Source organism: Grampus griseus (assembly GCF_964374135.1).
Source record: "Grampus griseus genome assembly, chromosome: 13".
NCBI classification, from domain to species: Eukaryota; Metazoa; Chordata; class Mammalia; order Artiodactyla; family Delphinidae; genus Grampus; species Grampus griseus.
Window position 1 is genome coordinate 17,800,056 of NC_139007.1, and position 288,358 is coordinate 18,088,413.

At 38.9% G+C, this 288,358-nt stretch overlaps 1 protein-coding gene across 1 annotated transcript; it reads right to left on the reverse strand.

The window, feature by feature from the left end:
- Positions 1–8,520: 8,520 nt before the first annotated feature.
- SNAP91 (synaptosome associated protein 91) lies at positions 8,521–164,814 on the reverse strand (the record flags this gene model as incomplete). Its single annotated transcript, XM_082669274.1, has 29 exons — positions 8,521–8,621; positions 10,490–10,592; positions 14,048–14,152; positions 14,912–14,995; positions 23,879–23,898; positions 24,266–24,381; positions 25,499–25,529; positions 31,316–31,465; positions 33,020–33,154; positions 41,573–41,656; positions 42,929–43,012; positions 43,437–43,508; positions 43,669–43,746; positions 43,986–44,249; positions 44,900–45,007; positions 50,965–51,132; positions 51,281–51,295; positions 69,100–69,218; positions 71,662–71,771; positions 84,147–84,174; positions 89,759–89,829; positions 95,639–95,680; positions 99,555–99,661; positions 107,447–107,558; positions 109,198–109,291; positions 111,020–111,122; positions 111,876–111,951; positions 112,590–112,732; positions 164,685–164,814. 28 exons carry the CDS (start codon positions 164,812–164,814, stop codon positions 10,500–10,502), a joined length of 2,742 nt encoding a protein of 913 aa, XP_082525400.1. The 3' UTR covers positions 8,521–8,621; positions 10,490–10,499.
- Between the last annotated feature and the right edge of the window lie 123,544 nt (positions 164,815–288,358).

A 288,358-nucleotide genomic window follows, 5' to 3' on the forward strand; every position in this document is an offset into this window, starting at 1 on the left:
GGTTTAGCCAACAACACAAGGTTTTTCTAAGAACTGCCTATTAAGGAACTACTCTCTTCTCAGCTAGATAAGCCCTCCAGGGGCTTTCCAAGAGTAATCCTTAGATGACTGAGGCGTCTGGAAAATGAGAAGAAGTCCCTTTCTGTTCTAAGCACGTTCCGTTCTTCTCTTAACCGACAGGAGTGAAAACTGCAATTCTGCGTTCCTTAGGATTTAAACTACAGCTACCGACCCAGATACCAGATCACAAAACAACATCGATCTCAGCATACAGGAGAAAAGAACAGACTAGTATACAGTACTGAGATCTGAGAGGACACATTCATTTTTTCCCTCAAAACTCCTTTAAGTTGATCAGTTGTTGGAAAAAATTGCAGCTAACAATCTTAGAAGATGCACCTTTTAAACTTTTCAACAGTTTTTCTTTACAGTATCTATAAAAGTGCCATTTAATTATGTTTTTCTTTTAAAAATCAGAGTGGGCTTGGTGCCAAGATTCTACTGCCAAACAAAACTACCACTTTATCAAGCAACTGTCTCAAGATAAAAGCGTGTTATTGCTAAGACAGAACCAAATTTAGTATTCTGCCACTGTACTTGGAGCATTTACTTTAAAAGGCTCTCTTTGTGGCCTGGGAAAATAAGCAACATCATTGTACCCACTCAATGGGCAGTGGTGCCACTTCCTGTAGATGGTACGTGGCTGATGTGGCTCCGTGGACAGATGTCCTGGGCACGCATTGGTCCAGCATCTTTCCTGCACAGAGCCGCCAGATGAAAGCTTGGTTTTTGGTGGAAGCTAATGTATCATAATGCCATAGGGACCACCTTTTTATGACGAGGAACTACATGTCTCAATTTTTAGACTAGATGAGACAAAATACTCTCCGTGTCTTTCCTATTTTGAAGACTTTAGACATTTTCTCTTTTGCTGGAATTATCTAGAACGTTCAAATAGAGCTACGCCCTGTGAGTCCACCAGATTTATGACCTTTCAGTCGTTTCCAAAGTTGGTTGCTCATCAGAATGACCTAGGGAATTATTTTAGAAAGATTGTCTCCAGGGCCCCACTGAGATCTACCTTGCAGCCCCTAAGAGTGAGGCCCAGAAACCTATATTTGATAAAGCTCTCCAAGGAATTATGATGTTCATAATTTAGCTTGATTTGGGAACCACCATGAAAACCTATCTTCCCTAAATTAATTGTTCTTCCAGCTCCTACACTTTCCTTCTGTGCACAATTATGTGTGTCTTTTTCTCCCCAATAAAATGTTTTCTCAGTTTTACCTATCTTTATATTTTTTCCTGTAAACTATCTTAAGTACTTTGGTAAGGAAAGTGGTGGTAAAACTATCAGACACATAGATGGTATTCTTTTCAGTATTTTTATAAAGTGGAAACACATTTTAGCAATAACATTGTCAAATTCTGTTTTATGATGGCAAGAAATGAGTCAAATTTACAGAACTCCTGAACATAGGCAATCATTTTACAATCAGGGACAAAATCCAATTTTACTTGTTTCCTGGAAATGAGATAATTTTTTTTAATTCATGATCTGCTTTACACTATAGGTTAGTCAAATCACTATAGTTCAATGAACATTTATTTAGTCCAATCTTAGGCACATAGGATACAGAGTTAAGTACTAGATTCTACCCTTCTTTAAAAAATTCATAATATAGTAAGGAAGTCAGACACATGTTTAAAAAATAGTGTGAAAAAGGTGAAGCAAGTACAAGGTGCTGAAGGAACACATTTGAGAAGCATCAGCTCTATCGGGGTGGGCAGATGTGATGAAAAGAAAGGCTTCCTAGAGGAGGTGATACCTCAGTTGGGTTTTGAAGGATGCGTTCAAGTTTGCCAGCCTATCAGGGGGGAGCTTGGGGGAGTGGAGGCCACCCACAGGAGATGAAACAGCCAGTGCAAAGGTATGGAAGTGTGACACTGTCCTGTGTGTTTAGGACGCAGTGTTGGGGGTTGCTGCCATGAGAGGTTAGCTCCTGCTAGTGGTGAGGAATGGCAAGAAATGAGGCTCCAAACTAGACTTCTAGCCTTGAATAGACGTTTGACTTGAATGTCATGCTAGAGAGCTTGGACTTCAACCTTTACATTCAGGTTTTGAGGTCAGGGAAAAGTCATGTCATCAGATGAGAATTTTGACAGGGAAACCTGGCCAACCGTGTAGGCTGAGTTGGGGTGAGTTTGGGTGGGGATTAGACTAGAGGCAAAGAGCCCAGTAAAGAGCTACTGTCCTAAGAAAGTGGCCGCAGAAATGGCACGAGAGGGCACCTTGTAAGACATTCCAAGAGCAGAATGTTCAGTGTACTTAGTGGCTCATTGAATATAGGGGAGAAGAATTGAGGGTGTAATGTCACACCAACTTTCTGGTTTGGGAGCCTAGGTAGACAGTGAGACCACCAACCTAGACAGAAAAACCAGGCTTGAGGTAAACAGATAACGAGTTCACTCTTAGACATGTTTGTTAAACATTTTTGTAGAATATTTATCAATAAGTTTGATAACACCTAGACATAAAGCAACAAGTTATAAACATTATGTGGTTTTACAGTGAACTAACCCATGAACACATCACCAACTAGCCAGTTATGTAACTATATTTTGTTCTGGACCCAATCAAATAGGAACACCTTTGTCTCTGTTCTAAACTAAATGTTCCTTTTAGTGTAGCTTTGAAGCCATTTTTTTTCCCCTGCGAGAAGAGAGAGATTTTTAAAAAATCTGGCCCCAAATACACAACTAAAATATTACACACATGGTCACAACTGCGTGTCCTGTTTTCAATAGAGTGCCAAAAGCCATGTGACCCTAAATAGCAGGTGATTTAAAAAGTAACTCCAAATTTCCTTGGCACAGATTTGTAAGTCACTTCAGGCTGTAAGTTTTGACTTCCTGTTTAGGTTTTACAAAGACAATTATTAATTACAAAATTAGTTGACTTACCCCAAAGATGTTCCCTACTCTGAAGGAGAGAGATGAACCACGGGCTGTTTGGGTATCTGGAGATGAATTTAGCATTAAAGAGTGGGTTAACAGCAGAGAACACGATCACTAAAAGAAGACTGTCTCCCCCTCCCCTTGTTGGAAGGGGGCCCTTCTAGGTCCTACTCACCTGTGGTCTGCTGTCTGCAGGCCTGGGTTCTGTCCTAGGCTATAGTCTCTTGCTGCTGTAGGCTTCTGTTCAAAATTTTCTCCCTACTCCAGTCCTCAATGTTGTTACCTGCACATTCTATGTCCATTCTGGATATTTTTACCTTCCATCTCTGTCAAATACTCATTAAATATTTCTCCTATTTTAAAAAAATCACTATTAAGTGTATTTTTTAAAGATATTTGTTCTCCAAGTAGAAACAATTTTGGCCAATGGCAACAATTCTATTACGGGCCCAAAGCATCTTTCATATCAGTATCTTTCATTTATGTTCTTAAAAAGTGTCATTAGACACCGGAAACTGTGCCCAGGAAGAGGCTCCAGGGAATCAAGTTGAACTCGGTGGTAGATGTTGTTTGTACCCTGCTCAGATACCTCATCTTCCAGCTGTGTTGAATTGTGAGCTGTATTTATATGTGGAACAGGCACTTACGTTGATGAAACTTTAAAACACGTTTAGTACTTCTAGTGATTGTACTTTATTAAGGAATATTCCTATTATTGACTACTTTTTATACTTCCATCTTGTCCATCCCTTAGTGTTCTTACAATCATAGACAAATGACAAAATCTACAGCAAAAACAGCCATAGTAATTCTAAAAGTAACAACAGCAGTATTTCTTGGGCACTATCTCTGTGCCAAGCATTTTCCATGCATTATCTCATTGAAGAGTAAGTACAAAGATAGAAATTTTCTCCTTTCCATGGACAAGAAAACAAATTCAGAGAACTTATGTAACTTGCCTAAGGTAACAGTGGGTGGTTGAGCAGGGATGCCCTTCCGTGGAGTCTGACGCGGAATTCCCATTCCTGTACATGTCTCAAAGTTGCTTAAAAAGTAATGTGGGGTTGGTGGAGGAGGGCATTTGTTCAGACACTGAACAAAACACATGGTGGTGGTAGGGTTATTCTGTTCACACACACAGAAAATGACGCAATCTGTTAACTAGTAAATGTTTTCTCTCTTTCAAAGAACGTGAGAACAATTCTTTCAGATCTAAAGAAGTGGTTCTCCAAGTGTGGTCTGGGGACTCCTGAGGATCTGAGACCCTTTTGAAGGGTCTGTGAGGTTAAAGTTATTTTTATAACAATACTGTGAGGTAAAAACTGTTTTCATAATAATACTAGGATGCTCATTTTCTCACAATTGTGCTCATGGTGAAATTTCCCAGTGACTGCATGACACGGGACATGACAACAGATTGAATGCAGAAGCAGATATAAGAATGTAGCTGTCTTCTGTTAAGTCTAACATTAAAGAGATTAAAGATAGCAAAACAATGCCACTCTTCTAAATTTTTTTTAATTGGAATTTTTCATAAAAATATTTTATTGATGTTAATATAGAATAGTTTTAATATTTTAAAAAATGACTTAAACAAAACTTTAAAATTTTCTCAGTTTTAATTTCTAACATAGCCAAGTATTGACAGACATAACCCATATAAACAAAGCTTTTGGAGGTCCTCAATAAATTTCAGGGAATTCCCTGGCAGTCCATTGGTTAGGACTCCGCGTTTCCACTGCTGGAGGCCCAGGTTTGATCCCTGATTGGGGAACTAAGATCCCACATGATGTGCGGCGAAAAAAAGTTCAAATTCAGTTCTGAGACAAAGAGTTTGAAAACCTCTGTTCTGCGATCAGATACAGAATACCTAATTATGGAATCAATTATAGCATGGATTCCTCTTTCAGAATTGTTTGACGAGGCATGTCGTAAGTGGAAATGAACTTGGATGATTTAGTGCTGCGGCTCTGACAGTTTAGCTAAGGTTAATGACCGTATCACTAAGCCACGAAACCTTGCTCCCTCATACATTTCCACTCATACAGGAGACCCAAATGATGTATCCAGTAGTGAAATGTGCTGTCAGCAAGGCTATGAGAAACAGAAGTTTTCTTACAGTCCAAGAGGATGAATAACAAACTACCACAAAGCCTGTTGCCTCAAAAGTATAGACCAACGTGACTTTTCAACTAAGACAACACACATTTTGAGTTTCGTCAACTACTTCCACACAAGAAACACTGTCATTACTGCTACGAGACCATGCCCTTTTTCCACCTTCAAAAATTTGGAGATCTATTGTTAAAGATGTGTCTATTTAAGAGGCAGACAGAGGGCTTTGCACGTTTTATCTTTCTGTGAACCAACTTCTCATGTATTTTTTTCACGTCCACTCCTTTCTTCCTCTTCTGAACCCCATGACTTCTCCCCAGAAGTCTTTGGTCTTTATTCTTGTTTTAAAAAGCACAACAAATAACATGAAAGACAGAGAACAAAGGAGACACTTTAGTACTGAGAGAACCACTTGTTGTAATCATTACACCATAAAGTAATTCAAACCTTCAACTCAAGATGGGTTTTCAATTGGTGTTAATGCTTCCACTGCAATGAGTTGGGAGAGCTATTCAAACTCTAGTAACATCTGACGATAACTGCACTATATGAGAGTTATTCTTTAGTCATCAGAAATACAACAGCCCAGCAGTATCCAAGTAAGTGAAAAGACCTCTAAGACATATACATAGTACTATATATAAAATAGATTAATTAATAAAGACCTACTGTATAACACAGGGCACTCTGCTCAATACTCTGTAATGGCCTATACGGGAGAGGAATCTTAAAAAGAGTGGATATATGTGTATGTATAACTGATTCACTTTGCTGTACAGCAGAAACTAACACAACATTGTAAATCAACCATACTCCAATAAAAATTAAAAAAAAAAAAGAACTAATGTACTGTGTTCATCCTTCAGACACATACCTACTGAAGTGCTAGCTGCTGAGGGTCTGAACAAGAGGAGACGTTTCCTGCCTTTGAGGCACCCAAATGGCCAGGGCAGAAGCCACCTTCCCAGCTGATTATAACACAGTATGTTAAGTGCCATAAAGGCCGATGAAAGTTGGGCTCTGAGAAGAGGGTGGGGAGCCATGATGGACGAGTAGGATTTAGCTGTACTCGTGGGGTTGGGGGAGGGAATTAAGGCAGAGGGCCCTGTGTTGGCCAGCAAAGTGACCACTTGTGTGAGCAGTGGTGTGGTCACACCCTGAAGGGCAGAGCCCAGGAGAGGCAGTAAAGGCATGCGCAACACGAGGAAGAACACCGCGGGTAAAATGCATCTGTGTTGAAAGTTCTCCAGAGAGATAAATCGTTTGAGCAGAGGACCTGATCCGGCATCTCATCTGTAAGACAATTCCCCACCCAAGGACATCAAGAATCTCACCACAGCAAGGTTCCAGCAACCAATTTAAAAATACTGCTGTTGTAGCTTCACCTATTAAGAATTTATACCACATGGGTCATTCAATGAAGGGAAAAAAGCATATTAAAAATGCTATATTAAGCTTAAAATTATTTACAATCTGAAACACATTTTTATTACAATATGCCTGCAAAGTAACATATGATCAAATGTAATCTATAAAAACATTACATAATCAGATACTAGCTTCTGAAAGTTAGTTCTCAAGATACAAATCCTAGGTAACTAAGGGAAAGACAATTTTAGAAATAGAAATGTGCTTCTATTTGAGGAATACTTCTATTTGAGATTGGACTACTTTTTGAGACACTGTAACAATCTAGTTACAGGTATCAAGTCATCCAATTTTACTAAAATTGGCTAATCTAGACTTTGTGTCTGAGTATCTGTGCATGCAAGTGTGTGAGTACTGTAAACGATTACTTAAAATCATACAATTCTTCAACTTCCACAGAGAATTCCTGCAAAACTATTATAAGAATTTAACCGCATATTTCAAAAGAAAGTTCATCCTTTTCTTTTTTGGAACATGGAATTTCAGTGTATTTGGCAGTAGCCACGCAGTCCCAAGTTTAATGACAGCTGATTAAAATTGTTCTTTTTATCCTTGTCTTTACTTTATTGGAAAATAATCAAAACTATGTTGGCACAGACCGCATTTCTCATCCTGAATGTTTTAGCATTTGCAATATTTTGTATATGATAAGTGCGTCATCTGAAACAGACTTTTTCCCCTAAGAAATAATCAAAGAGAGAAAGATTATGTTTGCATTTTCTTTGTTCAAGGTGTTTATTGCATCTCAGAGGGCATACATGCACTGGGTTTTTCAACTGAAATACAAAGAAAAGCCGTTTTGAGATTGGTTTTAGGTAATTTTTCCCCATTACAGTGTATGTTATCCCCACAGTAAATTCAGATACAACCACTTTTAAATGGTACCATACATCTATTGAATAATTTGAAAAAAAGGCAAACACCTTTCCAACCCAATATGCTTTAACGAAAAACTGCCAAGCCACTAGCAACACTGATCAACAGTGACCTCATTTATGCATCGAAATCTTAAGCCAAGCCATCAGCACAGACAATATGACAACAACTTAAAAATTAACGAATACAATATGTACAGTAAAGGATACAATTCTCTGATTTAGTTTAAATTTTAATCACAATGGTACAACAAAACCTACTTTGAGTTCAATTGAGGGATGGAAGAACACCACGCTACAGAACACATAAAGAAATACTAAATTAACAGATGTACATAAAACCCACAAGAAAATAAAAATATGTGCAGTAATCTTTAAATTACAGTTATACCTTGGAGTGCCTTTATAATCACTTGAATAGCACATTTCTAATTGCATTTTCACAGACATGATGGAAATGGACCCTTCACTTTTCAGCGCATTGAATCAAAAATGAACAAATAGGTCAATTTAGATGCAAAACCTGTCAAATATAATTAAAATATATATTTTAATATAGCAGTGATTGAATATGGAATTCTTCCCATATGAATTTCATTCTTGATAAGGTAGCTTCGAGGAGAAATATTTGTTATGGACATTAACCTTTACATTTTTTTAAAATAAAAGTTCTTAACATATACAGTGCCACAAAAATAAACACTTCCCACAACAGCTGAAGTTCCTGTGGTTGGAAAAGTGTACTCCACACCGAAAAAAGTTCTGTATATTTAAGAGTGTTTTCCTTACTACCTGATATCATCACACTATGTTTGTAACGTACATACAGAAGAAAAGAGAATTTACGGGGAGAGTTTAGATTTGTCCAAAAGTTATATATACATTGAAACCTTCAAAAACACAGACACGTCTTTCCAAATGGCTCACCACACAACAGCTGCATCATCCATCCATGGGTGAGGTCCAGAGAAGCACTAAAGGCATTAGAAACATCCATTCGTTGTTTACATCGTACAACACACAAAGAACCCATATACACTACAATTCTGAGAGTAGGGATAACAGCTAAGGTAGTACACATTCCTACTGTTCACTTTCACAGCTGTGCTACACGTTTTGGAAGAGAAGTTATGTATAAGCATTGGGATTGGTACTGGTGGCTCCCTTTGAAACTCTGAGCATCAGTCTTATTTGAAGTGTCCAAACTCATTATTTTTTTTTCCTATTCAGTCACAAAAATTGCAGCTGTAAAGATAAAAAGCACTCGAATTAGAAAACAATACTACGTACTCCTCAAAGATTTTACCTTCCTTGCAATTTTACTTCGCTGTTACAATGAAAATCTTTACACCAAAGGTTTTCGTATTACCAAAGTCACATTTATATACTTTTCACAATTCTTTAAAACAAGCTTAAAATTTCATCCGGGGGGGAAAAAAAAAACTTTCAGTGTATAGCTTCATTTTTAGATAAGAAAATTCTATCGGCAAGATTTTGAAATTTGGATACTTAGAAACCTTAGCAAGACATTCAGTACCAATTAAGAACAGCTAACCTTAAAAAAAGGGCAGTGAAAAAAAGGGGGAAGGGCAGGGACTCCCTTTTTTTTTTTTTGGTCCTTTTCAGTTATGGTTTTCAAGGAGCCACTAAACAGTTGCACAAGTGACAGAACAGAATAGAGGGGAGATATCCCTGGCGATTCAAAGCTTTCGCGTATGCCACCCCCCACTAGTCACCCTATCTCCCACGCTTCATCATCTCTGCCAGGAAAACTTTCCTGGGGTCTTCAGGCTTAGCCATGGGGGTAACTCTTCTTCAGAACATAGTCTGTATCTGTTCCTCTTTTGACTGTGAATCTCTGAGGGCAGGGGCTGTCTAAAGCATCTCTGTTTCAGGTCCTTATCGGAGTTCCTGCACAGACTGACAGCAATATTACTGAACAGAAGAAGGATAAAAGGCTGCCCCCTGCAGTGTCCTTGGTCATTCCTGAAACTTCAGCTGCTAAGAAGTAAGTGATCATTGTCTTACGTAAGCCTACCTCAGCCCAATCCACACCAAAGTGGGACAGAAAAGTTGGGCACAAGGAGAATGACTTGGCTGAGATGCCAAGGCCTTAAAATGATAAATTGTTTATTAATTTTGTATGAAGAAAAAACTCATAAGGCAGGAATCCACAAAAATCTTAGTAGGCATTTGAGAAAGTTTAAAAAAATATAGGTAGTAGATATAGGATAAAAATAACACTGGATGGGGGTCCAAAAGCTTCGACACTCTTACTGCTCTGCCAGTGTGGCCTTGGGTAAATCACTTAATGCCAAGGAACAGTTTCTTTAGCTGTGAAATGGAGGCAAAAGTATCTGACTAGTTTATCTCGCAGGGTCTGATCTTCTACAGAGATGGTCAAAGAGTTAATGACTAGCAAGTATGAAAAATACCATGTAAATGAAAAGCATCATTAATACTGTTCATCCACATTCAGCAAGTATTTCTTGAGAACCTACCCACTGTGTTAGGTGCTGGGGCTAGTAGTAAACCCTTTTCCTTCATCAGTTTTCTTCTGTAAGTCCACTATTAGTCATAATGTAATTTCATAAACTACATTAGAAATTTAAAACTAGAATGTTAGAAATTTAAAATTTTGCTTGAATGCAGAAATACAAAATAATAATCTAAGCTTTATTTGATGAGAATAAAGGAGAATCAGCAAAATAAAATTATAATTATTGTAGCCAAATATATTCTTAGACAATTTCTAAATGAAGTATTATAAATGTTACCTTTCCATAAATTCCAGTCATCATGGAATGAAGTGGTAATTTTCTAATTTATGTAGTAGCTTGGGCAACTTTGTGCCTTATCAGTATAATCTTTGTGCTTTCCAGTGTAAGGACAATTTGGAGGTTTCTCTCCCTCTTAGTTTTATAGATTAAGATTAAAAAAATCATTGATAAAGATAGCTTTCAGTATTGCTTTAACAAGCATAAACATTCAAATTATTATTATTATATACATGTATTTAAAACACAGAAGTACAAATATTATACCTAATAAAATAGCTAAGCACAGCATAGGTCATTATTACAAGCCCACAGGAAAAGCTCAATATTAGATACCTTAAATTGTTTACAAGAAATCCTTGATGTTAAGATCCGCTAATGGGTCCTTTGCTGGAGGTTTCTTGGGACTCTGAGTGGCAGGTGTAGGGCTTGGAGAAAGCTAAGGGGGAAAAGCCAGCCCAAGACAGTGGAAACAGAAAGCAAACAGAGAGATAGATAAGCATTAGGCCGAGCACATACCACAGAAAACAAACATGCAGAAGATTAGATGGCTAAAAGTTTACAAAATCTACTTTGTTCTACTTAGTCACAGTGTTGTTTTAGATTTTGGATTTATAAAACACACTTCAAAGGATATTGGCTTTCTTGAAATTCTCTGACATCAAATTTAGCCAAAGTAAAATTTGAGGACTCTGGTAGAACAATATGGATGTTAGTTAGGGAAGATGTGAAAAACTAGTCACATTAAAGCTATTATGAATATACAGTAAAAAAAAAAAAAAAAAAAACCCAAACAATTTCTCTATTCAAAGCATTTTTCTTTGAGTTATTAGTACCACTAAACTAATAAAGGAATATAAATGACTTCTCTTAGAGTGACAGTGAGTTTGAAGGAAAAATGGGAAGAAAACAGCTTGCAGAAAGTTCCTTAAGAAATTATTTTAAAATATCAGCTAAATATACTAGGATTTCATGTAAAGTATTTTAAGTGAAAACCTGTCAAGTTTTGGGGCACTGTTAGTTTCAGATGAGCAAATAGTCTCCTAGTTATGAATGTCGCTAATTCCAATCTTGCCTATCCAGCTTGTAGAGAGGACTCATTATTACAGACTATAGAGAAGAATCATACTAAACCTGCAGCAAAAGCAACAAAAAATTTTCTTACCTTGTTTCTGTTTAGTGAATACCTAAATTATTTCATTGTGTGACAGACATAAGTTCTAGGAACAGGCTTTTGCAGGAATGTTAAGGTCCAAGGCCTTGAAAAAGGTCATGGAATTTACACAGAGCAATAACTGACCTGTATCCTTCGAATCTAATTAATTTCCTATGCTTATAACATGATGGAAACCTCAGAGACTTGGGATTGTAGGGCACGGATGTATGTTTTCATTGGTTCCATAAACAAAGCTCCAGAAGTAAGAAGTTTTGGATTTGCTCCTATGTCCATGAACTACTGACTGACTGCAGTATTTATCAGTCAAATTTCCATTTTTAAAACTGGGATCGTATTTCATAGAAAGACCGGGGTAAGGGTCAACGTTGGCTGGAAGATAAGAAACTCAAGGACTGGTCTATAATTAATAATTAGGTGATATGACAACATCGTGATACTAACCAACTGAGCAATAGTGGCATAGTCCACATATCAGTAATGAAAAACTGTTTTGTTTTCTAAAGCTATCAACTCGTGTTTATTTTCTTATCTAGTATATAATCAGCTATGCTTCTTCTCTGATATAGGAAATACAATCTAAAAATTGTGTAAGTATGGCATACCATTTCCTAAATTACCATAAATTCAATTAAATGATTGAAAACACTGTGTTTTCATCATATCATCTATTTTTCATTTTCATTCTTTGAATTAAGTAAGCAAACTGATGCTCTGTAACACTAGTATCACACAGAAAAACTACCTTTAATAATAAAATTATATTAATTTATTTCTAAAGCTTTCAGCACACCAAATACAATGACTTTTAAAAATCTCATAAAAATAGGAACATCTTTCCTTTTTTTCAAAAAGGTGGTAGATAGTCATGGATATATTTAACCATCAAGGAGACATTCACAATAAATGAGATCCTTCTTAGATTTTAAATATATCCAGATTAAATTTAAAACCAACTATTACACCTAAAAGCTTCCTCACTACCACCCCACTCCCCCCAAACAACTTTAGGCAGCGTTCATTAGTATGAGAGCAGAACAGAAGATTTCTCATGAAGCCAGTGCTTTGGCTATGGCCTTGAAGGCTAGAGTCTCTTACAGTGTAAATTCATCTCTCTGGACACCCACCATTCTCTCTCCTGGTCATTATGGCTTTTGACGGTTAAAGTAAAGAAGTTGAAGAAAGCAAATTTTGGGAACAGGTAGAAAATGAATTTAGAAATGATTCAAGGAAGCAAAGGGGATTAAAGTACACTCAGAAAGTTCACAGTAGGATTCCTTGGCTGAAACAATAAAAATACCCATGTGGTAAATTAAAAACATTATAGAAATGAAACTATTTCCTGATATCCTTAAAATATATATGAGCTATGTGAATAGGACTAGCATGGTGCTAGTAGTTACCATGTTCTGTCTCCATCTAAATCAATTTCTCACAGTGACCTCTTTGGTTCTACACATACCTTCACTTTGGCCAGGCAATTTATAAGAGTAATAAAGAAAGGGTGATTCATCAGTATGAACATCACTATTAGCAGCAAAACCGTTCAACCAAGTGCATATATTTTAGCATCTTCATAAATGGAGGTAGCACATTGTGCAGTAAGACATTTGGCCTCATCTAAAGAGAGGTTTGCCCTTTGTCCTGGACCCTGGTAGGTAATCTCTCAACCCTTGGAAACGTCCTGAGTGATACGAATGTCTTCATTATTCAGGGTGGGTGTCTGGAACCACACCTGATAATTTATGTTAACAAGATGACTCAGGGTGGAGGGTTAGCCATGCCAGAAAGACCAGCCGTGGGATTACAGAGTTCAGTCTTTGGGCCACAGGATATGAGCCTGACCTTCAGGGAGGGAGGAGGGCTGGAGACTGAATTATTTCCCACGTGGTTGAACTCAATCAGTCATTCCTATCTAATGAAACCTCAATAAAAACTCTGCACGCTGAAGCTCAGGTAAGCTTCCTGGGTTGGCAGTATGGCTTGCGTATCCTCACACGTTGATGCCAGGTGGGTAAGGCATCCCTGAGGACAAAGAAGCCTCATGTGTGGGCCCCTCCCAGACTTTGCTCATCTCTTCTTTTGGCTGGATCTGATTTGCATCTTTTTACTACACTTAAAGTGTCATCATAAAGTTAGTGCTCCCCTGAGTTCTACGAGTCATTCTAGAAAACTGTCTAATCTGAGGATGGTCCTGGGAACCCTCAAATCTGTAGGCAGCTGGTTGGAAGTGAGGGTGGCCCCTGGGACCTGAAGGGTCTGATGTGAAGGCAGCCTTGTGGGAACTGCTCCCTCAGGCTTTGCAGTTTGGCAAGCTCACTGCAGTTCGTGTTACTAGTCTTGGGCAAACTTGGCAATCTGGAGGACTGTGTCACTAACTTTCCGTTTGGCTAACTTTGGGAACACATAATAAGAGTATGGATCAGAGCTGCTCATTTTTTCTGGACTAAATGCCTGGATACTTTAAACACCTGGTAGTTCTCAGGAATCATCCTGAATTAAGTAGGAGAGGAATGGAGGGACTTTAGGACAGTTAGTTATTTCCATCATTTTCCTCCAAATGTCACACTATGGCTCATCTCTCTTCCATGTTCCCTTTACTTCTGAAGCAACAGGTATGAAGACTGTATCAGGTAAAAACATTTTTAAACAGTTTGTCACATGACAGTTTTCCATTTATAAAGTAATGTCATTCTTTTGTGGGACATTTAAAAACGGACCTGTGTGCCAGGTACAGCTGCAGCTCCAAAGGGTGGCCTCCTCATGGGCTGTGCAAACATGACAGGCTGCTGAGGCATCACGGGCATGCCTGTCCCAGCAGGAGGCTGAAAAGCAGAGCAGTTCATAGCATGAGTGGAATCTACTCTGGCAATGCCCTGACCTTTACGTCTTTAATATGTTCCTGAAAATTTTTCTTTCCTTTTTTTTTTTTTTAAACCTCTTTATTGGAGTATAATTGCTTTACAATGCTGTGTTAGTTTCTGCTGTATAACAAAGTGAATCAGCTATACGTATACATATATCCCCATATCCCCTGAGGAATCCAGGTCTGTGAGAAAGTATAATTTGTAATTTTGAACGATGGGTGCTGGGAGGCTGCCAGATGGCAGAGAATCACTGAGGGGCAGTAGGAGTCTGGCTGGCCACAAAGCATCCTCACCCCACCCAGGCTTTGCTGTTGTTTATCCATCTCCTGGAAGCATAGTTCTTGAAGAGATGAAAACTTGTTTCTTTACGGAAAATGGCTCTAAAATTTGCTAGTGATGAACGTGGTAAGTGAAAAGTCCTAGTATAGTGATTAAAAGTGGATTTTGATGATTGAGCTAAAAATATGTTTGGTAAATAGTACTTCAAAAATGACATAACAGTGTACTATAAAAATTATTTTGATGGCAGAATTTAAGTGTCTTGTAAGGGACTCAGTCATGCCCTCTGTAGACTACTTAATGTCTAAAGCAGATGACTTAACTTTTTACATTTTACTTCACTGCATTTTGGGGAGAATTATATTCTATAGTTAATATGGGATTTGGTGAAGGCCGTCGAAGTATTCATTACAATTTTTAGCACCGGTCATCACTCACCATTGCAAATCCTGCTCCAGGCTGTCCGACAGATGGGGCCCCGGCAACAGGAGGAACTGAACTGGTTGGAGGTACAGCTCCTTGCTATGAAAACGAAACAACACACACACACACACACACACACACAAACAACAACAAACAAAAAGAACCAATATAATTTGGTTTTAAAATGACAGAATACAATTTTAAAATGCATGCCCTTAAGTATGTGTAAAGATGTAAAGAAGTCTCAAATTTCAGTTTTAAATTAAAAAAAAAAAGGCACTAGCACCACGCCAATGATACGAAGAAGGTTACTAACTTGATGTTCACTGTTGTGGTGCTATTTGGGTTCACTTATTCGGGCTTAGCTTACACTCAAGCACTGGGCTTCGTCTCTATCTCCTTATACCACCCTCACTGTAAACAAGTCAAATTTTTCTAAGCTTGTCTTTTCCTATCATTATATCCTCCAATAGGCACTGAATTAGAAATTTAAAGAATGCTTTCATTTACATTTTTAATGCTTGGTTTCCATTTTCCCCCCCATTTTTATATTATTCTTTCTGTGTTATATTTGCTTCTGACTTTTGACTGTTGTACATTTGCACAAAGACCAAAATTAATTCTAAGTTTTAGGAAGCATTTAGAGGACTGCACATAATATCATACATATATCCCATTTCAGGCACAGGTTTGATAGTTTTCAGTCACACACCAAACCCCCTAATATTTCCCTTATGTATAAAATTAACCCTGCTGCAATCTCTTTAAGTTAACGGTTAGAGCAAAATCCTAATTGAAAAAGAAAATACTATAGTAATATCAACAAAAATGGTGGAATAAGGAACTCGAAGAGTCCCCCTAGGCATAAAAGCAATGGAAAAACAGGCAAAAATGGTCAAAATCAACTTTTTTGGAACTCTGGAACCTAACTAAAAGTTTGCAGCAGCCTACAAAGTACTTAATCAAAAAAAAAAATCAGCTGAATCTTGGTAAGAACATTGAGCTTTGGGGCATTTTAACTTACCCTAGAGTTCCAGCCACTGTTCTCCAGTTCAGCTGTAGCTTTGAAAATAACAGCACACAGTCCCAGTAATAGTACCGCGAGGAGCAGAATATATTTTAATTATTTGCTTTGTCTTGTCTCATGTATAGGTGGCTCCCTGGAAACATTGGCCCAAAAGGCTTGTCCTTATCTTGCCAAACTGGGAACCCATCTAGTGCTAAAGCTGTTACCTGAAGACATTTGTGGAAAATACTTAAAGGCAAATTTTTCAGTTGTTGCTGTATCAGGCAATGGATATCAGTCAGCAAAAACAGCAGACTAAACAAAAAGCTCAGAAGGAAAGGCTGGAGAATGAGATGCTTTGAGGATTAAGGGGTTGAAAAACCCAGACCTTCTCCTGGGAATTTAGATAGCCATGCACATGCCCAGGGCTGTGCATATGCTCAGGAAAGATGTGAGATGCCTCTGGGTTGACTTTGAGGCTTTAAGAAAGCAGCAGTGATCGCTAAGGCAGAGTTGCAAACTGCCTGGTTGAGTCTGAAGTCATGCCTAATACATACTCAGAGCCCCTCTGCAAAGACTGGGAGATATTTTTGGTTCCAGGAGTTTAAGTAGTATCTGTCTAATCATTAGCTGACCACTTAGCTAAAAGGACAAAACAAACCAACAAACAATACCCCCTCCCTCCAACCAAGGTAGAAAACAACAAAAAAGGTAGCAACAAAAACCTTGGGGAGAGGGTAGAATATGATTTCCAAAGCTGCCATATTATAATATTCAAAGTGTCCAGGTTTCAACAGAAAATTATGAGGTATGCAAAGAAACAAGAACATATAGTCCATATGCAGGAGAAAGATCTCAAATCAATAACCTAAACTTCCACCAGAAGGAACTAGCAAAAAGAAGAACCAATTCCAAAGTGAGCAGAGAAAGGAAATAATAATGATTACACCAGAGAAAAGTGAAATAGAGATGGGAAAACAAAAGAGGAAATAGAAGAAACCAAAAGTTGGCTCTCTGAAGAGATCAATAAAATTAACAAACTTTCAGGTAGACAAACCAAGAAAGAGAGAGAAACTTACATGACCAATATCAGGAAAGGAAGTGGAGATATTACTACCAACCTTGCAGAAATAAAAAATTATGAGGAAATATTATCAGAAATTACATGCTAAAACATTAGATAATCTAGATGAAATGGTCAAATTCCCCGAAAGACACAAACTACGAAAACTGACTCAAGAAGAAATAGAAAAATCTAAATAGTGCTATAGCAAGTAAAGAGACTGAGTCAGTAATCGAAAACCTTCTATCACAGAAAAGCCCAAAACCAGATGGCTTCACGGGTCAGTTCTATTACATTTATAAAGGAGAATTAATTTCAATCCTTCTCAAGCTCTCAAAAAAAAAATTAAAAAAATAGAAGGGGAACATTTTCTAATTATTCTTTGATTCCAGTATTACTGTGATACCAAAGCCAGACAAGAACATCACAAGAAAAGAAAACTACAGACCAAATCCTTTACAAACATTGATACAAAAATTCTCAACAAAATAATAGCATACCACATCCAGCAGCATATTAAAAGAATGACACACCAAAACCAAGTGAGATTTATCCCAGGAATGCAAGGTAGGCTCAATCAATGTAATATGTCATATTAATAGAATATAAGAAAAAAAAGATCATCTCAGTAGATGCAGAAAAAGCATTTGACAAAATCCAGCATCCTTTCATGAACAAAACAACACTAAATAAGCTAAGAACAGAAGGGTAATTCCTTAACCTGATAAAGGGCATCTGCAAATAACTCATGGCTAACATCGTACTTAATGTTGAATGACTGAAAGCTTTCTCCCTAAGAACAAGACAAAGATGTACTGGAAAGTCTAGTCAGGGCAATTAGGTAAGAAAAAGAAAGAAATAGCATCCAGAAAGAAAGGAAGAAATAAAACTATATTTGTAGATGATATGAGCTTATATACAGAAAATCCTAAAGAATCCACACACAAAAAAACTATCAGAGTTAATAAACAAGTTCAGCAAAGTCACAGGATACAAGATAAGTATACAAAAATCAATGTGACATTCACCTTACACTAGCAATGAACAATAAAAAATGCAATTATAAAAAAATTAATTTACAACAGCATTAAAAACAACATACTTAGAAATAAATTTAACAGAGAGTATAAGACTTGTACACTGACAACTATAAAACGTTGTTAAAGAAATTAAAGAGGACTCAGATAAATAGAAAGATGCCCTCTGTTCATGGACTGGAAGACAAGATTGTAAAGATGGCAATATTTCCCAATTTGCTTTATAGATTCGGAGTAAACCCTATAAAAATTTCAACAGCTTCTTTTGGAAAAATGGACGATCTGAACCTAAAATTTATATGGATATGCAAGGGACCCAGAATAGCCAAAACAATCTCGTAAAACAAGAACAAATTTGGAGGACTCACACTTTCTGTTTTCAAAACTTACTACTAAGCTACATTGATCAAAACACTGTGGTGCTGGCATAAGAACAGACATATAGGTCAATACAACAGAATAGAGAGTATGGAAATAAATCTATATATCTATGGTCAATTGATTTTTGAGAAGAATGCCAAGACCAATAAATGAAGAAAAACCAGTCTTTTCAACACATGGTTCTGGGATTAACTAGATTTCCACATGCAACACAAAGAATTTGGACCACATATGAAAATAAGCCTAAAATAGGTCAAAAACCAAATGTAACAGATAAAACTATACAACTCTTAGAAGGAGATCTGGGTGTAAATCTTTAAGCTTTGGATTAGGTAATGGCTTCTTAAATATGACACCAAAAGCAAAAGCAACAGGGCTTCCCTGGTGGCGCAGTGGTTGAGAGTCCACCTGCCGATGCAGGGGACACGGGTTCGTGCCCTGGTCTAGGAAGATCCTACATGCCGCAGAGCGGCTAGGCCCGTGAGCCATGGCCGCTGAGCGTGTGCGTCCGGAGCCTGTGCTCCACAACGGGAGAGGTCACAACAGTGAGAGGCCCACATACCACAAAAAAAAAGCAAAAAAAAAAAAGCAAAAGCAACAACAATAAAGATAGACAAATTGGAGCTTATCAGAATCAAAAACTTTGTGCGTTAAAAGATACTACCAAGAAAGACAACTCACAGAATGGGAGAAGATATTTGCGAATTATGTATCTGATAAGCATCAGGTATTCCAGAATAATAAGGATCTCTTAGAACTCAACAATAAAAAGACAACCCAATTATAAAATGGGCGAAGGACATGAACAAACATTTCTCTGAAAAAGGATATACAAATGGCCAACAGCACATGAAAAGATTCTCAATATCATTAGTCATTAAGGAAATGCACATGAAAACCACAATTGAAACCCTATGCATTGCTGGTGGAAACATAAGATGATGCAGCTGCTGTGAAAAAGTTTGGCAGTTCCTCAAAAAGCTCAACAGAGTCACACAAGTCCTGGCAATTCCATTCCTAGGTATATTCCCAAAAGAACTGAGGACATATATATTCTTACCAAACTTGTATACAAATAACAGAAGCATCTTTCATAACAGCCAAAAGTGGAAACAACACAAATGTCCGTCCATTAATGAATGAATAAATAAAACGTGGTATACCCAAACAACAGACTAGTCAGCAATACAAAAATGAAGTACTGACACATGCTACAACACGGATCAACCTTGAAAACATTAGGATAAGTGAAAGAAGCCAAAAAGTCAGGCACAAAAGGCTCCAAAGTATATGATTCTGTTTATATTAAAAATCCAGAATAGGCAAGTCCATAGAAACAGAGGAAATTTTTGAATGTCATGGTATAGGGAAGGGGAAAATTGGGAAAGACTGTGTTCCTTTTTGGGGTGATGGAGATATTCTGGAATTAGAGAATGGTGACGGTTTTACAGCATCAAAAATATACTAAAAATCACTGAATTATACACTTTAAAGTTGTGAAAATGGTGAATTTAATGTTACATAAATTTATCTCAAAAATTTTTTAAATGAAAGAAAATCCAAAGGGTAGCAGAAAAACCCACCCCGCCACCGTACGCTTCTTTGGCCTAAGGATGATTTTGAGCTGATTATTTTGAAGAACGGCAGGAGAAACTCTGAAAATGGTAGAAATTAAACTTTTGTAAGGGACATTTAGATTTATAAAGGAAATCTCCACTTGTAAGGGTGTCTCCTTCTCTGTACTGGGAAGAGAAGGATGACTAAATCACAAGAGAATCTTATCAATGGAGAAGTCACTGACTTAAATCTACATAACAAATCTTACCTTTGTTGACCCTGCTTTTCCTGGTAACCTCCCCACATCATTCTTTCTTTTGTCTTTAGCTGAAGATGGTATATTTAAGCTGGTGGCTTGGGCCACCTTGGGGAGTTACTCATTTTTTTCTCTGGGTATCTCCCTGTATATATGAGGCATACATGTTAATAAACTTCTGTTTTTCTCTTGTTCATACGTCTTTTATTACACGAGTCTCTACTAAGAATTCAGAAGGATAGCGGGAAAGTTATTTTTCCTCCCCTACAAAGGAAGTATTATACTTCACATTCACTCTACTCAATCATTTCAACAGGTTAGGTGGTAGGCTATTCACTAGACCCAGAATTGCATATTTTATCAGATTTGTGGCATACAATAATAACTGTATTTACAAGAATTGTATCATTAGGACTTAAGACTGTGAAAGAAAAAAGCTACCAAAATAAAATGAACCTGCAGATAATCCTGATCAGACAAATGGGTCAAAAAATTTAAAGGGAGTCTGTTTGTCATTTTGCTCAAATGGTAGATTAACTCTTAATAATTTACTCCCTCAGTGTTATTTGTCCTAAGGTTTTAAAAGTTGTTTTCTTTTTCAACACTCAACAAAATCTTTCACCTATAGGCATATAAAGATTAGTTGTTTTTAGGGGGAGAGTTGTGGATTCTGTGGCCTCCTGCAAAATGCACATATTTCCGAGTTGCAAGTACCTTCCTAGTTTGTCTGATGGAAACTTAACAGGTCTGTTGTGCTCAAAACTAGGAATGAGTAACCCTCTTGATGGCCATGATGATATGCCAGTCCTGTTAAAGGTTTTTAGATATAACTTGGGTTCTGTGGTCTGAAAAACTTTAGAGCTGCACCACCAAGTAAAAGCAAGGCTACAGCGTTGTTCAGGAAGAAGAGCTTTGCAGTAAATGGCAGTGAATTTTTATACAACTAAGTGAGGGTTAATAATGATAAAATAACTGCATAGGACAGCCTTCCTATTATTACCTAAAATGTTAAAGAAAATAAACAAAAGAAATAGGACTACATGTAACTCTGCCCTCCTAATAAATTATTTCTATTGTTCTAATTTCTCTTTCCACAGCTGCTTGTGGACACTTTATGCTAGAGCCTACTGTCTTTAACTTTCTGGAGTTTCACTATGAACAACGTAAAGTTTTCTGCTTCATAAACAAAAATAAGGAGTTCTGGGGTTTAAAAATATAAGAGCATTAATCTCAGTCTCAGGGATGGTGCCTGACAATCAGATAACTGGCAGCCTCGTGGGCCTGAAGAAGCAAAAGAGTTGTTAATTAAGTACCTGATGAATTCTTAACCTTGTATGGTTAAAATCTTCATCTCAGGGGAGGTGATGGCCAAGGAAGATCTCCAATTCAATACCGTTTTTAAAGGACTTCTCCTTTGTTCCCCTTCTGGGGTAATGGCCTCATTACTTAGCAAACTGCCCCACATACAAACCTGGGCAACCAGTGTCTTGCTATGTTTGTTCACAATTACCCCCAGTTGTGTGGAATCTACCTGAGACTTTTCTTTCTTGTCTTACTTTCCATCCTCATCTCTGGATCCAACCTTTTTTAAATTTTTAAACCTACAGCTGATCTGCCAGATGCCAGTATTCTCATCGCCCTTCCCTCCATGACTGTTTTGAAACTAACCTGTTAAAAAAACATTAAACGGCTTTATCCTGCTGATAAGGGCAACACTACTAAGTATAAACTTCTTAGGACTGCAGATAAGGTCTCTTTAATTTTGCATAGAGCAGAATAGAAAAATTAGTTCTTTTAATTTGGTGATGATGATATAAATTGTGAGCTTTCATGTCAATATTAACAGATTTATAAGATCCGTTCTAAAGAAGCTTTCTCTTTCTTTAGGGATGTTATTTACGTTTATTGAATCTCTCTCCCTCTACCCCCAGCAATGTTTTTGTATTTAAGAATAGAGTGCAGCCGAGGGATGGACTGGGAGTTTGGGGTTAGCAGGATCAAACTATTATATAGAGAATGGATAAACAACAAGCTCGTACTGTACAGCACAGGGAACTATATTCAATATCCCACAATAAACCATAATGGAAAAGAATATGAAAAAATATATATACACATATATGTGTATAACTGAATCACTTTGCTGTACAGCAGAAATTAACACAACAGTGTAAATCAACTTTATGTCAATTTAAAAAAAAAAAAAAAAAGAATGGAGTGCAGCTGCCTAGACCCAGAGTGCTACCTGCTTATGGTCTCATCATCTATGTGGGCCACCAGGTACCAGGCACATGCTTGGGGTCCCAGGATAATAATTATGCTCCCTTCCACCCTTAAAGAGCCCTAGTTTGGGGAATAAATTATATGGTTATCCTGGGCATAGCTCAGTTTAAGAGACTGGTAGCTTTCTACTAAGTATCCTTTATAAAAATTAAAATGGAACTCTATTTATAGCTAAATACAAAAATGGCCCTCTTAAGCACTGTTTTTAAATAATGAAAAGAAAGATCTGAAGAGGTAAATATCCATACATAATAGGCAATCTTCTCATTGTTATCTTTTAGAAGTCACTTCTTAAAATTAAGTTCTTTCAGACTTTGAACTCACCAAAGGCAGAGAATTATCAGTCCTTGAATTTCCTGCTCTCTTACAAGCACCAGGGGGTGGAGTGGGGAGACCAGAGGAAGTGAGTTTTGAGAACCAAGTCTGAGCACAGAATGTATTTTCCTATAGAAACTACGGTATAAACTGTAGTTCAATTAATACTATTAGTACTGTTTAGTGGTAAATTTTGATTCAAAAGTCCTTTTTCAGATTGATTTGAGCTTATTTTTATTTATAAACTCGCTATGAAACTATGTGTAAAAACATTACTATTTATAAAATTGTTTAAAAGAAAATGTGTTCTTGTACACACTACTATATTTAAAATAGATAACCAACAAGGACCTACTGTATAGCATAGGGAACTCTGCTCAATATTATGTAACAACTTAAACGAGAAAAGAATTTGAAAAAGAATAGATGCATGTATATGTATAGCTGAATCACTTTGCTGTACACCTGAAATTAACACAACACTGTTAATCAACTGTACTCCAATATAAAATAAAAAGTTAAAAAAAAAAAGAAAATGTGTTCTAAATTCAAAAAACTCAGATATTTAAATAGATTTCTGGAACACATCATTTTTAATGGAGTCTATCTAAAATATATTCTAATTTATATTAATTCACCTCCATGCATGCTTGTTTGGCTGGGGTTGGCGGTTGATGGTTAGGAATTAATTCAGCAACAAGGAGAGGCTGGCATCAAGAAAACCTTAGAGATGGGTGAATTAGACAGGTGAAGGTGTAAGCAAAGGTGAAGAACTACGGGTGAGCTGGGGAAGCAGTAGCTAGCCTAGTTCTGCTAAATATGGGGCATATATAGAAAAATAGTAAATTTTGCTATCCTGGAAACGTACTTTTTGTGGTGGCAAATCGCACTAAGTAATAATTAAGTCTTTATTTCCAGTGATATGCTCTTTCACAGAGTGAATGGTGGCATTAATATACTGATAGAAATTTAATATAGAGAAATGAAACCTATTTAAATTTTATAGAAAAGATGGTAAAAGTCGTTTCAAGTTGAAAACATGGTGAGAAGAATCCACAGGGTTCTAAAATGAAAGCTCACTTACACGATAGAAAACTGCCCAATCTTTCCGGTAAGAAAAAAAGTTTTCATTACTTCTTATGGCCATCAGGAAATTTAGGCAAGAAATGTGGTAAAAACACAGATAACGATCAATGATATTACATGTTTTGAAGAATCATTTCCATAATTGTACAAATAAAGGACTAATATCTGAAGAAGCATAAATACTATTTTGAAATCATTAAAATAAAAAGATAGGTCATAATCTTTATTAAAGTCAATGAAATTTGCATTTCAGTAAATATGGCATCTTGTTCCTAATGTGGGTGAAAAAGTACAATGTCAGTAGCAAAATTCAGCAACATGGACCCTGTTCTATACACTTGGAAACTGGCAAAGTGCCCGCACTGCCCTGGCCCCTGGGGACTACATACCAAGGGTGCACTGGGTGGGACACCTGCTGACCAAGTGGCAGGGGCTACTTTTGGCTGCCAGTTGGCTCCCCCAGTCAACTTCTTCTCTCCAGCATTCCACTGAAGATCTCCCCTAAAATCAAGCACGCAAAACAAAGAGACAAACACACAATCAGAAAAGAATGGTGTGTGGCTCCCTAAATACTTTTATCTGGGGTCAGAAGCAGTCTGTTTGGGTCAAGCGGTAATAAAGAGAACAGGTGAAAACAGATAGAGGAGTCTTACCATATCTTATCTAAGAGACCTTAAGAGCATTTGACAAAAAAATCAGAGGTTAGACCTCAGGGATAACAAGAATTTCTTGTCACTTCTAATGGAAAAATGTGACACAAAATTCAACTGAATTCATCACTGGTTATAAAAAATTCCAAATAAGTATATCATAAATATTGTATATCCTTTGTTGAACTGAAGATGAATCCATAATGGCACTTTCTGGATCTTACAGGGTTCAAAAGAAGGTTTCACATAACTATGTCATGACTACAACCTGCCTTCAAGTGATTGTAAGATTACAGCTACTGTTAAATGCATCCCGATTTCAGAGACGTTGAAATATGCATCTAAAAAAAAAGTGTACACTGGGGCTTCCCTGGTGGCGCAGTGGTTGAGAGTCCGCCTGCCGATGCAGGGGACACGGGTTCGTGCCCCGATCCGGGAAGATCCCACATGCCGCGGAGTGGTTAGGCCCGTGAGCCATGGCCGCAGAGCCTGCGTGTCCGGAGCCTGTGCTCCGCAGCGGGAGAGGCCACAACAGTGAGAGGCCCGTGTACCGCAAAAAAAAAAAAAAAAAAAAAAAAAGTGTACATTGTTTGTCATTTTTACTACTCTTCCTTAAAACTGACCCCCATGAGACTTTTTTAAAAATCAATGTTAGCTAGTAATATTATAATGAATCTACAATTTAAAGCTACTGAAGTATTCAAACCACAATTCCCAAATATTTCTAGATATACTTTGTGACAATATGGAGGCTGAAATAGATTATTCCTTCTCACTGCAGAGCCAGTAGTTTGGAGGTTCCAATAGAATAACAGCAAAAACAAAAACTGGGAATGAAATAAAAACCAATTTTGCAGTTACCTAGCCTGGGAATGAGTAATTACTCCAATGAGCGCAATGTTTGATAGTCTCAAATAAGTACAGATACACTTTTCATAAGAAAACCAGACAATTTCAAAAATACTTACTTTTTGGACGTGGGACCAGAAATTCCAAGATCTATAAATGGATAGAAGAAAAAAGAATTTAAACCTCTATACTCAGCTTAAATGATATGACATTTAAAAGATCAAAGAATCAGAGGTCTAGCAAAAGTCCATATTTTGCCTACAAATGACTACATTTAGTTTTACAAAGGAGAAACCACGTTAGGAAACATATTCTCAAGTCTAACATTTTCTTTCACTTCACGTTATTCTTAAGGATCATATTTTAATGTCAACTGGTGTCCAGAAAAGAGTGAACATAGCAGGCTTGAGACTGCTGTCTTAGGAAAGCCCGTGTGGCTGGGGACCTGGCTAATATCAATTGTTCTCTATACTGAGATAAAAGTTTTCCTAATGATAAGCGTGGATCACTGTATCTAAACTGTACAAACAAGGTGTATGCTGAAAATCTGCTTTCCTTACATGAGACTGATATTTTGGTACATGCTAGGCAGAGTGCCTACAGGACCAGCATCCAATAAAAACCCTGGAGGCTGAGTCTCTAAAGGGCTTTCCTGGGCAGGAACATCCTATGGGTTGCTGCATTTTTGTGTGTTCTTCCCCTCAAGGGGAAGAGAGAGCGTAAGGAAGTCCATGTGTGGATTCTTCTGGATGCTGCCTGTGTCTCTGCCCCTGATGATCCAGCTGGGTATCCTTACTGTGCTGCTGTAATAAACCTTAGCTGTGAGTACAACTACGCGCTGACTCCCTTGAATCCTTCTAGTGGATCTACAAACGTGTGGGTGGTCTTGGGGACTCCTGACCCAACGGACTTAGTCATTCTGCTCTAATCTCAATTCATTTATTATTTCAGCAAATATTTATTGAACCCTACATATGCTAGGCACTGCTCTAAGCAGTTGGGATAGGTTAGTTACAAAAACAAAGAGCCCAACCCCAGAGGAATTTGCATTCTGATGGGGTGAGATGGACGATAAAACAATAAAATAATAAAAGAGTATACAGGCTGCTAGAAGGTGATACGGCAAGCCTATGGAAAATGGAAAGCAGCAAGGTAAGGGGGAACTGGTGGGGTAGGCTGAGAGTGAGGGGCAGGCAGGATTAAATAGGGTGTCCAAGGAAGGCCTCATAGGGGTGAAGCTTACGCAAAGCTGAGCAGAGATCTGGGGAAGAGCTTTCTAGGCACCTCTGCCTAATGGTAACTCTATGTTTAACATTTCCAGAAACTGCCAAACTGCTTCCCATAGCAGCTGCGCAATGTTACATTCTCACCAGCAATGTTAGAGGGTTTTAATTTCTCCACAACCTTATCAAGACTGGTTACGATCTGCCTTTTTTATTATAGCCATCCTAATGGGTGTGAAGGGATATTTCACTGTGGTTTTGATATGCATTTCACAGATGACTGATGTTGAGCCTCTTTTCATGTGTACATTGGCCACATGTATATATTCTTTGGAGAAATGTCTTTTTTAAATCATTTGACCATTTAAAAATTGGGTTGTCTTTTCATTATTGAGTTATAAGAGTTCTTTACTTATTCTGGATATTTCACTGTCTTGATGGTCTCCTGGGTGGCACAAAAGTTTTTAATTCTGATGCAGTCCTACTTATCTTTTATTTTCTACTGTTGCTTGTGCTTTTGCTGTCACATCTAGGAACATTATCTAATCCAAGGTCATCAATATTTACTCATAAATTTTCTGCTAAAAGTGTCATCATTTTGACTCCTACACTTAGTTCTAGATTCATTTGGAATTAATTACTTTGGGGTAAATAAAAAGTCTAACTTCATCCTTTTACATGTGGATATCCACTTGTCCTAGCACTGTTTGTTGAAAAGGTGATTCTTTTCAACAAATTCTGTTCAACAAATTCTTTTCAACAAATCAAAAAGGTGAACTGTCCTGGCACCTTTGTTGAAAGTCAACTGACCACAGATGTGTAAGCTTATTTGTAGCCTGTCATCCTATTCCACTGATGTATATGCCTATTCCTATGCAGTACCACTCGTCTTAATTACTGTAGCTTTGTAGTTGAGTTTTGAAATCATGAAGTGTGAGTCTTTCAAAATGATTCTTCTTTATTCAAAATGTTTGGGCTTATTCTGGCTTCCTTACATTTCCATATAAATCTTAGGTTCAGCTTGTCAATTTCTGTAAAAAAAAAAGCAAAGCTGCAATATTGATAAGGAGTATGAAGATAAAATTTTTTTCAGTTTTGGAATATGTTTTCATTAATAAAATATTTACTTACAGTGAAATTCAGTGGGACTCTTTTGCGGGGTGTTGTACATTTCTATAAATTTTGACAAATACATGGGTTCACATAATCATCACTACAATCAGGATTCACAGCAATTTAATCACTCAAAAATATTCTCTCTTTGCAACCCAAACTTCCCCTTACTCCTAACCCTGGCAATCACTGATATATTCCCTATAGTTCTGCCTTAACAAAAGTAAACTGTATATGTTGTATGTGTTTTTGTTTTTTTGTTTTTTTGCTGTACGTGGGCCTCTCACTGTTGTGGTCTCTCCCGCTGTGGAGCACAGGCTCCGGACGCGCAGGCTCAGCGGCCATGGCTCATGGGCCCAGCCGCTCCGCGGCATGTGGGATCTTCCCAGACCGGGGCACAAACCCGTGTCCCCTGTATCCGCAGGTGGACTCTCAACCACTGCGCCACCAGGGAAGCCCAAAAGTAAACTGTATAAGTGGAATTACCAGTATATAATTTTTTTGTGTCTGGCTTCTTTCACTTAGCATAATGTATTTGAGATTCATCTGTGCTCTTGTGTACATCAATAGTTCATTCCTTTTCATTTCTAAGTAGTATTCTAATGAAGAGGTTTACCACAGTTTGCTTATACATTTACCCAGTGAAAGACATTTCGGTTGTTTCTGGCATTTTAAAATAATACTCCTATAAAGATACATGGACAAGTTTTTGTGAGAACATATGTTTTCATTTCTCTAGGACAAGTACCTAGACATGTATTTACTGAGTCATATTAAGTATAGGTTTAACTATAAGAAACTGCTAAACTGATTTCCATGGCAACACTATGTTGTATTCCCACCAGCAAAGTGTGAGAATTCCAGAGGCTCCACACCCTTGGTAAGTACAAAGTACTGTCAGCTCTTCTCTTCTTTTAAAAATTTTAGTCATTCTAATGGGTGTATAGTAAGATGAGACTTCTAAAAAGACTGATACAATTCACATATCATAAAATTCATACTGTTAAAGAGTAAAATTCAGTGCAAAAAGTATGTTCACAAGGTGGTGAAATCATTAACACACTCTAATTTCAAAACATTTTCATCACCCCAAAGGAATCCCCATCCCCATTAGCAGTCACTCTGACCACTACTAATGTACATTCTGCTTCTAAAGATTCCCCTGCTTTGGACATTTCATATAAATGTAATCATATAATATGTGGCTTTTTGTATTTGGCTTCTTTCACCTAGCAAAATATTTTCAAGGTTCATCTTCTTTTTATGGCTGATTATTTTATGAGTGTACCACATTTTGTTTATCTGTTCAACAGTTGATGGACTTTTGGGTTGTTCCCACTTGTTGGCTGTTATAAAAATTGCTTCTGTGAATATCTGTGTACAAGTCATGTGGACATACGTTTTCAATTCTCCTGGATGTATAGCTAGGAGTGAAACTGCTGTGCCACAAGGAAACTATGTTTAACTTTTGGAGAACTGTAAACCTGTTTTCCAAAGAGGCTGCATCGTTTTACATCCCTACCAGCACTGTGTGAATTCTAATTTCTCTACATCCTAGCCAATATTTGTTATTATCTTTTTGATGATAGCCTTCCTAGTGAGTGTGAAGTGGCCTGTCATTGTGGTTTTGATTTGCATTTCTCTGATGGCTAATGACATTCAACATCTTTTCACATACTTATTGGCCACCTGTGCTTTTTTTTTGGAGAAATATCTATTCAAATCCTTTTCCAATTTTTAAATTAAGTTGTTTTACTTTTTATTATTGAATTGTAAGAGTTCTTTATATATTATGGATGCAAGTCCCTTATGAGATATATGGGAATATTTTCTCCCATTCTGTGGGTTGTTTTTCCACTTTCTGGATGGCATCAATTTGTAACACAAAAGTTTTTAATTTTGACGCATTTTTATTAATTTATTTTTTCTTTGATTGCTTGTATTTTCAGTATTATATCTAAGAAGCCACTGTCTCATTTAAGGTCATAAAGACTTGTACTTAGTTTTTTTCCTAGGAGTTTTACAGATTTAGATTTACATTTAGATTTTTGATTCATTTTGAATTGATTTTTGTGGATGGTATAAGGAAGAGGCCTAACCTCATTCGTTTGCATGTGGCTATCCAGTTATCCAAGCATATTTTTTGAAAAGGTTGTCCTTTCCCACTTTGAATGGTCCTGGAATCCTTGAAAACATTGTCTGACAATGTATGTGAGGTTTATTTCTGAGATCTTTATTCACTCTATTGGTCTATCTTTCTATCCTTAAGCCAATACCATTTGTCCTGATGACTGTAGCTTTGCAGAAGTTTTGATATTGCAAAATGTGACTACTTCGAACTTGTGCTTCTTTATCCACATTGTCTGGCTATTTCTCAATTGGGTGTGCTTGCTTCAGCTGAGATCATTTTAAAGGTGGTTGCCACCTGAGGGATGTGTGCTAGTGGCACTTTCAGCCCTGGAGGTATGAAGTCTTTATTTCTGAAGGAAGATCTAGACAGTACATTATAATATTCAGTAAAAGCAGTTACTACTGCAGACTATCCATCAGTAAGATAAAATTTTAAAGTAGGAAGAAATATTCAAATAACCTCTCTGTGGTTGTCATCAAAGCATTTTCATGAATGTCCAGACCAAGGACGATGAATGGGAAAAAAAGTATGTCCACAGGATAATTCATAGGAAAGAAGGTCTCAGAGATTTGCTAAATTTTTGATATAGCTTTGGGTAAAATGAAAGGTATCTGCGACGGTAAACCCATTCACCTTAATAGAAAAATTCAGAGTTTTTTTAAAAAAGGCAATCTTTATAATAGCTGCCCTCATCTCCTAGGACCCTCTCCTTCACTTACCCAGCTCTAGCCACTCGCCTCATTGGTACTCCTTGAATGTGCCAGGCAGTCTTCTGCCCCAGTGCTTTTGCACCGGCTCTCTCTTTTGCCTGCTAATAATCTCCTTCAGATATCCATACGGTTCATTCCTTTACCTTCAAATCTTTGCTCAAATTTTACCTTCTCAGCGAGGCCTACTCTACCTCCCACTCTGTAGGACTCACAATCCCTCTTAGCGTGTTCTGTTTTTGTCCTCCATGACCCTAGAAAATTTATTTATTTGAAAATACGTAATGTTTGTCTCTGCCTTTCTAAGCACCTTACGAATAGACATTTATACCTGTTTTGTTCATGATTTATCTCTAGAGCCTAGAAGACTGCCTGGTGCTCAGTAAGTATTTGTTCAATGAGTAACTGAAATGAACTTGGATGCTCAATTGGTAAATATGCTGCATTTAAGCTACTCTATGTTATTTCCAAGAGAAATAAAAAAATTAAGTACTTCTTAAACATAATACACTTGGTTTCATACTTGTACATGCTCTCGAACTACACCTTCTGTAATTTAGATTAAAAGTGTCCTGGGTATTGCTTGGGAGACAACGGCATAGTGACTGTGTATCTTCCAAGGAACTGTACTGGGTAAAGCACTAAGAATTTCTGTCCGCTCCTTGGCACACTCGCCTGTAAGTGAATCCAGAAACAATACATACGAACAGATAGAGAAAAAAATTCACACACGATTCTGTTAAAGAAAACTATATTACTCACTGCCTACTAAGCTGGCAAGAGATGAGTCAAGATCACTCCCAAGAGCTTTGCTTGCTGCCACTGCAGAACTGGGAGGTACCACTGAGATGGGCGCAGGCTGCCCGGCTGGTGCCATGGTTGGCATCAGAAGATCACCTAGACCATCAAACACTGGAAATCAAATAGACCGGGTTCAGAATAACTGCAAAAAAAACCCATATGCAAAATTAAAGGGACACTGCCTTTTGAAAAACTATGGAAACAAGTGAATGTATTTACAATCTTATAAAAGAAGGCATTTCATTCACACTTTTAACGACTATAACACCAAAAAAGAACATCTCTGCATATGTCTACTCATAAAGTATGGGAATACTAATGAACGTGAAGATGGAAAAGAAAATCTGTATAATGTACAGGAAAGAGCATAGACTTTGGAATCAGAATTGGGCTCAAATTCAGCTGCATGCCTCACTAACGTGTTACTCTGAGAAAGTGACTGAGCTTTAGTTTTCTCATTTGAAAGTGGGGAGAGTACCACTACTACATGGATTTGTTGTGAAAACTAAAATAGATAATATAGGTCACGCCTTTATTATAATGCTTGCTTTATATAGGCACTCAGTGTGTAGTATTTACAATGCTTACTTTTATAACAATTCTTAAACGAGAAAGGAAGGCCGAATCTCCTAGTTTCTATGAAATCAGTGCTGGAATAAACCCTGATCTAATGGTCAGTACCTAGTAATAAGTATCTGAAAAACAGTTGACCATATTGTAGAAGTAAGAATTTTGATTTTCTTCTCTCATTACAGTTTTCACTTTTGGTTCTAACTTTAAGGGCACAGCTACAGTAAACACTATTTTAAACATCAGGAATCATGCCATTATGGATGGTTCCTGATCAGCATATAACAAATGATCACTTGTTTAGTTCCTGGAATACAGAAAAAGACCATTCAAAATGAAGGCTCATAGGATGTGCACAAAAGTTATTGCTGATAACTATGTCAAAAGTTTTATGCTTGTTAATTTTTTATCAAAAAACTATGCATATTTACCATACACTCCACTCTACAATAATTCTAAGTTGAAAAAACGATAGCATTCAACTAGGCACTGGCAAAGGAAGCAACCAAATTGTCAAGCAGGGGATATATTTAGGGTGTTTCTGAAACACATTTGATTGCCAAAAACTCACCAATTGAAAATTTGTAGTAAGGACCCAGCATGGGAAGAGTAGAATGGAAGAGAATACAAACAAAATGACAGCAGGATGAAAGGTTAAAGGCAGGCAAAGAATACTATTTGTGTCAACTTCATAAAACCAAGGGCCAGGCAAGCTTCAGAGGGTGTAAGCAACAGCAGTGGGAGTGTCCACATGTTGAGATACCGCACAAAGATTTAGCACAAAGTATTTGTTTTCCCTTAACCTTCTCCAAACCGTGTGCATGTAAGCTCATGCAAACAGATGGGTGTGCATGTTAAGTTAGATTTCTGCTAAAAGTTAAAAACACAGAAAGGGATTGCAGGTTACTCTTAAAGCTACCAAAATGTACAGAAAATATTTACTTTAAATTATAGAATGAGAGATTTATTGAAGAGTTTTAAAACAAGGTCATCACTCAATATTTGCTTATAAATTTCCTGATACCACGCTAACCTTAGGTGGTGTACTTTATAATCAGAACAAATAAAAAGCATGTTTGAAAATCACTGCCTCACCTGACGGATCAAAGGAGCTGCTGCTAGAAGTTGAAGGCGTGGTTCCAAAAGCTGCCTCAAAATTGGGCTGTAGCAGGTTATTCTGAGCAGGAGTCACTGGTGATGGAGAAGGGGCCATGAAAGAACCCCCAAATCCTGGGAAAAAAATAGTTCCAGAAAAATATAAGCAGAAACAACTAAAGACAAGTAAAGGCCATTAAAACAGAGTCAGAAAAAGTCATAGAAGACCAAAAAGGAATTGAATGTATATGATGAGAAGGCACTGAAATCCAGGAAGTTAGTTTTTAAAAAGCTTTTCAAGTATTTTGAAATCTGCCATGTATTAATGAGAGATTTAATTTAACTGGAAATAAAAGAGCACACAAGACTGTATACCCTTGTTAAAAGAACCTGCAGCAATCTAATCTACTGTTATAATGGAGTACATAAAGCTAAGAAGGTCTCACTAGGGTTAAACTTCAGATAATTATTTTCATCGTATTTAAATTTTGTCTCTTCAAATCACAATACCAGGTAGCTAGAAAATGCTTAGTTGTACACACTGGCTCAGTATAATAATAAAAGGCAAATCAGAGAAGTATGCATGTACTCTGCCATCAAATCCTCCTTAATATATTTCGTGTATATTCCAGTCTCACTGCTGCTACCGACAAGTTTAGGCTCACCCAACACAACCCGAAGGGGTTTTCTGCTTCTAACCCGTACCTCCTCCAACATAGCCTCTACAGTGCAGCCAGAGTGATCTTTCTGAGTGGAAAACGTTGACAAAGTTACTTCTCTAAAATCCTTCACTGGCCCCGCTTAACTTTCAGATTCATAAAATGCAGGTTCCTCTGCATGGCAAACAAGCTCATCTGTCTCTGGGCCCTTCCTCATCCCTGCAAACTCAGTTGCAGCCACAATGCACCGTAGTGAGTCAAATGCCAACTCTGGGAGGGCTTCCTTACCGTATATTGCCTGCTGCTGCTACCAGCCACAACGCGCCCTGCCCCTCCCACCGCCGGTACACGTGGGTTATGTGCTCTGCCTCTGTGTCCTCAGCGCCTGGTACATCTCTCCACCCCAGTCTAGGAATGGCTTTTTGGTGTCAGGAACTGTTTCCTCTTGTTTTCACCTTTTCCACTAATATTCAACAAAATGCCTAAAACACTGAATTACACTTATTGAATGAAGGGCAACTTTTGAATTTAAAAGGTGAGGAAAAATCAAAGCCTACTGTAAAGTAACCAAACCTCAAATTAAATATTTCTCTTTTGAAGTCTGGAAGTAAATTACTGCTCTCAATCAAGAGACAGAAGCAGAGCTCACTCTGTTTTGCTTCTGTACAAAATTATGCAGCCTGTGAAGAAAGTGATTTCTTAATAAGACATTAGATGATGTTCTATTATCAAAAATGTATTACTACCAGAAGTCTTTTTTACACTCAGTTTGGCTATATATATATATATATATATATATATATATATATACACACACACACACACGTATATATGTATATATACACACACATATACTATATATGTATATATATACACACATATACATTCCTTTCTCATCTAGCTATATCTTTTCTTCACAAACTGCTTGCCAAAAAACATAAAGAATGCTTACCAAAATCCTTCCGCTTACAATTCATAATAATCAATTATAATTTTGAAAATGACTTCCATTGACATTCTCCAGTTACTATTTTCTAACCAGAAAGTCATGTTGTCCCTGGCAACTGACAGTGACATGGGTTTAGTCTTTCCATGCCTAAGTTTTTCATATGTTTATGAAAAACTGTGACTTGGAAAACTGTTACCTATTAGAAGTTGGTCTTTTAAAATCCATGGGGACTACTTTAAGTGGTTTTAGTGCTGTTTGAGTGACTTAGGGATCATGTAACCTTCCTAAATGAAGATAAGACATTCCCCAGATCTTTGAGAACTAATATCATTATGAAGCAAAGATGGGTTAGATGTAATTATTTTTGAAGATATGACTGTTTCGGTTTTAGGGAAATTGGTGGCTGTGTTAATGCTGACTTTTTGGAGACATCCCACACAATCTGGAATACGGCTGCAGGAAATCTAGGCAATTGTTCTAGGGTGTGGTTCTCTGTGTTACAGGTGAACATGGAAACAACTGTACTTGACTCTCCATTTCTTAAAACTTGTTCAAGAAGAGACAATTTATTCTAGAATCACAACATGTTAGTGTTGGAAAGGGCCTTAGGATCATCTGATTCAATCTTATTTTTCCACAGTTAGAAAAGATGCAAAGAGACGTGAACACACCTACCCACAATTCAGAAATAGAAAAATACGTGCATTTACCCAGGGCTCATCTGCTTAGGGCTGTTCAGTTTCATAAGGTAAGCAGATCATTCCCATAGGTGAATAAACAACACTACTCAATGGAAAAAAATTACTGCTTTCTCTAAGAAAGTGATAGTAAAGCCAAAACTGGCACGAGGCTCACCAAGCGCCAGGCACCGTTCTGAGCATTTTTTTTAGGGTGAACCATTTGAATCACATAAACTGCCAGTATTTGACCTTTTTGATCCTACAAAACAGCAATTTTATATTGTTCAACCTAAAACATATATTAGCTCATTTAAGCCTCACAACAACCCTAGGAAGTTTCACAGATGAGGAAACTGAGGCCAGAGAGGATAAATAATTTGCCCAAGGTCACAGGATGGCAAATGCAGAGCCAGGATTCCACAAAGGAAATCTTCCAGAGCCTTGGTTCTTCACCACAATACTACTTGGCGTCTTTCCGACAGCCAGGAGTAACTCCAGAGTTGTCCCCTTGTGATACATTTATGAACTTGACAGAGATCTAGAAAGATGACTTTCTCCCATTATACTCAGTTCTTATGAAGCAGGGGCCCTTACAAAACTAGACTAATTAAAAAGCTAAGTGATATAGAATAACCAACTGATTATGTTAAAGAAGAAAAATCTGTTGCTATACTCTTAATGAAGAGCTAAGCAGGAAAATTATAGACATTAATTAAGGAGTTTGGGGAACTCCTGTTAGTGAAGAGTGTCAGAGCCCTGGAACAGAGGTAAGTAATAAGAGAATCCTAACCACGACTCTTTCTTTCTCTATGGTTCTGAATTATATTAAGAAAGGTGCTTTGTGGAATTGAAAATAAAGTAATAATCACTAGGCTTCCGGATGTCCTGCAGACATGTTTGAACTGTTCTACAACTGAATCACCAGCTACAGACACACTGCCTTTTATCACAGATGATTAGTCTTATGAATGTATCTTTCCACAGGGGAACGGCCTACACACTTAATGAAGTTCTATTAATGCAGACGTATCAGAACTGACAGTCACTGTCTACATATCACTTGGGCTGAAGGAGTGCAATGTTAAAACCATCGGGTAGGTAACCACACTCCCACACATACTCCCCCACACTCACACATGCTCTATTATGTTAAAGACACTGTCATTTCCATTATTCTCAGTGGTAAAGTCAGTTATTAAATTCCATTTACTAAGATCAATCTGAGATAGTCAATATTTCTAGGAATACTACCCTGAGAACCTTTTGTCTGACCATTTTCTGTTTTTGACCCCCAGAGAGGATGAAAGAATTGGTCCTCTATAGACCTTCCCATTTAGTGGAAATGGTTAGTTATTATTTCCACATGGCTGTATTTTAAATCAGTTCAAGGACTTCTGTGGCTCTGCAAAAAAAAAAAAAGCCAGCTGTGTCACGTGGTTAACAGAGAATGCAAAACTATGAAGGACCTGCAGGGCAGGCCCCTATTCTTCCCTACCTTTGGAATCAAAGATAGGAAGAGGCACAGTCCTATGCTAGTACAGATTATGACACAGTTGCCCCAGAATGGTCTATTATGGAAGAACATGGTTTTCCTGTTTAATGTCAACCTCAGAAGTCAACCTCATATCCTTCAACATACCTAACCTCCCTTAATAATCCATTTCCCACTGTCATCCAGGAATCTGTCTCTAGCTTTCAAACATCTGTATTTTCAGCTGGTACATCATGAGAGGAATTTGACAGCTTTACTCCTCACTGTGTGAAATAATATTTCCTTCTATTTGTTATAAACTTAACTCTCAAGGGTCCAGCCAGACTCCGTCTGAGATACGGGTAATATCTGCATCCCACCAGTAATCTCGATGACTTGGAGAGACTTATTCTGTTAGTCTGTTCTCCTTGGCCACAGCAGTTGCCTTTTCTAGAATTTTCTCCAGTGTCACCACACTGGGTGCACCAAACAGAACTCGAAATTTTTACTCAGGGAGTAGAAGGTGACTAAGATGATATTTTATCCATAGTTCAATTGTGGAATTGGTACTATTTGACAGTTCTAGAAGTAAATTAAATGAAGAAGAATAACAAGTTTTTCTGGGAGATAAACCCATTTTTAAGAGATTATCCACTTAGCCTTTATTTTCTAGTTTTAAATTACAAACCAAGTTTTGATAAAGCTTTCTCCCCAATTTTGAGATGATTCTTAATTTTTGGTTTAAAATCTCTAAAAATCATTTTTAAAATTTACACTATATCTACATTACATCTTTATTGCATTTCCCCTGTTATTTACATGCATATTTATGCCCTCAAAAAAATCTAACCTCAGTCAAGCATAAGGTGAGACCTCCTCCCAGTCAAGCAACGGACATTACATTCTGGACAGTCTAACCCTCCCATTACTGTGTCTGTATTATTTTTCTTTTTTACTCTTCCACAATCGTCTTATTACTGAAAGCCAATAATACAAGATTCTAGAGACTCACATAATACAACCTTCTCTCTCTCTCTCTTTTTTTAATTCAAATTCCTACTTTGAACCTGATTGCAGTTGTGGACTTCTTTTTTTTTTTGGTACGCGGGCCTCTCACTGCTGTGGTCTCTCCCGTTACGGAGCACAGGCTCCGGCCGCGCAGGCTCAGCGGCCATGGCTCACGGGCCCAGCCGCTCCGCGGCATGTGGGATCTTCCCGGACCGGGGCATGAACCCGCGTCCCCTGCATCGCCAGGCGGACTCTCAACCACTGCGCCACCAGGGAAGCCCAGTTGTGGACTTCTTTGTTATCCATGATTAGGCTCATTTATCTTTTAAAATAATGTTCCTCTTTATTTCAATAGCCTGTGGACTTATCTGATCTGTCTCCACAGACACACACACAGGTATAACCCAAGTGCTAAGCTTCACTGCAAATTACTGTAATACAGGGCCCCGAATATTTGTCCTATCACTGATATTCATCAAATAAAGATGTCTAGGCAATATGAAAACTCAGAATAGCCACTGTCAGCTAGATTACCTATATAAATATGACTATGATTTTATATTGTATATATTTGCAGGGTTTGTGTTTATTCATTTTTTGGCTAGGCAAGTTGCTTCTGGTTCATAAGATAGAATTATATTAATGGTCCATGATATTCTTCACTGAAAACATGGCTTCTTGCTATTTTGTTACTTGAGCAAGCGTGAAAAATGTTTTTCTATAAGCAAAACAGAAGTATGAAAAACCAGCCCGAATAATTAAGACCTGGAGAAGTTAGAAGTAATTTAAAATTTCCTATGTCAGGATATTAGGTGAAAATTTCTTACATCAGGATATTCGCCCATGCCAAGTAAATCAGACACAGAAATGTACAAGCTCAATTTCAAGAAATATTTGTAAAGCAAACTAGACATTAAAACCCATTTATACCTATTTATATTAAAAAGTTAATTAATTTAAATAGGAAAAAAAATAGAGGAAAACATGTACACAAAAATACCTTTCCCATCACTGAAATAATCACAAGAAGATACGGTGGAAAAGGGGGGAAGGGCACAGTCAACAACACCTATGTAGGGCTTCCCTGGTGGTGCAGTGGTTGAGAATCCACCTGCCAATGCAGGGGACACGGGTTAGATCCCTGGTCCGGGAGGATCCCATGTGCTGTGGAGCAGCTGGGCCCGTGCGCCACAACTGCTGAGCCTGCGTGCTGCAACTGCTGAAGCCCGCGTGCCTGGAACCCGTGCTCCACAATGAGAGAGGCCACCACAATGAGAGGCCACCGCAATGAGAAGCCCGCACCCCGCAACAAAGAGTAGCCCCTGCTCCCCTCAAGTAGAGAAAGCCCGCGTGCAGCAACGAAGACCCAACACAGCCATAAATAAATAAAACAAATTAATTTAAAAACAACACCACCACCACCACCTATGTAAATGACACTGTCACTTTCAGCACTGATTTCTGCTCTTTTCTACCCCATTTTACTAAGATTTCTGGATGGACAACACAGTTGAGTAACCTAAGCTTGCTTCTAGTGAAGGGACCTGACTTGCATTTTCTGTGCACTTCCCCCGTGGGACCCATCCATGTACCAAGCTGAGCAGTGGAGGCTCAGCTACCTGCTCTTAGACTCAGCAGTAGGTGACAGAACCCTTCCTGCTCGTTGCAGGTGTATTTGAGATCCATCTCATCTCCCAGGATCAAATCTCTCAGCTCTGTCACTGACATCTGACTTGGCACTGGAAGGGAACAGTGGCTTTCACCACTGGCCTCTCTGCTCCTGTTTCTAGTGTACCTGGCTCTTTTGGAAACACAGTATCTCAGGTTCTAGCCCTGGAAGCACAGAGAGCCCAAACAAACTGGGGACACTGGAGAAGACGACATGGCTTTGCAGTGCTGGATGTGGTCAGTGGTGGCTGACCACTCTGCCAGGCTTCTGTCTGGCAGGCTTCAAACCCCTTGCTGGGGTCTGTGGCAGGATGGCGGCTACCCAGAGAGAAAGAAAGACTTCTTAGAATTTTGCAAAAAGCCAGAACTTTTGATTTCATGTGCTACCTGAAGCTTAATTATAACTTCAGAGCAAAAGGTTTATAATTAGCAACCTCATGTAAAAATTAACAAGGTCATTTCCCCCAAATATGCTATTTCTGTGGCCTGTTAAAATCCTTTTGCTGAACCTTGAAAACATGGATTAAGTTTACTGGTTTAGTAAGAGCTTCAAAGTTACTGTGACCAATTTGAAGCTGTTATGAAGACTACCTAGGTCAGGAGAAAAGCCAGGCAAGGTAGTACTGTTTTCCCCAAGTAACCAGCTGTGGTCTGTGTTAAGTGCACTGCCTCTTATACTTGTAGCTTCCAAAGTCCACAGTGACATCACAGTGGAACCCTGGCTCTTCACCCTTCAGGAAAATATCGGTTGGCAGTTACTGGTTTGGAGTGGATTCAGAAAACAAGAGTGTCATGTTTAACCAGGGTAGTCTGGAGAGAATGGGAAAGATGCAAAAGAAATGCTATTGCCCCTGGGAAAGACTGTTAAACAACCTGTCTGAATGACTGATAGAAGGAAAGGGTAACAGCTGGGCCGTGATGACACCTCCAGACTCTGGACCTTGTGTCAAACTTCCTACAACTTGGAAAGCTGATGAGGGTCCTTTAACGAGGTCACTAGTCATCACTAATCCAAGAAAGAATGTTCCTTAGCCTACTGTTCCTGGTGTCAGGATTGTTCATTACACTAAAAAAATGAGAACTAGTCTCTCACCCTATCAAGGGCTACCTGGGTAGCAGGGAATTGAAGCTGAGAGACTCCAGACATTGGTGACTTCCTTGTGCTGATGTGAGCCGCACTCTCATCAGCCCCTTGCCAGCCTCGTGACAAAATGCATCCCTTGTGATGACAGGGGAGGGACATCAAAGCTGCATCAGAGTGTCTGTGGCCTCGGCGATGCCACTGCCGTACCTCCTGTTATGTACCCTTCTAAGTCAAGTCAGAGCAAGGTAAACCAGCAGCGTCTGCTGAGACGCTGTTGACTGAGAACTTGAACCTGAAACTTACTACTGTGGTCTGACAACTGGCAAATGCTTTGCTTGTAACAATAATAATGTCTAGGTCTAGCTATCATTAAGCACACTTTGATTTGGTCCCAAGGAAAACTATTAGTTGGCTTTTACTATCTTTGAGTCGCTGAAATGTTTCCTGTTATTCTATCTATCCCATCCTGGCAATGAGCAATAATCCTAGGCACCTTGTGCCAATCTACTTCACACTATGGCCCTGTTGAACTGGGATCACTCCAGGGGTTTTCAGATAGGAGAATGATCAGTTATTTTACAGTAACATATAGGTAGCAGCGGCTTCAACCCAAGGGTGGAACTCTGTAACAGTTTCTCATGTTACAGAACCAACTGTCAAATATCACGGTACTTTTCCCCACAAATTCCTTAAAAAAAAAGGTGGGCATGGGCAATACAAGATAAAAATTGCTACATAAGCACATTACCTCCTTAATAAACGAAAACAGAATGTGCTAACTGAAAGTAACGCATACTAAGAGCACCCAAGGAGCCACAGGGGTGGCTTGTGTACAGCTGTGATTTTAAGACCAATTTCATCAAATCCTGGGAAATAATCAACCTTCTGTTACACAATGTCTTGCTTTTCAATTTCATGTCTCAAAAGGGAAAGAAAACATGCACCTTGAAATTTATATAATATCTGTTACTTATAAAAATACACCCAAACTTAACTTTAACAAAACACCATTTTATGTAAATGTAATTAATTACCAGCTAGTAGGTCTGCCGATGCTGACGAGCTAGAAGCAGCCTGAGATGCAGGTTGGGGTTCAGAAGCACTACTTCCAAATGCATCTACCCATTATCCATTATGCAGCAAAAAAGTAAAAGAGTGTAAACAGTAAGTACAGCAAGTAAGGGAAGTGATTGCCCGAGAAATGCACAGACATGACACTCTGTGAGTTAAGCTTGTCTCCTGCGGATGTGTTAAATCACTTAGTGGACTGAATTATGCTCTGACCAGTTTATTCTCTCAAAAGATGAGTTCTAAGCTATTTAAGAATTAACATCTCTGTAAGAGTAGGAGAATTCTTTTTCTTTTTTTTAAAGAATAAAACTTTGGGACTAAATTCTATAAATTCTAATTCCTATCCAAACAGGATCAAAGTTTTTAAAATTTTTGCCCAAAGGTAAAATGAAAGAATCTTCCCACTTAGAACTCTATTAAATAAAATTTAACAAACTTAATTCAAACAGCAGCAGCCCTACTTGTACCTATATATTAAATTTCAGGGTTTATTTGCACAAGTTTTGAGCCCCTGAATGTCACAGACTGTGACATCTTTGTATTCCATGATGTGTCAATGTACTATAGGTACTCAGTGTGGGTTTAATTTGCTAAGGATGGTATTTTACCCCATAGCATACACATTTATAGGCGTTCATGAAGAAATCACTTCAAACCTGGACTTTTCCCTATAAATTTACTGCTAATAGAAGACTTCGAATGTGTCATCCAAATGAGTAGTTCAAGAGTTAATTCAGTACATCTGCCTGTCTTCTGATAACACACAGGAAAAGGAAAATGCATTTAAATCAGTGAAACCTCTTCCAGTTCTCTGGGAGGATTTAGAAACATTAAACGCAACATAAATAAACCCTATAGAATAATGTATGACATCTAGAGCTTATGCTTTCAGTTCCGACTGGCTTATGTCTTTTATATTCTGAATTATCTATGTTTATACTGCTTTTAAGAGCTTAGAAATGTTGATTTAGCCAACAGATCAGGATCACTAAGGAAGAGCAGTAGAAGGAAACTCCAATCAGCTGATTCTACATTAGGACGAACAAAAAATTAAAAACACAAAGACTTCAAATGAAAAGACTTCAAATGAAAAATGATCTGGTTTTGTTAGGACATGCACTAAAAAATATGATGAACTGACGAGCATGTAGATGATGATGACAAATGGAAAAGATCTGAACGTAAGTTTACATTTAAAAGATGGAAATAACTTCACATAGTCGAAAGAAAAAAGACCAAGTATCATGAAACAGAAGATCTAAAAACTCTTCTGAGGGAAAAAAAGATTCTGTGAGTGTTGAAGGAGGAGAGATACGCACCCCCAAAAAGGTCTATCACACCTGAAGAATCCACCTTTGCTGGCGAGGCAGTGGTTGCAGGAGATGGTGCTACAAATGTATCCACTGTAGCAAAGCACAGAACAGGACAAAGTGCATGTCACCCAAAGGAAAATGAAATCATGAGACTCGGCAAACGGCTTCTTGAGATTTCATGTTGAATAGCCCGAAGACTGCAGACAATCTTAGCAGTTAAGGAAAAGCCAGCAGATTTAAAAATACATACTTTCCAGAAGAAAATAAAACTTTTGACTCCTGAGGTCAGAGGTTTTAGTGTGAAAAAGAGGTTTTCTCTTTTCAATCGGCAGTAGATTTGAAATATTTACCCTCATCAGTTGGGGATGGACACAAAATGAGACTTTTTTTTACTGTAAAGTGAGTTTTGAGTGTAAAAGAACTCAAGACGAACCCGCGTGTTTTCGCATCTGCCTCTCCACGTATGAGGCCCACAAGACATCTCGGAAGGCTTCACCTTGGCAAAAGCACTCACCGGATAGGAGGTCAGCAGTGAGAGAACTCTCAGGCACGGGAGAGGCCCCTTGTGGTGGAGAGGAGAAAGCATCTTCCAAAAGTGAAACAAACCAAAACCAAGCAGAGGTAAGTAGAGAGCTGAAATCAAAGTCACAAGTCTAACAAGTGCATTATCACAGGTGAGGACAAAGGGCTTAGTCATGAAAACATCTAGGCAAATTAGTGTAAAGGAAGGCGGGAGTTGGCTTTACCTGTCCCAAACAGGTCTATGCTAGGAGCAGCATCTGGCTTAGGCGCGGGGGCGACATCGGGAGCAGACTCAAATAAATCTAAGACCAAGAACACACATGCCTTTACTCAACTGGACAAACCCGCCTGAAACAGCATCACTTTCCAGTTGTGCATAAGCACTCTGGAGGGTTCTGAAACGAGCTGCAAATGGTTGCTGGAGAACCATTTAATGACACAGTCACCATGCAGACAGAGGTGCGGAGGCAGTACATCACAAGGACCAGAATTCAATCCACCAGGTGGAAAGAGTTCAACGACAATGACAAAAAAAAATTACCACCAAAGATATCTAGAGCAGGAGGAGCGGTGGTGGTGGCGGCAGAGGTGGTGGCAGTGGTGGCAGCGGCAGCTGTGGTGGCAGCGGTAGTGGCAGCGGCGGCAGCTGCGACGGCGGGAGCAGGAGAAGGAGCGGTGGCGGGAACCGGAGGGGCTGTGCTAGCTGTAGGGGTAACTACAGGAACACTGGTCTCAGGTGGCTTCATTGCAAAGAGGTCCAGCTCGGGTGCAGCCTCTGCACTACCTTCAGATGGGGCAAAGGGGTCTTGGGGAAAGGAAAGTGGAGACACATACGGCATCAGTAAGGAAACAGACAACAGAGAGGCGTCAAAACTATAGGTACGAGACACCTGGCACAGATATTCACATGCGAGCTAGGCATTAGGCGGCCTGCTTTGAGCTACTACCCTATTAGCAGGGGTCAGTCATTAGGATGTTTTTCTAAAGAGAAAAGAAAATGTAGTAGGCACCACGAAGTTCAGAAACGGAAACACTTCAGAGTATTGTCAGATTAGCCTACAGTCTAGGATCAGAGATGGTTATTCAAATCCTTACTTTAATGTGGTCAATTTGGTAGCTTGGAAAATTCATGAAAACATGCCAACGTATTGGAACTCAGTGTTACAAAAGAGTACAATACAGCATTACAGGGAAACAAACAAAAAAACAAAAAAACATTAAGAGAGCATACTTGCACTGACAAAAATTGTCAATCTTGAGAAATTGTCAATTTTGATAAGGATGCCCTTCGTTTTCTTAATGTTTTCAAGTGCCCGCATTCTTTATTCCGTTACGATGAGTGATACTTTATACTCAGAAGAAAGCAAAATTAGAAACACATAGGGCCAAGTCTAGCTACGGGAGCTTCACATCAGGACAGAACGACAACAGACGGGCTCAGGACTGGAAACCCACCGTTTCCTGAACACGCATCAAGCGCCGCGGCTACAGGGGTCGGGGGTGCTGGCGCAGCGGCCCCTTCGGATGCTGCAGGGGCCTCCCCGGGAGAAGCTGCAAAGGCATCTTGGGTGCAGGTTTTAAAACAACAGAAATGAAAGGGATAAAAAGAGAAGAAAAATGTAGTAAAAGAACCAAGTTAAATTGCAAAGAAGGCTCCCTTATACAACATGAATTGCTTGAAACGCCTTTTTATGGCCCATGCACTGTTGGCGGTCACAAGACAATGACTCTTGGCACCCCTTCATGTTGGTTACATGCAAGTGGTACAGCCTTGATCCTGCTGAGGCCTGTGAGGATCCAAAAGGTAACAAGATTCTCATTGTATAAGGGCTCTGAGAAGCATGTTTCATGTATCATTAGGAAGGAATGGATGTGAAAAATAAAACACAAAAATAACTTTATTATGCAATTTAAGACATCGATCTTTCACGTCCAGGTAATATTTATATACTATGTTACCATGATGTCTCTGACTAGTGGCTTCTAGCAAACACGGATATCTTCTTTAAGCCCAATAAAATTAAATATATGATGATGATGTAAACAATTTTAGTTTACATGTTCTTTTACAGTCTACTACAGACAAAATTACACTGTTAACATGAAAGGTATACTAAATGTTCATAAAAGTTAAATCTTCACTATCCCTGAAAAACATTTTCAGACACAACCAAGGATTTGTTTTAAAGAACTAAAGAAAAAAAATTAGATGACACCATAATGCCTTTATTTTGACTTAAATTTATAGTTGTTTTCAAATACTGAATTGCTCCAGTTATGTGGTCAATGATCCATTTTCAACAGATTAAAGATGTAGTTTCATGTTTTAAGACTACAAGTGTATAACTATCTATAGTAGATTATAATAATATACAGTAGATCCATTAACATGCACGCAGCCTCCATTTATAAATGTCCGATTTATCAGTGGCTGATGTGTACAAATGATTCCCAATGTGTTTCTGTCAACACACCATGTTAATTATGGTTAAAAAAAAAAAATCCTGGAGCTTTCAAAGAAACCCTTTACAGAAGGAATGAAGCCATCATAAATATGCCTTGCCTAGAAGAAATTTCTGGAAGGTAGGGACCAACAAGAACCTGCCACTGATCTGCTAGATTTCCCATCCTAAAATACTGCCTTCTGCAGTATCTACCAGTGTTCCCTAGAACACTGTTCCTCTAGCCATTAAAAAGAATTTGTCAAACATGCTTGGGAAATGCTACACAGGATACCCACTTTCTCAGAGATTTATGTGGTGTATCGGGCTGTAGGAAGTCCTGCAGTCGAGACACTTGTTTCTCAGGTTCACCCAGCGTGTTCCAAACTGATCTGAGTATGAGACACATTATGGTAACGTCCTGAAGCCCGGCCTTAACAAACATTAAACATTAGAGACTCGCTTGAGTTAAAAGGTCCTTTACAAAGACACCAATATCCCTAGAAGGGACAATGGGACAAGCATATGTTACAGCTTGATTTGACTGCTTCCCACAGCTACACTGAGGGAATATATATATGTTCTGAGTAGAGGGCAGTCAGGGGAGAGGCTGAATAATAATAACGGAGTAGGAAAAACACACCAGGGGATAGGACAGACACACCTCCTCAGATGCCATGCTAAGAATACTATCACAGAGGACTTAGAGCAACTTGAAAGCCCTAACAGCTGGGGCAGAAGACCACAAGAAAAGTCTAAGAGGAGGTTGGGAGGGCTGAAAATATTTTGCCACGGGTCAGGTCTGTTTTCTTTCTTTTCATTCTTAGAAAATTTGGAACTAACGGTAATGCCATTGGAAGTAATAGAAACAGTAATAGCAGTCACTATTTATGTGCCAGTCGCTGTGTAAATATTTTATTTGCGTTATTAAATTTAATTCCTCCAACTTTCTTGTGATATAGGTTTTATCATCTCCACTTTGTAGATAAGAGAACAGAAGCTTGTAAAGTCTGAGGATGTGACCAAGGTCCGTCAAGTGGCGGGGTCAGGATTTGGCTGTAAGTTGTTTGATGGAGGTTTGGGTGTTTGACCACTCTACTGTTTTGAACTGTGCCACATTCTACTATACTGTCCCCTCCTTGCAGGATGGAATAAGCACCAGTTATATCAGTGCTAGAGTTCAAACAAATATTCACAGGCTGGCCTCCTTAATTATGATTTCTGTGTACGTAGATGAAACCCATATTTGTAGCTATATCTTTAGGAGAGGTGGTGTCCCTCCATTCCCGGTCAGCAAGACATCTCCTTTTAATGCTTCTCTGAAACTAAACATTGTAAACTTAACTCATCAACTGTCAACACTTCTCCTAAACAAAGGAGCCCCAGCTGCTCCAGCCCCGAGCTGCTAAGTGTTCCCAGCCCATTTGATGGAGATGTGAACGAGTGAGACTGGATAATTCCAGCCCCACAGCCACTGTCTGACTGTAGCCACGAAAGGGACTCTGAGAGACAACCGTCCAGCTGAGCCCACTAGACTCCCCGGGACTGTCAGAGACAATAAGATAATTTTGATTTTGTTTAAAAAAACAGCAAAACTTCTTAGCTACCCAGCTTTCTTTCATCATCGATGGCAGCATTGTCCTTCCAGCACTGAAAGCTAAAGCAATCTCCAATCTAGTTCTCGTTCCCTTGTTACCCATTTGCAGTTCAGGTCTACATTCTGCCCATTACCAACCAGTGCTACTTCCAGGAAATGCATATTCCTGCTTTTCTACTGTTATGGACTCAGTCCAGCCTTACTCAGCAAACCAGTCTCTGACACTGCTGCAGACTAGCCTTCTCTTCCTTCTGGCAATCTAGAAAGAATTTTCTCCCTCATTTTATATCATGTGACTGACTACCTTTGTAAAAATTTCTTACTGCTGTTGTCTTCTCCAGCCTGAACTCCTCTCCCTGTCTTCTCCAGGCACACACACCATCTTTAAATCACATACTCGGCACAAAGGTTTCAATCATTCTCAGCGTCTTGAGCCCAAGAGTCACCATTCCAGTTCATTTTCTTCCCCAAAGGTCCCAGATGATAAGACTCTTACATGAAATCTAGTTGTAAGTGCTTATATTTAAGTATTGGTGTTAAGGAAGATTGATGAACTTGGTTAACCAACTTGTTCAAATGAAGTCAGGTTTGGGAGGCAAGTTCTTTGGTTTTCCAGCCACTTGGTTCTGTGCTCACAGCCTACCATCATGGAGGCTTGCACACAAATTAACACAGTTGACGGAAAAGGGTACCCTGGAGAACATGTAGAGGAATTAGCATCAATTTAGCATTGCACTCCTTAGAAAAAAACTGTATTGTTACAAACTAATGTGCTGTTGTTAGTAGAGTTTTGCATCAGTGAAAAACAGAATGCCTTTAAGGATTTTGTGTTTTATCTTTATCAATATCTGTAAGTTTTACTAAATTTTTAAAGCATAACACTGCCTTGCAGTCCTGTTCTGCCTGACCCCAGAAGGCAGAAGGCAGATTTCATTTCTTAAAAGTTCCCTTTAAAAAAATAAGCATTTAGTAAATATAATGTTTCTAAAAATTTTTTTTTAATGACTTACATTGAAACGACTAAAACATTATGTGGGTATCAATCTGAGTATTTTAAAATAACAGACACTCCGTATTTTTCAAATTTGTAATGAAAATACAAGACTAAAATACATAGAAAAATTTAACATTTCAGTATTTCATATTCCTGAAATTAAACAATTAGCCATTATTCAGAAATTAAAATTCATTAAGCTTATTTCTAAAGAAATCTACTTAATACTGCTATATATGCTACATAAAACCTCAAAGGGGCATATTTTAAAGTCATATAAATAACTGGTGCTCTTATTATTCAAAAGTTCTACCACTTGCCCATTTTAGAGATACAAAATTTTTAAAAAATGGCCACACAACACGACCAAAGAGATTTTAGTTTAAGTTTTAATTTAAAATCTTACCTCTAAATGATTCCTTATAAATCCATAAAGAACACGAAAGAAATCAGGGGGTATCACTGAAAACTACAAGACAGACAGTGACACATATAGATTTCTGAACATAAAAGATAGAGATTTTATAGCTATCAGAGGCCGGGAGACAGTTTACAGAACAATAAAGATTAGTAAAAATAATTGTGATGAGATTTGCAGATGTACTCATCTTTACTTATCCTCCATCCAGATGACTAGAAAGGATATTGGTGAAATTAAAGGACAGCCTCCATTCTTTGGCATTAAATTATATGATTTTCTACAGTACTGACCTTTTAAATTTGTATTTCAGGGTAGAAAGACTGACATCACGAAAATATTTTCAAACATACAGATTCTTCTGCTTGATGACTGTCATCAAAGCAGCAATAAATGATTAACACAAACAGCATAATGGCACAAAGAATATTTCCAAGAAATATCTTAGGCAGGACCATGAGAGAAGCAAGATGGAGTTGACTGATTTCTTATAGGCAATTAAGCTCCTTAAAATGGACTGAAAAACAAAAATCTAAATAGCTAAAGGAATAGAAATGCTTACGTACAAAATTGTTATCCAACCCGTCCATATTTTCCTTGAATTTTTCTCTGAACATAAGCCTATGAGAAACCATCCATACTCAAGACCAATAATGGAGGTAGGAAGGATGGGGTGAAGAAGTTGGTTTTTATAAATTTAAGCTAATATTTTAATTTCTGGTCTCAAAAGTTACAGAGGCATAACTGAAAAACTAACTTTCTCTAGTGGATGACTCCTCATAATAAATTATTCAAGAGTATGCAAATCCCTTCTCCTACTTTAAAAAACAAACAAACAAAAAAACGGATTTCTCCTATAATAGATTTGGAAGAGCAACAGAATGGCAGTGCAGCAAGGCAGGAGCAAATTCCCCGCATGAAACAGAGGCAACGATGCTGTGTCCCACTGAGTATTCCTTGTCTTAGACAACGTTGGCAAGCCTCAGAGACTGGGGCACTGCATGTTGCACAGTGGTATGTGACAGTGTGTAAGTGTATGTTCCCAGGGGAATACGTTAACTCCACCAGAGCCTGCCAAATCTCTGCTGCCCCCACCCCTTATCATTTGCTTCCTCCAATTTCTTTACCATACTCTCAAAATGCCCCGGGAAAGATGTTATACTGTAACGAAGAAACACAAAACTATGATGACTATAACACTGTTCAATGTACACATGTGAAATGAGCACTTCTCCAGGTTTGGACATTAGCACCACTCAAAATGGGAAGATGTAAATAAACTGGTTTCAGATGGTTCATCAGGTCCAGACATATTATATTGACAGAGTGTAGGATATTTGACTGAAGCTTACAGCTGTAAATCAACTCTGTGTCAGAATTTACATTTGCATGGAAAAAGTATTTTCAGACAATCGTTTCAAAGTCTGATATAAACCTGTTTTCAATCAGCGTTGCAAGTGCCGACTCCAGTGATCTCTCAAAGTTCTGAAGCCAAAGATGATCCAAGTTTTTGCTTGGACAGAACAAGCTTAAAAAGTTGCAAAAATGGACATATCCCTAAACTCTCTTCAGAGACCTCTAGATCTGAACTCCACTTAGGTGATTTTTTTTTTTCCTAAATCTTAAAGAACAACTTAGGCCAGGATTTCTCCTCCCATGTTCCCCAAACATTTTTTTCTCTCAGCTAGTTCAAATCTAAAAAAATGCCAAAAAACCAATTCTAAATATGATAGAAAGATCTGGTACGACTATTATAGATACTGCAGGGCTGGAGCATATACGGGACAAGAGTTCTAATAGCAGCTTAAATCCTAACTTCGCAAAAAGTAGAAAATTGAATAGGTCGAAAGCATTTGCAACCTTTGCTCTATAATCACTAAAATTAAATGAATATGAAGTTGACAAATTGAGCAAAGATAAATATATATGAATAAACATTTTAAAAGTAGTTAAACACTCTGCCATGCATGTTCTATCTATCTGCCATGTTCTATCATGTAAAAGATTTAAATGCTTTAACGCTAGCAATCCTGGAAGGAAAATAAAAGAAAAGTGATGTGACTGACTAACCTCCAAAGAGATCCACTTCAGCAGTGACAGCAGTGACAGTTGTAGTAGTTGAGGCAGAGGCTGAAGTAGTTGCAATTTCAGCAGCTGTAGCAGGAGGAGTAGGTTCTGGTGCGAACGGATCTGAAATCTGTGCTTCGGAGGGAACAGAGGAAAGTGCAGCCAGAGAATCTATGTCGCACCAGAGACAGAGAACAAATGGGAGAGAAGAAAAGGAAAGGACAAAAGATATACCAGGCTCCAAATGATCAAAGTGAGGACAGTTATTAAGATATGGAAGTCTCTCGAAACAGAAGTTTACAAATAAAGTTTTACTCACCCTCTCCCAAGAGGTCTATCGATGTCCATGGGTCAGCATATGAAGAAATAAGAGATAAAGCTGAAACTTTCAACCACACCAATGTCCAAGCAGGGTGAGGCACTAACTGAAGAAATTTTAGCTTTATGTACCTTTCTGGACCATTTGAAATTTAAAAAATAAATGTATTACCTATTATTACCATAGAACTTTTGAGCTGGAATGGACCTTAGAGATCCTCTAGATCAACTTTCCAACTTCATAGATGGGAAAACTGAGAGCAAGGGAGGTCAAGAGACTTACCTTAAGCTAGGTCTAAACAACTCTGACAAACTCAATCGATTTCTTATCAGATTTACCGTTTCATCTGCTTTGGTTGATTTCATTACACTGTAGTTGTCAATTCTGAAGAAACCATAGTTAATTGAATTTTATTGATCCTCTTTATTTGATGTGTCATACCAGAGCATGAATAGAGGCTTTACAATGGCTATAGTTTGACTGTGGAACATACTAAGCTGAATGCAAGTTTAGGGGTTAGAAAAAAGAAACTCTAACTTAAACTATTCTCTTCTTTGTAAGTTTCACATTACCAGGTGTTTTTCAGTTCAGTATATAATCTCTAATTTATAAACATTATGAGACAACATATGAAAATTATTTTTAAGAAGAATGTGAGAGATTATACAGCATCCAAACTTTTCAGCCCTTCTGAGGTCAGCATTCCAATGGGAGGTTCAGACTTAGTGACCAACAGTGGGATTACAGTTGGCATTCTAAATAAAAAGCCTAGGAGGGATTATTTTTAACTGTACTATGATGTTAGGTTAAACATTTATAGTGTCCAATGGCATTCTTCTACTCTCAGTCATGTGATACATCTCAGGGATCACATTCAAATTCATGAATGTTACTGGAAATTTATTTTAATCATGAAGAAACTTTATCAAAACTCATTAGGGAGCTATTTTTTTCAGAGCCTTAAAAGCCATATGGGAACTCAGTAAACCAAAAGTTCTAGAAGACATTTAAAAGATTGAGAAACATAAATTTGACATTAAAAATAATTACTTTAGATATAAAGACACACAGACTGAAAGTGAGGGGATGGAAAAAGGTATTCTATGTAAAGGGAAATGAAAAGTCAGGGTAGCAATACTTAAGTGAGACAAAATAGACTTTAAAATAAAGACTGTTACAAGAGACAAAGAATGACATTACACAATGATAAAGGAATCAATTAATGAAGAAGATATAACAATTTTAAATATATATGCACCCAACATAGGATCACCTAAATACATAAAGCAAATATTAACAGACATAAAGGGAGAAACTGACAGGAACACAGTAAGAGTAGGAGACTTTAACATCCCACTTACATCAATGGACAGATCCACACAGAAAATCAATAAGGAGACATTGGCCTTAAACTACATATTAGATTAGACGGACTTATAGATATATATATTTTTTAATATATGAATTTATGTATATAAACATTCCATCCAAAAGCAGCAGAATACACATTCTTTTCAAGAGCACATGGAACAATCTATAGGATAGATCATATGCTGGGCAACAAAAGAAGTCTCAGTAAACTTAAGAAGACTGAAATCATATCAGGCATCTTTCCCAACCAAAATGCCTTGACTAGAAATCAACCACAAGAAAAATCTTCAAAAAACACAAACCCATGAAGGCTGAACAATACGTTACTAAACAAATGGATCACTGAAGAAATCAAAGAGGAAATAAAAAAATACCTGGAGACAAATGAAAATGAAAATACAGTGATCCAAAATCCATGGAAAGTAGCAAAAACAAGGCTAAGAGGGAAGTTTATAGCAATACAAGCCTATCTCAGAAAACTAGAAAAATCTCAAATACAACCTAACCTTACACATAACAGAACTATAAAAAGAAGAACAAACAAACAAGAAAGTTAGAAGAAGGAAAGAAATCACAAAGATCAGAGCAGAAATAAATGAAATAGAGACTAAAAAAAGCAATAGAAAAGATCAATGAAACTGAGAGCTGGTTCTCTGAAAAAATAAACAAAATTGATAAACCTTTAGCCAGACTCATCAAGGAAAAAAAGAGAGAGGATCCAAATCAATAAAATCAGAAATGAAAAAGGAGAACTTACAACCAACACCACGAAATACAAAGGATCATAAGAGAGTCCTACAAGCCATTATATGCCCCCAAAATGGACAACCTAGAAGAAATGGACAATCTCCCAATACTGAATCAGGAAGAAATAGAAAATACAAACAGTTCAGTAATGAAATTGAATCAGTAATAAGAAAAAACTCCCAACAAACAGAAGTACAGGACCAGATGGCTTCACAGGTGAATTCTACCAAATATTTATTGAAGAGTTAACGCCTATCCTTCTGAAACTACTCCCAAAAACTGTAGAGGAAGGAACACTTCCAAATTCACTCCACAAGGCCAGCATCACCCTGATCCAAAACCAGATAAAGATATCACAAAAAAAGAAAATTGCAGGCCAATATCACTGATGAACATAGATGCAAGAATCCTCAACAAACTATTAGTAAACCAAATCCAACAATACAGTAAAAGGAGCATACATCATGATCAAGTGGGATTTATCCCAGGGATGTAAGGATGGTTCAATACCTACAAATCAATGTGATACAAAAAACTGCAGAATAAAACTCATATGATCATCTCAATAGACGGGGAAAAATCTTCTGACAAAATTCAACATCCATTTATGATAAAAACTCTCAACAAAGGAGGTACAGAAGGAACATACTTCAACATAATAAAGGCCACATGTGACTAACCCACAGCTAACATCATACTCAACAGTGAAAAGCGGAAAGCTTTTCCTCTAAGATCAGGAATAAGGGAAAGATTCCCACTCTTGCCACTTTTCTTCAACATAGCATTAGAACTCCTAGCCATAGCAATCATACAATCAGAAAAGGAAATGAAAGGAATCCAAAGTGGAAAGGAAGTAGTAAAACTGTCACTCTTTGCAGAAGACATGATACCATACATAGAAAATCCTAAAGATGCCACCAAAAAAACGACTAGACCTCACAATGAATTCAGTAAAGTTGCAGGATACAAAATTAATATACAGAAACCTGTTGAGTTTCTATATATTAAGAGTGAACTATCAGAAAGTGAATCCACACTTATATGGCAATTAATCTACAACAAAGAAGGCAACAATATACAATGGGGAAAAGACAGCCTCTTCAATAAATGATGTTAGGAAAACTGGACAGCTACAGGTAAAAGAATCAAACTGGACTACTTTCTCACACCATGTATAATAATAAGTTAAAAATGGAGGGCTTCCCTGGTGGCGCAGGGATTCCCTGGTGGTGCAGTGGTTGAGAGTCTGCCTGCCGATGCAGGGGACATGGGTTCGTGCCCCAGTCCGGGAAGATCTCACATGCCACAGAGCGGCTGGGCCCGTGAGCCATGGCCGCTGAGCCTGTGCATCTGGAGCCTGTGCTCCGCAGTGGGAGAGGCCACAACAGTGAGAGGCCCGAGTACCGAAAAAAAAAAAAAAAAAAAAAAAAGGATTAACGACTTAAATGTAAGACCTGAAACCATAAAACTTCTCGAAGAAAACATAGGCAGTATACTCTTTGACACTGGTCTTAGTAATATTCTTCTGAATATGTCTCCTCAGGCAAGGGAATCAAAAGCAAAAACAAACAAATGGGACTACATAACTAGAAAGCTTTTGCACAGTGAAGGAAATGATCAACAAAATGAAAAGGCCACCTACTGAATGGGAGAAGATATTTGAAAATGATATATCCAACAAGGGGTTAATATGTAAAATACACAAATAACTCATACAACTCAACATCAAAAAAGCAAACAACCTGATTAAAAAATGGGCAAAGAAGACATACAAGATAGCTATCAGACGCATGAAAGGATGTGCAACATCACTAATCATCAGGGAAATTAAAATCAAAACTGCAGTGAGATATCACCTCGCACCTGCTAGACTGGCTATTATCAAAAAGACAATGAATAACAAGTGTTGGTGAGAATGTGATGAAAAGGAACCCTCATGCACTGTTGGTGGGAATGTAAACTGGTGCAGCCACTATGGAAAACAGTATACAGATTCCTCAAAAAATTAAAAATTGAACGACCATGTGATCTAGCAATTCCATTCATGGGTATTTATCCAAAGAAAATCAGAACACTAATTAGAAAAGATACATGCACCCCTATGTTCACTGTAGCATTATTTATAATAGCTAAGATATGGAAACAACCTAAGTGCCCATCACTAGATGAATAAAGAAGATGTGGTATGTGTCTACATATAGATAATGGAATATTACTTAGCCATATTTGCCATTTGCAACGATGTGAATGGACCTAGAGATGATTATGCTAAGTGAAATAAGTCAGAGGAAGACAAACACTGTATGATTTCACTTATATGTGGAATCTACAAAACAAACCAAATGAACAAACACAACAAAACAGAAGCAGAATCACAGATTTGGGGAACAAACAGGTGGTTGCCAGAGGGGAGGGGTTCGGGGGTAGGAGAGAAATAGGTGAGGGAGATTAAGAGGTATAAACTTCCAGTTGCAAAATAAATGAGTCATGGGGATGAAATGTATTGTGGGGAATACAGTCATTAATAGGTACTATCTTTGTATGGTGATGGATCGTAACTAGACTTACGGTGGTGATGATTTTGAAATGTATAGAAATACTGAACCACTATGTTATGTAATGGGAACTAACAGTGTTGTAGGTCAATTATAGTTCAAAACAACAAACAAACAAATGCATAGAAACAGAGGTCAGGTTTGTGGTTATCAGAGGCAGGGGAAGAATGAAGGAGTTTGATGAAGGCAGTGAAAACATACCAACTTCCGGTCATAAGATAAAAAAGTACTAGGGGTATAATATACAACATCACAAACATAATCAACACCATGCTATATATGCTATACATGAAAGTCGTTAAGAGAGTAAATCCTAAGAGTTCTCATCACAAGGAAAAAAAAATTCTCTTTTTTAAATCTTGTATCTCTATGAAATGATGGATGTTCACTTAAACTTATTGTGGTCATCATTTCATGATGTATGCAAGTCAAATCATTATGCTGGACACCTTAAACTTACAGTGCTGTACATCAATTATGTCTCAACAAAACTGGAAGAAAAAAATTATCATATTAATTTAACTATGCAATATGTGACCCAATAAATATTAGGTAAAGCACTCTACAGATCCACTAAGATAATCAAGGCTCTTCCTAAAACTAAATCTTACATATTTCATAGCAACATTAGAAAATTATAGCACATAGAGCTCTTGACATTAGAAATAGTTTTTAAATTTTAGAATGTACGCCTAGTGAATAGCTGACGTAGGGCTAGGGTATTTTCTGCTGTTAGGTGTCCAGGTCCCAAATCCTGAGAAGTAGAAGGTCCTTCCAATCATTCCTCAAGCCAACCGGACCTGGCCCAATACAACTGTTACTCTACAGTCCTAAGTCCTAAGAGATATGGGAACATATGTATATGTATAACTGATTCACTTTGTTATGAAGCAGAAACTAACACATCATCGTAAAGCAATTATACTCCAATAAAGATGTTAAAAAAATAAAATAAAAAATATAAATAAAAATATTCATTAGAAACCAAAGTGGGTCATCAGAAGCCAGAGAGATTGGATTCTCTTTTCTCCTGGCATTGGTGGGGCTCTCCGTAGCCCTGCCCTTATCAATGGCTACTTCAAGCTGCAGTGTGACTTAGCAGAAGAGCTAAGAGCCATGTGATTTAACAGCTTCCAGACCTCTCATTGTCTACTTCCAGACCTCTCATTGTCTATCACAGGGGACAGGTAATTTATTTCATACATTTGGTAAGTGAGAAAGGAGAAGACTGTTTATGTGTACTAGAAGGAGAGAGAGTTAAAAAGATTTTAAAAAGAGGTATGAAAGATTAAAATATTAGTTCCTTGCTCTTAACTAGTGTTTTGTTCAGATAGAGGGTGATGAGAATGATATGATGGAAGATGGAAAGTAAAATTTCCTAGGAAAATGTACAATGATTAAGCATATTGGTGGATAACTGATGTTGAAAATTTTTTCCACTCTTGGAAACCACAGGTGTTAGTCTCCAAAATCTTAATTTTCTAGATGAAATATAATTTGTTATATATTCCTTGTTTTACGCAAAATTTTCTCTACTATAAAAGCAAGTCCCTATTACAAGATGATGAGGATGGTTATTAAATATTCTCAAAACTGCTACTTTTTATAGAGGATTAAACTATACAAAAAAACCCCACTTCAGCATAAGAGTTCAATCCATTTGCAAGTAGTACATGATCAGAGTTGTTTGTATTATAGAAATTGCTAGAAAATATTCCCTGTAACCAAGGAAACAGAGCTACAACTAAATGAACAAGGAAATCTATATTGTGCTGTGAGATGGAGCTGAACTTTTCATGTTTTTATGAAGATTAAATGTGTTAATTTATTTAAGTGCTCGCCCATACCAAGAACATATCAAATGCTCAATAATAAAAGTTAATAATAGCAATAGCTTAGATGGTAACTAGCCTTATTGTGGTGATCATTTCACAATGTGTATAAATGTTGAATCACTATGTTGTACACTTGAAACTAATATAATGTTGCATGTCAATTATACTTCAATAAAAAATAGCAGTAACTAACATTTAAGTTAAATAATAATTTTTCATTATAGGACTGTGAATTTCAAAGCTTCTATAAATCTTTCAGAGAGAGCATGTGTACATGTGTGTGTGTGTGTGTGTGTGTGTGTGTGTGTACACATGAATGTGTTTGAAGACAGCCTGCAGATGTGCCCCCCCAGATCTAATTAACAAGCAAATGGTAATATGGGTCACAAAAACTGCTTGTACTGTAGCTAATATTTCTCATGGAAACTATTAAAGTCAAGTGATCACATAATATTGATGAGCATTCCAGCATGTGTAAATTAACTTCTATTAAGTCTATTAACTCTAATTAAACCCTAGCAGTAATTCTGTATTTCTCAAAAAGTAGAAATTTCACTTCAAGCATTTACAATAAAAAATTACGCATTTTCCACTTCTAAGATGCATAGAAGTACAACACACACACACTCATTTGTTTGTGCAGAGAGGTGAATTTATTATGAAGGAAAAAAACACTCTCCCTTTTATGGGGAGAAAGGTAGGAATTTTAAAAGCACTCTGTATACTTCCAGGTTCATTACTGGCTGGCAGAATGCCACATGGAATATGCACTATTTAAATTAAATTTACTAAAATATGAATTTGCTAAAATTTGGTTTACACCAATGACAAGAAATACTATCCTTTACAATACGTCCCCTAAAATGGCAATATTCATCCATACCCAGAACCCCCAAGAGAAACCTATAAACAACTGATGTGGCCATAGTCATTTGAAAATGAAATCCTCTATCACTATGGTCGGATAAGAACATCCAAATAGGTCTAAGGAGTTTTAGAGTTTGCATTTTACCATCTAGTTACACAAAATTCAAATAAACTACAATAATAGTAAAGTGATCTTATCAAACAAGACTGAGAAAGTGGTTTTATGTATTTAATTTTTTGCTTAGTCAAATGAGCCAAAACATACTGGTAACAATTTAGCACCTCTTCAAATATGACTGGGTATCTATAGGATAAATGTAAACTGAAGGTAACATTTATCAATTTCATATTTCACTAGTTTACTTGAATTTCTTTTTTTAAGTAAGATACATATTTTATTTTTTAATTTTTTGGCCGTGTGCGCAGGCTTGTGGGATCTTATTTTCCCCGATCAGGGACTGAACACAGGCCCTGGCAGTGAAAGCGCTGAGTCCTAACCTCTGGACCACCAGGGAATTCCCTACTTGAATTTCTTAAGGCTTATAATTTTTACTGTTTTGCTTAGGAATGAGAGAATTTACTTATTAGTATTTTTCTCCCCAGCTGACTTTTCTACTGCTATGAAAGGAGCTGTAGATATTTTGTTGAGACAAAAGACTAATGCTAACCATCAGGTCCTAAGCCAACATTTTCATACACTATAATGTGTTTTGTATTAATTATAAAAAAGTGCTCCTGTTGGGCCAGCAGGTTGGAACAGGAAAAGCACTTACTTCTTCCTCAAGGACGAAAAAAGCCCATAGTTTGGCTATCAGAAAGCAGGCTGAATTTCAGGCCCCTCGACCTGCCTTTGGGCAAGGCACAAACTGCGGGTCCACACTGCACAGCCCTGGTTAAAACCACACTAATCTGCTTTCTTCTATATCCACTGACACCTCAATGTTTCAATCATCAACAGTTATTTATTCCTAACAAGTAAAGACTGAAATGTGTTATAATAAAGTTGGTTATTATAACTTATTCCTTATAATGTGTCTTAGCAAAAAGTACTTGAAGATGAATATAAATAAAAATGTTACAATGCAATTTAAAAAGATTTCACCAAGGGATTTTCTTTTTCATTTATTATTATTTTGGTGCCAAACAAACCAATCAAACAAAAAGGACACAATTTCTCTTCAGTCTGATGCTGGAGAATACAGTGAAAGGAGACAGTTTACAATTTCACTGTTTATTCATTCAAGTTCTAAATCACTAAACAACTAAATGTTTAATAAGTTCTAAAAATTACAGTGTGAACAATCTACTGATTTAATTAGTTGAGAGAATTATTGTTAACACAGTCATATAATAGTGAAAAAAAATTTTGTATAACTCTACAAATTTATAATTAATACTAAATTTTAAATTATAAAAGTTCTATGAAAGTCATTTATATGAATTTTATGACAGAGAAAACCTGATTTAAGGATATGGATTTGAAGCATTCTTAAATAAACAGGAAAACATGATACACTGTATAAGATACCATGGCAATGAAAATTATTAGTAAACTGAAATAATCAAACATTTCTGAAAGATGAAGCTCAGAATGAAAAAACATGAAAACCAGAAGGCCCTTATAAAATCTCTTCAACAAAAATATTTTCCTTTACCAATTGAAATTTAATAAAGTTAAGTGTAGCTGAAAGAAAATTTTTATTAAGAAAATGATAGCTATAGGCTTAGGAGTTGAACATTTCAACAAAGGAGAAGTTTTAAGTATTTAAATGGAAAAGCACCAATATTTAAATGCTTATAAATATAGTTAGCAACTCTGTTTCACAAGTAGTTATTTTTGCTTACTTTGTTACCACAAAAACTTGGAAATAAAACCAAGAGATCATAGCAGGTAGTGTTGATGTTATATTGCCAATGTTTACCAAACTCATCCAAGGATTATTTAATTACCTGTGGAAATGTATCTTCATTTGATGCTGCAATTTAACTGTTAATTAAGGACTCTGATTCTGAAATGATATACTGAGTTACAGTTCTTGTCTGCTAGTGATGCTCTGTCTGGGAGAAAAGATAACCTCAAGACATGATTTTTACTGCTCTACTGGACATTAACCAGTTTTGTACTTAACCTAGCCATCTTATTTTAACATTTCCTTTCAAATGTCTATAAATACCCAGTTCCTCAAAACTCTCTTTGAGCCAGCTTTATCATCTTACCGGTTTCCTCATCAGCCAGTTAATGTCTTTTACCAGTGCTGTTTTTCCCCACCCCCTTCAGGTTTATGGAGGTATAAGTGACATATAAAAATTGTATATATTTAAGATGCACAATGTGATGATTTGATATACATATACATTATGAAAAGATTACCACAATCAAATTAACACATCTATCATCTCACATAGTTACTGTATTTTTGTAGTGCAAATACTTAAGATTCACTCTCTTAGCAAATTTTAAGTATACTATACAGTATTATTAAATATGGTAACCATACTGTATATAACATCTCCAAAACTTATTCATCTTACAACTGACCCTTTGTACCCTTTGACTGTCTTCCCATTCCATGCCCTGCCCTCCGTCGCCCACCACCAGCCTCTGGCAACCACCCTTCTACTTTCTGCATCTGTGAGTTTAGATTTCACACAGAAGTGAGATCACACATATTTGTCTTTCTGTGCCTGGTTTATTCACTTAGCATAATGTCCTTCATGTTCATCCGTACTGTAACAAATAGGAGGACTTCTTTCTTTTTAAAGGACTAAATAATTAATATTCCATTGAATATATACAATGTGTTTTTTTTATATCCTTTTGTCTGTTGACAGACACTTAGGTTATTTTTATATCTTGGCTATTGTGGATAATGCTGTAATGAACATGGGGGTGCAGATCTCCATCCATCCAGAAGTGAGACTGGTGAATCATGTGACAGTTCTATTTTCAATTCTTTGAGGAACCTCTATATTTTTTCCATGATGGTTGTACAGCCACTATGCAGAACAGTATGGAGGCTCCTTAAAAGACTAAAAATAGAATTACCATATGACCCAGCAATCCCACTGGGCATATACTGGGCATATACCCTGAGAAAACCATAATTCAAAAAGATACATGTACCACAATGTTCACTGCAGCACTATTTACAATAGCCAGGACATGGAACCAACCTCAATGTCCATCGACAGGTGAATGGATAAAGAAGATGTGGTATATACATACAATGGAATATTACTCAGCCATAAAAAGGAACGAAATTGAATTATATGTAACGAGGTGGATGGACCCACAGTCTGTCATACAGAGGGAAGTAAGTCAGAAAGAGAAAAATACCATATGCTAAAGCACATATATGGAATCTAAAAAAATGGTACTGACGAACCTAATGGCAGGGCAGGAATAAAGACACAGACGTAAAGAATGGACTTGAGGACTCGGCATGGGGAAGGGGAAGTAGGGATGAAGTGAGAGAGTAGCACTGAAATATATACACTACCAAATGTAAAATGGATGGTTAGTGGGAAGCTGCTGTATAGCACAAGGAGATCAGCCCGATGCTTTGTGATGACCTAGAGGGGTGGGATAGGAAGGGTGGGAGGGAGGCTCAAGAGGAAGGGGATATGGGGATATATGTATACATATAGCTGATTCACTATGTTGTATAGCAGCAACTAACACAACATTGTAAAGCAATTATACTCCAATAAAAAAAATTAAAAATAAAAATAAATAAAAAATAAACCATAATGGCTGCACCAATTTACATCTCCAGCAACAATGAATAATGGTTCCCTTTTCTCCACTCCCTCACCAAACACTTGTTATCTCTTGTGTTTTTGATAACAGTTATCCTAACAAGTGTGGGGTGCTATCTCTGTGGTTCTGATTTGCATTTTCCTAATGATTAATGACAGTGAACACCTTTTCATATACTTTTTGGCCATTTGCATACCTTGTTTGGAAAATGTCTATTTATGTCCTTTGCCCATTTTAAAATCAAGTTATTTGGGGTTTTTTTTTTTTTTACAAATATTTTCTCCCATTCCACAGGCTGCACTTTTATTTTGTTGTTTCCTTTGCTGTGTAGAAGTTTTTTAGTTTGAATGTAGTCTTACTCGCTTATTTTTGCTTTTGTTGCCTGTGTTTTTTGGTGGCAAATAAAAAAAATCACTGCTAAGACCAATGTCTAGGAGTTTTTTCCCTGTTTTCTTCAAGGAGTTTTATGGTTTCAGATCTTGTATTTAAGTCTTTAATCCATTTGAGTTAATTTTTGTGTATGATGTAAGATAAGGTTCCAATTTCATTCTTTTGCACATAGATATCTAGTTTTCCCAACACCATTTATTAAAGAGACTATCTGTTCCCTGTTGTGTATTCTTGGCATCCTTGTCAAAGGTTAGCTAACTGAATATGCATGGGTTTATTTCTGGGCTCTCTATTCTCTTGTTCTGTTGGTTGAGGTGTCTGTTTTCATGCCAGTACCATCCCATTTTGGTTACTATAGCTTTGAAATATAGGTTGATTTCAGGAAGTTTGATGCCTCCAGCCTTATTTTTCTTCCTCAAGATTCCTTTGGCTATTTGGTGTCTTTTGTGGTCTGTATGAATACAGAATTTTTTTTCTATTAATAGGAAAAGGCCATTACAATTTTTCTAGGGATTGCAATGAATCTGTAGATCGCTTTGGGTAGTATGGACATTTTAACAATATTAATTCTTCTAATCCATGAACACAGGATATCGTTCCACTTATTTGTATCTTCAATTTCTTTCATCAATGTCTTATAGTTTTCAGTGTACAGGTTTTTCACCTCTTTGGTTAAATTTATTCCTAAGTATTTTATTCTTTTTGATGCTGCTCTAAATGGGATTGTTTTCTTCATTTCTTTTTCAGATAGTTTGTTCTTAGTGTATACAAATGCAGTTGATTTTTGTACATAAATTGTGTATCCCGAACTTACTGAATTCGTTTATTAGTTCTAACAGTTTTTTGGTGGAGTCTTTTGGGTTTCTACATATAAGATTATGTCATCTGAAGAGACAGTTTTATTTCTTCTTTTCCTATTTGGATGCATTTTATTTCTTTTTCTTGACTAACTGCTCTTGTTTAGACTTCCAGTACTATGTCGAGTAGAAGTGGAGAGAGTAGGCATCCTTGTCTTGTTCCTAATCTTAGAGGAAAAGGTTACAGCTTTTCATCATTAAGTATCATGTCAGCTGTGGACTTGTCATATATGCCCTTTATTATGTTGAGATACATTCCTTATTTACCTAATTTGTTAAGAGTTTTTATCATGAAAGGTTATTAAATTTTGTTAAGTGCTTTTTCTGCATCTATTGAGATGATCATATGATTTTTACCCTTCATTCTGTAATGTGGTGTGTATCACTTGCATATGTTGAACCATCCTTGCATCCCAGGGATAAATCCCACTTGATCATGGTGTATGACCCTTTTAATTTGCTGCTGAATTCAGTTTTCTAATGTTTTGTGAAGGATTCTTGCAGCTATGTTCTTGTAGTATCTGTATATGGCTTTGGAATGAGTGTAAAACTAGCTTCAAAAAATAAGTTTGCAAGTATTCCCTCCTTTTAAATTTTTTGGGAAGAGTGTGAGTAGGACTGGCATTAATTCCTGTTTAAATGTTTGGTAGAATTCACCCATGAAGCTATATGGTCATGGGTTTTTCTTTGCTGGGAGGTTTTTGATTACCGCTTCAATTTCCTTATTTCATATGGGTCTGTTCAGATTTTCTATTTCTTCATGATTCTGTCTTGGTCAATTGTATCTTTCTAGGAATTTATCCATTTCTTTTAGGTTATCCAATTATGGCATAAATTGCTCACAGTAGTCTCTTATGATTCTTTGTAGTTTTATGGTATCAGCTATAATGTTTCTTCTTTCATTTGTAATTTTATTTTTGAGCTGTTGCTCTTTTTTTCTTGGTTAGTCTAGCTGTAAGAAATTTTATCTTTTCAGAAAACCAACCCTTAGTTTTGTTGATCTTTTCTATTGTCTTTCTAGTCTCTATTTCATTTACTTCTGCTGTAATCTTTATTACGTCTTCCCTTCTGCTATCTTTTGGCTAAGTTTGCTCTTTGTCTAGTTCTGTGAGATGTAAAGCTAGATTGTTTATTTGAGATCTTTCTTTTTCTTAATGGAGGCATTTAGCGCTATAAATGTCCCTCTTAGAACTGCTTCTGCAGAATCATGTAAGTTTTGATATGTTGTGTTTCCATTTTCCTTTGTCTCAAGATTCTTTTTAATTTCTTTTTGATTTCTTCTTTGACCCATTGGTTGGCTGTATGTTATTTAATCTCCGCGTATTTGTGAATTTTCAAAATTTTCTTCTGTTACTGATTTCTAGTTTCATACCACTGAAGGTCAGAAATGATACTTGATATGACTTCAATCTTCTTTAACTTGTTAAGAAATTTTTAGTGTCCCAACATATGATCTACCCTGGAGAATGTTCTGTGTGCACCTGAGGAGAATGTGTATTCTGCTGTGTTGGATGAAATTTTCTGTTTATGCCTATTAGGTCCATTTGGGGTAAACTGTTATTCAAGTTTGCTATTTTCTTACTGATTTCTGTCTGGATGATCTATCTATTGTTGAAATTGGCATATTGAAGCCCCCCACTATTACTGTATGGTTGTCTATTTCTCCCCTCAGTTCTGTTAATATTTGATTTATATATTTAGATATTTTGATGTTTATTCCCTCTTGATGAATTGATTTTATCATTATAGAGTGATTTTCTTTGTTTCTTGTGATAGACTTTGACTGCAAATCTTTTCCCATCCCTTTACCTTGCCTATGTATGTCCTTAAAGTTAAAAGGAGTCTCTTGTAGGCACTAGATTGTTGGATCTTGTTTTTTGTTTTTCTTAACATCCACTGAACCACTCTATTATTTGATAGGAGAATTTAATCCATTTAAATTTACAGTATTTATAGGTAAGGACTTACTATTGTCATTTTGTTTACTGTTTTCTGACCATTCTGTAGTTCCTTTGTTCTTTTCTTCTTCTCTTGCTCTCTTCCTTTGTGACTTGATGATTTTCCTCAGTGGTATGCTTTGATTCCTTTTTATTTTTAGTATCTAGTAGAGGTTTTTTTCTTTGTGTTTACCATGGGGCTTACGTAAAACATCTTATAGTTTTAACAGTCTATTTTAAGCTGATAACAACTTAACTTCAATCACATACAAAAAGTATGGACACTTCTACCTTTCTCTACTCTCCACATATTATCCACCCTACATCTTTTTATATTGTGTATGTAGTAGCAAATTATTGCAGCTTTAGTTATTTTAAATTCTCTTGTCTTTTAACTTTCATACCAGGGTTAAAACTGATTTACCTACTACATTTACAGTATTAGAGTATTCTGAATTTGACGACAAATTTACCTTTACCAGTGAGTTTGATACAGTTGACCCTTGAACAGCAAAGGGGTTATGGGAGCCAACCACCCATGCAGTCAAAAATCCACCTATACATTTACAGTTGGTCCTCCATATCCACAGTTCTGCAGATTCAACGAACCATGTATTGTTTAGTTGTGTATTACATATTTAGTGGAAAAAAAATCTGTGTATAAGTGGACTCTCACAGTTCAAACTCATGTAGTTCAAGGGATGTACCTTCATACATTTTCTCATTGTTATTTAGCATCCTTTTGTTTTATCTTAAAGAAATCCCTTTAGCATTTCCTGTAAGACAGGTCTAGTGGTGATGAATTCTCTCAGATTTTGTCAGGTAATGTCTTTTTCTTGCCTTCACTTCTGAAGAACAACTTTGCCAGGTGTAGTATTCTTGGTTGGCAGTTTTTTTCTTTCAGGACTTTTATTATATCATGCTACTTACTCCTGGCCTGCAAGGTTTCTGCTGAGAAATATGCTGATAGCTTTATCAGGGTTCCCTTGTATGTGAGGAGGTGCTTTTCTCTTGTTGTTTTCAAAAGTTTCTCTTTGACTTCTGACAATCTGATTAAATACTGTGTCTCAGGTAATAGTCTTTGGATTGCTCTTGCTTGGAGACTTTTGAACTTCATGAATTTAAATGTCCATATCTCTCCCATGATTTATGAAGTTTTTAGCCATTATGTTTAAATAAGCTTTCTTCTCTTTCTCACTTTCTTCTCTTTCTGGGACTCCCATAATGCATATATTAATTAATTTTATGGCATCCCATAGGTCCTGTATGCATCACTTTTTTTCCTTTTTGTTCCTTTAATTGGCTATTTTCTAACGTTCTATCTTTGAGTTTGTTGATTCTTTACTCTGTCTGATCAAGTAAGCTCTCTACTGAGTTTTTCTTTTCAGTTCAGTCATAGTATTCTGTTTCATTCAGAATTTCTGTTTTGTTCCCTTTTATGGTTTCTATTTTCTTATTTTTTTCATGTATACTTTTCTTGACTTAATTTTGTTGCCTATTTGTGTTCTCTTGTATTTCACTGAGTTTCTTAAAGATAATTATTTTTAATTTGTTATCAAGCTATGTAGAGATCTCCATTTATTTAGGGTAAGTTATTAGAGATTTATTAGTTTCCTTTGGCAGTGTCATGTCTGTTTGCCTGATTCTTCATATTCTGTGTAGCCCTGTGTTGGTGTCTGTGCATCTGAAGGAGCAAACACCTCTTCCTGTTTTTAAACACTGGTTTTGGCAGGCCTTCTCCTGTCAGGTCCCTGGGCTGATGATACTGACTCCGGGATTGCAGTTGAGTGGGGTTGGGGCTGGGTCATGTGGCTGCTTCTGGGTCTGCTGTAGTGTCCATGTTAGTGGGCCTGTTACCAGGGGCTTGGGTGGGTATAGATCCTGCCTCCTGGTCCCTGAGTGGACAGGACTGCCTTCACGACCTTGGTTAGTAGGGCTGGAGCTGGGACAAGGGTCCACTTCAGGATGTGCAGTTGGGTTCAGAGATGGTGGGCTTGTTACCAGGTACGTGTCTGGGTGTAGCTCCTGCTGGGTCTCCGGCTAGGCCAGACTAGCCCTGGACTGCAGCTAAGTGGGGCTAAATGAAGTGAGAAGGTTGCTTTAAGGTCCACAGTTGGGACCAAGATCTATAGGCCTGCCCATAGGGGCATGGATGAGTATGTCTCCCACAAGGTCCCTGGGTGGGTAGGACTGAGGGGCTGGAGCCTAGTCACAAGGCTGCTTCAGGATCTGAGCTTGGATTAAGGTCACTGGGCCTGCCTCTGGGGGCACAGACAGATGTGTCTCCTGCTGGATCCCTGGGCAGGCAGGACTGCTCCTGGACCATGACTGAGAGAGGCTGGAGCTGGGTCACAGGCAGTTTCAGGGTCCACAGTTGAGACCAAGGACAGGAGGCCTGTTACCCAAGGCATGGGTGTGTACACTCCTCCCTGGTCCCTTGGAAGATGTTACTGGTGGCAGGATCATGGCCAAACAGGACTGTAGTGAGTCCACAGGGGCATGGCAGTGTTTCCAGGTCTGTTGCCAGGACCAGCGTTGGCAGGCCTCCCACCTGGGAGTAGGCTTGCCTTCTCAAATCAACTGTTCTTGGTCTTGGGCTCCACTTGGGCTTTGCAACCTTTTACGTGGATCCCAAAGCTCCCACAAAGGTACTTTTATCTGTGGGTGGCTGCCAAAGTACTGTTCCTATGGGGAGATATGATGGGACACCTCCTGTGTCAGTCCCTCTGTGTTGTTTCCCTCTATGTTGTTCCTACGAGCCATTTTCAAACTTAAACAATGTTTTATTTTGATAGTTTGATGTAGTAGAGTATGTTATTTAACACCAACTCTGTGAAGCTTTGAGAATTAAGCAGTAATTAACTTAATTTTTATACTGGTATTAAATATGTTTAATTAAAAACATATAAAAGCTTAATTTTTTCCCCCAAGATCCATGAATAAAATGGAAATCGAGCACTTAGGTGTGATTCCTCTTAATTAGTTTAGGACGGATATTTTCTGGCACCAAGAAGAATCTATCCCAGATTTCAACTGCATGAAGTCAAATACAATGTGAATAAAACCAGTTAAGGTCTAAAGGAATCCATGAAGGAGACCATATCTGGACAAACCAAATTCGAAATGCTGCCTCTGAGTAATCCCATAAGTTCATGGGAACACCCAACCTTCTAAGGCCTGCATCTCTAGGGAGCAACTACTAAAAATAATCAGAATCTGAGAACAGCAAAGCAAAAATACTCCCATTGTTCCAGCTTTTAAACTAAAAAAACGGTATGATTACTTGAATATTTTAACTGTATTATGGGTACTTTTTCTGTCTTTGTCTCGCTGTCTCAATATATATTTCAATCAATCAATCAATCAATCAATGCCATTCTTAACATTTTCTCCCCGAGTTTCTAGCACCATTTTGGATAATCAGAAGGTAAGTATAACAATTACAGCCTGAATAAAAACAACTAAATAGAAAAATGGCATGGTTGCCTGGTTTCACTCACCCCCCCACGCAGTGGCGCCTCCTGAAGGTGGTGCTGGTGCTGGTGTCGCGGCTGCTGCCGCCCCTGCAGAGGAGAAGTCTGGCTGCAGGTCCAGGAGATCACTAGATGGTTTAGAAGCGCTGAAAGGAAAATATGATTTTAAAATCAGATTTTGAAATTTTAAAACGTAAAGATGCTTTTTAAATAAAGACTTATGCAGAAAACATCACAGATTTTGGCTATTTTAAATTCAGTAAGAGAATAATATTTTGTAAAGTACAGCAGTAAAGCATATGTTCCTCTATACTGAGAGTTGGCAAACAACTTTTGTAAAGGGCCAGATACTAAAAATTTTAGGTTTGCGAGCCAGACAGTCTCTATCGCTATTCGACTCTGCCAGTGCAGAGTGAAATAAGACACAGGCAGTACGTAAGCAAATGAACATGCTTTTGTTCCAATAAAAATTTATTTACAGAAAAAGACAGTGGGCTAGATCTGATCTATGGGCCATCGTTTGCCAACTCTTGCAAAGTTAAATTATACCTCAAGCAATGGGTCACTCAGCAAATCACAGAGCAGAAATTAAAAGGGAAAATCTAAATGCCTCAAAATAAGGGGGAATTTTAAACATGTTATGTCCACTGGGTAGCATCTGAAATGCTGGTTATGAGGGCTGTGACAAAAGGAAACGTACTCCAAATAATAAAGGTAAGAGAATTATTGGTAATTTTTTTCCTTTTCTCTATTTTCTGAAGTTTTTTTGTATGCTTTTTTTGTAGTGTGGTAAATAATTCTTAACTTGAAAAGAATTTATAAACCAAAGAATACTAAAATGAATAATCACTATTGTACCTTTTTTCTAAGTTAAACTACAACACATCAAGTTTGCCTATAAGAGACCTCACCTAAAAATAATTCCATATTTTTCACTCTTATTCAATTGGGGCTGTGCTTTTCAAAGCTCCTCCATCTAAAGAAGTTCCAAGGAGGAGCCTAGAGCGTTGTTACTCAAAGTGTAGTTTCCAAACTAGCAGCATCCTGGGACCTTGTTAGAAATGCAAAATCCCAGGCTTAACCATTATCTACTACATCAGTCTTCATTTTACTACAACCCCAGGGGTTTCACTGTACAGTCAGGTTTAAAGGAGCACTGGCTTAAAGGCTGCCAGACCAGGTACTAAGCCATCAGGGTCCCAGGTGCCCCACCCCTCCTCATAAATAGCCATTCCATCTTTATCTTTTTTACGTGTTAGATTTCCGAGCAATATTTTTTGGAAAAAAGGATTCTGCTGCTTAAAAAAAAAAAGTTTCAAGACCCCTGAAACTTGCCTAGTTTTGATGTCTATTTCATAAATACGACTGGTCTAAGAGCCAGAACAGGGAAACATTTATTATTAAGACTGGAATCAAAGCTTTTATAAGAAGCAATTTATCTTAGTATAGAGGCAGAAAGGACTTGGCTTTACCAAGCCTGTGATCATGAAAGCAGAATTAAGCAAGTAGAGGGTAACGTGCATCGTTAACACGCACACATCATGGGGCTTTATTGCTCAGTTCAAAATTCACGTCTTCAAATACAGGGCATTCATAATCAGAGTCACAGATACTACAAGATGGGACTCGAATGCTCTCGAGGCTAAAGAACCAAAAAAGAGTTGACCTAAATTATTACCTGAGGAAGCCTCTCTGAGTTGGGGCTTCATTTCAGGTGGCCCAGAGATTTTACAGAAAGCACAGTCATCCCTCCCCTTTCTCACTACTGTTCTGACCTTTAGGCACTACGAAAGCAATAAGGGGGCTTCCCTGGTGGTGCAGTAGATAAGACTCCACGCTCCCAATACGGGGGCCCGGATTTGATCCCTGGTCGGGGAACTAGATCCCATATGCATGCCGCAACTAAGAGTTCACATGCCACAACTAAGGAGCCCTGGAGCTGCAATTAAGCATTCCTGGAGCCTCAACTAAGGAGCCCACGAGCCACAACTAAGGAGCCCACCTGCCACAACTAAGGAGCCCATGAGCCACAACTAAGGAGCCTGTCTGCCGCAACTAAGACCTGGTGCAACCAAATAAATAAATAAATATTTTAAAAAAGCAATTAGGCACATCCTGATGGTTTCTTCCTACCGCCAGAGTTTGAGTTCCTCATATGCACCAGCTAATTGGCCTGCAACTACAAGCATTTCATTTCACTTCACTTCCTTTCATCTCATTTCTTGGCACTTTAAGACACCCTTTAAATTTCACACAAGAAGAAACTAATTTCAGAAAACACTGTCCATATCATCCATTTCAGAAGAACCTGAAGTGTGTGCATCTTTCTTCCACTTCCTTTGCCAAATGTGTGAGCACCAAGGTGATTTCCACAGCTTACGTCTTTCTTACACTTTGAGAGGTACAAGCCTAAGTAACTGTATGAAGTATAGAAGAACTTAGTCTATGTACCTGAAAATAACCCCAAATATCACACATTTACTAGGACTACATCTCATTTTGTGAAGTCACTGGGTTTGGTACACAAAAATAAAATGAAAACCTGATCATAATATTAATAAACGGTTCGCTGCATTCTCATGAACTAACCTGACTGGTACAGCCGCAGATGCAGTTGCAAACAAATCAACTGAAGGGGATGTGTCAATAGTTTTAGCTGGTGTAGAATTAGGCGACGTAACAGTTGTGGCTGGAGAAGACTGAAAGGGAAGATGCAAAGCACACTCTGGTCAGATTTGAATCTACAGGACACAAGGCAAGAGGACCTCCAATTTTCAGACCCATGCCATTCCCAGCAATTTTCTGGTTGCTCCTCGTGGGAGAAATAACTCAAGAAAATTTGAAATTGAGAACTGTAATAAATAATCAATACTGGACAAAACATGTTTCAAATTTTAAAAGTTATATGTAATTTACATAAAATTATGAAAAAAAATAATTGGCCTAACGTTGCAATGACTTCTATGCATGTATTTACAGTTAAAGCCAAACAATAAATTAGGAGTTTGGGATTAACAGATACACACTACTATATATAAAATAGATAAACAACAAGGTCCTACTGTATAGCACAGGGAACTTTATTCAGTAACTTGAAATAACTTATAATAGAAAACAATCTGAAGAAGAATACACAAACACACATATATACACATATACATATATATAAGGGGTGAATCACTTCGCTGAGCATCAGAAACTATCACAGCATTGTAAATCAACTACACTTCAATAAAAAAATAAAATAAAATGAAAGCCAAACATACTTTCTAAACATTAAATTAGTGGGAAAGATCTTGCTAGCTGCCAAAAATGGAAAAAAAAATTAATTGTAATGACTTCTGTGAAACCAAGGCCATTGTTTTCTTTTCTGCATCCTAAACAGATTTCATGTAAAGTCTTCTCAGATGCCTTTAAAATCTAGAAATGTAACTTACAAAATAGTTCACAGATGGCAGAGAACAATTCCCAAACAAGATTCAAGTCACCGACAGCTTGAGGATAGCCCATCACTAATATGAAACAGATAAAACTAAAAAAGTGAAATAAAACCTAACATTTATTGTCCTGGGCTGGTTTAAGAAGAGGACTTAATAGTCAGCTAATATATCAAAAAAAATGTTTGTTTAGTAACTACCCTAACTCTATTTGGTATATTTAATTTGCTTGTATTCACAAGAGAAAGATTAATAGCAATCTCAATCCAGTCCACCAATACTTAGCTCTGTAAGTGGAAACGAGACCTAACAGCAAGCAAAGTGCACAGAGACCAAGGTCAAGCAAGGGCCATCAGACACTGCTGTAACAGGACATCTAATGTCAAGTAGACCAAACTCAGAGGAAGTTTGAAAAAGAACAATTTAAGAAAAAGGACTGAGGAGATAAGAAATGTATAGGAGTTTCCAGACTTAGATAGTATCTGCTCAATAGCTGTTTGTCCAAGAATATAACTAATCAAGAAGTCAAAATCCAAAGATACACAAGTGCCAAGCGCTCAGCACTTCAAGAAAGACAAACCCATGAGCAGTATGGATGCTGTTGCTCAGAAAGGGTGAACTCAAGCTTTGCTCTTCACCCAAAATTTAAAATTTCCAAATGGAATGTGAAAGATTATCAAGGGGATAGAAAGGACTAACATTAATTTGCATGTCATCCATTGTGGACACTGACAACTCTGAAATAAAATAGTGGCTTTTTTTTTAAACGAATATATGTGGGCTTCCCTGGTGGCACAGTGCTTAAGAATCCACCTGCCAATGCAGGGGACATGGGTTCAAGCCCTGGTCCAGGAAGATCCTACATGTCGTGGAGCAACTAGGCTGGTTCGCCACAAATACTGAGCCTGCGCTCTAGAGCTCACGAGCCACAACTAGTGAAGCCCGTGTGCCTAGAGCCCGTGCTCGGCAACAAGAGAAGCCACTGCAATGAGAAGCCTGCTCACCTCTACGAAGAGTAGCCCCTGCTTGCCGCAGCTAGAGAAAGCCCACGCACAGCAACGAAGACCCAACACAGCCAAAAATAAAATAAATTTATAAAAATAAGCCAATACATGTAAATACCTTAGAAAGTGATGTTTATGAAACACCAGGGAGAACGTAATGACAGCAATGAATCTACCAATATAAATGCAGAAATGAAGTTCTTCAAAGGCTCATTGAAAACTGCCTTGTAATAATAAGCTCTGAAGAGATGTGGGAGGTATGAAAACAGAACCAAAATAATCCTGTTACTACAAGAAGAAAAGATGAAAATTCAATTTGGCCAAACTGCAGAAACAGACCATCCCAAAGGATTCCAGAATTTTACCACACTCTACTCAGTATTCGTATGGTGAAATTTTTCCACAGACATAATGATTTTATTCATTTTTCTTTTAATAGATTTTTATTGGAATAAAATTGCTTCACAATACAGTGTTAGTTTCAGTTGCACGACAAAGCAGATCGGCCATATGCATACACATGTCCCCACGTCCCCTCCCTCTTGAGCCTCCCTCCCATCCTCCCTATCCCACCCCGTAGGTCACCACAAAGCACCGAGCCGATCTCCCTGTGCTATGCTGCTGTTTCCCACCAGCCAACTATTTTACATTTGGTAGTGTATATATGTCGATGGTACTCTCACTTCGCCCCAGCTTCGCCCTCCCACCCCACATCCTCAAGTCCATTCTCTACGTCTACCTCTTTATTCCTGCCCTGCAACTAGGTTCATCAGTACCATATGTATTTTTTTAGATTCCATATATATGCGTTAGCGTATCGTATTTTTCTCTTTCTGACTTACTTCACTCTGTATGACAGACTCTAGGTCCATCCACCTCACTACAAATAACTCAATTTCATTTCTTTTTCTGGCTGAGTAATATTCCATTGCATATACATGCCACATCTTCTTTATCCATTCATCTCTCGATGGACATTAGGTTGGTTCCATTTCCTGGCTATTGTAAACAGTGCTGCAGTGAACATTGTGGTACATTATCTCTTTTTGAATTATGGTTTTCTCAGGGTATATGCCCAGTACTGGGATTGCTGGGTCGTATGGCAGTTCTATTTTCAGTTTTTTAAGGAACCTCCACACTGTTTTCCATAATGGTTGGATCAACTGACATTCCCACCAACAGTGCAGGAGGGTTCCCTTTTCACTACACCCTTTCCAGCATTTATTGTTTCTAGATTTTTGGAAAATGGCCATTCTGATCAGCATGAGGTGATACCTCATTGTAGTTGTGATTTGCATTTTTCTAATAATTCGTGATGCTGAGCATCTTTCCATGTGTCTCTTGGCCAACTGTATGTTTTCCTTGGTGAATGTCTATTTAGGTCTTCAACCCATTTTTTTTTAACATCTTTATTGGAGTATAATTGCTTTATAATGGTGTGTTAGTAGTTTCTTCTTTATAACAAAGGAAATCAGTTACACATATATCTCCATATCTCTTCCCTCTTGTGTCTCCCTCCCTCCCACCCTCCCAATCCCACCCCTCTAGGTGGTTACAAAGCACCGAGCTGATCTGCCTGTGCTATGCGGCTGCTTCCCACTAGCTATCGATTTTATATTTGGTACTGTATATACGTCTTTGCCACTCTCTCACTTTGTCCCAACTTACCTTTCCCCCTCCCCGTGTACTCAAGTCCATTCTCTAGTAGGTCTGCATCTTTATTCCTGTCTTGCCCCTAGGTTCTTCATGATCTTTTTTTTTTTTTAGATCCCATATATATGTGTTAGCATAAGATATTTGTTTTTCTCTTTCTGACTTACTTCACTCTGTATGACAGGCTCTAGGTCCATCCACCTCACTACAAATAACTCAATTTCATTTCTTTTTATGGCTGAGTAATATTCCATTGTATATATGTGCCATGTCTTCTTTATCCATTCATCTGTTGATGGACAGTTAGGTTGCTTCCATGTCCTGGCTATTGTAAACAGTGCTGCAATGAACATTGTGGTACATGACTCTTTTTGAATTATGGTTTTCTCAGGGTATATGCCCAGTAGGGGGATTGCTGGGTCATATGGTAGTTGTATGTTTAGTTTCTTAAGGAACCTGCATACTGTTCTCCATAGCGGCTGTATCAATTTACATTCCTACCAACAGTGCAAGAGGGTTCCCTTTTCTCCACACCCTCTCCAGCATTTACTGTTTTTAGATTTTTTGATGATGGCCATTCTGACTGGTGTGAGATGATATCACATTGTAGTTTTGATTTGCACTTCTCTGATTAATGATGTTGAGCATTCTTTCATGTGTTTGTTGGCAGTCTGTATATCTTCTTTGGAGAAATGTCTATTTAGGTCTTCCACCCATTTTTGGATTGGGTTGTTTGTTTTTTTGATATTGAGCTGCGTGAGCTGCTTGTAAATTTTGGAGATTAATCCTTTGTCAGTTGGTTCATTTGCAAATATTTTCTCTCATTCTGAGGGTTGTCTTTTGGTCTTGTTTATGGTTTCATTTGCTGTGCAAAAGCTTTGAAGTTTCATTAGGTCCCATTTGTTTATTTTTGTTTTTATTTCCATTTCTCTAGGAGGTGGGTCAAAAAGGATCTTGCTGTGATTTATGTCAGTGTTCTGCCTATGTTCTCCTCTAAGAGTTTGATAGTGTCTGGACTTATGTTTAGGTCTTTAATCCATTTTGAGTTTATTTTTGTGTATGGTGTTAGGGAGTGTTCTAATTTCATTCTTTTACATGTAGTTGTCCAGTTTTCCCAGCACCACTTATTGAAGAGGCTGTCTTTTCTCCACTGTATATTCTTGCCTCCTTTATCAAAGATAAGGTGATCATATATGCGTGGGTTTATCTCTGGGCTTTCTAACCTGTTCCATTGATCTATATTTCTGTTTTTGTGCCAGTACCATACTGTCTTGATTACTGTAGCTTTGTAGTATAGTCTGAAGTCAGGGAGCCTGATTCCTCCAGCTCTGCTTTTCGTTCTCAAGATTGCTTTGGCTATTCGGGGTCCTTTGTGTTTCCATACAAATTGTGAAATTTTTTGTTCTACTTCTGTGAAAAATGCCAGTGGTAGTTTGATAGGGATTGCATTGAATCTGTAGATTGCTTTAGGTAGTATAGTCGTTTTCACAATGTTGATTCTTCCAATTCAAGAACACGGTATATCTCTCCATCTATTTGTAGCATCTTTAATTTCTTTCATCAGTGTCTTATAATTTTCTGCAAACAGGTCTTTTGCCTCCTTATGTAGGTTTATTCCTAGGTGTTTTATTCTTTTTGTTGCAATGGTAAATGGGAGTGTTTCCTTAATTTCACTTTCAGATTTTTCTTCATTAGTGTATAGGAATGCAAGAGATTTCTGCACATTAATTTTGTATCCTGCTACTTTTATCACATTCATTGATTAGCTCTAGTAGTTTTCTGGTAGCTTCTTTAGGATTCTCTCTGTATAGTATCGTGTCATCTGCAAACAGTGACAGCTTTACTTCTTCTTTTCTGATTTGATTCCTTTTATTTCTTTTTCTTCTCTGACTGCTGTGGCTAAAACTTGCAAAACTATATTGAATAATAGTGGTGAGAGTGGGCAACCCTGTCTTGTTCCTGATCTTAGTGGAAATGGTTTCAGTTTTTCACCACTGAGGATGATGTTGGCTGTGGGTTTGTCATATATGGCCTTTATTATGTTGAGGTAAGTTCCCTCTATGCCTACTTTCTGGAGAGTTTTTATCATAAATGGGTGTTGAATTTTGTTGAAAGCTGTCTCTGCATCTATTGAGATGATCATATGGTTTTTCTCCTTCAATTTTTTAATATGGTGTATCACATTGATTGATTTGCATATATTGAAGAATCCTTGCATTCCTGGGATAAACCCCACTTGATCATGGTGTACTTCCACCCATTTTTTAACTTGTTTTTTTGATATTGAACTCCATGCACTATTTGTATATTTTGGAGATTAATCCTTTGTCTGTTGTTTCACTTACAAATATTTTCTCCCATTCTAAAGGTTGTCTTTTTGTCTTGTTTATGGTTTCCTTTGCTATGCAAAAGCTTTTAAGTTTAATTAAGTCCCATTTGTTTATTTTTGTTTTTACTTCTGTTCCTCTAGGAGGTGGGTCAAAAAAGATCTTGCTGTGGTTTATCTCAAAGAACGTTCTTCCTATGTTTTCCTCTAAGAGTTTTATAGTGTCTGGTCTTACATTTAAGTCTTTAATCCATTTGGAGTTTATTTTTGTGTACGGTGTTAGGGAGTGTTCTAATTTCATTCTTTTACGTGTAGCTCTCCAGTTTTCCGAGCACCACTTATTGAAGAGACTGTCTTTTCTCCGTTGTATATCCTTGACTCCTTTGTCATAGATTAGTTGACTACAGGTGTGTGGATTTATCTCTGGGCATTCTATCCTGTACCATTGATCTATATTTCTGTTTTTGTGCCAGTACCATACTGTCTTGATTACTGTATCTCTGTGGTATAGTTTGAAGTTGGGGAGCCTTATTCCTCCAACTCTCTCTTTCTTTCTCAATATTACTTTAGCTATTCCGGGTCTTTTGTGTTTCCATACGAATTGTAAAATTTTCTGTTCTAATTCTGTGAGGAATGCTATGGTTGTTTGCTAGGGACTGCACTGAATCTGTAGATTGCTTTTGGTAGTACAGTCATTTTCACAATATTGATTCTTCCAATCCACGGACATAGTATATTTCTCCATCTGTTTATGTCATCTTTGATTTTTCATCAGTGTTTTGTAGTTTTCTGAGTACAAGTCTTTCACATCTGTAGGCAGGTTTATTCCTAGGTATTTTATTCTTTTTGTTGCAATGGTAAATGGGAGTGTTTCCTTAATTTCTCTTTCTGATTTTTCATTGGTGGTGTATAGGAATGCCAGACATTTCTGTGCATTAACTTTGTATCCTGCAACCTTACCAAATTCACTTATTTGTTCTAGTAGTTTTCTGGTGGCATCTTTAGGATTTTCTATGTATAGTATCATGCCACTGGCAAACAGTGACAGTTTTACTTCTTCTTTTCTGATTTGGATTCCTTTTATTTCTTTTTCTTCTGATTGCTGTGGCTAGGACTTCCAAAATTATGTTGAATAAAGCGGCGAGAGTGGACATCCTTGTCTTGTTCCTGATCTTAGAGGAAATGCTTTCAGTTTTTCACCATGGAGTATGATGCTTGCTGTGGGTTTGTCATATATGGCCTTTATAATGTTGAGGTAGGTTCCCTCTATGCCCAATTTCTGGAGAGTTTTTTTTTTTTTATCATAAATGGGTGTTGAATTTTGTCAAAAGCTTCTTCTGCATCTATTGATATGATCATATGGTTTTTATTCCTTAATTTGTTAGTGTGGTGTTTCACATTGATTGATTTACATATATTGAAGAATGCTTGCATCCCTGGGATAAATCTCACTTGATCATGGTGTATGATCCTTTTAATGTGCTGTTGGATTCCACTTGCTAGTATTTTGTTCAGGATTTTTGCATCTGTGTGCATCAGTGATATTGGTCTATAATTTTCTTATTTTGCGATCTCTTCTGGTTTTGCTATCAGCATGATGGTGGCTTCATAGAATCCATTTGGGAGTATTTCTCCCTCTGCAATTTTTTGCAAGAGTCTGAGAAGGATGGGTGTTAGCTCTTCTCTAAATGTTTGCTAGAATTCACCTGTGGAGCCATCTGGTCCCGCACTTTTGTTTATTGGAAGATTTTTAATTACCGTTTCAATTTCATTACTTGTGATAGATCTATTTATATTTTCGAATTCTTCCTGGTTCAGTCTTGGAAAATTTTACCTTTCCAAGAATTTTTCCATTTCTCTGTGGTTGTCCATTTTATTGGCATATAGTTGTTTGTAGTAGTCTCTTATAATCCTTTGTATTTCTGCAGTGTCAGTTGTGATTTTTCCTTTTTCATTTCTGATTTTATTGATTTGCATCCTCTCCCTTTTTTTCTTGATGAGTCTGGCTAAGGGTTTACCAATTTTGTTTATCTTCTCAAAGAACCAGTTTTTAGTTTTACTGACCTTTGTTACTGTTTTGTTTCTATTTCATTTATTTCTGCTCTGATCTTTATGATTTCTTTCCTTCTACTGACTTTGGGTTTTCTTTGTTCTTCTTTCTCTAGTTGTTTTAAGTGTAGGGTTAGATTGTTCATTTGAGATGTTTCTTGTTTCTGGAGTTGAGATTGAATTGCTATAAACTTCCCGCTTAGAACTGCTTTTGTTGTGCCCCATAGGTTTTGGGCCTTTGTGTTTTCGTTGTCATTTGTTTCTATGTATATTTTAATTTCTTCTTTGATTTCTTCAGTGATCTCTTGGTTATTTAGTAGCACATTATTTATCCTCCATGTATTCGTGTTTTTTATAGTTTTTTTCCTGTAACTGATTTCCAATCTCAAGCAGTGTGGTCAGCAAAGATGCCTGATATGATTTCAATTTTCTTAAATTTTCCAAGGCTTGATTTGTGACCCAAGATGTGATCTATCCTGCAGAATGTTCCATGTGCACTTGAGAAGAAAGTGTATTCTGCCACTTTTGGGTGGAATGTTCTATAAATATCAATTAGATCTATCTGGTCTATTGTGCCATTTAAAGCTGTATTTCTTTATTTATTTTCTGTTTGGATGATTTGTCCATTGTTATAAGTGGGGTGTTAAAGTCCCCTACTATCATGTGTTACTGTCGATTTCTCCTTTCATGGTTGTTAGCATTTGCCTTATGTACTGAGGTGTTCCTTTGTTGGGTGCATAAACATTTATAATTGTTACATCTTCTCTTGGATTGATCCTTTGATCATTATATAGTGTCCATCCTTATCTCTTGTAGCAGTCTTTATTTTAAAGTCTATTTTATCTGATATGAGTATTGTCAGTCCAGTTTTCTTTTGATTTCCATTGCATGGAATATCTTTTTCCATCCCTTCACATTCAGTCTGTATGTGTCCCTAGGTCTGAAGTGGGTCTCCTGTTGACAGCATATATATGGGTCTTGTTTCTCTATCCATTTAGCCAGTCTGTGTCTTTTGGTTGGGGCATTTAATCCATTTACATTCAGGGTCATTATTGATATGTATATTCCTATTACCATTTTCTTAGTTGTTTTGGGTTTGTTTTTGTGCGTCTTTTCCTTCTTTTGTGTTTCCCGCTTAGAGAAGTTTCTTTAGCATTTGTTGCAAAGCTGGTTTGGTGGTGCTGAATTCTCTTAGCTTTCACTTGTCTGAAAAGCTTTTGACTTCTCCACTGAATGTGAAGGAGATCCTTGCTGGGTAGAGTAATCTTGGTTATAGGTTTTTCTCTTTCATCACTTTAAGTATATCCTGCCACTCCCTTCTGGCCTGCAGAGTTTCTGTTGAAAAATCAGCTGATAACCTTATGGGGATTCCTTTGTATTTTATTTTCGTTTTTCACTTTCTGCTTTTAATATTTTTTCTTTGAATTTATTTTTTTTAGTTTGATTAATGTGTCTTGGTGTGTTTTTTCTAGGGTTTATCCTGTATGGGACTCTCTGTGCTTCCTGGACTTGGGTGACTATTTCCTTTCCCATGTTAGGGAAGTTTTCAACTATAATCTCTTCAAATATTTTCTCAGACCCTTTCTTTTTCTCTTCTTGTTCTGGGACCCCTATAATTCGAATGTTGGTGTGTTTAGTGTTGTCTGAGAGGTCTTCAATTCTTTTCATTCTTTTTTCTTTATTCTGCTCCTTGGCAGTTATTTCCACCATTTTGTCTTCCAGCTCACTTATTCATTCTTCTGCCTCAGTTATTCTGTTATTGATTCCTTCTAGTGTATTTTTCATTTCAGCTATTGTGTTGTTCATCTCTGTTTGTTCTTTAGTTCTTCTAGATCTTTGTTAAAACATTTCTTGTATTTTCTCAATCCATGCCTCCATTCTATTTTCAAGATTCTGGATCATCTTTACTATCATTACTCTGAATTCTTTTTCAGGTAGATTGCCTATTTCCTTTTCATTTATTTGGTCTTGTAGGTTTTTACCTTGCTCCTTCATCTGTGACATAGTTTTTTGCCTTTTTTTTTTTTTTTTATGAGTGGGATTGTGTTACTGTCTTACTGGTTGTTTGGTCTGAGGCTTCCAACACTGGAGTTTGTAGGCTGCTGGGCAGAGCTGCTTCTTGGTGGTGAGGTAAGGAACTCCGTGAGACCTCACTGCGATGAATATTCCCTGGGGTCTGAGGTTCTCTGTGAGTCCTGTAGTTCGGACTTGGAGCTCCCACCGCAGGAACTTTGGCCCAACCCCAGGCTCATGAACCAATATTCCACAAGCCACGTGGGGTGGCAAAAAAACCCCAAAAAACAAAAAAACCCGAATAACAAAGTAAAAAATAAAATTAGACTAGGAAACTAACAGATATGTTAGAGAGAATATAAAAATAAAATATAGATGAATCAACCAGAAGGTACATCAGTACCACAATAGTAAAAAAGAGGAGGAGGGAAAAGAAAACAAGAAATGGGGGGAAAGGCCTTGGCTGTGGAGGGCAGGGAGTAAGCAAGGGTGCGGTTTGGACAATGGGTGGGGCCAATGCTCAGGACCCACAGGGCTGGAAAAGGCCCTGGGGACAGTAGGGGGTGGGGCTTAGGCTCAAGGAACAGAAGGGGCCCAGGCATGCCCCCCACCCCTGGTCTCAGAGGGCAGGAGACCTTACCTGGGATCCCAGCAGGCTTCCTGGGTTCAAGGGGGTGAGGCAAACGCCCTCCCCTCCTCTCTCGCTACTCCCAGAGGGCTACCGCCCCACCACCTCCTGCCTCTCCTGATCTCCCCGGCCTCCCTCCTATGCCCCGAGGACCAATGTGGCTGGCAGGGAGGGGTGGGTCTTGGTGGGGAGGGGACTGGCCTGGGAGCTCAGCAGGCTCCCCATGCCCGAGTGGGTGGGGCAATCATCCTCTGCTTCTCTCCTGCTCCTCCCACAGGGCCCCTCCCGCCTGCTTTTCCTAATCTCCCTGGCCTCCCTCCTATGCTCCCAGAACCCACGTCGCCTAGAGGGGGCTTTGGATTGTAGGGGAACAGCCTGGGAGGTCAGAGGCTCCCACGGCCCCAGTGGGCAGGGCAATCGCCCTCTGCTCCTCTCCTGCTCCTCCTGGATGGCCCCTCCTGCCTGCCTCTCCTGATCTCCCCGGCCTCAGGGGCACTGATCTTGTCTGGCATCCACTTCTCCTCCCCACTTGGTCCCCCTACGTCCTACTGGTTCACTTTGGGGTTCCTCCAATCTCCTTGGGCATCAGAGTCTCCCACCAGCGGCCAGCAGGCTCCCTAGTTGTGGGGAGACGCTAACTCTGCATCTTCCCACACCGTCATCTTCTCCCATGTGACATAATGATTTTAAACCTGGCTCTGTAGCAGAATCACCAGGGAGCTTAGGTTGTTTGTTTCTTTGTTTTTTTGATTGTTGGAGCTCCCTGAGGGTCTCTTGGGCAGCTGGCCAGGTATTGACACAGTAAAGGGTGTCTGGGGTACCCTGTGCAGTCATAATGCCAACTTTTTTGTCTGTAATAACAGCAGTTACGTAACAGAAATTTGGCAAAGAGGACAGAGCACATTTATCACATTTTTGCAATGAAAATGGCAATGTGAAAAATACAATGGCAAATGTGAACTACTGACCTATAGAAGTAAATACTCCTGTCACTAACAACCCTAATCCTGTCCTTCAGGATGCTAAAGGAGAGACGGAGGTGAAGGAGTTGTGACAGTTATTACGGTAGACTGTCTAAAAGGTATGCTTGTGAGGATACCCAATGACAATTGGTTTCTCTACCATCAAAACAGGCACAATGTTATGTGCCTTATTTATCTCACAGGGCTGTGATTCAGAGTACGAGAAAGTGCTTTGTAACTAGTAAGACGTTAACACTCACACATTTGTTTTCAGTTGTAATATAAATGTATGAAAATTTCGTCTACTTAAAGAAAAATTTAGTCCAGATAGAGGGCTAAGTACACATTGCTATATGACTAAGAAACTAATATAAAGGGGAATACATAAAAACTTACCTTTCCTCAAGAAATTAAAAATAAAACTACCATATGACTCAGCAATTCCACTTCCGGGTATAGACCCAAAAGAACTGCAAACAGGGACTTGAACAGATACTTGTACACCATGTTCACAGGAGCATTATTTACAAGAGCCAAAAGGCGGAAGTGACCCACGTGATCATTAATGGATGGATGGATGGATGAACAAAATGTGGTACACACATAGAATGGAATAGCATTCAGACTTAAAAAGAAAGGAAATTTCTGACATATGCTACAAAATGGATGAACGTTGAAGATTCTATGCTAAGTAAAATACGCCAGTCACGAAAGGACAGATACTGAAGGACAGTTCCACTTATTTGAGGGACCTAGAGTAATCAAATTCACAGAGACAGAAAGTAGAATGGTGCCTGCCAGGAGCTGGGGGTGAGAGTGGTCAGAGAGGGGGACAGGGAGTTAGTGTTTAAAGGGTACAGAGTTTCAGCTGGGGAAGATGACAAATGTTCTCCAACCAGATGACAGCGATGGCTACCCAACAATGTGAATGTACTTAATGCCACTGAACTGTACAATCAAAAGTCGTTAAAATGGTCAAAACAAAACAAAAAACAAACTTACCTTACTTAATGGAGAGGGAGCACCAGATCTAAAAGGCAACCAAAAAGAATTAAAATTGGATATACATGAATACATTTGTAGAAGCACTTAAGTTTGATGGTTGGTCAAGCATTAACTTGTTTATATACAGACTTTTTTAGTAATGGATAAACTATTTTTAAAATATATTTTATCTTTTACTCAATTACAACATCTGCTTCCAATGTCTCCCATCCACTTAATTTCTAGTATTAGAAATTCTTAAATTCAAAATCTTTTTTTGCTATCTCTAGCAACTCAATTAATTATTCGAATTGATCTTTATTGCCTACGTCCATCAAAAATAAACTGTTCAAATTGGAGTTTTAAAAAAATTGCCAAGACTTGGGAAAAATAATGCTTTCCAGAATTTTTAAAAGATCGTCCAGTTTATTATTTTTACAAGTTAGAAAACCCATTAAGGTTAAAGCACATTGTGATTCACTTAGTCATAACTGTGATACATAAAAGGAGCACTAGAATTAAAAAAAAGATCCCTACAAGCCCTGTGCCTGATGTGTGTCTCAGCTTCCATACTGAGCTGAGACACACTGTGCATACTCCACACTGTGCGTACTCCTAGAGATTGTCTGGGTTTTCTCATGGCTGTAATGAAAACTATCTATGAGAAATATTCCCATTATCCTGTGAGAACTTGGGAGCTGGAAAAAGAAGAGTAACCTCAATGCTTGTGTCTAAGGGAGTGAGGGAAAATCAGGAAGAAATACATTTTTTTTTTCAGTTAGATTGCTGGTAGCACTGATTATATATATCATTTCTAGAAAAATGCTTCAGAGATGACTGCCTAAACAGCTTAGGTTTTACTAACCTGAATTGGTGGAAAATAAATTAGTAAGGAAACAAAATGAAGAAAAAAAGACATTTCAGTAAGAAGACTATTGTCAGGGTCTCAGAGAATGGCAGGGATGCCCTTCTACTTATCTACAGAGAAAATATCACACGTGGCAGGAGTAAAATAAAATCAGCAGAGATTTAGTAACTGGAGTTTTATACAATATCATGAATTTTTATTATATTGGATATAGCAAAAGAAATTTAACAATATTATATGCCAGATTAATACCTCTTATGTTCAACTTCATTTGCAAACACAAGCCTGCCATTTCCTGTCTAAATTTAGTTTTCACTTAAAATGAACATGAAAGCAAGGGCTAACAGAGATTTCTGTGATATAAGGAAGACAGATGCATAAGGGTTACACTCGATTAGGTTATGTGTACTTGGGCTGTTATCTTCAGAGTAACATATCCTATGAAGAAAAGGATATATGCTTCTCTATATTGCTCACTAAGGGTCTACTGAAATAAATGGAATCACAGTATTCTCTATATCTCAGAAACTTAGGAACCTAAAAATCTAGTACTGAGGTTGAACATTCCCTAATGAGTTTTTGGTTAATAATTCCTCCACTCCTACCATTTTTTTCTCTTTACATATGCGGAAAAGGAAGGGAGTTAAGTCTAAATAAAAATCCAAGAAAATAATAGCCTTAACTCTGCAAAGAAAACATAGAAGCCATCTGATGTGGTCAGTTTCTAAGAATGAGTTAATTGAAATTAATTTGTTTCTCTCTCAAGAGATTTTCATGAACCAATTCTTAGTGGTACTGACACAGTGAGCAATATTAATACAGAAAAGAGAACTGAGGATGAACGAGAACTTTTTGAACTGTATTTCCAAACTAATACATACAAGTTTCTAACATATTCTATACTCTGTAGCAAAATAAAGAAAAATGACAGAATTTCTCTACCTACTACTAAAGAATATCATGCTCGAACCTAAGTACAAAATATCATAATTGGCACAATAATCACTTTGTCAAGCTCTTGCATGAGTGCTGTTACTAAATGACACTTGTAGCTACCCCATGGATTCAGCAAAAAAACCTCCTGTCTCCCACTATCATCCCACTTGATGCACTGTATCTTATTCGTCTGTCTTCTCCACTAGATGCCAAATTTTTTGAAGGAAGCGAACCTATCTCATTGTTTTATATCAGATAAACATATTAACCAAAATAAACTAACCAAACATCTTAAAAATAAATTAACCAAACATCTTAAAAATTATACTGTATGAAACTAAACTGTCAGGATGTATGACTTCTGTTCCCATGGACCAGATCCAGGTTTTGCCATGATTTCATCAAAAAGGTAGAACCAGAGGTGCTCCCATTGGGGCCACAGCTTTAAAAAGCATCACTCAACACTGATTGAAGTCTGAGGGCTCGGAGGCTCAGAGAGGTAAATAACTCGCCAAAGTCTCATCATTCTTTAATGGTGGATTTCAGGCTCCAGTTCAAGTCTGTCTGTGCACATTTCACATTCCAGCCCGTCCTGACAAAATCACAGGGGAGCCCAGCACATTTGTTCCTCCCCTACACAACATACAAATTGCTTCTTTTTACCTGTTCCTCAGCTGATGTTCTACCCTACCACTGGCTCTTCGCCCTTTATAAAAGGAAATGCTACAATCTTTTATATATAATGACATTATTTAAAGCCCGATACTTATTTCAATAACTTCAGCTAGAGAAATTTAGTACATGGTGAACCATGTTGGGGGAAAATAAAACACGAATGTAATTTTAGAAGAGAATGAATGACCCACAGATCCTGTAAAATGTTACAAACAAATCCATGGGTTTCTATGATAAACACAGAAAATGCTAAGGTTTACACTTCCCATGTGTTAATGGTAAACTATCAAAAGAAGAAATTTTATTTCTTATTCACAACACTAATCCCTACACAGTTTTTGGTCAAAAATGCTAGCCAGAAAGACAAACAAAACACAGATGTGAAAAACCTATCTCTTCCAAATAATTTTAATTACAATAAACTTGAGTTTCTTGCACCCTCAACACTTAGTAAACCCACATATAAAATAAAATCAATTTCTCTCTTTTGTTCTGTGGAATTACAGAAACAGACAATATACAAAGGCATATCACACAGTATTGCATAGAATTTCAAAAACAAGTATCGGTGGATATAAGGACTAAATATAAAAGGCCTACGTGTTTTTTAGCAGACATTTGAAAATGCTTCATTTTATGCACTTACTTGACTTAGAGGTTAGAATAGTTTTATACTGCTACCAGAAGACAAAGAAAACCCGTTTAAGTAATTAATTTTCTTAATAGCATTGTCTTTTGGCACTTCTGCCACGTGCCATAGGGAAATCTTTTGTTTACTAAACAAGTGAAAAAGCCTTTGATGTCTAAAATCTAAGAGGGATATCTGAATATACAACTAAGAGAGTCTGTTAGTCTTGATCAAAGAAGACCAAAATAAAACCATTTATGCGAGCCACCTTAGGAGAAAATTTTAAGAGTATAATGAAAAAACACAGATGTGTAAAATGGACAGAAATCAGTTTTCAATGTTCTAAATACCAAATGTGGAATTTTAAGAGTGTTTTTTGCATTTTTAGGAATAACCAAATGCAAAAAATGTCACTCAATATAGTACTCACCCTTCACTTAAGGTCCCAGGTAAGCACAAACATACAAAGAAGAAAATAGTTAACTACTATAGTTCATTTATTTTAAAAATAGGGAATAAGCAAAAGACAAGTTCATAGGTGGTCTCAGCCAATTCAGAAAAGAAATCTGACAAGCATAAAATGATTTTAAAGGAGAGAGGAAAATGACGCTCAGTACAAGGTAATGCAAAACAGAAGATCATTAAGTTCTTATTTTACTCCTCCTAGAAATGTAACCAAGTGTCCACAGCCAAATAGTCCAAAAATAGCTGGCAGCAGCCACAAGGGGGCGGCTTTAGAGCTGAAGTTAGGGCTGATGAGATCCACTCGAGAAGGCGGCTTCTCACAGAACTGCAGCCCTGGCAGATTTCAGGAGGGAAGAGGGTGGACCTGTGCGGGGTGCGGGGACCTGAGCGGGGAAGAGGGCGGAGAAGCTGACTTGCACCCATGCGCATCCTGCATGGCCCAAGGGAGAGGCTCTAACTCTGGCATATGCATATTTCCTCAGCTAAAGGGATCCATCTGCCACAGGAAGAGGGACATTTCTCAGGCTTCCTGCCTCCTTTGGCTTAAATCCTGGGCCACTCATTTGGCTTCCCAGACACCCTAATACGGGAGGGGTGGGAGGAGGCAGCAATTACTGGAAGCTGGCACCCTCCTTTGTGACTTAACATACTCGCACGTCTTTTCAGTTGACGTCAATCTACACACACAAGTCTGATCGTCCATGGCCACACTGAAGTGGGGACAGACCTTGGACAACGGTACAACCTTGACAGAGCCCCTGAGAGGTCCTGTCATCCATCATTCCAAATAGCTCTGCCATCACAGCCTGAGAGAGCCCTACTCCGTTGTTTACCATCGAAAACTTAAGACATGCAATAATTTTTATACTAACTTGGAAAAGATGACAGAAATCACCCTTAGCTAAACAACAGGCAAAAGAGTGACTCAAGACACGAGTCTAGATTCTGGGAGAATGCCCAGAGAGAAGCAAGCAGAAAGGAGGTGCATTTTGGTAGCTGTATCACAGGTAAAATCCACGATCAGCCTATAGCCCTACAATGAGCAGTTCACGGGTTGTCTCTACCAATTTCTGCTGTCGATCTAAACAGAATCAACATAAAGCTGGGATCACCAACAAAAACAGATTTCAAGCTGACTCTATAGAGAGAGCTACATTATGTTTTTAGGTGGAGATAATGAAGTATAAAATAGTCCCTGACCTTAAGAATCAGAAAATCCATTTAAACCACATATCAGGGCAGGGGAGGTGGGGAGGAGAGTCATAAAGCAGTGTGGTGCATGATTAAGGAAGCCCTCATGAGATGGCCCTCCCCAGGATGTGTAAAATGCACGCACGCAGAGACAAGGAGGGGAGGCACCCAAGATTAGCAGAATTACACTCTGAGCGAGGTACAAAGACGGGAAAGTACCAGGTCTTGTGAACCGACAAGTATGATCCCGGCTGGAGAGAAGACAAAAATGGAACCTGGACATTTTTGGCATGCGGTCAGGAAAAATGGTCAAAAATCTAAGTGTCCAAACAGAAAGGTTGAAAGTCTACTAAAACTACACTTATCGTTGCTCAACTGCTACTCTGTCTAGAAAAATAACTGTCAAGTGTCAGCAGCATGCCATGCTGAAGGGTCCACCTGGGGAGAGTCTGAAGTCCAGAAAGCCATTCCTGAAGGCTCTGCTTTTTCACAGTAGGCTCGGAAACATAACAGAGTGTTCAAGGCTGCTTGGGAAATTGGGTTCCCAATGATGACAGTCTCAAGTTTTAGCATGAGCAATTCTTTTTCTGAGGATTGTGAGTCCCTTCTGAGGGCAAAATAATAAATAAATCAGCAAGTCCAGCCAACACAGGTACAACCTACTAGTTTGCCGAATTAGCCTGCAGACAGATTACCTATAATGGGGTCATGATGTCGTAAGTTAATGGGAAGGGTAGGGGTTTCAAGGGAACTCAGGATAATTACAATAAAGCATACCCTAAAACGGTAGTACCGTGATAAATCTCACTGTATAAAGAATGAGTCTAGTATTTTTCATCTTATTTAGAATATACAACTAATGCGTACTTGTTTCCAGGTTTCTTTCCTTCTAATGTATTTAGATGCTGTTCAAGGGTCTCCATAAGACTGCTGGGAGCCTACAATAAGAAAGTAAAAAATAAATGTCTGCATCGCTTTCTTTCAAAATAAATACACTGGAACATCACTGTAACTTTGTATAGTGCAGGTCTGGGCACCCTAATACATATGAGAGATAATTTCATTCCAGGGTCTTTTGGTAATTAGATATTTAAATTCCACAGAATCTCAAACAGGCCCATCATATATATACTTAACTTCACTGCATAACAAACAGTGTTACAGTGTGGTTTCGGTGTAGAAATGACATTGGATAGACTTTTACTAAGATATTACTTAAATGTAGTAAACTCAATTAAATCAAGTTCACCATATGTTTCCATAAGACCACAGTGGAAAAATTAAAGGTATTTGTATCCAAGTCAAAAATATAAGTGCCCAAATACAAACTTACAGAAATATGAAAATACAGTAAAATCTCACTTATCCATATTTGACTGAAATATTAGGGAAAATTACTACTTTATTAAAAAAGAAAGGGTAAGTGAGAGTTGTGGGGAAAAAAAATACAACTTTAATAGTCAACCACAATTAAGATTTTCTTATTATTGAGCTATGTAATTTATATACATAATAAAGTAACTTTAGCAAATATTAATGTTATAACAGACTACTGTGTTTTGGCAAATTTAATATATTTCACCTCTTTTATTAAGAAGTACCTGAATGTTTTTATCATATTTTAGGCAGTATAAAGTGATGGCATTTTGCTGTATATTAGGAGAAGAAATAATAGGTTCATATAAATATTCCACCCCATCTATTCCTCAAGCATTAGAAATTTACCTTCACCTTTCTCGAATAATCTTAACCCAAGTTAGACTTTAACAGCAGCATAGGCATTCAAAGACTGGCATAACATTTATAGATACATTTAATTTTGACAATTATTCTTAAAATTAATATAAAATTAATTTTGAGGGATTTTAAAGTAACTATGCTAACTGCTAAAATAGTATAACTCTACATTTTACATTGCACCTATAATGACAAATGAAAATAAAATTCTTATTAAAATTGTTTAGTATATTTAATTTTCATTTCACTAATAGACTCATATACTGCCTTAACAATAATATTATTACATATATAATTATGTGAGATTGTACATGTAAATTACAAAGTGAGCCACACATAAATTTATAAATATAAATTAGTAAGTGAACAAAAATATTAACTTGATCAAAGTGACGAAGGTAGGGTAGAAAGGGACAGCCCTGTGAACGTTATATAAAAAGTTAATTACTGTAGAGTAGAAAAAATGACTTTCAGGAGATATAATAAATTTTGAAAGTTATAAAAATTAGAATTCTTAATATAGCTCAGGTAAAAGGCGACTTAGCAAAGTCTAGTAAACTACAACTAGGGGTATACTTCTAAGTTTTTGTTTTTGTTTTTTTTTTTTTTTTTTGCGGTACGCGGGCCTCTCACTGTTGTGGCCTCTCCCATTGCGGAGTACAGGCTCCGGACGCGCAGGCTCAGCGACCATGGCTCACGGGCCCAGCCGCTCCGCGGCATGTGGGATCTTCCCGGACCGGGGCACGAACCCGTGTCCCCTGCATCGGCAGGCGGACTCTCAACCACTGCGCCACCAGGGAAGCCCACTTCTAAGTTTTAAAGAATGAATTTTTAAGAGATAAAGGAAATTTTGCTCTATAGAAAAACTGTAAACTACTAAGATACACTTGCTTAATAAACAGAATGTGTATTGTAACTTTAAAAGGAAGAAGACAGAAATGGCTTAACAATTTTTAGATGAATTCACACCTGAGAACTTCCATTATAATTGTCATAATAGTAATGATTATAATTGTCATAATAATGGAACCTAGGAGGCCCGGGCATATAACTTTAACCTTTTCGGTTTCCATTCTTTTCATTGGGATCACAGTAAGGAAAAATATATCAAGCCATAGAACCTCTCTCCAGTTGGAAGACTTAGGTCCTCTGAGTATTAAATGCAATGTAAAAGAAATGTGATTCTGTGCTAAACCTGTTTAAGAAATGCTATTTATAGTTACGAAATAGAGAACAGTATGGGATAACAAAAGAAGTAGTATTTTTTTCCTATATGGTTTCTTAATTATGTAAAACAAAAAAACCAAAAACTAGGATGATAGTTTGCAATTTCATTCTTTTTGTAAAGTTTCTTAGTAATTTAAGAAAAAAATAAAGTAGTAGTCACTAAAATCACAATAGTTGAGAGAAATGTGACCAAGAACACAGACTACAAAACTGACTTTAAGAGGTGTTATTTTGCAATGCATTGCACATAAAATTAAGTTTGGAGCATTTTAGCTTAGAAGTTTAGAAATGTTTCATCATTTATATCTCTTATTAGGACATGTGAAATCTAATAAAATAAACTCTTCAAACATTTTTGGAGGGAAAAAAACTACTTTGATAGTAAAGTTCATTGAGTGTAGGAATATTGGCCTTCTGAGCTCTATGGCACTGAGCACATCCTGGCATGCAGCAGACAAAAATGAAAACTGTCTCAAATTTCCAAGGGGCAAAACTTTGAGAATGCCTCTGCTGTTGTAAAAGGAACTTTAGTATAATTAGCAGTATCTTTAGTTGCTTATTTTAAATACTGCTGAAGTCAACAGACCAATCAGGTGAAAATACCAACCCAAAGAACAAGGGGCAGCTTGTGACTAATAAATAACAGTGATATATCATGGTTACCGATTCATCAGTGGTACAGTCTTTAAAAGGAGACTTTTCTTTACCAGTAGTTTTCAGATCAACCAGAATTCCTGACATCAAAACCTAAGATGTTTTTCATAAATGGAGATATATTAAATTCGGAACACATGCACACACACCAAACAGGAAATAATATTTTGAAAATCCTTTTCTTGAAACAAATTCATAGCTGATTGTGAGTACAGGATCAAAAAGGAAGCATCCATCTACAATTTAGATGCTTTAGATCCTAAAGCATCATTAAAAACAAATGGAAATAAAAAGCAACCAAAAGCTCATTCAAATTTTTTGCTTATTAGATCTAAGAAACCATTGGAAAGTGCTGAGGAGGAATATTTCAGTTCTGATATCATATTCACTTCTTATTCAATACAGTACTTCTGAGTGTTTAACAAGGTTTTTCATTGGTATTTATAAATCATTTAAAATGCTGTTATGATGGTATTATATGCACAATTTAAAAAGGGCTACAGATGACCACACTGGTATTTACTGTACATTTTCTAACCAGAAAGACATCCATTCACTCCCTCTGGTTCATCTTGCTGCAAGAGGAATTCTAATCCTTTCTCGGTTAGGAGCAGCCTTTCCCTACACCCAGTCAATAGGTAGCCCTTCTGGTCCCCATCATCTCTTTAATCCTCTTCCTTGCTGGCTATTTTTGTCCATCGCCACGGCTAGATTCAGTGGCCATGGCGGCCACAGAGAAGCCTGGCAGAGAGTAGAACCCAATCTCACAGGTCTCAAACAGAGTCCACACTACCTGGCATTTCTGACCCATCTCCAGATTAGTTCTTGTTTAACACTATCTGCAGGACTAACCCTAGAACAGCTCACATTCCAGTTTCTGTCTGACCAGACTGTCACAGTGGGTCTAAAACCCCAGCTCAATGACAAGCCTCCAATGAGACCTGTGGCAGGGTTCTAAATAAAAATTAGGGAGTGTGTTTAGCTCTGCTGCTCATGAATCCAACAGAAATCACAATCAAGTAATTTATTAAGAAATTTCAGAAGCACACAGAACTTTTGAATTGAGATTTAAATATACACTGGAGAAATGAACTAGAGGATTTTTTTTATAAGGAGATAATTTCAAAATAAATGTTAATACTGAAGTCTATGTGGCTCTTCAAGTCATAACAAAAGCAGAGGATAGAATGTTACCAGTGTCTAATGAATCTCTACCACAGAATCGCTTTCTACTAGACCCAGAGTGAGATTTTATCTTCTTTAAGGATGGGTCTCTGTTCCCCAACAGAACATACATCATTACATAAAATATTATGCCTCTGGACTTCTTAAGAGAAGATTATATAAACTGTAATGAATATAACAGTATCATTAAAAATTAAAGCCAAGTATGTAAATCTGTCAATGATATGCTATAATTTTCTAATTTTAAAAATAGAAAGGTATTTAAGTATCCTTTTAAACCTTTCTTTATCTCCCTTCAGACTCTGCCCAAACTGAGATAAATGAGGACCTATTTTCTTCTTAACTTGCCAGCCTCTCTAACAACATGACTAGTTTTACTTCTGTTCCATGGTGAGAGCAGTCTATACAGTTGAAATAAAGATGATTTACCATTTCTAAAAGCTAGTCATTGAGTTAAATATTTAAATATCTACATTTTTTAGGTTAACATGTAGTTGGGTTATTTTTTTAAACTGCAATGTAAATGTTAATGTTAATAATGTAAATAATTAAATAATTTAAAATGAAAGCACAGTGATTTTCTTTGCTTTTTATTACAGTAGTACAAAATTAATAAATCTTTATTAGATTATAATCTATAAAGAAATTTTAATAGTATTTTATGCACACAATTTTTAGCCATATCCAAGATGATACCAATATCTTATTTAGGTATGCACCTAATCAAAGAACACTATTTTCTCATAGTAGCAAAAATATTTTATACTAATATTCTGTCTATTAGAAGGCACTTTCCACCAACTTTTAAATAAAAAAATACAATGCCATCATTTTCTGAATTGTTCTGTGAATTTTATTTATGAAGAATTCTTGGCATTTAATTGGTACTTTAATAATAATAATAATGGTCTCAATACAGAGACCATTACTTTGGGTTTCCCTAATTTTTAATAAAAATTTAAGGTTAACATTTAAATATAGAAACATTTTAAGGGATAATAAAGATAATAAATTATTAAACACATTTTGATACTATTAAAAATGGGTAACCTTTCGTTATGACAATTTTCTTCAATTACAATAACTTTTTTTTATTTGCAAAGACAGAAAACTCATATATTCATTACTGGTATATACGGTAGCAGTTCTTAACTCTCTCCTATCATCTATTTCTAGTTAAAGAACATGTTTGGAACAGAAATTTACCGTAGCAGAATGACAAGTTGATTAAACAAAAGTAGTTCCTGCCAATTATGAGAAAGGTCCTACAGTAATTCTGCACATGTGAATGATCTTGATTCTAAATCCAAGGAGCCATACAATGTACCCTCTTAACAGATAAAAGGATTGATAAGGAAGCTCTACTATTATTTTTGCTTCCTAGATAGTCCCCAGAAAATCACTCATCTACCACTACTATTTTTTTAAAAAAGGTTTTTTTGTATATAGAAATTCCTCCCCTTCACAGGGGAGACAAAAATCAGTGTATTGAACAGTAGAACTACAACATCAGTGTTCTCGCTATTCGTGCCCCTCCTCCATCCCTGGGACATGTTGAAAACTAGGAGAAGAAGCAGGAAGAACAGTTCAAATGTTCTGATTACATGCCTATGAATAGTCACGTTTCATGGATAAAACACTTTTTAAACATTTTTCAAGGCTTCCGTTTGATTCAAGTTTAAGAATGAAAAAATGAGCTCAATAATTAAATACCGTTGCCTTTAAAGAGGAAACGATTTTATAAGATTAGGAAAATATTCATATTATCTGCAGAAATATATTTAATAGCTAAAAAAGAAATAGTAAGTTAGAATGATTTCCAAGAAAGGTGGTTGGCCTACATTCAAAAACGCATTAAATGCTTATAAGCCTCTGCCCATTTATGGTAAACTATGGATTAATAATTTCATGCATACTGAATTTTTCACTCAGAGAATCACTTACCTGTGTGAGGTCAGGAATGTCACCTTTATCAATGCCAACTTGCTGCGGATTAAAAAAAAGTTACTTAATAGGTTTTTAAAAATTAATTTCTCAGATCACCTACAGAATTAGTTAAAACCACAGCTCAATCTTGGTATAAAATAATAATTATTATACATATCAATCTCACTTTGAATATGTGCTTTTTGTGGAGTTTTCCACTCAATATAAGAGCAATGATTTTGGCAATATAGATATAACAAATGTACAGAATTTTGCTAGAACCTGAAAAAAGAACTTAGGAAACTGAAGTGTAAAAGGTTTCCTCCATGGTTAATGGCAACGAAAATTTTTTTAAAATGCTTCGACTAAATTTAAATTGTTAATTATGCCCAGTCAGTCCTCTGGACAGGGAATGTTCACTGAATTTTAATAACTTGTTCAGGGTGTAGTTTCCACCCTTCCTCACACAGAGAGAACCACTGTGACATCCAAGATGTATCCTTCCAGAGTTTCTTTATGCATATCCAAGGAAACAGTAAATCCATAAATACATAGTTATTTCCCACATTATTATAGAGTAATAGTGTATTATATACACTGGGATTATACTTTTCGTTTAACAATACATCTTGGAACTATATCCATATTAATATACAGAATTTCCTCATTTTTAAACAGCTTCCTTGTCTTACAATTTATTTAACAAGTCACCTATTAATGAACATCTAAGTTGCTTGCAATCCCTTGCCATTGCAAGCAATGCTGCACACATCACTTTGCACCTGTGTGGACACATCTGTAGGACACATTTGTAGAAGTGGAATTACTAGATAAAAGCAAATGTGAATTTTAAATTTTGGTAGCTTGGGGAAGGAAAAGAAGGGAGGGAGGGAGGGGCAGAAAAAGAAAGTGCTATCAAGACTGCAAATACGGGAATATATTAATAAAGGTGAATCAATGAAGAGAGTACACAGGTGTTCACTATACAAGCTTATCAACTCTTTTGTAGGTTTGACAATTATTCAAAATAAAAAGCTGGGGAAAATACAAATCATAACTTCATTCTCTCATTCTATATAAATGATGAAATTGAGGCTTAAGGAAACAAAGCGGGTTAACCCAAGTCTCTCTGTGAGAAATGAAGTGCTTCATTATGCTGATGGAAATGTGGAAGCAAATACAGGAAGCCTAAGTGTCGGCTCCTGAAAGACAATAAGGCAAACTGGAGAGGGGCAAGTCCACTTGTGTGTCAAATGCTGAGCTAAATACTCCAATAAAGATGTTACAAAAAATACAAAATAAAGCAGCGTTTCTCAGCCTTGGCCCTATTGACATTTTGGGATGATAATTCTTTGCTGGGGGCTGTCTTATGTCTGCCCTAAACTCACATTCTTTCAAAGTATGGAAATTATAAATTAAGGCAACTTCATTCTATTTATTTCCATATTTCAATACCTCTTGAGATGATACATTAAAATAAATATGAATATGAATGAAGTCAGTGTTTTTTAAATTAAAGCATTATGGGTCCCTAATATTGGAATCACCTCCTTAAAAGGTGATTCGATTCTATTAAGTGGGTAACTGTTAAAGGAATTCTTCCTTTACATTGCTATTCTTACTGTCCTGAACTTCTGAACCACAATGAAGTTGGAGGATGAAGTGCGATTGTATTACAGAAATCTCATCACTTTCTGTCTGCAAGTATTCTGGGAGACGTAACTCCAATGAGTTGGTATTTACCTTGGAATAGCAAACTAAGAATAATTTAGTTCTATAAAAGGTAAGTGCGTTTAGCAGACATGCCTATTACTTGTAAAATAACCATTTTACAAAGGTTCAGTTGTCTGCTTTAGGAGACTTCAGTATAAGAATTCAAAGCACAGGAAGTTTTCTGTATTTTAAGCAATTCCTCTGCAAAATTTGAATATATCCATAGGAATTATTCAATTACTCCACATTTCTTTTAATACGATGGGAAATTTAATGTTAACATTTGCCATATAGCCTATATATAGAGTTGTATTTTTTTTTTTTAAGAGTTGTATTTTAGAAACAACATTCTTGCAAGTCATCGACACATTCTTCAGGCAAATGGTATTAACAACAGGGTAGCTTATTGAGTAGGAGTCCATACATATGTACACCACACAAGCACTGCTTGGTAGAAAAGAGAAGCTTTGTATATTTGTTGAAAATTTTCTGTATTTACCAATCATAACCAAACCATTCGACACTGGTATCCAAATAGTTAATGTTTAAATTATGAACGATGCGATTTAAATGTGAAAGAAAACACTAATGGTTAACCCATTGTGATTAATGTTTATTCTATTAAAAATAATTTTGTAAATTAGTATCCATTCTATAAAAAGTCTTAGTCATAATGTTTGAATAAAATTAAAATATTTATTATTATGTTGTTTAAAGACAAACTCTCAAAATGACATCTAATTTCTGTATATCTCCTTCTCAGCAGCCTGAAATGGGCCTGTGATAACACGAGGTTATCAAGAGACACAAAGTAAAATTTTACATGTAAGAATAGAAGGAACTGATATATAAGCACCCTTTTTCTCAAGGAGACCTTGAGCCCAGCCTTATTATGTTGATTAGAGAAATATTTACCCCCAAATTGTAACACGTCCAGCTCTTTACTTTTTTGATATACACAACATCAGATGGGAACACTGGGAAGAGTGTGCATCAGGAATTAATCGAACAGTGAAATAATCTTCTGCCCTGAGTGTTTAGGTATAATTGATCTTCTCACAGAAAGAAATTAGGCAAATTTTGCTAGATTACATTGATAATTACAGTTGAACCATGGGAAAATCATATCAAATACAAAAAATAAAACTTGTGTAGCAGCAAAAGTTTCAAGCAATTCTATCCTTCCTTAAAGGCCACCAACATCAATAAACCCATAGAAATATACATGAACATGCTTTAATGTATATGCAGTTTATTAAGCTAATCTTTACCTTTTGTTTCCCATATTGATTTTTTTAACAAATTCTGATTATAAACTGTATGGATCTAAGCTCGAGAGACAGTATTTTGCAAGATTATTTTGGTCTTGGAATTTAAATATGACAATTATCACTCCTGTGAATAAATGAAATTTGAAGAATAATGCTTGGACTAGAGTGCTTTTGAAACTATGTGTATAAAATGTCTGTTCTTGTGCTATATTCTGAAAATGGCAAAAACAGCAAAAACATGGCATGAATGTCCCACGTCCACAGCATTTTACGCTTTGCTGGTGAGCTTCAGAACCCTTCCCACAAAACACTTCAGTCAGCCCTAGCAATCAGTTAGTTGACAAGCAAGATAAGAACCCATCTGTCACCCTGACAAAGGAATGTAACAAAATGTCATAATTTCCACTATGAGTCAATCATTGGATTTCATAAGAGAAGACACCAATTTACAGATAACCTCAGGAACAACAACTGTGTGGTTACACAGTTATATAAAGAGACATCCTTAAGACACAATTTATAAACTTTATAAAATTAATTATACTTTGTTTTCTTTTTTCCTTGTATTGAAATCATTTTGACACAGTAAGAAAAGTCAGGGTTTATCGTTTATACACTAAGAACAATGGACAGACTTTTCTAAGGGCTTTTTTCTACAGTTCAATACAAAGGAAGCACTTTCTCACAATCAAGGACAGCCATGAGGTGAGATGGAGGCACAGACCACCTTGCAAAGCTGTGAACTCATTATCCATGAAACTTTTATTTGGACACAGGATGATCTTCTGATTGAAAAGCAAGAGTGCAGAGCACAGCTCTGGGTGAGAAGCAGGATGAAATGTCTTCCAAGGCCACTTCCAACCCTAATAACCTGTGACTCTGTGGCAGAATGTCTTGCCAGATTATGAACGTTACCGCTTACTCCAGATACATGTGTTAATATCACTTACCTCTGCAACTTTGAGAAATTCAGACACTCGTGTCATCCTAGTTAGAAATCGTTTGTAAATTTCTAGAGCATCTTTACATTGTCCTTTCTTCATTTCAAAAAACTTTTCTAGAAGAGATAGATAAGCATTTCGGAAAGTGTATTATATTCAATCTTCTTCTAAGCTTACCTTGATACTATTACTTAACAACTTTAATGTCTGACTCAAAACACTTGACACTAAAACTTATGGGAAATATTAAAAACACCTAAACAAGTGAGGTCTGAGTAGTTTAGGAAAGGTGTTATGTTCTAAGGTGTCTCACATGAAACAATTTAAATAATGAAAATACAGTTAAAGTAGAAGAATATATTAATTGTCATAACAGGTATACGTCATGATACATATGGCGTAATATTCTGTTTCAGAAAATAGTATCAAATCCTTGCTGATAACAATCTCAAAAGTTAAAACTGCACCCTACATCATCCTTATTTTCTTAATAGTTCACTATAAAGCAATAATCTATATATTATAAAGCAATAATCTATAAACTTCTCTGAATTAAAGAGTTCTTTAAATTGTCTACACTCCATATAAGTGATACTTGCTTTTACTGGTCATCAACTATTTCTTTCCAACATTATGTCTTTTTGTTATAAAATAGTGGAGTTTCGTCCCTTCTAGTCTATAATCGTATCGTCTTTCTCAACTTTTAGCTTTCTAGACAGAAAAACAAAGGGTCCTTTGGCTGCTCTCTTCTGCCTCCCAAGACTAGAATTATGAATTATAATTGTAGTATGAGAGTGTATTTTCTCAACTTTTAGCTTTCTAGACAGAAAAACAAAGGGTCCTTTGGCTGCTCTCTTCTGCTTCCCAAGACTAGAATTATGAATTATAATTGTAGTATGAGAGTGTATTTTCTCCATACATGTTTTGAAGAAAACTAGCATTTTAACAGTACTTTCCCCAGCCAGTCATTCATCCATTCATTCAGTCAAAAATTACTAACACTGCGGATGGAGACACAGTCGGCCAGTGTCTACAATAGCTCCCTGGCAACCCTGGATCATAACTGTTGGCTCAGTATCTTCATTATTTCATATTTGCACATGCTTAAACATATGCTATTTTTATGCTCTCTCACATTTGAAAGTTCTGGATTTCATTCGGCATGTAATTTTACTACCTCAAAAGTATTTTTAATTTTCTCATGAAAGGTTTAATAATATATAATTACACAAAGAACTAATTATTGAGGGTAGCTAATCATTACCTTCTGTTGACAGTTTTTTGGTAATTTTACTTTTAACGTGGACCTCCCCTGCAGGGTATTCGAGGGAAGCAAAAAGATCAAGAAAACAAACACATAATGTATTCTAGTTGTTAGGATTTGAGAGGAAAGTGGGTCTTTTAAAAAATGGCCAAATTTAAGTATACTTTCTTTGTCCACCCACCCTGTCTTCTAAGCTAGAGACAGAAATATGGTGTTATAGGGGAACAGATCTTTTCAGTTTAAACCTTTGAAAATTAGGACTTATTCTGGTAAAACACATCTTTCTTGCTTTTTAAACAATCTTCACATAAACAATTTCTTCCAAGTGTCTAAATTACTTTTCTTTACTATAAGTTTATTTCTTTGAATCAGATCTTCAGTGATAACACAAAAAGAGAAATCAAACTGAATAATCTCAATCTCCTCTTAGAACCAATGCATCAAAATCTTAAGCAGTGTTTTTTTGTCTCCTCTGGATGCTTTTTAAGTTGTTTGTATCTTTTGTGGTAATTTAGGATTCAGCAACAAAAGAGTTTTCAATAATGATGGTTTTAGGTTATAATCTCATAAGTGGTTCTGTAACAGTGGTAATGACACAGAGAAGAAGAAACATGTACTGATCAGTGCAAAGCTGTAAAGTTCCCTCACCCGCTTAAGAGACCAGAGAAATTAACACTTTTAACAGAGGGGATGGGTCACCCAGAAATGAGTCTCTTTCTTTCATAATAAAGATAACATGTTGATTTTCAGTATCTGAAATGATCAAATATTGACATTTGTAATGTGAATCTTTATAAAGTGTTGATAAATTCCCTTGTCATATTAGTATTGGCTTTTGCAGAATAACTGTCCAAGGAAAAGAACCAGATGAAAAGGTATCTCATCCCTGTGAAACAAACTGAGACCCTGCATGTAAGCTATTACTAACGACCACTAGTCAGTAAGGGAAGCATCTTCTTATTCATGCATCAGAGTTTCATTACAGTGATAAAATGTTTGCTAAGATTTGCACCACTGTTGATTCCAACATTAGATGCAGAGAACTGGTCATGAAGTCCTTGACTAAGACTCACCCATGATATATTTATAAAGTTAATTCCTAGCGCTTAGTTAGTAAACAAACAAAAAACAGACCTGTCTCAAAACACTTGGGATACTGCGTATACTTCTCTTCTAGAGTGTTACTTTTACAAGAGCAATTTGACAATGCTGAATGAAGGCCACTCAACACCACAGTGTCGTGAGGCCAGAATGTACAACTACCACTTTTGAAAGGTTAGGTCTCTGATATGAAAAGGTACAACTCTTCTCCTTTTCTGCTCCTAATCTTAGGCAAGAGACTCTTTTTTTCAAATTAAATGAAATAAAAAAATACATGGAATGTTTATTATTTTAATATAAGGAGAAAATGCATGCTTAATACACTCCATCTGTAAAGTCAACATAAAGTAAAGCAGAGCAGCATTTAAGGAGTGTTCAAGACAATAACAGAGGAGAGTCACATGACTTAACATCTTTAATTGCTAAATCAATGGTAAAGGCATTAAGTCCAGTGTTCATGAAGCAGAAGTGGAGATGAAGCGGGAGTACACTGGGGAGAGAAGATGAGAATGAATCAACAGAACTTCATTTCTGACTGGCACAGATTTTAGTCAGTGGGAAACTCAAAGCTTGAGGTAAGAACACAATATTTAAATTTAAGTGTTGACAAATAAGCAGACGTGCAAAACTGAAGCTCAGGAGGAAGGGAAGGACTGAAAGCATAGATGTGAGACTCCTCATAATGGAAACGATAAGTTTCCCAGTGAAGAATACAGAGAAAGCAAAACAGCAGCTGGCTGGACATGAACTTTAGCAAAAGCTCACATTTATGAGTTGTAAAGAAGATTAAGGTCAGCCAGCAAAAGCGAATGGAAAAGTCTACCTTCCTTGGCTTGCCACCAAACTCCCTCACCTGAAATAAAGGTGATGTGGTTTTGAACTGCACACCACGGGCAGGAATCTCTCCCCAGGAAAGGCAAAACCTCCCAGGGCACTGTATTCGACGTTGGTGACTGGCTCACCCAATTCCATTCTATCTTTTTCTAGACTCATGAGAAGCCAGGGATCTGGATGCAGATTTAGTTCCGCACATTAGACAGACCTGTGGGCGATCTGGAAGGTGAAACTGAGGCCGAAGCAGCAGGCTTCCTGTACCTGAACAGCTGTTTCCTATGGCAAGTGATAAGATCCTTGGAGGGTGAGCTACCTTTCACAGCATTTCACTGTCACCCTCCAGCCTTCCTGGGCTTTAGGGAATAACTGTCACAGTCACAGCCACATGATCTGACTCCCTGGATTATAGCTTCAAGTGTCCGTTCTCCAGCTCCCTAGTGCTGTAAGGCAGCCGAGATTGTTTCAGCATACTTTCAAGTAGTGGCCTCACAAGCAGTCGCTTCCCTAGAGCACAAGAACTGGTTACTTCAGGAGCATCTCAGGAGGCCGAGACCAGGACCAGTTCCTGTAGGCTTCCCATAATTAAATGAAGACCTAACCCCTTGTTTTGAATCCCTTTCTACTTAGAGTACGTGGAGTGGTTTCTGTTTCTTGCATAGACGCAGTATTTGGTGGCTGAAGAGGCTGTAGAAATCAGACCCTCGAAAACGTCAAAGGGAGGAATCTGGGATTAGACAGATAACCTGAATGAATGTGAAGGCAGTGATGACCACCTGCAACTAGTGGAGAATGGGATTCTCGGAATCTGTGCGGCACAGGAGCAAAATAATGACTTAAATTATGACCTATGGTTTTCTGAAATAACCACCTAGAATGGAGCTTATCAGAATAAGCAGCTGCTGGGATAGACCATGACGAGAACAAGGCAGATGGAACTGTGGGGTGGACGGCTGCTCCCGACTCCACTGGAGAGCTTAAAAAGGAAAATGACAACACAGGATTTAAAATGACTGGCTCAAGGCTCCAGTCAGACTGTGGTACTCCAAGCTGCCCTAAAATAATCTTATCCTTACAGACACAGGGCTGTCATCGCCAAAGTCAGGGAGTCTAATCTTGTGAGTTGCTGAATTATAATGTATGTGGGCAAGTTAAATTTCCAGCTTCAACAGGGTCTCCTTTGTGAAAGTTAGGACTCTTATTGAAAGAGAAAACTGGAAAGGAAAGTACTTGGGGAGATTCAAACCAAAATGAGCTACCCTTGTTGGAAAAGGCTTTTCTTTCTCAGTCTGAAGAGGCTGGTCCTGCGTTGCTTGGAGATCCTGTAATCAACCCACCTTCCACGAGGGAATAAAAATTCTCCTCGTGCTCTGTCCCTCTACTTCTTACTCCCTTCCCCTTGCCAACTGCTTCAATACCTAGAATGAGATTTAGAACCCAGCAATCCAGCATGTCCTCAGGAGACAGGTACGAAGCCTGACTCAAGAGGAAAAAAACATACATGCTAAAAGAAGTGCAAGACTGTGCAAATTCATGTTGGCAGTCGGGATGCCAGATAAAATACAAAACACTGAGTTAAATTTTAATTGTAAAAAATAATTTTTAGCATAAGTAGGTCCCAGATATTCCATGGGACTTACTAATACTAAAAAAGTTATTCATGTTGATCTGAATACAAATTGAACGAGACGTCCTGTATTTTTTTCCTCCTGAATCGGGCAATCCTAATTGATAAAAATCTAGATAATTCAAATAAATTCTAAAGGTTCTGAGCAGTAAAGAAGGACCATTACGTTCGTTTTTCTGATGTCACTGATAATTCATCAATTTGTGTGAACATGCCAAGAAGCACCGATTGAAAATGCTGGCCTGTATAGCCAGGAGGTAGAAGCAACCTAAGTGTCCATCGACCGATGAATAGATAAAGATGTGGCACATATATACAACGGAATATTACTCAGCCATAAAAAGAAACGAAATTGAGTTATTTGTAGTGAGGTGGATGGACCTAGAGTCTGTCATACAGAGTGAAGTAAGTCAGAAAGAGAAAAACAAATACTGTACGCTAACACATACATATGGAATCTAAGAAAAAAAGGTTCTGATGAACCTAGGGGCAGGACAGGAATAAAGACACAGATGTAGAGAATGGACTTGAGGACACAGGGAGTGGGAAGGGTAAGCTGGGACGAAGTGAGAGAGTAGCATGGACATATCTACACTATCAAATGTAAAATAGACAGCTAGTGGGAAGGAGCCGCATAACACAAGGAGATCAGCTCCGTGCTTTGTGACCACCTAGAGGGGTGGGATAGGGAGGGTGGGAGGGAAACACAAGAGGGAGGAGATACGGAGATATATGCATATGTATAGCTGATTCACTTTGTTATAAAGCAGAAACTAACACACCATTGTAAAGCAATTATACTCCAATAAAGATGTTAAAAAAAAAAAACACTGGCCTGAACATCCGGAAGTGGATCTAACACAGTGGTTCTCAAACTGTAGTCCCCCAAACCCAGCACCATCCAGGCCCTCACTAGATATGCAAATTCTCAGGCCCTACCCCAGACCTACTGAATTAGAAACTGAGTTAGTATCCAGCAACCTCAATTTTAATAAGCCCTCCAGATATTCTTGAGTAAGAGCCTTGAAACACAGCCAAAAGCATCTATTCCTACTCTTCTGCAAAGGGACATTTACCAGAGTGACTACACACATGGGAAAGGGGACATACCCAGAATTTTCAGGGACACAGACTCTAAGCCGATGCTAGTCTCTGGGGATCCAAAATGTCACTATATTTTCTACCAATCTGAGTGGAGGCTTTCTGGGGATTAGGAGATTAAAAAAAAATTAGATCCAGTGGATGCATGAAACTATCAGTGGTTATTTCCCCAGTTTCCTGAATACACAGATGAAATACTTTGAAATACACAGAAATACTTTAAACCTAGCAGGATCCCCACATCGGTTTCATGATCTCTACAAAGATACAGGGTAGCAATTCCATCATATTCCCAGTTAACTTGCATACCTGGTTTGTGCAAAAGATGAGTGAATCTTAGAGATGAACTGTAGGTTACTGGAAACTTATCAGGTGATGATTCTTACTTGCAGAGATCCAGATGTGTCCTCCTTTCCAGCATAAAATCAGCACAGTTGCTGACATGTGATAAGCATCTATCAAACTAGCAAGTTCTTTTCTATCTACCCCAGTAAACACAGCCCATCAGAAGTAGTTTTCTTTCATCTGGCAGGAATGCCAGTACACGGTCACTGTCTTACGTCAAGTATATTAACCTCTCTGGTTGTCATAATGCCACTGGATATCATTTGATGACATGAGGTTGACTGTGGCTGGTGGGAAAGAATTTCAGGTATGCTAGGTGCCTAATAAGTCACAGGCAGGTCAAGGGGAAGGAGAGAGAATCTATGAAAGCCCAGGGACCTGCTACATCGATGAAGTTTCTGCGGGTCCAAAGGTCCCCTCCATCTGAAAGACACATTGCTTCACCTTGCACTCTCTGTAAGGAAAATGCAGGCGAAAGTTTTGCCAAGCTTTTTTCGGTTTTGGAGGTAGCATAGACAACATGGGTATGTGCTGCTCTAAACAGAGTATCGGTGTATGGTGTCAGATGGAAGCAGGGCCCAGCTCAAGGAAGACTCTGCAACTGCTCCAACCTGGGGCCACTCGGGCCTTTGTTCCTGCAGAGCTAAAGGCACTGCAAGTGTCTACAGCAGATCCAAATGCTGCAGGACGACTCTGGCACACGCCAATAGGAAAATACAACAGAAGCCTCTAGCGCTTTGGAGCAGGGCCATTTCTTTTTCAGATAGTAACAGATCTCCTTTGGAAAAACTGCTCTAGGCCTGCTTCTAGAGACTGACGTTCTGACCAGAGAATACCAAGTGATCATAAGACCTCAAGCGATATCTTATACACCAAACCATAAAGCTAGACAAGTGCAAGAATATACTCCATCATCAAATGGAGGCGGTAATATAAGCGATCGGCCTCGAGCAGTGCCTGAAAAGCCATGTAGGTTGTATGAACAGGTGGCTCATACTCCCAGCATACCTACATCTTCTGGATGGCTACTTCTCCCTCCAATCATGCCTATAGCCTCTGGGAGATCCCTATGACCAGCTGACAGCGGGAAGAAAATAATTCAAGCTTGGTTTAGAGATGTTTTCTCAGACTGGCACTAGGTGGAAGTGGTTTGCTGAATCATTATATCCCAGAAAGGGGTGACCTTGTCAGTAGAAAGAAATCTTTTACTGTGGGCCAAACGTCAAGCAGTGTATCTATCTGATTTTCACTTTATGGCAAATGAAAGATAGTGAGATGTATGGAACTATATCAAAATAGGAGCACCTCCAGGGGAGGCATCAGAGGTAGTTGTCAGCACAGTGGAACAGTTATGTATTGTTATGGGACTTATTCCAAGAGGCAAAGCCTAGAACCTGCTCCTTCGGTCATTCCGAAATCTTGTAAGCATCAAAATCCCTGTATGAAATCTCTTTCTGCTGAAAATACCTAGAATGCTTTCCATTCCCTGCACTTAATCTCGACATAAGAACACACACAGAAATGTGACCTGAATGAGCCGTGTATTTAGATTTTTATGAAGTCTGTAGCATCCAAATCTTTGCATTCTGATACAGTCTCTCTTCACAGACACCATTCAGTAGTTCTACCTACCAAGTAAATTAATAACTCCATCATTGTAGCAAGCAAAAAGTTTGATAAGGTCCTTGAAAAGAAGCATAAATGCAGCATTTATGACACCATTTGTTAGTTCATTTGGATGTACCTAGAAACAGATGAAAATTTCATAAGTTAACTGCAGATCATCAAATGACAATTTTTCTCAGAGCATGTTAAGAAGTCTCAAATGACTAAGAAATTCATTCATATTCACCAAATGCTGCATAACTCTTTGAGTAACACTACCAATATCAAAAACTGGATTGCCTATTTTTTTTGCTTCAATTTAAGTCAATGAAGTTAGTCCTATCAATTATAAGACATATATACATTCTATGTGATTAATGATCCACAGATAAATCAAATCCAACTTTTGAACACCTGGACTCCTGCTGCTTTCACCATGCCATATTACATTCTTCTCCTTCCCCTGTGTAATGATCTCTGTGGAAGAGTTCAGGCTCCAGGGGCCTGCAGTGACTCAGAGAGGAAGCCTAGCATAGGGAAAACATACCCTAGCCGTCTACCCCTAAAATAATTCTGGAGACTCACAGTATTCACCCACCCAACAAATACTCTAATCACTAGCACCAAGAAGAATGATTTCTCTCCATTTCCCAGTCCTTGCTCACAACTCCTCGTGCTCTGCTCTTTTTCCTTTTCTGACTTCTTTTCTCCTTTAAGTAAGACAGTACCAACATCAACGGTAAGGAAAGCAAAGAAAAATGAATAATAAGAAAAAAAGTTAAGAGAAGCAATTCCATATATACCTAGTGATGTCCTTACTGTCAAATCTGTCAAAAAACAGTAAGATGGTTTGCTGCTTTAAATGAAATTTCACAGGAGTTGGGTGTTGTGACTAGGACAGACGAAACCATAATCTTAACAGAGATTTTAGTTACTAATATTTGAGGAAAATCTTTGTTTTAGGCAACCACCAAAACAGAGGAAAGATAACAATGTGAGTTAAGAATCTTCCTACAGGGCAGAACATTTTATTTTCACAAATCAGGTATGTTTCATTAATTAAAATTTTTAGTTTGAAATAAACTGCAAATCCACATGAAACTGTGAAAAATATAGAGATTCCCATGTACTACTTACCAGTTTCTCCCAGAGGTAAAATCTTGCAAAATTATAGTACAATGTCACAACCAGGATACTGATATCAATACAATCCACCCATCTCACTCCGATTTCCCGTTTTTACCTGTTGTTGTATGTTTAGTTCTACATCATCTTATCGCATGTGTAAGTTAGTGTATCCACCATCACAGTCAAGATACAGGTTTGGTTTTAAGAGACAAGCCACGTTGGCATTGGCAGGAAGAAGGACCATGACGAAGCAAAAATAATTCTCTTCCATGGATGGTGCCATTTAAACAGACTGTATAAAACAGGTTCTAATAGCAGGCTGGGGTATTTAGCTGCCTGAACATATGTTTTGCAGCTACTTTATTCTGTCAAACACAACAGGAGGCCACCATCCTGCTCTGAACATGGGGATCCAAGAATGCACCACTCGTAGTTTCCCATGACTGAAGTAAACACCTGTAAACTTCTCGGACAATCTGGACAACCAAAATCCTCTATTCCTCACTGACAGCCTAAACTAAGTGTTCATCTAATTCAACTATATGAGGGAGACCTAAATCTGTCTTCTGAGGAAATTCCTTATCTGTAGCCCACCTTCAAATAAAAGGCAGCATGATTGTGTAAGAAGCATTTTCTGGTGAGGTACGTACGTCGAATTCCAGCAGTGCATCAATCTGTCCCTGTAGTATGGGCATACTCTTCAGTAGTTTCTCAGGAGCCATTATCCTCATGACACCATCAGCCCTACAATTTAACAAAAACCAAAAAGGTAAGACTTACTTGTATGTGGAAAATTTGAGACCACATGCATTGTTCCAAACTGTTTTCCTCCCATTTCCTTGTTAATCTCCTGGGATGATTCTGAGATGTGAAGAGGCTTTGGCTGGGTCCCTTCTCTATACTCCTTCTCACCCACATGCATTCCTTAACCACAAAGGCTGTGCTTTCTATGCACTGCCCTCAGGAAGAAAGCAATGTGGTCTGGATAAAAGAGGCCAGCTGAATTTATGAATGGATTTTTCTAAATCTATAACAGAAATAGTAGTATTAAAAATCTAGGTTTCCTAAACCCCAGTTTGTTTGTTTTTGAGAGAGAGAGAGAGAAAACATGTCTTGGAAGTCTTCAAAACCTGTAGGACTGGGAACAGAATTTATACTATTAACCATCAAGTGAAGAAAAAGGCATTCTGATTTGCAGTTTGGTCAAAAAGAGCTGAGTTTAACCAGCTGTAGAGAATGTGACTGGAGGTTAGCACTGAAGGGTGCATCGTAGGGGGCACTGAAGCCTGCACCCACCCACAGGCCTCTTAGGGAGCTCCTGTATCCAGAGATGGTCAAGAAGCAGCAGGAGTGAAACAGCTGAGGAAAATGCCCAGGTGACGTGACGGTGCTGATAATGGCAGCTTTCGGTCTCTCCCACCTCAACGGTAGGGAAAGCATCCCAAAGTGCCCTTATGTGCCCACTCGGCGGTGCAGAAGTTTCTAAGAAGGCTGTGGACATCTTGTGGAGAGGTCACAATCCAGCTCGGAACATCAGGCACGGCTGCCCAGGGCCATGTAAGAAGTCAGAGGAAGGCATAGGAACTAGAATCATCTCTAATGAGATGGGGATGAACTCAAACCTTAATTTTATAAAATCTTCACCCACAAGAAACTAGTTTATTTTGAATAGGCAAGTTTATATTTTTCACTACCATGATAAAAAAAAAGTAGTTCAAAGCTAAGTTGAGGTCAGCTATCAGAAAACAGAGTTATATCTCTTTGTGTGAATTCTTGAGACTAAAATATTAAACTTTGTACAATATGTTGCCATTATTTCAAATTAGGAATGGATACAAGATTTGCACAGATCTATAGCTGAACACTTTTGATTAAACTCAAACATCTATTTAGAGGGAAATAAACAGCAATTATGAATTAAACATGCAAGGAGTCTGTATCAATGAGATTTTCCTAATCAATGGTTAGTATTAATAATTAGTTCAGATATGGTGTGTTTTCATGTGTTTGTGTGTGTGCATGTATAACAGTAGGACAGTGTTATCTGTTCTCCAGATCTGTGACAGATCTCCACACACACATACAGTTCAGTTTCACCTCAATCAAAACACAATGAAATAACTATTGTCGACTACAGCCATGTTCTTTTAAATGAAACTTGTTTAAATTCTCTCCATTTAAAATTATTTGAAGGTATATAACTGTTGAAGAATTTTGAGTTGATTTTAACAAAATAAAATGTTGTACCATGTCAACTCTGAGCAGCAAATCAGATTTTCTGCATGAAAATATAAATAAGTAACATTGCAACCACAAGGCTAACTTGCATGATATTATTGAGTTTTTTTTTTAGGTTATTATAAACTGGGCCTTCGTGATCAAAACTAGTTGGCAATTAACTTAGTTAAGATAAATCAAGTATGTCTCAAAGACTTCTTCTGCTCAAATAAATATGAGAAAGAAAAAACATACCCCTTCTTCACTCTGGCAAAATCAAATGCCATCTGTCTGTAAGAGAAAGCCTTTTCATTCAAATATCTACTATAGCGCCTTATGAAGGTAGACATATCATAACCTGGGGAGAGAGGCAGAGGAGATAAAACTAATTAATAAAATACCTTCAACTGTGCTTTGCTAGCTCCAATCTTTTTTTAAACTCCTCAAATATAAATAATTCTAAGATGAGGTCAATAAGTGTACCAGACAGGCCTCATTTAAAATCCTACTTCAGGCAAAAATACTTTTGGCATGAGACATTCCAAGACTATTCAATTTAGATATGCTACCATCTTTGTACAGAATGCCTTTTCTGATTTTTCCTTGCATTTTTGTTCACTGTTGCAGATTTAATACATGTAGCTATCTGAGAACTATCCACGTGCTTGGTGTGCTTGCCTTATACGTTACGTGACAACCAGGATATATGCTGAATGAACAAATGACTGCAGTACAAATTCTAATAATTTACAAAAAAACATTTAAAACTGGATTATTTTTCATTGGCAAAGTACTTTTTCATTTCATTGTCTCTTACACCTTCATTAACAAACAATTGTGGATCTAACATACCCACTGTTACTTTTTAAGGTAAACACTGAAAAAGACAAGAAATAGAATTAATGTATAATTCATATGCTGAGTTACATAACAATTAAGTATTTTAAAGCTAATATAAAGTAACTATATAGTTAGGTTTACATTTTTTTCCTTGTATATCCAATGGAGCTATGAGTTAACATGGATTTTTAATTAATAACCTCACTTCAAAAATCAAAAAATTCTGCATCAAAAACATTAGCAAGAAAATTATAAAACATAATATTCTCACCATGGGATCCACTTTTGTCCAAAAAATTACTGAGATTGAATAGTGTATTTCTAGAGGCCAAATACTGAATAAATCTCTGAAAAACAAAAGTCAGAACTAAACATCAATATTCTGAAATCACTACTTTAAACAAGTTCTGATACTAAAGACAATTTTCTAAAAACATAAATTCTCATTGTGATCTTTTTTACTCAGTATAAAGTTTCCTAGTCTGCGGGCTTTCTCTGAGGGGGAATAAAAACTGATCAGACCCACTGAAATAGAATTAAATTGTGTGATCTTTCATTTCTGTATATAACAGAAACACTGCAATTTAATAGGATTCGGTAGGTATCCCATATAAAATGGCTAATTTTTAGTTTAGTTAATATTTTCCAAAATTAAACATTTTTATGAAAGCAATTTTCACACAGAGGCACAAAGAATTACTTCCCAATGGGAAAATAATTTTGTTGTTCCTTTCTCCTAATATTTTTGTCCATTAATACATTTACATGGTATATACAGATTTAACACTTTGATATCCCTAACAAAATGTCTAACAACATATTTCTGAAAAACAGCTAAACAGTAGATTAAAATTGTACTCCAGATGACTCTGAACCATATACTTCCTCTTACTTTTCTCCTAATTAGTGAAAGCTTAAGAAACTTAAGTCATCACCAGCCTCCCTCCCCTGCCAGAAAAAGAAAAGTTAGGTCTACATGGCTTACCTCATTTCCATGCACCATGAGATGATGCGTAGTGACTAAAGCTTTAAATACAACCACCCAGCTACTGTTTGTTGCCCGCTCAAAGAGCGTGTCCGCCATCTGAGGAATATTAACATTGGTCTCATTGGTAGCCTGGATCAAATCTATGGAAATAGAAGATTTCAGTCAATGACACTAATGATTGCATAAAAAAATTTCATTTCAAATTTTAAACATTTAAACCTGTTGAGTTTATGAGTCCAAAATTGCACTGACAACAGCTAAAAAGATTTTCAAAAATTAAATGTCAGAGAGATTGGTTCAAGATGGTGAAGCAGAAGGATGTGCTCTCACTCCCTCTTGCGAGAACATGGAAATCAAAACTAACTGCTGAACAATCATCAACAGGAAGACACTGGAACTCACCAAAAAAGATACCCCACATCCAAAGACAAAGGAGAAGCCACAATGAGACGGTAGGAGGGGCGCAATCACAATAAAATCAAATCCCATTACTGCTGGGTGGGTGACTCACAAACTAGAGAACACTTATACCACAGAAGTCCACCCACTGGAATGAAGGTTCTGACCCCACGTCGGGCTTCCCCACCTGGGGGTCTGGCAACGGGAGGAGGAATTCCTAGAGAACCAGACTTTGAAGGCTAGCGGGATTGCATTGCAGGACTTTGACAGGACTGGGGGAAACAGAGACTCCACTCTTAGAGGGCACACACAAAGTAGTGTGCGCATCAGGACCCAGGGCGAAGGAGCAGTGACCCTATAAGAGACTGAAACAGACCTACCTGCTAGTGTTGGAGGGTCTCCTGCAGAGGCAGGGGGCAGCTGTGGATCACCAAGGGACAAGGACACTGGCAGCAGAAGTTCTGGGAAGTACTCCTTGGTGTGAGCCCTCCCAGAGTCTGCCATTAGCCCCACCAAAGAGCCGAGGTCAGCTCCAGTGCTGGGTCGCTTCAGGCCAAACAACCAACAGGGAGGGAACCCAGCCCCACCCATCAGCAGTCAGCAGATTAAAGTTTTACTGAGCTCTGCCCACCAGAGCAACAGCCAGCTCTATCCACCACCAGTCCCTCCCATCAGGAAACTTGCACAAGCCTCTCAGATAGCCTCATCCACCAGAGGGCAGACAGCAGAAGCAAGAAGAACTACAATCTTGCAACCTGTGGAACAAAAACCACATTCACAGAAAGATAGACAAGATGAAAAGGCAGAGGGCTATGCACCAGATGAAGGAAGAAGAAAAAATTCCAAAAAACAACCAAATGAAGTGGAGATAGGCAACCTTCCAGAAAAAGAATTCAGAATAATGATAGTGAAGATGATTCAGGACCTCGGAAAAAGAACGGAGGCAAAGATCAAGATGTAAGAAATGTTTAACAAAGACCTAGAAAAATTAAAAAATAAACAAAAAGAGATGAACGATACAATAACTGAAATTAAAAATACACTAGAAGGAATCCAGAGCAGAATAACTGAGGCAGAAGAATGGATAAGTGACCTGGAAGACAGAATGGTGGAATTCACTGCTGCAGAAGAGAATAAAGAAAAAAGAATGAAAAGAAATGAAGACAGCCTAAGAGACCTCTGGGACAACAATAAACAAAACAACATTCGCATTATAGGGGTCCCAGAAGGAGAAGAGAGAGAGAAAGGACCAGAGAAAATATTTGAAGAGATTAGAGTTGAAAACTTCCTTAACATGGGAAAGGAAATAGCCACCCAAGTCCAGGAAGTGCAGGAAGTCCCATACAGGAAAAACCCAGGTAGAAACATGCCGAGACACATAGTAATCAAATTGGCAAAAATTAAAGACAAAGAAAAATTACTGAGAACAACAAGGGAAACATGACAAATAACATACAAGGGAATCCCCATAAGGTTAACAGCTGATTTCTCAACAGAAACTCTACAAGCCAGAAGGGAGTGGCATGATATATTTAAAGTGATGAAAGGGAAGAACCTACAACCAAGATTACTCTACCCAGCAAGGATCTCATTCAGATTCAACGCAGAAATCAAAAGCTTTACAGACAAGCAAAAGCTAAGAGAATTCAGCACCACCAAACCAGCTCTACAACAAATGCTAAAGGAACTTCTCTAAGTGGGAAACACAAGAGAAGAAAAGGACCTAAAAGCAAAGCCAAAACAATTAAGAAAATGGTAATAGGAACATACATATCGATAATAACCCTGAATGTAAATGGATTAAATACCCCAACCAAAAGACACAGACTGGCTAAACAGATAGAAAAACAAGACCCATATATATGATATCTACAAGAGACCCACTTCAGACCTAGGGACACATACAGAGTGAAAGGGAGGGGATGGAAAAAGATATTCCATGCAATTGGAAATCAAAAGAAAGCTGGAGTAGCAATACTTATATCAGATAAAATAGACTTTAAAGAATGTTACAAGACACAAGGAAGGACACTACATAATGATCAATGATATAACAATTATAAATATATATGCACCCAACATAAGAGCACCTCCATACATAAGGTAACTGCTAACAGCTATAAAAGAGGAAATCGACAGTGACACAATAATAGTGGGGGACTTTAACACCTCACTTACACCAATAGACAGATCATCCAAACAGAAAATTAATAAGGAAACACAAGCTTTAAATGACACAACAGACCAGATAGATTTAATTCATATTTATGGGACATTCCATCTAAAAACAGCAGATTACATTTTCTTCTCAAGTGCGCACGGAACAGTCTCCAGGACAGATCACATCTTGGGTCCCAAATGAATCCTCAGTAAATTTAAGAAAACTGAAATCATATCAAGCATCTCTTCTGACCACAACACTATGAGACTAGAAATCAATTACAGGGAAAAAAATGTAAAAAACACAAACACATGGAGGCTCAACAATATGTTACTAAATAACCAAGAGACCAGTGAAGAAATCAAAGAGGAAATAAAAAAATACCTAGAGACAAATGACAATGAAAACACGACGATCCAAAACCTATGGGATGCAGCAAAAGCAATTCTAAGAGGGAAGTTTATAGCAATACAAGCCTGCCTCAAGAAACAAGAAAAATCTCAAATAAACAATTTAACCTTACACCTAAAGGAACTAGAGAAAGAAGAACAAACAAAACCCAAAGTTAGCAGAAGGAAAGAAATCATAAAGATCAGAGCAGAAATAAAAGAAATAGAAACAAAGAAAACAGTAGTAAAGATCAATAAAACTAAAAGCTGGTTCTTCGAGAAGATAAACAAAATTGATAAACCATTAGCCAGACTCATCAAGAAAAAGAGGGAGAGGACTGAAATCAATAAAATTAGAAATGAAAAAGGAGAAGTAACAACAGACACCGCAGAAATACAAAGCATCTTGAGAGACTACGACAAGCAACTCTATGCAAATAAAATGGACAACCTGGAAGAAATGGACACATTCTTGGAAAGTTATAACCTTCCAAGACTGAACCAGGAAGAAACAGAAAATATGAACAGACCAATCACAACTAATGAAATTGAAACTGTGATTAAAAATCTTCCAACAAACAAAAGTCCAGGACCAGATGCCTTCACAGGTGAATTCCATCAAATATTTAGAGAAGCGCTAACACCCAACCTTCTGAAAGTCTTCCAAACAATTGCAGAGGAAGGAACACTCCCAAACTCATTCTATGAGGTCACCATCACCCTGATACCAAAACCAGACAAAGATATTACAAAAAAAGAAAATTAGAGACCAATATCACTCATGAATATAGATGCAAAAATCCTCAACAAAATACTAGCAAACAGAATCCAACAACACATTAAAAGGATCATACACCATGATCAAGTGGGGTTTATCCCAGGAATGCAAGGATTCTTCAATATATGCAAATCAATGTGACATACCATATTAACAAACTGAAGATTAAAAACCATATGATCATCTCAATAGAGGCAGAAAAAGCTTTTGACAAAATTCAACACCCGTTTATGATAAAAACTCTCCAGAAAGTGGGCGTAGAGGGAATCTACCTCAACATAATAAAGGCCATATACGACAAACCCACAGCAAACATCATTCTCAGTGGTGAAAAACCGAAACCATTTCCTCTAAGATCAGGAACAAGACAAGGATGTCCACTCTCACCACTATTATTCAACATAGTTTTGGAAGTCCTAGCCACGGCAATCAGAGAAGAAAAAGAAATAAAAGGAATACAAATAGGAAAAGAAGAAGTAAAACTGTCACTGTTTGCAGATGACATGATACTATACAAAGAGAATCCTAAAGATGCCACCAGAAAACTACTAAAGCTAATCAATGAATTTGGCAAAGTTGCATGATACAAAATTAATGCACAGAAATCTCTTGCATTCCTATACACTAATGATGAAAAATCTGAAAGTGAATTCAAGAAAACACTCCCATTTACCACTGCAACAAAAAGAATAAAATACCTAGGAATAAACCTACCTAGGGAGACAAAAGACAAAAGTTTTCTGTATGCAGAAAACTATAAGACACTGATGAAAGAAATTAAAGATGATACCAACAGATGGAGAGGTATACCATGTTCTTGGATTGGAAGAATCAATATTGTGAAGAGGACTATACTACCCAAAGCAATCTACAGATTCAATGCAATCCCCATCAAATTACCAATGGCATTTTTTACGGAACTAGAACAAAAAATCTTAAAATTTGTATGGCAAGACAAAAGACCCCGAATAGCCAAAGCAGACTTGAGGGAAAAAAACGGAGCTGGAGGAATCAGACTCCCTGGCTTCAGACTATACTACAAAGCTACAGTAATTAGACAATATGGTACTGGCACAAAAACAGAAATATAGATCAATGGAACAGGATAGAAAGCCCAGAGATAAACCCACACGCCTATGGTCAACTTATCTATGACAAAGGAGGCAAGGATATACAATGTAGAAAAGACAGCCTCTTCAGTAAGTGATGCTGGGAAAACTGGACAGCTACATGTAGAAGAATGAAATTAGAACACTCCCTAACACCACACACAAAAATAAACTCAAAATGGATTAAAGACCTAAATGTAAGACCTGACACTATAAAACTCTCAGAGGAAAAGAAAGGAAGAACACTCTCTGACATAAATCACAGCAAGATCTTTTTTGACCTACCTCCTAGAGTAATGGAAATAAAAATAAAAACAAACAAATGGGACCTAATGAAACTTAAAAGCTTTTGCAAAGCAAAGGAAACTACAAACAAGATGAAAAGACAACTCTCAGAATGGGAGAAAATATTTGCAAACGAATCAACGGACAAAGGATTAATCTCCGAAATATATAAAGAGCTCATGCAGCTCAATATTAAAAAAACAAACAACCCAATCCATAAATGGGGAGATGACCTACATAGACATTTCTCCAAAGAAGACATACAGATGGCCAAGAAGCACGTGAAAAGCTGCTCAACCACTAATTATTAGAGAAATGCAAATCAAAAGTACAATGAGGTATCACCTCACAGCAGTTAGAATGGGCATCATCAGAAAATCTACTAAAAACAAATGCTGGAGAGGGTGTGGAGAAAAGGGAACCCTCCTGCACTGTTGGTGGGAATGTAAATTGATACAGCCACTATGGAGAACAGTATGGAGGTTCCTTAAAAAACTAAAACTAGAATTACCATATGACCCAGCAATCCCATTACTGGGCATATACCCAGAGAAAACTATAATTAAAAAGGACACATGCACCCCAATGTTCACTGCAGTACTATTTACAATAGCCAGGTCACGGAAGCAAGCTAAATGCCCATAGACAGACGAATGGATAAAGAAGATGTGGTACATATATACAATGGAATATTATTCAGCCATAAAGAGAAACGAAATTGGGTCATTTGTAGAGACGGGGATGAATCTAGAGACTGTCATACAGAGTGAAGTAAGCCAGAAAGAGGAAAACAAATATCGTATATTTGTGGAACGCATATATTTGGAACCTAGAAAAATGGTACAGATGAACCGGTTTGCAGGGCAGAAACTGAGACACAGACGTAGAGAACAAACGTATGGACACCAAGGGGGGAAAGTGGCAGGGTGGTGGTGGTGGTGCTGTGATGAACTGGGAGATTGGGATGGGCATGTATACACTGATGTGTATAAAACTGATAACTAATAAGAACTTGCTGTATAAAAAAATAAATGAAATAAAATTCAAAAAAAAATATCTTTCCTTCAAAGAAAACTAAATGTCATATTTTCACACATGGACATATAAATACATTTACCCAATGTACTTATTTTTTCTTGGGCTTATTTTTTCTATTGAATTCTCTTCTGGATCCTCTTCTGAATTTTATCCGTTTTCTGGTACCACTGTCATTTTTTAAAATTACAAACTCCCAGGAAAGCTAAACTTTATGTTAATCTTTTTTGTTATCACTCCTAGCACAATGTCTCAAACATGTGGACACTTATTCTATACACCAGCGGTCCCCAACCTTTCTGGCACCAGGGACCGGTTTCATACAAGACAATTTTTCCAGACTGGGCAGGGGGGTGGTTTCGGGATGATTCAAGCACATTACATTTATTGTGCACTTTATTTCTATTATTATTACATTGTAATATATAATGAAATAATTATACAACTCACCATAATGCAGCATCAGTGGGAGCCCTGAGCTTGTTTTCACTTGCCACTCACTGATAGGACTTTGATATGAGTCTGCAAGCAATTGATTTATTATGGTCTCTGTGCAGTCAAACCTCTCTCTAATGATAACCTGTATTTGCAGCCGCTCCCCAGCGCTAGCATCACCTCAGCTCCACCTCAGATCATCGGGCATTAGATTCTCATAAGGTGCGCGCAACCGAGATCCCTCGCATGCGCAGTTCACAGCAGGGTTCGCGCTGCTATGAGAATCTAATGCCGCCGCTGATCTGACAGGAAGCGGAGCTCAGGCGGTAACGCGAGCGCTGCGTAGAGGTTGTAAATACAGATGAAGCTTCGCTCGCTTGCCTGCCACTCACCTCTTGCTGTGCGGCCCAGGGGGGTTGGGGACTCCTGCTATATACCATCTGAAGGCAGTAACGTAAGTGTATTTTTTGAAATACTATATCGAAAAGCCTACTTCACTTGGATTTTAATTTTGATGGGTGCTAATAACACACTTGTCATGTAAGTGGCAGAATGAGAGGGAACAGTAAAAGAAGAAAGAATTCCACTCTGTTCATCAAAGCTTTCACAGAACATCATGCAGGCATTAAATTACTATGATCTGACCTGAGTTTATAAGAGAGTAAATCTTTGTAACACATTCACCATCCACATCTACATATTAGCTACTATTCCAGGTGTACCTTGGGGAAAAAAATGTCTATAGTGTCCAAGAGGGGCTGCCGAGAATTCAGAAAAAGTGAGCACTGTCAAAAAGTTAGCTGAGGCAACCAAAGACCATGTCCTAAGGAACAGAAGCAAAGCCACCCTGGCGCAGTGTGGACTTAAGAAAATTACTTCAACAGACAAGATGACCTTGTCAGGGCGAGAAAACTGGGAATTCTCTTACAGGCCACACCCGTCCTGCAGAGGACTGCATGTGATACCCAGTGTCTAGGAAATCCCACGCAACAAATGCAAAGACAAACCCATCCTGTTCCTTACTTAAAATCCACACTCATTAAGCTCCACATTTACTTTATGCATTTGTTTACTGTACAATAAACAGAATTTTTAAAATTGATACTCCATCACTGCTCTTAACTCCAAGACTAAAGGGTATCAATAATTGATCTGAATTATAAATGGACCAAACCAGACTTCTTTCTTACTTTATATTTATTTTAAACTTCCTATCCCCTGAATAGGAAGATGGGAAGTTTAAAATAAATACCTCCCTTTATTGGAATTCTACTCATCCATCAGGAAATCTTTCCTGGTCCCATTTGAATGCAGTCTCACGTGACCTTCCTCTGCTTAAAAACCTGAGGCACTTTATTCCTACCGCCTGTCCACATCAGCTGGGTGTCTGTCATAAATTCCTGCCATACCAAAGCTCTCTGAGGATGGAAACAACCATACCAATGTCTGTTTCCTGGGAAGGGCTTCGGAGAACACTGCGCACAGTAAACATTTGTTGACAAAAATGTACAAGAACCAAAATACTTTACCCAAGATCTAAATAAACAGCTCTTTGACAAAGACAAATCACTAAGCTCTAACACTGTTTTCTGAGATTATATCAGGGGACTGCTTTATACCTGAAACTCTGTGTCAGTCACAAATTCTTCTATTCCTTTATTTATTGAACTGGTGATGTGGAAATGTATTGCTGATCAGAGGAGATGAATACATGTTCAGATAGTAAAGAAATCCCTAGAAGAGTAAAGAGATACAGACTAATAGAACAGGAAGAGCCCAGGTCCAGAGCCTAGCTCAGCCCCCGTCTAGATGTGTTAACTTCAGACAAATCATTTAATATTATGTATCTTGGACTCGGGCCCTCATCTTTAAAGTGGGAGCAATAATTACTACCTTTCAGGGTTATTATAAGGATTGCAAATGATCTGAACAAAGTAGGCACCCAAAATAAATGTCTGTAAATGCTGTTATCCATGCAGTGCGCTGTGAGAGTATGTTGGGGTATTAGGAAAGACTCCATGGGAAGGAAAGAGTGGAGTGGGGCCCTTAAGTCGACTGTGACATGGGAGGGGAGTGAGGACATTTTTAGCAAATGTGCAAAGAGTGCAGCCGTAAGACATGATGGACGTGTCCCTGGAGAACTGTGGTGGTCTGGGGGCTGGGTATATGTGGGCAGACGGAGGGGAGAAACTTAACTAAAGAGCCAGGGGATGGCCAGTGAGAGATCTCACACCTGGCATTAAAGAGTTTCAACTTCACCCTTTGGACCAAGGGGAGCCCCTGGGAGTCTTTTAGCAGAAAAGTACCAATAAGATTTTGCTTTTACAGGCAACCACATTACCCAGTGACTACTAAATAATATCTGCAAGGTAAGAAGAGGCAGATAAGGAAGAATCACCTTTGCCTGGAAAGATATACTAGAAGACAGGACAAGGGTACATTAGAAAGCCCAGCGATAGCCAGAGAGAGGAAGCTGAACTCACGAAAAGGCAATGAAGACAGGGAGATAATGAATGTAGCAGAAAGAAATTTAGGAGATACAGCTATGGGGATTTGCAGGTGAGCACATAGATATTAGAGGTGAAGGGAAAAGGAATCTTAAATAATTCCAGATTTCTAGTTTGGGGCCCAGTAAATGCTTTTGACTGAAATGAGGAGGAAAGTGGGTTTCAAAAGAGATATAAACTATTTTAGACATGATACATAGGAAGTAGCTATTGGAGCTCCAAATTGAGATGTCTGATAGGGGACTGGAAGCATGTTCTAAAGCTCAGGAGAAACGCTTAGTCTAGATACAACTTTGGGAGTCACCAGCAAAGACATGGGAGCTGAAATCATGAAAGTAGAAGAGGTAACCCATGGATCATACAAAGAACAATGAAAATTATCTTACTGAAAATAAGAAGCAAAACCAAGAAAGACCAACATTTAAGAAATGAATGGAAGAAAACTGGGCGAAAGAACCATCAGAATGGTAAATAGAAGCCCAGGAAAATTAAATTTTGGAGCCAATTAAGAAGAGAGCTTCAAAAATTTCAAGAAGCAGTCAGGGATCACTGGTATCAAACATTGCAAAAGTCCTAGCAAAGAGAACCCTAAGAACAAAATGTACGACTAGGAGACTGCTGCCATGCAAAGGAAATAGAGCCCAAGCACAGACTGGGTGTGAGTGGAGGAGAGGGTCAAAGGAAGGCTTTTATCACTTAAAGATGCGACACGTGTAAGCATGTTTGAGATCAAGAAGGAGAAGTCAAAAAGAGCTGAGTTTGAAAAGAGGATAGAGATAATTTATGGGACGTTCTCAAGGCAGGATAAACTCTAGAATCCAGGGCTCAGATGCTAGAATAGCATCAGAGCGGAGGGTTACACAATGAAGAGCAGTAAGCATGGATCCTCTTGATAGATGCTCAAGAGCATCTATCATTCAGATAGAAGAACGATGACAGATATCAATGCTACTGAGAAGCATGTCCTTGGTGAAGCAGTAAGTTATTAATTTTATTAACTCTTAACCTTAATATACTCATCTTTTTAATACTGTATGTCAGGGTTGGCAAACTACAGTTTGCTGTGCAAACCTAGTCTGCTCCCTGTTTTTGTAAATAAAGTTTTATTGGTACACAGTCACATCCATTTGTTTACATATTGTCTAAGGCTGCTTTCACACTGCACTGATGTAGCTGAATCATTACAACACTCAAACTCAATTCCGTGGTCCACAAAATGCCTAACGTATATACTTGCTGACCTCTTACAGAAAATGTTTCCTGTTCTGTCCCTAAATGGGAAGCTGCATAAGGCACTTCTGCTGTCTAACAAATAGCAACGTCTATCTCAAGGAAAAGCAGTCGTGTGCTTGAATTGCAAGCTGAACTAACCACTTTTTCCACAGACCACTGTTTTACTTGAAAGAATGACTGACAGATTTCAAACCATCATGATTCAGACTTGGTATTTAACAGTTATCTCTCGAAAACAAAGAAAGTGAACCTGTCGCTTCAAAGAAATGAATGGCATTACTGGCTGCCATTGATAAAACTCAGTCTTTCAAGTAAAAATTAGAATTTCAGAAAACTTATGTCTGCCATGGCAAGCTTGACAGCTTTCTAGTTCTTCGAGACTTTTCTGATAAGATTGTGGGTGATATTAATGAGTATCATTTGTTGATATTATATAATGAAATGTGTCAACATTTGGGAGATATGAATAACTCACCTGAGACAATATTTTCCAAACTAGTGCATAATATTACAAATAATGTGATCAGTCCATTCAAAGTACAGATCGACAAATGCCAATGGATTTTAATGCAACAGAGTACAGAAAATTCACTGATGTGGTTTCAGATTCAACACTGCAACTTAAATTTTAAAAACTATCACTTAGAGAGTTACAGTGTAGTATCAAAGAAGACTACCCACAATTATCTGCAAAGGTTCTCCCTTTTCCAACTGTATATCTGTGTGAGGCCAGACTTTCCTCATACACTTCAATTAAGACAGTATATCCCAGGGCTTCCCTGGTGGCGCAGTGGTTGAGAGTCCACCTGCCGATGCAGGGGACACGGGTTCGTGCCCCGGTCCAGGAGGATTCCACATGCCGCGGAGCGACTAGGCCCATGAGACATGGCCGCTGAGCCTGCGTGTTCGGAGCCTGTGCTCCGCAACGGAAGAGGCCACAACAGTGAGAGGCCCGTGTACCGCAAAAAAAAAAAAAGACAGTATATCCCAAAAGATTAAATATAAAAGAAGATATGAGTGTCCATCTTCGATTGAGCAAGGTATTAGATACAAATATATTAAAAATATAAAACAATACCACTCTTCTCACTTGTTTTTTTGTTTTGGAAAACCATTATTCTCCCTAAAAGTATTAATTGTGTTAACCTGTCAGTATGTTTATTATGGTTATTTAAAAATGAAAAATATTTCTAAATGTTATCAGTTTTGATTTCTAATATAAGTAAATATCTAAAGATATAACTCACATAACATAAACAAAAGCTCTTTTAATTCCTCAATAATTTAAGAGTGCAAAGGCGACCTGAGACCAGTTTGAGAGCTGCTATTCTCGGTCCATTCCAAGAAAGAGAACTGCTATGTTGTAGAGTACGCACATATTTTACATTAGAAGTGTTGTCACATAGTGATTGCACCAATTTATATTCTCACCAGTAGTCTGTATGCATTTATACTGCTCTACTTCTTCATGAAATAAAGGGCTTTCAAGTAAAGAACTTCAAAAAATTGAACAGACATAAACATGCTGAAAAAAACTCTGGAAAATCGTGAGCATCTAAATGCTAAATATTTATCACATTTGAATTCCTTAGAATTCAAAGTCTTAGTTGAACTTGGGAAGACAGATCTGGTGGCACTCTGGTAGTTCAGAAATAGTTTTACGGAAGTATAATTGAGATTCACAAAACTGCATATATTTAAAGCATACTATTTGATAAGTTTTGACTAACATACACACCCATAAACCTATCACCAAAATCAAGATAATGAGCATATCCATCACCCCAAAGGTTTCCTCAATCCTGTTTATAAAATCCTCCTTCCTATCCCTCCGCATCTGCCTCCCTGCTGTCCCTTAGCAACCACCAATTTGTTTTCAGTAAACATACATTAGTTTGTATTTTCTAAATTTTCTATAAAGAAAAATCATACCTTTTTCTTTGGGCGGGGCTGGGCGGAGGTCTGGATTCTTTCACTTAGCATAATTATTTTGAAACTCATCAAATTGCTGCATGTATCAACAGTTCATTCCTTTATATAGCTGAGGTGTATTGCCTTATATGGACATACCAAAACTGTCTATCCATTCATCTGTTGATGGACATCTGAGGCAACTCCAGTTTTTGGTTATTACAAGTAAAGCTGCTATAAACATTTGTGTACAAGTATCTGTATGGACATATGCTTTAATTTCCCTTGGGTAATTGCCCAGGAGTGAAATGTTTAAGTCATTTGGAAGTAGATATTTAAGAAACTGGCAAACTATCAATACTTCGAAAATGATCGTATCATGTTACATTCCTACCAGCAGTACATGAGTGTTTCAGTTTACTTATTTTTTTATCATTCTAACAGGTGTAGCGTGGTATCTCATGATGCTTTTTCTTTGCATTTCCCTGATGACTAATGACGTTGAACATGTTTTTCATGTGCTTTTCATTAGTTTACTTGCCATTGGTATATATTCTTTGCCCATTTTTATTAGATTGTTTTCTTATCCCTGAGTGATTCTGGATAAAGTCCTCTCTCAGACACATGATTTGTAAATATTTTCTCCAGTCTGTGGCTTTCTTTTTCATTCCCTTGACAGTGTCTTTCAAGGATCAGAAATCATGATTAAGTCCTATTTACCAGGTTTTTGTCTTTCATGGATTATGCTTTCGGTGTCATATTTGAGAAATCTTTGCTTAAGTAAAGGTCACAAATATTTTCTCCTGTGTTTCTTCTAGAAGTTTTATAATTTTAGGATTGCACGTTTAGGTCTATAATACATCGTTAGTTTTTATAAATGGTGTGAGGTATGGATATATGATTTTTTTTTTTGCAGATGGATATCAAATTGTTCCAGCACCACTTGTTGAAAAAACTATTCTTTCCCCACTGAATTGCCTTTGTACCTTTGTTAAAAATAAATTTTGACCATATATCCTTGGGCCTATTAAATGACTCTTTATTTTGTTCTACTGATCTATTTGTCCAACTTTATACTAATATCACATTACCTTGATTACTATAAATTTATAATAATTAATTGAAATCAGGTAAAGTTACTCTTCCAACTTTGTTCTTTCCTAAAGTTGTTTTAGCTCTTTTTAGATCCTTTGTATTTCCATGAGTTTTAGACGGAGCTGATCAATTTTAACAAAAATGGCTCTTGGGATTCTGATTTAGATTATGTTGAATCTATAGATCAATTGAGGGGGAACTGGCATCTTAACGATACTGAGTATTCCAATCCAGGTACATGGTTTGTCTCTCAATTTATTTAAATCTCCTTTAATTTCTCTTAGCAATGTTTTGCAGGTTTCAGTATACAAGTCTCATACATATTTTGTCAGATGCATTTCTAAGTATTTCATATTCTTTGAAATGGTAAATGGTACTATTTTCCATTTCAATTTCTAATAGTTCATTGCCAATATTGAGAAATACAACTTATTCTGTATTATTGACTTTGTATCCTACAGTTTGCTACAGTCACTTAATAGTTCTTTTTGGTAGATTCCATCACATTTTCTGCATAGATGATCATGTGATCTGTGATAAAAGTCAGTTTTTACTTCTTTGCAATTTCAATACCTTTGCCTTCTTTTTTTTTTTTTTTTTAAACTTGATGGCAATGGCTAGAATCTCCAGTGTAATCTGAACAGAAATGGTAAGAGAAGATATCTCTGTCTTTTTTCCTGGTTTTAGAGGGAAAGCATTCAGCCTTTTACTAGTAAGTATAATGTTAGCTGTAGGTTTTTCATAAATGTACTAAGACAGGTTAAGAAAGTTCCCTTCTATTCCTAGTTTGCCGAGATTTTTTTCTCATGAATGAATATTGGACTTTGTCAAATACTGATCATAATCACTTTTCCTTTTCAGTCTGTTATTATGGTGAATTACATTGACTGATTTTCAAATGTTAAACCAAGTTTGCATTCCTGGGATAAACCCCTTTGGTCATGATATTTTATCATGGATTTGATTTGCTAAAATTTTTATTTTTGGCTGCATTGTCTCTTCACTGCTGTGCGCGGGCTTTCTCTAGTTGCAGCGAATGGGGGCTACTCTTCGTTGTGGTACACGGGCTTCTCATTGTGGTGGCTTCTCTTGTTGCGGAGCATGGGCTCTAGGCGTGTGGGCTTCAGTAGTTGTGGCACGCGGGCTCAGTAGTTGTGGCTCGTGGGCTATAGAGCACAGGCTCAGTAGTTGTGACATACAGGCTTAGTTGCTCCATGGCATGTGGGATCTTCCCAGACCAGGGATCGAACCCATATCCCCTGTATTGGCCGGTAGATTCCTAACCACTGTGCCACAGGGAAGTTCAGAATCTTTACATCTATGTTCATGGGGGATATTGGTCTATAGCTTTTCTTTTCTTGTAACGTCTTTGGTAATGCTGTCCTCATGGAATAAGCAGAGAAGTGTACTCTCGTTTTCAATTTTCTGGAAGAGTCTGTGTATTCTTCTAGAAAGAGTTTGGGATTGTTTCTTTTATAGACAGAATTCACCAATTAAGTAATCTTGGCCTGGAGTTTTCTTTGCTAGGTTTTTAACCATAAACTCAATTTCTTTAATAGATATAGGGTTTTTCAGGTTTTAAATTTATTTTTGAATGAGCCTGGGTAGTTTGTGCCTTTAACCGATATGTCATTTTCATGTAAGTTGTTGAATTTATTGGCATCATTAGCCGTATTCCCTTATTGACCTTTTAACCGCTACAGAATCAGTAGTGACGTCATCCCCTCTCTTAATTACCTGATATTGGTCATTTACATCTTTCTTCTTTTCTGATCAGCCTGGGTAAAGGCATTTAACTGTGTCAATGTTCTCAAACGACCAGCTCCACCCTCCACCATTCAGGAGACCACTAGGATCCAGCTGGGGTCCAGCACCCTGTGCTATGGCACAGAGACCCTCTCATGGCAATGAGCTTCGACAGTCCTAGAGTTAACCTTGTTTATTCCCCGTCTCTCAGGCGTCACTGTCATTTATTGCCTAACGTCCAACATATTGAAAAGTTATTTCATATGCTTTGTCCAGTTTCTCAGCTGTTGCAGGCAGGAGGGTGAATACAGACCCTGCTACTCTATCTTGCCACAAAGTAAGTCTCTATTTTCAGTAGTTTTAAGCTATTAAAAATGTCCTAGAAAAATCTCTCTGAGGCAAGATAATATAATCAAGAGAATAAAAGAAATAAATGGGAGTGGGAAAAAATCTTGAGCTTTTAGGAGTTGTAAATAATTGTTCATTAAGACAAGAAAATCGCCACAAACCTGAATGGCTCTCAAATTTGTGATCACCTGCTTCTTGTTCCATGACTACGGGAGACTCTCATCTACCTGAGCCATGTGAAAAGGTAGCCACGTGCCAGGCCCTCGTTACCTCTTGCTTGGACTGCTCTTTTGCCTGTTCTCTGGATCACCTCCAGCCCAACTAGATATATTTGTGGAAAAATAATTGCCTAAGTGTACCCTTCTGGTTATAGCAGTCACCTGCTCAAACCCCACTGGATCCTCTTGCTGTCCACTGAATTAAGTAAATAGCTCAACCCTGACGATAAGGCCTTTCATTAGAAGGCTCAGCTACCTCCCTAATTTTTTTCTCTGCTACAAACTGTGCACCAACAATATAGCACTGAAGCCTTTCATGCTGTTCTCATTGCTTACAATGTCTCTGCCCTCACCCTACTGAGATCTCATCTCTCAAGGCCAATCTCAAATACTATAACCTCTGTGAGATCTTTTCTGACACTGCCCTCAAGGGGAAGAGAGACCTGATTTTCCTTTCCATGCAGAGTAGGCCAGAGGACACTGGACCTGGGGTCAGAGATGCAGTTCACAACCTGACTCGGCGGTTTATGGACAAGTTAATTTGACTACTCTGTGGCTCTGTTTTTTTCACCTAGAAATGAGGATAATGTGAACTATCTTATAGGAGGGACACTGTCATTTGTGCTAATCCTTACTTTTACACATCTCTATTGTAGTCTGTAGTACCTGGAATTGTAATTGCTTGATTACATAGGTCTCTGCCCCATTGGAGCTCAAGGTCCAATAGGTAGGAATGAGGCCATCTCTATATCTTTGGATCCTTTGTACATAACACAGGCCCTGACATACAAAAGAAACTTAGTAAATGAGATGGCCGTGACTGGCTTAGCACTATCTACCTCAACTTAAGATACTTTCATGATAAAATTGATAGGTCCTAGAGGCTATTTCTTTCTGTAACTCCTACTGGACATAACTGAATCACCAAATTAGAAAGGAAGAGTTACTTTTTATTTCATTGTTACATGTACTTTTATCAGCAGCCTACATTTAGAAAGGCATCTTCTACTCCATTTAAAAATTTCTCCCTAAAAGCTGGACAGCTACATATAAATCAATGAAATTAGAACACTCCCTCACACCCATACTATAAAAAAAAAAAAAACTCAAAATGGTTTAAAGACCTAAATATAAGAGTACACCATAAAACTCTTAGTAGAGAACATAGGCAAAACATTTTCAGACATAAATCGTAGTGATATTTTCTTAGGTCAATGAAATTTGCCTTCATTGCAAGGTAAATGAAATAAAAGCAAAAATAAACAAGTGAGACCTAATCAAACTGAAAAGCTTTTGCACAGCAAAGGAAACCATCAACAAAACGAAAAGGTAACCTACAGAATGGGGGAAAATATTTGCAAACAATGTGACCAACAAGGGGTTAGTATCCAAAACATACAAACAGCTCCTATAGCTCCATATCAAAAAATTAAACAACCCAATAAAAAAATGGGCCAAAGACCTAAATAGACATTTTTCCAAAGAAGACATATAGATGACCAAAAGGCACATGAAAAGATGCTCAACATCTTTTATTATCAGAGAAAGGCAAATCAAAACCACAATGAGGTATCACATCCCACTCGTCAGAACAGCCATCATCAAAAAGTCTACAGTTAATGAATGTTGGAGAGGGTGTGGAGGAAAGAGAACCCTTGTACACTGTCAGTGGGAATGTAAATTGATGCAACCACTATGGAAAACAGAATGGAGGTTCCTTAAAAACTAAAAGTAGAGCTACCACATGATCCAGCAATCCCACTCCTGGGTATGTTATCTGGAAAAAACAAAAACTCTAATTTGATAAGATACATGAACCTCAAGAGCAGCACTACTTACAACAGCCAAGACATGGAAGCAACCCAAGCGCCCATCAACAGATGACTGGCTTAAGAAGATGTGGTACATATATACAGTGGAATATTACTCAGCCATAAAAAAGAATGAAATATTTCCATTTGCAGCAACATGGATGGACCTAGAGAATATTATACTGAGTGAAGTAAGTCAGACAGAAACAGACAAATATTATATGGTATTACTTATATGTGAAATCTAAAAACAGTACAACTGAATCTATATACAAAACAGAAACAGATTAGCAGACATAGAAAACAAACTTATGGTTACCAAAGGGGAGAGCGAGGGAGGGTGGGAGGGACAAATTAGGAGAATGGGGTTAACAAATAAGAACTACTATACACAAAATAGATAAGCAACAAGGATTTACTGTATAGCACAGGGAATTATATTCAGTATCTTGTAATAACCTATAATGGAATATAATCTGATAAAAATAACAATCGCTTTGCTATACACCTGAAACTAATACAATATTGTAAAGTATAGGTAAATCACCTATGCTTCAATTTTTAAAAAATCTCTTCCTAAGTTCAATTACATGATTCTGTCAAACTCCACTAAGAAAGCAATTTTCCTTCGACTGAATGCCAGAAAGGGGTACAAAGATTGGTCATTATTTTACCTTACAATCATCTAAACTTGAGCCCCCAAAAAGAAAATGAGAAGTTATAGACCAAAGTCCAGTGACACAGTAATATGCGGGTTTTAAGAGTCGCTGATACGTCATAATATCTCAGAGTATTTGCCACAGGAACTGATATATATGAAAATTTATTAACTATAGTTCTTCTAAATGTATATCTTTTTTCTTTCTTCCTCTCTCCCTTCCTTCCTGCTAGTTAACAACATCAGAGAGCTCAAACATTTGTAAACAGCAACTAATCCTTCCAGTTTGGGCAATGCAGAAAGGTAATGATGCAGATGGTTCAGAAGCTCCTCTTCTTGGGTTCAGTATGAATGGCAGACATTAATGGGTGCCACACCAATAGCTAGTTCCTTCTCTCTTCTTCTATACCAGCAGAATCCACATGCCCACCTCGCCCATCAGAAAGCCTACAAATGCCAGACACATGCCATCCCTGCTTCCCCTGTAGTTAGCCGTGGCCACAGAAGTGGCAGTCTGCCGGATCACCTGCGAAAACGTTTCCCTTTGGAATGAGCAGAGCTGTACAATTAGCAGAGTGGAAACAAGTCTCCTCTCTTTCAGTGGACGTAGTTGTGTATGCCTGTGACATCATGGTCACCGCGACACAGAAGTACAGGCTTCACCAACAAGCTGAAGATAGCAAGGGGAACTATGGATAGCATCTCGTTCAGTGGTGATGCTGCTGAGCTCCTAATCAAACCCAGGAACTGGCTCCTCTCCAGACTTCTTGTTAAGGAAGATGGTAAATAATCTCGTCAATTCCTTTCTTAGGGTATTGTTACTTGCAGCTGAAAGCAACCTAAGTGATACAACCTACACAGAACATAACACAACAAAAGGAACCAGGCCCATGACTTCTCCAGTGCCTTCCGGCTCTAACATCCTTTGAGCATCTCACTCACTGCTCCTCAAAACCATGTTGCTTCTGAGCTTTTACAGTGTTCAACAACGCCTTAATGCCTTCCCTTGAGAGGTAAGCGCTTTTTGCATAGAAGTTGTTTCAGGTGAGCTGGTTACAGGAACTAGGATAGAGGGTACAACTGAAAGAATTATATATCGGGAAGGAGAAAGTGTTTCTGTGTGCCATGCAGAAAGACCTAAGAAATGTGAAATAATTTTATAAGATATAAATTTTGCATATAGAAGTTCAGAGGTAGCACAGACAGTAATCAGAACAAAAATATGAAGGAGGTGGTTGGACACTGCATGGACATCCCAAAAGAAAAGAAGCTGAGGAGGGGTACTGGGAGAACCTTGGCAAGTCTAGGCAGGGCTGAGCATGTGAAATGAAGTGACCTAGTGAGGGCTTAGTGGGGAGGCGTTGAGAGCTACGTGAACGACAGCAAAGGTGGAGACAGCAAGGGTAAGTGATGTCCCTCAACTGTTAAGTGTAGATAACAAGGATGAATGGAGCAGGAAATAAAAGAATAAACACCTTCGAGTTTACAGAGATCAAGGGGGAGCACTTTGTAAATGTGCCCAACTTGATGAATAGGATTTGCAGAACATAACAGGTGTCCTTCAAACAAATCCTTTAAATAGAAGGTATAAAATGTAAACTTTTAATATTTTTCACTTAATTTGGTCAATATAGCTGAATAAAAACTTTATCGGTATTTCATATTACCATCTGTGAACTTTAATGTAACCTAATTTCTAAACCACTAAGGGAACATCTTTCATCTCAAAGAAAAATATGTATACCTTGTGATTTTTTGTAATCCTTTGTAGAAATATATACTATAAGAATCTCCTGCTTATCCTATTTGCTCCCCTATAGGGTTTTGGCAAATTCAAAATTAGGAGATGGGGCTTCCCTGGTGGCGCAGTGGTTGAGAGTCCGCCTGCCGACGCAGAGGACGCAGGCTCGTGCCCCGGTCCGGGAGGATCCCACATGCCGCGGAGCGGCTGGGCCCGTGAGCCATGGCCACTGGGCCTGCACGTCGGAGCCTGTGCTCCGCAACGGGAGAGGCCACATCAGTGAGAGGCCCGCATACCGCAAAAAAAAAAAACAAAAAAACAAAATTAGGAGATGTAGTATATAGATAGCATAGTCAAGTCACTCAGTAAAGGTTCGGGAGCCAGATCACATCCTGTCCATTATTCATCTGTTATTTAATAACTGTGTGACCTTGAGCCAAGTTGCCTCTCAACCTCCATTTCTGCATCACCATGATGGGGATAACGACGACACCTATCTGAGAGCTATTTTATTAAAGTGGGTAATGCAAGCAAAATATCTAGCACAGAGCCTGATACACTATAAGGGATGGATCCTTTGATAATATATCAGGCTGCGTGCTAGATACTTTGCTTGAGATACGCTCACGCACACACACACATTTATACACACACATATATAATACTCTACTACATACATAATATAGTATACACAAAAAGAGATGGATACACACACACAATTATAATTAGTCACCCTTTGGCTACCTAGATCAAAAACGACTTGGCAGGGCTTCCCTGGTGGCGCAGTGGTTGAGAGTCCGCCTGCCAATGCAGGGGACACGGGTTCGTGCCCCGGTCCGGGAAGATCCCACATGCCGCGGAGCGACTGGGCCCGTGAACCATGGCCGCTGAGCCTGCGCGTCTGGAGCCTGTGCTCCGCAACGGAAGAGGCCACAACAGTGAGAGGCCCGCGTACCACAAGAAAAACAAACAAACAAAAAAACCCCAAAAAATGACTTGGCATATTTTGTTAATTCAACTGATTCATTAATTAACAAATATTTACTGAATGCTCATGATGTGCCAGGCAGAGCTAAGTAATGTGATGAGAAATAAAATAAGGGGCCACAGAGTAATAGTGGTTACTGTTTCAGAGAGGGTGGTCAGAAAAGGCTGCCACACAGAAATGACATTTAAAGAGACCTACACGCAGTGAGGAAGGAATGTTCTATGCAGAGCACACAATAAATGCAAAGGCCCTGAGGTGAGAGCATGCCTGATGGATTCAAGAAACAGCAAGAGGGCTTCCCTGGTGGCGCAGTGGTTGAGAGTCCGCCCGCTGACGCAGGGGACACGGGTTCATGCCCCGGTCCGGGAGGATCCCACATGCCGCGGAGCGGCTGGGCCCGTGAGCCATAGCCACTGACCCTGTGCGTCCGGAGCCTGTGCTCCGCAACAGGAGAGGCCACAGCAGTGGGAGGCCCGCGTACCGCAAAAAAAAAAAAAAAAAAAAAGGAAACAGCAAGAAAGCCAGGTTCCTGGGGAACAGCAAGCAACAGAGAGAGTGGCAGACAGAGAATTATCAGGACCAGGTAACTCAGTGCATCATAGGTCACAGGAAGGACTTGGCATTTCATTAAAATGCAGTAGGAAGTCACTAGAGGGTTTTGAGCAGGGGAATGATATGACCCAACTTATATTTTGAAGAGTTTCTCTGGGGGCAATGTGGAGCCTACCCTGGGTAGAGGGAGTAGAGTTAGGGAGACAATAAAGGAGGCTATTTCAGTAGTTCAGGTGAGAGGTGATAGTGAGCTTACATCAGTGTGACAATGGGAAAGAAGCAGGAAAACAAAAGGTAGGATTCTGGATATTTCAAAGGCAGAGCCAAGAATATTAGCCAATGGATTTGATGGGAGGCGTGAGATACAGAGAAGAATCAAGAATGATGAGCTTGTAGCATCTGAACAATTGGATGAAGGGCCTCTTGTATCCTCTGGGAAAGAGAAGCACGGTAGGCATATGCTTGTATTCGTGTTCTTGTTTCTCTTTCTACTTACTCTCACCTACTTTGTCACTCTCTTTTTGGACTTTACTCCCATCCACGGGGAGCCCCATGCCCTGTGTAATGTTTGAGCTACATCCAATGGAAGGTCTATTGTCTGTGGAACACATAAAAGGACATCCCAAGAATTATGTCAATCATTTAAGCCTCATGGAAACTATACCCAAAAGAGTTCTAAACATGGGTCGGTTTGAGATGCAGGCATAGTTAACTTTTCAAAAGGAACATTATAAATTACTGACTATGATTGTTCTGACCGGTTGGAGTAGAGGAGATACTGACCATGTGCCTCCCGAATGCAGGATCATGACTCAGAGAGCTTCAAGGAACCAGGACAAGTGCCCACCTGCCTGCCTGCCTGCCTGCATGACGCTGGATCCAGGGCCATGAACCACTATTGCTTGGGATTGGGGGGTTAGGGGGCAGGTAAGCAGTCCATGTACCAAATATTGCACCCTCAGTTAACTCTAGGGTAGTAGAAAATTGTTAGGACAAAAATTGGAAGGTTACATTTTTGTCCTTTAGGATCTGTACACAGTGCTGGCATTAACACTGTAACCCTGAGGTAGAAATAAACACATACGTCAACTAGCCATAACACTACATTGCTTTTGTATGTTATCCTCTTCCAATTGTTTTCTATAAATTATCATGGGGTTCTCAAAAGAACTCTGTGCCTTAAGAACCAGATGACAATTTATATGAACAGAATTTTAAAAGGATACCAGAAAAGGAGACAGTATCACAGAGGTAGGAGATGACATTTGTAACAGAACCACTGAAATAGAAGATCATGGTGTTCTGGGCAATCCACAAAGAATCTCTAGCCAGTTCTTTAAGCTGGCAGTAATTGCTGGAAGGATGGCCTTTGCTGACTTCGTTGCCAGGGAGATTTCAGAAGATATGTGCAGCTTGGGTTTCTGAGTTCCTGCTACTGCCACATGATGATCTACCTACGTCTAGTCTTCAAGTGTGTCAGGTAAATTAACTCATGCCCTATTTACATGATGACCTTAAGTTTTGTTTCTGTTTTTCCCAGAGACTTGGACTAAAATTAAAAGCTTAAGGGGCTTATATTTAAGTTATCCCCAAACAACATTTTAGGGGCGTCTGGAGAAGAATTTGCCATGTTAGTAAATTACTGTATCTCAACACTGATCTACCCTGCACGTCTTTTTAAACGTCTAACCTAAGTCCTTCATGCACTAACCACAGCCCATCACTTCTTATTCCATCCTCAGAAAAGAACAGACATTCCAACCTCGGTTAACTCTTTATATTCAACACCTCCTTTCAGACTGCTCTCGAGCCACAGAGAAAAGCAGCGTTGCATAGTTAGGACTCAGGCAGCAGAAATAAGGCATCAGTTTTCTGATTCCAATCAAGCTCCCCACTCACATATGTGAAGCTTATGTTTCCTAAAAATAAACAGTATCCAGAAATGACAACTCCTGCTGTAGACATTTAGAACTTTCCTCCTTTGCTGTATCTACAGCCTAATCTCAGGGTTTCTCCCAAGTTCTTTTTTTTAATATAAATTTATTTTTGGCTGCACTGGGTCTTCGTTGCTGCGTGTCGGCTTTCTCTAGTTGCAGCGAGCTGGGGCTACTCTTCGTTGCGGTGCGCAGGCTTCTCACTGCGGTGGCTTCTCTTGTTGCGGAGCACGGGTTCCAGGTGCACGGGCTTCAGTAGTTGTGGGTCGCGGGCTCTAGAGCACAGGCTCAGTAGTTGTGGCGCACAGGCTTAGTTGCTCCGCAGCATGTGAGATCTTCCCGGACCAGGGCTCAAACTCGCGTCCCCTGCATTGGCAAGCGGATTCTCAATAACTGCACCACCAGGAAGCCCTCTCCCAAATTCTTAGCCCTCACTCCAAGGCTAGTACAGGGCTGGATGTTCTGTGCTTTCCACTCCTGTTCCTCCACAACACAAGGATCCTTGGCAACACCTCCCAGCACTATCCCTTCTCCTTGGCTTACCCAAAGTCATATTTGTTTTTATTTTTCACAATCCTCTACAGAACTTCCTAGAAGGAAATGTCAAAAAAAACCTCAAAAAAACCCAGGTCTATTTTCGGTCTGAAATACTAAGGAATACAACTCTAGTTCTTTATACATGTTTATTTTATGGATTATTTAATACATAAATATTATATATATCAACACACAAATAAATATATAAAAACACATATATGTAATATCACTTTCCTGCAGTAAAAGAGAAAAAGAATGTTTAAGCGAAATGAAAAGACTATTTAGGCCTCTCCTTCATATATATCCTTAATCCCTAGAGGATAAAGGGGGGGAATAAAGGAAAAGCCGAAAAAAGGCTTTACATTTGCTCTTGAGACACGGAAGAGAAGCTGTTGAGACTTCATGTACTGATGCGTAACTGTAGGGAAAAATGAAAGATGGTCAGAAATTCAGATACAGCAGGTGGTAGCAGCAGAAAGCTAAACCAGTTAGTCAACTCCTGAGATCCCAGATCCCAGCTCTTCTTCAAAACTGTCTGTTGTCTAAGCGCTCTGAGTGCACTCTGCAGACAAGCAGCCTCTGAAATCTAGGATGGTTAAGCCATTGGTTTTGCTCTATTATATTCTCCAAACTTTATTCTGCCAAGTCCTACCCATCTCCTTACACACTTTTCATGCTCAGCACGAAGAATCATGATTTGCGCGTGCTTTCTCAAGTTCCCTGGTGGCTCAGTCTAGAAGAAGTTTCTTAGCCTTGGCACTGCCGGCATTTGGGGCCAGATAAATTCTTGGTTCTGGGGGCTGCCCTGCGCATTGGAGGATGCTTAGCAGCAACGCTGACCTCTGCCACGAGACGCCAGTAGCATCCTCCCCGCCCCCCTCCAGACACTGCTAAGTTTCCCCACTGGGACAGAACTGCCCCCTAGTAAGAACTGCCTGTCTAGAGTAAGAATCTGGAGATCTCAGGAGCTGAAGTCAGGCTAGATTAGGTCCCCAGGGAAGCTGTCCCAGCCTGTGACCAGTATCCTCTCCAGTTGCAGTTGTGGGCAAAGGACCGCACTGCATGGGTAGCAGTCTATAAGAACTGAACATACACGGAGAGCATGTACTGTTGTAAGCAAAGAAGACTTACAGGAAAGGAACTCTCACACATAACCAAGGACAGCAGTTCCCAGCTTTCGAAAGGGTTATGATTGTTAGGATTTTAAAGTTTACAAGTGTCCTTAGAATCAGGAACACATTCAGTTGAGCTATATCAAAATTACCATTTTTGTCAATCAAAAAATGGTTTAACACTACCAGCAACTTCATATGATTCAACATAATCATTTCTTTCTGTAACAATGCTATGTTCCCACAAAATCCTGCTGAACTCTTCTCCGGCTGTCCCTTTACCTCAAGGTCCTCAGGCACTACTGACTCACATTTTCATTTTCTCAGGCACTACTGACTCACATTTTCATTTTCTCCTCATCAGACAGAGTGGTCTCTGTCTCTGATGAGGTTTTCCACCTTTCCAGACCCCATGGGAAAATACATCGCCTTCCAGCTTTTCTAAGACCCAGCAGCCCCCAAAAGATGTCGGCTTCCTATGCTCCTCTTCGGCTCTTTTCTCCCATTTATTTAGATCCCCAAGATAAAGACAAATGATAGGTCTTAGTACCTACAAAAGTCCACTTCAGATTCATCTATAGTTTACAATATGACAAAGATTACTAGCCAGCTCAGAGGCAAAAGAAAAAGTTAGAAAACATCAAAGGAAGAAAAGATGAGGAAAGAAACAGAATTGCACTTGTTGGAAGTGAAGAATAGTAGAGAACGCAGGTAGGTGAAGGGTAGCTGCTTTGAGGAGCAATTCTGTATTGCAGAGGAAGGGCTGAGAGGTAGATCAGAGGGTTGTCCATTAAGCAGCAATTAACTCTGCACACAATAACTTGCACCGAAGATGACTAAACATACTCTACCGTTCCTCCCAAAATGTTCTGAAATGGGGAGTGGAGGCCGGAATCCTGGACTCAAAACCAGTGGAGATGCAGAGTTTAAACTTCCAGTTCCATGGGTCATGGGGCTCCCATGATCAAGTCACAGAAGTGGTGGTGGGGGGGCAACCAGCAAATGAGAATGTTCTTTTAAGTCACAGGGTAACAAGAGCTCCCTAGAATTCTGCTGACACCCTCTGGACCTCCCTTCCATCTGGTGGTCTGATACTCTACTGCTTTCTCTCCCCGACCTTGGAGAAAGACGAGTCCTCCCCTCCTTCTTAAGGCCACACCTCAGTCTGCGCTCTCATTCCCCCCGGCCCCTCTGCCACTCTGTCTGTATCTTTATTCTTTCCATCATACCCGCTCCTCTGTATCTTCTAAAAACAAGGTCAACATCGCCCATTTTGGAGGGCGAAGAAACAAGAAATCCCTCTCTTGACCCTGTGTTATACTCTAGATTTCGTGAACTCAAACCTTCTCTCTCTCCCTCCGTTTCTTCACTCAAGGGTCTGGAATCCATTAGAACTCAGTCACAGGAGTCTCTACAACATGACAATCTTCCTCACCACGCTACCGCATCTGCTCCGGGGCCAGCAGGGACCCCTAAACTGCCAAAACCAATGGACACCCTCTAGTTCCCATCCTATTCCATTTCGTGTGTCGCTGAATAATTTTTTCCCCCCAATTTTAGTGTTTAAAGTCATATTTCCTGTGATTTGGGGGAACCGCCCTTTTCTAGTCCTTTTCTTACCTCTGATTTTCCTTCTCAGTCTCCATTACTGGCCCTTCTTCTTCCTCCAGGCCCTTAAATATTGGATGTCCCCAAGATCACTTTTCTTTTCTCATCAAGACTCTCTTACTAAGCACTCGCTCCCATGCCTATACTTCTACTAGACCTGGATAATCTGAAATGGACCAGCAAGACAGAAATCATTACCTTCTCTTCAAACCTACTTAGCCTCGCCCAGATGACAGTGCCACCATCCACAAGGCGCCTCAGCTTTCTAACTCGGCGTCATCCTTGTCTTCTCTCTTGTCTTTTTTATTCAATTACTGAGTCAGACAGATCCTACGTCCTACGTATCTCTGAAACTGTTTCTCTGCTCAACCATCTTATTATCTTCCACTAGGATCACTCGCACAATTACCTCCTAACTTGTTTCCCTGTCCTTTTCTCACTTTATTTTTAATCAGCTCTCAAAAGTATATTTCTAAATATAAATGGGGTGTCATCCTACTGATAAAATGAACAGTTTCATATAATACTGTCCTTTTCAACCTGGGTTCCCCAATGCCCTAGAGCAGCCACTGTACGTAACAAATGAACGTCTCTGGCGTGCATCTGGAATAGATCAGTTATAGACCACCACTGGGAGAACTGAGGAAGGAGTCCCTTAAATCATGTTCTATGTTCTGTGGTTCAGATGAGTTACCCCAGTTACCCCAGGCCTCCAGCTGCCCAACTTCCATCATATCCTGCTACTTCTTCACATACACAGACTGCCTCCAAACAGGACCTCCAGGCTCTTGCACACCCATGTGCTTTTGCACGTGCTGTTCCCTGGCCTGGCGTTCTCTTCTTCCACTTGTCCACTCGAGGGCTCCCATGCAGCCTGGGTGCTCACACGATGCTTTCTTTGGGAACTTCTTTGGACTTCACCAAACACAGTCCTTTCCATGGCACTCTGGACCCACTTTTCGGGCTCATCTCACAATATCATGCACGATAATTTGCATATCTGCATGCTTTACTAGGATGTGAGCTCTGCTTCACCAGCAAAATCCCTGAAACACAGTGGATATGCAATAAAACCCTTTGGAGAGAACTATAATAAATGTTCCTTTTCTCCTTATCCCAAAAAACCTGCAGTAGTAACTCCAATTCTTGGAGCTCTATCCATTAATTAAGAAAATCAGAAAGTAATATCACATTGACATTAGTCACAAGAAACTCTCGAGCCACTATATATTGACTCCTCTTTCTTAAGGGAAGAGATGGAGAAAACCACGATGACTATTGTTACAGTGAGTTGCAACAAGATCTGTGCCTCCCTCCCAGAAGATAACCAACACGTGACCAAAAGAAAGGGAGGAGGACGGGAAATATCCGCATAGACCTTGTTAAAATTCTCTTTAAAGATCATGCTTGTTTGCTGCTCTAATTTCTTGTTAGAAAAAGGAGCCAAACTTGTCCCTCAGTGTGTAAACAAGGGAAAAATTATGATTGGATGCCACGGACCCAACATTTATGCATCAGAGAAAGATAGAATAAGGGTCAGAACACAGCCCCCATGGACACAGTTGCCTGTTTGTGCCCTCAGAACATGAGTGTTGAAATCTCTCTGCGCCCTCCCCAAGCACAGTGGGTGCACCAGCTTGGGGGTTCAGGCCTCCTTCCCTACAGGGAGACATCTCATTTCTGGCAGAGGGCAGAAGGAGGAGAAGCCATGCCTAATGCGTTGCTTGCACAGACTAAGAGTAGAGAATCGAGGAAATCATAAATTGATTTTCCCTATCCAAAAACATTCATCTCGTTGTGATTAAAAAGAATTAAAGTGAGATTCAACACCAAGAGGGACCATCCCTAACTTTAGTAAATTAAAGATGATCACACACTGCTTAACTTCTTATTCAACCATTCTCGGGGGCAAAACAAGGCTTGGAAGCACTGCAATCTCTGACTCCTTCCTTTTCCTGATCACCACACTAAGTGTTGCGAATGTCTTTTATTCTGTCCATTCCTTCCAATTTCCTTGTAAACACTGCCTACCAACCCTTCAGAACCTGGTCTTCTGAAACAATCTTATCAAGTAGATTCCCCTCCCTCCAACCCTCTCTACATTCGACAAGACTGAGGTTCTCAAAAACATCTCTTTGAGCTGATTGTTCTCTTGCTCTAAACAATCTTAATGGCCTATTACCTACAAATAAAATCCAGTCGTTTTTATTTCACACTCAAGGCCCCACCCAATGAATTCCTGCATCTGTGCTCTCATACCTCTTTTTTTCTAGACCATTGTTTGTCTTTAACATCTAACTCCATTTGCTTATGTTTATTTTGACTGTCTTACCCACCCCAAATATAAACTCTACAAGGGAAGCATTGTCATCTGTTTGGTTCACTGATGTACCCCCAAGCGTCGAGAACGGGACCTGGTGGACAGCGGACCTATTCACTAATACTTATTGTCAACATGGAACGCACTCTGCCTTTATCTCAATTGCCTAAGTCTAGTCTTCCTTCATCTCCTATAATCAGCTCTGATTTTTTCTTATGATTCTAATCTGGGTTCTTCCTATACCAGGCCTGCAAAACAGACAAAATTAGATGAAGTCTCTCAGGTGTAAGGTGGCTCCTTAGTTACGTGCTGTTTTTATTACTTTGAGTATTTTTCTGAATAAGCTGGTCATATTTACATAACTCATAATAAAATTCACCATTTTCTTTTTTAAGAGCTACTAGCCCCAGGATTTCCCTGGTGGTCCAGTGGTTAAGACTCCGTGCTTCCAATGCAGGGGGTGTGGGTTCGATCCCTTGTTGGGGAACTAAAATCTCACATGCCACGTGGCATGGCCAAAAAAAAAAAAAAAGAGCTACTGGCCACAGAGGTATTTAATTAACAATGACAGGGCGTAGACTGTAATGAATTTATCAGAATTTAAATTTGGGGGTGAGTGGAATGGAGGTTTTGAGCAGAGCAGTGCCATAACTGGAATGACACTGAAAAGGATCACTTGGGCTGCTTCTACTGCAGTAATCCTGGTAAGAGATGATGGCGGCTGAGACTGGCAGAGGAGGTGGTGACAGGTGGTTGGATAAATACAAGTTTGCAGATAGGCAGAGGCAACAGGTTTTCCTGCCCGACAGAATACAGGGGAGGAGAGAAAGAAAGGAGTCGAGAATGACCTCAATGACTTAATCAACAGAATGGATGAAGCTGCTATCAACTGAGATTCAGATGGCTGATATGAGATGACACGGGTTTGAGGGGAAAATAAACAGGTCAGTCTTGGATGTGCTGAGTGTAAGAGTCTAGATGTTTGCAAACTCATTAATTTTGCCTCCATGGTTAGCCAGCTTAAAAGCTTAGGTTTCTCTGGTCTCTAATCTTTCCTCCTTACCCTTCAAACACACTCCCGTAGCTTCTGAGGCAGAATTTCCTTTGAAATCTAGCCTCTCCATTTTATCCCGTCCGCAACTTCCTTGCTCAGACCCTCATTCGCACTTAACTCACTCCACTATTTCCATCTGGTCTCCATTCTTCCTAATGTAGCCATCTTCTCCATAACCAGATGTATATTCCGAGAAATTAAATCTCATAATGGAACTCTCCTGTTTAAAACTCTGCATTGGCTTTTCACTGCTTTATAAAATAAGACTTAGGGCTGGCCCCTATGGTTCTTTACTACACCCTACTTCTTTTCCCTTTCCACTGCACACTGAATATTTTGTGCCTAGTCACACTCCTTTGTTCTTTGCAAACTCCTATTTGTCTCCCATGCAGCCAAACATATCACCACTTCAGAAAAGCCTTTCCTGACTCTCTTCCGGCAAAACTGGCCATCCCTCCTCTGTGCTCTCACAGTACATTGGTTATTCCTTCACTATATCACTTATAATGGTATATTATTATTGGTCTGTTTACATGTTTATCCTATGAGGATCTCAACAGAGGCTGCTGTGTCTTATCTGTTTTTTTCACAGCATCTCACTAAGCAGTAGGCTCATGGAAAAGTCTCTGCTAAACTGAGCCTCCCCAATGAAACTAAGTGTTGCTCAGAGGTAGCAAAGGTACTTCTTTTTTTTAATAAATTTATTTATTCATTTATTTATTTTTGGCTGTGTTGGGTCTTGGTTTCTGTGCAAGGGCTTTCTCTAGTTGCAGCGAGCGGGGGCCACTCTTCATGGCAGTGCGCGGGCCTCTCACTATCGCGGCCTCTCGTTGCGGAGCACAGGCTCCAGACGTGCAGGCTCAGCGGCCACGGCTCACGGGCCCAGTTGCTCCACGGCATATGGGATCTCCCCAGACCAGGGCTCGAACCCGTGTCCCCTGCATTGGCAGGCAGACTGTCAACCACTGCGCCACCAGGGAAGCCCGCAAAGGTACTTCTTATTCAAGATCTTTCACCTTCAGATGAGCCACCATCAAGGTTCAGAGTAGGCCTTAGGACATCCTCCCCCATCCCACCTGCAACATTAGGGACAAAGACATTTAGGACCACCCAGAGAAAGGGAAGCGGGTGGGAGGCCAAGACAGTTTGATGACAGAGCAGCCTTCGTGGTAACTGAACTATCAGCCATCCTTTGTATTTGAATATATTGAAGTCTTTATAACATGCCTATGAAACTACAAAGCACAGCTTTCAAACAATCATCCAATTAAGTCCTCAAAATTCAAAATTCTACTTTGGCGCTCCTGCCAAATTACAAAACCATAAGAGCCAGAAAGCCAACACCTAGCGGAATATTCTGTGGTCTTCAGTAAACATTTGTTGAACACAGAAGTGATAAATGAATCTTAATACATTTTGCTCATACAAAGAATGGTTTTAAAAAATGGTAGATTATAAGAAAAAGTATACACAAAACAAGCACTAAAAAATGGAAACTTTCAAATAACTTTGGGATAAATATTTTTAAAATCTGGTAAATATTAACCCGATTTCAGTATGATGGTACTCTCTTTACTCTGTCATCTAAGTACTCTCTTGTCATCTAAAGATCAAGAAAGAAGACCAGGGACTTCCCTGGTGGTCCAGTGGTTAAGACCCCGTGCTTCCACTGCAGGGGCACGGCACGGGTTCGATCCCGGGTCAGGGAACTAAGATCCCACATGTCACGCAGTGTGGCGCTTCCCCACCACCAAAAAAAAAAGACAGAAAGAAAAGAAAGAGGACCAAAAAGAATGAGGCCTCAAATGGGGGGGAGGCGCAAGAGGGAGGGGATATGGGGATGTATGTATACATATTGCTGATTCACTTTGTTATACAGCAGAAACTAACACAACACTGTAAAGCAATTATACTCCAATAAAGATGTTAAAAAATTTTTTTGAAAACAATTTTTGACATCAATCCTCAAAAAAGTATGGCTATAAACATCACATCTTTAATTTTCTATTAAACTATGTCAAATATTTGTCGTCAAACCCCCCACTTGTTCGTGTCAGTTGCCTCACCTTTCTTTCTTTTCTTACACATTCTGTCATTTAACTATCTTTTCTTCAGAGTATAAAATTTTATCTTAAGTGGTTTACAATCACTATCTTCATTTTTTCCTTTTACTTCCTTTCCATTTCTCATCATTTAATTTCATTTTATATGTTAAAAAACTTTTATTAATCTTAACAGCTTCTTTCTACTCCACCCTATTTGTGAACAATTAAAGTTTTCTTTGCATTCATGATGAGTATAAAAAAATACTCTCAGGTAAATTTTCTTGAACTTAAGGATAAAAGGGAACATCATACATTGAAGGTTTTCCTAATGATTACGGACAGAGAACAATAACTTAACCTGAGTATTTAAATGTTTTCCAGGAAGTACTTCCTAATACTACTCTGATGAACAAATCTCTCTGTGAGGAATAAATCATACTGTGATGAAGACAAACGGAACACATTTCTGAAGTACCTCTCTTTTAGCACAGTTTTTGATGACAACTGTGAACTCATTAGCCTTCTTTTGCTGTATAACTCAAAAGAGACTAGAACATATTTTAAGATCTCAAAGTTAGTTAGGAAGCACTTGTTGAAAGAAGGTTTGTAGGTCTAGGAAAACACAGTTCAGCTCAGTTACACATTAGTAATAAAATACTCAATTCTCTATTAAAGCAATAGATACACTGAACAAGTTGTTTCGTTTGGTTGGTTATACCCAAACTGACTGACATACCAGAAAGGAAAGAGAAGGCTGACAGTATAAAACCTCATGTGTTTCCATAGGAATAAGTCTGGAAACAGAAATAGTGAATCTTGAGCTGAAAACAGACAAGTCTTACAACTTTAACAATTTCTGCTTTTCCATCTCATTCCCTAATACTCTTCAATTTTATCTTTTCTGCCATGCACTGTAAGAAAGATGAGATGGGCAGTATTAGTTTGGTTCCTATATTAACTAACAGTCCAAAAATAATTATTAGATTAGAACGGGAAAAGCATTAATTTTTCTAAGAACTATCACATAATATAAAGAAAATCATTTAAACTACCATGTAACACAGTTTTATATAAAATAACCAAGATTTGATATACATAGTGAGTCGTACTATGGTACAGACATAGCTAATATTCCATTTCCTATCCTTTTCAACTCCAATGTTCTACTACTGATAATTAATTCCTGGGTTTTTAAAATTAAAATTTTAATTCAAAAAATGGTACTCCTGAGTCAAGACAAACGCTTCCCCTTTTCACACTCTTAACAGAGGCTGGCCAAGTTTAGACGTTTTTAGAAATACACAACAAAAACACAAAAAATGTTTAAAAATAAGATAGCTCATAATTATGACCTAACTAAGATTTTGACAAGCTCTACATACTATAACCTCCCTAAAGTTATATTGCACCTGATCAATTAGTTTATTAAATGTTATGAATTCCTAACCACAACTACACAGCTTACTGTTAGCTATAAGGACTAAATTCTCATACGTAAAATTTTAAATGATTCAATTATCCTGCTAATATTTTTTCAAAATGTCTTCAATACAAACAATGAACATCAGTATTCTTAACATTATTTATTGACTACATCTTGTTATATGGTTCTACTACGTCTTGTTTACCTTTCTATTAGTACTAAAAATTGTCAAATCCTTCAAATATAATATTATTAGTACATACAATATAAATTGAGATTCACCATGAAACTGACCTCACTTTTAAATCAGTTTTGCTATCAGTTCAAACATTTTTTCTAAATATTTAAAAAATCTTTCCTCAATTCTTTACTGTTCAATGCAAAACAGTATATTTAGTGTCTCTCCATTTCTATTCATGTGTTCAAATATAAACCAAAAATAGTACAAAATGCTAACCATGAAGAATCTAGAGTCAACAATAAAGTCACTCCACATTTTTCAGTCTTCCCACTGCCTACATGTCTTATTAAACATTTCAGTGAGCAACGACCGTTATCTTTCTTAAAGCAATAACCCTCTTTTACTAAAAGACTATATTTGAAAAGCTTAATATCTAAAACTGCAAAGTTTAAACCTATAGCATCAAGTCAATCTATTTCAGTAGATGATTTTAATCAAACATAAGTTACACCTGTATTTTGATAATTAGTACTAACATCTGTCAACAGAATAAAAACAAGATCATGAAAACCATACAGTGAGGGTTTAATTGCCCAATTCTCTTTTCTTATCTTCTAGGAATAAACTATCATCTCTCAAGCAGATGCCAAAGATATGCGGAGAGCAGCTGAGGCTGGGCTCTTTTTGTACATTCATTGCTGCACATCATAGGACGCTAACTGTTGGGGCCCACAAGGCTTATTCCTCTAATAACAATAATTTGTAGAGTCATTTAGGTTTGAATTTTATTGCTGTTATTGATGTTTTTAACAAATACATTCATTTAAATATTACCATAACCCCATGATGCCTTGGAAAAGAGGAGATTGAGGCCCAAAGAAATGAAATTCATCTGGCCAAGATCACAGCCAGAGAGCAACAGAGCCTGGCATTACCCGAGGTCGTCTTCACAAATCACTACTCCTCCTGTACCTCCCAGCACTGCCCAAAGCCCTTAGTTAACAAGTATTTCCAATAAAGGCTTCAGTAGCAAAGCATCAAAAGGCGTAACTGATGAGAGGTGAGACTGGGCTAAGGGCAGTCATTTGAAACCACCCCTCCACTTTTTTCCCCATTACGCAGAAGAGGACCTTCACAGGGCTTCTGCCCATCAAGCTAATTAGCTAATGAACTGCCTTCAGAGCTCACCCTGGTCTTTCCTCCCTACAACAATCATATGGTATCTTAATTGGTTTGGTTTTGTTCGGATTATTGAGACTTGTGATAACTAGAGACACAGGCAAGAGGCAAAAAACACGATACAAAGGAAAAAAAATAATCCTTAAGTCTTGCAGTTAGAACCCCTGGCTCCTTCCTTCATTAGCCGGGGGATTTCAGGTGAGTTTTCCAACCTCCCTAGGATAGGAGTATTAACTTCAGGGAGGTTTGTGAGGAAAACAGCAATTGGTCCTGTACACGTGCCAGGAACAACGCTCACCCACTTCAGCCCTAGGGGCCTCCTTTAGTTTTCTTCACTTAAATCTTACAGGAAAAGACAGACTGCTAATACATTATACATCAAACAAGTGAATCAAGAATCAACTTACATTAAAAAAGAAACCATACCCATGTAGGTACCTAAGCAGCAGCTCAAAGACAATTCTTCCTACTAAAATTCTAATATGCTTTGCATAACTTATATTTTAAGGCCACTGGTTAATATCAGACTCGATGCCTACCTAGAGAAAGTTTAGATTTTATGCAAAAATTCAAAACATCCTTTCCCTATCTCACAAAAGCTATAACTGTCTCTGTTACACAAAATATAAAATCAGGAACAATAGCTTTTTGCTGTTAAATGGAGCCAGGAAGAACTTCTCCCCGTGGCCTATTACTAGCTTTTAAAGACAAGATCACTGGCAGATGAATCCCGGGCTACGAACCAGCCAAGCTGAATGTCAATTCTGGGCGTCTAGATAAATCCAGAGAGCAGTATGCCTCAGTATCTAACATAGATAAATTACCTAGACAAGTAACAGCAAATCTGTTTCATCTTAAATGTCAACTATGATTGACAGTAGAAATCCAAAACGTTGTATATGTACGGCATTTTGAGGCTGAATCAATGCTTTGAAGAGCGCCAGCATCAATCTGCAACGTCTGCCAAGGAGGGAGGAATATGCCGAGCGTCTACTGACCAGCCATTAGTCATGCATTTCCAGAACGATCTGGCCTCACTGAAAAAAACATTAACAGCAACTAGCTTATTGCTAGATATGCATGACATTACTATAGCAGTCAAATCGCTGGAGATCTCAGTGGCATAAAATAAGTGGTTTTGAGATATAGGCGACAAGCCATAATCCAATTTCTTCTTCCATAGGCACGGTGGAGTCAACAATTGTGTGTTCACATCTCATTTCCTTCTACTCCTGGACTCATAGCTAGACTTCATTTCCTACCTTCTCCTACATTTTGGTGAGGCCACTGAATTCTTGTCAATGGAAAATACACAGAAATGATGTCTAGGCCTGGCCCTCGTTCCTCCCCTGCAATACTCCCCTTTCTGTCTTCCTTCTTCCACCACACAGGTTCATAGAATCCAGTGGAGGACTCTGAAACCCTAGGTGATGAAATCACCTAGATGGAATGAACTAATCTGTAGCAAATTGTGAGGCAAGCAAGAAATAAAACTTGTATCAAGCCACTAGCTCTTGGGGTTCCCAACTAAGTAGTTCTGGTTGGACCGGTAATCATTAGTATCATGCCACATACCCTCACAGGTCAACAAGGACCTGAGCAAAGCAAATCAAAGTTCTTCCCTAAGGAGATGAGCTTGGTGCTTTGTGACAACCTAGAGGGGTGGGATAGGGAGGGTGGGAGGGAGACGCAAGAGGGAGGGGATATGGGGTTATATGTATACATATAGCTGATTCACTGTGGTATACAGCAGAAACTGACACAACATTGTAAAGCAATTATACTCCAATGAAAATGTTAAAAAAAGTTCTTCCCTAAGATTTTGTAAAACTTTAGCTCTAGGAAGAGAGTCCCTTTCTTTTGGTGAAGCTGTTTGCCAAAATAAGTTTGATCTATATTCTTGTGACTCACATTCAAAACAGTCAGGATGAATATGGGTATGAAGCAGAAAGTAAAAATCTTTCCATCCACAGACAACGTTTTGGCATATATTCTACCAAACTAAGTACTATGGGCATATACATACTTTCTAAAAAAATGAAAACTGAATCATATCTCATAGACTGTCCTTCCATGTCAAATATACTTTAACAAACTCATTTTTCAAGGTTGCCTAGTATCTTATTGTTGGCACACACCATCCTTTTTTAATCAAGTATTTAGGTGTATTATTTTGTATTCCTGTATGCATTGCTGCAACAAATACCCTTAAATGCATACTTTTCTCTATTTTTCCAATTATTTATCTGAGACCAATTTATAAGTCAAATTGCTGTTTTCAAGAGCTCTGACTAGTACTGCCAATCTGCCCTCCCAAAAGTTTGTACCAATTTATACTCCCACCAACTCAGTGCCCAATTCATACTCTTCTTTTTCCACCTGAGAAAGTAATGCTGAACTCAACTGAAGAAGCATTTCTTGCTGAATTCACAGCATTACCGCATGAAATGATTAGTACAATCCACAAGAAGGACCAAAGTCAAATCTCTATTCTACCGATATATATACACACACATACAGAACAGACCCTTGACATAGTAATGTTAGTGCGGCACACTGTTCTTCAAAAAATGCAATAAATTTTTTATAACTAAAAATTAAGTGACTCCTTTGGAACCATGATGAGAACTCTTGTGGGAAAAAATGAACAACTAGAGAACCACAAAGCAAAAAGGAGATTCAAGTGTGAAAAACATTTGGTGCAGGGGCTTCCCTGGTGGCGCAGTGGCTGAGAGTCCGCCTGCCAATGCAGGGGACACGGGTCCGTGCCCCGGCCCGGGAAGATCCCACATGCTGTGGAGCGGCTGGGCCCGTGAGCCATGGCCGCTGAGCCTGCGTGTCCGGAGCCTGTGCTCCGCAACGGGAGAGGCCGCAACAGTGAGAGGCCCGCGCACCGCAAAAAAAAAAAAAAAAAAAACATTTGGTGCAGCCTGTCCATTAGCAAGGCTCAAATCAGTCTTCCATGGAAACTGCCATGAGTACACTCATGCTCATTCAAGGGGAGCCGAAACCAGAATCTTAAATGTTAAAATATTTAATGAAGAGACCAGAAAAACATGAACACACTGCAACTCTGTTGTGATGGGGAGACAAAAATAACAAAACTTCATTAAGCCACTGTCTAACTCAAGTGTTTAGCTAGATGATGGTTTGTAAGCTGTACAATTTGATGTTAATCAAGTTGTTAGTGAGATTATAGAAAGTTTTAAAAAATTCTATTAAGGAAGAACCAATAGAATATTTTCTTATATCTTTTTAATATTTACCTTGAGGAAAAAATTACAAAGGATAGCGATATGAAAGCAACTGGCTTTGGAAAGAATAGGGGAAAGGTAACATTCTTCACTTGGATATTTTCTTAACCTAAATTTTAATAACTGTTGTGTTTTTCTTTGGTGTTAACAGACTAACAGACCAACCCAGTGAAGTATGGCATGAACGTACTTAGATATACTTAACATGTATGGTGTTTTGGGGGGGGGATTATTTTTGGTATTTTGTTTTGTAGTTTTAATAGTTAGGAAGCCTGATTTGCAAAATTCTATTATTTCAGTGGTGATAGTTAAGGAATGTTACAAATTATGTCACCACAATAAGACCAAACCAAATGGCCTTAAAGTTTGTTTCAATACATAGTTTTAGAAGACTTTCAACTAAATTACACATCTGTAATCTTCAAAGTCTTCACTGTCACCAATGGCATAGAGAGCATTCTCTGGTGCCAGCACCAGGACCCAAGAACCAAGCAAAAGACAAGGAGAGGAGAAAGGTAAGAAAGGTTCAGGCTGGCAGGATGAGGCCTGCAACACTTACCGGGGACAGCTGCACGGTTGTCCCTGTGTCAGAAGTGCCCAGGGTTACGTGTACATTTATGGTGAATTTGAATTCAACACTATTAAAGTGTGTGTGCACGTGTGTCTCTACTTAATATTTATATATATTTGACATTTCCCACATGACCCCACATGGAGAATGTTATCTACCATAGGCACAGCCATCAGAACTAGGTGAACAAAGCAGTGACCCACTGGTGCACCTGCTGAAGGCAGATAGCTAAGAAGTATTCAGTATGGTTTTTTATTTTTTGGCCGTGCTGCGTGGCATGTGGGATCTTAGTTCCCTGACCAGGGATCGAACCCATGCCCCCTGCAGTGGAAGTGCAGAGTCCTAACCACTGGACTGCCAGGGAAGTCCCAAGAAATATTCAGTATGAACACATATAGAATGTGTGATTCTTGCCTCTTTGGGACTCAGCTTCCTCATCTATAAAAATGAAAAAGTTGGACAACTTCTAATATCCTCTGTAGCCTAGAAGGCCCTCCAGATCTGCCACTGCCCACAACTCAGGTTTCCTCTCACGGCATTCTTAGCCTTCTTAACCTCAGTCTTCCAGCAGCCCTTAACTTCTTTCAGTTCCTAAAACGTACCTCGCTTGCTCTAAGCCTCTTCCAAGATAACACTGTGCGGCAGCCCTTGTCCACCCCTCACTCAGGTTAAGTCATGATCGTTCTTCAAGGCTGGGCTTAAATACCAGTTCCTCTTCAATGCATTCCCATGGATGTCTTCACCTCCCCCTGTTAAAACTTTCAGAACCACCAGTAATTAGTGTTTGCATTTTCTGTCAACACTAGTAAGTTGCAAGCTCTCTGATGCCAAGAGCTGTATGTATCTTGTTCACCATAGTACCCATGCCTCCTGGAATAATTCCTGGCATTTAGTAAACACCCAAATATTTGTTAAATGAACAAATGATGGGATTGTGCTTAATAAGCTACTAAAAGCCTCAATACTAAAAGTAATTTATAATTTCTCCAAACAGATCATTAAAAGCTAAATTAAACATGTTGATATTCACTGTTCTTTTTACAAAGGCAAGAGAATCCAAAGCTTTAGGTTAAGCTTGTCTCCTCTCCTCACTGTTTTTCTAAAACCCTCAAGTTGTTAATGGTAAAATCATATCACTATACCTCTGGTGAATGATATCATTTCAGTGAAAATTAACAACATGTAGCTACTTTTGAAATAATGCTTTTCTTACATAATACCCTTACCATTCATAATGTAGGCAGTTATAAATTATAAAAGGGCTATTGAAGAACAATGCTACCCAACTGTATCCAGCTCAAAAAAACCCAAAGCAAATGCATCTGCACACACAAGACGCTGGTGAAGAATTTTCTCTGATATTAATACCCAATCATCTCCTATCTAATCATTAGTGATATGCACGAAGAGAAGTACATATACTTTAAATCCCAAAAACTTTGCCTATCAAGGCTATAATTTTCCCCAAATTAAATTTTTGTCATGTCAAAAGAATGCAAGTGTCAAGAGACGGTCAGGAAATGCACATTAACTATGTACATTAAGCAATTTACTGTTTCTTTTGTTTGTTTTCCTTCAATATCATACTTCTATTGTTTTCATAAACTTGAGAGAAAATGGATCCATTTAAGTCCATGCCCTTCTGAAAGGTTAGTAAGCAAAAGTAAAATCTTTAAATAAAAGAGTAAAATCTTTAAATAGTAAGAAAAAAAAGGGCCTAAAATTTAGTAAAGGTGTAATAAAAAAACACTCAGCAAATGTTTACCTAAACCTGCTACCAGGCTGTGTTTGGTGTTAGAGATAAGGCAGCCTCACAAAACTGCAGGTCAGAGGGAGCCGTCAAACCCACCACAGCTCCAAGAGTGAGATGACAGGGACAGAAGCACTGGGTGCCATCGACCTACTGAAAAGGAATGAGCGAAACCAGGTTTCAGACATGAGATTTTGAAATATATATTAAAACACAGAAGCAGCGTGTACAAAGGCCCCCAAATAATGCACAGTATACTGAAGCTGATGAATGTCAGAGCTGCTCTGGGATGTGTGTAAAGGGGGTGTGTAAAAGGAGTGGGAGGACAGAGGATGGGAAAACCAGGCTGGATCCATTTCTAGCATATAGGTGGACTATCAAGGAAAAAAAACACCTGATAATTTAGATAAACATTACAGGCATCTTCTACCCATTTGGCTGTACTCATGAGGAAATAAAAGCAATCCCCAGGGCCAGAAATGAAAGAAGATGCAGAAAACCACATGGTAAACTGATACTTAAGAGAAGGCTGCCCTGAGGCCATGTGTTAGTCTGAGCAGCCAGAGGCTTAGATTTTAACAACCCTGTGGGGAATAGAAGACAAGGCGGTTGGGACTAAGCAAGATGGCTGATTGGAACTAAGACCTCCTTATAGAGCTGGGATCCTCAAAGAGTTACTCCCTTACTAAAATTAGGAGGAAAAAAACCCAACAAAGAACACCTTCAAGCAAAGGAAGACCAGAAGAAAACTATTCACTCAACCTAGGTTCTTAGTAGATGTCAGGGGGAAAAAAATCTCTGGGGCATTTTGTAAACATAGCTTTTCACCTTGCCCCAGACTGTGATTCAAATTTATATTATAGACTCACATTCCTCCATCCAAGACCCTTAGAGCAATACATGTTTCAGAATTTAGGATTTCCCAGATTTTACAAAAGTAATGTGGTGCATATACCATATCCTAAGTAACCTAGTATAATGTGGACAACACACCATAATATGACAACATTTCTGTAGCTCAATATATGAACCTTCACGGTAGGTAGTACAACAGCTATATCTGATCAAGTTTTGCCACCAGATGATTTACAAAAAGAATTTCATTCTTCTGAGCTTTCTGGATTTTCAAATTATGGATAAAGATTATGGACCTGGTCTTGCACTAGATGGGAAGCTCCAAGAGCACAAATCAACTTAAGGTGCTCCCAGGATGGTAGCATTTGTGGGACCTTGCAGAAGCAAACACAAATCCTCTCTAGGTGATCCTAGGCTTTCCAGGATTCCCAAAGATGAAGTCCTAGCCAACGTGATCTCATAGTCCAAAATTATAAAACACACGAAGAAATAAACGATGACTGACGGTTAGGCAAAAACAACAGCAGAAACAGAGCTTCATGTAATAGATCTACGACATACAGAATATAAAATGAATTGTGTTCAAAATGGTAAAGAAATAAAAGAGGAATTCAAAAATGTGAGCAAGAAGTAATACGTTATCCCCAAACAGGGCAATTTTGAAAAACTCCAAAAATGAAAAATATAAATGAATAAAATTAGAAACTAAGAATGAGTAAAAGCAGACAAGACACAGCTAAAGAAAGAATTAATGAACTGGAAGATATCTGAAAAAGCATGCCAAACAGTAAAGAAAGTGTTAGAAACTATGAAAGGTATATTTATAGATATAAGGGTGTAATGAGAAGGTCCAGCATATATATAATCATGTTTGAAGGAGAGAAGGAAGAGAATGGGTGTAGGCAACAATCAAAGATGGAGAATTTTCCAGAACTAATGAGAGACATGAATTCTCAAATTCTGGAAACTCATAAAGCTCCAAATAGGGTAAATAAAAAAGTACGTCTAAACACACATACAGTATAGATAGAGAAGACACAAGATTTTAAAAGCAACCACAAAAACAGAGATTACCTAAAGGCTGGTAGTCTAATAGATGACTTCTTAAGAGCAACAATGGAAGCCAAATATTATCTTTAAAGAGAAAATAACTCAATCTAAAATTGTATAGCCAGATAAACTATCCTTCAGCAATGTGGGTAAAATAAAGATTTTTTTTTTTTTTAGACAAAAACAGAGTTTACTACTAAACAGCCTCACTGAAAGAGCTTCAAAAAGATATAGTTCAAGGAAATCCTAGGCATGATCAAGGAATTGTGAACAAAGAAGGAAAGGTGGATTCAGCTAAATGAACACTGCCTGTATGAAGTAATAATGTCTGGCTTTGGGGGTTAAAACAATGGTGGACTAAATCCCTGGACAATGATAGCATATGAGTAAAAAGTGGGTGACTGGAATTCAAAATGTCTAAATTTCGTCTCTTGTTGCAGTGACGCAAGTGGGAGCACGGGGACCGCAGGCTCGGAGTGGAACTTCTAAGATTGTTTTAAGAAAATGGCAGACAAGCTGGACATGAGAGAAATCGTGAGCTTTGATAAGGCCAAGCTGAAGAAGATGGAGATGCAGGAGAAGAACACCCTGCAAGCCAAGTGAGATTTTCTAAGAACCTGGAGGATTCTCCGCCTCCATCATCTTGGAGACCCTAGTCGTGATGTGGAGGAAGAGCCACCTGCAAGATGGACACGAGCAACAAGCTGCACTGTGAACCCAGGCACTCTGTGCCGATGCCACCGGCCTGTGGGTCTCTGAGGGGATCCTCTAATAGGACTGCCAAATTCTCTGGTTTGCTCTGGATATTATAGAAAATTGTTTGTATGATTAATGACAATAAAACACACTTCATGGCAAAAAAAAAAGTTTCTAAATTTCTTTTCTTTGGTAGGAAAAAAAAGAGATACTGATCGACTTGAGACTTTAAGAATGCATACTAAATTTTGAAGGGCAATCACTAAAAGAACTGAAATAGCAGCCGCATAGCACAGGGAGATCAGCTCGGTGCTTTGTGACCGCCTGGAGGGGTGGGATAGGGAGGGTGGGAGGGAGACGCAAGAGGGAAGAGATATGGGAACATATGTATATGTATAACTGATTCACTTTGTTATAAAGCAGAAACTAACACACCATTGTAAAGCAATTATACTCCAATAAAGATGTAAAAAAACATCAAAATCAAAAAAAAAAGAAATAAAATTAAAACAAGTCTTTTAAATATACTGTAATCCAGGTAACGTCCTACCTAGCTGTATTGCTAATAATGATAAATATAATATAGGATATGGTCTCCATGATTAAAGATAACACATTCTTTTCTAAAGCTAGAATCTGATTTATGATAATACATTTATGGTAGTACATTTCTAGAGAGCTACAAAAATCACTTGGAACAAATTCAAAGTCATGAGCACTTTCTGAACATTTCCTATAAATGCAATACAAATATTATTTATTCATAAAACTATAATGTCTAGAATTATAAATTTAAAATGTGATTCAATAAAGGTATTCATGTTAAAAAAAAAAAAGAAATAGTATATATAGCTTCCAAACTAAAGAAGGGGAAAGTTAGAATTAAAGTAAAACCTGAAGCAATTGAAAGGAGACGAAAAACAAGCACAGTAAGGGCAAATTAGTAAGGATCATGCATCAGTTGTTATAGTGGTGGGAGCAGCAGTAATGGTACTAGTCGTGGCAACAACAGCAACTGTACTAGTAATGGTTAACTACAGTAGTGGTAGTAATAACTGATGTTCATTGCAGGTGTGTGTGCCAAGCTCTGGGCTGGGTCTCTTACATGTACTCTCTCTCTTACTCCTCAACAGATATGAGGTAGGTACTATCACTAATCATTTTACAGATAAGGCTTATTACTGATCAAAACCAGGCAGAAGACAGCTAAAGAAGGAGAGGTCAAGAGAGTTTTAAAAGAATTGATCACTCACTGAATTTGAGAGAGGAGGGAAAAGCCTCAGGTCAGTGGCCTGGGCACCTGGGTGGGCAATAGCTGGCACCTCACAGAGCTTCTAATATTTCATGCATGAATTAAGCCAAAGACACAGAATATCCAAAGTAAGCTTAGAGCTGTGCTTGTTTTCTTTGGAATCGTGAGTGTCTGTTTCAAGAAGCATGGCTGTGAAAGAAAAGCAAAGGATGACAGGTTGGTTGCTAGAAGAGGTCATAGAGTCCAAGGAGAGCTGTGTGTGTAGATGGTTTTGGTTGTTTGTTTTCAACGGAGATACTCGAAAATTTCATAAGAGAGCTAGAGAGAGAGGTTAAAGATGCGGATGACAGAGAGAATAACTGATGCAGAAAGGAGGAGAGTTATAGCTTAAAATAAAAGTGCTAACCCTAGGAGAATAATCAAATGATCAGGCCACAAAGCAAACCCACAGAAAGCAAAGATCTAGCTTCTCTCTCCTGGGTAGCCAGGAACGGCATATCACAAAATCTTTTAGAAGACACTAGACCCTTCTTAAAGATGCATAATAGAGAAACCTTATGTACACATGGGAGGGTAGGGAGGGGGGACAGGGGGATCCTCACACACTTGGGACAAATGAAGAGAGAGCAGGAAAACGGCTAGAGAAGGGCTGTGGGCTTCAGGGTACAATTCTCGCTCTGGTTTGTGCTTTCACCCAACTGCTTCCAAGGAAGACACCAACATTTTGCACTTATAGGTCACCATGCAATTGACAATGAGTATGCCATTCAACTATTCTCCCCTTTGTGAGGAACAAAAGATAAACTTCCATGTTACATAAACACCTAAGGAAAAACAGATAGTCAACATGTCCCTTACAAGCAAACAATATATTCCTCTGTAAAGAGAAAGGAATTTTACAAAGTGAAACTGAAGAATAAATATTTTTAATGGCAAGAAATGTGGCTTTTCAAATTATTTAACTGCACTAAGATTATATTGAAGGTTCTCTCAGGAGTTGCGTCACCTAAAATACAACTCAAGCATCCTCGGCCCTCAGGGAACAGGGTTATATGCCACTCCTGACCTTCTTTACCAAGTTACTGAAACCAAGATAAGCTCCAAAGAACACCCTATCCCAGGATCAATCAATTTGAAGAGAAGAGGTAAGATATTTAAAGGATATTTACTTGTGAAAAACTAAGGGAAAGATCCACGGCAACTAAGTGCACAGATTAAATTTCAAATAAGACTTCAGGAGCCATTTGTTAAACGTTAAAACTAATACGGCAATGTACGAAAAATACAGATTTTAATCTAAAATGCATCAAGCTAATATTGCAATTAAGATATGAATTTACCAAAAAAAAAAAAGATATGAATTTACCTACTACGTCCATAGTTTTACATCTTTTTCCATGTTTACAGTCTTTTAAATCACTAGAGTAACTTCTAAAAAAATTGATTTGAGTTACCAATTTTATACTGCTTCTAAGAAAGTACCCGCTAACCACACTGATCTCAAACGGGAAAAAAAAATCTAAAGTGACCCAAAGATGTACCTAAGACTCCTTGCCACTGTTCTTCTCCTAATCCTGCTAACCCCTAAACTTCACAAGATCTCTTTTCTCCCCTCCTGGGATGCTGAACGTCACCTGAGAATGTCACAGGACCACATAGATTGGACCCCTTCAGATTTAAGGTATAAAGGATACTCAGCTTGAACGTTTTTCGGAAGTCTATTTCCCTCATCTCTTCTTGACTACCTAAAAAATAACACAGACTGTTCTAAACCATCTCCACATGGGCTGAGGCTTCCGGTGAAATCAAGGAGGAGGAACAGAGTATGCCTCAGTATAGAAAATTAGAGGGTTTCTTTAGACAATAACAAATGGTTAAAAGAGAACTGGAATCAAAGTAAAATATATTTACAGCAAGTTAGTACACTTCTCATATTGAAAGTTACCCTAGTGTTCAGTAAACTTTTATACACTGTTCCAACTTAATTTTACTCAATAAACTAAGCTTACATTTTTCATACTAGCATTACAGAAAGCTCTATAAGTTATCACAAAGATAGATATGGTATCAACTGAATCAGTGTGCAAATAGTACTTCTATAAATTGAAATATATTTTATATACTGTATCCTAAAGAAGCTTATGTAAAGCAAATAAATTTTTAGGTTTAAATTTTCATTCTATGTTTACTCACAAAATTTCTTATTAGAAGATATTTTATAAATAAAGTAAAAGCAGTAGGAATTTTGTGGTCATTTGCCAATATTTGTCTCGAATCAAAACATAGTCTTGTATCTCCCATTCCCTTTACCAGATGTTCTCATAAGAAATACAATCTTGGACTTCCCTGGTGGCGCAGTGGTCAGGAATCCGCCGGCCGATGCAGGGGACACGGTTTCAAGCCCTGGTCCAGGAAGATCCCACATGCCATGGAGCAACTAAGCCCGTGTGCCACAACTACTGAGCTTGTGCATCTAGAGCCTGCAAACCACAACTACTGAAGCCCACGTGCCACAACTACTGAAGGCTGGCACGCCTAGAGTCCGTGCTCCGCAACAAGAGAAGCCACCGCAATGAGAAGCCCGCGCACCGCAATGAAGAGTAGCCCCCACTTGCTGCAACTAGAGGAAGCCCGCAAGCATCAATGAAGACCCAACGCAGCCAAAAATAAATAAATGTATTTAAAAAAAGGTATCTAATAAAGATAGTCTGATTTAAAAAAAAAAGAAATACAATCTTATTTTTTCTTAATTTGGGAGGAAAAGAATCATTTATAAAATGCCAATATCTCTCAAACATAAGATTCAGAACTTGAATTACTTGCTTATTATGTAGGGTAAGCTCATTATTAAAAACTCACAAGAGGTTTAGAATGGAAAAAAGTAGGATTACTGATAAGCAATTTGGCTTTTCATAAGGTTTGGTTTGATGTTGATAGTAATGTCTAAGTTTGGAATTTTGACAATCTTAAACAGGGTATTTTAAAAGTACAGCATACACAGAAACTGTTCATAAGAGCAATTAACCAAAATGAATCTTATACAAGGGCTGTAAAACTTCCCAAATTCTCCCTGCAGGTGTTACTCTGGGCCAACTCCATTTTGTTGTTGTTCTTTAAGCTTGACGCAGCACTTGGGAAAGCACTGGGTGCCCTACTGGATCCTGTTACTTTATTATTTGACTTGGGCTATCCCTTAGGCCATCAACTACAAAACAGAAAAGGAAAAACAATGGAAATGTAAAATAGTTTACATTTTGTAATGTAACGCAATCAAGAAGGTGAATGCTTGACAAGTCTGCATGTTTCATGTGCTATCAAATAGGTACACAATGTTAAAGGGAAAGGAAGTGAGGATGTACAGATGGATCCAGAAAAACTAATGTTAAACTAACATTGGTTAGGTGTTTAATTTTCATGTGCAAAGGGCAATCTTATTATACTACAGAATAAAAGTTTTACATAATCCAAAAGTAACTTAAAATATATAATCCTTATTTAAATTATTAAGGTTAATCATAACCCTTAACTTTCATCTATAACTGCTAATTATGGTCAAGCTTTTCTGAATATATTTTTTTCCTCCAAGAAACATACTATGAGTGAAAAGAAGGACAAAATATATGAGAATATATGTCTAGAGTTTGCTTATCTCTCTACCTTCTTACTACATGTAATTCTGCCTCCAGATGTTAACAAATCATTTCTTCAAATGTATAAATCATATATCATTAAGCATCATTTTATAAATTACCATAGTTAACAATAATTTTTGTGGCCTATCAACCCAAAGAGAAAAAAATTATCTTCTAAACCAGTACTTTAAATAATATTAAGTACACATTTCATAAAGATTCTGAGCCCATTCAATTAACCCAGTGTCTTTAAAAAAAGAAAATCACAGAGCCATAAACTCTATTCTTACAACCTTCTAATATGAACTCCAAACTACAAAGTTATATACAAATCAAACTAATTAAAAATTTTTGGTTTCATGTGCACAGCAAAGGAAACCATAAACAAGATGAAAAGACAACCCTCAGAATGGAAGAAAATATTTGCAAACGAAGCAACTGACAAAGGATTAATCTCCAAAATATACAAGCAGCTCATGCAGCTCAATATCAAAAAAACAAACAACCCAATCCAAAAATGGGCAGAAGACCTAAATAGACATTTCTCCAAAGAAGATATACAGACTGCCAGCAAACACATGAAAGGATGCTCAACATCACTATTCATTAGAGAAATGCAACTCAAAACTACAGTGATGTGTCACCTCACACCAGTCAGAATGGCCATCATCAAAAAATCTACAAACAATAAATGCTGGAGAGGGTGTGGAGAAAAGAGAACTCTCTTGCACTCTTGGTGGGAATGTAAATTGATACAGCCACTATGGAGAACCAGCCAGTATGGAGGTTCCTTAAAAAAGTAAAAATAGAACTACCATATGACCCAGCAATCCCACTACTGGACATATACCCTGAGAAAACTATAGTTCAAAAAGAGACATGAACCACAATGTTCACTGCAGCACTGTTTACAACAGCCAGGACATGGAAGCAACCTAAGTGTCCATCGACAGATGAATGGATAAAGAAGATGTGGCACATATATATGATGGAATATTACTCAGCCATAAAGAGAAACAAAACTGAGTTATTTGTAGTGAGGTGGATGGACCTAGAGTCTGCCATACAGAGTAAAGTAAGTCAGAAAGAGAAAAACAAATACCATATGCTAACACATATATATGGAATCTAAAAAAATGGTTCTGATGAACCTAGGGGCAGGACAGAAATAAAGACGCAGATGTAGAGAATGGACTTGAGGACACAGGGAGGGGGAAGGGTTAGTTGGGACAAAGTGAGAGAGTGGCATGGACATATATACACTACCAAATGTAAAATAGATAGTTAGTGGGAAGCAGCACAGGGAGATCAGCTTGGTACTTTGTGACCACCTAGAGGGGTGGGATAGGGAGGGTGGGAGGGAGACGCAAGACGGAGAAGAAATGGGGATATATGTATATGTATAGCTGATTCACTTTGTTATACAGCAGAAACTAACACACCATTGTGAAGTAATTATACTCCAATAAAGATGTAAAAAAAAAAGACCTATATACCAGCTAAAAAACAGGAAGCTCTTCGTTATGAATATTGAAAATAAACTTACAAGAGAAATAAAAAAAAAAACTTTTTTGGTTTCAAATCCCCAACTCTACATTTTGCACTCTTTTCCTCCTAACTAGTATTTAATATTTTCAAAACTAAATAAACTTAAGATTATTTCAGTGCCTATAGTGAAACTTAGTTATATGTTTGCATGTTTTAATAACTGGTGTAACTCACTTTTAAAACTGGTGTGTTATTGGAACACCTGTGAATAAATTACTAAGGTAGTCTACTGTTATTTAAAGGAACATTACAAAGAATTCTGTGCAAAGATCCCCTCTTGCAGTACATATACATACAACATTATTTATATGTTCAGACTTTCCATATCATGTTTTCTTAAAATAGGACATATCAGTAACTTGATACCTATCTTTCCAAATTCTACCCTAAGGTTGGCTTTAAGTGAAGATAATTTATTTTATGTCTTATTGGAAAAGTAAAATGTTAAAAAGAAAGACCAATACTCCTCAGTGCTTGGCTTTTGCTCATTTTTTAAATGACAGAATTAACATTTCTGCACGCATATCATAGAAATTACAATAAGTGTGTGGGGCTGTGATGCTCAATTTCACACAAAGCCATGCAAACAGGATGGGTATTTTGAAGATTAGACCATTCAGGCTCATTTGGTTCCCTTCCCCCCCCAATAGAGAATATTACTAAATAAACCACAGATGGCAGTTAAGTGCAGGGGTTAAAAGGTATGAAAGTTAATTACCTTCCCCGAAACTTTTAAGTGATGATAAATTAATAATGTAAAGCTCAGTGCCCAGCATATAGTAACTGCTCAATAAATGTTTAGCTCTTATGATTGTCCGTGTTCTTAACTCAATACCAGTTCCTACTTCCACGGCTTTCCTTAAGTAAGGAATCTTCCTGCTGTGTTCCACATCTTCAGAATCACTTCACTTACTAACATATGCTGGAAATACTGGAAAACCCCCCCACCTGGAAAATTTATAAAAGACTTTTCAAGATCTAAAGATTAAGGTGACTATCTAGACATGGAAAAGTCAGTCTTTATGTGAATCACGTTTAATGAAATACCTGTAAGTGTTCTCTGAAATGTATCAATATATCGATCTATCATTTTCAAATCATTGAGCAAATCCATAACCTATAGCTTTTTTATTATGAGGATTTGCTACACCTACACCTACCTTTAAAACATGAATCATCCTTCCAGAGTTGGGGAAACTGATCAAAGATGGCTAAATGATTCAGCACGCTGCAGCAAAACGAGCTGGTCATGAATTTATAATTTCCCCTTCTGTTAGGGTCCCTGGCCACCTCTCTCACCCTGTACTGCATGTATAACACACGATACCATAATCAACACATTGTGTTGAAAATTCCCTCAGGAAAAGAGTAATGGTGTTCCCCCCTCAGGCAAGCTTCTCGTAGCAAAATTATTCAATTTTATGAGACAACAGGTTCGCAAGGCTGGAGAACGCTTACAATATCCAGCTGTCAGCTTCATCAAGCTTTGCTTAAACAGGTAACAGGACCAGAGTCAATTCTAACAGTGGTGCCATTTTCTCAGCTGCACAAGGCAGACACTGGGGAAGGCCTCAAGCATAAGAAAACCAGAAAATGGGCAAAGGAAGCCAGGTGGGAAATGGGTATGGCTAGACCTGCCTGTGTCTTTCATGCCAGCACTGACCTTTACCAACGAACACAACAGCAGGACAGATTCTAAGCAGGTCCCAGAAGACCGAACAGCAACTACAGAATATATTCTGATGTAGCCTTACTTATAAGGAGCCTCACTGCTCAAAGCAGGTGAAAGCCTTTTTCTAAGTGTCCCCAGTTGCCCTTCAATAACTAAACATTTACTATGTTAATCAAATGAAATATTTACTTCAGAAATATATAGATTCCAAACTAGATTAAAAAACCCAATACTTTAAAAAACCCATCAAAAAACCCAATACTTTAAAAAAATTATAAGTTGAACGTTTTCATCTAAAATTGCACCATCTCTAAGGCTGGGAAGGCACATCCATTTTGTGTCCACTGCAATGGTCATTCTGCCCAGCAGTTCCCGAGAATGGGACAAAGAAGCGTGCCGGGACGGGTAAAATGGAATCTCCATTAGCTATGATGTGCAGTTTCCTCATTCAAGAGCTTGAATTTGTTTCAGTTTGGTGTGGTGACATACGACACACACTAGGCACCAAACCTCAGCAGCAGCACCGAAAAAGATGACACTTTTCAAACTACCCAAAATGTATTTAGGAAACAACTAGGGCGATAAATTTGACCTTCCACGAATCCATTTTTGGGGTTACTGTTGTTACCACTGTGTAACCCCTGATTTCCTCTAACGTGGACTGGAAAAGGGGAAGGGTGGAGAAAGGGCGGGGGGAAGAGGTGAAAAGCGCCTAACCCTGAATTTACAATTTCTTGGTATCTTAAATTATTAATCTATCTATCTATCTATCTATATATAATCGTTTTTTTTTCCTCCAGCAAAACCTTGGAGGTCAACAGGAGAAAAAAATGGCTCAAAGTCAAGGTTTCAGGGCCGACCCAAGGCGACACCTCCACGGTGGGAGATTTCGAGCTCAGGGGCAGCCCCGCTGGTAGGTCGGAAGGCTGCAGCATTATCGACCGAGCGCCCAGGCCGCGTCGCCCGTATCCACGGCGCCTCGGCCGTGCGCATGTCCCACTTATATAAAGAGATGCTTACAGTCCAGGTGCTTCTTCTTGGGGCCCATCACTTCATGAGTGGTGGCTTTGCACACCGCTCTGGCTACAGCGGAGCCTGTCACGCTGTACTGAGCGGCGGCGATCCGATCCGTGAGCGTTTGGCCCGACATCTTCTCCGGCCGCGTCTACCGCCTTCTCTTCTGCGGGAAAAAGGGGGAGATGGTCCTGCTTTAAGCCGCAGACCAGACCCTCCGAGCACCCAGGCCTTGCCTCCTCCAGCCGCAGGGCGGCTCTCTTCTCCGTCCCCGCCCTGGTACCACCTTCCCGGAGCCAGCACCGCGCTAAGCTCCGCTCGAACGACGCGGTTTTAGGAGTCTTGAGCGAGACTAGCGCGAGTCCGGTGCCAGCATCGTGACAATGTCCCCGACCGACACCCCCCCCCACTCCCTTCCCCCCGGATGCTGCCCGTCTCACCCTTCCGCGCCCCCCCCGTCCATCAGCACTTCCCCTGCAAGCTATCTCGGGTGCCAGCCCAGCTCCCGCGTGCGTCGGGGTTATGCCCTGGGCGCCGCGCCCGCCGTGTGCCCACCTCTCGCCTCCCAGCCGCAGCGTCTCCTCCTAGCAGCCCGCAGGCTTCGGAGAATGGATCGTATACCCAAGCCCTGGCCGCCTCCCTCCTCCTCCTCGCGCTGCTGCAGCAACCGGCTCGTCCTCCCTCGGTCGCGGCAGAGATTATCCTAGTATTGCGCCATATTACGCGCCCGCCTCCCCTTCCTTCCTCGCCGCGGTCTCCAAAGACCCGCCGAGGCCCTCCGCCCGGACCCCCTCCCTTCGCCCCCAAATCGCCGCCGCAGGGGCCGCCCCAGGGCTCCGCGGAGGCGCCGGAGTCTCGCAGCGCCTCGCCCTTCCTGACAGCGGAGCAGAGACGGGCTGACAGCCCAGCCCCCCGCCCGCCCTTCAGCGCGCCGCGGAGCTGTCACACGGCCGCTGCCCTTCTCCGCGCCCTAGGATTATCCTCTCCGGATCCCCGCGCGGCCCAAGCACGGGGAGGGGGCCAAGCCTGGGCGGCGGTACTCACCCCGCCCCAGGAGCGGCGCCGCGAGCCGCAGGATGAGCGGAGCCCAGGCCGCCGAGGGAAGTCGCGTCGGGTGGGTGTGAGCGGCCGCGAGCGGACCCGGTGTCCGCTGCGCGCCGCCTCCGGCCCTGGCCCGGCCCCCGCCCTCAGCTCCGCGGTCCCTGCGCCCGCCGCCCCTGGCCCCAGGAGCCAGCCGCACCCGCCCGCCGCCGTGTCTCTCCAGCCCTCCGCGCTGCGTCTCCATCCCCGCCCCCACCTCAGCTGTAGCTGCACTGACGAGTCAGGTGACGGCGGCGGACAAACCCTGGCGAGCTCTCCACGCAGCGCCTCGCGGCCCCCTCCCAGCTACTCACACACGCCGCCCCCCCGGGGCCGCGAGCCTACAGGCAAGGGGGCGCCGCGCGCGAGCATCCCCGGCAGGCGCGAGGAGAGGAGGCGGGGAGGCGAGGAGGGCGACACTCACCCAGCCAGCCACTCTCCGCCAGGCGCCCAGCTGCCTCTCGGCGCGCGGGACCCGCACCCAGCACGCACTGCGTGCGCGCGCACCACGCACACCTGCCGGCCGACTGCGGGATGCGCCGGGGGCGCCGGGGGCGTTGGCGCAGTTGGGCAAGTGGGGTCCTGGAGTTCAGCGCTGTGAAGGCCGCGACTGGGGCGTCGTCCCGCGCTGCCTGGCAAAGCCCAGCCAGCTCTCCCCTACCTCTGACTCGCTCGCCCGTCAAAGGCAGCAGAGGCCCTGATGGGCAGGGCGATTTAAAATGTCAGATTCTGCTGGCCAACCGCGCCCGTTACCTGTGCGTCCTCAACTCCTTGGAGTTCCTCTACTTGTCTCTGTTTTAGTTGGGATCTGGGGTGGGCAGTTAATTCTAGCCACTTTGGTCTGAAACGCATAGTGAAGTCTACCACAAGGACGAGTAATTCACAAAACCATCAATCGAGTCCCAGATCATACGCACAGTAATCATTTAGGTGTGCAAGGAAAACTCTTTGTACCCCTAAGTAATTTTTGCCAATTAAATAGTGTTTGAATGTCTTAAGTGTATTTGAATTGTATACATGGATTTCTAGACAGGGATTTGGCTATGCTAAAAGTTTCACGTGTTAACATTTTCAAAGACTGTTATTTACCTTAACCTAAAAAAATATTTTAAATTCTCACGGTACAATCACGATCAGAACTTCATTTGTGAATTTTCTTGCCATGTTTCCTGGCTACAGGTGGCCTCTATTAGGCCTGGAGGCTTTAAAATGTCTACCTATAGATATCAAGGTTTTGTTGTGTACTCTCTTTCACCTGGTACAGCGTTGAGTACGAATCATGATTTTGTAACTGTTGGGACTGATTCTAGCATTAATCGCAAGCTTGACAGCTAAAGAAAGGCAGCCCAAGACTATCTTTATCAGGATTCAAATGCTAGTCTTACCATATCTAGCAATACCACACCTAGATATTTAAACAAAAGAAATATATAAAAACACACTTCCATTCAAAACCTGTCCTCCCACTTTGTAATAGATTTATATAGTGGCTCTGAACTGGAAGAGTGTTATTCTAGTGGTAAATGGATAAACAAAATGGAATATTGCTAAGCAATAACGAGGAAGGAACTAACAACATAGATGAATCTCAAATGTATTATGCTACATCAAAGAAGCCCCACCTCAAATGTTACTTATAGCTGTGATTCTCTTTATATAACATTCTAAAAAAGGCAAAACTATAGAAACAAAGCATGTCAGCTGCCAGGGATGGGGGAAGAGATTGACTGCAAAGGGGCAGAAGGAAACTTTTCTGGAGTGATGGAAAAGTTGGATATCATGATTGCGATGATAGTTACACAACTGCATATATTTCTCAAAACTTATCAAATTGTACACTTAAAATTGGTGACTTTATTGTATGTAAATTGAACCTCAATAAATCTGATAAAAAGAGCTGGAGTGGCAATATTATCAGACAGAACAGACTACACAATAAGGAATATTAGGAGTGTTAAAGAGGCACATTTCATAAAGATAAAAATTCCTCAGGCATATGTAAGAATCTGTATATATATTGAGAAGAGTTTCAAAATGGGCTGAAGCAAAAACGAATAGCATTGAAAGGAGAAATAGGCAAATCCACAATTATACTTCAGGATTTCAACACTCTTCTACTGATAGCACAGGTGGACAGAAAGATTATAGATGACTTGAAATAACCATATCAATCAATTTGACCTAATTGACAGTTATAAAGGACTCCACCCAACAACAGTGGAATGCATTCTTTTCAAGTGCACATGGCATAGTTATCAGGATAGACCACATTCTGGACCATAAAGCTAGTTTCATAAATTTAGAAGGATTACTATTATACAAACTGCATTCTCTTACTACTGTGAATTTAACTAAAAATTAATAACAAATAGATATCTGGAAATCCCTACATGTTTAGTAATTAAACAACACATTCCAAACAACCCATGGGTCTAACTTTCCCATAGGAAATTTAGAAATTACTTTGAATTAAATAATAATGAAAATGCTACATATCAAAACTTGTGGGATGCAGGTAAAGCAGAAATTAGAGGGAAACTTATAGCATTAAGATACTTTAAAGAATGAAAAACAACTAAGAAATGAGAAAAAGAAGAAATGAAACTCAGCATGAGCAGAAAGAAAGAAATAATAAAGATAAAAGTAAAAATCAATGAAAGTGAAAATAGACAAATAATAGAGAAATTCAATGAAACCAAAAACTGTTTATTTGAAATGATCAATAAAACAGATAAGCTCCCTAGCCAGAAAGGAAAAAGAGAGATAACACAAATTTTCAATGATAGTAATGAAAGAGAGGATAGGTCTTATGGATGCTAAAAGGATCAGAGATTGTTATGAACATTATGCCAATAAATTATACAATTGTCATGAAATAAGGAAATAGTGTAGAATACTGGTTCTCCCATAGTCCAAAAGTGATGTTGGGTCATATACATTGCTATTAGTTTAGAGATTGTGAGCAAGTAACATGATTCCAAAAATGGTTAAAATAATACAATCTGTGAGTGATATACTTTTCAAAAATAAATTGGAATGGATTCCTTGTAATCCTATAATAGTGTGATATTACATACAGTAAATTATGTACACGTGGCATGGGAAGTATGGAAAGCCATAGTCTGTCTTCAGTATGCTAATCATGTCTCTGTTACTATACATGGGAGAGTATCCCACACATGAACATCCTCCTGTCATGGGTGGTAGCAGAAAAATGTTTGAAAATCTCCCTACAATGGAAGTATCATATACAAATTAGTGAATCATGTCAAGGGTAAAACCAACTTTTGAAATGCAATTGGTTGTTTTGGAAGAAAATCTTCCTAAGCTTTGAAAATAGTAGCATATTTCCAGTGGCAAAGATTAAGAAATGCCATGTTCTTATCTCCAGAAAAACTTAGAAATTTCAACCATGAAAGTTGAAGGAAAGAAAATTGACTAAAAGAAATACATTGAGAGAAAGAAAAAGGATTCCTTGTCAATATATTCCCTCTGAAAGCCCAAGGACATAATAAATAATATTCAACAAATCTGAAGCAAGAATAAGTATTGACATTCAATATTTTTAAAAATGGAAAGGTTTTTTGATCTCTCTCAGTGGTCAGAAAAGAAGTTAAATACATAGCTATCCAAAACATGTTTTTAAAAAATACATTGCACTTATTTTTTTCTGAACCAATCTACATATATGTCACCATATACATTCTTTTCTGTATGTCTGATTTAATACATATTTTCTTCTGAGTATCAGATTTAATAAAGAAAAAACCTAACAATAATTACATGTAGATCGACAATTTACACCAACATGTGAGGGCAAATGTCTTTAAGACACAAGAGTAAGATACAGTGAGTACAAGAAACAGAAATAAAGCTGAGGCCAATCTGATTGCCTCAGGCAACAACCTGAGGAGGAAGTGGAATTTGCATTTTTCTCTAAAAACTTAATGTCGTTCTTCAGGTAAAACTGTAGAGTGATTTTATTCCAGGGATGCTTTTCTGACAAAGCAGAAAAAAACACATGAGGTGCAAATATAACTATATTGGAATATATCCACCTCCACATACAAATGTGACATGTCTGTCCAAACTCAAAAGCAACCAACAACAAAAAGCAAAATTTGATATCCTGAATGCACTTGTACTGTACAGAGACGAAAAGATTGCTTCTCTTTTAAATGATTTTTTAAATTAATTAATTAATTAATCTTTGGCTGCATTGGGACTTCATTGTTGTGCGTGGGCTTCTCATTGCGGTGGCTTCTCTTGTTGTGGAGCACGCTCTCTAGGCGCACAGGCTTCAGTAGTTGTGACACGTGGGCTCAGTAGTTGTGGCTCGCAGGCTCTAGAGCGCAGGCTCAATAGTTGTGGCGCATGGCTTTAGTCGCTCCACGGCATGTGGGACCTTCCCAGACCAGGGCTCGAACCCGTGTCCCCTGCATTGGCAGGCAGATTCTTAACAACTGTGCTGCCAGGGAAGTCCCACTTCTCTTTTATAAGATGGCAAATGAAAGAGACCATGAAACTGATGAGCATTCTAACATAGCAAGAAATCTGTAGGTTGCATGAAATATCAGTAAGATTGAGATTCAAACAACTAGATCATCTCAGGAAATATAACATTTCATCCATGAAACCATTCAACTTATTTAAGAATGGAAGTAAACAAAGAGACAGTATATTCCAAGACAGGACAAACATTTATTAAGTTGGTTCTGCTTCATAATCAGTCTAGGAATGAATTCCATGACAATAAGCATATTTGAAGGAATATGTACATTTTAATACATGATAACAATTAGAATAATTTAAATATGGTGTTTTCATTTTGCTTCCCTGTTTTAAGTCTCATGTGGCTGTTCCGGTTACTTACTGTTGTACAACAATCTTTGGCTTAAAAAAGCAATTTCTTATTCTCTTTCACAGTTCTGTAAATTAACGGGGCTCTGCTGGGTAGTTCTCCCTTGAAGTCTTTCATGTGGTTGCAATCAGATGACAGCCAGGACTGTGGTCATCGGAAGTCCCCGCTGGGCTGTCCAAGATGGCTTATTCACTCTCATGCCTGGCACTTGACACTGGCCGCTCACTGAGAGCTCATCTGAGGTTTCTACCAGAGCACCAACACAAGTTATCTTTATGTGGCTTGGGCTCCTCATGGGAAAGTGGTCCAGGGTAGTCACATTTCTTACATGCTGGCTGGCTTCCAAGAGGGAACATACAAAGGTGAGTGCTCCAAGAAACCTAGGTGGAAGCTATACGTTTTCTTGTGACCTGACTCCAAGGTCATGCAGCAGCAGTTCTCTTATATTCTATTGATCAAAAGCAAGCGACACAGACAGCCCAGATTCAAGGGGAAGAGACTGTTACTGGAAGGTTCATTTGGGGACCAACTACCACAGTGACACACAGAAGTAAACCCTTGTGAAGGAACTGTAGAGAGAAACCTATGCTCTCAAAGTATGAGGTTAAGTGATTCACTTAGGTCTCATGGAGAAGTACCCCCGAAATTAGCAAAAAATTGCTTGAGCATAAATTAAAATAACACAGTGCACAATTTCCTCTGGTTGGAATAGTCTCTCTCACGTACTAGGTAAACTCCTACTCATCCTTCAAGACCCCAGATTGAGTTGCACATGATCTGCAAATCTTTCCCAAATCCTCTGTTAGTCTCTTATTTTTACAAATAAGGACATGTAAGACTTGAGAGTTTAAGTGACTTTCCCTCTATCACACAGTGAGATAATGGCATAACAAATCCTAAACCCCACATGTCCAATTTCCAATCCAGTGTTCTTTCCACTGTACTCATTGCTTCTGATAAAGATATGATAGTATTACAATAGACTCTCATGTCATAATATTAATTAGCTTTTCAGTCAGCAAAGTCCTTTTTAGAAATTTATGGGCTGGGAAGTGTAGCAGCTAATATCTTAGGTTACAGTATTGGTTTGAATCCCTTGCATTGGATCTTATTCGCTGTATGACTGGGCAAATTCTGTAGTCTTTAAGGCTTAGTTTCCTCACCTGTTAAATAGGCATGATCATAACATCCACCTCAAAAAATTGTTATTACCACCAAATGAGACAATGGCATATAAAGCCCATAGCACAGTGTATGACGCACATTAAAAGACAAATAAATGTGATTAATAGTACTCAGAATAGTTCATGGAATAATGGATTCTGAGTAATAGTACTCAGAATTGTTCATGGAGTAATGAATATATGGTCTTGTTACATTATATTTTTATTATTTTATTTTATTAATTTGGAACTAAAATTCAAATTTATACAGTTCTCTGATAAATACATTATTCAGCTAGTATCATTTCTAAAGTGAGAAAATAAACTAAGAATTTACATAGTTCCTGAGACATGAAACCAGATTATTTCAAATATCATCATAGGTTGAACTGAGCTTCTATTATTCTCAGTAAACTAGAGAAGAAAACACTTGCATATACAGTCATTGTACAGTAATGCTGTTCTGAACAATTTTTTTCTATCTTTTTCCAATCTAAAGAGATGATTTCAAGGGAATTCTTGGGGGTGAGAAGATTTTTCTTTGAAAAAGGAGAGGATTAAGCAGAAAAGTTTGTCTGGAGATGGAAGTTCCCTAAATAAATTTCTAACTTAAAAGCATGTGAGGGCTGAGCCAGTGGGCCTCACCTCCCACTGTGTATTTCTTTAAGTTTTCTTCTCGTTATTTTACCTTCTGTATTTTCAGTTGTTGTTTGTATTTGTCTACAGTTTATACTCTGAACTGCTTAGGGTGAGTGACTCAGGCTGTCTTTGATATTGGGTATTATAGAAGGCTGTGCATTTCTCTTTGTCCAGATGCAGGAACACAGCAGTGCACTAGGAAAAGACCCAAGGTTCTGACCCTCCCTCACATTGTGTAACTGGAACATGCACACATTGCCGTTCAGTTTCAAAAGTTCTCATGCAAAAGTAATTACAGAGATCAGCTATAATTATAATTGTATAATTATCAACTATAATTATATCAGTCATCCACTTCTGTTTCTCCAGTAAAGAGAATATTAAAGAGAAATGGAAAGTGTAGGCCATTTGATGTTCAGTATAACCAGATGAGAATGACTGCTGTGTTACTGTTTAAACTAATTTTGGCTGGAACAACTAAGGCCTTACTCTTTCTAGCTCATAATGCATTTAACAATATTGAATTTTGTTTCTACTTGCCTCAGGTGCTTTCCTTTGTCCAGGGGCTTATGCTTCAGGCATGTGGATGTCATTACATGGGACAGAGGACTGTCATGCGAGGTTTAGAAAATTAGAAGTCTCTACATTTATAGTTTATTCGAATATTTATGTTAGCCTCATGGTAGAAAGTTCCCAAATTAAACTCCAAATACAAGTATAATGAAACAAAATATATAACTTCCTTTTTAACAAAATGTTAGTTTGGAAAACCAGCTTCTCAATGGAGGATCACATTTTCGCTTTTAAGGAGGAAGACAGGTAAAAAAAATAATGCCAGGGTGCCAGCTCTTTGGATATATGTATATGTATAATGGATTCACTTTGCTGTATACCCGAAACTAACACAACATTGTCAATCAACTGTACTCCAATATAAATTAATAAAAAAAAGAATGAGTTGATTGTTGTGCTTCCCCAAATTTTTGGCCATTATTGCCTTGATCAGTGTATGTCTTAACCTTAAATTTTTGTCTTATTCAACTTAACACTGGATTAATTCTGTTATTGTGAATGATTTTAGATGTATTCATAAGAACAAAACTTGAAATTCTCTGGCATCATCGTTCATCACTCGTGGACTTGGAGGCTTGTTATGTCTCTGTTTCAGATGCTTCTGGATGGGTATCACCAGAGATGTGCATTTGATTTAATGATACCTGAATCAGTGTCAGTGGTGCATCTTTTATATCTACTAGATGTGGAGAGACAGCCAATTTGTTTCCATTGTTACTGACTTTATTCTACAGCCCCTGTCAAGTTCACTCAGGATGTAGCTGATAAGAAAGAGTGAACATTGACATACAAGAAAACCCTAAAGCTTCCATTTCATGGGCATAGGCAATAAAATAGGAATCAAATAAATAAGTCAATAAACTTAGTATTTATGTAGCTTTGTTACCTAGGGACATCAAAATATTTCTCATTAGTCAGCAGCAAAATTTTGAAGATATACATTTCTTTCGGGTAACACGTACTCTTGTTTGGTCTTTGGAGTTTTGTTGGGGGCTTTAGCCCTTAGCCTGGTGCTGTCCAGTGAGGGACGTTTTTTGGCAGCTGTGTGGTTTATTGCTGGTTGCTGTCCTTTGCATTTGGAGATATTATTGATTGTCATTACCAATCAGTCCTTATTAGGGAGCCATAGCCCTTTCTGAACTATGTATATAAATATTGTTGGATGAATTTCCAACTATACTCATGGTTTGTGTGGCTGCTTCTGTTTGAGACCTGCCTCAGATACGCAATCTCTTGCTTATAAACCCTTAATGGTGATTATATTCACTTAAGTACATCATCTTTCACGGGCTATAATCCCCTCATAGCCCACAGCCTTGCCACTTACTAGGCATAATAAGCCCTCAAAACACATCTGGTGGGCTTCCCTGGTGGCGCAGTGGTTGAGAGTCCGCCTGCCGATGCAGGGGACACGGGTTCGTGCCCCGGTCCAGGAGGATCCCACATGCCGCGGAGCGGCTGGGCCCGTGAGCCATGGCCGCTGAGCCTGCGCGTCCGGAGCCTGTGCTCCGCAACGGGAGAGGCCACAACAGTGAGAGGCCCGCTTACCGCAAAAAAAAAACCAAAAACCACATCTGGTGCTTTCTCTAGTTGCAGTTGTCTGAGCTTCAGCTGGCAATGTTGGAGGCATTTCCAAGTCCTCATCTGCTTCATTTCATACAGCTGCGTGTAGCAGAATCATTTAATGTCAGGGGTCTGTCCACAGTCAAGGAACTCATTGCTGCAGAGTCTCTGTTGCCCCTTTGTTCTCCCTAGTGGCCATCTCAAAGGCTGGATGACATTTATGATAGGTTTAAGTGTTACTGTCATCTGGAAAGTTAGATCCATGCCTCTGGAGCTTGATAACTCACCGATTCTAAACTTTGCCAGCTTCATCTTGGCCTCCTTGATTCAGGAAACCGGAGTATCTGTCTTCAAACACTGCCCTGGGACCTCTGACTCCACAGAGTAGATGAAAGGTCTTAATTGTGGTAGGGGTACCTCGCAGAGGCTTGACTGAGATCAGGTCAGTAGAGATGTGCTCATTCTATGGCCAGGAAATTCCTTCCTACATGGAAACGTCAAAAATAGCAAATAGCAGAATTATTTGAGAAATAAAATAACACAACCCACCTTCATAATCTTGAGGGATACCTTGGGCTAGTGGAATGAAAGATTTTCTTACATGTGTGAAAGAATATTCTGGCAAAAGCTATGTCCATTTTTATTAACTATGAACAAGTTTATGTAGAATAGATTGCTTTAATTGTTGTTGAAAGCATATATTTGGGTGCTTTATTCAGGCTGATCTAGGTACAGAAGGATGAAAAAAAAGGATATGAATCTCAGCTCATCTCTAGTGCTTGAGGTGCAGGTGTCTACGACCAAATTTCACATACTAGGGTAACATTCAACATGCCAGAAAATGCTCGGTGTTCATTAACCTTGGTGAGCCTAGGACCAAGCAGGCAATACCTAGTTATCCAGGCAAGTGTGTTATGAAGAAGCAGAACCCAGTTAGCAGGTCAAGGGCAGGGGCAGGAGTGCTAGAAAGAGAAATTCTAGAGCAGGGATTAAAAGTCATTCTTTAATACTACCCACTGATTCAGACTTGGAATAACACTCATTCTGCAAGGATGAATAAAAGAACCCCATTTCCAAAAATGGGTGCATAGGCAAGAAACCAAGCTCAGTGAGAACTCTGCCTTATTTTAGTCTTATTATCTTGCACTATAGTTTCATGTGAAAGCTGTCTTCAAGTGGTTTAGAAAGTAGACAATAATATGCAATCATATTTCTTTATAGTGCTAGACATATAAATGAAGTAATGTAATTATTTTTGGTGTTTATATTTGCTTTAACATATCTATATATGTTTAATGCAAAGAAGATTTCCAATTATAATCTCATTGTCTTGCTTTTGGCCAAAATAACTTTTAAAACTGGAGCTAACTGAATGTGTTTTTTTAAATAAAAGTTAAATATATCTTCCTCTATTTACCTAAACCTTCTCATTTTTTTTTACAAATAATTTCCTGACTATACAATTGGCCCATTTTACCTCTTAAAATCTGTGTCCCTCCTCAATACAGATAAATATTTGATGAGTGAGCTAATAAATAAATGGACCGATATCTACCATGGTGCCAAAAATGTAATAGATGTTCATTAAATGAGTTTAATAAATGAATGAATGGGAAATCATGGGTAGTAATGACATTGACAATGGAAATGGTTTTTCCTGGAAAATTTTATTGGTGAAATAAGCTTGGAAACTCTTCAGATCCCTCTGATTATATGAGGTCAGATACACAGGGAAATTAAAGGGAGAATTCCCAGCCCTTTTTGCAACTCAACTGGCTTTTCTCCAAGGAATTCTAGACATTGTCACAAGCTATACTTTGCCAACTGCACATTAGTCCTTAAAACACCTTCAAGTAAGGCTACAATCGTATTTCAAAAGTAGGTTTAAAGGGTTAATCACTCCTGTGTTGTGAAAATACTATAATTTAGTCAGCACAGCAGAATATTTTGATTGTTATACGTAGCAACATTGTAAAATAGCTAAGCTGTCACAGTGACTCATGATTCCTGACCATGTTTCATAATCTTTTCTTCCTAAAATTTGCTCAGTGTTTTGATATTTGATCAACTAAAAACATTTTTCCATACACTTGAGTAAGGAGATGATGCATTTCTGCTGCAGCAACAATTTTCAAGAATCAAATCACCATCCATGCTTTGCCTAGTTAGGAAACGGCTATTTTAAACAAAGTATATTGAAGCATAAACACTGGTAGATAGGCCATCTTACAATATAGCTTTAAATAATAATGTGATATGCCATTAACTCAACAAATATCTGTTGAGAATCCACGTGGCAGGCACTTTCTAGGAAAAAAAATCGTTGCCCCAGTGGAGCTTACATTCTAGAAGAGAAGACAGAAAATAAACTAATAAATAAGTAAATTATCAAAATGTTAGGAAGGGACAAGTGCAATGGAAAAAGAGAAGAGCAAGTGGTATCTGGAGGCTAACGTGGAAAGATGGGGCTGTAATCTTAGAAAGGGTGGTAAAAGGTGGCGGGTTCATGGAGGAGGAACATATAAGTAAAGACTTGAGGAAGATGGGACTTCCCTGGCGGTCCAGTGGTTAGAACTCCGCGCTTCCAATGCAGGGGGTGCGGGTTTGATCCCTGGTGGGGGAACTAAGATCCAGTGGCCAAAAAAAAAAAAAAAAAAGACTTGAAGAAGATGAATGAGCCATTATGGTGTCCAACACATTACTTCCTCTTGTAAATTTCCTTCTGAGCAGCCCTCCTATGTCTGTATGAGGGTGATGTCATCCCCCTGCCTAAAACTTCAATCATTTCCTGCTGCTTTTAGTGTAATGTGCCATCTCCTTAATTTGTTCTATGACAACCTCTGTGATCTCATTCCTGTCTCAACTCCAGCCCCCTGCCTCTTTCTGTTGCTTATGATGCCCCAGCCATGCTGGATTTATTTCAGTTCCCTCTCGAATACCAATGGCTTTCCTACAAGCATTTCTCTCTGCCTGTAACCATTCCCTGGACTGGACTTTTACCTGACCCACTTTCCAGCCAGCTGATGCCTCTTACCCTCCAAACTGTCTCCCGTTCTTAGATTTTCATTGCACATTATATTTGCCTTCCCAGTTCTTATTGCAACAATAAGTAAATAATTGGTTGTGTAATTATTTAATTTCTATTTTTCCTGATAGACCTTAAGCCATATGATACGGATGTTGTCTGATGTCTGCCTTGTTCATTCCTATATCCCTAGTGCCTGGGATGTGATAGATAGTCAATATTTGTTGAGTGAATAAAGCAAGCTTGAAATGAGGTGGGATTCCTGTTGTTGGGCTAGGGAGAAAGAGTGTACCCAGATTACACAGTGGGCAAATAATAATGAAAAGTATTCTTTCCCTGAATGACCTAAACATACTATTAAACCAAATGGTCGAGACTGAAAGACCATTAAGGTCTATAGGCAACCCGTTTAGGATCTCTTCTTCTCATGGATCCGCATATAACTGGCAATGAGTCTTCTTCGATAATGATTATAGACTAGAAAGTGTCACCATTACTGCTCTTCTCCAAACATTTCACTCTCCCCCAGCCCCTGGGTTCCAGGCATGCGGTAGGGAGGCACTTCCCTGCCCTTCTGAAGTTGGGTGTGGCCACAGGACCTTCTCTGGCTCGTGAACTGAGTAGCTACAGGATATATCACTTCTGGCAGGAAACTTTAAGAGTCACTGCACACTTGGCCACCTTTTTCCTTCTGTTTGCCACAGCCCCAGGCAGTGCTTCAGGTGGCAGCTAGTCTGTGAGTGGGTTCCTGCGCTGGAGTAACATGGCGCTCCCAGCTGACCCACGACGGATATATAGCCTAGAGGAATAATTCACCTTTACTGTATTTAAGTCGCTGAAACCTTGGGTGATTTGCTTTTACAATATCATCTAACTTATCCTGACTGACACAGAAATAGGTTTTGAGGCTCAGTTGTACAAAGAAATTTTCTAGCACCATCGCCATTTCGCTCCTGTATAGCCTCTTAACTCATCTCCCTGTTTCCACCCTCACTGCTCTCGAATCTGTCTTCTACATGGTTACCAAAGTGATTTTTCTAGACGAGCGCTCTGATCAGACCCTTCCATGTCAAACTCTCTAAAGAAGTCTCATTAACTTCAGGATTAAGTCCAAATCCTCAGCAGGATGCGTACAAGCAGGACACCTGAGAGCCTCAGTCCCTGCCCCTGTGCCTTCACAAGGTGAGCTGCTTACTCAGCCTCCACATTCCTATAATGCCTTACACACACTTCTGCATTAGTGCGTTTTACAGTATGTTGCCTTCCACCGCAACCGCTCGTGGACTCTGTGGCAACAGAACATCGTGTGACAAGGATTGTAGTGCCTCTCCAGGGTGGCCCCGCCTCAGCCCTTGCAAGTCCTTATTCAGAGCTGAGCTAGTGAATAGAGGAGAGCATACACTATGCTTGTCATGGAAACAGTCAGGTGTACATTTCTGCTAAGTTATTTTCTTTTTTCCTTAATAAGATAAAAGACATATTTTTTATGTGTATTGAACACATTCGGTCTTGAATGATGTGTATGTTTCCTATATGTGAACCTGGAGACCATTTTCCTAGTCTTTTTATTATTGGATGTTGCCTTCTTCTTAGGAGTTATTTCTTTGGGAGCCTGAAAAAAATAAAACGATAAGTACAGACTATTCTGTTCAATGTAGCTCCATTATATTTAATGAAACAGTGTCCACCAACACTGTCACAGGTCAGAAACCGAACCCCTCAAACCATGCTCAGAAAAACCAAACTTCATGTGGTCTAACTGCAAGTAAAATAATTTATTGATTTAAATTTAGTTGACTATCACCAAAGCTTGGACACTAAATTTAAAATGTATGTTGTTGTTTTTTTTTTTAACATCTTTACTGGAGTATAATTGCTTTACAATGTTGTGTTAGTTTCTGCTGTACAACAAAGTGAATCAGCTATATGTATACGTATATCCCCATATCCCCTCCCTCTTGCGTCTCCCTCCCACCCTCCCTATCCCACCCCTCTAGATGGTCACAAAGCACCAAGCTGATCTCCCTATGCTATGCAGCTGCTTCCCACTAGCTATCTATTTTACATTTGGTAGTGTATATATGTCAATGCTTTATATTACAGAAAAAAAATAAGTTAACAATCTAGTTTGAAATACCAGGATCACATGAATAGGAAGAAAGGCCTGTTGGGCCAAAGATACTCGAATGTTTATCTAGTACATGCTCTTGCCTTCTGATAACAATACATGTAAGTCATTCCACACTAGGGGAAATCTCTTTTTTTAATGAAGATTCGAGAAATGAATTCCATAAGCTCTCTCTTTTTTTGAATTAAGGTATAGTTGTTGTACAATGTTATATAAGGTTCAGGTGTACAACATAGTGATTCACAATTTTTATTTATTTTTAACTTTTGAAAATATTTATTTATTTATTTTGGCTGCACCGGGTCTTAGTTGCGGCATGTGGGATCTTTGTTGTGGCATGAAGGATCTTTAGTTGCAGCACACGGACTTCTTAGTTGCTGCATGCATTCAGGATCTAGTTCTCCAACCAGGGATCGAACCCAGGCTCACTGCATTGGGAGCATGGAGTCTTTGACCCACTGGACCCCCAGAGAATTCCCCCACAACTTATAAAGGTTATACTCCATTTATAGTTATTATAAAATATTGTATATTCCTCTTGTTGTACAGTATGTCCTTGTAGCTTATTTATTTATTTATTTTATTATTATTATTTTTTTTTGCGGTACCTGGGCCTCTCACTGTTGTGGCCTCTCCTGTTGTGGAGCACAGGCTCCAGACGCGCAGGCTCAGTGGCCATGGTTCACAGGTCCAGCTGCTCCGTGACATGTGGGATCTTCCCTGACCGGGGCACGAACCCGCATTCCCTGCATCGGCAGGCGGACTCTCAACCACTGCGCCACCAGGAAAGTCCCTAGCTTATTTATTTTATACATAGTATTTTATACTTCTTAATCCCCCACCCGTATATTGCCCCTCCTCTCTTCCCTCTCCCCACTGGTAACCACTAGTTTGCTCTCTATAACTGTGAGTCCGTTTCTGTTTTGATATAGTCACTAGTTTGTTGTATTTTTTAGATTCCACATACAAGTGATATCATATAGTATTTGTCTTTCTGTCTGACTTATTTCACTTAGCATAATACACTTCATGTCCATCCATGTTGTTGCAAATAGAAAAATTTCATTCTTTTTTATGGCTGAGTAGTATTCCTTTATATATATATATACATATATATATATATATATATATGCATGCCACATTTTCTTTATCCACTCATCTGTTGATAGACATTTAGGTTACTTCCATATCTTCACAATTGTAAATAATGGTGCTATGAACATTGGGGTACTTGTATCTTTTTGAATTAGTGTTTTCAGGTGGTTTTTTTTCTTTTTTTTCTTTTTTTTGACATATGCCCAGGGGTGGAATTGCTGGGTCATATTGTAGTTCTATTTTTAGTTTTTTGAGAAATCTCCATACTGTTTTCCACAGTGGCTGCACAAGTTTACATTCCCACCAACAGTGTGTGAGGATTTCCTTTTCTCCACCTCCTCACCAGCATTTGTTCTTTTTGATGATGGCCATTCTGACAGGTGTGAGGTGATCTCTCATTGTGGTTTTGATTTGCATTTCCCTGATGATTAATGGTGTTGAGCATCTTTTCATGACCATAAGCTTTCTTGATTGTTCTTTCCACTGGGATCCATTGGTGATCCCAAACTTCTGTCTCAACATGTTAGCAGCTTTCTAATTTCATTATTATCTTATTTTTTGCCCTACCTTTTGAATTTTGAATTTTAGTAACCTGGCTCACTTATTCTTATTTCACAGTCATCTTTGTCAAGGATAAATTTTAGTTCATATTTATTTAGATGGGTTTATATTTTTAAAAACACATTTTTTTTGCCCTGTTGGAAAAAGTGATGCAGTATTCAGGCCTATATAAAAATATCATATTTATAGAATTTAAAAAATATAAACCATATTAAAAATTCTTTGATGGCTAAAACAAAAGATAAAAATTCACTTTGTAATTAATAAGATTTTAATAGTCATTTTTTTCAAAAGTAAAAGATTTTTCTTTCCAGCTTAAAATTTATTTTATAAACCATAACATGAAATGCATGCTTAGTTTTAAATATATGAGAAATATTGAGAATAACCATAGTAGTACGCATCTTTAAAAAAAACAACAAAAGTTGCAAAGGCCATTTTCTTATTTATAGCAGGTGCTACAAATCAAATACTTTATTTTATCCAATAAATTTTCCCAATTTTTTTTGCTGAGGTTTCCTCCCAGGAAGCCTGCAGCCTTTGTTATCTCGGTCTCACCAGGGGATCAGGGCAAAGACATTGGATACCCATGTTTTCTGAAAACACTATTCAAATGAATCCACAAGACCTAAAAGGAGAGGGAGAATGCTCTCAGGAAACTCTTTTACCCTTATACAATTACCAAACATACATATTTATGTATCATATTAGGGAGCTGTCATCATAAAAGGCACAGAGACCCTAGATGAAGAGAAAATGAGCAATTATGTTTTAGCAAAATTTTTGAAAAGCAAATTACAGAATCAACATGTTTGGTTTGTGGGATAAGGACTCAATGGAACCTTTTATTAGGATCACTGAGGTCAAGGGTATAATGGAAGGTGTTGGTGCTTTGGGATGACAGGCAAAATTTGATAAACGTGATAAGCAGAAAAACTGAATACATTTTTACTGTTTCGCCCAGGGCTGATACTTCATTATTTATTCAATTTGGCCATTAGTTTAGTTCTTTCAACAAGAAGTTACTGAGCACCTACTTTTTTTTTTTTTTTTGCGGTACGCGGGCCTCTGACTGTTGTGGCCTCTCCCGTTGCGGAGCACAGGCTCCGGACACGCAGGCTCAGCGGCCATGGCTCACGGACCCAGCCGCTCCGCGGCATGTGGGATCTTCCCAGACCGGGTCACGAAACCGCATCCCCTGCATCGGCAGACGGACTCTCAACCACTGCGCCACCAGGGAAGCCCTTGAGCACCTACTTTTTATTAAACACTATTCTGGGGACCGAGTGACAAAGATGAAAAGGACAGAGTCCCTGCCCTAGAAGGAGGCGGCATTGATGCAAGGGTTTCTCAAGGCTCACCTGCTGGTTTTGCTTCCAGGGAGAGGCCTCGATCCTATCCCCAGAGACTGGGATTCAGGAAGCAGGGGCCCGTGGAGCTGAGGGAACAGGCATCCTCTGAGCGTGGGCTGGCCTGCGTCTGGGCTTGGGGTTATTTGTACTCTTAATTCAGACTAGTATCCTTCCATTCATTAGGAGGAATAAAGTGCATCTTGACAAGATGAAAGAAACAAGTCAAGAAGGAAAGCATAAAGATAGAGAAAAAAATTATCAGGAAGTGGAGGTGAAGGGCAGAGCGAAAGGAAAATGAGTGTGAGATGAATGAGTGGGTCTCGAAAGAGAAAAGAAAGCGTACTGTTGGGGTGACACACAAACACCGGCTGTTTCCACACAGGAAGTCTCCTTACACCTGAAGAAGCGGAGCTCCAGGCCTCACAGAGCGGGAAGCAGTGACAGTCCCTAACTAGGAGGCACCAGTGCCTGTCTCAGCCCCTAGAAGGAGGTACATCCTTGGGTTACGTGTTCCTGTGGCAGCCATCCTTGTGTTCTGGGGAGGAGGGCTAACTTCTGGCAGTCTGTGCCTGAGGGGGACTTAGAAAGCCCTCAGGGGCTCACAGATTCAGTCACTACCCCTCCAATTGGATAATTAATGTCAGGTGCAATCATTCCTTTTAAAGACTTGTGGGTGCAATGGTCCAAGCCCAGGGGGCTCAGAGCTGCACTCCTTTCCCACCAAGCTGCTCTGTGCCCATCAGTCTCACCCTCCCTGCTCTCCTCTGCCCTCTTACCTGCTCACCTTCCAGTCAGCCATCCTGCCCAGCATGGCTCCTGGTTCTTAGTTCACCTGCCTTGGTCCTCAGCTTGGACTTGAATTTCTCCTAATGTTGAGCTGCTAAGAGGTCACTGACCTCTGTGTCTTGGCCCAGTTCCGGAACTCTCATTGCTGAACTGCACTCTGATTATTTGCATCCCAACCTTAGGCCCTTAAGGGGATGGACTAGGTGCTGTGAGGGAAGCCATTGTCCCTGAGACAAGAAGGCAAGAGCAGAACGGAGGGTTCCTACAGACCCATGACTGCCCCTGTCTCACCCATAAAGCCCTGAAGGAGAAAGCAACTTCCCTGTATGCCTCCCACTCCCAATTAATAGCAGCTTGTAGGACTCTCCCAGCTACCTAGTTTGAGGATACGGTGGAGAAATTGAGACTGTTCCGGTCCCCACCTGACAGGTGATGCAGAGGAATGGCTCCCAGGTGTTGGTGGACGATAATGAAGGAGGCTGCCTCAGCTCTTCAAGAAGTATGAGAAGCCAGTCTGGTCAACAACATGAACAAGGAGTCCGGATGCTTCTCCTGCCTCAGCGGTTCTTAGTCACTTGCCGCTGTTTACCTTGCCTCCACGTCCGGGCTAGACTCTCCTGGAGGTGGTAAACAAGACCGTTTTCATGAAAACCATGCAGTAGGAGCCATAATGCTCATACAGGATCCTGAGAAGTGATTCAGGCCACTTTCCTCGGAAGCGTGCTGAGCCTTTTAACAGGATTTGGATCATTTATGGACTCCTCCGATAGCCCGTCAGGAATGTAAGGTTGACTTATTCTATCTTCTTTTCTGAAGCAATCTGATCTGTTCTTTGCAGTAGAGGGCACAATTCTCTCCATATACATAGGAGGGGGATGTTAGCTTGGAGGAGAGGAAGGTATAAGAAAGAACTTTCTAACAATAAGAATGGAATGACAATCTCTTAGTGAAGCCAGGGAGGAAAGTATCAGGAATTAGGTAGAACTGAAAACAATATGGAAAACTTTTTTTTTTTTTAAGTGAAGCATTTGCTCAACACATTTTAACAGGTGAAACTGAGAACTCAAAATGGGTCATCTGATTGACTAAAAGTCTCAAACCCTGTGTTTTGATATATTATAAAGACTGGATTATACATGCACAGGCAACACACCTCTCTTCCCTAGCTTGGGGTCACGTTTATTTGACTATTCAAGCCATAACAATTGGTGTTTCCTGCTTGCCCAGAATGTTGAAGTCTGCAATCTCTTTCCTAGGACTCCTCTCCTCACGTAGTCCTGGGAATCACTAGGGAATGCTTCCACATCTCTCGAACCCACCCAGATGACCACTCAGAACTCCAGAGTTTTCCAAGTCACCTGTGACCTTTTCTGGTAAGACTTAACACTGCACATGCAAGATCGATTTGCTCTAAGTGCAGATACATCTTTCTCTGAACCCTTCAAAATCCCTTTGAGGTGCAGGGCAATGATGTTCAGTAAGGCTTTACTGAATCTTTGGGAAATAATACTCTCTGGTGCTGAAGTGATTTACCTGGAGGTTTGAACGCAGTGTTGGGGTTCTAGCCCCGCCCCCTGCAGATTCTTGTGTGTCTGGAAGCTAGTCTACTACTCCAGCCAAGTAGAAATCTCCACGTTCCTTCACTTCAGGCTTCCTACTTCTTCTTCTTTTTTTAAAAAAAAAAAAATTTATTTATTTTATTTATTTATTTTTGGCTGCATTGGGTCTTCGTTGCTGCGTACAGCTTTCTCTAGCTGTGGCGAGCGGGGGCTACTCTTCGTTGTGATGCACGGGCTTCTCATTGCGATGGCTCCTCTTGTTGTGGAGCACGGGCTGTAGGCGCGCGGGCTTCAGTGGTTGGGGTTTGTGGGCTCTAGAGCACAGGCTCAGTAGTCGTGGCGCACGGGCCTAGTTGCTCCACGGCATGTGGCATCTTCCCGGCCCAGGGCTCGAACCCGTGTCCCCTGCATTGGCAGGCAGATTCTTAACCACTGAGCCACCAGGGAAGCCCTGGCTCCCTACTTGTTTAGCTCCATATCTCAAGGAGTATCTCTCCTTCCCCAAGGCCCAGGCCCGCCCATTCTTGCCCCAGCTAGACCGACATCGGAAACTCCCATTCCTTTAGCAGAAGAAGCAGGGCATAGCTGACAGTGAAGGCTCAGATGGTACAATCACAATACTAGTTGAAAATGTATTTCCCAAATTTGGGGTAGTTCAGTCTTGGTACGTGGAGGGCACTAATATCCAGTGTAAATCCATATTTAGGGAAAACAGTTCACTAACCTGCAAAGACACAGTCTGCATGAAAATGCAGCCATTTGCATTTACCTGACAGAACAAGGATTTATTCCATAGAAACTACATTCAGATTTATGGTGACTTCCCAAGTCTCTCCAGGAACAATGGGAGGTAATTTTATGTGTAACTAAAAGTTCCTTCCTGGTGAATTTCCCAAAACAAAGGGAATTTGTTACCAAATTTAACTGATATTTTCAACTCTAGGAACTGAAACTTTCAGCAACCTCAAATAGAAAGTCCTTTTCTAAAAATAATAATAAAAGCAATTCTTATGATTCTTCGCCAGGCACACCACACTAAGTTTTAGTTACTGTTCACCATGAATTCAGGTTAGCATGGGGAAACAGAATACAGATGAGATATCCATACACCTTTCTTTTAAAAAGGAATAACAAATAGATTGACTTTTCTAAGTGGCATTCATTTTTTTGTGTGTGGCGACAAGTTCTAGCTCAGGCTTTTCTTTCTGTTTGCAGAAAAGCATTGACAAACATTCATTCGAATAAAATTATGTTCTCATCCCAGCCATTTGTGAAAATTTAGGTCTTAATTAAGCTGCAGAGGTGAACTGAACAGTTATCTGGAAATGAAATAAGTGAAACATGAATAGCAATTTGGTAACAGTTTAAACATAAAAGTTTTAGAATTACACATATAGTACCTGTTTATTGTAGAAAATTTGGACAATATGGGAAAGGAGAAATAAGAAAATACTCACCAATAATCCTAACACCCAGGGATAATCACTTGTTATTTTGGTGTCTTTCCTTCTGATATAGTTTTCTAATCATTAAAAAAAATGACTGTGATCATATGATATCTTAATTTTCCTGTGAGTTGAAATAAAAGTATTTTTCTATAAAAGTATTCTTCTATAAAGATAAAAGTATTTTTCTATAGAAAGTATTTTTTCTATGAAAAAAGTATTTTTCTATAAAATTTTTTTTTTTTTTTGGCAATATGTGGGCCTCTCACTGCTGTGGCCTCTCCCGTTGCGGAGCACAGGCTCTGGATGCGCAGGCCCAGCGGCCATGGCTCACGGGCCCAGCCGCTCCGCGGCATGTGGGATCCTCCCGGACCAGGGCACAAACCCGTGTCCCCTGCATCAGCAGGCAGGCTCTCAACCACTGCGCCACCAGGAAAGCCCTAAAATAGCATTGTGATGATCACAAAATAGTGTTACTGTTGGGCTTGTGGAGACCTTTTTAATTTCTGAGGTTAGTTATAAGCCATGTTTGTACAGGTTGATACAGGACAAGTAATTTTGTTAGAACCAGAGGTTCTGTTATAATCTGGTCTGATTTACCATATCATTAGTAGGAGACTGGACCATTCAGAAACCAGTTAAAGGCATGAGCAAATCATACAGTTTCTCTTCTATCTGAGGTGGAATCTCAGGTGGAACCCTTGGATTTTGCCTTTTTTAGGCCAATGATGATTCTCATTAGTCTTGGAAGAACCTCTAATGATGGGATTGCTGAGTGGTTCAGTCATAACTACAACTGGCCAGTCCATCAATTTCACCTAGTAGACAAACCAAATACCTTTCCTGACATCCTGCTATGTGCCAGACTAGCCTAGATGTTGCATGTGCCTTAAGCACGTAGATCTGATCTTGCTCGGGGGCACTGGCAACCTAGCTTGAGCTTGTTAATCAAAATTTATTTGGAAGTTTCTTTGCAGGGTTACATCTTTGAAGTTAGTCTCATCAATCACTAAGCATGTAGTATAGCAGGATGGATTATAAAGCGATGCTCCAATTCTTCAAAATGAACCAAATGCGGAAATGTCTATTTTATTATCTAGTCTACGTCCATAGGGCAAGCATTTTGTAAGCCTTTGGATTGCATATTTGGCTAAGGTCTGCAATCAGAAAGGGAAGCCACTACCTAGAATATATGTCAATTATAGGCAAGGTGAATCATGTCCCTTATAGAGCTGAAGAAGTCCAAGAGTAACAACTTGCCCCTAAATGCCTGGTCAGTTACCTTGAAATATAACACCATATCAGGGACTTAAAGTTGGTCTTGGAAGCTAGAAGACTGAACATTTGACTAAATAAATGTCATTTCTCAAACTTCGCAAAATCTCTCGTTTAGGAGCAGATGATGACCCTCAGGTGTCTATAAGTAAATTTCTTAAAAGTATACTGCACACAATGTATTTTTTCCATAGAGCTTTTAATTAGAAAATTGTATACTAGGCAATGAATTCTATGTTCAACATAATCAAATAGATGGAGCTCTTATAGCTGAAAAAGCCATCTATTTCCGAATTCATCCATCTTAAAAGAGGTACTCTTAGTGGACTAGATGGTAGCAAAAAATAATATACATTTGTTATTCTAATCTGAAGAACGTGAGTCGCTTCTGGTAAGTTATTCTCCCATAAGCCATAAGGTCAGTGGCTTAACAAAGAGAAGTAACAGAGAAGGGAAACAGAGAGGCCAAACGTACAGTTCTGGATGTATATTTATATATCCAACACCTGCTACTGACAAATTCTGAAGACCTCATTCCATGCATGCTGTACTAAAAGCAACCATTTTATCACATGTGCGTTTGAATTGTTGGTGCATTAGATAATACTCTTTTTCCATTTGCTTTCCACACTTTAAGATTCCTGAGAGTGTGGAGTGTCACTAATTATGGTGTATGATCACGTGGTAATCCTGTCAGCATACAGCAAAGGACAAATTTGCTTTATTCAGTTATTTGTATTGCCACAGAGCAAAACTGACTCATCACAACATAGGAATTTAACATTTCCATTGCACGCCTTACCCTGTAATACATATAAATGAAGACATTAATGTTTTCTAAGTATCCGCAGATATCTTTTTGACAACAGGTTCTCATTTTATTTCTTTGCTTAATGCCTACATTAAAATAAAATGGATTAGGACAAAAGATAGATGATTAACATCACAATTAAACTAGCTAAGTATGCAAAGGTGTTAATTGCCCACTTACAAGCATTACAAAACTGAGCTCAAGTATATGTGACTACAGAGGTAGTCATATATGCTGCTTGTTTATTTTTATGATTGGATTTTGAAGGAAAATGGTTAGGATTCCACATACTACACAAAACATACAAACAAAATAGTACTTGATAGTTAAAGCAGAGAGATTAGGTTTTGAACCTGTTACTTTAGATGACATGTTAAAGGATGCCTTTCATATGGGAAACAGTTGCTCACTTGGTGTTGCCAGTAAATCACTGAAAAAAACCAAACAAACACAATACTGCATTTAAGGAATCAAAACTAGTAGTAGTTTTTTCATTTTATACTTTCTAGTATTCATTGAGGGTATTTACTGAATTTCCTAATTACAAAATGTTCATTCTCTTCATTCTTGTTCTCTGGAATGAGAGATTACCAAAAGTCAGGACCAGTAAGGTAAATTTGTCCTAAAACCACATAAGCCTAAAAATGGAAACCTATATTAGACTTTCTTTTCAGAATGGTGAGGAGTTAAACTAACAATTCTAGCTCTGGGACACTAAAAAATATATGCGAACTTGCTAAGGGAAAGCACTAATTTAAAATTACGTATATATATATGCATTCAGCTAAGAAAATCCCCACAGCAATGAGAAAATGTTAAGAATTTCATAAGGCTTTCATTTCTATTATGGTTGCCCTGTTGCTAGGGTTAACATTGGACAGGATGGAATTTTTTACATGCAATCATTTTAGGACTTTCATTCCAAATTTTAAGATCATGGCTGTGAAACAACTTTCTTATAAATGAGCCATTGAAAAATCATTTTGTAATACAAAATAACATCTGAGACAGAAGTTGAATTTTGTAAGTGATTAGAACTGTTAGTTAAAGGTGTCTGGAACTCTGTGCTTCAAGTGAACTCTGTGTCACTTGAAATCAACTTTAAATAGGTTAATGAAACGATGGACTAGAAGTGGTGAGGGTCTTTTGTATAAAGACAGAAGCCACCTGAGATAAAATGGGAAGAGTTCTATCTTTATAAACAATGGAAATAGCTCAATTGTGAAAGCAACAAAATTATTTTTTATAAAAGGCCTCCATTGTATCCTTCTCAAAATAATTCCTACTATTTCTTGATGACTGTAAAGAAATCAGCTGTCTACTTATAATACTTACTGGAAAGCTATTTTACTCAAATCTAGTGATCAAGAAATATCTGATGAACCCAGTAAGTACCTGTCACTTCTACTTTCTGAAATATTTATGGTTCTCCTGAGAAAAATTACCAGACTTAGGGGAACTTTGAGAGAATATAACACAAGGTACCTTAGTAGTAGATAGCCTTACTTCTGAAAACTGCAGGGACTATTAGGTTGGAATGAAGTTCATAGTCATTTAGGGATATACCACATCAACTTTACAACTTCTGAATATGGAAGAGAAATACAATTAAGATAAAAAAATCAAACACATAACACAAAATCCCTAGGGACACCTTTTCCTTCCTTAACACAAATGCATTGTTTTATCAGGCAAATCTGTGTAAACAATCTACCTGGATTTCAGGATGGCATTTTGTCGTCTCTTATGGCAACATAATGAACAGGAGAGAGAAATGTAGACTGGATTACAGTACAGCTGTGTGGATCCTTAGGTGTTCAAATGAGACAGGTGACCCTGCGTATATGTGAGTGGTCTTGTATATGACGAGAGTAAGTGGAATGAAATACAAGAGACATTTCTTAACAAGTTTCAGATAATAAATTTGCTGATGTGAATATATTAGAAACAGAATTCATATTCAGAAGAATGCTGAAATGTGGATTAATGAATCAAATGAATGAGATTAAACTTTAAAGGAAGAGCCTGATACTCGCCTTTCGGTCCCAACGTCTTCCAAGGCTTGGCAACTTTCTAAGCTTTGAAATGAGAGAACAAAATGTAAAGAAGACTAACAGATTCTCTCAATGCAGTGAGGATAGCTGGAATCCCTACAGAGGGGCAGTGGCTAATGGGAAATAAGCCAAGAATTGGGAGAGGATGCTGAGGTGTGGGGTGGGTGTGGGTGGGAGTTTGGCTTGTGTCTGTGCTGTGCTTTGGAGGCTGGGGGTCAGCATTCACACTCTAAGAGACTCTGCTTTCTGTGGGTATAAGTAGCAGTTTAAGATCATGACACCCAAAAGGGGAGGTGGCCTTAGTCTCGAAGGAAACGTTTTACTGTCTGACACAGGGTTCTGTCTGATAGTTGGGACGAGCCAGTGGGGGGTTTCTCAGTGGAAGGGGCAATCTGCCTCCTAGTGTTTAGGTGGCTGGAATGTGGTGAGCAGGAGGAAGTCCAGGTGAGGAGCAGCACAGTTCCCAGCAGGGGAGGCTGGCAAAAAGCCACCGCAATGAGAAGCCTGCGCACTGCAACGGAGAGTGGCCCCCGCTCACCGCAGCTAGAGAAAGCCCACGCACAGCAACGAAGACCCAACGCAGCCAAAAATAAATAAATAAATTTATATTAAAAAAAAAAGCTATGGAGAAAGTCAGTTCTATGGATAAACGAGTCTCAGTCTTAGCAGGGAAAGTGAATTAAATTCTGGAAACAAAGATAACATCTTCACAATCAGGATTGCACATAGGGCAGGGGAGGGGAGGATCAGTGTGTGAGGCTACCACTTTGAGGGGTCCACTTTGAGGTGTCAGACGCCAGGCTAGGCAAGTCAACATTAAAAACAACCAACCGATCTGAGGGAACGGGGCTCCAGATTATAAGCCAGCTCTGGTCTGGATAGCTCTAAACATTGAAGTTATTTTCAGAAGGTTAGTACAACTGAAAATAGAGTAGCTAAAGTACATAGCACAACCACAGACTAGTTACTGATTACGTTACAATAATCAATATTATAAAATTTAATTTTACAAAATTAAATATGACAAAATTTAATTTTAAAATATGAATAGGGATAGCATAATATAGGGATTAGGACCCTGGACGCTGAAGTCCCTGGTTTCAAATCCCGGCTCTACCCTTTATTAGCTGTGTGACTTTGGACAAGTGAGTTAATTTCTCTATGCCTCTAATAGCACCCATCTCAAAGGGGTTTTGCAAGGATTAAATGGGTTAATATTTTCCAAGCACTTAGAGCAACACTTGGGAAATCATAAATGCGATATAAGCATTTGCTAAATGAAAATGGACATTCAGATTGATGATGGCAATATAAAGGCCTATCCCAACATATAAATGGGCAAAGAACATAGACAATCACACAACAGATGATTCAACGATTGAATAAGCATAGAAAAATATTCAACATTAATAATAATCAATGGGATGTGTCTTAAAAAAAAAAGGTACCATTATAATGGTAATACCATTGCAGACAAGATGGAATGGGTATGTTTCTCTGTTCCTTCACAAAACACTTACTCTTTATGCCAGGTACATTTGTACATACTGGTGATAGAAAAATGAAGACCTCATCCTTCCCTTGAAAATCTCAGTCTAGGTAAGAGACAAAGATGTAGAGTTCAATTATGAAACAATGTGATGAATTGTATATCTTACTCGGACCCATGTACAAAAGGCCATTGGAACACACAGGTAGAGGTTATTAACTGTGCCTGGAGGAAGAGAGGAGAGTAGGAAAGGTCAGGTGAGACCAGGTTAAACAGATGCTTGCATGACACTGCTAGCGAATTTTGCATTAAGGTAGAAAACGATAATAACTGCTCTTCATTTTCTAATTAAGAAGTTAAACCCAATATCTGTAATATCCATGCATTAATTTGAGGGAAACAAAGATATCCTTAAATACTTAGAGGGTATTCCTTGGGATGGTCATTCCTATAGAGTTAGGGGAAACCTAGCACGTGCATCTCCTTACATTTTGGAAGCAGTTTGACCATTTTACTGTAGATTCATAGAGGAGTTCATCTAACCTTAAAATCCTGGGAAGTAAGTAGGACTATTTATAATAATAACTGGAAATGCTTAATGAAATCGTGGTATATTAACTTAACGGAAAATTCTGCAGAAGATTTAAATAGAAATCTTGGAATCCATGTATTAGAAATATGGAAACATACAACATAATATAAAATGAAATAACAAAATGGTATGTATGATAGGAGTACTACTAAGCATATAGGAAAGACTTAAGGGAAAAATTTAAATGGTTGATTTGATATGTTTAGATTAGTGGAACTGTGGCTATTTAAGTATTTTTCTGTTTCTATTTTTGCGGGTTAATTTTAGTACAAAAGAAAACAATGAAAATGTCTTCATATAGGTCCAAAAAGATAAATATTGTATTAAAGAGATCAGCTTGACAACACATCAGATAAAAAGGCCCAGAGACTTTAACTATAAATTCAAAATGAAACAACAATTTGATATCATTCCCCCAAAAGCAAATTCCATATTGAGGAGCTAAACCAGAAGAATAGAATTTACAATAGGGATGTGGCAACCCCATCTTCGTTGTCACTGATCAGACTGTCTGAAACTTATTTTGTTCTGGAAGCCACATTGTAAGAGAGATATAGGCAAATTGGCCTATACTCAGATAAGAAAGGGTGAGGGAATGGAATTGAAGAATGTGCCAATTCTTAACACAGGGGAAGGTAACTTGTGGGTAAGTAGACGTCATAGTTTTGTTCAAAAATGTTAAGTGCTGTCTTGGAGAAGACAGAATAGACTTTCTTTATGTAAATCCAGGAGTCTCTTTGAATAGTCACTTTAGTACTGTTCAAAATAAAATGGTCAGCCATGAAAGGTAATGAATTCCTTGGAATTAGACTTGTTAGCTAGATGATGGATACAATCTGAGGGGGATATTACAGAGGAGGTGAGAGTTTGGAAGTCAATAACTCAAATTGTCTTCTGAAGAAATCCACAACTTGGCATGCTTTCTTGAATCTGCAGAACCTACTTGTTACTTCTCTTTTGTATCATGTTTATGATTAACTGGGCTGCTATGATTAGGAATGAGAAAGAGCTGGGTAAGATGTTAGAATGAGTTGAAATGAAGAAAGTTGATATTTAAGGATGAAAGTGGTGACTTGAAAAAGGTGCTACTATCAAATCCTTCAGTAATGAACAGTTGGATGAAAAGCTGAAAGCTTGTGTTACAGTAGCAATTCCAATTACTGGCATTTTGCAATGAAGAACAGTTTTATTAAATTTCATTCCATTAAAAATTAAATCCTTTTAAATCCTCTGAAGGAATGTTGAAGGAACATTGCAGAACCTAGAGCAATAGCTATGGACTCACATATTTTCTGGTTTTTGAGAATGAAAGATACACTTAAAATATATTTAAAAGTGGATTTTTTTATTCTTGAAAAGCTGGTTTATTTTTTTAAACTTTTAATTTTATATTAAAATAAAGCCAATTAACAATGTTGTGATAGCTTCAGGTGCACAGCAAAGTGACTCAGCCATACATATACATGTATCCATTCTCGCCTGAACTCCCCTTCCATCCAGGCTGCCACATAACATTGAGCAGAGTTCCCTGGGCTATACAGTAGGTCCTTATTGGTTATCCATTTTAAATATAGCAGTGGGTATTGAAAAGCTGGTTTCTGAACTGGGAATTTTCTGTGGGTGATTATTAACGACCTAGTCTCAAAAATATTATAACATATTTATTGCTTTTTGCTTTAATGATTTTCATAGGACAGAATTCATTTCTTGAAGTCAAAGATTCAGATTATTATTGTAATAATTCAAGCCTTTTTGTTTTAATTGAGTGATGTGTGGCAAATTACAAGGACATAATTCAGCCAAAGGAATGTTCTAAATCTTGGTTTGTCTTCTCATGACGCTTGAAAGAGTTGCATGGTGTAATCAGCAAGGAACGACCAACATTTCAGAAGTTCCTACTTATAATAACTTGCTTTAGCCTACTGGATCTTAGGATTTTTGTTTTAATGTGGAATTTTAAGTGTAATTGTTGGTATCTATTTTTAAGTTATTAAGAAGTGTCTATAAATACTATGTTTAGTCCTTTAATTGGGGTAATGGGATTCTGTTGTAAACTAGTTTAATTAAAAATGCTTGATTGGGGACTTCCCTGGTGATGCAGTGGTTAAGAACCAGACTGCCAATGCAGGGAACACAGGTTCATGCTCTGGTCCAGGAAGATCCCACATACCGCGGAGTACCTAAGCCCGTGCACCACAACTACTGAGCCTGTGCGCCACAACTACAGAAGCCCATGCACCTAGAGCCCGTGATCTGCAACAAGAGAAGCCACTGCAATGAGAAGCCCTCGCACCGTGACAAAGTGTAGCTCCCGTTCTCTGCGACTAGAGAAAGCCTGCACACAGCAGTGAAAGCTCAATGCAGGCAAAAATAAATATAAATAAATAAATTTTTAAAAAAAGAAAAAAATGCTTGATTGAAACTATTTTATCTTATGGGAAATTGATTTTCTGGTGCCTAAAGAGATGACCCACGTAGCACACATTTCATTTCAAGACAATATGGTTTAGTCCTTCCGATCTAATGAGATTTTGTTTTGTTTTGATTTGGTTTTCGTTGTTGTTATTGTTGTCAACAGGAATTTTGTAGATCTTGAAATTTTGATACTGTTTAGGATTTTTTTTTTTGGATTTATGAAGTACTAAACTTTCCTTTGTTATTTTTTTTGCCCCAGATTTTTATTTTAATTGGGATATGGTTGTTTTACAATGTTGTATTAGTTTCTACTGTACAGCAAAGTGGAGTTCCCTGTGCTCTACAGCAGGTTCTTATTAGTTACCTATTTTAAACATATTACTGTATATATGTCAATCTCAATCTCCCAGTTCATCCCCCCACCCCACCCCCACTTTCCTCCCTTGGTATGCATATGTTTGTTCTCTACATCTATGTCTCTATTTCTGCCTTGCAAACTGGTTCATCTGTACCATTTTTCTAGATTCCACATATATGCATTAATATACGATATTTGTTTCGGATTTTTATTTGGAAAGAAAGCATTATTTATGTACACACATATATCAAATATAGGAATATATTGTTTGTCAGCAGTTCAGAAATTATTCCATTTTGTAAACGTTTTATGGGCAAATCTCAGAACAAACTATCTATATTTTAAATCTATTTTTCCTTGGTGAGTGGTAGGCCAAGTGATATTTCTTTTGAAGATAGCAGACATGTCATAAGTAAATTAAAATGAAAGGAGTTAATTAGGTTCAAGCATGACATGCTGGTACTCAAAAACATTTGGAAGTTCCCACTGCTAAATAAATAAACAGTCAAATTTAAATGGATTAAATATGAACATAATGGTATATTTATGTCTTGGATTGCTATAGTTCCCCCTACCCCCCACCAGATAATTAGTATTCAGAACAAATACTTTATAATCAACAATATGCAACAGAGGGGAAGTAGAGCTCAACAATTATGAGAAATGATTCTTTTCTCTGGAGACTTATAAGCAGGTGTCCTTAATATGGACAAATACACACACACTCACACCCACACACACCTTCCATCAACTACCTCTGCTGCTCTAGCTTATAGAGCACTTCTGTTCTTGGCTTATGGCCATGTGTTTCTGGCCTTGGGCCTTGACATTGTCCTTGAAAAAGGAAACAGATGACTGTAGGAAATGAGTCCAAGAAGATGTAGCTCTAAATTATCAGAACAGCTAGCAATCCCAGGGAGAGAAATGGACTCATGTCCTTACAGAGCATGAAGCACTGATGATAGCATCCTTACACAGTAAAAAACAAATAACAAGTGGTATTAATTGAGAGAAGAGACCTTGTAGGGAATGAGGAGAAATATCACCTCAAGTCTGAATGTTCCTGCGTACTGGATACATTCTAGGAATCTTAAGTTAGCAACATTGATCAAGAACTGTTTTGACTCTTAGAGGAAAATATAGGCAGAACATTCTATGACATAAATCACAGCAAGATCCTTTTTAATCCACCTCTTAGTGAAATGGAAATAAAAACAAAAATATACAAATGGGACCTAATGAAACTTAAAACTTTTGCACAGCAAAGGAAACCATAAACAAGATGAAAAGACAACCCTCAGAATGGGAGAAAATATGTGCAAATGAAGCAACTGACAAAGGATTAATCTCCAAAACATACAAGCAGCTCATGCAGCTCAGTATCAAAAAAACAAACAACCCAACCCAACCCAAAAATGGGCAAAAGACCTAAACAGACATCTCTCCAAAGAAGATAAACAGATTGCCACCAAAATGTGAAACGATGCTCAACATCACTAATCATTAGAAAAATGCAAATCGAAACCACAATGAGGTATCACCACATACCAGTAAGAATGGCCATCATCAAAAAATCTACAAAAAATAAATGCCGGAGAGGGTGTGGAGAAAAGGGAATCCTCTTGCACTGTTGGTGGGAATGTAAATTGATACAGCCAATATGGAGAACAGTATGGAGGTTCCTTAAAAAACTAAAAGTAGAACTACCATATGACCCAGCAATCCTACCACTAGACATATACCCTGAGAAAACCACAATTCAAAAAAAGACATGTACCACAATGTTCATTGCAGCACTGTTTACAATAGCCAGGACATGGAAGCAACCTAAGTGTCTATCGACAGATGAATGGATAAAGAAGATGTGGCACGTATATACAATGGAATATTGCTCAGCCATAAAAAGAAACAAAATTGAGTTATTTGTAGTGAGGTGTTGGACCTAGAGTCTGTCATACAGAATCAAGTAAGTCAGAAAGAGAAAAACAAATACCGTATGCTAACACATATATGTGGAATCTAAAAAAAATGGTTCTGAAGAACCTAGGGACAGTACAGGAATAAAGATGCAGACGTAGAGAATGGACTTGAGGACACAGGGAGGGCGAAGGGTAAGCTGGGACAAACTGAGAGAGTAGCATTGACATATATACACTACTAAATGTAAAATAAATAGCTAGTGGGAAGCAGCCACATAGCACAGGGAGATCAGCTCGGTGCTTTGTGACCACCTAGAGGGGTGGGATAGGGAGGGTGGGAGGGTGGCACAAGAGGGAGGGGATATTGGGATATATGTATACATATAGCTGATTCACTTCGTTATACAGCAGAAACTAAAACAATATTGTATAGCAATTATACTCCAATAAAGATATTTTAAAAAATAAAATAAAAGAATTAATTCTAGGAAAGAACAAGGGACTGGAGAAGAAGGAAATAATGTATGCCCTTTAGTTTGTGCATATTTGTATTATCTGAATTTTTTAAAAGGGGACATACATTTTTGTAATGTTAAAATACTAATCACTAAGACAAGTGTAATAAAATCTATTGCTCTGTTGTTCATCAAAAAATAAATAAATAAAAAGAACTTTTTTGAGTACTATAGATTTAACTATTCCAGAAGGCATTAGACTATGAAAGTTTACTGAGAGACAGAAAAGAAGACCTGACCAAATAGAAATTCACAAGGTCCTTGTTCTTGGTTGGAAAGTCTAATATGGTATCAATTCTTCCCAAATTAATTTAAAGTTTTAACATCTCTAAACACAATCTCTGTGATGTTTGGAGGAATTTACCTTAGTATTAATATAGAAAAAGAGATGACACATGACAGAATTAACTGGTGAGAATCTATTTTCCCATGCCACCCATTTCAAACATATAGAAATTCTAGATGAAATGTAATACAAAAAGCAAATAAATAGCTAAGAGATTGAGAAAAAATGAAACTGAAAAACTTTGTATTCAAAATGAGTCTACAAACCAAAATTTTACCATACATGAGGAAATTGAATTTCAGAAATATGGCCAAACCTCTACAGTGCGTCAAGAAATTTGATCTCAGAAGGCCATCTAACAAAATCAACAATGGGACACAGATTAACCGCAGATTAAAACAGTATTTCGTATCAGTTAGACAACAACTTCAAAATGAATATATGTAGAATTCTCTAAGAGCTAAATGAAGGAATCTGAATAACAACGAAAAAACAATCAAAATGTGGTAAGGTGGGCTTCCCTGGTGGTGCAGTGGTTGAGACTCCGCCTGCCGATTCAGGGGACATGGGTTCGTGCCCTGGTCTGGGAGGATCCCACATGCCGCAGAGCGGCTGGCCCCGTGAGCCATGGCCACTGAGCCTACGCATCCAGAGCCTGTGCTCCACAACGGGAGAGGCCACAACAGTGAGAGGCCCACATATGGCAAAAAAAAAAAAAAAAAAAGTGATAAGGCAAAAATTAAAAAATTAAACAGACACGAGAAAATAAACATTCAAAAATTATGAAAATAAGGGATAGTCATTGAAATGAAAAACTCTAAAAGTAGGATATCCTCTAGGTTGGACCTAGTCAAAGAGAGAATTAGCATATTGAAAGATGGTACTGAAGAGTTTGCTCAGAGTGAAAGAGAGATGAGGTATACGAAAGAGCAGTTGAGACAGTAGCTTATGTATAGCAGCTCTAACACATGTCTAATAGAAGTTCCAGAAGAAGAGAATAGAGGAAAAATAACATTGGAAGAAATAATAGCTGAACTGAAAAAGAAAAAGTGAGTTCTCATAACAAAAGTACACTATGAATAGCAAGCAGGTAAAATAAATTCAAAGTGAGATGTATCATGGTGATACTGTTGAACATCAAAGAAAAAATAAGATTACTTATTTATAATAAAGCTACCAAGGGAAAAAGGTAAATTATATTGAAAGGAAATACTTTGTAACTGGTAACAAATTTTTCCTCAGCAGCCATGGATGGTAGAAAATGATAGGATAATATCATTAAAGTGCTAAAGGAACATAGCTGCCAAATTCAAATTGTTTATGTGGCAAAACTATTATTAAAAAGTGAGGTAAAACGAAAAGAAGAAAGACATACTCAGAAAGAGTTTACCCCCTTCAGACTTTTTCTAAATTATACACGTATTAATAACACTGGATTAAGAGTGGAGACATGGGGCTTCCCTGGTGGCACAGTGGTTGAGAGTCCGCCTACCGATGCAGGGGACACGGGTTCGTGCCCCGGTCCAGGAGGATCCCACATGCCGCGGAGCAGCTGGGCCCGTGAACTATGGCCGCTGAGCCTGCGCATTGGGAGCCTGTGCTCCACAACGGGAGAGGCCACAACAGTGACAGGCACATGTACCACAAAATAAATAAATAAAGAGTGGAGACGTGGAATGAGAAAACCATTGTTAGCTCAGAAAATGATAAAAGGACCTCTTAAATGTAATTGACTATTTAAACATAATAATTTTGCCTTTAAGAAGGAAAAATAAAATTCTAGATAACAGTAACATGATTGTAGATGGGATGGCTGAATAGGTAAGTTACAATGAGAATCTGATATTTGAGAGGAAGATAGAAGCACTAAAAAAGTAGACTTTGTTAGAATTATTTGCATATATGTAAACATTTACGAGTAATCACCAAAAAGGCAGAAATACAATCTATAGCTTACAAATCAGCAGAGGAGGAAAAAGGGGGTATGAAGAATATCAATTCAAAAAGGGCACTAAAGAAGAAGAACTACAATCCTGCAACCTGTGAAACAAAAAACACATTCACAGAAAGATAGACAAAATGAAAAGGCAGAGGACTATATACCAGATGAAGGAACAAGATAAAACCCCAGAAAAGCAACTGAATGAAGTGGAGATACCCAAACTTCCAGAAAAAGTATTCAGAATAATGACAGTGAAGATGATTCAGGACCTCAGAAAAAGAATGGAGGCAAAGATCGAGAAGATGTAAGAAATGTTTAACAAAGACCTAGAAGAATTAAAGAACAAACAAACAGAGATGAATAATGCAATAACTGAAATGAAAAATATACTAGAAGGAATCAATAGCACAATAACTGAGGCAGAAGAACAGATAAGTGACCTGGAAGAGCAAATGGTGGAATTCACTGCTGCAGAACATAAGAAAAAAGAATGAAAAGAAATGAAGACAACCTAAGAGGCCTTTGGGACAACATTAAATGCACCAAAATGCGCATTATAGAGGTCCCAGAAGAAGAGAGAAAGAAAGGACCCAAGAAAATATTTGAAGAGATTATAGTCAAAAACTTCCCTAACATGGGAAAGGAAATAGCCATCCAAGTCCAGGAAGTGCAGAGAGACACAGGCAGGATAAACCCAAGGAGAAACACACTGAGACACAGAGTAATCAAATTGACCAAAATTAAAGACAAAGAAAAATTATTCAAAGCAACAAGGGAAAAATGACAAATAACATACAAGGGAACTCCCATAAGGTTAACAGCTGATTTCTCAGCAGAAACTCTACAAGCCAGAAGGGAGTGGCACGATATATTTAAAGTGACAAAAGGGAAGAACCTACAACCAAGATTACTCTACCCAGCAAGGATCTCATTCATACTCAATGGAGAAATCAAAATCTTTACAGACAAGCAAAAGCTAAGAGAATTCAGCACCACCAAAACAACTCTAACAAATGCTAAAGGAACTTCTCTAGGCAGGAAACACAAGAGAAGAAAAGGGCCTACAAAAACAAACCCCAAACAATTAAGAAAATGGTAATAGGAACATACATATCAATAATTACCTTAAATGTGAATGGATTAAACGCTCCAACCAAAAGACACAGGCTGGCTGCATGGATACAGAAACAATACCCATGTATATGCTGTCTACAAGAGACCCAATTCAGACCTAGGGACACATACAGACTGAAAGTGAGAGGATGGAAAAAGATGTTCCATGCAAATGGACATCAAAAAAAGCTGAAGTAGCAATACTCATACCAGGTAAAATAGACTTTAAAATAAAGAATGATACAAGAGACAAGGAAGGACACTACATAATGCTCAAGGGATCAATCCAAGAAGAAGATATAACAATTATAAATATATATGCACCCAACATAGAAGCACCGCAATACATAAAGCAAATGCTAACAGCTGCAAAAGAGGAAATCGACAGTAACACAATAATAGTGGGGGACTTTAACACCTCATTTACACCAACTGACTGATCATCCAGACAGAAAATTAGTAAGGAAACACAAGCTTTAAATGACAAGATAGATTTAATTGATATTTATAGGACGTTCCATCTGAAAATGGCAGATTACACTTTCTTCTCAAGTGCACATGGAACATTCTCCAGGATAGATCACATCTTGGGTCACAAATCAAGCGTCAGTAAATTTAAGAAAATTGAAATCATATCAAGCATCTTTTCTGACCACAACGCTATGAGATTAGAAATCAATTACAGGGAAAAAACCGTAAAAAACACAAAAACATGGAGGCTAAACAACATGTTACTAAATAACCAAGAGATCGCTGAGGAAATAAAAAATTACCTAGAGACAAATGACAATGAAAACACGATGATCCAAAACCTATGGGATGCAGCAAAAGCAGTTCTAAGAGGGAAGTTTATAGAAATACAATTCTGCCTCAAGAAACAAGAAAAATCTCAAATAACCAACCTAACCTTACACCTAAAGGAAATAGAGAAAAAAGAACAAACAAAACCCAAAGTTAGTAGAAGGAAAGAAATCATAAAGGTCAGAGCAGAAACAAATGAAATAGAAACAATAAAACTAAAAGCTGCTTCTTGAGAAGATAAACAAAATTAAGAAACCTTTAACCAGACTCATCAAGAAAAAGGAGAGGACTCAAATCAGTAAAATTAGGAATAAAAAAGGAGAAGTTACAATGGACACCGCAGAAATACAAAGCATCATAAAACACTACTACAAGCAACTCTATGCCAATAAAATGGACAACCTGGAAGAAATGGACAAATTCTTAGAAATGTATAAACTTCCAAGACTGAAGCAGGAAGAAATAGACAATATGAACAGACAAATCACAACTAATGAAATTGAAACTGTGACTATGAACTGAATATGAACTGAAGTACTAATAGAAATCAAGAGACATGGCATAACAATACAAAGAAAAAACCAGCACGAACATTGATCATAAACTTGTATTTAACCACATAGCCACGAAATACATAAAAAAAAAAACCCTAAGGAATAGTAAGCCAATTTGATAACTCCATAGTCATAGTGGTTTATTTAACATAGCTTTCAAAAATTTGTAAATCAAGCAGACATAAAATTAGTAAGAATATGGAAGATTTAAAAAATATAATAACAAGTTTGATTTAATGGACGTATAGAGAGAATTCTGTACCTTTCTATCAGACAAGCCCACATCAAACATTTACAAAATTGACCCTTTACAAGGCAAAAAGGAATTCCCGTAAATTTCAAAAAAAAAATTACTGCAACATCCACCAAATCCTCTCACCATAATAGAATATTAGAAATTAACAATTAAAATCCTATATTGAAAATACAGGAAAATATATAGAAAAACTTAGAAAAACAGCAAGAAAAGAGTTGTCAATCACGTATGTGAACATACCATAAAGTCACAATAGTAAAAATAGTGTTTCCCACTCAAGAATATATAGCTCAGAACAGACAATAGAATATTTTTATATATTAAATAATTATGTATATTATATGTGTGTGGTATAATAATTGAGCACAAAACAAAAAGATTCAGTAAATTGTATTGAAACAAGTGGTTCATATTGGAAAAATTCCTTTATATTCTCATCTCATAACACACACCAAAATCAGTTCCAGACGGAATAAACTGTTGAATCTAAAAGTCAAGACAGAAGATAACTAGACAATAATAGAAATAAATAGTGTATCTCTGAGCAGGAGAATATTTTCTAAGCCTAGAAGCAAACAAAAGATATAGTAAGCAAAAGATAGATTTGGCTATATAAAATTTTGTTTAAAAAATTCCTGTACATTAAAATGGCTACAATAAAAAATTTGCAACATAGATCCAAATAAAGACAATATCTATAACTACCACATACAAATCAGTGAGAAAAATGTTATGAACGTCAGTAGATAAATGAACATTGGAAAAAATGAATTATTCACCAAAGAAGAAATATTGGGTTGGCCAAAAATTTCGTTGGGGTTTTACAATAAGGTCTTATGGAAAAACCGAAATGAAATTTTTGGCCAACCCAGTACAATATAAATTTAAAATTTTCTGTTCACACTATGAAATTTGATCTTCCCCAATCAAATTAATAAATACCTTAAGTATCTGTGAGGTTCTGATGAGATGATCAGTCTTGTAAAGAATTGGTAATCAGTTTGGCAGTCTGTATCAAGAGTTTTGTAATGATTCTATGCCAAAGCATGAACAAAATTTTATTCACAATGATGATTTTCACCTCTTTATCTGAAAAGTAAAAATTGCCAATAATTTAAGTGTCTGGTAATGAAACAATGGTTAAGTAAATTATGGTGTCCAATAAAACATTATGTAATCATTAAGGTTATGATTATGAAGGATCTTATTACTTTATGACTATAGAGTACGATTATATGAAGTATTTTTTTTTTGGTAGGCAGCGTCCAAGGTGGCCTTTATTTATTTAACATCTTTATTGGAGTATAATTGCTTTACAATCATGTGTTAGCTTCTGCTGTATAACAAAGTGAAACAGCTATACATATACATATATCCCCATATCTCTTCCCTCTTGCGTCTCCCTCCCACCCTCCCTATCCCACCCCTCTAGGTGGTCACAAAGCACCGAGCTGATCTCCCTGTGCTATGCAGCTTCTTCCCACTATCTATCTATTTTACATTTGGTAGTGTATATATGTCCATGCCACTCTCCCACTTTGTCCCAGCTTACCCTTCCCCCTCCCTGTGTCCTCAAGTCGATTCTCTAGTAGATCTGCATCTTTATTCCCGTCCTGCCCCTAGGTTCTTCATAACCTTTTTTTTTTTTTTTTAGATTATATATATATGTGTTAGCATACCGTATTTGTTTTTCTCTTTCTGACTTATTTCACTCTGTATGACAGACTCTAGGTACATCAGCCTTACTACACATAACTCAATTTTGTTTCTTTTTATGACGGAGTAATATTCCATTGTATATATGTGCCATGTCTCCTTTACCATTCATCTGTCAATGGACACTTAGGTTGCTTTCATGTCCTGGCGATTGTAAATAGTGCTGCAATGAACATTGTGGTACATGTCTCTTTTTGAATTATGGTTTTCTCAGGGTATATGCCCAGTAGTGGGATTTCTGGGTTGTATGGTACTTCTATTTTTAGTTGTTTAAAGAACCTCCATACTGTACTCCATGGTGGCTGTATCAATTTACCTTTCCACCAACAGTGCAAGAGGGTTCCCTCTTCTCCACACCCTCTCCAGCATTTATTGTTTCTAGATTTTTTGATGATGGCCATTCTGACTGGTGTGAGGTGATATCCAATTGTAGTTTTGATTTGCATTTCTCTAATGATTAGTGATGTTGAGCATCCTTTCATGTGTTTGTTGGCAATCTGTATATCTTCTTTGGAGAAATGTGTCTTTAGGTCTTCTGCCCATTTTTGGATTGGGTTGTTTGTTTTTTGATATTGAGCTGCATGAGTTGCTTGTAAATTTTGGAGGTTAATCCTTTGTTAGTTGCTTCGTTTGCCAATATTTTCTCCCATTCTGAGGGTTGTCTTTTCGTCTTGTTTATGGTTTCGTTTGTTGTACAAAAGCTTTTAAGTTTCATTAGGTCCCATTTGTTTATTTTTGTTTTTATTTCCATTTCTCTATGAGGTGGGTCAAAAAGGGTCTTGCTGTGATTTATCTCATAAAGTGTTCTGCCTATGTTTTCCTCTAGGAGTTTTATAGTGTCTGGCCTTACATTTAGGTCTTTAATCCACTTTGAGTTTATTTTTGTGTATGGTGTTAGGGAGTGTTCTAATTTCATTCTTTTACATGTAGGTGTCCAGTTTTCCCAGCACCACTTATTGAAGAGGTGTCTTTTCTCCATTATATATTCTTGCCTCCTTTATCAAAGATAAGGTGACCATATGTGAGGTTTGTCTCTGGGCTTTTATCCTGTTCCATTGATCTATATTTCTGTTTTTGTGCCAGTACCAGGCTGTCTTGATTACTGTAGCTTTATAGTAGGGTCTGAATTCTGGGAGCCTGATTCCTCCAGCTCCATTTTTCTTTCTCAAGATTGCTTTGGCTATTTGGGGTCTTTTGTGTCTCCACACAAATTGTGAAATTTTTTGTTCTGGTTATGTGAAAAATGCCAGTGGTAGTTTGATAGGGATTGCACTGAATCTGTAGATTGCTTTAGGTAGTAGAGTCATTTTCACAATGTTGATTCTTCCAATCCAAGAACATGGTATATCTCTCCATCTGTTTGTATCCTCTTTAATTTCTTTCATCAGTGTCTTATATTTTCTGCATAGAGGTGTTTTGTCTCCTTAGGTAGGTTTATTCCTAGGTATTTTATTCTTTTGGTTGCAATGGTAAATGGGAGTGTTTCCTTAATTTCTCTTTCAGATTTTTCATCATTAGTGTATAGGAATGCAAGAGATTTCTGTGCATTAATTTTGTATCCTGGAAGTTTACCAAATTCATTGATTAGCTCTACTAGTTTTCTGGTAGAGTCTTTAGGATTCTCTCTTTATAGTATCATGTCATCTGCAAACAGTGACAGCTTTACTTCTTCTTTTCCGATTTGGATTCCTTTTATTTCTTTTTATTCTCTGATTGCTGTGGCTAAAACTTCCAAAACAGTGTTGAATAATAGTGGTGAGAGTGGGCAACTTTGTCTTGCTCCTGATCTTAGTGGAAATGCTTTCAGTTTTTCACCATTGAGGACGATGTTGGCTGAGGGTTTGTCATATATGGCCTTTATTATGTTGAAATAAGTTCGTTCTATGCCCACTTTCTGGAGGGTTTTTATCATAAATGGGTGTTGAATTTTGTTGAAAGCTTTTTCTGCATCTATTGAGATGAACATATGGTTTTTATTCTTCAGTATCTTAATATGGTGCATCACATTGATTGATTTGCGTATATTGAAGAATCCTTGCATTCCTGGAATAAACTCCACTTGATCATGGTGTATGATCCTTTTAATATGCTGTTGGATTCTGTTTGCTAGTATTTTGTTGAAGAGTTTTGCATCTATGTTCATCAGTGATATTGGCCTGTAGTTTTCTTTCTTTGTGACATCTTTGTCTGGTTTTGGTATCATAGTGATGGTGGCCTCGTAGAATGAGTTTGGGAGTGTTCCTCTCTCTGCTACATTTTGGAAGAGTTTGAGAAGCATAAGTGTTAGCTCTTCTCTAAATGTTCAATAGAATTCGCCTGTGAAGCCATCTGGTCCTGGGCTTTTGTTTGTTGGAAGGTTTTTAATCACAGTTTAAATTTCAGTGCTTGTGATTTGTCTGTTTATATTTTCTATTTCTTCCTGATTCAGTCTCAGAAGGTTGTGCTTTTCTAAGAATTTGTCCATTTCTTCCAGGTTTTCATTTTATTGGCATAGAGTTGTTTGTAGTAATCTCTCATGATCCTTTGTATTTCTGCAGTGTCAGTTGTTACTTCTCCTTTTTCATTTCTAATTCTATTGATTTGAGTCTTCTCCCTTTTTTTTCTTGATGAGTCTGGCTAGTGGTTTATCAATTTTGTTTATCATCTCAAAGATCCAGCTTTTAGTTTTATTGATCTTTGCTATTGTTTCCTTCATTTCTTTTTCATTTATTTCTGATTTGATCTTTATGATTACTTTCCTTCTGCTAACTTTGGGGGTTTGTTGTTCTTCTTTCTCTAATTGCTTTAGGTGTAAGGTTCAGTTGCTTATTTGAGATGTTTCTTGATTCAAGGTAGGATTTTATTGCTATAAACTTCCCTCTTAGAACTGCTTTTGCTGCATCCCATAGGTTTTGGGTCATCGTGTTTTCATTGTCATTTGTTTCTAGGTATTTTTTGAGTTGCTGTTTGATTTCTTCAGTGATCTCTTGGTTATTAAGTAGTGTATTGTTTAGCCTCCATGTGTTTGTATTTGTTACAGATATTTTCCTGTAATTGATATCTCTCTCATAGCGTTGTGGTTGGAAAAGATACTTGATACAATTTCAATTTTCTTAAATTTACCAAGGCTTGATTTGTGACCCAAGATATGATCTTTCCTGGAGAGTGTTCCATGAGGACTTGAGAAGAAAGTGTATTCTGTTGTTTTTGGATGGAATGCCCTATAAGTATCAATTAAGTGTTCCATGAGGACTTGAGAAGAAAGTGTATTCTGTTGTTTTTGGATGGAATGCCCTATAAGTATCAATTAAGTGTTCCATGAGGACTTGAGAAGAAAGTGTATTCTGTTGTTTTTGGATGGAATGTCCTATAAGTATCAGTTAAGTCCATCTTGTTTAATATATCATTTAAAGCTTGTGTTTCCTTATTTTCAATTTGGATGATCTGTCCATTGGTGAAAGTGGGGTGTTAAAGTCCCCTACTATGACTGTGCTACTGTCGATTTCCCCTTTTATGGCTGTTTATACATAAAGCATTTGCCTTATATATTGAGGTGCTCCTATGTTGGGTGCATAAATATTTACAATTGTTATATCTTCTTCTTGGATTGATCCCTTGATCATTATGTAGTGTCCTTCTTTGTCTCTTGTAATAGTTTTTATTTTAAAGTCTATTTTGTCTGATATGAGAATTGCTACTCCAGCTTTCTTTTGATTTCCATTTGCATGGAATATCTTTTTACATCCCCTCACTTTCAGTCTGTATGTGTCCCTAGGTTTGCAGTGGGTCTCTTGTAGACAGCATATATATGGGTCTTGTTTTTGTATTGATTCAGCCAGTCTATGTCTTTTGGTTGGAGCATTTAATCCATTTACATTTAAGGTAATTATCGATATGTATGTTCCTATTACCATTTTCTTCATTGTTTTGGGTTTGTTATTGTAGGTCCTTCTCTTGTGTTTCCTGCCTAGAGAAGTTCGTTTAGCATTTGTTGTAAATCTGGTTTGGTGGTGCTGAATTCTCTTAGCTTTCGCTTGTCTGTAAAGGTTTTAATTTCTCCGTCAAATCTGAATGAGATCCTTGCTGGGTAGAGTAATCTTGGGTGTAGGTTTTTCCCTTTCATCGCTTTTAATATGTCCTACCACTCCCTTCTGGCTTGTAGAGTTTCTGCTGAAAGATCAGCTGTTATCCTTATGGGGATTTCCTTGTATGTTTTTTGTTGTTTTTCCCTTGCGGTTTTTAATATTTTTTCTTTGTATTTAATTTTTGATAGCTTGATTAATATGTGTCTTGGCATGTTTCTCCTTGGATTTATCCTGTATGGGACACTCTGCGCTTCTTGGACTTGATCAACTATTTCGTTTTCCATATTAGGGAAGTTTTCAACTATAATCTCTTCAAATATTTTCTTAGTCCCTTTCTTTTTGTCCTCTTCTTCTGGGAACCTTACAATTTGAATGTTGGTGCGTTTAATGTTGTCTCAGAGGTCTCTGAGACTGTCCTGAATTCTTTTCATTCTTCTTTCTTTATTCTGCTCTGCAGTAGTTATTTCCACTATTTTATCTTCCAGGTCACTTATCCATTCTTTTCCCTCAGTTATTCTGCTATTGATTCCTTCTAGAGCATTTTAAATTTCATTTCCTGTGTTTTTCACCAATGTTTGTTTGCTCTTTAGTTCTTCTAGGTCCTTGTTAAACATTTCTTGTATTTTCTCCATTCTATTTCCCAGATTTTGGATCATGTTTACTATCATTACTCTGAATTCTTTTTCAGGTAGACTGCCTATTTCCTCTTCATTTGTTTGGTCTGGTGGGTTTTTATCTTGCTCTTTCATCTGCTCTGTGTTTCTCTGCTTTGTCATTTTGCTTAACTTACTATGTTTGGGGTCTCCTTTTTGCAGGCTGTAGGTTCGTATTTCCCATTGTTTTTGGTGTCTGCCCCCAGTGGCTAAGTTTGGATCAGTGGGTTGTGTAGGCTTCCTGGTGGAGTTAACTAGTGCCTGTGTTCTGGTGGATGAGACTGGATCTTGTCTTTCTGGTGTGCAGGTCCAAGTCCGGTGGTGTGTTTTGGGGTGTCTTTGATCTTATTATGATTTTAGGCAGCCTCTCTGTTAATGGGTATGGCTGTGTTCCTGTCTTGCTAGTTGTTTGGCATAGGGTGTCCAGCACTGTAGCTTGCTGGTTGTTGAGTGGAGTTGGGTGTTGGTGTTGAGATGCAGATCTCTGGGAGATTTTCGCTGTTTGATATTACGTGGAGCTGCGAGGTCTTTGGTGGACCAGTGTTCTGATCTCAGTTCTCCCACCTCAGAGGCACAGGCCTGACACCCAGCTGGAGCACCATGACCTTGTTATCCACACAGCTCAGAATAAAAGGGAGAAAAAAAAAAAGAAAGAAAAAAAGTAAATAAAATAAAACAAAATAAGGTTATTAAAATAAAAAATAATTATTAGAAATAAAAAAGTAATAAGAAAACAAAGAAGAGAGCAACCAAACCAAAAAACAAATCCTCCAATGATAACAAGCACTAAAAACTATACTAAAAAAAAAAAAAAACCGACAGAACCCTAGGACCAATGGTAATAGCAAAGCTATACAGACAAACTCACACACAGAAGCATACACATACACACTCACAAAAAGAGGAAAAGGGGAAAAAAATCATAAATCTTGCTCCCAAAGTCCACCTCCTCAATTTGGGATGATTCATTGTCTATTCAGGTATTCCACAGATGCAGGTACATCAAGTTGATTGTGGAGCTTTAATCCGCTGCTCCTGAGGCTGCTGGGCGAGATTTCCCTTTCTCTTCTTTTGTTCGCACAGCTCCCAGGGGTTCAGCTTTGGATTTGGCCCCGCCTCTGCGTGTAGGTTGCCCGAGGGCGTCTGTTCTTCACTCAGACAGGACGGGGTTAAAGGAGCAGCTGATTGGGGGGCTCTGGCTCACTCAGGCCGGCGTGAGGGAGGGGCACGGCGTGAGGGGCGGGCCTGCGGCGGCAGAGGCCGGCATGACGTTGCACCAGCCTGAGGCGCGCGTGCGTTCTCCTGGGGAAGTTGTCCCTGGATCCCGGGACCCTGGCAGTGGCGGGCTGCATAGGCTCCCCGGAAGCGGGGTGTGGATAGTGACCTGTGCTCGCACACAGGCTTCTTGGTGGCGGCAGCAGCCTTAGCGTCTCACGCCTGTCTCTGTGGTTCGCGCTTTTAGCTGCGGCTCGCGCCAGTTTCTGGAGCTCCTTTAAGCAGCGCTCTTAATCCCCTCTCCTCGCGCACCAGGAAACAAAGAGGTAAGAAAAAGTCTCTTGCCTCTTCGGCAGGTCCAGACTTTTCCCCGGACTCCCTCCCAGCTAGCCATGGCGCACTAACCCCTTTCAGGCTGTGTTCACGCCGCCAACCCCAGTCCTGTCCCTGCGCTCCGACCGAAGCCCGAGCCTGAGCTCCCAGCCCCGCCCGCCCCAGCGGGTGAGCAGACGTGAGTGCCGGTCGGCACGGATCCTGTGTGGGAATCTCCCCGCTTTGCCCTCCGCACCCCTGTTGCTGTGCTCTCCTCCGCGGCTCCGAAGCTTTCCGCCTCCGCCACCCGCAGAGCCCGCGAAGGGGCTTCTAGTGTGTGGAAACTTTTCCTCCTTCACAGCTCCCTCCCACTGGTGCAGGTCCCGTCCCTATTCTTTTGTCTCTGTTTTTTCTTTTGCCCTACCCAGGTACGTGGGGGGTTTCTTGCCTTTTGAGAGGTCTAAAGTCTTCTGCCAGCATTCAGTGGGTGTTCTATAGGAGCAGTTTCGCGTGTAGATGTATTTCTGATGTATTTGTGGGGAGGAAGGTGATCTCCGCGTCTTACTCTTCCGCCATCTTGAAGGTCTCCTATATGAAGTTTTGATTACGTTCCAGGTAATAACCTGATAATACTCTTTTTCTTAATTTAAAATAAATCAGCATACCAACCTATAAATACAGTATCATTTTAACTACATTAAAAACTTGGAAGAAAATACATTTCACATGTTAACTGTGTTTCTCTTGGGTTGGAACTCTAGGTAATTTCTAGTCTTTGAGATATTCTCTTGTATTCTCCATGTAGGGCATATATTACCTTTTATTAACAAGTAATTAAAAAATAGGGATCTGCACGTGGCTGGAGGTGAAATAATTGACCAGGTAGAAAAGTCAAGGATGAAGAGAGTAACAACCTTAGGAATCCTAGAAACTACAAAAATCTTGCCTGAAGACAAAGAACTGTCTTTTAGCACTTGTATGACCCAGCTCAGGTAAAAACAAAACAAAGCAACAAACAAATAAATAAACACGGTTATACTTATAATGGATAACCAACAAGAACCTATTGTATAGAACAGGGAACTCTGCCCAGTGTTATATGGCAGCCTGGATGGGAGGGGATTTGGGGGAAGAATGGATACATGTATATGTATGTCTGTGCACCTGAAACTATCACAACATTGTTAATCGGCTATACTCCAGTATAAAATAAAAAGTTAAAAAAGAAAACAATTTTTAATTTAATTTAATGCAAGTATTTACTGTATAGTCCTTATGATGGTGCTTAGAAATATTAATGAACTGCTGTGATACACTCCGAAGTATTGTCATGCAATTGGATTTCTCGTTCAGTTGATGGTAAAGTCTTTTGTAAGGAGCCAAAGCCCTGCTTTTACTAATGTGTTGTACACTTTCCTGTTATTGTTTCTCCAGGATCAATGAATGAATTGATCTACAAATCTGTCCTGATGCATTTTATTTAGATACGTAGCTTCTCCCAGGCTCAGTTTTCTGGTACACATAATGAAGCGTATTCTAGTGCTTTTCAGACTTTATTGTGTATGCAGATGACTTGGGGATCTTGTTAAACCTCCGGTTCTGGTTCAGTAGGAAGGGAGCAGGGCTTGAGAGTCTGCATGTCTGTCTAACACTTATTTTTAGCAGCAGGCTTCTGGAGAACCCTGAGGCCCCCAGCAGCTTCAGAGACCTGTGGTTTCATCTGTTACTGTGAAGGTGATTCCCACAGAGGTGTGGGACTCAGGGCTGGTTATGCTGTAAAGGGCCATTCCTTCATTCTCTCCCCACTGACAATTTGATCAACCTGAGTCCTTTGGCTGGAGGGCAGAGGTGGGAAGAGATGACTGCCAGATGGTGACCATCAGTGTGGAAAAGATGGCTGAATGGTGACAGTGGAGGGCGAGGAAGGGGAATTACATGCTGACATGGGTCACTTTTGCTGACTGAGTTCTAGTTTATTGACATCGCCTCCTTTTCCTGACTTCTCACAGGAACTAATTACATAGGCCCGTCAGGCTGATATGTGCTACAGCTTCAACCCCACCAAACTGTAAAATTACATTTAATAGTCCCACTTGTCCAGGCCTTGGGGACTGTTTTATCTACTGGACTCGTGCCAGGCAATGAAGGCGATAGAAAACAAGGCTTTTTTTTTTTTTTTTTTTTGCTCTGGAGGAGCTTACACTCTGGTTGAGGAGGAAAAACGAGGGAGAAGAAGCAATAGGAGAAAGTGAGAAGAACTTGGATACTGTCACTTACTCTGAAGGACTGAGAACAAAATGTTAACCTTGCTTTGTTTGAAGAAAGTTTGGGGTGGTATGAATTTAATAAGAGGAAACATTGCATCTGAATTGCTCCTAATCAATTAATTGAACAAAGGGAAGAGTTCCAGGAATACCTTTAGTACTGAAGTAGAATATTTATTTTCATCGCCAGACATAGACCCCAATAAACTCTCCAAACCTTTCTTGAATGAAATGTGAATCTGACAATAAGGTGGATGCTCTATTTTTACATAATTGATAGGATCAACCCATAGTATGTGGATTGATCAGTGACACAAGCTCCAAATTTATAATTCTAAAGTATTTTTTGTTTTTATTTCAAGAAATATTTTTGAGGAACAAACTTCCAGTTATGAAATAAATAAGCTATGGGGATGTAATGTACCATGGCGACCATAGTTAATAATAATGTATTAGTGTACTTGAACAGTGCTAAGAGAATAGATCTGAAAAGGTCTCATCACAAGAAAAAAATGTTCTGTAACTGTGGATGGTGAGGGATGTTAACTACACTTACTGTGATGATCATTTCACGATATATACAACTATTGAATCATTATGTTGTACACCTGAAGCTAATATAATGTTCTATGTCAATTATACTTCAATTTTTAAAATCACACACACACAAAATATTTGATACAATTCTTATTGGCCACCAGAGAAACAAAGGAATTTGATTTGACAGTTGGTAAGACAATTGAAAACAATGGTTTAGCATTCTAGCATTCCTGTTCTTGAAACTGTTACTGAAAATACCCTTATCGGCCAGATACCAAAAGTGCACATTGTGACCTTGTGAAGCCTAATGTATGGGAAACTGGTTTCAAATTAGTTCCCAGCAAAGCTCTGGTGTCCTGAGAGAACATCCATACTCTGCTTAGTGGACATTTTTCTTCTTTAGGCTGCTCTGCTGGTTAATGGGAGCTGTTTCAAGGACGGAAAACTTGGTGGTAACAGGGTGCTCGCTTTTGTGATGAGGCCAAACATGGAACACTCTCAAGAGAGAAAGGGGGCTTCCCTGGTGGCGCAGTGGTTAAGAGTCCGCCTGCCGATGCAGGGCACAGGCGTTCGTGCCCCGGTCCGGGAAGATCCCACATGCTGCGGAGCGGCTGGGCCCGTGAGCCATGGCCGCTGAGCCTGCGCGTCCGGAGCCTGTGCTCCGCAACGGGAGAGGCCACACCAGTGACAGGCCCGTGTACCGGAAAAAAAAAAAAAAAAGGGATTAACGCCCCTCAATTAGGATTTTTAAATTGTCTACTGGATTTAACGTAGTGGTTAAACCTTTTACATGGCCAGGACAGAATTTAAATTACAGATTTATAGGATCCTGGTCTGGATTCAGGGAAATAGGATAAAGCTAAAGATGTTTTTGGAAAATGGTTCCTACATCCCAAGAGTCTGGCCGAGCCTCATTAGCTCAGAAATTAATATCTAAAGCAGGGCCTAAGATCAAACGTACTTCAGTGAGATGCCATGAGTTCCCTTTTTCCCTAATCCTTTTCCCCCGCTGATATTAAATCTCTTTTAGAGTTATATCATTTCCCTCCAAAACTTTTTTTCATACATAATCTTTCTTGAAAACCAAACTAGAAATCTCTTTCAAAAGTACATTTTAAAAAGCCCTCTTAGTGACCTTACAGTGTACCAAGTATTTAGGTAAGTGAGATTTGGGAGTATTTCCCAAAGTAAATGGAGACGTTTTGGCCCACACTCTGGGCTGTAAATTAAGATCAGACCTGAATGAAACCTATAGTCTTTCAAGTGAAATCTGGGGTCATTTTGGAGGATTGGATCCTTTTCAGACCTGACCTAGTCTGCATTCTGTCCTCATGCATCTCTGTGTTGGAAACAATCCCCCTTCCAGGAAGGACTCAATGCCGGAGCTGTCAGCACCTTCTGGGTTTGCCTCAGCAGCAGACAGACTCCTTCTTCCAGGCAAGCCCTTCCCAGAGGCCCACATACAGTGACTGATGCTGGCGGGCGAATAAGGGTTCAGTGGGCACCACAATGATGAACAGGATGTGCTCTAGCTCCTTGGGGCCGTGGCTGAGGCTTCGTCATCCTGTATCACGGTCTGACGTTTCCCTGTGCCCAATCTACGTCAGCCCCTCCTTTACACGTGTGTTGATTGTTTCATCAAGAGAAGCCAACCTGAGACAGTACCAGCAGTGGTCCAAGAACACAGATAATACGATGGGGCTTCGGAGCTGGATGACTCGCTGCCCAGCTAGCAATGAGGACTGCAATACTGGTGGCGGGTGGAGCAGAGAGCCCTTGGCTCTGGCCGTGAATTAGGATGGTTGACTGGTGGGTGGAAGGGAACTCACAAGCAGGTGTGACGTATCAGGCACGTTGCGAAGTATGAGGAAATGGTAACTATGAAGAAAATGGCATTGGATGGGTATTAACACCATTGATATACTTGGAGATAAAAAAAGCTACAGGTTGGGCTTCCCTGGTGGCGCAGTGGTTGAGAGTCCGCCTGCCGATGCAGGGGACACGGGTTCATGCCCTGGTCTGGGAAGATCCCACATGCCACGGAGCTGCTGGGCCCGTGAGCCATGGCTACTGAGCCTGTGCGTCCGGAACACTCCGCAACGGGAGAGGCCACAACAGCGAGAGGCCCGCATACCCCCCCCCAAAAAAAAAAAAAGCTACAGGTTAAGAACCAGTGTTCTCACCAATAGAAAAATTAAGTTGAGATTCAGATAAACTAATAAGGAAACACATTTCAAGCCCCACAGAGCATTTTGTATAGGTGACAACACTCTGGAAGACAAAGAAGGAGGAGGAAGAGAGGAGAAGGAGAAATTTAGAAGAGAAGAAAGATTTCAGAAGAGTAAAAAACTGGGGAGTTACCTCCATTAATACTCCTTGTTTCAACAAAGCTGATTACGGTTGCTCACTCTCCTTACTAGTTTTTCTTTCCTACCATTTCTTGTGACTTTCCACAGTTATCTGCATCTACATTTGTGAATTTCAGCTGTGACTGTTCAAATCCTTTCATAAATAAATGTCAGTTGACTTTCCTTGAGCTGTCATGATTGCTAATAACTAAGGGTGCACAGTGATAACAGCCTCTTTCCTTTATATTGGCAACACTTGAATTTTATTAATCTGAATGCATTCAATGCTTGCTAATGCCAGAAGCAGAGAATATGAGCATTTTTCTGCATTTATCATTTTGTCACGTAGAATTAAGGCACCGAATATACATAATAAGCATTTTTAATAGACCAAAAACTTTCTCAATTCCCCGATGGAGATTGAAATTCTCCTTTTCCTAAGCCTTTCAGAATCTTTCTAAATGACTTTTAAAATGAACAGAAAGAGGTACAAACCTCCAGTTATACAATAAATAAGTCACAGGGTGTAATACACAGCATAAGGGATACGGTCGATAATATTGTAATAATTTTGTATGCGGATGGATAGTTACTAGACTTATTATGATGATCGTTTCATAATGAAAGCAAATGTCAAATCATTATGTAGTACACCTGAAACTAACATGATATTCTACATCAACTATATTTCAATTTATTAAAAAATGAACAAAAAGCCAAAAGAAAAAGAAGGTGAACACCGATATCAGAACATTGGTTTAACTAGTATCAGGTAGAGATGTAAAATGACACCTGAGGGAAATATGTATTGCTTCTGCTTCCTTCATGTTTACGGATACTTTTACGTGCTTGCCATTTTAAAATAACAGAAATTAACAGATAACCAACAAGGACCTACGGTATAGCACAGGGAACTATACTCAATGTTTTGTAATAACCTATAAGGGAAAAGAATCTGAAAAATAATATATACGTATATATATAACTGAGTCACTGGGCTGTACACCTGAAACTAACACAACATTGTAAATCAACTATACTTCAATAAAAATAAAATAACAGAAATTATCTAAAAAAGTTTTTGTGGAAAAAGAATCAGAAATGTTCACTCACTCCTGAATGAAAGCCATCTCTCAGGCGCACATGGAATCAATCTACACTGAGTGAGTTTGTTGAGGACAGTAAAAACAGCTTAGGGTCTGGGATCCATGTGTTGCACATAGAATCAGGTTCTGGTGGGATCATTTTTTTGTAACGGAGGCGGCAGTGTTGTTCATACACGTAAAACAAAGCTGGGCATCAAGAAAACCCGGCCAAGTCTCCTCACTTCCTGGGACCTCAGTTACCTCCCTGGCATGTAAGTAGTTCTCAAACCTAGATGCACATTAGAATCATTCAGGAGCCTTTTAAAAAGAAAATTCTATCATCATACATTAGTTTTGCCTTTCTTTGAACTTTGTAAAATGGAAGAATACAGAATGTACACTTTTGTACCAGCTTTTTAAGTTCAGCACTGTTTCTGTGAAATTATCCTTGTCATTGCATACCACTAGTTCATCCTTTATTACTGCTGTAAAACATTCCATAGTATAAACATGTTATAAATTATTCATCCATTAACTGTTGATAGACATTTACATTGTTTCTAGTTGGGGGCTATTATACCTAATAGTGCTATGACAGTTCTGATCTGTGTCTTAGAGTAAACATGTGTACTCATTTCTTTGGGGTAGATATGTAGAATTGCTGAGTCATAGAGATATTGCATGTTTCATTTTAGTAGATACTGCCAATCAACTTTCCAAAACAGTTGTTCCAAACAGCAGTGTATGAGAGTTTCAGTTGTTTCCCACCCTCTCTGACCTACTGTATCATTAAAAAACATTTAGCCATTCTGGCAGCTGTGTCACGGTATTTCATTGTGACTTTAACTTACACTTTCCTACTGGCTATTGATGTTGAGAGCTTTGTTCAAATTCTTATTGGATATTTAGGTAAGCCCTTTTTTTGTTTTGTTTTGCTTTTTAATTAACCATTTCTTAAATTGAAGTATAATTTCAGTGTGTGTACAGCAAAATGATATATATATATATATATAGTTCTTTTTCAGATTCTTTTCCATTATTAGTTATCCTCTTTCATGAAGTGCCTGTTCAAGATTTTCCTCATTTAAAAATTAGGTTGGCTGCCTTTTCCTTATTGAGCTATAGTAGTTCTTTATACACTTTGGATACAAGTGCTGTGTTGGATATATGTATGGAAAAACTCCTCTGTGAACTGCCATTTCATTTACTTTGTTGTCCTGTGATAAGGACAATTTCTTAATTTAATGAAGTCTAATTTATCATTCTTGCTCTTTATGATTAGAAATGTTTTGTGTCCTGTTTAAGAATTCTTCGCCTGCCTACCTCACGGCTATTAAATATTCCATGTTTTCTTCTCCCAGATTTATTACTTTAAAAGTTTTTACGTGTAAGTCTATAATCTATTTGAAATGAGTGTGAGTTAAGGGTCAAGGTTCATTTTTTTCCCATCTGGGTATTCAACCACTTATTTAAAAGATGTCTTGCATCTGTGTTCATGAGATAGCTTGGGCTCTCATTTACTCTGAAGATGTCCTTGTAGGTTTTATTATCTGGGTTGTGCTGGCATCACAAACAAATGGGGAAATGTTTCCTGTTTTTCTATATTCTTAAAAAGTTTGGATAAATTAGTATTATTTTTTTCCTTACATGTGAGAAGAATTCACCAAGGAAGCCATCTGGGCACTTCCCAAATGAAAGTCCTGCTGGGTTACCATTATAGTTTTCTAATTATTCTCTAGCCTGCCTGTGCCCACATGATTTTATTTGCTTATTTGCTCTGTTATAAAGCCATCTTAAAGCATGAAAGAAGAGTTGAATATAGTTACAGAAGATTTTCAGAAAGTATTCACATAAATACCCAAGAAGGCAGCTTTAGTTATGGTTTAAAAAACTAGAAATCATGTGTCATTTCTCCAGAAAATGCCTTTAAGTAGATGAAATAGGAAAAACAACCAACCAACCAAACCAGTGTGTAGGTGTGATAAGTGCTCTTTCCCTTGTGTACAAATTTGGATAGCCGTGTCTGTGATCTAAGGATGTATTTGCTTATTTGTTAGATTTCTAAAAATGTGCCTTCAGTAACAGGCTGCTGGGTATTGGTAAAAAATAAGCATTGTAATTAAACAAACGAAATGGCATGGCTGTTGAACCGTGAGAGTTTTGTTTCAGACGGAGATGACTGCAGTCCTGCTTAGGGGAGGAGTAGAGAATAAATAAGTAGATTGCCCAGGTTTGTCAGAAAATATCATCACTATCTGCTGTAGGAAGAAGAGGGGAAAATCACTGTGTACATTAACTTAGTGATATAGTAAGTGACTTGAAAAGCATTAACTAATACAGCAGGCAGTAATTTTCTACAGAGAATCTGTCTCTCTCTCTGTCTCTCTCTGTTTGTCTCTGTCTCTGTCTCTGTCTCTGTCTCTGTCTCTCTCTCTCTCTCTCTCTCCCTGACAGCTTTGACCTTCTATACATATATTTCAGCTCCTTTGACCTCCCTGACTCCCATCTGTTCTGTCAATACAGCCTAAGTACATGGTACAAAATAAATTGCCATCTTCCACCAAAATCAAAGGAAGACTAGATAGTAAAACAATTCAAATGGGCAGAGAATAAACCAACAGAGTCAGTCTGAAGAGGTGCTATGATGATGCTTCCTGTATGGTTGAGGGGAAAGTACAGACCAGATGTAGTACTTGGAGAGGGGGCTGCATGGGGACCGAGGGGACCCTAAGATGTGGAAAAGAATCATTGGAAAAATTGGAGGAAAACACGGGAGCTTTTAGAGGAGGTTTTAGAACAGGCAGAAGTGGTTACATCATGGACGACATTGAGTTTCTGACCCAGGGATATATAATTAGTGAATATTTTATAAGCAAATTAAGTTACAGTTCGAGTGGGTTCAAGCAATGAAATGGGTGTGACCTGGAAACAGGTGAAACTGTAGCTCAGAGAGAAGGGATTTCAGTTTCTCATTCACCAAGGAAGCTGGGAAAAGTAGCTCTGGTTTGCAAGGAAGGTGGTTGTACAAGTGAATTAGGAGAGGGCCTCCAAAACTACCCTAAAATGCCATCATAGGTGTCAACTTATGTCAAAAGGAATGCAGTGCTACAAATTGATGCAGCTGCCACCCACCTGCCTTCTGTGGATTGCGTATTCTGTAGCGCTCACAGAACAACGGGCGGAAAGCACACCGGGAGAGCCTGAGAGCTCATGGCCCAAGGCGCACAGTCTCTTCAGGGGAAACATCTGATCTTCTGGAATTTGGAGGCAGAAGGCAACCTAGGTAAAACTGCAGAAAGCCAAGCTGTCCTTGGCCACTGAATATTGCCCTGACATAGCAGCCAGGACAGAGATTGTTTACCAAGCATCTAGGGGAGTCTACTGTGATTGGCTGCAAGAATTCCACGTGCAATTTCATGTCAGTGTCCTGACCTCTAGGGCAAGATTTGCAACTTCTTGGTAGTCTATGAATTGCTTCAGCCCAAACAGAATACCCCAGGCCCTGATTGCCATCAGGAATTTTCTGTCAGATACTATGTATCTCAGCTGCTACACTGTTAAATTGTTCCCAACTGCACTTCAGTGGAACCTTGAAGCTTTCATCAGTCCCTTAGATGTATGGATACCCTGCCCTGCTTGCCAGTCACTGTGAAGCAGAGGAGGGCATGCTCTGCCATTGATCTTTCTTGTGAGCCTTCCTCACTGGATGACCTGAATTCACACACAGCTTCGCTTCCTTTCCAGAAATAAACCAGGCATACTTTGCTCAGACTTTTTTTTTTTTTTTTTTTTTTTGGTACACGGGCCTCTCACTGTTGCGGCCTCAGCACAGGGTCCGGACGCACAGGCTCAGCGGCCACGGCTCACGGGCCCAGCCGCTCCGCAGCACGCGGGATCATCCCGGACCGGGGCACGAACCCGTGTCCCCCGCATCGGCAGGCAGACTCTCAGCCACCGCGCCACCCGGGAAGACCTTTGCTCAGACTTTTAAGGTGAAATGCCTTAGGAGTCAGAGGGGTATAGCTTGATCCCGGTGTTGCATATGCTCCTTGAAGCCATCCTGGGATAAAACTCAAAACAAGGGCTCAACTCTGCCCCCCCTCCCCCGTCCATTTTAGAGACAAGAAGTCTGTTGGCAGGGAGTCATGGCTGAACACCAAGTTATGCTTGAAGAATACAGTAACTGGTTTTCTGGGGGTGGGGGGAGACTGCTAATGATTCTGAGGAAGAGTTACATGTTTATCAGCCCTGAACGGTAATTTTATTTATTGCAGATGGAGGAGATGATGCAGGTGAGACAGGCCAGAGGGATATCCAAAGGAAGTAGTCCCAAATAATATTTGTCTCTACCCTTGTTACTGACCACAGATAGTAAGATATGGAAACCTATATCAACACTCCTCTGGTTTCTAAAGCATGAGATCCAGTAAACGTCCAGGACCACATTGAGTTCATGAAAGCCTTGCTGATGTGCATTTTTTGCTTATCCCTGTGCGCTCATAAACTCCTACTCCGATCTTCTGCTCTCTGATCACTCTCTCCTCTCTGACCACAGCAGGAAGTGAGTAAATGTTGACTGACTAGATGAGTGAGGAATTTCTGGTCAATATCAAAGGAAGTGGGGAGAGTAGAGCAGCCAAGGTAGGAAAATAGAGCGTGGCAGAAAAGGCTAGAAGGTAGAGAGAGCTGACGGAAAAGGGGCTTGAGGGATGAAAGTAGGTAAGTTTTGTAAAGGGGGTTGGAGAGATCTTAAAATAGTTCTTCCTCGATGTTAAATAGGAACCCTTATTCCCTCCCTGACTCTTCTCACCCGCTGTGGGAACCAATGGTCAGACATGGAAGAAAGACCTGGGCGTTTGACTAGGACCTCTGTTAGTGGGTTTGGAGAGTGTTTGGGGAAGTAAACCTACCAGACCCCTGACCCCTTTTTCTTTTAGATCCTTTGTGTGTGTGTGTTGATTCTGTTTTCTAAATCCTTCCCTTCTTTTCCACCCCGTCCGTGTTCCTTAATTCTGGCCCTCACGTCGTTTCCTATCTTGAAGCCTATAGTGACCTTCTAACTTGTTTCCCAGGTTCCAATAGTGCAATCCACTGCCAATGTTGCTAGCAGACATATCTTTTTTTTTTTTAATGTTGAGCCTTTTTTTAATTTATTTTTTATTTTTGGCTGTGTTGGGTCTTCGTTTCTGTGTGAGGGCTTTCTCTAGTTGTGGCAAGCAGGGGCCTCTTCATCGCGGTGCGCGGGCCACTCTGTCATGGCCTCTCTTGTTGCGGAGCACAGGTTCTGGACGCGCAGGCTCAGTAGTTGTGGCTCACGGGCCTAGTTGCTCCGTGGCATGTGGGATCTTCCCAGACCAGGGCTCGAACTCGTGTCCCCTGCATTAGCAGGCAGATTCTCAACCACTGTGCCACCAGGGAAGCCCTAGCAGACATATCTTTATAAAACACATATCTGATTGTATTACTACTGAATTAAAAATTCTTCCATGGTCCATTGTCTTCCAAACTCAGGACCCACAAGACACTTCATGGTCTAGCCCCTGCCTACCTCTTCAGCCTGACTCCTGCCAGGTGCCCAGGACCACCAAACCACTTGCAGCTCCAGGAGTTTACAGTGTGTTGCTGACCCCAGTGCCTTTGCACAAATGGCTCCCTCTGCTGGGAATCCCCTGTGTTCTCCTCTTCACCAACCTCCCACTCCTATCACTCCTACTTATTCTCTTAAAATTAGCTCAGGCATCATCTCACCTGAGGAACTCCTTGGACTCCCCGTCTGCTGGGGTGCCCTTTCCGAGTGCTTCTCTAGCATCATTTACTACAGCTGTTATGACAATACCTGACAGCTGTTGCTAGCTTGCTTTTCTCTCCTCATGGACACATAGCTTCTTGAAAGCAGAGAATGAGTCTTTCAAACCCTGTTGCCTACAACAGTAATGGGCACATCATGAGTATTCAGCAACTACTTGAAAAAAATAAAGACACAAAGAGAGGAAGTTAAAAGAAGATTATACTAGAGAGTTGATCACTGCCCACCTGGCTCATAGCCCCTCTGCACCACGGGTTCCTATTCCTCAGCCCCAGGGGATTAGAACCCTCAATGCTATGGCTCGTAAAGGCTGAGCCAGTCAAATTCATTTCTTGGGGCTTCAGAGTTGGGGAATGAGAAACCGAGTGAATTAGGAAAGGAAACTGGAGCTGAAGGCATGATGGAGAGTCAAGAAATGGGCATGGTGGAAGCACAAATGAATAGTAATGAGAAGTCAGTTAATAGAGGGGTGCAAACAGAACAGTTGCACAAAGAAAAACAGATGATGAGAGAGAAGTCATACAAGCAGAGAGGGGGAGACAGACAGACTTCTGTGGTTTCACTTACTTCTGGTGTCTGCTGTATTCTAACATTAAATCTTTATGGGAATGAATCTGAATGAATTTCTGCTCCTTGTAAATAAAAGAGTCTAAACTGAAACAGGGAGAGAGGAGAGAACAGGAGAGGAAAGGAGGCGTGGCACTGTGAATTTTAATAAATATATATTTGGTCTTCATTGTATTTTGGGCACAGAGCTCCTAAAACCCTTGGAATTTTCTAAGTGATGAGAGCAATAAAAGTGTCTTTTGTTGTGTTAGCGAGGCAACTTCTGGACTGCACCTAAGGTTGGGGGCTGGTTGCCAGGAGGACCAACCCTGTGAAAAGAGGGTTAGAACATCCGTCCCACACCCCTGACTTCTGGGGGAGGGGAAAGGAACTTCAGATGGAATCTGTCACCAGTGGCTAATGATTTAATCCATCATGCCTGAGTAATGAAGCCTCCATAAAAACCCAGAAGGAAGGGGTTTGAAGAGTTCCAGGTTGGTGAATACTTGTAGATTCAAGGTGAGTGGCATGCTTAGAGAAGGCGTGGAATCTCTGTGCCCTTTCCCCATATCTTGCCCTACTTATCTTCCATCTGGCTCTTCCTGAGTTATATCCTTTTATAAGAAACTGGTAATCTAGTAAGTAAAATAGTTCTCTGGGTCTGTGATCCACTCTAGCAAATTAATCAAAGGAGGGGTCATTGGGACCTCTGATCTATGGTTGGTTGGTCAGAGGAACTGATGACAACAGGGACTGAAGTGGTGAGTGGGGTTGGGTGGGGCATTTTTGAGGGACTGAGCCCCTAACCTGTGGGATCTGATGCTGTTTCCAGGTGGATAGTGTCAGAATTGAGTTGAATTGTAGGACACCCAGCTGGTGTCAGAGAATTGCTTGGTGGTGTGGGAAAAACTCCCACACATTGGAATTGGTGACCAGAAATATAGGAGGCAAAGAAAGGAAAAGAGGAAATAAGACTTGTTTAGACTGGCAACTTCCCTTTTCCCTAGGCTTTTTTCTGCTTGCGTCAGGATTTACTCCACACCAGAAAGGATCAAAGAAACCCCTCCCCCTTCCACAAGCCCCGACCCTGGGGGTTCTGATCACCACTATTTTCTTCCTCTGTGGGCTCACCCAGGTCACTGCTCTGTTGCATTGTCATTGTGAATTGTATGCAGATGAACAGAGGTTTGAGGGAACACTGTAAATCCCTGATGCTAACATGAAATTAATTAGGGAAGTTAAATATGTTAAACACTCTACTGAACTTCAGATGTAATTCATAACAGCAGAACTTCAATAGCAAAAAATAAATGCAGTCAAGAAATACATTTGGCTTTAGGAAATTGATTACTCAATGTTTTTTAAATGTGCAAGGATTAAATATAAATGCTTTCAGAGAAAATCTGTAAAATAATAAATGAAAGACAAAGATTACTTTTTTCTGATTCTGTACCTGAACAATTGTTTTATTGTTGCAGAATTGACGTTATGATCTAATGCCATAATGCCAAGGAATAGAACTGTTTTTTTAACTACTTTATGGATTTATTTAAAGGAATATGTTGAAAGTATGTCTTACAAAGACTTTCAAAACATTTTCAGATACCAGTTGGTAAAACAAGAATTAATATGATTATGTTAAACTCCAAAAACTGAAAGAAGAGTGATTTACTTGTAGTTGAAAAAAATGACTAATATTTTAATAATATTTTTAGGAAATAATTAAGAATTTATGATAAAATGTTAGATGTTGGCACAAACTCATTCATTAGCTATGTGATAGCTGCCATTGAGAGACTGTCTTGTGGGGAAAAAAGTCCCTAAAGAATGTTTGTATGGAGAAGACCAAAATTTCCAAGAAGGGTGGTTTTTGACTTGTTTAATGAGAGGAAGGCTCACATTTAATTCTTGAATTACTTCCTTATGAAAAGCAGAAGCTGGAAAAATGCTAACTAGAATGATGGGTGTGCCATGCAAAATCTAACAGATCCTTTGGGGAATTCCATATATATATATTTTCAGCTTTACTGAAGTATAATTGACAAAAAAAATTATAAGATTTAAAGTGTTCATCCTGGTGATTTGATATACATACACATTGTGAAAGAATTTACACCACCTAGTGAACACATCATCACCTCACATAGCTATCTCTTTGTTTTTTGCGGGGTGGGGGGGGGTGTAAGAACATTTAACTTTTACTCTCAACAAATTTCAATTATACAATACAGTGTTATCAACTATAGTCAGCACGTTTTACATTAGATCCTCAGGACTTATTCATCTTATAGCTGAAAGTTTGTACCCTTTTACTGACCTCTCCCTATTTCCCCCACCTCCCAGCCCCTGACAACAAATTTCTACTCTGTTTCTATGAGTTTGACTTTTTTAAAAAAAAGATTCCACAAATAAGTGATACCATGCAGTATTTGTCTTTCTCTGTCTAGCTTATTTCACTTAGTATAATACCCTCAGGGCCCATCCATGTCCCAAATGGCAGGATTTCCTTCTTTCTCATGGCTGAATAATACTTGTATATTATTATACATTGCATCTTCTTTACCTATTCATCTGTTGATGAACACTTAGGTTGTTCCCAAATGTTGGCTATTGTGAATAATGTTGCAGTGAACATGGGGGTGCATATATCTCTTTGATATCCTGTTTTCATTTCCTTTGAATATATAACCAGAAGTGGACTGGCTGGATCATATGGTAGTTCTATTTTTAATTTTTTGAGGACTCTTCATACTGTTTTTCATAGTGGCTGCACCAATGTAAATTCCCACCAATAGTGCACAAGGATTCCCTTCTCTCCATGTCTTCTCCAATACTTGTTATCTCTTGTCTTCTTAATGATTACCTTTTTAATTAGGTGTGAATTGATATCCATTGTGGTTTTGATTTGCATTTCCCTGATGATTAGTGATGTTGAATACCGTTTCATGCACCTGTTTTTTTTTTGTTGTTTGTTTTTTTTTTGCGGTACGCGGGCCTCTCACTGTTGTGGCCTCTTCCGTTGTGGAGCACAGGCTCCGGACGCGTAGGCTCAGCGGCCATGGCTCACGGGCCCAGCCGCTCCACGCCATGTGGGATCTTCCTGGACCGGGGCACGAACCCGTGTCCCCTGCATCGGCAGGCGGACTCTCAACCACTGCGCCACCAGGGAAGCCCAATGTATCTGTTTTTTATTTGTGCGTCTTCTTAGGAAAAATGTCTATTGAGTTCCTTTGCACATTTTTTAATTGAATATTTTCTTATTGAGTTGTAAGGTTCTTTGTATATTTTGGATATTCACCCCTTATCAAATAGATGATTTGCAAATATTTTCTCCCATTCTGTAAGATGCTGGAAATTCAATATATTTTTAAAATACATGGGTTTATTTTATTAACAAAGAAACACATTAAGGGGATACGTTCTTTTCTACAGGAGCGTTTTAGCTATATTATTCTTTATTAAGTAGTTTATGGCTAACGTACAGAAACCAAATTATATTTGCTATTCTTTCTTATAGAAAGTGAGTAGAGGACCCATTTTTGTACCAAATGCCATTAATTTCTAAATCCTAATCAGTCATGTGCCATATAAAATTAAAAATAAATAAAAAACAATTACTTGATCTCTTTTGAGAGGTACAAGAAATGTTTCAATCACTTGTTTAAAAACTGACTAGGAAGAGTGAACATCACTACAGATCCCACGGACATTAAGAGGATAATAAAGGGGCTTCCCTGGTGGTTGAGAGTCTGCCTGCCGATGCAGGGGACGCGGGTTCGTGCCCCAGTCCGGGAGAATCCCACATGCCGCGGAGCGGCTAGGCCCCTGAGCCATGGCCGCTGAGCCTGTGTGTCCGGAGCCTGTGCTCCGTAACGGGAGAGGCCACAGCAGTGAGAGGCCCGCGTAACACACACACACACACACACACACACACACACACACACACACACACACACACACACACACAAAGATAATAAAAGAATATTATGAACAACTCTATGCCCACAAATTTGATAACCTAGATGAAATGGACTAATGTTTTGAAAGACACAATCTGTCAAAACTCACACAAGAAGAAATAGACAATCTGAATAGGCCTATATCTATTAAAGAAATTGAACCAATAATTAATAACCTTCCAAAACAGAAAGCACCAGTCATATATGTGTTCGCTGGTAAATTCTTCCAGAAGATAAAATAAAAGAGGATACTTCCTAACCCATTCTATGAGGCCAGCATTACCCTAATACAAAAAAATGAGACAAAGATGCTATAAGGAAACTACAGATCAACATCTCTCATGAACATAGATGCAAAAATCCTCAACAAAATATTAGCAAGTCAAATCCAACAATGTATATAAAGAATTATACACCAAGTGGGATTTATCTCAGGTAAGTAAGGCTGGTTAAACATTCTAGAATGAGTTAATGTAATTCACCACATTAACAGGCTAAAGAAGAAATATCACATCATTGTATCAATAGATGCAGAAAAAGCATTTGACAAAATCCAACACCAATTAAGATAAACATTCTCAGTAGTCTAGGAATGGAAGGGAACTTTCTCAACTTCATAAAGAAAATCTACAAACAAACAACCCTGTATAGCCAGCATCATACTTTATAGTGAGACACACAAAGCTTTTCTGCTAAGATCAGAAACAAGGAAAGTATATTCCCTCTCACCACTGCTTTTCAACATGTTACTGGAAGTCTTAGCTAACATATTAAGACAAGAAAATAAACTAAAAGGTATACAGATTGGGAAAGAACAAATAAAACTGGCTTGTTTGCAGATGACATGATCATCTATGTAGAAAATCTGAAAAAATTGACCAAAAACTCCTGAAACTAAAACTAATAAGTGATTATAGCAAGATTGCAGGACACACTGTTAATATACAAAAGTCAATTGCTTCTCTACATAGAAGCAACGAATGAGTGGAATTTTAAATTAAAAACACATTACCATTTACATTAACCTCCCCCAAATACATTGGAATAAATCTAACAAAATATGTGCAAGAACTATATAAGGAAAATGACAAAACTCTGATGAAAGATATTGAAGAAGAACTAAATAAATGGAAAGATATTCCATATTTATGGAGAACAAGACTCAATATTGTCAAGATGTCAGTCCTTCCCAACTTGATCTACAGATTCAATGCAATCCAATCAAAATCCCAGTAAATTATTTTGTAATTATCAAAAAACTGATTTTAAAGTTATATAGAGTGGCAAAAAAATAATGAAGAAGAACAACAAAATTCAAGGACTAACATTATCTGACTTCAAAATGTACTATAAAGCTATAGTAAACAAGACTGTGGTATTTGCAAAACTATGGACAAATAGATAAATGGTACAGAAGACAGAGCCCAGAAATAGGCCCACATATATATAGTCAACTGACCTTTGAAAAAGGCAATGCAATGGAACGAAGATGGTCTTTTCAACAAATGGTGCTGGAACAACTGGACAGCCACATGGAAAAAATGAAGTGTAGACACAGAACTTACACCCTTCACAAAAATTAACTCAAAATAGATCATGGACCTAAATGTAAAGTGCAAAACTATTAAACTTCTAGAAGTTAACTAGGAGAAAATGTAGATGACGGGTATGGCGATGACATTTATATACAACACCAAAGGCACCTTCCATGAAGGAAAAATTGATAAGCTAGAATTCATTAAGTTAAAAACTTCTGTGCTGTGAAAAACAATATCAAGAGAATGAGAAAAAAAACCATAGACTGGGAGAAAATATTTGCAAACAACACATCTGATAAAGAACTGTTATCCAAAATATACAAAGAACAGTTAAAGCTCAACAATAAGAAAATGAAAAATGAAATGAAAAAGCTGAGTAAAAAAATGATCAAAAGAATTGAACAGACATCTCACCAAAGAAGATATACAGATGGCAAGTAATCATATGAAAAGATGCTCAACAACATATGTCATTAGGGAAATACAAATTAACACAACATTGAGATATCACTACACATGTATTAGAATGACCAAAATCCAAAATACTGACAAGTGCTGGTGTGGATCTGGAGCAACAGAGACTCTCACTCATTGCTTGTGAGATTGTGAAATGTCGCAATGACTTTGAAAGACCGTTTAGAAGTTTCTTACAAAACTAAACATACTCTTAAGATAGAGTAATTGCACTCCTTGCTGTTTACCCAAATGAATTGAAATCTTATATCCACGCAGAAGTCTACACATGGATGTTTATAGTAGCTTTATTCATAATTGCCAAAACTTGGAAGCAGCCAAGGTGTCCTTCAATAGGTGAATGGATAAACTGTGGTACCTCCAGACAATGGATATTATTCAGCTTTAAGAAGATATGAGTTATTAAGCCATGAAAAGACATGGAGGAAACTTAAATGCATATTACTAATTGAAAGAAGCCAACCCGAAAATGTAGGTACTATATGATTCCAACTATATTCTGGAAAAGGCAAAACTACAAAGACAGTATAAAGATTAGTGGTTGCCAAGGGTTAGCGGGGAGGGATGAAAGAATAGGCAGAGCACAGGGGATTTTTATGCGATGAAACTATTCTGTATGATCCTGCAATGGTGGGAATGTGTCATTATACGTTTCTCAAAACCCATCGATTGTACAATACCAAGAATGAGCCCTAATGTAAACTGTGGACTTTGGGTGATAATGATGTGCCCACGTAGGTTCATCACATGTGACAAACACGTTACTCAGGTATGGGATGTTGGTAGTTGGGAAGGCTGTGTGTGTTGGGGGCATGGAGTATGTGGGAATTCTCTGTATTTTTCACTCGATTTCGCTGTGAACCTAAAACTGCTCTAAAAAATAAAGTTTATCATTTCAAAACACGGACTAGAGAACTTTATTCAATAAGCATAAGAAATAGTACATTGTTTCTGTTACATGCTTTAACCAGTTCAGGGAGAAGCGACACTGTCACTATTACTAGCTCCTCCTTCTTGCTCCATTTATTTATTTTTTTAAATTTCTATTGGAGTAGAGTTGATTTACAATGTTGTGTTAGTTTCAGGTGTACAGCAAAGTGAATCAGTTATACGTATACATTTATCCCCTCTTTTTTAGATTCTTTCTGGCTCCATATAAAGGCCCCAACTTCCAAAACTATCTATTCTTTTCCTAGGTCTAACAGAGGGAATTCGAAGAAAACCCTGAGAAATTTTAGAAAAACAATTTTTCAATAGACACAGTAGTTCTTCTGATTTTAATGACAAGAAACTTGTCCTTTAGAGACTTAACTAGAAAACGTCCACAGGACCAGATGAAATTCAACTACTCAACAAACCAAATCATGAGTTAATGTTAAAACATCATTGTGGTCTTTGAATCTAGTCAAAATTTATTTTCTCCTGAAACTGACAGAGGCCTTTAAATAATTTGACCCAGGCCCAGTCCTAAATCATGATTTACTTGTTGATTTACATGTCCTACAAGGCCTGCAAATATCCCTAACTTACTAAAATTTGATTATTATTATTAGTCACAGAAACGCTGAGAGAATGTGTTTGTTATAATTTCATGAACTGAGTGAGGATTTCAGAAGTAGGAAAGATGTTAGGAACCATCTCATAAAATATCTCCATTTACAGGTTAGGAAATTGAGTGACAGTAAACTTAGTGACCTGACCAGTAAACTTATCATAACTAATTAGCAGCAAAGCTGAGGCTAGAACTCAGTTCTCCATAAATAAAGAGCTCTGAGTTCACAGAATGCAAAGTGTTGGCCTCAAAAAAGAAATCAGAGAATATTTGCAGACTTTTGCTTTTACCAATTAACATTTTGAGCAATATGAATTACTAATCTGACCAAATAGAGTTAATGCACCGACTCTGACTTTCTTGGACTTGGTATCATTTGCTTGCAGTAGCAATGCACTGTAACACAACTCAAAGAAACAAGGAATTTACAGCAGAATATGACTTCAGTTTGGTCTCTCCTTAAATAGAAGCCAGCTCTATTTAGAGAACAGGTGTGTTATTAGGGTAAACACACCCACTTTACACTCTGAGTATCCTCCAATGCCGTACTTAGTTCCTGACAAAGAGAAGTGAGGAAATTTGCTGAATAGTTAATAACATGCTGTTTTGTGTTTTCTCCTAAACCACAATGTGCAGGTAGTATTTGTTAGTCTTGAGTGATGATTCTACTTGGTGCATTATGTTCCATTTGGTATATAATAATATACCATGTCAAAATCCTTAATGATGTGAGAGGAGGAACACAACAAAAATGTAGTTGTTTGTGGTCCTAGAGAAGAGAAATGATATTTTTTTTATCAGTGGGTAAATCAATTTTCACAGATAGAATGCATCTTCACCAGAAACAAGCAAATAAGAAATTATTCCCCTTATTTGAGATTTCCAATGCATCCTTTCCCTAAGATGACTCTTCCTTCAAGTTAAAGAATGTGTTTATTCCTTTCCCATCATTCAATTAATTGATTTAGCACGCCCCCCCATCTATAATAAAGAGGATTCAAGAACTTCTGTTAAGATGTTTTTAGATTTCTATTGGAAAACAGGGTCGAAGGCTTCCCACCTTGAGCTTTATTCAAATATTTTGAATCTACCTGCACGACATTTCTTGCTCAGTCCTCAAACAGCTATTCTAATTTTTTTTTGGCGGTACGCGGGCCTCCCACTGCTGTGGCCTCTCCCGCTGCAGAGCACAGGCTCCGGACGCGCAGACCCAGCGGCCATGGCCCACAGGCCCAGCCGCTCCGTGGCATGAGGGATCCTCCCGGACCGGGGCACGCACCCGTGTCCCCTGCATCGGCAGGCGGACCCCCAACCACTGCGCCACCAGGGAAGCCCCAGCTATTCTAATTTTAACTTTTCCCCTGAAAGCTCTTCTATAGAAAGCACTTTGATTTTAGAACCAATACTCACTATGGTGTAGCTCAAGCAGGCAGTGTATTGATTCTTTTCCCCTCTATTCCTTGCTTCTATGTAAGATAATATTGGCATTTTGAAAGTGTATTATCACACATCAAAAATTCAGTGCTAGACACAAACTATTTTATATAGGATGGATAAACAACAAGGCCCTACTGTATAGCACAGGGAACTATACTCAATATCCTGTGATAAGGTATAATGGAAAATAATATGAAAAAGAATGTATATGTATAACTGACTCACTTTGCTGTACAGCAGAAATTAATACAACATTGTAATTCAACTATACCCCAATAAAAATTTTAAAATTCAGTGCTAATTGTAAACGTTCCTTTTGTCATATTCAAGGAAACGTAACATTCTTTTCCTGTGTCGTAGTTCCTTATATTGCTGAACTATCAGGCTGTTCCCTGAGCATTTGTTCATTTCCATCATTTGTCCTCTTCACATGTAGGTGTAAAGCATTGACGCCAGACATTCAAATAGCTTTGAAAAGCCATTAGGGGGTAGAAATTGTGTCTCAATTAGCCATTCTTTTTTTTTTTGCGGTACGCAGGCCTCTCACTGTTGTGGCCGTTGCGGAGCACAGGCTCCAGACACGCAGGCCCAGCGGCCAAGGCTGATGGGCCCAGCCACTCTGCGGCATATGGGATCTTCCCGGACCGGGACACGAACCCGTGTCCCCTGCATCGGCAGGCGGACTCTCAACCACTGCGCCACCAGGGAAGCCCTAGCTATTCTTAAAATGTATAATTTCTTCTTCCAGACACTCTTGGTTATCCTCCTGCTTCTCCTTATCACTCACAAAGCTAATGCTTTACCAAAGCAGTTATTGTACATCAATATTATATACAGAACTCATATACAAACCCAGCAAACCAAAGCAGGAAGGAGGGGCACAGTAGTCTTACGAAAAGTGAGGTAATTTATGTAGAGTGATTTGTGTTTGCAGCATAAGATAGCATAAATGTAAATCCAAGATATTCGATGATTATTAGGTCTTGTTGAAGCAAGGGCAGTCAACTGGGAGGCAGAAGCATTTATCTCCAACCTCAGCCCTGACACTAACCTCTTAGGTGATTCTGAAAACACACTGAGTCCTTTTCTCTTTGTATCTATTTGAAAATTAGTCCAACATCCAACCTATCATGTTTTTAGTAAAAATGTATTATAATTGCTTGCCTATGGCTCTTTCTCACCTATTAAAGTTTTGTTCTCAAAGATAAAGGACCACATCATATGAATGTCTCCACTACTCATGCATAACCCTATTACTGTTACAAAGTATCGATAAATGCTAAAGGAACTTCAGCTGATAACTATATTTCACCAGTCTGGGCTTCTCCTATCTTCTGGGTAGCCCCTAATTCTCCTGAGGCCTTCCTGACGTGTTTCTGATTTTGATTTTTTAGCTGCACCATGCGGCTTGGAACCCAGGCATGCAGCAGTGAAAGCAGCGAGCCCTAACCACTGGACCACCAGGGAATTCCTGTCCTGACTTGTTTAAGGCCCTGGGTACAAAGCCTGGTGCCTGTTTTTCCACATCTGATTTGAAATAAGATTTGTGTAATGAAAGGAGATGGAGGATGCAAAGTGCAGGGGATCATGTTACAGACAAAACCCCTGTGGAGTATCAGTTGCAGACTTATTCGGGGGAGGTGTTTTACACCACAGCTGTCAAGGTTTAAACTATGCACGTGGATCTCCCATTGAAATGGGAGTTCCGCAAGTCAGAGCCTGCCAAATGGAGCCTGCCTTCTCTCCTTCTGTCAGGCAACTCACCTCCCACAGCGGGAAAACCACCACACATGCCTGAACACACTATTTTCGTAATGCGTTTTTGGGGTGTGCTCTTGAGTGAGCACTCTTTCTAGCTGTCCATTCCTTGTGATGTAGGTTTTACCTGGGTGATAGAGTAGTGCCCGGTTGGGGCACCATGTTTAGAAGGATTCTGAGCTTCTGTCTGGGTTCAATAGAAAAGTGTGCCCTTGTCACAGGATGTGGCAGTACATAGGCCAACTGTTTGCCCTCTCTGTTGGATATGTCTGATATTAATAATGTCTAATATTTATTAAACACTTACTATGCCAGGCGCTCCTGTAAAGCACTTTACTACTCTTAGTTCCTTTAATCCTTTCAATAATCTTCTGAGGAATGTACAAATTATTATTACCATTTTACAGATGAGGAAATGGGTGCCCTGAGGTGTTGAGTAATTTGTTCAAGATGGCATACCTATTCAGCAGCTGGTCCATGATTTAAACACGGGTGGTCATTTTCCAGGGCTTGTCCAGACTTATTCAATGTCCAGACTTATTTGATAAGAAGTATCTTATCTACTCTCTAACAAAGACACCAAAATTTATGAGACTATGAAGTCTCTGAAGACCTCTGCCATCTGCCATGGCCTTTCCTTAAAGGGACAAACTGATGGCCACGGGCAGGGAGACTCCAAGTCGTCCTTATAAGAGGACTTGAAATAGCATGTCTCGGACATATGAGTCTTTAAAATGCATCAACTGAGAAGTTTCATGGGACTGTGGGCTTATGCTTTCATTGGTGTTTTTCCACTTCTTTCCCAGTAAAGACACAAGCTATGATATTACCTAACAAATGATTTTGCTTTGAATACACTTGCTTCTTTAGTAAAAGGCTCAATCAGGTGGCCTACGTTTTATTAACCCGACAACAGAACATTAGCACCTCTCAAGACCTTGTGGGAAGGTACATAGTTGGATTTGACTTAGTGTTTGCAACACAACCAAATGCTATCATAAGGAGAAAAATGGAAAGTTTTGCAAATGAAGTGCATACCTCAGATATGATTATATTAGGCTGTGGGCAATGTTTGTGTGTGTGTGTGTGTGTGTGTGTGTGTGTGTGTGTGTACAGCATGGATTCTGTTTCCAGATCTTTTCTGAGAAGGGGTAGCCTCATGCAATGAAGAAAAATAATGATTTCCCTCTAAATTAGCTCCATATTGCATTGAAATACCTGATCTCTCTTGTGACAAAGTTCATCAGGACATTAATAAAATGTAAGAACCTTCATGTTTGATAAGTAGGTATGTTATTGAAGAGAAGATGCCCATTGGGTTGGAAAAGTATTGTTCTATGGTAACATTTAAGAACGATATTCATGGATAGTTTTGTATTAATATAGGCGAATTCTAACCTCCACAAGAAGAAGAAGATATCCTTATCTTTGCATAAGGATAAAATTTTCTGACTCCAGGGAACTATACTCAATATCCTGTAATAACCTATAATGGAAAAGAATCTGAAAAATAATATATATATGTATGTATAACTGAATCACTTTGCTGTACACTTGACACTAACACAACATTGGAAATGAACTATACTTCAATAAAATTTTTTTCTCAGGCCACACCTCCAAATCCCATGTCTATTTACAGGCACAAATTGGTACCCATTTTGAGCCCAAGGTTCCAATCATAAACTGTAGGAGAAAAGGCTTTGGTGTATAGGATTTTGATGATTGGAGTTGTGAAATACCCTCATTCCCATGGATCCCCACAGGGCTTACTATGATGACGATGATAAAATCTTAATAGAGCTCTCCTCACTCATTTATTTGTGCAGAAATGTAAACTTACAAACCTGTCATATTCAAAAGATAATTTTTGAGCAACTACTGTGTGCTAGCATCTGACAGATAACATTAACCGGAAATAGACACTGAACAACTAAATGAGTTGATCTGTTAAGTATAATTGTTTGATAACATTCATTAATATGCTAAGGCATATTTGACCAAAGAACAGTTTACGTGTTGGTAAAATGAATATTTAGATTTTTAAAAATACAATGAACTTCTCCTAAGGCCATTCTTAGTGCTGAAAGAGGAAGTCATAAAAATCAGTATAGAGGGTATTTATCATCCTGTTTGTTATGGACTAGAGTCAACTGGTTTGCCTGGTTTAGCTCATGTTGATACCTGTTGCCTGCTTTATTTTATTGAAGTATAGTTGATTTACAATGTTGTGTTAGTTTCTGGTGTACAGCAAAGTGTTTCTGTTTCGTAGATAAGTTCATTTATGTCACATTTTATTTATTTATTTATTTTTAACATCTTTATTGGAGTATAATTGCTTTACAATATTCTGTTAGTTTCTGCTGTATAACAAAGTGAATCAGCTATATGTATACATACATCCCCTTATCCCCTCCCTCTTGTGTCTCCCTTGCATCCTCCCTATCCCACCCCTCTAGGTGGTCACAGAGCACTAAGCTGATCTCCCTGTGCTATGCATCTGCTTCCCACTAGCTATCTATTTTACATTTGCTAGTGTATATATGTCCATGCTACTCTCTCACTTCGTCCCAGCTTACCCTTCCCACTCCCCATGTCCTCAAGTCCATTCTCTAGTAGGTCTGTGTCTTTATTCCTGTCCTGCCCCTAGGTTCATCAGAACCATTTTTTTTTCATTCCATAGTATGTGTCATCCGCCTCACTACAAATAACTCAATTTCATTTCTTTTTATGGCTGAGTAATATTCCATTGTATATATGTGCCACATCTTCTTTATCCATTCATCTGTCGATGGACACTTAGGTTGCTTCCATGTCCTGGCTGTTGTAAATAGTGCTGCAATTAACACTGTGGTACACGACTCTTTGAATTATGGTTTTCTCAGGCTATATGCCCAGTAATGGGATTGCTGGGTCATATGGTAGTTCTACTTTTAGTTTTTTAAGGAACCTCCATAATGTTCTCCATAGTGGCTGTAACAATTTACCTTCCCACCAACAGTGCAAGAGGGTTCCCTTTTCTCCACACCCTCTCCAGCATTTATTGTTTGTAGATTTTTTGACAGTGGCCATTCTGACAGGTGTGAGGTGATACCTCATTGTAGTTTTGATTTGCATTTCTCTAATGATTAGGGATGTTGACTGTTCTTTCATGTGTTCGTTGGCTGTCTGTATATCTTCTTTGGAGAAATGTCTCTTTATGTCTTCTGCCCATTTTTGGATTGGGTTGTTTGTTTTTTTGATATTGAGCTGCATGAGCTGCTTGTAAATTTTGGAGATTAATCCTTTGTCAGTTGCTTCATTTGCAAATATTTTCTCCCATTCTGAGGGTTGTCTTTTGGTCTTGTTTATGGTTTCCTTTGCTGTGCATAAGCTTTTAAGTTTCATTAGGTCCCATTTGTTTATTTTTATTTCTATTCCTCTAGGAGGTGGGTCAAAAAGGATCTTGCTGTGATTTATGTCAAAGAGTGTTCTGCCTATGGTTTCCTCTAAGAATTTTATAGTGTCTGGCCTTACATTTAGGTCTTTAATCCATTTTGAGTTTATTTTTGTGTATGGTGTTAGAGAGTGTTCTAATATCATTCTTTTCCATGTAGCTGTCCAGTTTTCCCAGCACCCCTTATTAAAGAGGCTGTCTTTTCTCCATTGTATATCCTTGTCTCCTTTGTCATAGATAAGTTGACCATAGGTGCATGGGTTTATCTCTGGGCTTTCTATCCTGTTCCGCTGATCTATATTTCTGTTTTTGTGCCAGTACCATACTGTTTTGCTTCCTGTAGCTTTGTAGTATAGTCTGAAGTCAGGAAACCTGATTCCTCCAGCTCCGTTTTTCTTTCTCAAGATTGCTTTGGCTATTTGGGGTCCTTTGTGTCTCCATACAAGTTGTGAAATTTTTTGTTCTATTTCTGTGAAAAATGACATTGGTAGTTTGATAGGGATTGCATTGAATCTGTAGATTGCTTTGGGTAGCATAGTCATTTTCACAATGTTGATTCTTCCAATCCAAGAACATGGTATATCTCTCCATCTATTTGTATCATCTTTAATTTCTTTCATCAGTGTCTTATAGTTTTCTGCATACAGGTCTTTTATCTCCTTAGGTAGGTTTAGCGTTAAGATGGACATCTCTGGGAGAGCTCTCACCAATTGATATTAGGTGGGGCCAGGAGGTCTCTTCTGGTCCAATGTCCTGAACTCAGTTCTGCCACCTCAGAGAGTCATGACCAACACCCGGCCAGTGCACCAAGACCCTGTTAGCCACATGGCTCAGAAGAAAAGGGAGAAAAGAAAAATAATAAAACAAAGTTATTAAAATAAAAAAAATTATTTTAAAAAAGTAATTAAAAAGATTTTTAAAAAAAGAGAGCAACCAAACCAATAAACAAATCCACCAATTATAACAAGCACTAAAAACTATACTAAGATAAACATAAAAATCAGAAACTAGTCAATCTCATACAACAAACCCCAAGTCTACTGTTGCTCCCTAAGTCCACTGCCTCAATTTTGGGATGATTCGTTGTCTATTCAGGTATTCCAAAGATGCAGGGTACCTCAAGTTGTTGGTGGAGATTTAATCTGCTGCTTCTGAGGCTGCTGGGAGAGATTTCCCTTCCTCTTCTTTGTTCTCACAGCTCCCGTGGTTCAGCTTTGGATGTGGCCCCACCTCTGAGTGTAGGTCGCAGAGGGTGTCTGTTCTTCTCTCAGACAGGATGGGGTTAAAGGAGCCACTGATTTGGGGGCTCTGGCTCACTCAGGCCGGGGGGAGCGAGGGGCACGGCGTGAGGGGCGGGCCTGCGGTGGCAGAGGCCAGCGGGATGTTGCACCAGCCTGAGGCGCGCCGTGCGTTCTCCCGGGGAAGTTGTCCCTGGATGCCAGGACCCTGGCAGTGGCGGGCCGCACAGGCTCCCGGAAGGGGGGTGTGGATAGTGACCTGTGCTCGCACACAGGCTTCTTAGTGGCGGCAGCAGCAGCCTTAGCGTCCCATGCCTGTCTCTGGGGTTTGTGCTTTTAGCTGCGGCTCGCGCCCGTCTCTGGAGCTCCTTTAAGCAGCGCTCTTAATCCCCTCTCCTCGCGCACCAGGGAAGAAAGAGGGCAGAAAAAGTCTCGTCGGCAGCTCCAGACCTTTTCCCGGACTCCCTCCCGGCTAGCTGTGGCGCACCGGCCCCCTTCAGGCTGTGTTCACGCTGCCAACCCCAGTCCTCTCCCTGCGCTCCAACCGAAGCCCGAGCCTCAGCTCCCAGCCCCACCCGCCCCGGCGGGTGAGCAGACAAGCCTCTCGGGCTGGTGAGTGCTGGTCGGCACCGATCCTTTGTGCGAGAATCTCCCCGCTTTGCCCTCTGCACCCCTGTGGCTGTGCTCTCCTCCGCGGCTCCGAAGCTTCCCCCCTCCGCCACCCGCAGTCTCCGCCCGCGAAGGGGCTTCCTAGTGTGGAAACCTTTCCTCCTTCACAGCTCTCTCCCACTGGTGCAGGTCCCGTCCCTATTCTTTTGTCTCTGTTTTTTCTTTTTCTTTTGCCCTACCCAGGTGCGTGGGGAGTTTCTTGCCTTTTGGGAGGTCTGGGGTCTTCTGCCAGCATTCAGTAGGTGTTCTGTAGGAGTTGTTCCTCATGTAGATGTATTTCTGATGTATTTGTGGGGAGGAAGGTGATCTCCGCGTCTTACTCTTCCACCATCTTGAAGGTCCTCCCCTATGTCATATTTTAGATTCCACATATAAGTGATATATGGCATTTGTCTTTCTCCATGTGACTTACTTCACTTAGTATGATAATCTCTAGGTCCATCCATGTTGCTGTCCTGCTGTAGTTATTATTAGGACTCCATTTTACTTTCAGAATTGTCCTGGTTTGGATTACACATTATGTGATTACCTTAGCATCATCACATATTGTAACTCACACAAGCTCAGGCCTGAGACGTGCAGTGACTGAGCAACATGGCTGAAGTGGTGTCCAGAAGAAAAATCAACAGGATGGGAATGGAAGGAAGAGTAAAGAATCTCAAGAAACTGTAACACACTGAACAGGTCCAAAGTGGTGTATTTTGCTTCAGAGGATGTTACACAAAATCCAATCTGGTGGATGTGACCAGCAATAGGCGGTGGTCAAAACCAGGCATACGGTCCAGATCTGCTTAGGAGAAGACTCCGTGTGAGGGAGTGTGCATGGAGCAGTCAGCTGTGGTGGTGATGGCGGAGGCATACTGGCAGGAGCTGGGCTTGTCAGGGCTCCCCGAAGTGGACTGGCTTAGGCAGAGGCCATGACCCAGACCTGGGAAGGAAACTAGATTGCTAGCTGAGAAAACTCAGGCATAGACTTTCCTGTATGTATTGGTCTGTACAGCTGGAAGTAAGAGATAGCTGCAATGTGGTGGGTTCGTTCTGGGTCCACAACAGAAAGACCACAGATTCAGTCCCCCATTAGTGCTGTGTCTCGTAACTGTCAGTGTTGGCTCAAGAGCTGGGTGTGAACTTCCACCTAATGACAGGTGGAAGCCATCATTGAAACTACTTATGGAAGGGGCTGGGAAAAGAGCTAAGTCTCTGTTTGGGGGAATAAGGAGCCTTGACACATATTAGCTGATATCAGCTGTGCCATATTAGCTTGACACACATTAGATGGAGTGAATGAAGGCCCACATGGTGTGAATTTTGCTACTGAGAAAACACCAACCGAAGGGGGCTGTTAATACAGATGCCGGCCAGAGTCTTGGAGGGAGATCAAGGTGTGGACCAGAAGCTCACAAATGTCAAGGTCAGGAGTACAATCACACACAACTGATGGAGGCCAGGGCCAGAAACCAGACTGAGTCAGAAGAGGAGCAGATGGGAACAAGGGAGGAAGGCCTGAGAGGATGGGCATGCCCACCACTGGATGACAGTGGCTGACCTTTGTGGGCCAGCAGGTGTGGGCAGAGGAGATGTGTCTGCTACAGATGCAGAGTCCAGCTGGGTGGCTGGCAAAACCGACCACAGGAAGGAAGTAGCCTTGTCTTCTGAAAACTGACCCAGTTATGAAGCACGCTTTGAAAAAAGTGAGAGGGGCTAGGGTAACAACCTGTTTTATGTCTTTAAAAAATAATAATAATAAATTTATTTATTTATTTTTGGCTGCATTGGGTCTTTGTTGCTGCACGTGGGCTTTCTCTAGTTGTGGTGAGCAGGGGCTACTCTTCATTGTGGTGCGTGGGCTTCTCATTGTGGTGGCTTCTCCTGTTGAGCATGCGCTCTAGGCACACGGGCTTCAGTAGTTGTGGCACGCAGACTTAGTAGTTGTGGCTCGTGGGCTCTAGAGCACAGGTTCAGTATTTGTGGCACACGGGCTTAGTTGCTCAGCAGCATGTGGGATCTTCCTGGACCAGGGCTCGAACCCGTGTCGCCTGCACTGGCAGGAGGATTCTTAACCACTGCGCCACCAGGGAAGCCCTTATGTCAATTTAAAGAAACAGCATAATGCCAGAATGGCTTTTCTGCCCACCCTGGTTCACGTGGTGAGATTGTAATAAAGATTCAGAGAGAGCTTTAAGCGTTGAAATCACTATCTCAATCGTTACATTTTCTCCTATATATGATTCTTGTTCATGAAGTAAAAAGGGTTGAAAGTGTGAAGGGCATTGAAGTGAAGAGAAAAGGAGAGAGAAAAACAGAAGAAAGCAGAAGTGATGTGGTTAAGTATCCCCCACTGTGTCCAGTTGGATGGAGAAGATGGAAGACTCATGACACACAGGGAGATGGAGTCCACAACTCTAGGCATCTACAGAAAGCCTCATTCTAGTAAATGAAGAATTGTTACTGTTAACAGTTTGGCTGGGTGTGGGGGAGGCGTGTGTGGGTGTGCACATGCATGTGCACCCTCGCACATACAAAAAGGAGGGGCAAGTGATCATATGATATCACAGCATCACACTCCATGACCTGTTTAATGTGGGTGCATTTGAATCTCCAAGACACTGAACAATGAGATTATACTGCCCTTTCTCCATTTGTAATTTAAAAGCAAACCAATATTAAAATATGACATAAATACAAGGAGTTCAACAAAGTTTTGGCTTTTCTAATAATGTGTACTTGAATTGGTTTTAACATCAGTATGAAATACTTTCAAACATCTTTGTTTTGTCATTATCTTTGGGCCGCTGCTCATGTCTGAAGCCATAGCCCAGATACTTAGTGCTGCCTTTGGAGATCCAGCACAGCCTGCGTGGCTAAGATGAGAAGCTAGCTTTCCGGGAAAAGTAACAGCAAGACAGCCTCATCAAAGGCCATTCATCATGGGTGCAAAATGCTTACTTCTTCTTAGTCATTTTTCCAATTGCTACATATTTGGAAAGCTCTTCTTTGGGGATAATTATCCTTAAAATCTGCACATAAATGCATACAAAGCCAGGAAGGATAGTAAAAGTGATACATTTGGGATATCACTGGAGAGGAGAGGGGAGTGGACCAGGTTGGGATGGTTTCAAAAAAGAATTTTAACCTTACCTGTAATAACTTAGAATTTTTACAACGAATACATATTTATAATTTACTTGGGTACTTAAAAATTATTTTCAAATGAGTTCATATGGTTGAATAACTTCCAGTGTCATCCAGAATTCTCTGATTTTGGTCCGCTTTAATTTTCCTTTGTCCATTTTCCCTTTGGAGTCTCAATGTGGGCTCCCTACTGTTTCTCCAAGCTTCTTTGAGCTCTCCCAGCTCCTAAGCCAATACTCTCTGTCTCATTCCCCCTCTGGTGAGATTTGGTACTCAAGCCCGAAGCTCTTGTCCTCATCTTAGAGTTGTAACTTGCCTCTTGTAGTATCTGCATTCTGAGAGTGGGGCTCCAGTATTTGCGCTCTCCTGTGGCTCTGCTTCTTAGCCCTGAGCACTTATCTGCCTTGATCTCAATTCTGAGACGTTCTTGCATTAACCTGCTCAGTTCACCAGTTCTATAAAATAAGTACCAGGGCTCTGCTTCTCTCTTGTTTGGTTCTTCCTCAAGATTGGCAATTGTCCTATAAACCCAATCTAGAAGGTGGAGCTTTGATCCTGTGGACAGATCTGCCCAGGAACCACTGCCCACACCTGGTATTACACCCCTGCACTTTCCCATCACCATGCCAGATTCATCGTCCTGCTGAGAAATCTCATTACAGCTGGGACTTCCTCTAACCTTGTGCTGACTGTGTGCCTGAATCCTGAATTGAGCTGTTTAAACAGGTCAACCAGGCCAGGAGCTGTACCCGCTAATCCTTTGCTACATGAAAGAGACCCCTCAAGAAATTTCCAGAAAGAGAGAGATGTCAAATGCAACGTACAGTTGGAACACAACCGAGGCAGCCGGAAAGATACCAGTTGTGACCTCAGAGGCGAAGGTGCAGGTGTTGAGGCAAAGGTGCAGGTGTCAAGGCTAGAGCTAAGACTGAAGAAACAAAATAGGCAAAGTGAGGGTTGGGAGCTGTCAAGACAAATTAGGCAGAGGTGGAGCAAGGCCTGGCCGCCAAGCAGGGTCTGTACACAATACATCATGCTGATGGAACACTCAGGCCGATAGGCCTCTTTTAACCAGATTTGGTGTAATTCTAAGGATCTGGATAGGGTGAGGAAAGAGCTTAAAGTGATGAGCTCCACTCATGCCTGCCCTTCGCCTTCTGACTTACTTCACTCTGAGTAAACTGCCATGCATGACTCATTAAAAGGAGAAAAAAAAAATTCCCAAAATACAGCAGTCAGATCCAGCAGTAGTCCACTGAGTCACCAGTTCTGGCATTCTTAACCATACCAGGGGCATTTATATGAAAATGAGTCGATTTAGTTTTTTTTTTTTTTTTTTTTTGCGGTATGCAGGCCTCTCACCATTGTGGCCTCTCCCATTGCGGAGCACAGGCTCCGGACGCGCAGGCTCAGCGGCCACGGCTCACGGCACAGCCGCCCGCCGGCATGTGGGATCCTCCCAGACCGGGGCACGAACCCGCGTCCCCTGCATCGGCAGGCGGACTCTCAACCACTGCGCCACCAGGGAAGCCCCGATTTAGTTTTAAATAAGTTTTTAAATTATTTTCTTATTTCAAAGGAACATACAGTAATTGCAGAAAATTAGGAAAATGCAAATAAGTAAAAGGAAGCAACAAGAATCGGCTACAAATATACCACTTATATATGTTTTTTTAATATAAAATAATTTTGGTGTGTCCTTTTATACTTTAAACTGTGTACATGTGTAATCTATCTACCTACCTGTCTATCTAGCGTCTCTCTTTTTATTTAATTTTTACTTTATTATTTTTTATTACTTATCTATTTTATACATATTAGTGTATATATGTCAATCCCAATCTCCCAGTTCATCCCACCACCACACCCCACCGATTTCCCCCCGTGGTGTCCATACGTTTTTTCTCTACATCTGTGTCTCTATTTCTGCCTTGCAAACCGGTTCATCTGTACCATTTTTCTAGATTCCACATGTGTGTGTTAATATACAGTATTTGTTTTCCCCATTCTGATTTACTTCACTCTGTATGACAGTCTCTAGGTCCATCTATGTCTCTCTATCTCTTTTTAAATGAGGAGGTCAGACTATACATACTGCTGGCGGTTTTCTTTTCTTCATCCAACAGTATGTCATAGATATCTTCAACAGAATTACTTTCAGGTAGTTCTTTTCTTTTCCCCCTTTCCCTTTCATAGAATGATATGATAGCTCTTGAATACTTTACATTTATTTATTTTGAATGATCTGATATGGTTTTTTAAAAAGTGTCTTTTTGAACAGCCTCATACTAAGTTCAGTTGGTTTATGAAGAATTTTAACTGAGAAAGTGTCAAAGCAGTCAAAGAAAGCACAAGCAAAATGACTAAGACTAGAGGAGTGTTAACTAGAAACAAAAATAATAGTTTTTGAAAAATTTTTCCTGATTTTTAAATAGAAACAAATCACTCCAATTTCCAACTTGTCTCAGAGTTCTTGTGACTTATATTTCAACTTCAATTATTCATAAATTGCTATTGTAATTGGACTCCTTTGGGTGAAACATGCAGTAAATATCGAAAAGGCAATTATTCTGTGAAAATAGAGGCCCAAGGAATGGAACCCAGAATGATTCTCAGAATCAATGGTAATTCTAAATTTCATGTTTTTTCCAGGGCAGGGAAGCCCACTGAATGTGGTCAGTGCCAGTCTGTTGCATGCACTACTGCTAGATTTCTCTGCAGATGTGCCCACACAGAAGGCCTCTTGAGTTGTTTTGTTAGTTTGTTTGTTTTTTGTCCATTACCTGGAGATGTCTGCCCTGACCATGCCACTTCCCACCATCCATTGTGGAATCATTGCTTTTCTCAATAGACCACAAAGCTCAGGCAGGTGTCAATGGTCTCTCAGTCAATTCCATTAGCACCTTCCTAAATCTTGCTGGAACATTTAAATTCTTGTCTAAATTATCTTTTTCTTCTCATCCAGGGAGGTATTCTTCAATTATCAGATCATAAATGTTTTCCTTCCATACTATAATCTTGGTTTCAATATTTCCATACTCATCTGGCCATTTTACCATGTTCAGCAGCTGTGCTGTACCACTCTCCTGCCTTTACAAGAGTTGTGTACATGGCTGATCTGAAGCCCCTTGCAGTGAAGTACTGTATGGTGCTTAAAAATAAACACAGAGATTTGATGATCAGTCATTACTTTTGGACATGTGGATTCTGTGGCTTAGCCATTCAAAGAGAATTTTTTTAAACAACAATAACCCTAAAACTTGTGGGGGAGTTTATGGCTGCTGCCTTTGCACAACTTCCTCTTGAATGGCCTATGCTTTTTTTTTTTAATGCTTCATTTTAAAAATATTTTTTAATTAAAGTATAGTTGATTTACAATGTTGTGTTAGAGTAATATACACACACATATATATATATTCTTTTCTAGGTTATTACAAGATATTGAATAGAGTTCCCTGTGCTATACAGTAGATCCTTGTTGTTTATCTATTTTATATACACTAATGTGTATCTATTAATTCCAAACTCATAATTTATCTCTGCCCACCTTTCCCCTTTGGTAACCATAAATTGGCCTATGCTTTTGATGTTCATCCTTCCAATTTCTTGGAGTCTCTTTGTAAATTCTTGTTATTTTTCTCCACACCTGAAATATTTACCTGTGGAATCCATGTAACTGGAGAAGCATTTTTTACGGAGTCATCGGGGGTGTTCAATAACACTTCTCAGAATTACATGACCACGGAGCTGTTCTTCCCAACTTAATTTCATTTCCTTTCGTGTCTTGACCACACTCTGCCTGTTCCCCGGCAGCAGCTTCCAGGCATGTGACTGGCCTCCTGGGCAGCCTTTCAGTGATTTGATGGAAGCGCCAGCAATGTAAAGCCCTCTTGGGTTGGGCTTTATAGCAGCCAGTCCTTGTCTTGCATTATAAGTTCAAATGTCAAATGGCTCTCTCCTTTTTCCTGTCCTGATGTATTCCCCAATATCAACTTGTCGTTGTTGACAATTAGAGTGACCCCAGGTTTCCAGGAGCCCACGCGATGATCCTGTGTTCCAGGGTGGTCCCAGCCTCTGCTCCTCCTGGGCCCCGCCCATCGCTCACAACCCTCTATTGTCCACACAGCTGGGTTTTTCATTTTCATTACCTTTTCCCTCAAGGGCTCTAGGAGCATTTGTCTTCTCATTCAAGACCATCCATATCCACAGACCAAGTTTTAATGCTGTGTTCCATCGGATGCTTTCTCCTTCCATTTCTCTTCCAACGCCCAGGTTTTCTGGCACTTGCTTTTGTTTTCTCTTTGTTTTAAAACGGGTAACCTCTTCTCATCACTTTACCAGAACATAAAGTAGATGCCCGTCAAACTCTTAGTGTAAGATTCTGTCATATGCCACATTCAAGAAAGTAGTCTGTGCTTGTTTATTATTGACACAGAAATGTTAAAATGATTTTTACCTTTGAAAAATGTAACATTAGCATTCCCTGGAGCCAACTCACGTGGTGCAGAAGTTATACATGTAGTAAATATAAATTCTATGGTCTTGTTCTTAATAGTTTTCCAAGCTACTATTTTTCAAAGCACATATTTACTTAAGTGTTCAGAAATTGTTCCTGGATGATTAGAGTTCTGATTCCATTCTGAGACTTTAAAGACTTGTTAAATTAGCTTTTTGGATCATTTGGTGCACTCTAGTGGGGTCTACTTGAATTACAAACAGTCCTGTTTCCAACTCTCCCACCATTTTGGGGAGGGTGGGGCATGACAAGGAGAGGCAGAAATTAGTTTAAAATATACTATGACACAATAGTCACGATAAAAAAAAAAAGCTGGATAAGTTTTTGAGTAAAAGAAGCTTAGGTCTGGAAAGGGCAAGGAGATGTACAACTCATGCCATTGCTTCTAATGAGCACTTCACCCAAGACAACCCAGAAGATAGATTTCTACAGTAAGCGTTTGTCTGAAGGAGAGAAGGTGTGAATCATGTAGCATAACCGTGTTTGTGTTCACTTTGAGAACGTTTCAAATAGATGTTAAACACCCTTATAGTCAAATATTTACAGAGCATGGCCTGTGTACCTGAACTTGTACTAGATGTTATGATTAGTTTTTCCTGAGCCACTATGCACATTATGAATGCTAACAAGCCGCTACACACAACTGTTCCTTTACAGGTCAAATCATTTAATTAGAAACCTAAATAGATCTCTTCTAGGAGGGGGCAATATCCCGCCATTGTGGGAAATACCCATGTTCTGCCAATAATGTTCAGGGGTCAGAGACAGGCCAGCATGGGAAATTTCTAGTCCGTTCACCTTTAAGATAGCACATATTTATTTCTGTCCGTTTTTTAAGAAAGGAAACACCAGTGCAGGTATGAGTTATACAATTTTGCAAAGCAGAGAGGACTGAAAGGTGAGAGGTCTGAATCTAGTCTGTGCTCTTTCACCAGCCAGCTGAGAGACTGGGCAAGCCAATGACAGTCTGGACCTCCAGAAAGGTCACTTGTTCACCTGTCAACTTGGGAGGTTGGCCAAATATTTCTTCGTTGGTTGGTTCATGAGTTGATGTTATTTATGAAATTGTATTGTTCACAAGTAGAAAAACTATTTTTCAAGGTTCTTGAAAATCTGTGACAATCTTAGGGTACTTTAACATTTATGTTATTTTAAATAATAACATTTATTATTTATGTTAAAGTTCTGTCCTCATCTCAGTAGATCATTTTAAGCCTGTTAAAACTGAGCACTAGAAAGGAACCCTCCTACACTGTTGGTGGGAATGTAAATTGGTGTAGCCACTATGGAAAACAGTACGGAGGTTCCTTAAAAAGCTAAAAATAGAGTTACCATATGACCCAGCAATCCTACTCCTGGGCATAGATTCAGAGAAAACTCTAATTTGAAGAGATACATGCACCCCTATGTTCATAGCAGCACTATTTACAATAGCCAACACATGGAAGCAACCTAAATGTCCATTGACAGATGAATGGATAAAGAAGATGTAATACTCAGCCCTAAAAAAAAAATGAAATAATGCCATTTGCAACGACATGGGTAGACCTAGAGATTATCACACTAAAAGAAGTAAACCAGACAAAGGCAAATATCATATGATACCACTTTTATGTGGAATCTAAAAGAAAAGATACAAATGAGCTTATTTACAAAAAAAATGGACCCACAGACAAAGAAAACAAACTTATGGTTACCAAAGGGGAAAGGGCAGGGTGAATAAATTAGGAGTTGGGATTAACACATAAGCACTACTATATATAAAATAGATAGCCAGCAAGGACCTACTGTATAGCGCAGGGAACTATACTCAATATTTTGTTATAACCTATAAGAGAAAAGAATCTGAACAAGAATATATATATATGTATGTACAACTGAATCTGTACACCTGAAACTAACATGGCATTTTAAATCAACTATACTTCAAAAAACAAAAAACTCCGAGCACTAGATACTTGTTCACATAATTCAGACAAATAAGGGCCATAGCAGAATGCTCTTCAAACATTACCTTTTGTTTATGATGTTTACATTCTCTTGGCTTACTGGAACTCAGTACGTGATAGCAGGTTTCTGGTCCTCAAAACAGGAAGGAATGCCTAATTGCAAGATAGGTACTTCTTGTTTCTGTTAAGACAATGCAGTTACAGATAGACTCTATCAGAATCTTTGCTATATCCTTCAGTTTGGCACAGGAAGTCATGATTCACATTTTTCTCATTGTTAATATTAAATTTATATTATATAATATAAAAGTATAATATTTATATATGGATTTAAATATCTCTATATGCCTAAGGTTTTTTTTTATTAAGCTATACTAAAATGGTTGTGGATTCTGAGTAACTATTTCCAGTTCTTCCTTAAAATTAATACAAGAGACATACTCTGCTAAGTGAAGAAAAGCTAGCGTAAGAATCAGTGACATGAAAGCTTCCTTGAAAGATGATTAAGTCCATCTCTTTGACCACAGCTAAACCTATGTGCTACATTACCTGGGCAGAAAGAAAATATTGATCTATTTTAAAATTCCGCTTTCTGGTAGGTTCCTCAGTCCTCCTAGTAATGCTCACATTTCTGTGTTCAACTGTGTCTTCAGACCCCATCCTGCTCTCCAGGATGCAATATTAAAAAACACTATTGAAGGATGAAAAATTAAGAAACAGGGTTCATACGTTATTCTACAAATTAATCTCCATTCCATACACACATATTTCCATTGGTTCTCTGGGTTTGCTTTTACCTCACCGTGATTATCAAGTAGATGTAGTTGAATTATAACTTCACCCTTAAGTCATTTGTTTAAATAATAGTTATTAGTACCTAGTAGGCTCTGGGCAATATGTAAATGCTAGGGTTACAGCCTAGTGAATATTTTAAGCTTGCCCTTTTTTGGTTTTATTAAAGTCCCTAACGTCACAAAATGAGCTGTGTGGGTACCTAGTTGATACCAAGCTAAACAGTTGATTTGGTCAGAATAGTGCCTGACAACATGTAATCACAATTTAAATAAAATTCAACTCAAGAACAAAGTCAGTTGAGAAAAAAGGAAACAACACTGTCAAAACTATATTTGGATTCACACCAAACCAAGTACACTGCTATAGCATAATCTAAGTTTTATTAGTTTCTTGTATACACAGAAAACAAATTTTTAAAAATCATCAAAATAATATTAGTAAGGTACCTCTCCCTTATGCTAATGAAATATATCAAAATCAAGACATATAGCATTCCGCTTACTACAAAAGCTTTAATCATCTGCATCACGATTCTATATTAAGGTATAAGCCAGGAGCAGTTGACGAATTTGCCATATAGACACCCAGATCAAGTTTCTGCATTTAATCAGCTACAAATAGACACTGCGTTTAGATCATTTCTCAGAGCAGCACTTTGGTAATATCTCTATCTTGTAAAAGATATTAGTGGAAATGAATTATTTTAAAAGCCGATAAGCTTTCAGAAACACCCTAATGACAAATTCATGCTAAAAATGGATATTATATAGATTAGCACAGGAAACATAAAATACTGTAAGATGATTCAGTTCCCCAGAAATTCACATGTAGTCCATCTCAGGAAAGAATTGATTGTAATCCAGTAACAATTACCTCCTACAAAGTTCTTGCCTGTCTGTCATAGGCCATTTCCCATCATCTAGGTGTGTTCAGACTCTACAAATAAAACCATGATTAAAAATATCACACTATGGTGTCCTGGTTGCCATTTGAATAAACCAATAAAATTTAATCACAGATTTTTTAACCTGTCCTTTCTATAGATGCTAAACAACCCCCAAAGAATAATCACATCCACTTTCATGAAATATTCTAATATCAAACTCATGAAGTACTAAAAGTACCATTGTAAGGTGGAAGCATTTAATATAATGGAAGATCTTGGAGGGAATATATTGCATACAACAGAAATTCTCATTCGGGAAGGGCATGTATATGCTTGAGCTGTTTTCTTCCTGTTACATAAGCACCTGGGAGTCAGCCAGTGGACATCTTGCCTCGGAGAATTGACAGATGCCTACTGACTAAGATGGAAACAAGCCAGGGAATCCAAATTAGCATACTTCATATTGACTATGAACAAAACATTTGCTATAATGAAAGATTTTCAACGAGTTTTCCAGTTTTTGACTTTATTAGCACATTTATTGCCTCCTTCTCTGAGGTTTCTTAATAGCAATTCCTATATTTGCTTTTATCAGTGTGATGGTGTTGTATTTATTATAGACCGATAAGTGTACTGCAATATGGTATGTGGCCAGAATCGTAGAATATTTAAATATTAGAGGAATACACTGTTGTTTTGAGATGGCATGAGGAGCCTGTGTATTTGCATGGGAATTACCAATTAGTAGGGAAAAAAAGAAAAAAAGAAAAGAGTTTTCTGCAAATAGTCAACACTACATTTTATTAGTGAATCATGGTGCTTAAAATCCCCATTTTTGTTCTAGTTATCCACATTTCCAGTTTACCTCGTAGTTATAATGGAAAGGGCATAAGCTCTTAAATTGGACTGATCTGCCTTTAAATCCAGCTCTCCCACTTACTAGCAGAATGACCTTGGAACCTAAAGCTCAGTTCCATCACTTATACAACAGGTGTAATAATATTTAATTTGAATGGTTGTTACAAAAATGAAATCAGGAAATACTGCTTGTCACAGTTAGTAAGTAGGCTATTATTTCACTTCAAATCCACCCTCTACCCTCAAAACAACAAAACAATAAAACCTGGGTACATCATGAGGGTATTGTGGTTTGGGGTGGTACAAAGCTTAAGAATACAAAATTAGTTTTAAAAGTAAATATATATTTGGAAGGAGAAAATAAATCATAACAAGTTACACATTTTTTAAAAAGCTGATTTAAAAATCCAGATGAAACAACATACTTTTTGTTAGCCTCCTCATATGACAACAAATTTTGTAATAGCATTTTTCTATATTGAGAAAAAGAAAATAATTCAGATTTTCTTCTAGTACGTTGATGGAACTTTGGTTTATAATTCTATTTAGTTGGGAAAACTTTTTTGGGGGGGTCATAACTTGTTCTTGGGAAGGGCATGTTAAATTGTAGAATTGTTGCCAATTTTAGAGGAGTATTTATCAAGTTTCTTTCCTACGTGAGTTACAAGATTTGGGGGAATTTCAAGTTTTCTCTAAGTGACAAATTTTACATATCACTTTGAAAGGATACTGGCAACACTTGACCTATTTTTGTGTTGATGTCCTCGTGTCATGATGTTGCATAGTGTGGGCAGAAGCTATTTCTGAAAGCTATTCTTATATCTGGTCAACCAGCAGTAATTTAACTATACTCAGTTGTGACTTTGTAATAAATTCCAATAAATCCAAACTAAATGGATCTCCAATTCAACTTCCCCTTAATTTGCATCCCGTACTGAGGAGGAGAAGTTAAAGAGGAAAGAAAATGGTCTTACAACACATTGCAGTAAAAATATCTTGGTCTTGCAAGATTTACAAAACATACAACCATATGGGTCCATTGCTAGCGTTCCTCCCAGGGCCCTGGAAGGGATCCTTGTAAGGGGCAGTGAAGCTCAAGCTGTATTAGCTTCACCTAAAGTTCACCTTTTCTTTTAATCTTTTCCCTTCCTTTCCTGCCCAACATCTGGTCACCTCTTTCTGTATATCCTCTCATTGCTTCAGTTCCCCATGTTCTGACTTTTTGCTCTATCAGTACTGAAATTGCTCCCACAAATGTGATAACATTCAGTAGCTTTTCCTTGGTTTCCATTCGACTTGATCTTATAACCCTTTAGGCTATTATCACATGCTCCTTGAAACTCCCCCTTCCCTTTTAGTTTTTGGTGACTCCTTGGTTCCCCATTTGTCCTTCAGCCTTGCAGTCTTCTTTTTCTGCCCTGTTCTGGCTTGTCTCTTCCTTCACCTCCCACATCATGTGGATCCCTACCATCCTTTTATCTGCCCTCCGTACTCATTGCTCTGTGAACTCCAAAGAGAACCCTCATCTCTTACGGTTGCAGCTGGTACCTCCACAGGGGAGATCTCTTAATCTCTGATTCCCATCTTACCCTTTCAGTTTGCTCCAATTTCATTTTTCCACCCATCTGAAGGACAGGCTGCTTCAAAGTCACATCAGCACCTTAAAATGAGATGTTCAAAACCTACTTCATCCTCACCCTTCTCAACTGACTCCACGTTGGTCTCAAGGATATAAATTTTGGAGTGATTTTGATGAGATCCTCTTTGTCACATTTTAGACCTCAGGCTATCACCAAGGCAATTCATTGAAAAGGCTTCCTTAACTCTCTCTCAGTATAAATTCCCATTTCCATCTGTTTATAAGCTTTGAACTTAACCCCAATAGTGTATTTTGAGTATTCAAATCTTACCCATCTTTCAGAGTTTAGTTCATAAACATATCTTCCTTTAAAGTGTCCCTAAATAGGCCAATCAACATTTATTTTAATCACTTGGCCAAATCAGCAACCACTCCCTTCTCTGAACTGGGCCTAATTTTGGTTCTTCTAAGTTAAGCAATGGAGACAGAAGTTTGAGGACTCCAAGACACTTTGAGGCCAGTTAATTTCTCTACCACTCCTTTGTTTATTCTCTACTGAGAACAATAGTATACAACATTTTGGCATTACCCATACAGGTTTTTGGTCCTCTGTTGGTGAGATTTTTTTTTCCCCCCAAATGCCCAAGCAAATCTGAACCTCTGTTTTGGGAGATGAGGACCCAGAGTTCTCTGCACATACAGGCTATTGCCTCACAGGGAGAGGTGGCGTTCTGACTATGTTTTTTGCCTCTTTTGTGACAAAAATGGCAGGTCACTGTGCTACACACTAGCTCCATGTCTTCATTTGAGGACAGTTCAGTCGGTAGGCCCCAATCTGGTTTCTAAAAGTGACCAAAAAAAAAAAAAAAACAGCAAAGAGAAACAGCTTGTTCCACTTGTTACAGTCTGTGAAATTTATCTTCCTGAAAAGGCACTCACCATTCCTCATTGCCATAAAGAACAATCACATTGGCTAATCCCATTCATTTCCCAGCAGTGAGGAAAAATTGTCGCTTGTGTGATTGACAAGGTTACAGGCCCACGCAGGAGAATTTGAGCACGGATCCTCCAGAATGCAGTTCTGTCACTCTTTTCTGGATTTCTCCTTCACTACTAGTCTGTATCTTGGGGAAGAGGGAGAAGGGAATGTGGGAGAAATAATGACTCCTCATATTTCCCAGAGATTCAGTACCAGAATCAGAATTTTTAGAAATGATTTCTTTATGGAGGTCTCACACATCAGCCCACAGACTGAGAGAAGGGAGAAACTCTGTTACGAGTTGAGTCCAAGCCTCTGTGGGGGGCAGGGATTGTTAGTGTACTATGCACTTGTGCTATATAATTATTTATTGACCTCTAATTAGGTATCATCTCCCCCCAAAGACTATAAATTTATGGAGGGTTAGAAACGTCTGCTCTTCTTCTTCTTCTCCTGCTTTTCCTCCTCCTTCTTCTCTTTCTCCTTCTCCTTTGAATTCTCAGACAGCGCTGGTTACATAATGGCTACTTATTTAATATGTGCAGATGAAAAAATTAAAGGATTATTTTTAGAACATTGAGGAAAATTCTATACATGTTTCTCAAGTTCAACCTTGTTTGCCTAAATTGAGTTTACAAGCCTAATACCTATGACATTTCCAGGAAATCTTGAAACATGGGGAAATAAGGGGGAAACCACTAAGATGTATAAGGTAATGACATATGTACAACACTCAAATTGTGTGGTCCTTCATTAAAATGAGAAAATCTGTCAAACACTACCATCTGCCATCCAAAGAATCAAAAGATGAAAAAACACAGGCAAATCAAGTCAATAGATGACTCACAAAAGGGGTACCCATTTGAAAGGCAACACATTACATAATGAGCAACAAAGTCTAAAACAATGGCAAAGCAGTGGGGGGGGAGGGGAGGAGGAGGGGGAGGTCTGACGGTGATTATCCAGTTGCCATGTCACTGCTGAGCTACAAGAAAAGAATATGTAGTGGGGGGAAGATGACTAACTAAATTAACTATTCTCATCCCGCACCATTCCTGCAGAGACTCAGGAAAGATGTCTTTAATTTCAGGAAGATGTCTTGTCCTTTAATCATGTGATTGTCTTTCATTTCTTGGTCAAATCTGTGATCAGTGGTTGGGGAAGAAGGGAAAGGATAGAGAACCTCCAATTTACTCACAAAAACACAGTTACACTCTAACAGAAGCATTTTGATCCACAGTTGTTCACATTTTCTCAGGGAATAACCCAGCTCTGAATAAGAAAAATGCTCTTGAAAGGAGCTGGAGACTGACCTCACATGATCCAGACGGAGGAGTGATAACAATGAGAGTAAATCGCTGCCACGTATTGAGTTCTTACCACGTGCCAGGCATCCGGAAGTGCTCTGAAATTACAATTTCATCGATCCACACAGAAACCTTATATATTTGGAACAGTTATGACCCTGATTTCGCAGATAAAGAAACCAAGGCACAGAAAGGTTAAGTAAATAGCTCAAGATTACACAGTTTGAAAGTATCATTAACCAGGATCTAAACCCAGGCAATCTGATTTTAAATTTCATGTCTTCATGAAGAAACTTCGTTTTTATCCTATGCTGTTATATCACGGTGCGTTTTAATGTATTTTAGGTCATTTTGTTATCATAAAAACAGAATAATAGAGATGAGTTGTATTATGAAAATATCAATAAAGCTGAAAATTCCATAGAAGTAGGTGGTAGCTATTACCAGTACTTCAGTTTTAATAAGAGAAACCCATGCATAAATGAATTAGAACTGAGAATCAATGTGAAATAATGAGATAATTATATATCATTTTTGTCTCCCTGGTGATCTCAGATTATATAGAGTTTTACAACTAAGTTAAAAACCTAAATATTGTTAGGGATTTATCCACTTTAAAGTTTAACTCATTTAAAATAAAAAGGAAAGAAAAGATTGAAAGCATTTATCTTCTACTCTTGCAGAAAATTCAAATACACAAATTTTATTGAGTATCTCAACTCGGAAAGTTTTGAAAGGGTTGATGAGATTTAAACCTGTGAAGTACTTAAGAACACCCAGCACAGGTATTTTTAAAATGCTTCCTTTAAGATAAAACTAATATATAATAAGTCAAATTTCCAGTGACCTTGTATCTTACTTTGGCGTCCCATAGAAGCAGGCACTGAGATAGGACTTGAAAAGCAAATAGTTTGTTTGGGAGGAGAAGGATGTGACCAGAAGAGAGTGGGGAAGAGAGACAGGAAGGAGGCAACCAATAAAGGGCACATTAAGAAGCCAGTTATCACCTCGTATGAGTGGAGTCTAATTTCTCTGGGGAAACCCCGAAAGCCAGTGGAGACCATGCATCCAAGAAGGGTGAGGGAGTTGGGACATTGACACATCAACTCCCATCAGTTGTTGCTTTAGTCATCAAATGAGGGCTGCTTTGGGGAGGGGCAACTATTCTGCCATGGGTCAAGCCTGCCCTCTGTGAGGCAGAGTGGGCTCCAGTAGCAAGAGAAAGTCCTTGGTGCAGTCGCTGGCAGCTGGAAGCCCAGCCAGTGTGCGGGCACCGGCATCTGCTACACCTCTCCCCCATCCTACCTTTCACTCTAAAGGACATTAGTTTGTCTCTAAATCTTTACATCCAAACATCATTTCCTCTTGATAATAATAAAAGGAAAGATCAAATTATCCTACAAATAGACTTCATCACATTGGTTATTATGAGGGTTCCACAGCAGCAAATGCCCAGGAAGAGAATCCAGGCTCCCTGTTTCAAGCTGCTCTGATGATCAGGGTCATCACAAGGTCTTGCACAGAGTAGTGGATTATGAGTTAGTGGGAAAGAGTGTGTGCAAGAAGCCAAGTGCACTGAGTATATATCATTGATCCAGGATATCAAGATGCCTTCTGGGAAGTCTCTCTTTCAGCCCTCGAAGTAAAATTGTTGTTATTATTGGACCTGATGGTCATTCTTCTTACTCTATCTTCACAAAACCCTGAAGTTCTGTGGGTCTCCAAATCCTTAATTTATGAGGCAAGGAGATTTGCAGTCCAGAGAGAGATCAAGTGGCTTATCCTTGGTCATAAACTGAGTCAGTTGTTCAACAAGGGGCAGCACTGATTCCACATCGTTGAGGAGATGGCAGGATTTGGAATAAGAAGTCTGTTCCAGGTCACCCACTCTCCTCTAAGTTGTATGTGTTTCCATTCTTACCCACCTTCTAATTGTCTCATTCTTTCCTTCCTTTCACATAAAAGTTCCTAACTTGGCCAAATGGCCAAATGAGTAGATAGGTGTTTCTCTTTTCTAGTGTTCTTGCTGCATTGTGGCCATAGGTTATGACCTGTACCCCTTTCTCAGGAATGAAAAATACTAGGTAATGAAATAAACCCTCATGGGATTAGATGGTGAAAAGAACATTATGACCATTTCTTCCTGCCCTTGTATCCTGTTTCTAGTCACCTACCTCTGAGCCATATGCCCACATAGTTAGAAATATGGATTTTTTTGCATGTCTTCTGGTTTGCCCCCAGTTCTTCCCGTGTTAAACTGTTTCTTAGAACTGTTCCTTGATGGTTTGTCCTGAAACTCCCTCGTTCATTACCCAAACAGTAATAATCAAAATTACTTAACCTTGAAAAATCAATTATAAAGATGACCCAAGGTGGGAGAAAAAACATTCAAGAAAGAAATGCTTTTAACAAAAAAAAAAGGTGATGAAAAGTGGGGAATCATGTACTCAAGTAAGAAGTGTGATTTTCACTCTCTTGTTGGATGCCTGGTAGGATTGCTTAGAAGAGGAAAAAAACGGATCAGCTATGTGATTTATATTTGCTTTTGAAATTTGTCCCTAGCCTGAAATCAGATCTCTGTGTGTTTACTCAGCCATAAGGTGGAGTCATATTACTCCTCCGGCTGATGACTCACAGGAAACACTGGATGATTTTTAAACAGAAAAATAAGCATAACACTCCTTTTCTGAGCATTCTGGAAGACAGGTGGATAAGAGAAGGATGGAAAATGTCTTCCTACACTCATGGCTCAGTAATCCTCACCAAGTTCAGAAGAGAGCAGAAACACTGAGATTTTTCTCTGGTCTATGCAATGGGAAGTATGAAAAGCTGCTGTTACATTGGAAGTGGATTTATTGTAAGGTTTTCTTCCCAGCTAAAACTCCAGGATGTGAGTGCACCTGTGGATATGTGTGTGTGTGTGTGTGTGTGTGTGTGCGCGCGCGCGTGTGCGTGTAAAAGAGAAAGGCATGAGCATAGGACCAGGAAAATGAAACTTGTAAATATTTATCCCTAGGCTTCCTATGCATGTCTCTTCTATATCTTTGGAGAAAACATCATAAAGGTCTGAAGTAGTTAAACATATAGATTACGATTACGATGGAAAAGCAAAATACAGCAAAGTTATCAAAGTTGCAGTTACAACCCTGCACAATTCAAGCATGACATTGACTCATTCTTGGCGGAATAGCATGCATTCCTGTAAAAAAAAATATTACTTAGAGGACAACATATGCACACTACTGTGTTCAGACCGGGGCACGAACCCGTGTCCCCTGCATCGGCAGGCGGACTCTCAACCACTGCACCACCAGGGAAGCCCCACTACTGTGTTTTAATTGCATCAAGAAGACTGGTATTCAGCCAACATTGATTGGATTTAGAATAGACAAGAACATCCTGCCAATTTAGGGTTTATTTATTTACTATGCTTGGTTATTTAGTTGAAGCTACATCAATTATTTATGTAATGCTCTTGTTAATTTGATCTGCTCCACATGTCTTAGGCTATGGTCTAGTAGACAAAGGCTCTTAGGTATGTACTTAACACAGAGACTGTAGACTATTTATACTCAGGCATACTGTCCCTATGAAATGCTCTGATATCCAAGTCAGACAAAAGGATGAGCACCAAGTCTTGATTTCCTAGTGAACTCAGGTTCTCCTTTTACATCCTCAACTGGACCTTGAGACTCAAGGAATACATAGGAAATCCAGATCCTTAAATATGAATTAAAAATTCTGAAAGGTAATAGCAACTTGATAGACATTCGTAATTGCCGGAAGCATCTGGGAATAGTGGCAAATTACCTTAACTATGTCTAACAATGATCCATTTAGGCAGAAATTTTAATTAATGACAGGAGCAAAAGAACAAAAGTATCAGATTGTTCTGGCATTATGTAGAGACTTTATGATCTGCAGATAGAAAATGTAGCATGTTCTTATCCTGTAAAACTATAATCCCTTGAATCTACAGAACATAACTGTCCAATGGAACTATCTGTGATGATGGAAATGTTCTATATCTGCTCTGCCCAATGCAGTAGTCACTAGCTACACATGGCATTTGAAGTATAGCTGGTGCAATGGAGGAACTTAATTTAAAATTTTATTTAATTTAAATTAAAATGCCTACAGGTGGCTAGTGGCTACTATATTGCATAACATAGTTCTAGGGAAAAAATCATTTTTGATCGTCAAAGAAAAATTATAGTAGAGTATGGCAGGGATGAGATAAAATTGGAGATTCTGAACAACGGCACATGGAGAAAATATTTGTAAAAGATGTACCTGATAAGGAACTGTTATCCAAAGTATATGAAGAACTCTTAAAACTCAACAAAAGAACACACAGACTAAAAAAGTCCGAAGATCTTAATTGATACCCCACCAAATAAAATATAAAGATGTATATATCCAAGTAAGCATATGAAAAGATACTCTACATCATATATCATGAGGGAAACGCAAATCAAAACAATAATGGGATGCCACTACACATCTATTAGAATGGTCCAAAACCCAGAACACTGATAACACCAAATGCTGGTGAGGATGTGGAGCAACAGGAACGCTCATTTATTGCTCATGAGATTGCAAAATGGTACAGTCGTTTTGGAAGACAGATTAGTGGTTTCTTACAAAACTAAACGTACTCTTACCATATGGTCCAGCAACTGTGCTCCTTGGTATTTACCCAAAGGAGTTGAAAACTTATGTCCACGCAAAAATCTCACATTGATATTTATAGCAGCTTTATTTGTAATTGCCAAAACTTGGAAGCAACCAAGATGTCCTTTAGAAAGCAAATGGATAAAAATCAATGGGCATAATCTGAAACTATATCGATTTTAAAGCAGGATCTAACTCTAAAGGTTTGGAGACCCTTCTAAGAAAATACGTTTTTCAGTTGCACTTTGAGTCCTCTGAGACTTTGAATCAGGTAAAAAAACTCCTAGAAACTCTCTTCTCTTCTTGAATTCTTTGGCCCTGGTGTCCAGCTTCTCCCTCTACTCTTCTGTTCCTTCTCAGTGTCCATTTTTGGTCCTTTGGTTCCTATTTACTTTCATGCCTCCTATTTGGGCTTTTGTCCCCTGAGCCCTTAAGACTCTTCTCTTGATACCTGCTTGCTCTACCCAGTCTCTGTTCACTTGTCACTCCCATGACTATGTTTTGACTCCCAAACCAGCATCTTGAGCTTCAGACTTCATATTGGGCTGCTTCATCCTGGCTACTAACTCCCCAGGACCCTTCTGCCTGAATGTTCCACACAAACCCAACATCAGAGGATTTGGCTCAGTAACCCTCTAATATCGATACCTTCTGACACTATTAGGCTACAGGTCTATCATTTTATATCCAGATTGATCTTATCATGGACCTCTTTCACGTCTTATCTTCTGTGGGTGGTAACACTATTCTTCTCCTCTTGAGACTGGAGATATTGGTGTCTAGAACATTATCCTTTCATTCAGTTAGTCAACAACCCAACCTTCAGAAGACCAATTCTTCCTCAATAAATGTCCCTCATATTCATCCTGCCTGCTCTTCCTGCAGGGCAAGCTGGAGGCCTGGGGCTCTAAGAATGAAGGCAGCTTGGGCCTGGGAATGGGAAGGGGGTTGGCCATGCACTGTGTGATCAGAGCCCCGGGCACTTGGGGTTCATGATCCATGAATCAGTGAGAGGTCAAAGCAGAAAGTCCATTGGAGAGGACTGAGAACAACAGTGAGAAATATGGGGAAGGTTTTATAGCATATAACCTGCAAGATGGAACAAGCAAGTCTGAGAAGCAGAGTCTACAAAGGGTTCTAGAAGTATGGATGTAGGGCAAAGGAACTTTTATGAGCATCTGTTGATGACTCTGGGGGCAGGAAGGGCGCTGCTAAGATTACAGAGCTTACTAGACTGGCTTTTTTCTTTTCCCTGGTACATCACCCTAGTCTAAGCCCTCGTATCTATATTACTACTTAATTACTGGACTACTGCTCTGCCTTAATTATTACTTTTGGCAAGTTAGGCAAACTCTCAGGGCCTCAGATCCTCATTAGTAAAATTGTTCATACCTATCTCATAGAGTCATTTGAGGATTAGATGTGTTACTGTATGGAGAGCACTTAGAAGAGAATGTGGCACATAACAAATGCTCTATAAACATTAGCTGATGTTCTTGTAGTGTTATATTAATATTATTATTTATGTAACAGTTTTTTAACTGGCCCATCTATTCCCAGACTCTATCCCCTCCATTCCATTCTGCATTTAATTTTGCAATCATTTTCTTCATGGTCCTTCTTTGGCCTTCAGTGATTCCCCAATTACCTGATGATCAGACCCAAACTCCTCTCTCTGACTATCATGACCTTCAGTAATCAAGCCCTACCCACCCAACTTGACTTCTCTTTGCTCTCCAATGCTTCACCTCTCCTTTCAGAGACCTACTTACTGTCTCCGGAGGAAGTCAAGACTTTTCATACCACCTTACCTTTGTTTGGGTTGCTTTTCTTCCCTGGAAAGATCCCCTTTCTTATCTTCTACCTGTCTCAATTCTAACCACTCTTCAGGGCCCAGCTCACATTCTATCTCTTCCACTGCAGCAGAGGTAGTGTCTGTTGTGCTTTTTTAATGTGTATGTCTAATGACATCAAGCAGAATGTCTGACACATAGTAAGTGTTTGATAAATATTTCTGTTTTAATTATCCTTTCTCTAGTAGTCAACATCACAGATTTTAGAACTATCTATTGCTTGATTAATAGTTTATGGATATATGTTATAACAGTTTAGAAAGCCTTCAGTTACATGTCATAGAAGACCACATTAATGGAAGGTTAAACCCTAGGGATATTTATTGTCTGCTTCCAAAGTTTCATCAACAACCTATATATGTCTTTCTACCCTTTGGTTTCACCATTCTCAGCCTGTTGGATGTTCATCTCTGTGCTTTTTACCTCACCATCACAAGATGGCTGCTATAGCTCCAGTCATTACATCCTCACTTCAGTGTCCCAAGTGGAAGAAAGTATCAATGGCAAATATGTCAACCCTAGTTGGAGAGGCTAGCAAAAGGAGTGTCTGGGACAGGAGAAAAGGGATGCCATGATTGGCTTAGATAATTCATCACTTGGGGCAGGGCACATTGCTACCCAAACAAAATTGGAATTCTGCTGGGAAAAAAGAAAGAAATGACTCTTGAGTTGGCCTCTTGGTTAGAGTCTGACCCTCCCTCTCTTGCATTTTCACTCTTGAATGTTGTTTCCTTGAAGGGAGAAATAACATCTTTATTGCCAGAGCACACAGCACAGTCTTGAAAACGTAGCAGCCATTCAGTAAGTAACATTGTTGAATCATTATCCAGATAGCTACCTACTTTGTAAGGAAGAGAGGTTCAACACGCACACTGTGAGCTAACAGACACATACGTTTAAGATGCTTTATATGATTCCTGCAGAAGCTCAGAAACCAAACTACAAATATTGAGAAGTATTTTTTTGTTGTTGTCGGTACTGTCTGCTTGATGTAAACATTATGTGCTTAGCTGAGCTGGGAGTCCTTTAATTATCTTTTCAGGAAGCCTTGTTGAGAGGGTAGATCCTAAAGCAACCAACCAGAGTAGCCTCCTGCCATTCTGTGCTCTAAAACAGGAGTCAACTCCAAATAACAGTTCCCTCCCAGACACATTATAGTGTTTATCTGAACGCAAAGTAATTAACATCTCCATCAAATCAAATCTCTAATTGCATCATATGGTCTCAGCAACTCTCAGGCCACTTACCCATCTGGTTGCATCGATTTAGCCATTTGCCAGCATGTGGGTTTGTGTGTGTAGTGAGGGGGGAGCAGAGGATTGTCGGGTGTTTGGAGTAACACGTTACCACATGTGCATAGACAGGGTTGTAACGTGTCCCCAGTCACTGTGTGCCTCTGCTCAAGTCAGAAAGGGACAGCTGCTCCTGGTCACACCACTCTTGCACTTAAATCCTAAAACATTGCCTGCTCACTGCCTCTGGAGAGCATCACGGCATGGAAGAGATAAAGGTTTTACAATTACCTGGATGAAACGCTAGAGCCTAGCAAGTCCTTAGCTGTGAAAGGAAAATTCTACAGGTCAAGGAAACAATGGCAATTCTAGATAAAAGCCACGCTGAGATTTTGACCCCTTGGAGAGAATGAGATATAGAAAAAGAAAAGTGATTGTTAAATAGACTCGGAGAGTGAAAAATTCCAAATATCACCAGATGATTTGGTTATATGACACTCCACACCCAGATGTTTTAGATCCGAAGTCTTGCTTGACTTTGAAGCACATAAATGCGATAAACAAATCTGCACAACTCTAAGGAGAACTGGCCCAATTTATACAATGGTTAGTGCCAATGATAAGAAATATCCAACCCAGGGATCTGAATTGTCTGAAGTTGCTGGTCAGGGGCTATCCTGAGAAGTCACTGAATAAATATAGCTGACGTAGCAGATGTGTTACTAAAACTCATGAATGGCCATTTGGTAAATATGCTGAGACAAAATAAAAGAAACAAAATGGGCTGTGGATATTCCAACAAGCTAAACATAACACTTGCAATGAACATCACCTAATGAACGGCCAATAAGAGTTGTAAGTTGCATCCATTATTTCAATACGCTTTTTTGTTTAATTTTGTTTTCTACAAAGGGAGAATGCCAGCGCACCTGGAATTAGCGCTTGATATGCTCTCCTCACAGGGGCTACAGTGATCTTGCCTTGATATTAACAATTCCAGCTCCCAGGCTTGGGTGGGAGGTATGGGTGACTGGCAAGGGCAGAGAGGGAAATGACCAAAACGGCCCTCCGACCCACAGTGTCCGTGATTGCTTTTTGCTTCTGTTGTCTCTGACTCGTACTCTGACACCCATTTAGCTCATGCTGATTGATGTTCCCACTAAGAGCGAAAGACTGACTAGAATAGTCAGCAGAGTGGTTAGAGTGGAGGTTCTGGATGGATAGAGACCCAACTCTACGAGGCTATAACTTGGGCAAACTGCTTAACCTTTCTGAGTTTCAGTGTCCTTTTGTGTGTGTGTGTGAATTGGAGATAATAAGAGTAACTATCTCATAAGATTATGGGCAGATTGAATGAAATAATCATATAAATGGTTTAGCCCATGATAAGCCCTATAAAGGTTAACTCCTATGATTATTACTTTAGTTACATTGGTGATAAAAGAGAGGGGTACAGGAAGGAGGTCTTTTAAAACCTATTCCAGACATCATTCATTCACTCATTTCTTCATTCAAAAGAAGCCCCTTGGTTGTCATATTGGGTGCTCACTCTATCGGGGTAGAAGTAATGGCATTGGATACAACACAAGATCTTGGTAAACTCTCAACTAGGTGAAAATTGCTTCTGAAATTTCTTTCCTCCCTATCAGCTGCCCTCCTCCACAGTACTATTTTCTCCCAAGGCCCTGGTGGTTCAGAACCACTCACTGAAGATCACCTTAATAGGCCAAACGGTCACCTCAGTCATCCCCCACTGAAGTCTCATTTCCTCAGATGTTTTCTTTGGTGACCGACTTAATTCACGCTACGATGTTAAATTTTCTGGTCTGGTGGTACATTGGATTACCTCTTCCAGATAATAACCCTGCAGTTCAACGGTAGAGACACAGTGCCTTACACATCGGAGTCCTTCTCAAATGGAATTTCAGAGCTCAGAGTGGGCCCGTGGGGTAAAGACCTTGGGGCAGATAAGCTGCTCAGCATCTCCCAGATCAGTTTACACAGGAAGTTCTGTCTATGTACAGGGATGGCTTAGTGAGAGATAATGAGGTCCTATTCCGATCTGATGGTGTAAGCAGTTTAGCTGGAGAGAGAAAAAATTTATCGGTTAGACAACAATAGAATAAAACCCAATGCATAATATTGCTAGATAATAACCGTCAAGTAATATTGTTCTGAGAATACATAACAATGCCAAAAGTTATTTAGTAATAATAACTAATGTTTGTGGAATGCTTACTATGTGATAACAAAGTTTCATGTGGTAAAATACATGTAATGTAAAATGTATCATCAGTAACATTTTGATATTCACAGTGTTGTGCAACCATCACCATTATCTAGTTTCAGAACATTTTCCTCACCCACAATGGAACCCCACACCCATTATACTCCCCAATCTCCCCTCCCACCAGTCCCTGGCAACTAATGGGCTTTCTGTCTCTATGGATTTGCCTGTTCTCAATAGTTCATATAAATTGATTCATTTAACATGTAACCTTTTGGATCTAACTTCTTTTTCTTAGCATAATATTTTCAAGATTTCATCCATCTTGTAGCATGTATCAGCACTTCGTTCCTTTTTTGTGGCTGAGTAATATTCCACTTTTTGGATATGCCACATTTTGTTTATCCATTCATCAGGCGATGGACATTTGGGCTGTTCCGTTTTGCCTATTGGGAATAGTACTACTTTACATATTTATGTTCAAGTCTTTATTTGGGCACCTGTTTTCAGTTCTTTTGGGCATATACTCAGGTGTTGAATTACTGGGTCATATGGTAATTCTAAGTTTAACTTATTGAGGAATGGCCAGACTGTTTTTCAGTTTCTATTTTCCATTACCACCAGCAATATGCAAGGGTTCTAATTTTTCCACATCATCACCAACACTTGCTGTTTTTCTTTTTTTTTGATTCTAGCCATCCTAGGTGGTGTGAAGTGATGTCTTGCTGTGGTTTTTGATTTGCATCTCCCTAATGACTAATGATACAGAGCATCTTTTCCTGTGCTTGTTGGCCATTTGTATGTCTCTGTGATAGCATTTTAAACACGTTATCTCAGTTAACTCTTACCCTAGACCTGACAGCTATTTTGCAGGTAAACTGTAAACTGAGGCTTTGTAAGTGAATTTAATATATTGTCCAAAGTCATGGCAGAATCAGGTTTAAATCGATTTTGGCAGTCTGGAACTAGGGGTAACGAACCTGGCAAATAATGGTCTTGGGTAACTGAAGAGCATCTGGACCTCCCAGGTTACAAAAACCTTCCAAGGACAGCGCAGTTAAGAATCAAGTAACGCTGACCTGCAAGGCAGGTCAGTTCTAGAGAATAACCACACGCAGTGGGTCACTGAGCCAGTGGCTGCGCGTGGGGCCCAAGGCAATCAGCGTTCACAATGGAAGTTCTGGGGGACCTCTGAAGGTCATTGGAAAGTTTTATTTCCATCTTGTTTCTCATTATTAGAGAAAAAAGAAGTGGCCTGTCATAACTGCACCAAAATCTAACTTCTTTCACAAAATGCCATTTTATTTGATTCACTACAACATTGCGGTCAGAAGGTGCAAGATGAAGAAGTTAGACTTACATAACGCAATAGCAACAGAAGCCAGACTGTGTTTCAAAGAGCACCCAGGATATTCCAAGAGCTTTGGAATAGGCCAGGGGAGTAAGGAACCTGTGCTCTGCTGACCCTCGGACTGACTCGACAGCCCCAGAGAAGAGTGTCTATGCTGACGTGTCACACAGGCCACATATGTGGATGTGCCACAGGCCACTGGCAACTGGTTAGACTTTATACACATCTTGGTTAGCTACCCTGCCTCCTCCTTAGATTATTCTGGAATTGATTACATAATTTGGAAATTAAGATAAATAATGCACAAATAGGGATGAGAGTTCCTACAAAGTCCCTTTGATATAGTAGTTTCTAGGAAGAACACTCCATGGTAAAAAACAAAAAGAAAAAAAAAAAGAAAAAGCCAATGTACCTGGAAATTGAGCCAAATGAGGGAGAATTTCAAGTTACAGTCTATTTTATCCCAAATACTGGATAATCTTTCATTCTCCGTGAGAGGGTATTACAGTATGGCATGACTTTGTAAGTCAGAAGCAAAGAGAGTCAAATAGACACTGGGACTAGTTAGAGAAACCCAAGTTTGAATATTGGTACCTTTAAAGTATTGACAAATCACTTGAACGGGACAAAGCTTGCTGCCCCTGCTATGTGGGAGCACTGTCTTTTCCCAGGTATTTGTGTGAGTAACACTTGCCTGTCACATACCACCTGGACCATGTGGAGTGTTTTCATTAGCACATACAGACCGATCTCCAGCCAACATCAGCCCTTTCTGTTTACTTTAAACGAAGTGCAAAGTATAAATGTTTATCAAATCTGGACTAGACTGCCTAGTCTCCAGAGAGTTTGATTGTGGTTTCTTAAATGTGTTTGAATATGGAAGAGAGCAATTTTGGACAGAAAATAATGAGATTCACTCGAATACTTTTTCTCTTATGATCTGGACTTCCCAAGGAAAGATGAAGAAATTGGCAGGAATTTTCTTATCAAGGATGGTGACTGTGTAATATCACCCATATAAAGTATATAGAGTTATTTTTTTAAGAAATACTTTTTAAGGGTAGTCATTAAAAAAAAATTTTTTTCCCCAAGAATTCTCTACGCTCATTTGAAAAAAAGAAAACCTCTCAGCAAAAATAACATGTATGTAAAGATGAGGCATTAGTGAAGCAACTGGGGAGCATTTGCTGGTGCCAGGCTGCTATCTGGAGCATTTGTTTCCTGGAGAGGGTGGTGAGATAAAGTGAGCTCTTTTATCCTCTGCATCCAAAATACAGATGCCTTAAATCCTGTTTCAGTGCGGAGCTGAATCAGAGCTGGAGTTGGACCGTGAAACCACAGATCCTTTGTAACAAGGTCTTTATGTATATGACTGGCTGTACTGAGTGGGTGCAACCCAGCTGAATCTATGTGAATTCCCTGGTTGGTGTAAAAATACTTATGGACTTTTCAAAGCAGCTGTATGTTTATTTGAACTATGTGATTCCAAATTCAAAAAGCCAATATATTCAACATTAAAAGCTTATGGAAAATTACAAGTAGACATTACCGGCTTTTTAACTTTTCTCTGTCTTAAAATATATTTCACTTAGAGTACATCACATACGGATAGCCAATGGTTTATTTGTTTGATGCTAGTCAAAAAGAACTCTAGGAAGTTTTCCCCTTCTACTTTTGATATTATTTTAGTTTAAATTTACTATTTTTCTTGATTATTAGTGGAAAGAAAGAACATTGCTGAAAAAATGGAAAATGTAGAACATTATAAAGAAATAAAAATCACCTGTGATTGCAACCCCCAGCTCTAACAAATTTTAATATTTTCGTCTATTTTTTCTAGTCTTTTATCTATGATTGTGTGAATACGTATGCATATCTAGATTTCTGTTTGCTTACCAAATTGAATTCATACCTTAAATAAGTTTTGTCCCTGATTTCACTGAATTATACAATGAGATTTTAACATGCCTTTAAATATTCTCTGAGCACAAGATTCTAAACTGCTGCATAATATTATCCTTTAACAATTTCATTACTGTTGAATGTGTAGGTTGTTTTTACTTTTTTGTTTTTTATGAATGACACAGTAATGAGTATTTTGATATACAAATTTTTTATCATATCTCTGATTATTTCCTTTATATAGTTTCTAGAATTGGAATTGGTGAGAAAAATATAAAAGTAAAACTTTCTTAAGGTTCAAATATATTTTGCCTGTATTCTTCCGAATTAATATACCAATGTAAATTTTATAAACTCCCACCACCAGTCGCAAAGAATGTGATTATCTATCTCACCATATTCTCATCCAGACTACTTACTAGTATTAAAAAAGAATAGTTTCTAGTTTGATGTGCCCAAAATAGCACCTCTATGTTGCTTTAATTTGCTTTTCTTTCAAGCTAGTTAAAATAGACATTTAAACATTTTGGTAAGTTGTAATTTGTATGTTTTCTTTTAAAAACTGTTCATTTTCTTTGCCCATTTTCCTTTTTCTATTAATTTAATTTCCTCTTCAGTTTTGGTCTTTAAATAAAAAGTAGATGCTGGTTATAAAAATTTAAACAAAATAGAATTATGAATAAAAATATGAAAATTACCTTCTACCCACCTCTCACCAGTATATTTATATATTTCTTATAGAAATTTGCTTTTACAAAATACACAGGCATACATATACATCTATAGGGTGTTTTTTTTAAAACATAAATTAGATCATTTGCTTTTTCACTGTAAAGTATATTATAGAGTTATTTATCAGTGTTAATAGATACCCATTTAAAAAAATTCTATAGTATTCTGAAATTTGGGGGCTGTATCGCATAATTTATCTCATCATTTCATTATTTCTGTACACCCTTGTGCATATATTTTTATGCTTACTGTGAATGAGGCTCTGGCCTTTTCTATGCATCTTCCCTCTAAATGAATGCAAAATAGGGATTTGATTTTCCATATGTCTTTTTCTCAGGGAAGAGGCTTCTGTCCAACAGCTGAGAACATAGTTCTCATCAACTAGTCAGAAGAGACAAGGGCAAAATAAAGTGCTCTGATAGGCCCTTCTTTGTGCTCAGAAATGACAGCACAGGATTCCTGAAAAAACTGCAGAAGATGTCTGACAGAATTTTCAAATCCCTATTCCAAAATCAGAGAGCAGGAGCGCAGCTATTCATGGCTCCAGCAGGGAGGAGAGGGGTGAGTCACCATGTTGCAGCCTGTCCTCCGCTGAACTGGTGGCTTCATGCTTGGAGCTGTTGAGCAGGTTGCCACTGGCCACACCTAGAGGCCAGGCTGACCCCTAGGTACCTAGGATAGAGAACTCCAAGGACAGCCCCCAAAGCCTGTGCAGCCAGTAGGCTCTTGGTTCCTTCTTCAGGAAATAGCCCAAGGGGCCAAATACCTCAAGAGGCCGGAGGAGGGAGAAGCTGCCAGGCTCAGCCTGATTTCACCTCCTGGCTCAGAGCGTTCTGCCTGGACTGCCGGTAGCACCGCACAGCCATCTGCCTGACCCATCTCAGATGAGCACAATAGAGGGATGCTGTTATGCAGACCCATTGTTCACAATCTCTTACTCCCGGAGATCCCGGGAGGGGATCCTAGAAAATCCATTCATTCATTCATCAATCAGACGTTTATTAAGTGCCTCCATAATACTGGTTTGTGGCATCTTGTTGGGGAGGAGGGACACAGTGATGAAGAAAACATGGTCTTCTCCCTCAGGGAGCTCGCTGTTTATTATAAAGACACAGATGTGAGCAAGTGATTATGGTAACATTTCACTATGTTAGGTGCCAGACCAGAAGTGTGTCCAGAGTGGGACTGGCATGACGGAGGAGGTGGGTTATTCCTACTTGGAGGGTGAGGGGACTAGGGAAGTCTTCATGGAGCACGTGCTGTTGGAGCCAAGTCTGCTGGTCTTTCCAAACACTGACTTCCTTTGCATCCCTGGAGCTCTGTCTGACTCCAGAGCAGGTCCTAGCAGTCACAGCTCGTGTCCAAGAGCTGAGCATGGCCAGCCTAGTACCCAGGATTGCGGGTAGGCCTCCAGCCTCTGCAGAAGGCTTCTTAACCACGAGACAACGAGGCAAGCCTAGGAACATAGTGTGACGTCTCAGGGTTGAAGACCAGACGCTCAGAAAGGCCATGGATTGAACCCACAGTGGAGATTCCTTTGACCTTTGTCTTTGTTTACATTTCCCATAAGAAGACCCTGAGACAAAGCTGAATTTTCTGCAAAGGCAGGATGAAAAGCAGATTTCTTGTATATAATTTTGTGACATCATTACCTCCAGTTCCTCCCGGGTCAGGGGTACAAGTGGGGAGATCAGGATCCATACCCAGCTGTGGATTCAAAAGGCCTGGGTACCACTGTCAAGGCTAATAGTAAAGAGAGAACCAGCAAAGTGGTTTAGGACAAGAACCCAGTGAAGTTGAGGAATTTCTCAGAGGTAGTATTTTACTGTTTCATTTTATGAGGAAACTACAGTTATTAAGAATTTAAAGAAGTTGGGTGCTCACTAATAAAATTCATCCTGTGTTTAAAATTAAACTTCAGGTACTTCTCTGGCGGTCCAGTGGTTAGAACTCTGTGCTTCCACTGCAGGGGGCACGGGTTCGATCCCTGGTCGGGGAACTAAGATCCCTCAAGCCATGAAACATGGATAAAAAATAAAGAAAGAAAATGAAACCTGAATCTATTAACAAATTAACTTTAAATAATTGAATCTAATATTATGGAGTGCAGAGAGCAGAGTGTGGTGCGTATAATTTCTCACAGAAAGAGCACACCCACACACCACTCATTCATCTGGGGACACAAACCTCCCATCGTAACGTCAGCACTGGAGGAAGAGAGACATTCCTGAGGGGCCTGGAGCCCCTAGAACTTGTGGTCAGACCTTCCACAGTGATTCTTACACTGTGGTTGGAGGGGATAGAAGAGGAACGGGTTGAAGCTGAAGACGGAAAGAGCTTTGGGAACTGTAACAGTTTCCTATTGCTGCTGTAATAAATTACCACATGCTTAGTGGCTCGAAACAACACATCTATTTTCTTACACTTCCGAAGGCCAGAAGCCCAAAATAAGTCTTGTGGGGCTAAAATCAAGGTGTCTCAGGGCTGGCTCCTTTTAGAGGCTCCAGGAGAGAATCCATTCGTTGGCTCTTCCACTCCTAGAGGCCTCCTGCTTTCCTTGTCTCATGGCCCCTTCTTTATAGCACTCCAACCTCTTGCTTCCATCACCACGTCTCCTACTACTGCTATCCTTCTGCTTTCCTCTTACAAAAATGCTTGCGATGATCCCGGGCCCACCCGAATAATCCAGGATAATCTCCCATCTCAAGATCCCTCATCACATCTGCAAAGTCCATTTTACCAAAACAGATTCACAGGTCCTGGGAATTAGGATGTGGACACCTTTACAGGGTGGGAGGATGCATTACTCTTCCTACCATGGGTATCATGCTGTTGAGTGCAAGCATATCTATGAGATATTGAGGACTATTGTAAGTTTCTACTCTGTAGAATGACTTGGACAGATTTTCATGTTAGAAGATATCAGTGACGGTGTAGCGTAGATGCCAAGACTCAGGACAGGTCCAGGTGGGAGATGGTGAGGCCTGAATGGGGAAGGGGATGATGCGGACGGAGAAAAGGGGACATGAAAGAGTCATAGCGGAATACAAATATTCAGTCACGCTGAAGGTGAAAATTTGACTGCTTTGTTCTTTTTCAGCCTTTCCTTTGCTGAATGAGAGAGATGGAATGTAATTATTTCTTACCCCTGGGAGGGTTCAAAGACTGAGGCTTCTGTTCTCTTGGAGAAACAGATTTGACTACTTTTGATTTAGGCTCTAGATTTAAAAAGTCTTTGAAGTCTGTTGTAAAAGAACATGGGGTATGGAGAGGAATAGAGGTTGTGGGGATGGGGAAACGGAAGAGAGGGGCAAGAGATGAGCAATACCAGCTGGGACCCCAGAAGTCTGGGAGTTAAACTGGGGCAAGTGGCCCAAGAAGGGGAAAAGCCCGGTGCCATGAGAATGGGCCTGAGGAGGGATCTGAGTCCTCTTCCATGATGGCCCAGCAATCACAAGACCCTCCAGCCACAGGAGACAGAGACACTCCTTCGCTCACCAAGTCATTTTGTTTCCCTCCTGGGCACACAGGAGTCTCCACTCTCCAGCCCACAGCATCTGGGTGGGACCATGTGACTGGTTCTGGCCAATGGGACTGGATGGAAGCAGCACGTACCACTTCCAGGCCTGGGATGTAAGACATCATCTACGCTGGATCCTGCTTTCCCTTTCACTACACCCTGTGAATCGACAGGCACCCATCCTGGAAAGCTGCTGGAGTATGTGCGTTGGACTTTGCAAAAGTAAGAAATAAACTTTCATTGTGCCGAGCCACTGAAATCTGGGGTATGTGTGTCAATGCAGCACTGTCACGACTAAAACACCAATTGATTTTGTTTTTGTTTTTTTTTTTTTGCGGTACACGGGCCTCTCACTGTTGTGGCCTCTCCCGTTGCGGAGCACAGGCTCCGGATGCGCAGGCTCAGCAGCCATGGCTCACGGGCCCAGCCGCTCCGCGGCATGTGGGATCTTCCCGGACCAGGGCACGAACCCGTGTCCCCTGCATCGGCAGGCGGACTCTCAACCACTGCGCCACCAGGGAAGCCCAACACCAATTGATTTTGCTTTTAGTCCCCAAGAGAACATCACTTAGGGAGCACTGGCACCAGACCCAGGGAATGTATAGTAGGAGGGATATATTAGAAAGAAAGACTTTTCTGGGGTTCCCTCTGATTGTTCCCTGGTTACCTACCTCCCCACTGCACCTCAGGATGCCTGTGAGTCCAAGAGGTGTCATATCCTGGACACCTAATAAGAGCGGTGGTGAAAAGGTCTGGCTTGTACTAGGGGTACTGAACTGTACATGCAAGGTCTGTCCACACCAGGGACCTCTGAGATGGGACCACAGTTACCGACACCTTGGATACACCGTACAGTTATTTTTCTAATATTTAAAATTAGAGTGACTAGGACCCACACAAATGCTGCTTGCTGTTTTCATGGATATAATCCCTGAAGCCAGCTTTGTTTTGGCTCCTTAGCACTTGCTGTGTCTCAGCCTGGCTCCCCTGAGAGCAGAGACTGAAACAAAGGCTTGTGTGCAGGCTGTTTATTTAGCATGTGATCTTGAGGGGCCAGAGGAAGGAACCAGAAAGTGTAAAACAGGGAAGAAGGAAAAACTACTACAAGGCTATTTTATCAAGTTATTCACCCCGGTGGTCAACTGGGGCTTGATCCCATCAGGGCCGGCTGAGGAGTACATAGATAGTGTCAGAACTGTCTACTGAACAATTTGACCAGGAGAAATATTTCTCCATCACCCATTGGTTGAGGTTGGCCCCAGGAGGAAACGACCCTCCTGTCTTCAGGGCTGAGCCGTCTGCCCTGGTCCTGGAATAGTGGCCCCGGGGGGCAGGCAGCAAAGGACGCTCAGAGTGTGCTGGAGGCAAGGGGCTCTCAGTGTGAAGCCACACAGTAATTTGCCAAAGTCACGGCTGTGAACAGTGCTGAGGCTCAGGGGCTGTGATGCAGGGCCCAGTGGGTGTCTGATACACAACCCCCTTCCTGCCACCACCGTGATCTCTTATGGGGAATTCTTGGGGGCAGGAACTCCTGGCTCTCACCTCCCGTTTCCTAGAAGCTGAAAGCCAAGAGTACTGATCTGTCCTCTGCCTGCCCTAAGTGTGAATGACCTTCCTTGGATGGCATGCTAAAGAGGGAGTGGAAGCGAGGAGAAAAGCTCAAGGGCACCTGGCAACTGCACCAGCAGATCCAGCGACGCAACTGGAATTGGAGGGATGTTTTAGATGACGACTTTCCTTTCCTCTGCCCTGTAAGACACTTTGTGTCTTCTTTCTCTCCTGTTATGTTCCAGCTCTCTCTGGGGCCACACACGTCCCTGGTATATCTTCTGCCTCTTTCATTGCTCTTCTATGTTTTAGGCAAAGAGCATAGAGTTGGGAGAAGTGTTGGGACCTTGTCACGGGACAGAGTCCCCAAGGTTCCTGTTCTTGCCTCCTTCCTGAGCCTCATGTGTGTATATCATTTCAGTATTTATTGCTAAGGGAGGGGGCTTCACTTTTTTAATGACTTAGTTTTTGAGCAATTTTTATTTTTAAAGTTTAGGTCCTTCCCCTTCTTTAGGGCTGGAACAAAATTAAATTTGTTTGGAAAAAAAAAATACTGTGTAGTTTGGCCTGCTTCATTCTCTCGAGGCTTGAATTCTTGGTTTTAGGATCACTTCAATCCATTAGAGTAACACCCCCTTCCCCGCTTTTTTCTTTAAACCAAAAAGTTTATTTCTCTCTCAGTTAAAAGAAATCTGGCAATAGGCAGCCCAGGGCAGGAATGGCAGTTCCACAAAGTCGTTGGGAACCAGCTTCCTTCCAGTTCCCCATTCTGTCATCCTTAGGAGTGGCCCTTATCAGAGTCCAACATGACAGCAATACTATTCTAATAGCGTTACTAGGCTAAAAGACCAGAGAGAGCTAGATATTCAGTTCCACTCATGGGTGAGTGGACAGCTCTGGGAGGCAGGCTGTACATGCCCTGGAAGGTCCTAGCAGGATCAAGTTCAGTTTCCCATGGCTGCGAGCAACTTGATATCATCCCCTTGTAGTGGCTGGGGTTGGACAGAGGCCGTTCCCAGACCTTGAATCCTGAGAGGGTGTAGCAAGGATGGGGCTCTTTGACGATCATTCTTATACAGTGGCAGCCTCAACAGCAACATTCTGACCTGACTGTTCTCTGTGGGTGATAGTTCCTCTGAGTTTCCTTGTCCCTGTCATTCCCTCTCTTGAATTTCAGCCTCGTTTTGCGTCTATGAATCCCTAGTAATCTTCCAGTAAATTCCCTTTTCCTTAAGTTAGCCACAGTCAGAACGATCACTGAATGAGACAGAAGACAAGGTGGGGAGTGGGTGGGCTGCGGAAGTAGTACCATCCCCCCCCAAAAAAACGCAGTCAATGTGAACTCATCGTGCGACCCTCCACTAATTTGTGTAATAAACTACTGGATTCAACATCGAGTATGCATCATGGCACATTTTTAAATAGACTTAAATTGTTTATAGAAACCAGCTCTGGAACAATCTCATTAGAATTCACATTCAGTAGGAAATTAACATTCAGTCAGAAATTAACATGCATACAGCAGCTTGTCAGTAACAGTCTTATCAGAATAAGAGCATATCCTTCTGAATTTATACTGACCTAGAGATTGTTCTTGGTTCTGTTTCAATCCCACTTACCTTTAATGACATAATTAAAGAGATATCTGGAAATGTGGATTGAATATACACATTTATCTCAGTTCTCTCCTAAAACCCTACTCAAAATGATGGTAAAGGAACCAAAAAGAAGGCATCCGTGCTCAAGGGCAAAGAGAAGGGGAGTGAAAGGAGGATTAGTAACTGACTCATCAGTCAAAAGAAAGCTGACACCTAAACCAGCAGTGGGAGAGAGCAACAACCTGACAACCAAAAAGCTGATTCACGCTACCGAACCCCAGAGGCATCAAGCATTGGAGGTACCAGGTCCCTGTGAAGATGGGAATGTAAAGAGATGCTGAACACAGAAGAATTAGTTGAAAGTCTGGATTCGCAGCAGCCAGACACCCCCTTCCCCAGCACATGCACCAGGCAAACACCTCTGCCCTGCCACAGCTGAAGACTGGAAAGGTCAACCCCGACAAGTGTTGGATCTGAGGACAACAGACACAGCTGAAGCATGATTGAGGAGGCACTATACTGAAACGACGGGGGATTAAATGGACCTGTTACAAAGAAATGCCTGACACTCTAAAAACTTTAGATAGACTGTAAATAATCCATTGCCATATAAGTTCCCAAAGTTTTAATACCAAGGTGTCTATTTTATTTTCTTTTTTTACATCTTTACTGGAGTATCATTGCTTTACAATGGTGTGTTAGTTTCTGCTTTATAACAAAGTGAATCTGCTATACATATACATATATCCCCATATCTCCTCCCTCTTGCGTCTCCCTCCCACCCTCCCTACCCCACCCCTCTAGGTGGTCACAAAGCACCGAGCTGATCTCCCTGTGCTATGTGGCTGCTTCCCACTAGGTATCTATTTTATATTTGGTAGTGTATATATGTCCATGCCACTCTCTCACTTCGTCCCAGCTTATAGCCAGGACATGGAAGCAACCTTAGTGTCCATCGACAGATGAATGGATAAAGAAGATGTGGCACATATATACAATGGAATATTACTCAGCCATAAAAAGAAACGAAATTGAGTTATTTGTAGTGAGGTGGATGGACCTAGAGTCTGTCATACAGAGTGAAGTAAGTCAGAAAGAGAAAAACACACCGTATGCTAAGACACATATATGGAATCTAAAAAAAAAGAGGGTTATGAAGAACCTAAGGGCAGGACAGGAATAAAGATGCAGATGTAGAGAATGGACTTGAGGACACGGGGAGGGGGAAGGGTAAGCTAGGTGTCTATTTTAATGTAACCTTTCTTAGCTATCACGTAGAAATAAAACTTCAGGCCCTCCTAGGACTGAGGCCTGCCTTGCTCCTGATAATCCTCTGCTCTGCAAACATGATGAGTCCGTGACCATAGACCCCAGCCCTGGAAAGGAAACTTACTCTTCGTAGACCAGCCACCCAGCCTGTGCATTCTTCTAGTGAGTACTTCCAGTGGTAAGCTCTGATCTTTGATTCTTTATAACACAGGGGTTATAGAGCACAATCTCTGGAGTTGTGTTGCTTGGGTTCAAACTTTAGCTCTATCAGTTACCTGCTAGGCGACTTTAGACAAGTCACTTCCCAGTGCCTCAGTTTCTTTATCTAAAATACATTTTTAGTTATATAATGATAGTTATAATACGCCTACGACTTACCTTGTTCACCTATAAAAAACCATCCATCAAAATTACATTGTGCTCAAAGACAGAATTTCAAGACTTTCATGTTATGAAGTGAATGTTTATGTCCTCTGAAAATTCATATGTTGAAGTCCTAACCCTGGTGTGATCTTTCTGGGAAGTGGGGCTTTGGGAGGTGACTAGGTCATGAGGGTGGGGCTCTCATGAGTGGGATTAGTAAAAAGACCCCAGAGAGATCCCTAGCTCTCTCCTCCATGTGAGAACACAGCAAGAAGACAGTTGTACACGTGCTAGGAAGAGAGCCCTCATTAGAAACTGACCATGCTGGCACCCTGATCTTGGTCTTCTAATCTCCAGAACTGTGAGAAATTATCTTATCTTTTCCAAGCCACTCAGTCTGTGGCAATTTGCTATAGAAGCCTAAACTAAGACACTTCATTTATAAAACCATAAATTGCTTTGTTCTTTTCCATGCCTATAGACTTAAATATCAAACAGAATTCTGACTTAGACTCATAATTTCTATGAAGTTTTCAGGAATAATTTACTCCATGAGGGTGGATTCCATTGATGTATCTCTCTAGAGCCTAGCATATGAATATTTTTAGAATGAATGAAGAGTTTTTTAATGAAATCAACTCCAAAATGTTGTCTACAACATTAGAAATTCATCTCAATTTGGTATTGTTTTGATTATTATAATTTGCTTCAAAGGTCACATTAAATATATTTCTTTCCTGGTAAACCTTTGGTCAAAAGCAATACAGTTCTTATCTGGTCTTGCAGCTTCTTAAAACTAGAGAGACTGTTATGATTATACTGTTTGCTTCCTTGGCATTCTTCATTAATGGATCAAAAAGTAAAGTGAATCGGGCAGCACAGGCTGTGTTACATCACAGGAACAAACAACTCCAAAATCTTACTAGTTTAAAACCACAAAGGTTTACTTCTGGTCAGTGGGAGGTTCTGCTCCATATCTTCCTTATTCAGACCAATGGAATCTCCTCCATCCAGACAAGGGGGAAAGGAACATGACAAAGTGCCCATTGGTTCTTGAGGCTTCCATTCAGAAATGAGACATATCACTTCCACCCGTATATCACAAGGCCACACCTGACTTCAGGGGATAGGCAGAAAGGGCACCTTGCCATGTACCTAGGGTGAGCATCCCAGAATTACTGGAGGACACGAATGACTACCAGATAAAGCATTTCACAATTGATTCTGAGCTCAAAGACAGAATTTCAAGACTTTTATGTTATGAAGTGAATGTTTATGTCCTCTGATAATTCATATGATGAAGTCCTAACCCCGGGGTGGGGGGGTTAGGTTCTCATCTCAGTCTTCTCCTGAATTTTCTTTCAATAATTTTTAAAGTTAAGACAGATTTGGTTGGTTAATAAAACGAGCCATTTATCATGATTATGGAGAGTGAAATTTTCCTGAAAAGAGAGAGGATTGGATCTAATTCTAATCTACTGTGTTTGCTTGTGACTACCTGATGATGGAAAACAAAACAACACGGATTCTCAAAGTCTTGTCAGTATAGTCTGACCATGATAGATCAGTGGGTCACAAAGTGTGCAGGACTTCTGTGGAATCTCTAGAATGCAGTTAAGGGTTCAAAAAATGCCTTCTTTTCCAAGCATATCTGTTTGGGACCAGATTTTCTTCATATACTTTGACCAAGACAACATATTGCAACAGATTGAATACAGAGCAGACATGAGAATCCAATCATTTTTCATTAAGTCAGACATTAAAGAGATTTGCCAAAGAAATTAGTTCTGGAAAATATAGTTATTTTTATAAAAATACATATTTTTACATTAATATGCAACAGGTAATGGTTGTTCTAAAGGAATTAATAAATATATATATAGTTTAAAATTTTCTCACTTTTGATTTTTAATATAGTAAATGTTGATAGATGTAATCCACACAAACTAAAGGTCTTTGGGGCCCTCAATAATTTTTGTTTTAACTTTTTATTTTGAAATAATTATCCTCAATAATTTTTAAGAGTTTAAAGGGGTCCTGAGACTAAAAGACTTAAGAACCACTGCCTTAGAAAATACCCTGCTTGGAAAATTTCGATTTAATCTTTCAAAAGAGAGAACTACTAAACAGCATTTTCTCTACAGTGAAGATTTTAAGGATCAATGAGATAATAGTAACAATTTGAATTTACCTACAAAAGGAGCAATTGCATGGTGAATACTCATCCCATTGCTGGGAAGCATAGTTTGACCTGTCTGTATTGAAATACCAAGTCAACTGTATATCTGGATTACAAAAGAGTATATTCTGTTAATCTACTAAATACGACCTGAGAATAGAACTAGTCACTGAATGAAGATACACACCGCTGCAAATAACTAAAACTCATCTAAAAGAGGCTAAAATTAAAATAAGAAAATTCCTATTTTCATATAAGAAGTCCAGATGTTGGATATTTCCACAGATGATTATTTGATAACCTCAACAGCATTAAAATGTTCCCAGGATCTTTACATCCTTCCAACCTGCTAGTTTCAGGATCCTGGTTCATATCAGTTCTTATGAGCCCCAAATCCTAACATCAAAGGTAAATATTATACAAGATCAAGAGGTAGAAAATGGAGGAGTGGCATGCTTATTCCCATGCTTTTCTTTTAGGCAGGAAGAAAGACTTTTCCTGGAAGCACCCTGCCACCGTAACACTGACTCCTTTTCTCATATCATTGGTCAGAATTGGATCACATGACTGCTCAAACCAATCCCTGGCAAGTGGGATGGAGGTTACCATGATTAACTTAGACCAATCATGATTCTCCCTTTGTGGGTGAAGAAGGGCTTAGCTTTTCCAAAATCATTTGACTTCTTGATATCTGCACAAAATTGGAGTTCTTTTAGCAAGAGTGAGGGTGGGGATGGAGAATAGCTATGGACTAGGGAACCAGTAGGTTCCTGCAAAATCATGACAACTGAAATGTCTCATTGTGGTAACCAAGACTGTTATGAGATAATAGATAAATTCAGAGACGTTTTATAAAGATCATAGTTGCCTGTTTTCCTTCTTTTAATTAATCAGTTGTCATTGGAGCTTAATGAATGCCTAGCAGCATTAAAGATAGAGTCTCAGTTTCATAAATTTTTATGATAGTTCATTCTTAGCTTGTAGTCTATAATTTATTCAATAATAACAAAAAGTCAATTCTACTCAATTTAATACTACAACATTTTTGTTTCCTTACTTAAATTATTATGCATGTGTCGCTGCTGATAACATTATAGTATCATATCTTTTACACTTAATGTTTTCAGTTAAAATTTGGCTCCCCATTAAGCCGAGAACATTTATATATTTAAAGAATGTAAATTTCATTCCATAAGCCAAGTAATTCTCTAAGTAATTAGTAAAATTCAGAAACAAATACAGAGAAAATACTATTCAACATGTCCTTCCTTTTCTAGAGCAACCCACACACCAGCTGTCTGGTCTCCCACTAATAGTATGAACCAACAAGAGCAGGTAGATATTTTCTGCTATGATTCTGTATGGTATGGCCATAGCAGGAATGACTTATAGATCATTTAGGAAATAGTCCTCTGTCATTTCTCCTTCAAGCCTCAGCTTATATGTCATCTCTTCAGAGGCCTTCCCTGACCACCCTGTTTAAAAGAGGCCTCATCCAACTACTTTGTATTAAATCACTCTTCTAATTCCACCTATAGCACTCTTGCAAATATCTGTAATTATCTTGTGCATGCATTTGTTTATTTTCTGTTTCCCAACTAGAATATAAGCCCTATGAGAGCTGGAAAACATGTTAGCCTTATTTTACACTGTATGCTCAAAGCTTAATACAGTTCCTGACACATAGTGGCTGATCAATAGATATTTAATTGAATCTAGTTTTCTTTCCTGAATCATCTATTTTATGTTATATTCTGAAAGCAAAATTTAAAATTAAATCTTGGTGCTTATCATATTTTGGCCATTGATATGTAATAACAGAGGTTATTAAAATTGTATAGTTAATGGATATTTAACATAAGGTGTCAGATGTGGTGAAACATTGTAATACATAGTTATATAATGGGACAAATCAATCTCTTTATGTCAAATGGATACTTTTTTTATAGACTGTATTTTTATTTCATACAATTTATTTAAGTATTTAAATAAAAATTTATTTAAGTATGAGAAATTAACCTATTTGGGGCTAACACAGAAGTTTAGAAATGTCAGGAAATGAGGCCATCATGAACTCACAATACTCTATTTGTCCAAATCTAAACTTCAGCAAATATTTTGTATCTTCAGTATACTTTGGGGACCACCTCTCATGAACTCTCATTGTGGTTTTAATAATATACATCCAGCTGTAACTATAATACAAAGCATGGAATATTTTAGGCCGTTAAATATTATACTTTATCGTTATTAATGAAGTAAGCAAGTTACTGAAGGGGTACAATGGAATCTGGCTGTTTTCAATGGAGATATTCCCATGTATGAGTGTGATTAGCACAGACTTGCTAAATCTCTCTCTGAGCCATCTGTGAGCACCTTCTTGGTTTAAAACAACACACACTTGCTCTGCTCACTTCTTAGTTTTTGCCACAACTGTTATCTTTATCTTACACCTGGGAAGATTCTCAAATGCCTGAAGTTTGGAAACACCACCTTTCACTAAGAATCTGACCCTCAGACTGAAAAAAGACCTCAATCAAAGTCAACTATCTCAAATGAGATTTTATTGGCATAAAATGTTGGCATAAAATGACCACAGAAGTGCCAGTCCAACTGTAAGGGGAAGAAAAGAGAATTTTAGCTTACTATTAGGTTTAGAACACATTTATGTGTTTAACTTCCTAATAATGCAAAATAAAATTCCTGGTCACTTGAGTACACTGGCTTGTTCTTTGGTTCCATCTCAAGTTAGGGGGATTCAAATGCTCCTTTTTTAATGGCCTCAGTGTGAGGTCCTAGGTTCTGGCAAATCAGCAGTAGTGGAGACATTGCTGACAAAGGTCTGGCAGATAATTTGTCACTGCACTCGATGCTTTGGAGGCTGAGGTCCTTACTGCAGACCCAACACAATCTTTTCTAAAAAACTTCTCTGATCGCCATGGAGCAGGAGTCCTCAACCCCCGGGCCACGGACTGGTGCTGGTGAGCGAGCGGAGCTTCATCTGCCGCTCCCCATCGCATTACCACCTGACCCATCATCCCCGCCCCTCGAGGAAAAATTGTCTTCTACGAAACCGGTCCCTGGTGCCAAAAAGGTTGGGGACCGCTGCCATGGAGGATCCATCCACATGGAACCTCAGGGAGACTGCACTGCAATAAAACTACCTAGAACTGTCCAGAGACCGGTGTAAATACAACGTCTGCTTTAAAACAAATTCTAAAGTGATCATAGACATTATAGCAATCACTTTTTCTACCAAAGATGCATGTTTTTAAAAACCAGCCAATCAGAAACATCTAAAATAGGCTTCATTCTGACCGTGGTATTTAGTTCTTCAAGCCTAGACTGAGTATGGTTAGGAATCCGTCCTTTAAGGTCATATTTAAAGTGGGTTTTTTTTTTTTAAGGCATTTCAAAGTATTTATTTCTCAGCAGAAGTTTAAGCATATGCCATAATGATGGCATTTCCATCATAATATATGTTGCTTCAAACCCATCTCTGCAAACCCATCAAAATCTGCACAAATGACTGTGGAATGGTAGAATAAGAAGAGTCTATCAAACACACTTCCCTCTGCTTCAATTCCAAAAGTTCAACTTTTATTATAAATTAAGCAACCGAAAATCAAAGTTCTGAAAACGTAACTGCCTTCCTTAAATCTTAGTTTTAGTTTAACCTTTAGAATGATCTAATATGCCATGACATAGGCATTTCCATTTTCTATTGTATTTGTACACCATAAAATTCACCCATTTTAACTGTGCAAGTTAATAATATTAGTAAATTACAGAGTTGTGCAACCATCACTACAATCCAGTTTTAAAACATTAACACCCCTTCAGAAAGATCCCTCATATGTATTATGTTCAGGGTTTTATATTGCCTTTTTCACAGCTTTTCTGTGTGAAAACATAATTATGTCATTGAAATAAAATACCCAAAATGTTAATAAGTTTGATTCTGTTGGCATTCAGACACAAATGAATCCTTTTCTCGGAAAGGAACACATTTTATATGTACAATCTTTTAAAAAGGAGTCTAGCTAGGTAGGCAGCCATTATCATTTAAAAATAATAATATTCATAAGATCACGGATAAGAGGGGATGTACAGGAACTGAGACTGGCCCTGCTTTTGTACGAGCAAAACCGGCCTTATTCCGGAGGCACATGGTGGCAACAGCAGCTGTGAGTCACTGTCTTCCCCGCATCCCTTCACACTGCTGCTTCTCACCTCAGTCTCTAAGTGGAGAATAAGTCATGCCCGAGCTGAGGTCATCCTGTCCGTGGAAAAGAGCAGGGAAACATCAGGTCACATTCAAAATGGGAAACTAGTTGAAGCTCTAATTTTTCTTTTCATTGGTTATTATTTTCTGGATAAGATAGAAGCCCTTTTCCATTGTTTTTATGTGGTCTTGATTTTTTCCATGCTTCCTCCTCAGGAACTTTCACCTAGCACCCTCTCTCCAGGATATGCTCCCTTTCTTTCATCCTGTAGTCATTCAAAAATCCAAAGATTAAAAATAAAGCATGTTGGGTACACATGCACCATGTGTAAGGTGAATTTATAATCCTTTCTTTTTAGTAAAATACAAAAGCTGGTGCCTTCAATGTCTGTTAGAATGTAAGCTCCATGAAGGTAGGGAGTTCTGTTTGTTTTGTTCACTGATACATCCCAAGCTCCTAGAACAGTGCCTGGCACACAGTGGGTGTTCAATAAGTACCTGTTGAAGGAATTAAGGTTTTTATATTTGTAATCTAATTTTAATCCTCATTGTTGTGCTATGGGAAACATATTGATATGTTATATACAGCACATATTTTAGGAATGGATAATTTCCTAGAAACATACAACCTACCAAGACTGAATCATGAAGAAATAGAAAATCTGAGCAGACCAGCTACTGGTAAGGAGGATGAATCAGTAATCCAAAAACCTCCCAATGAACAGCTATAAAAATAAAGGAAATCCTGCCAGTTGCAACAACATGAATGGACCTTGAGGATGTTATGCTAAGTGAAATAAGTCAGACAGAGAAAGATGAAAGTACTGTATAATCTCACTTATATGTGGTATCTGAAAAAAAACCCAAAAGACAAAAAAACCAAACTCATAGATACAGAGAAGAGATTGGTGGTTGCCAGAGGTAGGGATTGGGGAGGGAGGTTGAAATGGGTGAAGGTGGTGGAAAGGTACACGTTTCCAGTTATAAAATAGATAAGTCCTGGGAATGTAATGTATAGCCTGGTGACTACAGTTAATAACACTGTCTTGTATATTTGAAAGTTTCTAAGAGAATAAATCTTAAAAGTTCTTATCACAAGACAAAAATGTGTAACTACGTGTGATGATGGATGTTAACTAGACTTATTGTGATGCTCATTTCACAATATATACATACATTGAATCATTACATATGCCTGAAATGAATATAATATGTCAATTATATCTCAATTTAAAAAGCACATAATTTAAATGTACCGGTGATCTCATACAGACTTCTAAAATAAACTTAAAATGTAATAAGAATATTGATTGGCTTTTGCCACACTGGAAATCAGCTTCAACGTCTGTATAAATAGGTGGCAGAAGTGGAATAAATGTATAAATGGAAGATTTAGGATCTTCTATCTCTAAGAGTCCATATTTCTATTTCTCAGTTTGCCTGAGTTCGATCAAGTATAAATCTTGCCCTATTTTCATTCATTGGTTCTCCCTTTTTTCCTTCTAGGAATTCATTCTTCTTTTTTTTTTCCTTCACAATTTTAAGACAACTGCTGTTCTCTTGGATTTACGTGTCATCATCACAATACACCCATCCTTCCCCACACCATTTCTAGTCCCCTTGATTAGACTTGTTTCTTGAGTGTTCCCAGACTTGGATTACTATCATCACTGAGACACACTCTCCAGTCGCATGAGAATCCTCCCCAGGGCTATTGATATCATTGCTTCCTTCCCCCTACAGGACCATGAGCCATCGTCCAGGTCCGGTGCCCTCTCTCTAGACGCTTCTCCTCCCCTGCTTCCTCTCTTCATCTTATCAACATTCTCCTGTCTCAGGACTTCCCTGATGGTGCAGTGGTTAAGACTCTGAGCTCCCAATGCAGCGGGCCCGGGTTTGATCCCTGGCCAGGGAACTAGATTCCACATGTATGCTGCAACTAAGAGTTCACATGCCACAACTAAGGAGGCTGCCAGCTGCAACTAAGACCTGGCACAGCCATATTTAAAAGAACTATTTTGAGCTCTGGAAGACCATTAACTTCCCTTTAAAAAAAATTCTCCTGTCTCTTGCACACTAAAAACAAAACCCCTCTACTGACCCAGGCTTCCCCTTCTCTCTCTTTTCCTATAAAATGGTAGCATCATCTCACTGTTTTTATTTCTTTACCTCTATAGCTCAACTAACTGTAAAAAATCTTTCACTCCCATTCACTCAAGATGGTGTTTTAAAGTCACTTATAACCACTTAACTGCCAAATTCAATTAACACATGTCCTTATCTTGTTTGACCCCTTGGTAGCACTTAATACCTTGGACCTTTCCTTCCTTGTTAGAATTCCTTCATCCTGTGTTTCCACTACCCCTGCTCTATAAATGCACCTTCTACCACCTTCCCCATTCCTTTAAAGTGAGGGTTTTTCATTTGTTTTGTTTTTTGTTTTATTTTATTTTTTGCATACCCTCTCATTTTACAAGCAAATGTTGCTTTCCAGAGCTCTGTCCTTGCTCCAGTTCTCAAGCTTACAAAATTTCTATGGGAAAATGATCAACTCCTATCGTTTTAATTTCTACTTCTTCTTTTTTTTTTTATGATTCCCACATTTAAATTTTTAGCTGTAAACTCTCTGCAAACTCCAGATCTCATATTTCTGGTTGTCCTCTGGATATCTTCTCAATATATGTGTTCCTAAGCCTTCTAAAATCTATTAATTTTATTCCCTTCTCTGTGTTATGACAACCAGCCACGTTCTAGAGGAAAGAGGCTCCATCACCTTTTATCCTTAAGTGAAGATGATGTGCAGTAGATCCCCCACCAAACAAAAGTGAATATATGACCTGAGTGAGAAGTGAATGTCTATTATTTTAAGCCTATGAGAGTTTGGAGTTATTTGTTATTGCGGTCTAGCCCAGCCCGACCTGACTGATTCAAGTTCTAAAACCAAATTCACTGTTGCTTCCTTGAGCACTATTAACAGAATGAAAGAACATAAAAGCATCTCACTTGCTCTTCCTCCTATATTCCGTTCTCCTCATCTTTTTTGAGCCATCAACATCAACCCACTTAAGCAGCCTAGAAACCTAGAAGCATATCTAAACTTCATGTTCATGTCCACCCACATTTTATGATTCAGGTAGTTCTGCAGATTCTATTTCTAAGTATCCGTCAAATATATTCTTTCATTCCCATCCTTAGTATACATCTTCTCATTATCTGTTGCCTGAACTATTGCAATGAGTTTGTAAATGATTTCCTAGTCTCTAGTGTCAGACTTCCCTAAATCCATATGGCTGCCAGAGTAATTTCTATAAAAAGAAAACTTTGGTTATTCCACCCTCCTGCTTAAAATCTCTCACCAGGGCTTACAGAATAAAGCTTAAGTGCTTTATCATGGTATATTAGATTCTAAATAGTCCAAGCCTTTTCTCCCTTCTCAGCCACATCTCTGCTCCAGCAACACCTACTCCCTAGAAGCACTGCCCCTTCTCCCACTCCTGCACCACACACACACACAGACTCCACTATTTCTTGACTGATTCTTCTAGAAATCCCAATTTTGGTTTCTTTCGCTTTAAGAAGGCTTTCCTGGTTGCAACAAACAGACTTATCACTTCCCTCCCTTGTACTACTTCTTTGCTTAAAATGTGCTTTTGTTATTGAACGTGGCAATTAAAAAAAATCTTTGCTCATGTGGCCACTGTGATGGCCATAGATGGCAATGACTGCGATCCTCTTGAGAATAGGGGGATATCTTATTCACAATTATATCTGGAAAGTGCAGACCTTAGCACATTACAGATACCCTAAAAGATGTTTACAAAATGGATACGATAAACCATTTCATCAGATAGCTTAGCATCTGTTAAGTGTTTAGATTTTTTTATATAACAAAATTTATTGACAGTTTACTATGTGTCAGGCACTGTAGCAAACATGCTATAAGTTTTATTTTATTTAGCCTAACAATACTTCTAGGGCACTGAGACATGCATTAGATACCTATCCTCACTGATTTCACTATCTGAAGCAAACCCTTTCTCACCTTCCTGACAGGTAGATCATTATAGGCCCTTGGGTATTAATTAGATGGATTTCTTTCCTACACAGTAATTGAATGGATAGCAGAGACATTATAGCCTACATTTGGGGTTCTTCTCTACAACTTTCAAGAGGAAGTTCAGCTCTA